Genomic DNA, 231,021 nt, shown 5'->3' on the forward strand with positions numbered 1-231,021 from the left:
TTTTGGCCCTTTCCTTCACTGCTCCAGAGGCATGCCGGTGCTGCTCAGCTTTCCAGTCTTCTTTACTTGCCCTGCTTTTGTACAGAAGACACACAACCTCACCTTCTGTCTCCTGTTTGTTGTATTCATTTGCTTTAAGTGCCTTCTTCACTCTCTCGGCCTCCTTTTCCACTCTATCTTCCTTTATGTGGTTATACTTGTCTATCCACTTGCATTTAACATATTCTAGAATGAGTTCTGGTCTGGCTTCAGGAACATCGATTGAGGCACAGTACATTACAACAGAGTAGCTATTTATTTATTGATTGATTGATTACATTTGACTTATATCCCGCCCTGTGTCCGCTTGCGGACTCAGGGCGGCTCACAGTATCATTTACACAGTTAAACCAATAAAATATATAAAACCATAATTTACATTTTCCAGTTTAAAAACATATTACAATTTTTAAAACCATTATATAGTGCTGAATCCATACATTATAAGCGACATTATAAGCTACATGGTTGGCCTTAATTTCTTTTTCAATCCCCCTAAACTGTTTCAGTTTCCAGCATAGAGTTAACACACTCCTGCATTTCTTGGCCCATCCCATGCAACTTGCATAACGGATATAATTTGCTATTTAAATTTGCACTCATGCAGTCTTAGTAATGCCTGTCATACTTTTTGCTGGTCCTTCCTAAGTGAATGAGCTGGTCATCTTCTGTAAGCAAGCTGATAACTACTTTTGTTTTTGCTTTTATCTCAGTTTGCCCGGTGGTCTTCTGGTCTATCTCTGCTGATTACTTCCCAGAGGTCCTCCTTTGAAAGGAGCATTTCTATCTTGTCTTTCCAGAGTTGGTTCTGTTCAGTTTTGCTATCCCCAGTCTAAGATCTGGGCTACCAGTCATTTTTCTGGATTCTTTTTTCCCTCTACAGTTGCAGGCAGCATTTCACTGGCCACGTAATCTGATAGATGTTGCAGTTTTGCAAATAAACATGAGACGCGGCTGAAGATTCTTTAAAGAAGTCTAGTCTTTGCTTACCTTTGTAGCACATAGAACAGATAACCAAATAGGTTATCTGCCCAGAACCAGCAACCATAAAAGGAAGGTAACAAGCAAAACACAAACCAGAAGATGAACCTTCAGTTACTCAGAAACATCAGCCCCTTCTGTGTACTGGATAACTTTGCAACTGAATTAACCCCTTATTTCATTAATGTTCTAATGCAGTGGTCCCCAACCTCTTTGGCAGCAGGAATTGGCCCCAGGGCTGGCTGGCCCCCTGAGGACCTAGGGCCAGCAGGGTGGGGGCACCAAATTCGGCCTCACAGCCCCGCCCCCCTCCCACTGTGCCTTTTTCTCCTCCCTCCATCTTCACAATGTTAAGGCTGGGGAAAGGGCCATGAAGTGCCTTCCAGGCTCTGTAAAGTCCAACCTCCGCTGTCAACCAGCTGATCAGCAGGGAAACTGCTGAAAAAGCTGCTCTGCCCTTGCCTCCTTCCCACTTCCTTCCTGGGCAGGGGAAGGAAGTGGGAAGGAGGCAAGGGCAACATGGCTTTTTCAGCAGGCTGCTGGCTGCTGCCGCCGCAGTTTCACCATGGTTTCCCCGCTGATCAGCTGAATGGTGGGGGGGAGGGGAAGTTGGCCTTTACAGAGCCTAGAAGGTGCTTAATGGTCCCTTCTCCTGCCTTAACATTGTGAAAACGGAGGGGGGAGGAGGAGGCGCTGCGGAGGGGAGAGAGTGAGGCTTGGCGGCCTGGTTACTAACAGGCCATGACCCGGTACCAGACCACAGCCCAAGGATTGGACCCCTGTTCTAATGTATCTAGTGACTTCTATAGCAATTACTCATTTTAAGAAAGCCTTCCAGTGGCCTAGCAAGGGAACCGGTGGCCATAAGGGGAATAAAGGAAGGAAAATGGTGTGGCGATGTGGGTGAAGACTTAGAAAAAGCATGGCTGCTCATCCAGATGGCTCACGACAGTGCTCCAACATCAGTGCTCCAACAAGAAAGGAAAATGTGGGTGCTAAGAAATCAAAGTTATGCTTTGGAAACTCAGAGAAAATATTTCATGTGGATGCAGCCAGATATCCATACCTGGGGAAGATGCAGCCCAGTGCAGCTGTACCACATGAACGTTATATGGCTTGTGTGCTTTGGCTCTGAGGCTCACCCAATGTGAAATGCAATTTTGTGGTGCTTCTGTATAATGTTGTGGGACTCTCAGGCCTTTCTTCTTAGAGCCAGAACAAATAAAAACATCCTTTAGGGTTGCCAATCCCCAGTTGGGGGCAGGGGATCCCCTGGTCTGGAGGCACTCCCCCCCACTTCAGGGTTATCAGAAAGCAGGGGGGAAATGTTTGCTGGGCACTCCATTATTGCCTTTGGAGACTGGTTCCCCATAGGGTATAAAGGAGAATCAATTCATGGATATCTGGGGCTCTGGAGGGATTGGTTCTTGAGATAGGCACCAAATTTTCAGCATAGCATCTTGTGCCTCTCCTCACTCCCCAAGTTTCAAAAAGATTGGACCAGGGGGTCCAATTCTATGAGCCCCAAAAGAAGGTGCCCCTATCCTTCATTATTTCCAAATGGAGGGAAGGCATCTAAAAGGTATGCAGTCCCTTTCAAATGTGCTGGCCAGAACTTCCTTCAGAGTTCAATCATGCTTGACACACCATTGCTCCTGGCTCCATCCCCAAAGTCTCCTGGCTCCATTCCCCAAAGTCCCCAGATATTTCTTGACCTAATTCTGACTCTAAGCATGGTGGCCATGGGTGGGGCATCTGGGTATATGCTTGGTGGTTTATAACTGCCAATAGAATCTGCCCCCCTAAGCAGCCATTTTCTCCAGGGGAACTGATTATCAGTCTGATATTGCCTCTGTAATCTGCAGATGAGTTGTAATTCTGAGAGATCTCCAGGCCTTATGCAGAGGCTGGCAACTGTAGCACCTCAGCATTTTTGTACCTCTATAACACAGGGGTGGGGAATAGCAGCCATTCCTGTCTCCCTGCCCCCCCCCTGCCCCGCAGCTTTCTGTGGCTTTCTGCAGCAGGAGCAGCTTTTCCTGGCCCCTTGTGGAACAGCCCGGTTGCAAGAAAGAAACTCCTGTTTGTTGATTTCCCCAGCTGTTTTGCTGTTGTTGCTCCCTTCCCCTCTGGCTATAGACCCAACTAGCTATAATGCTCTTATTCCATCAAGCAAAGGGGCAGGGAACTAACTGGTCCAGGAGAAGAGTTTCTTATATCATCCTTCATGGTTGCTAAAGAAACACAATCTCTGGGCTGCAGCCTGCTAACTGAAGAAGCATTGCTTCAGATAACGTCATCTGGCATCCCTTCATGAACCATGAAAACATCTTTTAAAAGGACATGCTGGAAAGTGCTCCAAAACATGTCTTTATTATAGAGCAGGTTTGTATTTTTTTTTAAAGTGATGCGCAGTCTCTTTGGATGGATCGATTACATGTTGGTTTGAACTGCTTGACAAAGGTGGGTTCTCAAAAGGGACTTACAACCAAGCGGCTCTTCCTTTTGTACTTTTTAACGGGAAACGTCTATCCAGCTGTTATTAGACCCAGGAGGAGGTAGGGTTGCCAGCCTCCAGATGGCACCTGGAGATCTCCTGCTGGTACAGTTGACTTCAGAAGGCCAAGAGCAGTTGCCCCGGAGAAAATGGCCACTTGAAAGGCTGGACTCTAGGGCAGGGGTGGCCAATGGTAGCTCTCCAGATGTTTTTTACCTACAACTCCCATCAGTCCCAGCCAGCATGGCTAATGGCTGGAGCTAATGGGAGTTGTAGGCAAAAAACATCTGGAGAGCTACTGTTGGCCACCCCTGCGCTAGAGCATTGTACCCTGCTGAGGTCCCTCCCCTCCCCTCCAGACTCCACTCCCAAAATCTCCAGGTTTTGCCCAACCCAGAGCTGGCAACCCTTAGGAGCAGGGGTTGGTTCAAAAGTTGGCAACCTTTGATGCAGTTTGATCTTGGAAGTAAATTGCAGGAGCAGAGTTACTCCAGTCAAACCAGGCTGTTGAACAGGCTAAAACTAGAGTAACTCTGAAAAAAGCAACTTTCAAACAAACTGAGCTTTATATCCCAACTTCTTGAATATAAAATCCTTCATTCCAAAATTTCAGCAGTGATAGTCAGGCTATAAACAAACTTCATGGGGGAGGGGGAGGGAAGGGCGTAAACAAAAACTTTAAGAGCTTCTAAAGATTGAAAAAAAGCTTTCTGTGATTACTTAAATCCATAAAGAGTGGGGAAAAAACCCATAACTGGGCCTAATGTTCCTTCTAAGACCAGTGAACATTTCAATGAGTAACATGCACTGTCTAGTACTGACAGTTTCCAAAGGACCACCACATGCTTTCTGCAGGGGAAGGCAGTGTGGGGGGGGTTTGATTTATAAAGCAGCTGACTGCTTCTCTGTTAAGGCGAAAAAAGCACCCCAGTTAGTTAGTATTTGAAGGAGACTTATTCATGCATCTGAAAGACCAAAAACAGAAAACAATGGTTGCTTGTCAACATAAGGTCTTGTTAGCCTGGATGTGGTTGTTTAAGGAGGTGTGATAAGATACAAAAGGAGGACAAGGTTCCTGTGGACTTAACAGCTGTGTGTAGAAAGGAAGGAAAAGCCGTACCTGTTGAACTTTCCTGATCTACCTACAGAACTATTGAAGTTCAGTTCCTTTTTGTGCCTGTTCTCCCTGTAATGTATGGCGCCCGCAACCATTTCAGTAGATCGCACCATCTAAGGAGCGTTAGTACGCGAAAGCCACGGAGGCTACTGCGACGGCCAGATGCCTCCGCGAGAGCACGGACCACCAGCCAATCACAGCGAGCGGCGGGAAATATGGCTGGCCAGCATTGGACTGGCCAGCAGGTAGAATAGTTCCGGAGTTGTATATATGCGGGACCCGGCCCACGTGCTCTCTCTCTTACCTCGTGTTTGTACCATGCAATAAACTATGTTGCCCTACTCGCGTCTCTCCGACTGGTACATAACACTCCCCCCCCCCTCCATACTACTCACAGCTTGAAGCATCTGCTCTGTTTGCTCATTTTCAGACCAAATGAGCTGAGATCCTGGGAGATCAGTGAATAGATGAAGTACAGCACCATGGTAAATTCTGGATTAGAGCTGAGTTCAGATCTCCGCTTTGCCATGGAGTCCAGTGGGGTAATTTTGGACCTCAGTCACACTTGGCCTAGCCTATCCCACAGGGCTGTTGAGAGAGGCGGGGGGAATGGAGCAGCTTTCTTTTCTCTAACATGTAACAGATCTTGGAGGCTAGACTAAAAGAGGCAAATTATTTAATTCATGAGAAGGACTAATTCAATTCCCATGCAGCTCAGAGCAGGGCAAGGAAGATGGTCAGAGTTGTAGTAAACAAATCATTCTAATTTTATTTGCAAAACACTACCCCGCCCCCCCCCCAAGAGAGAAATATAAATCTTAATATTAAAAGGTCAAGACAACAATGTTTCTACCATTTGCAAAGAACATGAACGTTCTTCATAAACTACATCAATGACGAGCAATAAGCACCAATGCCTAATCCAAGTTTCCTGTTTCAAAATTTTAGCAAATGTTTCTAAGTTACTGAGAAAACTGTTGAGAAATAGCTGTGAAAAAGGATTTTTTTCCCCTGTCCAACATTTGTCAAATGAACTGTTTTATTATATGTAGATAATTTGTCTACTGGCTATGTTTCATCTGTGTTTTAATTGTTACTTAAAAAAAATATTTTCCCATTTTCTGTGGTCGCTAATCACTTTGGCTGGAGGGAGGAAATGTCAGCTATGATATGGGTTTATTCTTCTGTGACATGCTCCTATAAACAATTTTTCAGTTTCTTGGAACTACACCACCCAAAATTCTTGTATTGCAGGATAAGACTATGTCCACTGATATTGACCAGCATGTGTGATGGCTATCTTTATAAACAACGAAGGCAAAAGAGAAAGGAGGAGCCACAGAGTTAGGGGGGAATTGTAGAAGAGTGGAAACTTTGTCATCAAAAATGTTGCCTGCCAAAAGAATTCTCCTTCTTCTTTCCAGGGCTTATCCAATCACCTTGTGGGCTTTCCAGAGGCTTCTTGTAGAAGCATGATGAGGAATGGAAGGAGCTGAATGGCCCTTCCTCAAAGGCTTTTATTTTCTTCTCGTAAATCCCTTCTACTTTGGGTTTACTGTCTGTTGTAATTAGGAAAGGGACCAGAGAGAGTGCGTTCATTGAAAAGCATCCTAATGAAGGTTAGCTAAAGTCTGTGAACTCTCAAGTTATGTAATATTTGTAATTGGTATCAATGAGAAGAAGATACTGGATTTATATCCCGTCTTCCGCTCCGAAGAGTCTCAGAGCGGCTCACGATCTCCTTTACCTTCCTCCCCCACAACAGACACCCTGTGAGGTCGGTGGGGCTGGAGAGGGCTCTCACAGCAGCTGCCCTTTCAAGGACAACCTCTGCCAGAGCTATGGCTGACCCAAGGCCATGCTAGCAGGTGCAAGTGGAGGAGTGGGGAATCAAACCCGGTTCTCCCAGATAAGAGTCCACACACTTAACCACTACACCAAACTGGCTCTCCTGAAGCCTGCTCTCAAGGTGTGTACTTGGTATAACCTCCCTTTTACACTATGTAATTGTTGCTTTCTAAATTTAGGTCCATTAGAGAGTGCAGTTTTGTTTTTGTTTTTCCCCCTGGATATTAATATGAGGGAGTGTGTGTGTCTGTGTGTTTCCATGGGATTAGAAGGTTTTGTTTTGCAGTGACGCTAAGGTCATCAGGGTTCTTTCAAACTGACTGGGCAAGGTTTGCACAACAGGTTTGTTTTAATAGAGGGATACTGAGCCTTAATTGGAACATACTCCCACCTACTGGATGTTCTGATAGTATTTGCCTAGAAGAAATCTGACAAGGTTTTTTTAGGGGGGGTGGGGGTGGGGTGGGGGAGAAGGGCTTCTAACTGGTCTGTGAATTCCGATTCTGATTTCTGCTGGCGCAGGAGAAACAGTTGCATTTTACCAAGTGAGGGTTAGTTTCCTGGGGAATCTTTGGTCACGCAGAAAAATTTGGGTCACCTCAGGACAGTCCAACTCCTTTCCTGAAAATATGAGGTTGGATCTAGCCGAAATTTCAAAGGGGCAGAATGAAACTTTCCTGCCTCCCCCTTCCCGTAGCAGACCACTAATCTCCATGAAATGGTGCTTGGGAGGGTTATGGGTTCCCCGGGAAAGAACATGAAGAGGGTCAGCAGTGCGAAGAGGGTTTTGGCAGATATTGCCACTTAAGTCTGGATGTGTTCCATTAGTGACCCGTTCTTGTTCTCTCCTTCCTTGGAGGTTTTGAAACAGAGGCTAGATGGCCATCTGACAGCAATGAAGATCCTCGCCAATTTTGCACTAGACCTTTAATCCTGGTCTTGCCCTGTCCCCAAGCTGACATTCTACACTAAAATCATAGAATTGTAGAGTCATAGAGTTGGTTTCTCTGATTCTAGTGTAGAATGTCAGTTTGGGGACAGGGCTATATCAGGATGAAAGGTCTAGTGCAAAAGGTCCCTGTGAATTTAGGGGGAAGTATTTCTGAGTTTTCTGCATTGTGCAGGGGGTTGAACTAGATGACCCTAGAGGTCCCTTCCAATTCTATGATTCTTTGAATATGTTGTACTCCAACTAGCAGATTATTTTATATTAAAATGCTTTCCAGAATGCTTCTGTCCTGGACATATACTTTTTTTTTGGGGGGGGGAGGATTTTTTGTATATTTCTTTGGTGTATATGTGCTTGTGTGTAAGTGTGTCTGCTTTGCTCCTGGAAGTCATGGCAACCTGTGGTGACTGACCCTTACTGGGGACATGGAGGATATTCGGACAGGTGGCTGAATAAAGCCTGCCCCTGTCTCCTGGCTCTGGCATTCCATGGGGGTCTCCCATCCAAGGACTTGCCAGAGTTGGTCCTGCTTAACTTCTGAGATCTGATGAGATCGGGCTTGCCTGTGCCATCCAGGTCAGGGCTGTCTTAGGCATCTACTTGCTGAGCAGGGAAAGGATTCCTGCTGTGTCCCCTCAAACAATCCATTGCCATAACTGCACTGCCATCATCAATCACTTTTGAGGCAGGCCAGAGAACATGTTGGGTTTGCAGCGTAGCACAGAAGGAGAAGTTTGTTGGAAACTTTTGCTTTTGTGTGTGTGTGTGTGGGGGGGTCAGTCCTGTTTCAGGTGATGCCATCATTTTATGCCTGCAAGACCGGGCCATAAAGTTTAATAATTTGCAGCTACGTCAAGGGACAGCCCCAGATGACTATTTCCCTCTCTTCTTCCTTGCAGTAGAGGATTGGATTGCAGGGAAGAAGAGCGGGACAAGAAGTATATAAACTCCAGCTGAAAAATGCAGATCACACTGACCAAAATGCACAAGATGGGCTCCAGGTGTCTCCACAGTAGGGGTTTGGTGGTGATCTGTGTTGCACCGAGGTATCACGCTGCACAAACTCTCTATACTCCAAATGTTGGATGACTCCTACCTGTCTTCTTGGCCCCTTTGCAGGGTTAAGGATGCCAGCCTTCAGGTGGGACCTGGGGATCCCCCAGAATTACAACTAATCTTCAATCTACAGAGGTCAATCCTCCTGGAGAAAATGGATGCTTTGGAGATTAGACTGTATGACATTGTACCCCACTGAGGTCCCTGTCCTTCCCAGGGTGCATCCTCAAGTCTCTAGGAGTTTCCCAACCTGCATCTGGCAACCCTACCCCCCCCCCCCCCCCACATCCCCCAGTGGTGGCCAGAAGGCACCTGGCAACACTATTCTGGATTGTCTCAAAACAAACATCCACCAGGTGCCCCAACTCAGAGTTGCATCAGGATCTGCAAGGATGCTGTGTGTAATTGTTCTTCTCATTAGGAAATCAAAAATAAATAGTATTCATTTAAAGGCAAACATGATCACAGTTCTGGTGTGCATACCTTATGCAGTTATGGAGACACATTTGGTGACGGGGAAAAAAGGAGTGCAAGAACAATGGAAACTAGATCACACCCATGAATTCCTAGGAGCAGCTGAGTTTCTCCAGAACAACCCAGTGAGTAATACAGAAGCACTGGGTGAAGTGGAGAACCTGATGCAACTATGACTGTTACAGGACAGAGAAGAGATGATTCCCCATGGCAGGTGTGTCTGGTGTTCTCATTCTTAAGCTGGCAGTCAAAGGATGTGTGAAGGACGTATCTGTCCTAGAACATGCTAGTGATGTGACTTTTTAGAAGACCTATTCTGTGGTGGTGCACTGCTTGTATTACAGGAGTCCAGTCTTTTTAGCTAGTGTTTATAGAAGAACTGGGTGGAATTGCTACCTTTAGAGACCTCCTCTCCTCTGTCAGGAGGCAAACCTCCAGTGGATCAGTGTCCTCCAAGGATTTGCCGAAATTGTCCATAGGAGGCACCTGCAGGAAGAAAAGTATCCTGGTTACCCATGCACCAGAGTGAAATGTGGATGATACCCTCCTGGTCCCTATTCAAGGTTTTGAGTCTGGCATATTAGCTGTACTGTGTGTGTGTGTGGGGGGGAACTCCTCTTGTTGGATGTCCCCTTTGTCCATAATTGCACAAAACGTGGGTCTGACAACTCTTTAGTAACTCTTCCATAAGTTCTGAAAAGCTTTAGACATTGGTGTATAGACTCTGGGAGAAAAATGAAATGTTGAAGAAATGGAGGCAAGGACATATTTCTAAATAGGAGTCTCTGTGGGTTTCTAGGCACTGTAGGTCAGCCATCAGAGAGGCCAAAGTTCACAATGAGCTAAAGCTGACCAGAGAGGCTCACTACAACAAGAAAATCTTCAGATATGTGAGGAGTAAATGCAAGATGAAAGAGGCTTTGGGCCCACTGTTGGGTGAAAATGGAGAAACTCTGACAGAGGACAGAGAAAAAGCAGAGAAGCTTAATGCCTATTTTGCCTCAGTTTTTTCCCCCTGAAGATGAGAACAGGCTCATCTAGAGATGGTAGTAGGTAAGGTGTGGTATCCAGGGTGCTGGATGACACAGACAAAGAGGTAGTTGAGAAGCACCTGGCTGCATGGAATGAGTACAAATCCCCTGGGCCAGATGGTATACATACCCAAGAGTGCTCAAAGAACTTTCTAGAGAGCTTCCAGAGCCGTTATCCATTATCTTCCAGACATCTTGGAAGATGGAGATGTGCCACAAGACTTGACGGGAGCAAATGTTATCCCAATTTTCAAAAAGGGAAGGGGGAATGACCCAGGAAACTACAGATCAGTCAGTCTGATCTCTGTCCTAGGGAAGATACTAGAGCAGATTTTAAAGGAATCAATCTTCAAGCATCTAAAGGACAACTTGGTACCACAGAGTTTCCCTCCCAAATTGCTAAAGCGTCTGGGAAAACCATAGAGTTTTCCTGGAAGTTCCTAGAGCAGCCTGTGACTTCGGGAGGGGTCCCCCCCACCATCCCAATGTGGGCCGGCAGGCTGGGGACCTCTGGAGCAGGAGAACCCCAGCCCTGTCTGAGAACTTGGCAGCCCTAGTTCTTCAGGAAGGTGATTCCTCCAGGGGTGGCAGCAACAGCAGAAAAGATCTTACCCTCTGCCCCTGCCTTTCAAACTTTGGATAAGCTTGACTGTCTGACAAAGGGGTTTTGATGCTTGGTTGGAAAATATGAAACTGCATGGTTGGTTACAAACTAGCTGTTTTTTCAGAGAAGTTTTCTGATTTTTCTGTCATGCTGCATATAGCCAAAAAAGAGGAGAGGGTAAAATAGGTTTTGGCACCAGTGCTTTGTCGCTTTCAAACAGGAATATCATGATGCACATTCTCCTATGAATTAAAAGGCAACAACAACCTCCTGGGTGAATCCAAATGTACCTGAGCTATCTCACCTGGCTGGAATTAACCCTGAGTGATACTAGAAAGCCTAGATATCATCCCTGCCTAACTATAATGATCTCTAGGGGGTTCTAGCTCTGAATGATATGTAACAATTCTAAATACAATTTTATTCTTTTACACTAAATTGGAGTCACTGTAAATAAATGTACTTAAAAACAAACAATGATCTAGTTGACCCTAGTATCAGATCAGTAAACGGCGGCTTTAGAGTGGCTTTTCCAATATTTCTTTTTTACTTAAAATCTATTTTGCCATCAGGGCGGCATCAACCTGAGGCATTTGGTGTGCAAACAGCAGCACTGTTTCATTAGAAACATTATGAGAGGTCAGAGAATGAGCCGGTAGCTACAGATGGTTCCAAACAATCACTTCCTTTTCTTGCTAAATGTGTGTGTTGGTGCAAAAGAGAAGGAAATTTGGGCTGAAACCCTGAAGATGCTTCCCCATGAAGAAGCCTCATTGAATAACATGTGACCTGCTTCTGAGCAGACCTGTTTAGGATTGGTCCCTTTTGGCCCCTTATTTCTGTCTGTCCAACAAACCGTTGAGGCCTTCTAGGCACATTCTAAATAGTATTTTAACCATTAGCACCAGGCCCTACAAAACATACCATTATTCATAATAACTGTGGCTTGGGTGTGACAGCGAGTGTCAAGTTTCGTGTACAGCAGTCTGTCAATGGTGGCTCATCGGCTGCACAGAATCAGTTGAAAAGAAATGTTTCCTCTGTTCATTCCAATACATCATAAGAAACTCATTTACACTTGACTGTCACATTCCTACTCATCGTTGGTTGGATTGTCCTTTTGTTTCCTTCTGTTGCTTCTCCTTGGCCCTTTCCATAATTGGACCTCAACCCAGATTTTCTCTAAATTTGACTTGCAGCTATTTACCTTGCATTGATCTCTGGTTATTACAGCATCTATATACCCCAGGACAACTGTGTGTGTGTGGGGGGGGGGGGGGGGGGAACTGGGGTGACTTCAATTAAATGTGGAAATGAAAAAAAATCCTAAAATAAAATCAGGGGTGAACTCGAGTGTAGTGTAGAATGTCAGTTCAGGGACAGGGTTGAACCAGGATTAAAGGTCTAGTGCAGAAAGGCCCATGACTAAACAGTAAGCTGATGTTGCTCTACGAAGTGCTGCATAGTACAAAGACATTGATGCTGACCTGGCTTGGGTCCAGACCACATGTAGGATCAGCTCCGCCTGTATCAGTCTGCCTGTGCTCTGAGGTCTAAGGATAGTGGCCCTGTATCCTATCATACTTCTCAGCAATGTTTGAAACCTTCCACTAGCTAAAGGAATCTTCCTCCAATTTCTTCCAGGAGCAAAACTAGCATTGTAGTTGGAGGAAAGTGCATGAGGCTGAATAAAGGCTTGAGAACATAAGAGAATGTAAGAGAAGCCATGTTGGCTCAGGCCAGTGGCCCATCCAGTCTAACACTTTTTGTTACACAGTGGCCAGAACCCAGGTACCATTGGGAGGTCCACCTTCACCAGCATAGCCAGGACTCCAAAGCCCTCTCTCATGCTCCAAGATTACAGTGCATCATTGCCCTGCATTCCATATACCTTATGACTAATAGCCACTGATGGACCTCTGCTCCATAAGTTTATCTAGTCCTCTCTTGAAGCTGTCTATGCTTATACCTACCACCACTTTTTGCAGCAGTGAATTCCATGTTTTAATTACTCTTTGGGTGAAGAAGTTTTTCCTTTTATTTGTTCTGATTGGGTGAAGTACTTCCTTTTATCTGCTTCAAACATGACTGAAGAGAGTCACAGAATATTGGCCAGTGTTGTCTTGTGGAAACCAAACTTAACCTAGGAAGTTAGCTGAGACCTACAGCTGGCCCTTCACTGCTCTTACCCCCAAACTCTGGAAATCCCTCCCTTCAGAAGCAGGAGTAGTGCTGACCCTATGCTAAAGACATTTTTATTTCTAAAAGAGTTTAAATGTAATAGGTTGAGGTACAGCATCTATTGGATTGCTGGAGAAAAAAGTGGGAATGTCTTCCTTTTGACTACCCCAAAAAGGCTGTACTTGGGATCATGGGAACACTGTGGACAAAAGCCATGTGTGATAGGGATTGGAGTAAGGAGGGGGATTTAGTGAGACTTTGTGAAAATGCTGGCTGGATCAAACCCATTGTCTATATGATGCCTGGTGCTTTATGTATTGATTATTTTAAACCTGATGCTGACTTTTAACTGAGTTTTATTGTAATTTAAGTTGTTAGGCACCAAGCTAACTCAAGAGACGGATATTAAATAAATAGAATCAGGTGGGACAGGGATCTTGGGCTTCCATATCTCTGCCAAAGGCAAACTGCAAGTGCAGACAACTTTGTTTTGGATTGGGACTGTGTGGAACAGGGGGAGGAAGCTTAAATAGCTTTGCTTGTGTAACTTGCACATGATAAGTGTACAAAACAATTCACACATTTCCTGTGTCGGCCATGAGAGTCCAGCCCAGCTTTGCATAATCATTCCAAAGTACAGAAATAAGAACTGTTTAGATGGACATCAGTTTATCTTGGAGCCCAGGTATGGATTGTGCATCATGTGCAAAGAAGCCATGCGTGATGGTCCATTATATTCTGAGATTTGATGAGATTGGGTTAGCCTGGGCCATCCAGGTCAGGGCTTGATTACAGTGAAGATAAACGGGAAGGTCATGGGAAACAGCTCCTAATACAGAGCTCCAAGGCCAGTCTCGATGTGACATCACTCTTGTGGCCACCATGGGGACATCGCACCACTGCCATTTTAAAGGGCCAAGGTGCGCTTGTCTCCCTCTGGTGTCTTATCAAGTTCCAAAACGGTCCTCTCCCGTGGCTGTTTGGCACCAGAAGGGGCAAGGGTGAGGGTGAGAAAAGAATGCTGTGACATTTTAAAATGGCAGTTTCCTCCTGGTGGTCATGAGGATGCTGTCACGTCTAGTTTGGTCCTTAGTCTGATACCAAGTCAATGACATTCTCCACTCAAGGATGCACACAGGCCAGGCAGGAGGCAACAGTGAAGCTCTGTTCAGCTACTATGATTTTGGCAATCCAATTGCATGAAAGTGGGAAGGGAGAGCAGGCTGAGTGATGATCTCAGTATGTGTGATCACCATTTTCTGTGAACAGGCAACCTGCAAACTGGCAAAACAAACTATTGCTCTTCCCCATGTCGTTTCTGGTATGGATCCCATCTTATGGAATATGTGCCCAAGGAGGTCAGGAAAGTCTTGCTCTCCTGGCTTTCTGTAGACTATAACTATTCAAGAGGGCTCTTCAGTGCAGGTACTGCACTGTACAAAATGGTTCACAAACTTGCTTGGATAAATGATTGGGATTGTCATCTATACTGCTGTGTATAGAGTATTGTTTGTAGGATCCTATTGTGTATTTTTTTTTGCACTGCTTAATGTGTCATGTGAATACTTCACAAATCCTAACACATTGCTTACTGAATATCCCATTTTGTTAACATGTACTGTAATACACTTTGAATCCCTGCGAGAAAGGCGTGCTGTAAATAATGTATATCAAATTTCAAAAATTCTGAAGGCAAGGAATCAGACTAAGCAGCAGCAATAGAGTCAGTTCTCAGTAGCCTCCGTTTGGTTTCAAGTTTACTGTCTGGTGTCTCCAGTGGAAACAGTCCCTGAGGCTAATAAGTCTGGGAAATGACTTCTTTGTGTTGTAAACCTTGGAGAGCTGCTACTATTCTGAGTCGATGGTCTTGTAGCTTCATATGAGTCCTTTTCAGATGTTTTCAGATGTTTGATTTGGTGCCCCAATTGCACATGTGCCCCACCCACAAGCCTCCCAATATGTGACTAATAACAGCCATGTGAATATTTTCTCATTCATATACAGCTTTGGGACATGTGACCACATACCTTACAAAATCTAGGGTACTGTTTAGGTGTACCAAAGCTCGAAAATATGTGTATTGCCCAGTTCCAGCAACATAACTACCATGCATATCAGGAGAATTGCAAGTAGCACAGGTTCCCATTACAGGCAGTTGGACATTACAGGAAGTGGCCAAGTTTGCGGATGACACTAAATTGTTCAGGGTGGTGAGAACCAGAGAGGATTGTGAAGAACTCCAAAGGGATATGTTGAGGCTGAGTGAGTGGGCGTCAACGTGGCAGATGCGGTTCAATGTGGCCAAGTGCAAAGTAATGCACATTGGGGCCAAGAATCCCAGCTACAAATACAAGTTGATGGGGTGTGAACTGGCAGAGACTGACCAAGAGAGAGATCTTGGGGTCATGGTAGATAACTCACTGAAAATGTCAAGACAGTGTGCGTTTGCAATAAAAAAGGCCAATGCCATGCTGGGAATTATTAGGAAGGGAATTGAAAACAAATCAGCCAGTATCATAATGCCCCTGTATAAATCGATGGTGTGGTCTCATTTGGAGTACTGTGTGCAGTTCTGGTCGCCGCACCTCAAAAAGGATATTATAGCATTGGAGAAAGTCCAGAGAAGGGCAACTAGAATGATTAAAGGGCTGGAGCACTTTCCCTATGAAGAAAGGTTGAAACGCTTGGGACTCTAGCTTGGAGAAACGTCGACTGCGGGGTGACATGATAGAGGTTTACAAGATAATGCATGGGATGGAGAAAGTAGAGAAAGAAGTACTTTTCTCCCTTTCTCACAATAAAAGAACTTGTGGGCATTCGATGAAATTGCTGAGCAGACAGGTTAAAACGGATAAAAGGAAGTACTTCTTCACCCAAAGGGTGATTAACATGTGGAATTCACTGCCACAGGAGGTGGTGGCGGCCACAAGTATAGCCACCTTCAAGAGGGGTTTAGATAAAAATATGGAGCAGAGGTCGATCAGTGGCTATTAGCCACAGTGTGTGTGTGTGTATATAAATTTTTTTGCCACTGTGTGACACAGAGTATTGGACTGGATGGGCCATTGGCCTGATCCAACATGGCTTCTCTTATGTTCTTATGACTATTACAACTGAACATCTGAAAAGGGCTAGAGTCATAATGTTCAACTTTATTAGCCAGAGTTGTTAAGGAAACAGGCATGTTGGACTTTTTGTTGTTGTTCAGTCACACGGTCAAGCCTGACTCTTTGCAACCCCATGGACAAAGTCACGCCAGGCCCTCCTGGACTGATAACATGTAAAATGAACAGTGTTCTGCTTGAGAATAAAAATGGCATTTAACCTTGCAAAAATCTACCATCTCAAACATGTACGCTTTCTGCTGACTGGATGCAGTACGCGAAGGAGAAAGTTATATCCACAATAGCCAATCCTGTATTTCCCTTTCTTGGTCACTGTTTCAGTGAACTGCAAAGTCATATTTGCTGCATGTAAAGAACATCTTTCACTCTCCTTATACGTTTACATGCACACATGCATGTAGTGACTCTCTCTTCCCCATTTCAAAGGTTTGTCTGTCATGTAAAAGCATTTAATACGACTTCCCCCCATTGTTCCTATCTAGCCATTAAGGCAACTGATTTTCCCGTTAGCACCATTGTGTTAAGAATCGGGAGGAAGCGACGGCCACCTTTTATCTTTCCCCTTTAGCCAGCCGGAGTTCCTGGCTTATATAACAGGAACAAATAGCCAACATGGGTCATTCCAGCGTAGCCTTGTGAAGGAGATGAGGGGTTGATGTACCCGGTCAGAACTAGCCCACCTGGTCACTAGGGAACCCGATTCTTGATGGGCAGCTGAATTTTTGAAGAGAAGCAAAGGTATATGTATGATTGATTCAGATAAATGTATGTTTGTTAATGATGTAGCTAAGTATTGTTTGAGAGGCTGAAAACAATTCAGAATCTTTTTGCTACCAGGAATTTATAGCGGACGTATAATTTACCATTTGGGTTATTCTAGAGTGATTTTTATCTGCCCACCCCCACCATGAAGCTCACTAGGTGACTTTGGGTTCATTGCTCTTTTCTGGGTAACCTATCCTGCAGGGCTGTTGTGAAGGTTAAACGGTGGTGGTGGAGGACTGTGTTTTTCATCCTGAGCTCCTTAGAAGAAGGGCAGGATAAAGCTATAATAATGAGCATGTGTGTCTGGTGGTACATGACTTTTGTATTTTGCGGTGAAGTGCCTGCTTGAGAGAGAGACAGTGTGATCCATCAGGTTGTTTTGTGTTGTGATGCTGAATTACCCAGATATAACTTCCTGCTAGCACCAATGAATTTCTCTGGAAAGGTCTCTTGCTCTCAGCATGGGTTGTCAAGAGGATAAATTGAGTCTATATTGCAACTTGCCCTGCTTGGGATACAGAAGCTTCAATGAATTTCTGATTTTTTCTTTGGATTTCATTTAGACTTTTCTGTTAGGCTATGCCCTGCCCAACGTTACTGCAGTAGCTCCCGCAATCTGCACTGCAGAGTCTTATCCATCACATGTCTTGCATTCCTTTGGGACCAGCTAATTACCGCCCTCCTGAACTTCTACCCTTTCTAGAACTCTGGGCTGGGCTGTCTTGAAAACCAATTTCCCACAGCTCTGGCGGCTTATCCGCGAGACCTCCGTGAGTCATAGCAAGACTGTGACACACTGTTTGGACACTGCTGTGGCGCTATTAGACATGGTTAAATGTAATTGCGTTCTGCATTATACATGACTTTTTAAAAAAAAAAATGCCCTTGTTTAATTTTTTATAAGCATAGTACACTAGGGGAGCAATCCGAAGTAAGTCTACTCAGAAGTAAGTCCTGTGTTATTCAATGGGAGTTATTCCTCGGGAAGCTTCCTTAAGACTGCAGCAGAAATTAATCTTTCATTAATATGATGAATTTGCTGATATAATTGGACCAGAGTAAATTGGAGTCATTGAACAGCTGGTCCATGTAACGAGGCAAAGTGGTTCTTTCAGCTCTGTGTGTATATTGCAAAGGAGTAGCTGTGCTAATCTGTCATATAGTAAAATAAAAGCCCCATGGCACTTTAAAGACTAACAGCCTTCAGTTCAGTGTGAGCTTCCATGAGTGTGTGCATGAACAGGCACTGCATGTGTCTGCATTTTAATAATTTAGACTCTTGGGTTCAATATATTGCTTATTAGGTGATTTGAAGGCTTTAGAAATTATAATTAGCATTTAAAACATCTACCCAGAAATAAGGGGAGGTAAAGTCCTTCTCGTATCTCTTCTGGATAAAATATATGACCAGTTTACCACCAATTTGTTATATAAGGTCTGTGATTAATTACTACTAGGAAAGCATTCACTCCAGGTGTCTGGTACCAGGTGGTTTAAATTCAGTTTCCTGTGATTCAGAAAGTTTTAGTGCCTCATGGCCACTAGGTATTCTCTTGGCATTGTTATTTATTTATTTTTTTGCATCACAGCCGCTGGGATGATACATGCTGTTGGTTTAAAACAGCCCTATGTAGATAGTCACTTGAAGCATGTGCAACTGTATATGTGGGTGAATACAATACCAGAGGACCATTAGTCTGAAATGTTTGCCATGCCCAGTTTCCATGGGCTGGTTCCTTGTATGCAGTGTCTATGTGCATGTCATTCAAGGCGCATGGACTCCAAATGTGTAAAATGTACCCTTAATTTTCCAGGGCACACACTGTCTATGTTCTTAGTTTCTAAAAACTGATGCAATGGAGGTAAAGGGCAATAACGGCCTCCAAGACTTTCTCATATGTATGTGGCTATTCGTGCTTTGCGTGGTCATGGATATACAAAAATGTACATCTCCTGCAACTATTTCAAACTGTTTCTCTTTGGAGAGTGGACTGTATGGCATTGTAACTTGTCCTCTCCAGGCTCCATTCCCAAATCTCCAGGAGTTTCCCAACCTGGAGCTAGCAACCGTACATTTGTCCTGACATCATTTTGGCTGGCTTAGGGATGTCAGGCTCCAGGTAGGACCTGGGGATACCCTGGAATTACAGCTCATCTCCAGATTAGAGAGATTAGTTTCTCTAGAGCAAATGGATGCTTTGGAGAGTGAACTCCGTGACATTATGCCCCACTGAAGTCCCCGTCCTCCCCAGAACCATCCCCAAATCTCTACTTGTTTCCCAACCTGGATCTGGCAAGTCTACCCTCCCTCCATCCCCCACCAGTAGCCAGAGGGACTTATCAACTATATTATCATATTAAACTGAGTTGGAAAATGGAGTTTAAAGATGGGGACAGGAAACAGCTCATAAATGACCTTTTTATCTCTGAGCACCCAGGCGAGGAACATTAATGAGGAATTAAAAATAAACGTGATCCTATAAAATGTAGCTCGTTTTTAGGACTTCGTTTCTAGGAAATGTAACTCGTTTTTAGGACTCATTTTTAGGAGCATCCAGGGGAGGAACATTAATGAAGAATTAAAAATAGACACGATCCTATGAAATGTAACTCATTCTTAGGACCTATTGATCTCAGGGTCAAGGCTTGATAGTTGTGCTTAATCAATCTATTAAAAGGAAAGCACTTGATACTGGCTGAATAGTGGCCAATATATACAAATAAGGTTGTCTTTTATTTCTCAAGGTAATTTGTGCAGTGTTCTCTGCAAGTTAAAATACGAAGGACCTTCTTCTAATAATTCTGCTTTGGTTATTTCTTAGATGAGAAACTCCCACACTTTTCTGATGCTGTTTGTGGTGCCTGTGCTGACAGTAGGTAAGAAGGCAGGCTGTTTGTCATTCTTGCTTTTACTGGGGTAGCCATCTTGGGGAGGGACGGTGGCTCAGTGGTAGAGCATCTGCTTGGGAAGCAGAAGGTCCCAGGTTCAATCCCCGGCATCTCCAAAAAAGGGTCCAGGCAAATAGGTGTGAAAAGCCTCAGCTTGAGACCCTGGAGAGCCAATGCCAGTCTGAGAAGACAATACTGACTTTGATGGACCAAGGGTCTGATTCAGTATAAGGCAGCTTCATATGTTCATTCTCATTCAAACAGATGTCTGGATTTGTCTCCAGGACACTGACAATGCAGTGCTAAACAGAATTTAAACAGAGTCCAGATAAGGATCCCATTAATTTAGTGGGGACAGGGGATTCTCTGCACTCCCTTTACCTGATGCCACTGCAAGTAAAGAATGATTAATGGGTTGGAAAACTTTCCCTATGAAGAAATGCTAAAACACTTGGGGCTCTTTAGCTTGGAGAAACGTCGACTGAGGGGTGACATAATAGAGGTTTACAAGATTATGCATGGGATAGAGAAGGTAGAGTGTTGGACTGGATGGGCCTTTGTCCTGATCCAACATGGCGTCTCATGTTCTTAAGTGGTAGTAAGAGAAAAACAGCATCATATGAGGTACCACAGCACTTCTGATAAAAAAAATGGAAGTGACATAGGGTAGTTCTAGCAACGGAAAGAAACCCTGTGGTTTATGATAGAGCGTTTGGTGTTTCCTAGCACTAACTCTACCTAGGGCAGGACTGCAAGAGATATAAAATAATGAAATATGCTCCAGGCATATGAACATGTGAAGCTGCCTTATACTGGATTGGACCACTGGTCCATCAAAGTCAGTACTGTCTGCTCAGACTGACAGAAATTCTCCAGGGTCTCAGACGCAGATCTTTCATATAACCTACTGCCTCGTCCTTTTGCTGGAGATGGTAGGGAGAGGGCATGGGACCTTCTGCATGGGTTAAGGCCCTGCCCCAAACGTATCAGAGTGAGAGAGAATGAGAGTTGTGTAGAGGTATGTGTTGGACTAAGCCTGAGAGAGACCCTGGTTAAAATCCCTGCTTGCTTCTTGAGACTGAATGGCTGATCATGAGTCAGTCATGTTCTCTCTGTCTGGCAGGTCACTGGAGTGGATCCAGCTAGCTTTCCCACTCAGTCTGTACCAATTCCTTTCCTTAGGACAGCCCCTGTCTCATGTGGCTTTTGTCTATACAAGTCCCATGATCCCAGCATACCTTTTTTGAGTGGTTGAAGGGGACCCTTCCTTTTTATGAGACCCTGCTCTTTTTATGAGCAGGCAAGCTGGGTGGATGCACTTCACTTTGTCTTCACTTTGTCCTTACTTTACCACATGCCCTGACACCAGGGTATTCCTAGCTTAATTTCCATGAAGTGTTAGCATGTTCAGAAGGGTGAGAGCACAAAACTATCATAGTGGATTGTGTCAAAATGCAAAATGTATAAGTATGAGTAGCTACATTTGTGGTAGTCTCCATTTGTGGCAGTTTGCAGGATCTGTTAATGAAGAAGGGCTGATCTTGGCAGGTAAACTCCTTGCTTTGTAGATGAATGCTATCTAACAGGAATTCTGGCAAACTCAAAAAAGGGTGGGAATTGTTGGTCTAATTGCTCCCATCCCTCTGGCTGCTGTTTGTCTTGCAGGGGAAGAAGAGTAAAGAAAAAGTCCCAGATAATTGTTTTTCCCCTGTGGAGCAAACAGTGGTCAGAAGCTGAAGATAATTTGATAGGGAAATTGAGACTGAGTAGGGTTGCCAGGCCTTTGCCTGCACACCCCAGAAGCTTGGGGGTGGGGGGGTACAGGGAGGGGAAATGTCAGTCAGTGTCACAACACTCTAGGAATTCTCCCAGAATTCTATGGTAAAACCCATAGATTTTTTATGGAATTCCTAGAGTGACATGATGTTGATCGACATTGCTTTTTCTCTCCTGTTTTCCCTGCTGCTCTATTGAGCACGTACAAGGGACAGGAGCATCAGCAGGAGGACTCCCACCACAAGCTGGTAAGTGGCAACCTTGCTTCTGAACCCCCTGCAATGGTAGTTATCCAATTGTGTGGTCTGAATACTTAACAGGGGAGTTGAATTGCACTGCTGTGCTGTTCCTGTCTCTGGGAAAGGAAAAGGAAAGGTCCCCTGTGCAAGCACCAGTTGTTTCTGACTCTGGGGTGACGCTGCTTTCACAACGTTTTCACGGCAGACCTTTTTACGGGGTGGTTTGCCATTGCCTTCCCCGGTCATTACGCTTTCTCCCCAGCGAGCTGGGTACTCATTTTACCGACCTCAGAAGGATGGAAGGCTGAGTCAACCTCGAGCTGGGACCATCTAAAACCTCAGAAAGCTGTTTCTACAAAGAGTCCACAATACAACTTTACAAGGCAGCTTCAGATGTTTTGCAGCACATGGCTTCATATTATGCTCCATTCTCAGAAATCCCCCACCCCTTTAAGCATCAGCCAGTGGGGAAGTTCTTTACATCCTGACAGCTTGCTCACTGCATTGTAAGCACTGGATGGTCCTAATAATGGCGTTATGTTTTACTTTCCCTGTAAACGTTGCTAGCTTAGTGGAAAGTTCATTCTTAACAATGTGCCTGCCTTGTGCTTCAGATAGGCATCAAATTATTTTCTTGCAGCTGGAAAAGAAGTTGCTCAGCCTTCTGTGCACTGCAGTCTGTTTGGAGATGACCACATAAAGACCTTTGATGAGTCTCTGTATGACTTTGCTGGGGACTGCAGTTACCTGCTAGCTGGAGACTGTCACAAGAGGTCCTTCTCACTCTTGGGTGAGTTTAAACTGGATTTGTTTTCGTTTGTGCCATCATGTCTGCTGCTCAGGTAAAGGTGCACACAGTTTATTGGAGTGTCTGTAGCAGCCCTACGCTCTGCATTGAGATGCATGTCCAAGAGGTGATTTCCATTGGCTTTGTTATTATGGCAGGTATATAAGGTTTTGCAAGCACCCAGGCAAAGGGGCCTCCTCTTGACAAACTGCCAGTTCCTTGCAAATTATTTAGTGCTTCCTTGACACCCCCAAAAACATCACTACTGCCAGTCAGCCTTGACAATTTAAAGTCCAATCCAACGCAGGTTTACTCAGGAGGAAGTCCAGTTCAATATTTGATCCTAAGTGTGTATAACATTTCAATTTAAGACTGGGTTTCAACTGTTTCAACACGGCCCATTGCAGTGTTATTCCTCGCTATTCTTGGAGGGATTGCACTGTTAGATAGCAATTCCAAGGAAACTTCTTGGAGAGCAATTCCAATTGATCTCTCTGGGATTTACCTCCAAGTAAATATGCACAGATAGGTCTGTTATTTAGGGTTGCCAAACCTCCAGGTGGGGTCTGGTGTCCTCCCAAATTTACAACTGATTTCCAGAGATCCAGTCCCCTGGAGATAATGGTGGGTTTAGAGGGTGGACTCTGTGGCATTGCATCCCTGCTGAGTTCCCTTGCCTCTCCAAACTCCACCCACCCCAGGTTCTGCTCCCAGAATTTCGCAACTTGGAGTTGGCAACTTTTGTTAACAGTTCCATCCTAAACAGATTTACATCTTTCTAAGCCCACTGAAACCAATGAGCTTAGAAGGATGTAACTCTTCTTAGGATGGGAGCATTGTAAGAGCACTTTCTTTATTGGCTGTATCGTTACATCAAACATTCTCCATAACCTCCACCTTAGTCTTTATGGTTGTCAAATCTAGCTTGGGAAATTCCTGGAGATTTTTGGGTAGAACCTGGAGAGTTCAGGGTTGCGGGAGGAGAGGGACCTCAGTGGGATAAAAGACTATACGTCCCACTCTCCACAGCAGGCATTTTCTCCAGGGGAGCTGATCTTTGTAGTCTGGAGACCAGTGGTAACTCCAGGAGATCTCCAGGCTGGAAATTCTAACTCTAGAGGGTCATTGGATACCTAGCAGCCACCAACAATCAAAAACCATTCAGAAAGGAGCTCTAGATGGTAAACCATGTAGAAGTTTGAAATATTGTTGTATGGCATATGTACAGAAATACCTGCAACATCTTAGGTGTAAAGTTGCTTGTGAAGGAATTGTAACGTACTGAGACAGGAGACGTTGGTAGGGCAACATGCTTTAATGGAGGCACGTTACAAGAGTCCGTACACGCGGGCCGGGTCCCGCTTATGTACAATCCCCGGTCCAGCCTTCTGGACAGGTCAGCCCAATCCTGACCTGTTAAACTTCCCGCCACAGCTGATGATTGGCGGGGGTTCCCGCGCCCTGTGCTGGGCGCCTGGGACAACCCAGTCGCCTCTGCGCATGGGCGTGTATAGCTTGGTTGTGTTCTATTGCGTTGTTCCGATGTATCGTTATGACGATACACTTCAGGAATGCAACAGGTTTATCTAAATGCAACAATAGCCTTGAGACCCCTCACTGCAGCAGCCCTCTTAACAACAATTGTTAATTCATTAAGGTGAGTGATTAAATAATAAAACAACGACTACTCTTCCAACATTAACCCTTTTTTAACTTTCTTTGCAGCTCTTTACCAAAATAGCTTCCTATCTCTGCAAGTTCAGTATTTCAAAACCACAAAGTCCTATTCTTTTTAACGGTGGCATAGAACAACAGAATCATAGAGTTGGAAAGGGGCTATACAGGCCATCTAGTCCAACCCCCTGTTCAATGCAGGATCAACCTAGAGCATCCCTGGCCACTGTATAGAATCATGTTCTTCAGCAGTTGAGGATTAGCAGTTTAGCAGGTACACGGGAACTCTGTTCACTGCATAACACAATTCTGAAAGTGGCTTTAATATCACCACAATATAAACCATTCAATTATTAAATTGTCTGGTAGTTACAGTCTAGTATTTTAAAATCCTGATTAATAATGAAACAAATTTAAGACACCTACAAAAGGCTGCTCCCAGATACTTCTTTGTAACATCTTAGAAGTGTCATGTGCTATAAATGTGTACAACAACCCATTCATTCAGATGTCATTTATTTCCCTAATGTAGTTTACCAAGTTCCAGGTGGGGGTTGGAGTTCTCTTGGGATTACAACTGGTTTCCAGATTGCAGAGATGAATTTCCTTCATGAAACGACAGCTTTGGCAGGTCAACTTTATAGCACCATGTCCTTGTAGAGCTATCTCCTTTCTTCAGACTCCGCCCTTCCAGGGCTCCACCCCCAAATCCCCAGGAATTCCTCACCCCTGAGTTGGCATCCCTGTCTATAAGGCTTCTAGAGATTCTGGAACACCACAACAGCAGTGTATGCTCAGCTGCTGTTTCTCCTGCTTGTCCAATCAGTTCCTCATTCTACTGTGGGATTTTTGTTTCAGGAAGTCCTTGCAGGAGCAGACTGGGATGTTAGAACAGCCCTGGAATAACCTGAGCCCCTGTACCCATTACCGGCTTCATCACAGACCAGGTGTGAAGTGAACAGCCTCTGTGGTGCTCCCAGTGATGCAAGGAGCACTTTTCTCCAGGCCACCAGGAATTTCCCCTGTAGGTTAAGTGACCAGTCCACCTCTGAAGTTCCAAAATGAAATTCTTGATGCTGCGCTAGACTAGGAAGCTGTTTGGGAGCAATTAAGTTATATGGGAAAGTCCCTCAATATCTTGTTTCTTTTCAGGTGACTATCAGAATGGAAGAAGAAACAGTCTCTCTCTGTACCTTGGGGAATATTTTGATGTTCATCTGTCTTTAGATGGCACCGTGACCCAGGGTGGCAAAAGGTAACCATTTCAGGGGTGGCACAGGCCCACCTGAGAACAGCAAGCAATGTGCTAGCTCTTGTGCCCATTATGAGAGAGTCTTTATTTTCCTTACAACAGGATTTCCATACCTTATGCCTCCAATGGGGTGTTTATAGAAATCGAGGTGGGTTATTACAAGATGTCTAGCGAAGAGCATGGCTTTGTGGCCAAAGTAGACGTCAGTGGGAATATCCAGATCACCCTTGCAGACAAGCACTATAACAGGACCTGTGGATTGTGTGGCAACTTCAACAGATTTGCAGAAGATGATTTTATGACACAGGAAGGTAAGAATCAATGTTGTTCCCTTGAATGGCTAGATGAGTGTTCCTTCACCAGTGTGGGCCGGGAGGCTGATTTCTCAACAAGAAATGTAACTGAGGGCCAAAATACCCATTATGTGCAACACTAATTGGTCATTGGTGCCCAACGAGACTCAGTTGTGTGACTTCAAGTGCTGTGAGGGGGAAGGAAGGGCTTCAAGCTTCCCTCCTATGTTGTTTTTGCCAACAGAACAGCCATGGGGGGCCCCCTCATCTCCCTGGCTGTTTCCACTGGCAAAAACAATGCAAGAAGGAAGCCCGAAGCCCTTCCTTAAGCCCTTCCTCCACCCTCATAGCATTTGGACTCTCGCAGTTTTTGAAGGTTAGTCCCCATGTAAACATGTGACTGAGAGTTGGGTTGGGTATCTGTGACACAACTCCTGTCATGTGTGAAGTGTGGTTTTTCCCTGAGGGAAGCCACCTAGTATTCTGTTTTTTTTAGGGAGATGGTTAGAGTGCCTCACATATACTAGCTCAGTAAACCTTGTAAATACTGTAGAGTAGGTCACTGTTGTAATTCCCACTTTGTGGATGGGGCTGGGAGAATGGAGGCTTGCTAAGACCTCTGAGTGACCATGGATTTCCATTTTTGTACTTGAATTTTAGGAAGCTGCCTTATACTGACTCTTGACTCACCTCTGCGGGTCTCATGTTCAAACTCTCTACCAGAAATCCTTTGAACCAGAGTTCCAGGGATTTAATTTATGCAAAGCATATATTCTCAGTCTATAGCTGTGGTCTCTCCCATAGGGCTAGATCGCCATTGAACCAGTCTCATGGTGCTTACATTGCTAATGTGGAAGAGCAAACAGAGGAGAGGGACATCTAATATGAATGAATATTCTGGCCAGTTGCGAAACAAGAGAATGTGTGGACCTGGCCTCCATCATTGCTCATGAAGTTCTAGGATAACAACATAGCAGCATGACTAGGCTTGCTTCTAATTAAGCCCCATTTCATGCAGTGAGGGTTACTCCCAAGAAAGCATTTTTAGGATTGCATCCATTCCTTGCTGAAATCTACAATGTGATATAAAAAGGTGCATTCAGATGTCACATGAACAACCTGCAGACATTTGTGGCAAGCAATGTCAAGTTGAGGAAGCCCCAGAGCATTAACAGAAATGGCAATTTAATAATGTTTATCAAAGATTTCAGGTTTTCACGGCTGGTAACATCATTAGGGTTTGTAGAATCTTTCGGGCTCAAGTGCCGTGTTCTACTGGAGAAAGTTTTCCTTCCAGACGTTTCGTTCTCAGCTGCGGAGAACATCCTCAGTGGCGTTGCAACCGGAGCAGGCGCTCTGACCTTCTTGGCTGCTGTGCATTGAGTGGGGCCAGGGCCACCAAACAATGGGCACATCCACAAACCAATTACCCTTTCATCACACCCCCTCCAGCCTAGAAATAGCTCTCCAGCAGCCCTGGCCCCACTCAATGCACAGCAGCCAAGAAGGTCAGAGCGCCTGCTCCGGCTGCAAAGCCACTGAGGATGTTCTCCGCAGCTGAGAACGAAACGTCTGGAAGGAAAACTTTCTCCAGTAGAACACGGCACTTGAGCCTGAAAGATTCTACAAACCCTAATAATAATGTTTAGCAGTTTTAAAAAATATATGTTTAGCAGTCTTAAACTGTAGCTTGTGCATAAATCCAGCCCTGCGGATGTTATTGCACAGCAGCTTTTATCTCAATGTGCAGTAGTTTACTGAAGACCTTTTCAGGATCAAACGCTGTTCACTCTATAACCTCTGCCAAAGTGTGCCAAAAGAACTGGGACTGAGCCATTATGTTAAGAGCCAAATACCAAAGGTCCTTTTTCATTGTTTCGGACTGACCTTGTTCTCGCTTCAGCATTGACTCATTGTACCTGAAAAACATCCTTCTTTTGAAAACACTTGGTTCATTCAGTTTGAGTGGGAAATCTGCAAAGATTCAACCATGGGGACAAGAACTAATGTTGTTACTGGGCAATGTTCAGTTTCTATGTATTTCTCCAGTGTGTACAACATCCAGTTATAGCAAGCCTTACTGAGGACATCCTCCCAAGGATCAGACTGCTTGTTCAGATTTAGTTCCATGTAGGACCTGGAATTACACCTCATCTCCAGGTTATGGAGATCACTTCCCCTGGAGAAAATGAATGCATTGGAGGGTGGTCTTTATGGCACTGCACCACACTGAGGTCCCTGTCTCCCCCAGGCTCCACCTCAACATCCCCAGGAATTTACCAATCTGGAGATGACGTCCCAATACCCCCTGCAGGTGACCAGGGAGGACCTGGCAACTCTACTTTCCACTGCAGGTGGTTTTTGGAGAGCCAGGAGAGCCACAGTCTGTAATATGGTTTGAATATGTGGTAGGATCTTACCAGAAGTTGCTTACATGGAAAAGGTCCCCAAAAGGTTGTCTCTTATTTGAAAGCACCAATGTCCCATTTGATTGGAGGGGATGATTCCACTTGATTATGGTGCACATGGAGATCCAGAGATCCGGGCCCTTCCTGGCTTGCTAGCCTTTCATAGGGCCTGTAAAATGGAGCTGTTCCACCAGGTTTTTGGATGAGGCAGTGGCCACCTATGTATTTGATTGGTTGGCCTCTCCCTACTGCACTGTTTTGTGGTGCTATTTTTGTGCTGGTCTGTAGTACCAATCTGCCATTCTATAGTACCATCTTGCTATATTATTCTGTTATATCATCCTGCTGGACCACCCTGTTGCACTTTACTAAATGTTGATATTGGTTTTATTATGAAGTTATTGTATTTTTAATAATAACAGCAACATGAGAATATCACAACCATGAAGGCAGAAATGCAACTATTTCAGAGAGCAGTGTTTTTATTTGTAAGACCCAGCCAATCAGCCCCACCAGAATGGTTGCAGTATTCATAAACTCACCCCGCCCCCTGCCAATGCTCTACCCTCAGATTTCCAGAAAATTCTCTTCTTGGAGTTGGCAACCCTCCTGGTTAGATAGTGATCACCCACATGACTGGGTTTTGCAGCTTGGTGTGATGTTCACATACATGCAACTACTGGGTGGGAGAACACCGCAGGGAAGCAACTTCTGTGCATTTGTGTGAATATCAGAAGGGGGCCCAAGAGGTTTGCAGCAGTACCAGATGAACTCATATATAGAGGTGGGTAATCCTTTGGCGGGGAGTGCAGGATACAAGTCTAATAAAATAAATTCATGGCCAGATCTGGGAACTGGATTAGCTCATGCCTGCCCGCCCCCCACCTTCGACACAAGGTGGATTGAGTGGATTGAAGGAAAACTCCCGGGATCCATATAAATCATCCTGGATTTTTAAACTTGAAAAGAGCTAAGCGGTGGAGAGGAGCAGTTAATGTAATCAGAAAGCAGTTTACATGCCAGTGAAGTCAACTCATGTGGATGTCAAGCTGACAGTTGTCTTCACAAAAGGCCCCAACAGAATGATTCCCACTGACCAATGTCAGCCTCCCAGAATATGGTGATATTGGCCTGAAGTACAAAGGTCAAGGATGGAAAGGCAGCATAGAAATGTTTAAATAAACAAATAAACAAATATGTACAAATGCTCAACCATGCAGTGGAATGCCTTTATGGTTTGTTGCCTGGCAACAAAGCCACCAGGAATACTCATGTCCTTCCCACACAAAGGCAGAGGGGAGATGATAGTGCTAAGTCCAAAACATAAGACTGGTCTGTATGGGCCAATAAAAAACTTCTGCCTAGTCAATGCAAGTCCCATCTCTGAGCCTCAGGAGGCTGAAGAATTTGTCCGCCCAAGCCTGACTTTTTAGCAACTATAGATCTGTAGTCGCATTGTGAAATTCCAAAGTTATGAAAATAATCTAAATCCTGTGAAAACCATGCCTCATTCCAAACATAGCAAAATGTTGCCAGTATGGTTGCAAAATAAACATTGAGGGTGGAAACCAGAACTCCTGCCCTGATAACAAGAATCGGAAAGTCAGCCTCTCTTGAGTCTGGCTCCAGCTGGAACTAACTCAGTACTCGGAATATTTGGAATGTTCTTAGGGTGGTGCTAGGAAGCAGGTGTGGTCTGACCCCTTCGACAGGTAGGAGAAACAGATCTAGCTCCAGTCTCCTCCATTCTGTTTTTTCTGACATATAACTTTGGCTTCCTGGCTCATATTCCTGTATACACTGGATAAGAACCTTCAAAGGATGCCATGATAAAACCACCCCTAGAGATTCGCACATGAACACATAAAACTGCCTAACAGTGAGTCAGATCCTTGGTTTATCAAGGTCAGTCATCTACCCTGACTAGTAGCAATTCTCCAAGGTCAGCTGCTACTGAATTCCTTTAACTGGTGAAGCCGGAGTTTGAACCTGAGACCTTCTGCATGAAAACTGATGTTCTACCACTGAGCCACAGTCCTTCATCCTCAGTATCACTGCTTTGGACTGCTCTTGGTCAGTTTCCAAGACACCAATACTTGAGTATAAGGTGGCATCTAAGGATTCTTGGATGAAGTGGACCATCTAAATCCTTTAAATCTAAAATGGCCTGTTCTGAGGTCTGTTGATTTAAATAATATTATTCTTTTGTATCCATGCAAGCATTCTCCTCTAATAGGAGAGGAAAGTGGATGAATCTTGCCAAATAAGCAGAGGCTAGATGGCCATCTGGCAGCAGTTCTGATCTTGTGAATTTAGGGAGAGGTGTTTGTTAAGCTGAAGCTCAAATACTTTGGCCACCGTATGAGAAGGGAGCACTCCCTGGAGAAGATCCTGATGCTAGGAAAGACAGAAGGCAAAAGAAGAAGGGGATGGCAAAAGATGAGATGGCTGGACAGTGTTACAGATGTAACAAACACGAATTTGAGCAGACTTCGGAGGATGGTGGAAGACAGGAGGGCCTGGCGTGACTTTGTCCATGGGGTCACAAAGAGTCGGACTCGACTGTGCGACTGAACAACAACAAATTTGTTAATTTCCTGCATTGTGCAGGAGGTTGGACTAGATGATCCTGGAAGTCCCTTCCAACTCTATGATTCTATGAAATAATGTATTTCCTGAGAAACCTAGCAAGGCTAGGTTTGGGACCCATCTGTCATAGCAAATAGGCTTACAAGAGGGTTACAAGTTTTTTGGCATGATGGTTTAACTTGGATTCTTCTGGAGAATTATTAGAATTGCCAGCTCTGGGTTCGGAAGTACTTTCAGATTTTGGAGGTGGAGCCTGAGGAGGGCGGGGTTTAGGGAAGGGAGGGACCTTAGCAGATCATAATGCTAAATCCACCTTCTGAAGCAGCCATTTTCTTCATGAACTGATCTCTGCTTCCTGGAGATCAGCCATAATCCTGGGAGATTTCCAGGTGCCACCTGTAGGCTGGCAACCCTGGTGCATCTCCAGTGATGACTTACTGTTCAAGAAGGGAGATTCCTTTGTTCTTAGATTAAGATAAAGCTTATTGGCTACTGGGTTCATATTCATGTACTTCCCTCCTCCTTCACTGCAGGCACTTTGGAGGAGAACAGCTACAATTTTGCTAATTCCTGGGCCATGCGCAGAGGAGAAGAGAGATGCCAGAGAGCAACTCCCCCGAGTCGTACCTGCAACATTTCATCTGAGATGGCCGATAAGGTTGGTGCAGAAAGAACAGCCCAGATTCTCTGTAGTGAATGGCAAAGGTGGGGGCAGAAACAATAAAACAACAACGTTACAATCAGCAGAGTAAACAGTACAAACAATACTATTAAATCATACTAAGGAAACCAGAATCACAGTTAAAACAAGTAAGGCAGCAGTTTTCCAAACGTTTGCACTAGCAGAATGCCCCCATAAGGACATGGGGGCAACATTGCTTTGGTTAAACTAAGGTTCAAAATGCCTAACAGACCTTCAATAAAGTGGGGGAGGGAATCTAAAATGTGCAGAAGAGAGTGGCAGGACAGAGTGTACATGTGTTGTGCTAAGTGCTGTCAAGTCACTTCTTACTTATGGTAACCCTATGAATTAATGACCTCTCAAAGATCCTATTGTTAACAGCCTTGCAAATGGAGGGCCATGGTTTCTTTGATGGAGTCAATCCATCTCAGGTTGGATTTTCCTCTTTTCCTGCTACCTTCCTAACATTATTGTCTTTTCTAGTGAGTCTTGTCTTCTCATAATATGGCCAAAGAATGATAGCTGCAGTTTATTCCTGTTAGCTTCTAGGGAGAATTCAGGCTTGATTTGATCTAGAACCCACTTATTTGTCTTTTTGGCAGTCCATGGTATCCATATAACTTCCCTCCAACACCACATTTCAAAGGAATCTAGTTTCTTTTTGTTGGCTTTCTTCACCGTCCAACTTTCACACTGATACATAGTAACAGGGACTAGTATGGCATGAATTAACATGATATTGGTCACCAGCAACGTATCCGTACACTTCAGGATCTTTTCCAGCTCCTTCATGGCTGCCCTCCCCAGATTCTGTCTCCGAGAGCCAGTTTGCTGTAGTGGTTAAGTGTGCGGACTCTTATCTGGGAGAACCGGGTTTGATTCCCCAATCCTTCACTTACAGCTGCTGGAATGGCCTTGGGTTAGCCACAGCTCTTGCAGAGCTGTCCTTGAAAGGGCAGCTTCTGGGAGAGCTCTCTCAGCCCCACCCACCTCACAGGGTGCATGTTGTGGGGGAGGAAGGTAAAGGAGATTGTGAGCCACTCTGAGACTCTGATTCAAAGAGAAGGGCGGGGTATAAATCTGCAGTCTTCTTCTTTCCGATTTCTTGGTTGATGATGGAGCCAAGGACAGAGAGGGCTTGTTTTAATTATCTTAATAGATGATACTTTTCATATTGTATGTATTGTTGTTACCTGTCAGCAAGCTTTTGCTACCTGCCTTTGGGGAGAAAGATGGGGATACATAAATGCTCCAAATAAATAAATGCAATTCTGAATCTTTCCCCCTCCTGAACACTCATTTATACCTTCCCACTTACTGCATTCTTCAAATTTCTAGTTCACCCCAAATGTGGGGCTTTATAGTATCTACTTTATAGTTCATGGTCTCATGTAAACTGCTTAGATCTGTTGGTTCTGTGGGAAAACATACATTGCAGAATGTATTGGCTTGGAGTGGGGTTTTGGTTTGTATAAGTGTTACTGTGTGTGTGTGCACATACAATCTGCAGAAGGAAAAGAATGTAGAATTCTTATTTTTTAAAAGTTATATTTACTGCAGAAGAGCCAGGAATGTCAGATGCTTGCTTTTCTCCTGATCTTGCTTTGGTGACTTTAGCAGCCACCTGACGTACAGGAAATAAGCAGGTGAAGAGATAAAGTGATGGGGAGAGAGCTTCACCTGATAGGGTTGCCAGGTCTTTCCTGGCTACTGGCAGAGGTTGGGGGGGGGGGGCATAGGGTGGCCAGCTCCAAGTTGGGAAACTCCTGAAGATTTGGGGATGGAGCCTGGGATAGAACTTAATGGGGTACAATGCCATAGAGTCCACCCTCCAAAACATCCATTTTCTCCAAGGGAATTGAGCTTTGCAGTCTGGAGATGACCAGGGGATCTCCAGGTCCCACCTAGAGGCTGGCATTCCTATCACCTGAACAATCCCAGTGTGCCAGAACAGAGCACAGAATTGGGGCAGAAAAATAAATTAGCTGGAGGCTCTCCAAGAAATGACACAACATTTTGCTTCTCTAGGCATGCAAAATGTGGCTGGACAATTCCTCTTTTCCACTGTGTTGTGTTTATAGTTTCATCAGGGTGTTCTTAGAGGAGTGCATTTTTTATTTTTATTTTTGCAGATGTGGCCTTCAGCCCAGATTCCCTTTAACACCTAACAATGGAGATAATGAGTTTGTTGCTAGAAAACAGAGATTTGTGACAAGTTTTGTTTTCTGCCTTTTGATCTTTCTGATGACTGATGCCTCTGCTTTTATTTTGGGTTTTATGCTCCTTGTACCTAGCACCATCCCTGCAGGCCTTCTAGGATAATGAGTAGATAGACTTGAACTAAAGGGACTTTGAAATCTATTAATTCTTCATAAAGAATCCAAAAAATATGCTCTTAGATGCTGATATGCTGATGGATTGAGTTGCATTTATTATTGTAGAACTGATGTCTTATTGATAGCTTTTACAACAGTATTTTTTTTTAATAGAAAGGTAGGGTATATGATCCTTAAATACATAAATAGCAAAGGCTGCACAAGGAATAATTGGGAGGAATATATGATTAGGTAGCGTTCCCAGTCTTTAGGTGGGGTCTGGAGATCTCCTGGAATTTCAACTGATCTCCAGACTACAGAATCAGTCCCCCTGGAGAAAATGGCTGCTCTGGAGAATATAATCTATAGTGGTATACCCTGATGAGCTCCCTCCCCTCCCCAACCCTGTCCTCCCTTGGTTGCACTCCCAAATCTCCAAGCATTTCCCAACCTGGACCTGGCAACCCTATGCTAGGACATTCTCTCCCCAAATATATTTTTCTCTCTGCCCCAGCTGTGATAATGAAAGACACTTTGCTACTGACAGTCAGCTGTGGTGTAGTGGCTAAGAGCAGCAGACTAATCTAGGAGAACCGGGTTTGATTCCCCACTCTTCCACGTGCAGCCAGCTGGCTGACCTTGGGGCAGTCACAGTTCTCCCGGAGCTCTCTCAGCCCCACCTCCTTCAAAGGGTGCCTGCTGTGGGGAGAGGAAGGGAAGGCAATTATAATCTGCTTTGAGACTTCTTTGGGTAGTGAGGGGCAGGGTATAAAGCCAACTCTTTTTTTTCTTCTAATGTGACTCATAATAACTCAATGGCCTCAAGGAGCGCAGCTCCTGAACCTTTCTGAGAGTTCCACCTCCTTGTCCATTGAATAGTAAGTGCAACTGCATAACAATCCCTGGATGAGCTCCACCACCTATTTTTTTACAAAGTGACCCCTGGGTGTCCTCAGTTTTTGGGAGGAGGGTTGTGCTGAAGAACTTCACAATCCCACGAGGATTCTCACTGAGGATGAGATCTGTCTCTCTCGCTTTGCTGATACCTTAGATCTGCTGTCTGAGGTTGCCTTCCTTACCCTGGCATGTTGAAGAGCTGCTTCTGTCCAGAATACAGTTGCTGACTCCAGCTTGGGGAATTATGGGAGATTTGGAAGCTGTGCCTGGAGAAGGAAGGGAGTTCATCCGGGCTGTGACGCCATAGAGTCCGCCCTCCAAATCTGGTCATGCTCTCCACAGGAACTGTACCAGTTGTAATTCTGGGAGAATGTGAAGCCCTACCTCAAGGCTGGTAAATTTAGTCCAGAACTGCTGGGGCTAATTCAAAAGCAAGAAGAATGACAAAAAGGCCACTGCGACATGTCGTGTCTGAGCTAACTACCTCTCAATACAGCTGTTTTTGACAAAGAGCCCTCCCCCCACCTTGTAGGCTTGGGGAAAAAACGAAGCCTCTGTGTTGTGTGAATTCATGAGACTGGCAGCATTTTCAAACATTGCCCTCATCTATTCGCTCTCAAGGCAAAACATTGTTCTATTAATAGCAGTCCAGCAACGCCAGCGCTCCTTGAAGAATTTTGATCTTTTCCATCAAGAAAACAGCTTTCTTTGTTTGCTGGATGCTGCCTCCGGAATGCCAAGTTCTCCCCTCCCGTGGCCCCTTGCAGGGTGCTGTGGTCATCTGTTGGGGCAGAGAACAATAGCTATGGTTGAATTCCTATTCTGCTTATTCCAAGGTTGCAGAGGCTGCCTTGTGCTTTCTTCTCAGCCCACTGCTTAATGGTTCGTCTGAGAAGTACTTTATGGTCACGTTCAGTAGTCTAGCCTTGTAATGCCTTAATCTGGTGGAAATATTCATTGTCGTGTCAAGGTATTTTGTCACGCCAAACAAAAGTGTACCCACCCCCTCCCAAGCCTGCACTCCTGTAACATTGCCACGCTATTACCAGCAAGCCCCTGTAACATTGCCACAAGACCTTGGCTTACTGGTAATAGCGTGGGGATGCCAGCCATCTTTGATGCCTCGCTTGGAGCAGCCTGAGTCTGCTCACTGTGTTGCTTGAAGCAGTCAGCTCAGTGGCTTGGCCAAAGAACTGGCACTACCTTTCCCAGGCTCTGCTCTCAAATCTCCAGGTTTTTCTCAACCTGGAGCTGCAGATAATCGATAAGAAAATCTATAAGAAGATATTATGTAGAATATGAATGAATTGCAGCAAAATCTACTGACTGAAGAGGAATAGTGTCTAGATCAGTGCAGAGGGCTAGAGGGCAGAGGGCTAGGGTTGCCAGCCTCCAGGTGGGGCCTGGGGATCTCCTGCTTTTGAAACTGATCTCCAGCTGGCAGAGATCAGCTCCCCTGTAGAAAATGGCTGCTTTGAAGGGTGGGCTCTATGGTATTGTCCCATCCCCTCCCCCATCCCTGCCCTCTCCTGGATCCATCCCCAAAATCTCCAGGTATTTTCCAACCCAGACCTGGCAACCCTAGCTACTCTTATAAGAGAGCTGAGGTTCAAATCTAACCACTTAGGCCCGCAGTTCACTGGTCAGTATACCTCAGCCTATTCTACTTCAGTCTGGTTGTGAAAATAAAATGAAGAGGGGGAGAAATGGGGGCCAATTCTCCCTCTTTAGCAAGAGACCTCACCAAGCCAGTGGAGAGGCCAGAAGTGATGCCATCATGTTAGAACAAAGCTCTAGGACAGGGTGTCAAACATGTGGCCCGGGGGCTGAATCAGGCCCCCGGAGGGCTCCTATCAGGCCCCCTGGAGGGCTCCTATCAGGCCCCTGAGCAACTGGCTCTTGTCTGCTTCCTTCTCCCTCTCTCTTGCTTTCTTCCGCATAACACTTGCTTTGCAAAACTTGCTCAATCACACATGAACTACAGAGCAAAACTTCTATTTTCTCAATTGGCTGAGGCTCCTCCCTTAGGGAGGAAGGGGAGGAGGGATAGCTTGCTTTGTCAGGCTCACTCAATCACACAGCAGAGCTACTGAGTCAGAGCTTCCTTTGCCCAGTTCCCTGGATCCCATGGGAGAGGTACAAAGCAAGCACCTTTAAGACCAATGAGTGCTAATGTTTTAAGTTAACCCCCCCCCCCCAAACCTTTGTGTTTGTCTGTGTCCTTTATAAAGTTTATGTCTTTGCTACTTAGTCTTAAATAGGTACACACATGGCCCAGTCTGATATGACCTGGCCCGGCCTGACAAGGTCTCATTTATGTCAGTCAGCCCTCATAACAAATGAGTTTGACACCCCTGCTAGGAATTCTCCCACAGCTCTCTGGTTTAGCCAGTGTTTTGGGTGAGCTGTAGAGTATCATGCCGCCATGACGACATCACTTCTGGTTTTGCCCCAGAAGTGACATCATGTGGCAGTGCAACACTGAAGCTCTTGTCCCCACCCTCCAAATTCTCCTTCCAGAGTGCCAGCTATGAAAGGCAGCCCTAGACTCAGAAACCATGTATGGTCCTTGAGTTCCTTAGGAGAAGAGTGGCTTAAAATATAGTACTGTAATGTAAAATGTAATATTCTAAAAGGCAGTGAAAGTAATGCAGAGAGGGTTAGAGACAGAGTAGCAGCAAAAGGTTTCCAAGTGATACAAAAGAACTGTAAAAAGCCTAAACAATTTCCCCCTTCTGAAAATGTGGATTGTGTTCTCAGAATCCTGGCGAGGGAGGTAAGGAGGAAATGTTTAATTTTTAAAAAGAGATGCTAGGAAAGAAACCTTTGCAGGAGGCCTGGCCATTTCCCCCAAATGAAGTTCTGTTCCTTAATGCCAAGTGTGCGGGGTCAGGGCACAGCTGCTCAGTAGGGAGGAGGGGGCAAGGACTTTTCTTTATTATCTAATATTATTTGGCAGCTCTTTCTTCACAGAGACCATGAATGGGAGGGGTGGTGCTATATGAGCACGGTAAAAGGCGGAAGGACAAGGCAATGGTGCCCGCCTGGGAGGAACTCTCTCATCAGTGGTTTTGGTGCCGCAGCTGAAATTCAGGAGAGTAGTCAAAAGCAGGAAACAGCTTTTGGCCTAAAAGCAGAGAAAGCTCTTTATTCCCCCCACCCTCCCACAGTGTGGCTAGTTTGGATGAGTGTTCCCAGATGAAGGCTGCTTCTCCCCCTTCTCAAAGCTAAGGTTGCCAGCTCTGAGTTGGAAAATACCTGCAGATTTTAGGAGTGGAAACTGGCGAGAGTTTGGGGAAGGGAGGAACCTCAGCAGGGTGTACTGCCCCCCCACCCCCGAGTCCAATCTCCAAAGCAGCTATTTTTCTCAAGGGAACTGAGCTCTGTAGATAGGAGATCAATTGCAATGGTGGGAGATCTCCAGGTGCCACCTGCAGGTTCGCAACCCTACTTAAAGTGTCTCTCACTACGTGTCCAGTATCTCACCACCAACTGGCTGTCTGGTTTGGTCTAGTGCTGCAAACTTGAGCTTTTTTTTTTTTTTTGGAGAGCCAGTTTGGTGTAGTGGTTAAGTGCGCGAACTCTTATCTGGGAGAACCAGGTTTGATTCCACTCTTCCACTTGCACCTGCTGGAATGGCCTTGGGTCAGCCATAGCTTTCGTAGAAGTTGTCCTTGAAAGGGCAGCTGCTGTAAGAGCTTTCTCAGCCCCACCTACCTCACAGGGTGTTTGTTGTGGGGGGGGGGAGGTGAAGGAGATTGTGGCTGCTCTGGGATTCAGAGTGAAGGGTACGGTATAAATCCAATATCATCATCATCATCATCATCATCATCATCATCATCATCATCATCATCATCATCATCATCATCATCATCTTCTTCTTCTTCTTCTTCTTCTTCTTCTTCTTCTTCTTCTTCTCCTTCTCCTTCTCCTCCTCCTTCTCCTCCTCCTCCTCCTCCTCCTCCTCCTCCTCCTCCTCCTCCTCCTCCTCCTCCTCCTTCTTCTTCTTCTGGATGCTCCTAACAGTGTTGTGGCTAACAGAGTTCTGGAGGAAGCTTATGGGATTGCTACTGGAAAGGGCAGGAGATAAATGGCGGATTCTGTCCTAAACATAGGGAGGGACCTACTAGGATTGCCCACCTCCAGGTGATGGCCGGAGATCTCTTGAGATTTCAGCTGATCTCCAGGTGACAGAGATCACCTGGAGAAAATGGCTGCTTTGGAAGGTGGGCTCTATGGGATTATGCCTCATTGAAGTCCCTCCCTTCCCCAATCCCCAGGCTCCTCAGGCTCCACTCTCCAAATCCCAGATATTTCCTAACCCAGAGCTAGCAACCCCAGGGCCTTTTGCTTAGGGTTGCCAATCCCCTAGGCTTGGAGGCCTTTCCCCTGCTTCAAGGTCATCAGAAAGTGGGGTGGGGGGGAATGTCTGCTGGGCATTCCATTATTCCCTATGGAGACCAATTCCCATAGGGTATAATGGAGAATTGATCCATGGATATCTGGGGTTCTGGGGGGGTTGCTTTTTGAGGCAGACGCATCAGATTTACAGCATAGTATTCAATGCCTCTCCCCAAAAGACTCCAAGTTTCAAAAAGATTGGAGCAGGGGGTCCAATTCTATGAGCCCCCCCCCCAAATGCCCCTATCCTTCATTATTTCCAATGCAGGGAAGGCATTTAAAAGGTGTGTGGTCCCTTTAAATGTAATGGCAAGAACTCCCTTTGGAGTTCAATTATGTTTATCACAACTTTGCTCCTGGCTCCACCCCCAAGTCTTCTGACTCCACCCCCTAAGTCCTCAGATATTTCTTGAATTGGACTTGGCCACCCTACGTTTGCTGAACCCTTTGATCTGGTCAGTTGGTCCTTCTCCTCGTGGAAGCATCTCACTCACTCTCCACATGGTGTGGTTTGACTTTAGCCTCCCTCTCTTCAGTATGTATAGTGGCTGTGTTGAAGCAGCACCATCAGGTTTGAGTACTGTGGCCAGTTGCCCCATTGCACCAAGGAAGATACCTACTTCCTTGATGAGTACCAAACAGAAAGGGGAATTTTTATGAGGTAGTGTGGAACTTCCCTGGGGTAGGACCTCACATACCTTGCTCATGGTCCCTGAAGCCCCAAGAACTTCCTTATATGGTGATATGGAACTTTTCTGGGGATGGGCGGGACTCAAGCCCCTGAAATCCCCTAGAACCATGAGGTAACCTTTTTGGTACCACAAACATTACAGCCAAAGCTGTTTGTACCAAAGAAAGCTGAGCTCTTTGACCTGCATGACTCACACAAATTGGACACATTTACAAAATTTTGCTTGTTTTCATAATTTGTTCTTTAGTTTTTCCTGTGTTCCACAACTTAGTTTGCTTTTGATAGTCATGAGGCTCTGCGGGGGTCCGAGGCCCCCTCCCCAGAACCTGCAAATCTTGGGCTTTGAGCCGGCAAGGACTAGCCATTTGCTTGTATTATTTTAGGAAGGATGCTGCGGTGATCTAAAAGCTGAATTCTGCGGACAACACCAAATTATGTGGTTTTCTTTAAGCTTTGAGGAACAGCAGGGCACCTCTGGCCCTGGGAAGTGTAGTAAGCTGTGGTGCAGGGAGCTGTCAAGAAGAGCACTGCAGTATCCTTATTTTTTGTGTGAAGAACAAAGGCTGATGGATTTCTGTCTGCAAAATGCTGCCAGAGCCATTAGGCAACATTTGGCAATTGCCTGGGATGCCGGCCCTTGGGGGGCGCGTTGTTTCTGGGCGCTGAGGGGCCGTGGGAATTCCTCTGACCCCTCAGTGCCCAGAAACAATGTGGTGCTTTCAGTCCTCGGTGCTCTCCGAACTCAGAGAACGCCAAGGACCGAAAGCACTGTGTTGTTTCTGGGCACTGAGGGGCCAGAGAAATTCCCCGGCCCCTAAGCGCCCAGAAACAACAGTGCTTTTGCAACTGATGTGATGACGTCACCTCTGTGTGATGTCATTATGCCGTGCGTGCACTTTGTGCATGTGCAAAAAGTTTCCCGGGGGGGGGGGTGGGGAATTGGGCTCACGTCAGGGTTCTGCCTTGGGCAGCAGAACCCCATGTGCCGCCCCTGAATACTACCCATTAAGTCTGTTCCTAATTCAAACTATGAGGTTAGGGCTCTGAACCAAACTGTTTCATTATCCTGCGGACCATCCTGGCTCTCTTTAACAATGACCATGAAAATTATACATTAGCCAATAAAAAAAATGTTTCTCAAGTTGGGAACACTTGCAATAATTATTTCAGTGTATGAAGGGGCACTCAGCTCTAAGTATGCATGCATACGAAAGCTTCCATTCTGAATAAAACTTTGTTGGTTTTAAAAGTGCTGCTGGACTCCTGCTTAGTTTTACTGCTTCAGACCAACATGGCTGCCCACCTGGATCTAACAATTCGTTAGTATTTTCCTTCTCAAAACCATATTCACCCAGTCAATGTATTTATTTCAGCCACTGAAAATGATTTCTTCGAACATGTTGTGGAATGGAGCAACTTATTAGGGTGTGCTTTCTAACAGTAGGACCTTCACAGTTCTGCAATTACCTAACCCTTAAACACTGCTTTTGAGCCACGAGCAGTTTTCCTACCAGGAGGAGCTGGATTTTGTTGTATATGACATTAACTGTTGCCTTCAAAAACTAGTATGTTTTTCTTCTGTGGTCTAAACCTCTTCTCTTCCTGTTCAGACATGATGATGCTGATGCGCTAATCTTTTGTGTATATGATTACAGATGGGAAATTACTAATAGCACAGAACCAGCTAATTAAATTACAGGTTTTGCTGTCAGGTGTGCAGCCAGAATTGTTTGCCATCTCTCAGTTAACATCTGTTTTTAGTCTGCAAAATTTCAGTCTCGCTCCTGGGGATTTTAGACAAAACTAACTAATACGAGTAGCTTATGAAATGTGTGGTTGGCTTTTTTTTTTTTTAAATACAGCATCCTTTTGCCATATACAAGAATTTGCTCTGCTTTCTCCCCCTCTCTCAGGGCATTTTCGCACAGAGCTTACCCCCGGAGCGACGTCCCTCTTTACCGCGCAGTGTCTGCGCGGATTTCGCACCAACTGCTTTGGAGAACCAGGAAGAGCTGTGAAGTGCCAAGCTTTTTGCGTCGCAAATGTAAACCGCTAAAAACCAGTTTACGTTAGCGACGCAAAAGCCGCGGCTCTTCGCGGCTCTTCCTGGTTCTGTGGAGCAGTTGGTGCGAAATCCGTGCAGATTCGAACTTTGTTTTGAGGTAAGCTAGGGTTCCCAGCCACTTGCTGGAGGCAGGGTTTCCCCCTACTTTGGGCCTTCCAACCCACCAGCACAGGATTGGCCAGCAGGGGAACCCGTGCCTCCAAAGAACTTCACGAGCACCAAATGTGCCTGGTGCGATGATGTAGCCCAGAAGTGACATTATTGTGCTGGGCACATCTCACGAGGATGCTCTAGCATTTTGGTTAAAAACTCTATGGCAAAATGCTAGAGTGTCCCCCCGCCAGCAGCTAGGTAAGACCTGGCAACCCTAAGGTAAGCTGTGGTAGGTAGCTCCCCTTCTTTTTCTTCCTCTCTGTTTGTGTCACTGTAAGAGTGTTGGTGATAATAGTGGGCTGGGAATGGCCAACTGAGGTTCACCTGCTGAATTAGGGCTGGATTAGTAATTTCCCATCTGTAATGGCTCTGCACTAATTGTTGGCTGTGCATCCTGACAAGCCTGAAGTTCATTTTCCTTCTGTTAAGGCTGGCTACACAGGGCTCCTTTTTTCCTGAGAAGTCCTTGCTGTTGCTGACTTTGGTGGACCCACAACAATTTGGGAGAAAGTGGGATATAAATAAATAATCAAACAAACAAACAAATAAATAAATAAAGCCACAGCATTTCCTAGTCTGGCTACCCACTTCTTCCTGCAGCTAATGTGAGGGGTGATTGAGGCAAGCTGATAGACAGCCACTTGAACCCTGAGGAAAAGTGGGGTATAAACATTTTGATAAATAATACAATAATAAATAAGCCCACTTTCCAGGGATAATTCACACAGTGGCATGGAGGGGAATAACTGCCATAAAAAGGTTCATAGTATAACATCTTTCACCTCCATCCATACCCTATCCCAGGCAAACTGTAATAATTTTGTAACATTGTGCTTTCCTTTTCTGTTGGAGTGAGCAATTCAGCATGCCTGAACATTGGTGGGGTGGACACTCCATCACTCTAAGGGTGAATAGGTGTTATCTCCTTAACCTGGGAGCTGCCGTTTGTCCCCTCACTCTGCGGGGATTCAGGGGTTGGCCTTGAAATGGCTTTCCTCTTTCCTTGATGGTCGGGGATAAAGAGTGGCGATTGGGCGAGAACTGTCCTGGAGGCACCCACTTAATTGCGGGGTCCCACAGGGGGCGGTTCTCTCCCCGATGTTGTTGAACATCTACATGCACCCCCTTGCTCAGATTGCCTGGAGGTATGGGTTGGGCTGTTACCAATATGCTGATGACACCCAGCTCTATCTACTGATGGACGGCCGGCCTGACTGTGTCCCAGAAACTCTAGATCTGGCGCTGCAGGCTGTGGCGTGGTGGCTCAGACTGAGTAGGCTGAAGTTGAATCCAGCGAAGACAGAGGTCCTTTGCCTGAGTTGGGGTGGTCCAGGAAGGGAAATTCCCCTACCAGTGCTTGACGGTGAGCCACTGAAAGTGGTACACAAGGTCATGAGCTTGGGGGTACTACTGGAGCCTGCCCTGACAATGAGGCCTGGATAGCAGCCAGTGCTAAATCTGCTTTCTTTCATCTTAGGCAGTTGGTCCCCTTTCTGGATTGTGACGACCTGGCAACAGTGATCCATACAATGGTCACCTTGAGGCTGGACTACTGTAGTGCCCTCTACATGGCCCTGTGCCAAACCCGGAAACTACAGCTAGTTCAGAACATGGCGGCCAGGTTGTTATTGGGGCTCCCTAAGTGGGAGCACATACAGGAGGGAACTGCACTGGCTGCCAATAGTGTACCAGATTCGTTACAAGGTGCTAGTTATTACCTATAAAGCCCTATATGGTCGAGGACCTGTCTACCTTAGGGACCTTCTCTCCCCATATATTCCCCAGAGGATACTTCGATCTGGCTCTCAAAACTTACTGGTAATCCTTGGGCCGAAGGAGGCCAAACTAAAAGTCACCAGGGAAAGGGCCTTTTCGATCGCTGCCCCCCACTGGTGGAACCAGCTACCAGAAGAAATACGGGCCTTGCAGGATCTTGGCCAATTCTGCAGGGCCTGCAAAACCATCCTCTTCAAGCTGGCCTTTAACTAACGTGGTGCCTACAGCGCAGATGGAATGCCGTCACACTGGAAAATGGAATAATACTTAGATCGTAGCACCAAATGACATGTAATGCTGATTTTAATTCTGAATGTATAATTTTATTGAATGGATTATTTTAGAGCTGGTATATTTTACTATTGTGGATTTTTATGTTGTGAGCTGCCGTGAGCCTGCTCCGGCGGGGAGGGCGGGATATAAATCAAATAAAATAAATATAATGGCCTTCCATGGAGACACATGCCTCTGCAGGTCTCTCCTGTTGATACAGTATCCTCATACTCCCACACACATGATGCAGGACAAATGCTGGCCATTTGTGATAGGGAAAGGACTCCTTGGATTAGGCTTCTTTCCTTGCAACCTGAATGTGAACTGGATCTACTTGAATAAATGTAAGTGTGCCGTTTTTGAGCTTGAGAGCCTGTTTGTGTAGTGGTTAAGAGCATGTACTGTAGAAGTGTTTGATTCCCCACTCCTCCACATGCAGCTGCTGGGTGACCTTGGCCAGCCACAGTTCTCTCAGAGCTGTTCTCTCAAGAGCAGTTCTCTCTCTCAGTTACCTCACAGGTGTCTGTTGTGGGCAGAGGAAGGGAAGGAGATTGTAAGCCACTCTGAGACTCCAAGTGAAGGGCGGGGTATAAATCCAATCTCCTCCTCCTCATTATCCTTTCTATTTACTGCATGCAGCATCGTGCTTCTAGGACTGGGCAAAAATTTGCTATATTAACTAAATATCCCAATATTTTCAGGGTGTTATAGAGCATTGCCAGCTTCTCAAGACTTCCCTGGTGTTTTCCAAATGCCACCATTTGGTGGATCCTGAGGAATTCATTGCTCTCTGTGAAGAAGACATGTGCACCTGTGCCCAGGAAAAGACCTGCCACTGCCCAGTTTTTCTAGAGTACGCCCGGAACTGCGCTCGGCAAGGTGTTATTCTGGAGGGCTGGCCGGCCGAGAGCGCATGCAGTAAGTTTTAAAGGTCTGGGTTCTAAAGTGCTGAACTGGGGGGAGGAGATAGATCCAGGTGGGCAGCTGTGTTGGTCTGAAGGCGCAGAACAAAATTAGAGCCCAGTGGCACCAGAGAGCCAGTTTGGTGTAGTGGTTAAGTGTGCGGACTCTTATCTGGGAGAACCAGGTTTGATTTCCCCTCCACTTGCACCTGCTGGAATGGCCTTGGGTCAGCCATAGCTCTGACAGAAGTTGTCCTTGAAAGGGCAGCTGCTGTGAGAGTCTTCTCAGCCCCACCTCACAGGGTGTCTGTTGTGGGGGAGGAAGATAAAGGAGACTGTGAGCTGCTCTGAGACGCTAAGATTCAGAGTGGAGGGCAAGATATAAATCCAATGTCCTCCTCTTCTTTTTCTTCCTCTTCTTCTTTCTCATCCTCCTCCTCTTCTTCCTTTTCCTCCCAACCAAGTTTTATTTAAGGTATGAGCTTTCGTGCGCCTGCACACTTCCTGAGATATGTTGAAAAGAAGTTAATGAATCTGAAGTGTGCAGGCACATGAAAGCTTATACCATAAATAGAACTTTGTTGGTCTGAAAGGTGCCACTGGACACTAACTTTGTTCTGCTGCTTGAGATCAACGCAGCTATTTTCATGGAAGTTAACAGTTCATAGATATGTGAATGAGACATAGCTTGAACTTCTGGCACTGAACTGAAAGCAGACGATGGCCATGATTCTCTACAGGCACAGAACTGAGGTGTTGCCCTCCCATTACTTCTCTGGGGTTGCTGGCTTTAGAATTCCTGGAGGTTTGGAGGTGGTGGGAGGAAGGGAGGGAGTTCAGTGGGGATGTGATGTCATCCAGTCCAGCCTCCAAATCTGCCATTTTTTTCCCAGGGGAACTGGTCTCTGTAGTCTGGAGATAAATTGTAATTCCAGGAGAACTCCAGGCCCCACCTAGAGGTTGGTAACTAGGTTTGCCAGCTGCCCACTGGCTGCAGGCGATCTCCTGCCCCTTGCAGCCGCAGCCCACCATTCAGCCAGGCAGTGGGAGGAAAATGGGCAAAATGGGATGGACGTGTATGCGACATTCCTAGCATAACAATGTCACATTTGGTGTAACCCAGAAGTGAACAAAAAACACAAGGGTCGTTTTCGCACTCACCTTAATCAGCAGCGACGACCCTCTTCACCGCGCAGGATCTGCGCGGATTTCGCACTAATTGCCGCGGAGCACCCAGAAGAGCCGGAAAGTCCCGGCGCTTTTGCGGCGCAAACAGAAACTGGTTTTTGGCGGTTTCCGTTTGCGCCGCAAAAGTGCCGGGACTTTCCGGCTCTTCTGGGTGCTCCGTGGCAATTAGTGCGAAATCCGCGCAGATCCTGCGCGGTGAAGAGGGTCGTCGCTGCTGATTAAGGTGAGTGCGAAAACGACCAAAAAGAGTCCTGCTGGATCAGACCAAAGGCCCACCTAGCCCAGCATTCTGTTCACACAGTGGCCAACCAACTAACTCTATTAAGCTCACAAACAGGATGGCTACAACATAGAGTTTTGGCCAAATGCTGAAGTGATGCCCCGGGTGCAATGACATTCCTTCCATGCCTTGCTGGAAGCATTGTCATTACTCTGAGGATGCCAACCACACATATCTCCACACCATAAGTCCCTGCCTTCCCGGTCTCCTGCCTTTTCCCAGGTTGCTGTGTCTGGTAACCCTACCCCTCACTGACCGCACACTGTGGTCTCCCTCAAGCATTTCTTTCAGGTCTCATCTTGGCAAGATGGCAGCTGAAGACTGTATGTTGGCAGGGCTACAATGAAGTAACCCAGCTGGCAGAGATCAGCTCCCCTGGAGAAAATGGCTGCTCTGAAGGGTGGACTCTATGGCATTGTACCATGCTCAGGCCCCTCCCCAAACACAACCCTCTCCTGGATCCACCCCCAAAGTCTCCAGATATTTTCCAACACAAAGAGCTGTTATAAGAAGTTGCACTACTGAAATTGCACACCTATTTGCGCACCCGAAAATATACAGCTTAGCAGTACTGATAATCAGCAAATTGATTAATAATTAAGGTTGCCAGGTCTGTGTTGGAAAATATCTGGAGACTTTGGTGCTGGATCTGGGAGAGGGCAGGGTTTGGAGGGAGGGGCCTCAACATGGTACAATCGCACAGAGCCCACCCTTCAAAGAAGCCACTTTCTCCAGGGGAGCTGATCTCTGCCAGCTGGAGATCGGCTGTAAAAGCAGGAGATCTCCGGGCCCCACCTGGAGGCCAGCAATGCTAAATAATCCATAAAAGTTTCCACATCCAAAACTCTGGCTGCTATGAGTCCTTTATTAAAAAGTAGCAAATACAAGGTCTTCTTGCAGTAAGTAATAAACACATGCAGGCATAAATCTGCGCATGGTTTGCCCTTGGATTACTGGCAACTGTCCTCCTCTCTCATTTCTCCTTCGCAGAGCCTAAGAAGCTCTTTCGTCTCATGAAAATCTTTGCCCTTCACATGCTGATTATTCTAGCATTGTCACTCACTGCTGCTCCAATATACCTTACCTTGAAGATTTAATTTTCTTTTTTAAAGCGTCATATTTGGTTCTATACTAAGCAATGTTGCAGACCCCTGCTGCAGAGTGCCAGGGTAAGGGAAGAGACCATAGTGATATCCCACCTGTATAATTCTCCTCATGAGCTTTTTCTTGTTGATAGAATAATAATAATTGCAAAAAAACCCAACAACCCATTGTTGTAAGAGAGGATTTGAACTTGTATGATCTTCCTCCTTCCGTCGCATAATTTGTGTCTCAAAATCATGAAAATCTTTCAGGGCCAAGATGTCCCGTTGGCTTGAAGTACAAGGAATGCACTTCCCCCTGTGCCAAAACCTGCCAAAGCTTGAACATCAATACGGGGTGTCAAGAAAAATGTGTTGATGGCTGCAGCTGCCCGGGTAATTTATTTGCTGATTTGTTTACTGGGGGAATCATTGGACAGTAGCACCTCCTATTTCGCCTAATGAAGTAAAACAGTGTCTGTTTTCAAATGTTTACATGTATTTATCTCTCTTCTCCTCTCCCCCTTTCTGCATCCCAGAATAAGGCAGTTTCTACACTGCCTGCATGTGTGTTTGTTTTTATCAAAGGGCTACTTATTTAATACAAAGGGGGGGGGGGAAGCATATTTGAGTTCCAGCAGCAGTTGGGGATTTGTAAATTCTTTCCTTTTGCTTGTGACTTCTAGGGCACTCCTGAATTATCTCTAAGAGGGTGACTTCAGCTGTAGGGAGAAGAAAGGGAGGAGGGTGCTTGGGGGCATTTTTTGCTAGAGCCTGGGGGAGCAATATAGTATATCCCTTTCAGCCAGTTCTAGTGAATTAGCTCACTGATGCTTGTGCATCTGAACTGAGGCAAATGCGATCTACTAGGGCAGTGTTTTCAAATGCCGTGAAAACTGAACAATGAAGAAAGCTGACAGGAAGAAAGTCGATTTTGTTGAAATGTAGTGTTGGAAGAGAATTTTATGGAGACCATGGACTACCAAAAATACAAATAAATGGGTTACAGACCAAATCAAGCCTGAATTCTCCCTGGAAGCTAAAATGACTAAACTGAAGCTTTTGTCACAGTATGAGAAGACATCACTGGAAAAGACAATAATGCTAGGAAAAAGTTGAAGGCAGAAGGAAAACAAGAAGACTCAGCATGAGGTGGATTGACTCAATAAAGGAAGCCATGGCCCTCAGTTTGTAAGAGCTGCACAAGTCTGTTAATGATAGGTTTTGGAAGACTAGTACCGTTTTTGCACACAGCTTACCTCGCAGTCACAATCCTGTTCCCTCCGCAACATCTGTTGGATTTCCCACCATATGTGCCGGAGTTACAGGAAGTGCCACAGCTTTTGCGTAGCAAATGTAAACTGGGTTTTAGCGGTTTACGTTTGCTATGCAAAAGCTGTGGCACTTCCTGTAACTTCAGCGCAGATGGTGGGAAATCTGACCAGATGCTGCGGAGGGAACAGGATTGTGACTGCGAGGTAAGCTGTGTGCGAAAACGGTCTAGGATTGCCATAAATCCGAAGCAAACTGGTGGCATTTAACACACAGCACACATTCAGAAATCCTTTCTCTGCTATTTCTCTGCTGAGGAATGTTCACACATCTACCCCAGAGCCACAGTGCGTTTGTTACCTGGACTTCTGGAGCATATTTTAAGATGCATACGTTGCCGATCAGGCCTGTTGTCACTCTTAGAGGAAGAGTGGACATAAAAACATACCAATCACTCCTCTATGGCTTTGTGTTTTAGGGATAGTGTAGAAGAGATAGAAACATGGCTTTTCAGAGGGATAAAATGCTATTATGAAACTTCTCATGAGGAAACCTTTGATACCTCTTCAGTGGTTGGGGCTACCAACTTTTTTCTGTTCCTTTAACGTCTGATAAACTGTGGAAATTCAGGAAATTAAAGTGATTCCTGCCCTACAGATATTGGGAACAAACAAACACAAACAGACACACACACACACAGAGATTATGAGCAATAGAAACCCTAAAAGCAGAAAAAGATGGAAACAAATATAAAGTATCAATTTAAGGCGATAATGTTAGTGGATATTAAAAACTCCATTATTACGAACTGGACAGGGCAGAATTAGAGAAATGACACATGAAAACAGTCATTGAATCTACTTGTAGAAGGAATTGGAAAACAGATGGTGGCAGATAGAGTTGCCAGGTTCCTCCTGGACACCAGTGGGGGGATGGAGGGGTAGGGTTGCCAGCTCCAGGTGGGGAAACTCCTGGAGATTTGGTGATAGAGCCTGGGGAGCAGGCCTCAGATTCAGCAGGAGCTCACAGGAGCACAGCTCCTGAACCTTTCTGAGGGTTCCCCTTCCTCCTCCCTCCCTTCCTTGTCCATTGAATAGTAGGTGCAGCTGCACAGCAATCTCTGGGTTAGGAGAGCGGGCAGCCAGCCAGCCACCAGGAGCTTTGCCACACCCCCAGCAGCCCTCATTAACCCCTGGAGAAGCCCACACCAACCTTTCTCCACTTCTTATGTGATTTGGGGTGGCGGGTGGTTTGCTGGCCTTTTGACTGGGGGGGCAGCCAAGGAGAGCCTCAGGTGAGCGAGACCTGCTTGGGTTGGCTGGATCTCTAGCCAGCCCAAGCAGGCCTCGCTCGCCTGGGGCTCTCCTTTCTTGTGTCAGGTTGCTTTTGGCTGGGGTATGTGTGTGGCAGCAGCATATGCTAATTAGTTATGCTAATGAGCTCCACCACCTATTTTTCTACAAAACGACCCCTGCTGGGGAGGATATAGGATTGTCAGGTTTGACTTAGGAAACATATAGGAGACTTCAGGGGTGGAGCCAGAACAGGAGCAAGGTTGTGACAAGCATGATTGAACTTCAAAGGGAGTTCTGGCCATCACATTTAAAGGGATCATGCGCCTTTTGAATGCCTTCCCTTCATTTGAAATAATGAAGGATGGAGGCACCTTCTTTTTGGGGCTTATAGAACTGGACCCTCTGATCCAATCTTTTTGAAACTTGGGTGTTTTTGTTTTTTTTAAAAAAAAGAGGCACCAAATGCTATGCTGAAAATTTGGCACCTCTAACTCAAAAAACAGCGCCATTGTATCCTATGGGGATTAGTTTCCATAGGGTATAATGGAGTGCCCAGCAGACATTCAACCCGCCCTTTCTGATAACTCTGAAGCAGGGTGAGGGCCTCCAAACCTGGGAATCCCCTGCCCTCAACTGGGGATTGACAACCCTAGGAGGATAGGGATATAATGGGGTATAATGCTATAGAGTCCACCTTTCAAAGCATCTATTTTCTCCAGCGGAGCTGTTCTCTGTAGCCTGGAGAAGAAGTTGTTATTCCAGAGGTTCCTCAGGTCCATCCTGGAAGCCAGCATCCCTTTCTGATCCTCAGTTTTTTCCTCATGGTAATAAGGATTACAGGTGTAGCATTGCAGAGCAAGAACAACTCAAGTCCTCACTCCCCTGCCCCCCTCCACCTTTCTGTTTGTCTCTGCAGAGGGCAAGCTTCTAGATGGTGACCAGTGTGTGGACAGTTATGACTGCTCCTGTGTGCATTCTGGCAAGCACTACCCTCCTGGTTCTTCCGTCTACCGGGACTGCAATTCATGGTAAGTATAATGTGGTAATAAAATCTGCTTAGCAATACATCATGGGCTTGTTGTGGGGGAGGGCGTGCTCTCTCCTGCCTCCTGTATTAAACACAAGGCAATTATACACATGGTCTAGGGTTGCCAACCTCTAGGTGGGGCCTGGAGAGCTCCCAGAGTGAGTTCCCCTGGAGAAAATGGCTGCTTTGGTGGGTGGACGGGACTCTATCTAGGGCAACCAGCTCTAGTTTGGAACATACCTGGAGATTTTGGGGGTGGAGCCTGGGGAGGGTGGGGTTTGGGAAGGGAAGAAACCTTGGTGATGTATAATGCCTTGGCAGCTGTTTCCTCCAGGGCAACTGATCTTGGTCATCTGGAGATCAACTGAAATAGCTGGAGATCTCCAAATGCCACCTGGAGGCTGGAGCTGTTATATCATGACAAGTTGTGAATTTGATTATGTTCCCTTATTGAACATCACCAAATTCTCCTGATCTCTCAGGGCCAGAAGCCTGTGCTATAGTTTTGTTTCACTTCTGGTTCTAGGTTGTTAGTTCAAGAGGAGTCCAGGAAAGGCCCTGCCGTTCTTCCAAACTTTTAATCCCTTTGGCATGTTGTGCTTGTAGAATTATTACAGCAATCTATGGTAGCCCTAATTCTATGGTGCCTCCCCACCCCCAGATCTCTAGGTATTTCCCAGCCAGAAGCTGGCAATCCTAGGGGTTGTCATTGCACAGCAGAAGATTTCATTATGCCAAGCTCTTTATGTTGTCTTTTATGAGCTCATGGAATAGATAGGTTCCTTTTTTGTATCTCACGATGTGGACATATTGCTGCTCCTGTAGCGGGTCCCTCCCTCATCTTCTGAGACCCCTTTTCTGATTTGGGCAGGGTGCCACTAAGCATGTTGGGCTATAAGTATAGACAGATAATGTGGGGATAGAGGGCTCTCTAATGCCCAGGGAACCAGTAATTTGGAGACATTTTAAATGAGATGGCAATGTTTTGAGAGTATTCCCCCCGCCCCTTTCAGTTACATCAATTATGAGAGGCGGTAGGGAATTTGGGAGTGTAGCTAATTCTTTTTTAAAAATTGTATTTCACAGTATTTGCAGGCAAGGCGTCTGGATCTGCAGCAATGAACCTTGCCCAGGTACGTTCCTGCTGGCTCACAAGATGGCCCATCAGTGAAACAGCATCTGTCTTTGAGCCATACCTCTACAGTGCCTCTTGTGAGAGTTCATATTGTATTGAGATCCTTAGGAGCTACAAAAAGCCACCACAGGACTGTGGTGAACTGAGACCATAGCACTGGAGAACAGGAGTTTAACGTGTCCCCTCTGGGATCAACAGCCAGTGTGGTTTAGTGGTTAGAGTGTTGAAGTCTGACCTGGGAGACCCAGGTTTGAATCTTTGCCCTGGAAGCACCTTGTCAGAACCTCCCTTTACTCAAAGTTACTTTATTTATTTTTCAAATACCAGTTGCATTCTATTAAGATAATCCTCATAACATAAATCAGAAAAGTGTTGAAACCAGGTGTCAGGGGAAATAGCTGATGTAAAGGCAGTCTCGGAATGAGTAGCGCCAGTAATTATGGCCCAGAACCATTCAGGCTAATGCCACAGATTTAAGGTCTAAACTAGTGTTTTGATTTCAGTAATTTTAGAATCTTTTGGCCTAGATCTGGAGATTGGGGAATCTTTGACAGAAATTTCATGTCCTGATTCAGAGCTGACGTGGAGTTCCCATCAATATCAAAAACACATATCATTGTAAATGGTCACTAAACATCTGATTTTCGACTATAAAGTCAGAGACATGAGACCTAAGGGAGGGAGATATTAGAATATTTTACAAATACCTTTGTAGTCCACAGATTCTTCATCTAGAAGACATCTCAGGACGACTTCCAAACTGAAGACACAGTATGATGTTTGTACACTAGACTATCTCGATCTCCTTATCTACATGTAGCACTCAGAGTGGTTTGCAGATAATTATACAAACACAGATTTTACTAGAAAGCAATTGATCATGCATGTACTATCCATTCCATAGTAAACATGACACAGAAATTGTTCCAAATGCTACTAAGAACACAACAAACATTTAAAGATTGTTTTCCATGATCAGCATAATCCAGTTCACTTGGAGGCATGTAATATTGTACAATTATGGAGAAATTCCTGTCTCTTTTAATTCCACAATCCTGTCTCTTCTTTGGGATACAGGAGGTCTAAAGTCTAATTGTCTTGTTAGGATCCCACTTCAGTAAAGGACTCATTGACATTAATTCATTATACTATAACATAATGTATAATCATATTTCCCCCTGTAAGGGTGAAAGAGCAGGCTGACATAACGTAAGAGAAGCCATGTTGGATCAGACCAATGACTCATCTAGACCAACATTCTGTGTCACACAGTGGTCATCAGGAGGTCCACCAGCAGAGCCAGGACTCCAGAAGCCCTCCCACTGTCGCCCCCCAAGCACCAAGAATACAGAACATCGCTACCCCAGACATCACTGCACCACTTACCAGTTCCTTAGGGTTGCTGTTTCCTTTGTAGAATGGGATTCTGGCAGGAATGTGAAGTGTGAGAAAAACTGTACCGGGTGGAATCCCCACTTTTACCAAGCTATTAAAGAGAATCTTTTACAAAAGAATATGTAATCATTTTTCAGAGTCCTTGAAAAAGGTGAAATGTTCCTGAAGGGGCTATGCCCCCCCCCCCGTTCCCATTGGATCCAATTATTGTAAATATGAGGATCCCAGAGATGGGGGATTAATTTGGATTGAGTGATCTAGAATGATAATAATAAAAAAATGATCTCATGAGTTGCTATGGGTTTCTCCCCAATACTTGAGAATCACGTCAAGGGAAAATCTGACTGGAATGCAGTGGGACAGCCTTCCGCATCATATTTTTAGGATCAAGGCTTTTTTAGAATGTTGGGAGTCTTAAACTGTAGGTGCATTCTGAGATCACATTTCAGAAGTTCCTTCTGCAAAATCAATCCTCCTTGATGATGGAGGTTGTACGCCAAGAAAAGGACTTGAAGTGGGATGTGAATTAAATTATATCTGTTGCATTGATTTGTATTAAGTATGTCTCAAGAGTACGACAGCAGCTTTCACAAGATGAGTCTGTAATGATCTGGATAACTATTATTTCTGTGTAATATATGAAAGCATCAGCAGATTTTTGTTTGTTTTTAGTACAAAAACTGACAGTTCACTGAAGTGACTTGGATATCTCTGAGCAGCTAGACCCCAACAGTCCCTCCCCAATGGCTATAGTTCTCTTAGGTGTTGGGAAATGAGAAAATTCAGCTTCTTATCAATAGTATGCATAGTAGAAAGTTCTCATTCATTGTGCTCCCAGCTGTGTAGAATGATCATCCAGGTAGAGAGCTATCTCTTCCCCCCTTCTCATTTGAGAACATCTTTTTAGATACTTGCTGTATGTGTTATGCCTCTCTAAGAATTAGATGAAACTATGTGGCAAAACATAGAGTTTTGTGGTGACTCCTAGAGAAGATTAGTATTACTTCCTGGTTTTCCTCAGAAGTTATGTCAGACCTCTCTAGTAATTGCAGAAAACTATACAGTTTGTCCAACTATATGGTTTGGCCAATTTCTAGAGATGCCTGGTGTCATGCCATAGGCTGATGTCTCCCATGTTCCTGCCCTCCCCATCTCCTTTTGGTTGCCAGGCTGAGCAACCCTAGTTAGAGCTAAAGGATACTACATTAGTTCAAAATAATTTTGTCTTTCTGTTTTTAGGTGAATGCTCTGTCACTGGTCAATCCCATTTCAAAAGTTTTGACAACAAGCACTTCACCTTCAGTGGCATTTGTCACTACCTGTTCGCCAAAGACTGTGAGGAAAATTCCTTTTCTGTTATCATAGACACTGTCCAGGTAAGAAGGTACTGACTGGAAAGACAAAAAGTTCTATACTTCCAAATTTCCAATCTTATGGCAAAGTCTTGGGTTTGGTTGTTGTTGGGGTTTTTTTGGAGGGAATTATGAGCTCTAGATCCACTTTGAGAATAATAGACCAAGTCTGTAAACTGAAAATTCCTTGACTGGGAAGTTTCCTCGGAACAGGATTTGACATGGAGTTGCTGCTGAAAATGGCAGCCCTTGGCTTCATTTATCAGCTTATTAAAGGATATGGAGGTTCATTTACACATTTGGAATGCTAATATCAGAATGGGGATTGTAGAGATTGCTTGCTCTTCCCTCCCCACCCCCCAAACATCCTTGCAGTTTATGTTTTATGGAATGGTCCAGATGTCCAAGTCTGAGCACTAAACTCCATGAAGCCTTTTAGTGAAATCTGACCCACCCAAGGATAGAGGTTATTTTATTTCAGGTATGTTACTATAATAGGGAGTGAAAAAGAAAGCACTAAACGGTCTAATTAGTGTTCACCTTAACTCATACATTCATTAAACAATCTTGCATTTCCTTCAGTTAACTCAGAAAAAAAAATCTCTGTTGAGGTGTTGGTGATGTGCAAATATATTTAAATGCAATAAGTGCATTGAAAGACAGCTGATTTATCAATTACTATGCTTTTATTGGTTGTCAGCCCTCAAAAGATTTCCTGAAGAACCTCAAGAATGTATGGAATGGAATGAAAACTGCATTCTGAATAAACAAAGCAGCATATAGTAAACAAAGAGCAAGGAAAGCGAACTAAAGATTGGGACTGTAGTTTGATTAGCACAGATTAATTGGAAAAAAAAGTTGCAGCTCATTTTTGTGGTAGGTTGGGGAAGCTATTGCTTGAAAAGGAATGTAAGCTGCTCAATTGCAGGGGCATATTTACATATGCAAATGAACTTTGTGCTTTATACCAGTTTTATAACTCTCATGCCCTCTTCCACTTGCCACAAAGGCTAAGTATAATTTGGTGATGGCACTGGGAGTTCTCTGGCACAAGTCACCCTCTCTTCCTCCACAGAATTGGTTTGCACCATAGACATATCTATAGTCTCTTGCTTGCAAAACAGCATTTATTATCTGTACATCTAACTCTTTTTTTCGGTCACAAGGGCACACAAGGCAAAAGTTAGCAATAGCAGCACTATCCGCATAAAAGTGCTGCAGGAAATGTTTTTTGAAAGTGCCACTAGGTGATGTCCCTGCAAACTAATGGACTGAAACCGCAACACAATTGAAATGTAATGTTTTGTTTTCTTTTCAGTGCGCAGATGACCCTGATGCCGTGTGTACCCGCTCTGCCTCTGTTCAGCTTCCAGAGGAGAACAGCATTGTTAAACTGAAACATGGCGGTGGAATCTCTCTGAACGGGCAGGATATACAGATCCCTTTCTTGCAAGGTGTGTGTTCTTTGTCTCATTACTGCTGGTACCTCAAAATGAGAGATTTCCAGCCAAGCTCTTGGCTGTATTCGTGCCCATAAGTCAGTGGTAGAGTTTGTTATGCAGAAGGTCTCAGATTCATTTCCTGGCCTCCTCACTTGTACCCCTAATATTTTGTAACAAGGTTCGAAAATTGTCTGCCTGAGACATTGGAGAACTGTGGTCAGTTGGAGTACACAGTAATGGTTTGGATTGGTATACAGAACTTTTGCTAGAACTTTGGCACTGATGGTACCAGGAGGCAGAAGCAAAGATTACTCCCAGCCATAGCACAGCAGTGTCAGCACCTGGCAGTGGATGAGGAAGATGTAGGGTTGCCAACTTGGGTTGCAAAATTCCTGGGGATTTGTGGGTGGAGCCTGGGGAGGGAGCTTACTGGGGTTGCAATGCCATAGAGCCCACCCTTTAAAGCTGCCACTTTCTCCAGGGGAACTGATCTCTCTGGTCTGGAGATCAGTCATTCAGCCACATCTAGAGGCTGAAAAGCCCCATGGCACAGAGTGGTAAAGCTGCAGTACTGCAGTCCTAAGCTCTGCTCACGACCTGATCCCAGAAGAAGCTGGGTTCAGGTAGCCGGCTCCAGGTCAACTCAGCCTTACATCCTTCCAACGTTGGTAAAATGAGTACCCAGCTTGCTGGGGGGGGGGGGAAGTGTAGATGACTGGGGAAGGCAATGGCAAACCACCCCGTAAAAAAATTACTTATTTATTTATTTATTTAATTCCATTTATATCCTGCCCTCCCCACTGAAGCGGGCTCAGGGCGGCTTACATATCCATGCATATGCATGGGCATAACATATAATAAATAAGATCAAAACCACAAAAGAGTTTAACAACCATAAGACATAAAAATTTACATTTCTACATTTCGGTGCTATGATCTTACAATCAGATTTATCTGTGTCTTAGATGGTCCTTTCTGCTGCTGCTGCTATAGAGTAGCTTGCAAGAGGTGGGCTGGATGTTTCCTGAGAACTGTAGTGGCCAGCAGTCTAGTTTACAAATGCCTGGTGGAAGAGTGCCGTCTTACAGGCTCTGCGGAACTGTATGAACTCTCACAGGGTCCTAACTCATTCCACCAGCGTGGGGCCAAAAGTCTGCCATGAAAACGTTGTGAAAGCAACATCACCCCAGAGTTGGAAACGACCAGTGCTTGCACAGGGGACTACCTTTACCTTCTTAGAGGTTGGCAGCCATGGCAGATGTGAGAGATCATCTGGCAGTTCTGAGGCAAGCACTGTGGGTTGTGCTGTTGTTGCTGTTATGTGTCTACCATCATTAATGTACAAAATAATAGAAGGGAAAAAAAGGCACAGATTTCTGCCTGAGGAAGCTGCAAAGTAAAGGAAGTAAAGGCCTGACAAAGCACCAAGTTGGATCCTGCAGACCTGTTCCTTTAGTGCAGGGGTGGCCAGTGGTAGCTCTCCAGATGTTTTTTGCCTACAACTGCCATCAGTCCCAGCCATTGGCCATGCTGCCTGGGGCTGATGGGAGTCGTAGGCAAAAACATCTGGAAAGCTACCGTTGGCCACCCCTGCTTTAGTGGAATTGAGGAGCCTCTCACACAAGGAGGGATCTCCTTCCATCAAAGGAGAGTGTCTCCACTGGTGGAACACACCTTCAAGGTCCAACACCATAGACAGAAGGGAGAAAGAAATGTAAGTTGTGGCCTCACCTGATCCCAAGTTGCTGACCTCTGGATGGTGGCTGGAGAGCTCCCACAATTACAGTTGATCTCCAGGTGACAGAGATCAATTCATCTGGAGAGAATAGCCACTTTGGATTTTATGCCCCATATCCTGCCCCCCCTCTGCCCCCAGAATCTCCAGGTGTTTCCCAACTCAGAACTGACGACCCTAATTACATCCCGGGTTGAAGCATTCCCTTTGACCCAGGCTTTTGATGGAAGGGTTCCATCATTTTCGGTTGTGTTTATGGTCTGTTTCCATCTGGTTTTGTGGACATCATTCTTATGGCAGCTTAATGTTATGGTGTAGTATTTTTCATGTCTTTATGGTTAGGATTCAAACCCCCCCCCCCATGAGCTGTCTCAAAGCTGGTCTGTGAAGTGACTGTGGATACATTCCTAAACACGTTAATGGGAGCTGGTTTTGAGGCCATATTTTTGTCAGAGGAGGGCTCTTTGTAAAAGAAGAGCAGGGCCATTTCCAAGGGTGAGGGCCTCACCAAGGTGAGGGCCTCACCAAGATGCCTTCTGTGGCTAAGGTTGCCAAGTTGAGAAATTCCTTTGGGTGGGGTGGGGAGCCAGGGAAGGTTGGAGCATTGGAAGGAGGAAGGAGCTTCGTGGGAATGTAATTCCATAGAGCCCACCCTCTAAAGCTGCCATTTTCTCCAGGGGAACTGATCTCTACAGTCTGGAGATCAGTTGTCATTCTGGGAGAATTCCAGGCCCTATCTTGAAGGTAGAAGAAGAAGAAGACATTGGATTTATATTCCACCCCCCACTCTAAATCTCAGAGTCTCAGAGCAGCTCACAATATCCTTTATCTTCCTCCCCACAACAGACACCCTGTGAGGTGGGTGGGGCTGAGAGGGCTCTCCCAGCAGCTGCCCTTTCAAGGACAACCTCTGCAAGAGCTATCGCTGACCCAAGGCCATTCCAGCAGCTGCAAGTGGAGGAGTGGGGAATCAAACCCAGTTCTCCCAGATAAGAGTCCGCACACTTACACCAAACTGGCTCTCACACCAAACTCTAAACCCTGTCTGTGGCCCCCTCACCTTCCATTTGCAAGACAGGTGCTGGAGTGGGTGGGGTCAATCCATTCTCATACCTAGTGCTGGAACAATCAGCAGCAATAGCCACTCAGGTGGTCCATGGGAGTGATGGAAACTGTCTGCATTGTTGGCAGGAGAGTGGTGGCTTTTTGCTGGGAGCTGTCATGGCTGCTCTTCCTCCTCAGGGCATAGGGCAGCTGCAGCTCTTCCATAGCATTGTGAGCAGTGAACACTGTGATCCTTGCAGTGCAAGTAATGCAATATCTGGCTTAGTTCTTAGGTAGCATTCCAGTATTTCACTTCCAGCAAGCAGTTTAGATGTGGTTTCTCAACATACGTTTCCGCTTTCCATGTCTCTGAAAACTGCCTCTTGGTTTCTGAAGGTGCTCTTCATATCCAGCAAACAGTAATGTCCGCAGTTCGCCTCACGTACAGGGACAATATGCAGATTGACTGGGATGGCCATGGAACACTTTTGATGAAGGTATGAGCTTCCTACCCGCCTTTTTGTTCAGTTTTATTTTCCTGAAGTTCCCCCTCCCCCACTACCAAGACAATGTGATTATGTGGCAAGCTTGAAATTCTGGATTTTCTTTTCTACCCACCCTTAGAACAAAACACAGGCCCTTTTTTCTTCTCCAGCAATACCAGTGTTTACACCACAGAACTCTTATGTGCTCTGTGTCCTGACTCTGCAACATATACAGTTGGGGACACTGGGGCTTGAACTGAGCATGGAATGAAAGGAGACCACATCCAAACTTGGTAAATGACAAAGGACAATCTTCAGAGGCCACCTTCAGGTGCAGAATGGAAGAGGGGTGTGTAGTAACAGTTCCTGCAACTGGAAGACAGCTAGAAGCCTCTGAATTGGTTTGGCCCAGTATGAATAGTGGAAATGTGGTCTTCTGCCCTTGCCATATTGTAGTGTATTGAGTACATTACACATATCAACAGTGTCAGCTGGTGCTCTATATAGACTGGGTTTTTAGATTTTGAGTATCTCCATCCAATTCAGTAACACCTGACATCCAATTCAAAGCTCATAGCTAAGATATCATGCTTATGCCTTAGTTCTGTTCCACGCATCACTAGGACTGTTATCTTCCTAGGGGTAGTGGGTAAGCTCCCACCTTGGGCTGCATTTTCTGGGCCTATTTGGTCCAGTAGGAACAAAAACCAGGGGTAGGGAATGCATGATGACATTCCAGTTTGTACCTGGAGGCTTGAAGTGATTTCACTGTACTCTAGGAACTCATGGGCCTCTACGGTTTTTACCATGGAGATGGGCAAATTCCTAGAGCAGTGTGATGTCACTTCCAGGTACAAACCAGATGTGACAATGCATCATTGTATGACATTACTACTCACCCCCCAAACTCGCTGGTTTTCAGGATTAGTCTGGCAACCCTGTATGGCAATGGTTTTTGGGGGAGTTTCCCATTGTCATTGTGTGGCAGTGGCAATGGAGCTTCTGTACAGTGCAGGGGTAGGGAACGTTGGCTTTCCAGATGTTTTTTGCCTACAACTCCCATCAGCCCCAGCCAGCATGGCCAATGGCTGGGGCTGATGGGAGTTGTAGGCAAAAACATCTGGAGAGCCAATGTTCCCTACCCCTGGGTAGTATCTGTGTATTTTCCTTGGCTTGGTCCCTGCAACAGCCATTTCCTATACACCGTGCCATGAGAGGGGGTAATCTTTAAAAAAGATATACCATTATATGGAATAATGATATGTCAATTTAAAAACTCATGAAGAAATCCCCTAGTAGTGTGAGGGAGACACAGTTTCTCCATGGGACTAGGGAAAATGCATGAATGTGGACTGGGATTGGGAAGATCTGGATCTTCTCATTCACATGGATCCCATCCTGGCTTTCCCAAAACTTCACAGCAAACCATGTTAGGGAAAGATTGCTGAAAAGATGGGGAAGCCTTGGGAGGTACTTGATAACACCATCATGCTGTGAGGAAAACCCCTGTTTACCAATACAATCCTTCCTGGGGTAACCAAATCCAATTTGAGAAATTTCAGGAGATGGAGGTAGTACGTGGGGGGTACAGTGTTTGGGAAGGGAATATGATACCACAGAGTCCACCCTCCAAAGCTGCCATTTCCTTCCGGAGAACAGAGTTCTGTACTCTTGGAGATCAACTGTGTAACTCCAGGAGAATGCTGGCCCTCATCTCTAGATTGGTAATTTGCAAGCCCTCATCTCTAGATTGGTAACATGCAAGTGACCATAGACCTTGTTTCTGGTGTGCATTTGTACCACATATGTTGTCTCAGTAATGTTTATGACAGTTATGTAAGGAGGTCAGTTATATAATTTTAGGTGGGGGCATTGATGCTGAGGGCCCCAACCAGACTTGGATTGGACCCCTGCCCTCTGCAGGCAGCTGCTTTGAAGTTGAGGGAAGAATGTTTAACTCTTTCCACTCATCTCTCTTCCACCAGTACAATGCAGCACCTGAACCAAGAGCCAATGACAGCTTTGGAGACGCATTTTAAATTGTGGAAAAAGGCATAAGAGGAAAGGGTGGAATGCATGCTTTTCTCCAGCAACCCTTCCCAAGACTTCAAAGCAGCCATCCCACCCTGAGGCAGAAAATTTGCATTTTAAATTAAAATACCATGATAGCAGTTGTTTGCATTAAGACGTGTTTGGCCCTAAGAGAAAGAAGCTAAACATCTAGTGAACTGAGGACAGATTGGAATCTGATTAGAATCAGGGATTTCTGATTTCCACCACTAACAAATCCGAACCTGCCTATGTTGACTTAGAACTAACAGAACAAAATAGGAGTCAATAGCACCTTGAAGACCAACTTAGTTTTATTCAGAACGTAAGCTTTCGTGTGCTTAGAGAAAGCTTCTAAGCACACGAAAGCTTACGTTCTGAATAAAACTAAGTTGGTCTTCAAGGTGTTATTGACTCCTATTTTGTTCTGCTACTTCAAACCAACATGGCTGCCTACTTGGATATACTTAGAACTAAGCCTCTGTTTAGTTTTCAGTGGAACTTAGGACCAAGTCCATGGGGGAGATCCAGTCATCTTCCAAGCAACTTTCCCCCAGCTTTTAAGAAGCCATTTGTGATGGGGGAGAGTTCCCTGGGTTGGAGGAGCCTTCAAGCTTTGTTCAGGGAAGTGGTAGGACAGAGTCAGGATCTACTCCAGTGGATCGCAGTTGCAGTTCTTCCTTAGGGCTGATGATCTGGTCAAAGGTATCTGCATACTGATTACATCCAGGTTAGGCTACTGAAGTGGATGGGGGTGGGGGGCGGTCTTAGAAACGCCCCTTTGTACAGGGTGAAGCGCAAGATTGCTGATCAGGTTAAATTGCACAGGATGCATCTTGCCAGCACTAAAAGATTTACACCGACTGCTGACTCAGTTCTGGCCACAATGTAAAGCTGTAGTTACATAAACCTTAAAGCTCTACGCATTTGGGGACCCTAGAGTATTTGAAAGACTGCCTACTCTGATATGAACCTTTGCTAGATCCATTCTACATGCATTGCTGTTATCTTCTTTTGAAGCCATCTTAAAAAAAAAATTAGAAAGTTTCCTGGAAGGTAGGTCTTATCAGCTTTTAGCCATGATACCTACATGGAATACCCATATTCAGAGCCAGATTGCGATTCTTTCACATCTGTGTTTCAGATTAGCCTAAACATCCAAGTCGCCTTGTGGAGCTGAGAATAATTCACTTCAGCCCACTGAGACATACAGGCAGGGGTATAATTTAAGCAGGGGAGGGGTAGACTAAGCAGCAAGCTTTAAGATCATTTAATTTTATTACACCTTATAATGACCATAGCAATAATATCAGCACAGCCTTCATGATCACCCCTCCCTTTAAAGAAAAAGAGCTCATATCTTGGCTATGCAGACTTAATACTTCAGTCCTTTACAATTGTTGCTCAGTGTGTAAAATTTGTGTGGCCCTCTTTATGACACTCCTGGCTTAGGAAGAGTGGAATGTTAATTGTGGTCTGCTAGTAGTAGACAACTGGTCAGTCGCTAATGAACCAGATTGCTTAAAATTTTGTTGGGATTCTTGATTTTAATTTTTTACAGAGTGTATCTTGTTGAGACTCTATGTTTTTAAGCCAGAATCCACACTCAGCACCACGTCATTTACCTTATAGCTCAGAGGTGGCCAAACTTGCGTAATGTAAGAGCCACATAGAATAAATGTCAGATGTTTGAGAGCCACAAGACATGAACAAATATCACACATCTTTATTAAAACTCTTAATATATTATTTGCACAGAAAGATAAAATACATATGTATGCACTTTACAACATGGCCATGCTAGAAGGAGAATTTTTTTAAAAAACAAAAGCTGGGAATAACAGTCCCCATAAGAGCAGCATAGGAATAGGTTAGGGAATTATTTTTTGGCACCAGTGGGAGAAGGAAACATACATGTACCATATAAATCACTGACCACTGTTCACATAATTATGCATCTCTCTTTGCCTTTACACCAAGGCTAGTAAATACAGGTCCTACAAGAGCTATGAAACCAAGGAGGAACCTCTTAGTTCCTTCTTGACCTCCAGGAGCCTCATAATTATGTGTGAAAGAGCTGCATATGGCTCCCGAGCTGCAGTTTGGCCACCCTTGCCTTAGTTGTTGATTCTTTATAATTTAAAATGCATCACTGGACCTTGGAACAACACAAGACAGAGATTGTTCCATCCTTGGCCTACAACATGGACTGTTTTTTCCTGGTGGTGGAAAGTGCCATTCCAGTTGCAGTTATGATGACCCCATGTGGTGTTCGAGGCAAGAGACTAACAGAGGTGGTTTGCCTTTCTGTGCCTCTGTGAAGCAAAGGTGGACTTCCTTGGTAGTCTCCCATCCAAGTATTAATCAGGGCTGACCCTACTTAGTTTCCGAGATCTGGCAAGATCTAGGTTGAGAAGGTCTTTTCCTAGATTTCTCATTTTCCTCGCTGGTGTGCGGGGCTCCAGACCATGTTATGCTGGATAACTTCTTACAATTATCTACTTCAGACCTTTCATCATAGCAATAATTAGAAAAACGATGGCACGTTTCCGTCTTTTAAATCTTCTCCATTGTCTTTTTTAATAGCTTTGTTCCTTTCCATCAGCTGATTAAATGTCAACTTATTGTTCCTTTTACAGCACTCGGAAATAATTTATGTCACGCACACAGAATGAGGCAATGCCAAGCGTTGGAACAATTGGGGGAAATGATTCACAGCCAGGGACTAGGGCCAAGGGCTTTGGGGTCTGGGTTTTCCTGCCACCTTCCTGAAGAATGATGCCCTTATGCTTATCCTCTGGCCGTTTAAAAATGTGAGAGTGGATTCTTCTTTTGGTGGCCACCATTTTCAGCAACTGGACACCCATTTTGGAAGAGAGCAGAAAAACCAATGCTATTGGTCTATCACATATTTTTCACTGGTTTTGTTGGGAATGAGTTAAGCACATTGTGGCAGAACGATCCTGCTCTGGCATGAAGGCCCTGTTCCACCCTGCCCTCCTGGGCTTTCCCTGCACCTGGAGGGGCTTTTCTTCCTCTCAGTTCAGCCACTTCCACCACCTGACCTTTGTAGGAATTGCCTGTTGGGAGGGCCAGGGATCCCAGCTTCCCTTCCACGTTCTGAGATCCTGCTTCTAGGTTTCCCACTTCCCAGAGTCTGGTGACCATTGGGACCACTCACTGCCTTTTGCACCACTAGGAAGTAGCCACTTGTCAACTGACTGCCCTCCCCTTTCTCCTGGTGCTCCTTGTAAAACAGTGTGTCCAAGACATTGGCACAGAGAACCACAATCAGGATACAAAGTTATAAAGGATTTATTAAAAAGCAAACGTTCACAAGCATGTGTTTGGCACAGCACCTAATTGAGCAAGGGATTCAGAAGAGAAAGATAAAACACAACTCCTCTGTCCCTCCCTCTATACATGCCCTATCAGTTGCTAAATATAAAACAGGGTCTTTAGCTTAGAAAGTTACCAGATGTTTTTAGGAGTTCCATTACCTTCAACTTCAAGCCAGCACATGGCAATGGCTTCCTCCTCCAGACCTCAGTTAATTCTGTCTACTTCACTGGAATCAATACCCAAGAGCTCTCTCTACCTGCCTCCCAGGAGTTTTATCATCTCTCTTTCCCCACCCACTGACCAGGTCAGGCTGAGCCAAAGAAGTTTCTTCCTGAAGCCCTTCTAGTCTTTAATACCTCAAAATCTCTGTTCCCTGCTTGGAGTGGTAGTCGGGGATGCTTGACCATCCCATTGTGTAGACCTATTAGCATTTGCATGAAGGTGGACTGAGGTAAGTTTGGAAATCAATTGAATTGGCTCTTCCCCTCTTCCTGCCTGTTCCCTGCCCAGAGGCAGAAAAAAAAGTTTAAAACTCAGAGTGAAGGTTTTGCTATAAAGTAAATGCATTTCTCTTGCAAAAACCAATGAGGTTGAAAAAGTGCTTGATTGGCTAGTGTGATTGTGCATTGACCAATACCCAGTAGTTTAGAGTAGCTGTGCAGAATAGTTACACCCAGTGCAGTCCTAAGCAGAGTTAAGCCCTTGGAAGAACATACCTATGTTTAGGATTGCATTAGGAATATCGGGCAAAAACAAAAAGGTGGGGGGAACAGTGTATAGGTCAACAGGAAAAAACAGAACCACTGTTAAGACCCACTATACAGATTAACACAAGGGTGGCCAAACGGTGGCTCAGGAGCCCCATGTGGCTCTTTCACACATATTGTGTGGCTCTCGAAGCCCCCACTGCCCTGTCGGCCAGCTTAGAGAAGGCATTTCTCTCTTTAAATCGCTTCTCTAAGCTGTTTCCAGGTATTGTATCATGTTTCAATTCGATTTTTATCCAAATTATACCTCAACAGCATTTCAAGTAGACAAAGGTTCCTGACATAAGGTCCTATTGATCCTATCGAAATGCGATACAATACCTGGAAATGCATCATCTTTTGTCTTTAGGAACTTTGCATGAGCAATGGTCTACTCCTTAAGGAATTTTGGAAGTGTAGATATTGATTGAAGAGGAGATCATTTTTGCAGGAGTGAGACCAACATACTTGGGGATTTCAGATACTTTGAGATTTTGATATTTGTGACTTTTGTATACATGCGTATATTGTTTTGTTTCATATGAAAATATTGTATATTGATTTTAGACCACAAACCATTTGATATGAACTAAAAAAAAGAGAGGCTGAACATAAACTAATTGTTGAGAGATTTTATTGAGTTAATCTGTGTAGTGGTTTTAACAGCCATTCTGTTTTTTTCCTGTTGTGTTAGGAATATAGCGTACCGTTTTGGTCAACTCCATCTCCCGAAGAGTAATGTACTGCTTGAAAAGATATAAAACATTGCTGCAGCTAGCTAGTAAATATTGCAAAACATCAAAGTTAACTTTTCCATCTCGTCAGTTATCCTCAGAGTACACGGAGCGAACCTGTGGCCTGTGTGGGAATTACAATGGTAATCAAGGTGATGACTTTCTCACGCCTTCTGGCCTTGTGGAAACTCTTGTAGAAGATTTTGGAAATTCCTGGAAGCTCAAGGGAGATTGTCAAGACGTGCAGAAACAAGAGAGCGATTCTTGCAGTCTCACGCCTCGCTTAGGTACTGGCACTTGAGGCTGTGATGAAAGCAGCACATTTATCTTTCTTCAGTGTAACAATACTTATCAAATAAGCCCTGTTATTGACTGACATTAGCTTGTATTACAAAGCATTGTGCATCCTCTAAGTGCTACATAAAGCAAGATACGGTTTTTAATGTGCATTAACAGCCCAATGACCACAGTACAACCCTCCCCCCCCACCAGACTTTCATTCTTACTTTGTTAACGTTGGTCTTCAGCCCATTTGAACAGAAAGGGTTGGAACCCACTGATCATTTCTGCTAGCAAAGTTGTTTTCCACTCGTCAAAGGAGCTTTCCCCTAGTGCAAGTCCGGAATCTAAGGAGGGCTCCTTCGACTGGAGGAAAGTGTGTCCTCTAGTGGAATGAATTTGCAGAAACCAACCCCAAACTATTTATGTCCTAGCCCACTTTGTGGCGATGACAAAGTAATATGTTGTCTCTGTGCTGCCTTCAGTAATGGTGATTTCCAAAGTGTTTTTTTCCCCCCAGGGGATCTATGAGGTTCCTTGCAAACTTATTATGGATTTCTCAATGCAAGAACAAAAGCAGACAAAATTATCTGCAAAAATAATTTGCTCACCACTGCTGTTTTCCCCTGCAATGCAGACTTGCAGGGAAGTATGGATACTCTTCTGGGTGTGTCCATTGCTGAGCAATCCTAGGGCCCTACAAACCTGACTGGTGAACTGTAAATAAACTCCAGAATTCTTCCAGAGTTCTTTGCAACATAGCAGGGGTGGCCAACAGTAGCTCTCCAGATGTTTTTTGCCTACAACTCCCATCAGCCCCAGCCAGCATGGCCAATGGCTGGGGCTGATGGGAGTTATAGGCAAAAAACATCTGGAGAGCTACCGTTGGCCACCCCTGACATACAGTATTACAAATGAGTGGATGAGTCCTCAAGGAAACCATGATCTGGAGATGGAAACTTGAAAAGTACCGAGCCAGTTTCCTACCTTTTAGTTGCATGACACCCCTAGAAGGCAGCTCAGTAGCAGTGTCTGCATAATGCAAATGGGGAGGGGGGCTTTTAAGAGATGCTGGGTTTGATCCAGCCAGGCTTTTCATTCCATTGAACCCATTCCCCTCCTTACTACAGCCGCAACCCACAGGTTTTTGTATGTGCATTTCCCAGGGTTCCCAGCAGTCTTGTATGGTTAAGAAAGCTGGCTTGGGAAATTTCTGGAGGTTAAGAGATGGTGCTTGTGGGGGGGGGCAGAATCTGAGGAGGAGAGGAAGCTCAGTGGGGATGTGTGATGGGATAGAGTCCCCCCCCTCCCTCGAAGCTGTCCTTCCCTACAGGACAACTGATCTTTGTAATCTGGAGATCAGTTATAATTCCAGGAGATCTCCAGACATCACCTGAATGTTGGCAACCCTAAAGGGGACTCCTTCCTTTTTTGGCCAGCAAAAACAAAACTGGTTGAATCCAACCTAAAAGTTTGCTTGAGGCCACTTGGTGAGTTCATGAGGGGACCAGACACATCTTCCTGGGGAGGCTGTTGCATGAACTTTGGGTTGTCACTGAAAAAAGTCCTTTCTCATATGCCCATCAAACCAGCATCTTTGTTTGTTTGAGGGCCTCTTCCTGTGATCTTAATTCCCTGGTGGGAATCTGTGGCTCAGTGGTAGAGCATCTGCTTGGTAAGCAGAAGGTCCCAGGTTCAATCCAGCTAAAAAGGGTCCTGGCAAATAGGCATGAAAAACCTCAGCTTGAGACTCTAGAGCAGGGGTCCTCAAACTATGGCCCGCGGGCCAGATGCGGCCCGCTGAGGACGTTTATGCGGCCCGCCGGGTTATGGCAAAATCAGACCGGAAGTGACGTTCGACCTAAACTCACGCTAGCAACGCACACTTCCAGCACTGGGCTGAGGCGGCGGAGACAGAGTGTGAGGTGATACCGAGGTGAGGTGAGTTCCCAGGCCGGGATGTGTGGTGCGGGGAAGGGAGAGAGATGCAGAAGACGGAGAACTGACGGCCCGCGGCCTTGTACAGTAACGGCAGTCCGGCCCTCCAACAGTCTGAGGGACAGTGAACTGGCCCCCTATTTAAAAAGTTTGAGGACCCCTGCTCTAGAGAGCTGTTGCCAGTCTGAGTAGACAATACTGACTTTGATGGACCAAGGGTCTGATTCAGTAGAAGGCAGCTTCATATGGTTAAGGATGTGAATGAGGAACTTTCCAACTTGTGGTCCAGATTTACAACTGCTCAATGTTATCAAGCTACTGCTGATAAAGCAGTTGTCCCCAAAGATATAAGAGAACTCTGCAGATCACTGGATGGGCATGTAGAAGGTCCCAGGTTCAGTCCCCAACATCTCCAGTTAAATGGACCAGGTGATGTGAAAAACCATTACCTGAGACCCTGGAGAGCTGCTGCCAGACATAAGAATGTAAGAGAAGCCATGTTGGATCAAGCCAATGACCCATCCAACAGTGGCCAAAACCCAGGTGCCATCAGGTGGTCCTCCCACTGTTGCTCCCTAAGCACCACAAATACAGATTATCACTGCCCCAGACATTGTGTTCCACCTATACCTTGTGGCTAATAGCCACTAGTGGACTTCTGCAGCATATGTTTATCCAGTCCCCTCTTGAAGTTGTCTATGCTTGTAGCTGCCATCACTTCTTGCAACAGTGAATTCTATGTGTTAATTACTCTTTCAGTGAAGTACTTCCTTTTATCTGTTCTAAGCCTACTGCTTATCAATTTCATCGAATGCCCATGAATTCCTGTATTGCGAGAAAAGAAAAAAAAGTACTTCTTTCTCTACCTTCTCTGCAACTGTCGTGCACCCATCAATCATTATATCTCCAAACTAAAGAGCCCTAACTTCTTTAACCTTTCTTCATAGAAAAGATGTTCCATCCCTAAATCATTTTAATTGCCTTAAAATTTAGTTGTACACAGTATTCCAAATGAGGCTGCACCACCGAATTATACAGGGGCATTATGATTTGTTTTCAGTTCCCTTCCTAATAATTCCCAGCATGGCATTGGCCTTTTTTATTGCAGTCACACACTGAGTTGACATTTTCAGTGGGTTATCTACCATGACTCTCTCCTGGTTAGTTACCACCAGTTTGGACCCCATCAATGTATATTTATAGTTAGGATTTTTAAGTCTGAGTAGACAGTACTGACCCTGAGGGACCAATGGTCCAAGTCGGTGTAAGGTAGCTCCATACGTGTATTTTTGATCAGTTAAGTCTGTTCCTATGACAGCTGGTACAGAACCGATAACATTGCTTTGAATATTTATTTTCTTCCAGCCAAGTATGCTGAGAATTCATGCTCCGTTTTGATTTCACCGTTGTTTGAACCTTGCCACCATGAAGTCAGCCCTTCTCCATATTTCAAGAATTGCCGCTATGATGTCTGTTCCTGTTCTGACGGCAAAGACTGTCTCTGTGCTGCTCTCTCGGCCTACGCTGTGGCATGTGCTCGCAAAGGGGTCCTCGTCGATTGGAGGCAGCCAGATTTTTGTGGTACGTAAGCACAGACAAAAGGTGCTGCTGAGACGCATCTTGATATCATGGGTCTGAATTTGTGCCTTGGAGAGCTGCTGCCAGTCTGAGCATACAATACTGACCTTGATGGACAGATGGTCTGACTCGGTCTAAGGCAGCTTCCTGTATTTATATTGTCCTCTCTATTGTTCATTCTCTTCTTGCAGCAGCCGCCTTGTGAGGTGGGTTAAACTGAGAGTGTGTGACTGGCTCAAGCTCACCCAATCAGCTTCCATGGCAGAGTGGGAGTTCAATCCTAATTGTCATGGATACTAGTCCAACATTCAAAGCACTATGCCACACCAGCTCTTGGGGCTCCAGCCAGTCTTGGGAACCTGACAGAAGCTTAGTCTAGCATCTCTTTGTGGCCTGGGTCTGGATCAGAACAGCTTGAGTGAGAAGGGTGGGCAAGCCAAGGGGCTGACTCACAGTGATTGGGGGTGGGGAGAGGAAGTCAAAGTAATCCCACGTTTGAGAGAAAGTGAGAAGTTAGCAGATCCCCCTTTTCCGCTTTCTGTATTGGTTAGAATGAGTAATTTGCAGCTACTGTCTGGTTTGCAAGGCAGATGTTTACTGAGAGAATGAGGTGCATTAAACCACAGCAATGCTTTGTACTTTTGTATAAAATGCTTAGGGAGTGAAATTGCAGGTCAATAAAAGGGGGGAAAATCCTCTTTAGAAATTATGCATTCTTGGAGACTCAGTGAGGACCGCTGTAATGGACTCATTGTTCTTGCTGTAATTGAACACAGTCAATTTTCCCAATTAATCTTTAATGCCATGTTGCTGCTTCCCTCATACTCTTGTCCATTATGGAGCACTTTATGCTTCCAGCAAGGGACGATTTTCTCCTACTGTAGATCCATCAAAAACCCTATTAAATAATCCCAATGCTTCAGATATCTCACATTACACAAAGCAGAATCCCTGTTCTTTATGGACTGAGATTAGAGCTGGCAGTTTTGCATAATAAGTACTGATGGCCCATTTGTATCAAACCTCTAGTGGCTCTCTTCTTCCATGGCCAACTGTATTTGAATCAGAGCACAAGTGTCTTCCCTCTGGCACTCTTTGCTGAGCAGCCAACTGCGAGCTGCTGAATTTTTCAATCCATGTAAAGATGAAGATAATATGGCTGACCTATGTTTTGGATGTTCCTTTTGTTTGCTCTTCTGTCAACTAGGAGCAAAACATGGTCTGTGGAGATCTGAAGCCCTACAAAAGTTGCAAAATTAATTTTCAAAAAGGTGTATAAGTTTGTCCCCCCAGTTAGCCAAATATGCACTGTCTGAACATACAGTAGGTAACAATGCATCTGTGGAATGCATACATACACAACATTAATTGAGCAGGATGAGAAACGCGCATGATGCATGAGGAAGTAACTATATTACAGTTGCCAATTGTGAACTTAAGCTGAGAACATTTATTGATAAGCGCACATTACAAAAGGCGTAAATCAAACAAAGATACACCCTTTCAAATATTTAATTGTACATGCTTTGTTAAACCTACTTATAGACCAAACAGCATAGAAAGTAAATGGAAAAAGCATAGGAAAATGGATAACTATATGAGTGAAATGCATATAATTGAAGTGAAAATGAATGCATACATTGACCTTTGGAATACATTATAAATCTAATGAAAAAATGGAAAAGGCAAGGATATGTTCCTTTCCTAAGCCCAATTGTCAGTTCATGGAAACCAGGGTTGGGAGATAGGGAGACAACCCACCCCCAAGCCTTTCTTGTACAACAATTCTGTTTGTTGGTCTTTATTTTTATAACCTTAGGAAACCTCAGTTCTAAACTGGGTTATATTTAAATCTGTGCACTTAATTCAGTTTATGACAATAACTAAAAACTACAACCCATAAACTTTTACTGTTCTAAAACACTTTAAAACAACAACTATGCAGGCCAGAATTTGATCCTAAGCCTCACAGAGTTGGAAATTCAAAGGATCTTGTTATTCTACTACATCATTTTTTTTTAAAAAAAATTCCGTCCAGTGTTTTACATAGTTCTGGAAGTCCTGCCTGAACTACAGAAACAACAAAACCCATTGGGTAGCTAATAAAGCTTGAAAGTTAGGGCTGCCAGACTCCAGATGGGGGCTGGAGATCTCCCACTTTTGCAACTGATCTCCAGCTGGCAAAGATCAGCTCCCCTGGAGAAAACGGCTACTTTGAAGGGTGGACTCTGTGGCATTGTACCATACTGAGACCCCTCCCCAAACTCTCCCCTCTCCTGAACCACTCCTACAGTCTATGTGTTTGTGATGGGGCAAAGATAGGGTCCCTGTTTTGGCTGTCACTTTTTTCTTTCACAGCTAGCATAAGCTTGGTTTGCATGCCTTATTTCCAACAGGTTGTGTTGGTGTGTGTGTTAGTTTCTCTTGCCACAGCATCAAATCACTCTCTCCTCTTCCTGCCCCACTGAGGCCACTGTTTAATGTCAGATCATGCATCTCCCACAAAAAGGGATAGTTTCAGTTTCCACTTTCTGCTTATCCTGTGGAAGCAAGAAAGATGCCGTTGTTGCTGCTGCCACCTTGTGTTAAATAAGGGTGGGGGAAAAAAACCATAACGTTTTGAACTGCAGTTTGGAACTGATGCCATTTGTCTATGCCTGTTTCCAGTTATGAGTTGTTGTTTTGCATAAAGTAAATCAGAATATAATGATTTTTAACCTACAAAGCCTGCCTGCCAGCAGGGTCTAAAAAAAGCCCTTTGTTTAAGAACATAAGAGAAGCCATGTTGGATCAGGCCAATGGCCCATCCAGTCCAACACTCTGTGTCACACAGTGGCCAAAAATTTTATACACACACACACACTGTGGCTAATAGCCACCGATGGACCTCTGCTCCATATTTTCATCCAACCTCCTCTTGAAGCTGGCTATGCTTGTAGCCGCCACCTCCTGCGGCAGTAAATTCCACATGTTAATCACCCTTTGGGTGAAGAAGTACCTCCTTTTATCTGTTCTAACCCAACTGCTCAGAAATTTCATTGAATGCCCACGAGTTCTTGTATTGTGAGAAAGCGAGAAAAGTACTTCTTTCTCTACCTTCTCCATCCCATGCATAATCTTATAAACCTCTATCATGTCACCACGCAGTCGATGTTTCTCCAAGCTTTCTTATTGTTTCTTATTGTTCGCCAAGAGCTTCAAAAACGGAGGGAGTTCTGTTCTGTGTCACAAATTATGCTGGCCAGAAATAAGCATACAGTCAGTCACTACTCAGGGTCGCTGCTGTTATCTACAGTATGGGACCAGCATGGCCATGCAATGAAGGTAGTTCCAAAAACCCTTTATCTGAAGGGTCCACAAAATTACCCTTTTTATGATACACACCATGGCTCTGGTATCCAGAGGTATCTACAAGAAGAAGCTGTATTACAGACCCCTCTTTGGTGATTCAAAGCTGTATAACATTCAGGCCTCATTTTGGGCAGGAGCTCACAAAAGCAGAGCTCCGGAACCTCTAAATTTTATTGTGCTCTTTCTTTCTTAAACCCCCCCCCCAAAAAAAAACAAAAACAAAAAACACCTTGCTTCTGGGCTCCATTGTTCAAATCCTCTGTGAGAATTCTGCCGAACTCTAAGATTTGACATACTTTCTAATATTTTCCCCCACAAAAAATGGGGAAATAACCAAAACATATCAAGCAGACACATGGAAATCTTCATCATGCCACTGTGGCTGCACAGGAGAAAATAATGTTAGAAGTATGATGGCAGTATGGTTTTATTATGACAATTATAATTCAAGAAGCATTTTAAGGTAGATGCTGATCTGATATAATTTAGTACAACTTCTGGTATTGTCAGGGATGTGTGGCATATGCCAATGAGTTATGCCTATGAGTTGCGCTAATGAGCTTCAGCACCTCTTTTTCTTCAAAATGACCCCTGACATTCAATGCACAATGTGGGAAGGGGCCCTGTTGTCATTCTTGAGCCATGAAAGTATTGTTGGAAAGCATCTGTCATGGGATTCGCTTCCTCGATGTAGCATTTTGTTTTCCAACCTCCCAAACAGCAGTGTTTTGTCACTTGAAAAATGTGTTTCCCCACTTCTGCCCTGAACTTGGAAGTTCATTGTGGAATACAGTTGGGTGATTGTTGTGCGTATCTATTGGATAGCGTCTGTGACCTCTCTATTGGTGAGCAGTAACTCTTTCAAAAGAAGGTGAGGGCACTTTGAACATTTTTTAAATAAAATATTTCAATTCTATGAGCAAACAATTCTAAGCTGCTCTACTCAAAGATAAGTCCTGTTTTGTTCAGCGGAGCTTGCTGCTAGGAAAATAGAAAAATAGGGAGGGACGGTGGCTCAGTGGTCGAGCATCTGCTTGGTAAGGTTCCATCCCCGGGCATCTCCAACTAAAAAGGGTCCAGGCAAATAGGCGTGAAAAACCTCAGCTTGAGACCCTGGAGAGCCACTGCCCGTCTGAGTAGACAGTACTGACTTGATGGACCGAAGGTCTGATTCAGTATAAGGCAGCTTCATATGTTCTGAGGGTAACTGTGTAAGTTTACAGTAGAATAGCTAGATTCAAGTCTGAGAAGCACCTCAGAGACCAACAAGCTTTCTGGGGAAAATGTTGTTGGTCTCTAAGGTGCTACGGGACTTGAATCTAGCTCTCCCAGGAAAGTATTATTTGGATTGCAGGCTCTATAACCTTCTGGTCATTCCTATATGGTTTTCTTTTTGTTTGTTTTGCAGCTTTAAGTTGTCCAGAAGGTCAGGTTTACCAGCAATGTGGAAGTCCGTGTAACCAAACTTGTCGGTCCCTGTCCTACCCAGATACAGATTGCAATGAATTTTGTATGGAAGGCTGTTATTGCCCTGCAGGATTATATCTTGATCAGCAGGGAGACTGTGTGCCAAAGTCTCAGTGCTCTTGTTACTATGACGGAGAGATATTCCAACCGGATGATGTCTTCTCTGATCATCACACCATGTGGTGAGTGTAAGATGTAGGTCTGAGTTTATACAATCATATTATGGTGGAAAGGGACCAAAAATGACCTTTTGCTTACTTCTCTTTCTTTGTAAGAAAATGTCCTCCATGTATTGTCATATCCACGTTATATGTTCACATAATTCTAACTAAAGCAAGGGTGGAAGGAAATATTTCTCAACAAGTTATGTGCCCAGAATGTTCACCACTCTGGAGTCTGGACCAAGTCTGGGTCATAGCCCTGCCGTAGGTTTCATTTCTTGGCCATTTAAACTATGGCAGATAAAAGGCAAGATGGTATCTTTTCAAAAGAGTTGAATTTGTGCACCAACAAGGTAAATGAGAAGGAACATTTAGGGGAGGGACGGTGGCTCAGTGATAGAGCATCTGCTTGGGAAGCAGAAGGTCCCAGGTTCAATCCCTGGCATCTCCAAAAAAGGGTCCAGGCAAATAGGTGTGAAAAACCTCAGCTTGAGACCCTGGAGAGCCGCTGCCAGTCTGAGAAGACAATACTGACTTTGATGGACCAAGGGTCTGATTCAGTATAAGGCAGCTTCATATGTTCATATGTTCAACATGGGTTGTGAGATGAAATGTGATGAAAAAGTGAGTGAAAAAAGAAGATGAGAAACACATTGCCAAAAAAAACAAGACAACAAGGATCTTTAAATGCACCAGAAACAGAAAACTAGCCGGGGTGAGGTGTCCTTGACTGCTAATGGGAGACAGGGAAAGAAGAGAAACATAATGACTTCTTTGTGTTGTTTTTTACTGTGAAAAATGTAGAACCAATATTTTAAGGGAAGGCATGTGCAGAGCAAAGTAAATGACAGGTGGTAAGAGATGCTGGTGCTAACAGGCAAATTATAATCTTGGCAAGACATCAGGTCTCAGTGGCACGTACCTGAGAGTTCTTAAATAACTCAAATGCAGAATTGTTTCAGGTGGGTAGCTCTATTGGTCTGCAATAGAAGAGTCCAGTATTAAAGACCAACAAGATTTCTAGGGTATAAACTTTCAAGAGTTAAAGCACTCTTCACCTAGTAACTGTCCAAAGTAGCTTTGACTCTTGAAGGATTCGACCCTGGAAGTCTTGTTAGTTTTCAAGGTGCTACTGAACTCTTCAAATGCAAAACCATTGATCTCCTAAGGGAAATATGCCATTTGTTGCTACAAGTGGCCTCCTTTCCAGAGGGTGAAAGGTAGCAAATTAAAGCTTTTTTTTAAATAGATACTTAGCTGAATAACTGCATTAAGAAAGAGATTGAAGACAAGATGACTAGAGGCCTGTGGTGCAGAGTAGTAAGCTGCAGTACTGCAGACCAACCTCTGCTCACGACCTGAGTTCTATCCTGGTGGAAGCTGGGTTCAGGTAGCCGGTTCAAGGTTGACTCAGCCTTCCATCCTTCCAAGGTTGGTAAAATGAGTACCCAGTTTGCTGGGGGGAAAGTGCAAATGACTGGAGAAGGCAATGGCAAACCACCCCGGAAAAAGTCTCCCAAGCAAACGTCATGATGTGACATCACCCCATGGGTCAGTAATGACTCGGTGCTTGCACAGGGGACTATCTTTACCTTTTATTATAGAGTCATAGTGCTCTGGCGTAGGTTTGTGGCATGGCTGTCTTGAGTCGAGACCATGGATCTTGTGGATCTGGTGCAATCTGTTCCAACTTCAAGTGGTTCTCTGAGGTCTCTAGTGCTAATTTATGAAGTAATTTCAACTGAGCCTTTTGGATGCAAAGCTCGTGCTTCACCTTCCTTAGTTTGACTGGCCATGATTCAAGGCACTGTCTTACATGCCATGCAGAAGGCCCCAAGTTCAATGCCTGGCACTTCCATTTAGAGGGATCACAGAGTAGATGATGTGAAAACCTCTGGCTGAACCCTGGAGAGCTACTGCCAGTCAGAGTAGATAAGGTTGATCTTCATAGACCAATGGTCTGATTCAATGTAAGGGAGCTTCGTGTGAAAGCAATGTTTTTATTGTACACAAGAAGACAGATATTGAACTACATTGTGATGTTCATCAGGTCATCTTCCCAGTGTCCCTTTATTATTTTTCATATACAGGAATGGCTCCTGGTTGATAATTCTGGTTGTCAACTGCCCAAATAATAGTGTGAGTGGGTGACACACAGAGGCTTATTTAAACAGAACTCCCCACTTTCTCTTTTTCTAGCTATTGTGAAAATGGCTTCATGCACTGCAGCTCAAATAGACTTCCAGGGTTCTTCCTGCCAGATGTTGTCTTTCAGCAGCACCCTTCTGTCAGAGGTTAGTAATTTTTTTCCCTTTCAAAGTCAATGTTATATCCTTTTATTATCCTATTCTTTCTTCTTCCTTTTGCTTCCTGTTTCTAGTACAGGGATGCATTAGGTAATGTGATGAAGCCCATGTGTTTATGTAAATGAAATTTAACTCAAGGCTTGGCTCAATCCAGAAACCATTGCAACTCACAAGAAGGTAATCCTTAATCAGAGGAGATCAAAACTGATTCAGCCCCCTTCCCCATGCAGAGATAAACTGGTGAGAGTGGAAATCATTGCACTTTGGTGCAGTGGAAAGTGAGAGTGGAAATCATTGCCCTTTGTTTATTGGAAGCCCAAATTAAGAATGCTGTTTGCATTTCATTAAATGTGCAATCTTTTTATTTAAAATAAGGCACATCTATCTGAAAGCCAATGAGAGCAGCTGGTATATCAGTTTTTGGAAATTTAAGATATGAAACACTGAACTTTTGAATGAAACACACAAGACTTAGGGCGTTTTCGCACTGACCTTAATCGGCAGCGACGTCCCTCTTCACCGCGCAGGATCTGCGCGGATTTCGCACCAATTGCTGCGGAGCACCCGGAAGAGCCGCAAAGTCCCGCGGCTTTTGCGGCGCAAATGGAAACCGGGTTTTGGCGGTTTCCATTTGCGCCGCAAAAGCCACGGGACTTTGTGGCTCTTCCGGGTGCTCCGCAGCAATTGGTGCGAAATCCGCACAGATCCTGCGCAGTGAAGAGGGACGTCGCTGCCGATTAAGGTCAGTGCGAAAACGCCCTTAGAATGTGGAAATGGAGTAGTTTAGGAGGGGTCAACAGGCTTCCATTTGTCCTGAATATCATGACCCAAGTGGTATGGGTACACGTAAGTCTAACAGTGTGATGCAACTGTATACTTGTAATATACACAAAGTTGTTAGTCTCATCCAAAGGTACAGATGCATGTAAAATCTTGGAGTTGGAAAGAATTATTTTTGATGACCCTTTAGAAAGAACACCATTATTATGATTCACTTTTGGGAAGGGATGTTAATAGATATTTTATTTCTTAAAGCAAAACGAAGTGTGACCTGCAGACCCCCAATGACGATGTTTGTATGTCCTGCAAATGATCTAAGAGCTGAAGGGGTGGAATGTATGAAGACTTGCCAGACCTATGAATTGGGCTGCGTTAGCCACGGATGTGTGTCCGGCTGTCTTTGTCCCGCTGGATGGGTAAGAAGAATTAGTGTGAAGTGAAACAGGAAATGGGAGGAAACATCATTCTTCTTAAATGGGGGGGGGGCATGTATGCTGCTCTCAGTTCCTTACAGGAAAAAGTGGGGTGCAAATATGATAAGAGATTCCATGGAGTTTCAGCTTACTTAGCAACTCTGTCAGTTTTTTCTCACTTGTGTTTCCCAAAATTTAGAACTGATTTTTCTTCATACATTCTCTCTCTGTCTCTCTTTCTCTCCCCCCTCTCTCTCCCTCCCCCCCCTCTCTCTCATGCATAGATGCAAGCCCTTACACCCTATTCTCTCCCCTCACCTGGGACAGGTCAGCATCCCAGAGTCTTGACAGGTATTGAGTGGAGTCACTGGGAGAGCCTGCTGATTGACCCATGGGCCTGTATCTCTCTTTCAACCCTACATCACAGGGTTGTTGGGGGCATAAAATAGAGAAGGGGAGGATGACATTGTCAGCCACTTTGGGCCCTCATTGGGGTAGAAATGGCTAAATAAATAACAGGAGGAAGAAACAGCATAAGAATGGAGGAGAGGAGAACGGTCTCAGTTGCTTTGGCTCCTTGGGGAGACAGGCAGCGTATAAGTGAAGAAAATAGATAAAGTTCAGAATAATGGTATCTCATCTGAGTTATTTTAAGACATCTGAAAGGAATCGTTTTGGAGATACTTGGGGTTATGAGAAGGCTAATGAAGCCAGCTGTGGAAGACTGGATCTGACACGAAGTGAGTAATTAGTGACTTCAACAAAGCAAATAATGCCGGACAGTAGATAGGACAGGGCGATTTTTAAAATTGCATACGCATGTAAAATTACATACACACAGGCCCGGCACTAGGGGTGTCTGTGCCCCTAGGCTGAACCGTGCTCCTCCGCCCCCCTCATTGCCCTAAGCACACTTCATCAGACGAGGAATCGGGCACAGTGGGCAGAGCTACATATAGCTGGTGGGCAGTGGTTTAGAATGCAAAATGGTACAAATTTAAGGTCCAATGACAGAATAGCAAAATTAACAAATTGAGCAAACCTTTGATCTGGTTAACATGAGTGTGAGAAAGCAATAAAACGCTCATTGGATCTTAAATTTGTACCATTTTGCATTCTAAACCGCTGCCTACTAGCTATATGTAGCTCTGCCCACTGTACCTGATTCCTAGTCTGATGAAGTGTGCTTAGAGCACATGAAAGCTTAGATTCTGAATAAAACGTTGTTGGTCTTAAAGGTGAAACTTGACTCCTACTTTGTTCTGCTGTTTCAGACCGAGAAGGCTGCCCACTTGGATCTATCAACAATTAGGAGAGTCACAGATTGAGGATAAAGCAACAAACCAAAATCATGACTAACCAAAAATACCACCCATATAGTATAACAATGAATCTTATATCTTTAGACTTCCACACCTGTTTAAAACCACAACCTCAGTCCACAGTGTCAATATTTCAGTTCATAAGCACATATAATAACTGAATAAAGTCCTTAAAGTCCATCCAAACTCCAGACTTGAAAGATAGAAAGTGCTTATAGTAGAAAGCGCTTGTGGTGCTCACATGTCCATACTTCCTATGGGTAAGGAACCTGGAAGTTGGCAACCCTTCTCTGCATGGGCCCTGTCCTTTCTAAGGTTGGTAATCCTTCCCTGCATCCACCCTGTCTATTTTGTTGTTCTTACAGTAACTTACAGGTATGCATCTTGCTTGATGAAGCAGGAAGACCCTTCTGGCACTAGATGGCAGTGTTGCTCAATAAAGAGGGGAAATTACTCCAGCAGCTGATGGGACTCCTTTTACCATCTCCTTTGGAAAGAAGCAGTTTGCACAGGCAAACCTTCTTGCCTAGCTGTAGCTTTTAGGGGTCCCAGAAGCAGAGGAAGAATGAACAGCTGGGAATAAGTGTGTGTGTGTGGGGGGGGGGGAGAGGCTCAGCAGGTGCTGCTTCTGTGCTCTCTGTGCCTGCCAGAGTCCCTAGACACAAAACATTAAAGGTTGAGGGACACTCCTTCCTCTGCAGCGAGAAAAGGGTGAAGTCCCCTGGGAATATTGCTTTTTCAACTTCAAGAAGCTGGATAAGCAAGGGAGGAATAGCGGCTCAGCATTCCAGCCTTGGTCCTAAGATCTCATTACAGGAGGTGCAGTGGGTATGTTGGGGCCCTGCCCTCTGTTGGATATTTTTGTGTGCATTTGGGGCAATGTGTGGGTACATTTCTCTACCTTCTTTAAATTGTTTATCAGACAGCCGTTTGATATAAATCCACTGCTGGAATGAGCTAAGTTGTGTTGTCAAAAAGTCCGAAGAACTTGTCATTCGTGCCTGGGGTATTTGGTAAAGATTTTCTTTAGTGCTTAGTGATTTTGAGACAGGTGAAATCTCAGTGCTTTCTTCCCCCACCCCCATTTCCCTACATCCATGATGCAACCATTCTGGATTGCATTGTTCACAGGGTGATCAGGTTGCCTGAATCAGAGGCACAAACTGTTCAGACTTCTCAAATGTGGTTTCGGCAGTGACACACTAAATTGTAATGTGTTGTTTAGGAGGAGCTAGTGAAGACCTGCAAAGATGCACAGGTCTTAAAAAGTTCTGTCTCAGGGAGTGATTCTCCCTTTTCTCACACAATCTCCCATTCACACCATTCATATCTACACAGCAATCTTATGTATACGTGCACGGGAAAACATCACATTCAATTTAAAATCCAAATGATGTTGCTGTCTGCATGGTGTAGCGCTTAAGAGGGGCAGATTCTAAGGCGGAGAACCAGGTTTTGTTCCCCACCTCTCCACATGAAGCCTGCTTGGGTGGTCATGGTCCAGTCACAGTTCTCTTAGAACTCTCAGCCCCATCTACCTCACAAGGTGTCATAAGAACATATGAGCTGTGCTGGATCGGACCAGTGGTCCATCGAGTCCAGCACTGGCATTTCCTTCCAAAGCTTCTCACACAGTGGCCAATCAGTTCCGCTGGACAGCCAGACAAAAGGGCACAGAGGCCTTCCCCTGATATTGCCTCTGACTCTGGGATTCAGAGGCTTAGTGCCTCTGAATGCGGAGGTTCCTGTCAGTCATCATAGCTAGTAGCCGTAGATACACTTATCCTTCATGAGTCTCTCTAATCCCCCTTTAAAGCTGTTTATTCCTGTGGCCATAACTACATCCTCTGGCAGTGAATTACACATTTCAGTTACTCTTTGTGTCTGTTATGGGGAGAGGAATGGAAAGGTGATTGTAAGTTGCTTTGAGACTCCTTATGATAGAGGAAGGAAAGGAAAGGTCCCCTGTGCTTGCAAACACCAGTCGTTTCTGACTCTGGGGTGACGTTGCAGGGCATAAAAACCAACTCCTCTTCCTCTTCTTCTGTGGCACAGCCCTTTCCATCTACAACTTAAAAAAAAAAATCAGAGCAGCTGAAACGTTCATAAATATTCCATAACACCTCTGTAGCTGAGCCAGTGGTATTCAGTATACTGCAAGCAGTATACTGATTCAGTATCTGGAAAGATTTGGTATACTGAAAGCAGAACTCTCACAGTTGGCCTCAGGGTAAGCAGGAGGAGAATGAAAAAAAAAAAAAATAACCCTTTACAGGGGTTTTGTGGGGCTGAAATTTGAGGGCCATCTAGGCAAGACTGGTGCTGTCTGGCAAAGCTGCATGTTCTGAATTTATTCTTGTGATCCATGCAACGGTCACCTCGAGACTAGACTACTGTAATGCCCTCTACATGGGGCTGCCCTTGTGCCGAACTTGGAAGTTGCAGCTAGTGCAGAATGCTGCGGCCAGGCTGCTACTGGGACTACATCGGTGGGAACATGTGCGGCCTGGGCTGAAGGAACTGCACTGGCTTCCAATTATATTCCGAGTTCGCTATAAGGTGCTGGTTATCACCTTTAAAGCCCTATATGGCCGAGGCCCTGCCTACCTTAGGGACCGCCTCTCCCCACATGTTCCCCAGAGAGCACTAAGTTCTAGTTCTCAAAGCCTTCTAAGGATCCCTGGACCAAAAGAGGCCAAACTAAGAGTAACAAGAGAGCAGGCCTTTTCTGTAATGGCCCCCCACTGGTGGAACCAATTGCCGGAGGAAGTGCGAACCCTGCGGGACTTTAATCAATTCCGCAGGGCTTGCAAAACCACTCTCTTTCTGCAAGCATATGAGGAACCCTGAAAGCGATATCTTGCCATCGAAATACGTCAACTGAATATAGCACCTTAACTTAATTTTAGCTGTAATTTAATGTAACTGTTTAACTGTACGTATTAATTGTATTTTAAAATTGTTTTATAAATCATGGTATACCATGTCATGTTAGCTGCCCTGAGCCTGCTCCGGCGGGAAGGGCGGGATATAAATAAAAGTTTATTATTATTATTATTATTATTATTATTATTATTATTATTATTATTATACATCGTTCATCGCTAACCTTAGCTATTCCCTAACTGATAGTTCAGAGGTGGCTTGCCTTCAAAAGAAGAAGAAGATATTGGATTTATATCCTGCCCTATACTCTGAATCTCAATGCGGTCACAATCTCCTTTACCTTCCTCCCCCACAACAGACACTCTGTGAGGTAGGTGGGGCTGAGAGAGCTCTTACGGTAGCTGCTCTTTCAAGGACAACTCCTATGATAGCTATGGGTGACCCAAGGCCGTTCCAGCAGCTGCAAGTGAAGGAGCAGGGAATCAAACCTGGTTCTCCCAGATAGGAGTCCATGCACTTTACCACTACACCATACTGGCTCTCAGACAGGTCCAAAAGCAGATATGTAGATGATTCAGATAATCTTTTTGGAATTTTTGTCATTTTAAAAAATGGCAGAGCTCATGCAGGGTGATGATGTGGATGGTTCTGAGCTTTAGTACTCAAGACAATATTTTTGTCAGCCCTCAGATGACTTCAGAACCTTTGCTCATATATCTTCTTCCCTGGCCCCAGCACTTCTGCTAGATTGATTCTGTTGCTTGTCCATATTTCCTAAAGTGTCTGCCTGTGTTCTAGGTGCGCCATGGAAACAAGTGTGTTGTACCTGACAGATGCCCCTGTTTTCACAATGGAAGAGAATATGCTGCTGGCGAGACGGTGACAAAGGAGTGTAATACTTGGTAGGGAGTTGGCTTGCTTTTCACTGACCTTCCAAACATGGAATGACTGGCACTTATCTGGTAGCACCCTGAGAATACTCTGTGAGAGATCCTGGGCTGCTTCATAGAATTAGTGTCCTCAGTATCCTCTGGTGCTGGGAAATAAGTGCTGAGGTCTGTTGTAGCACCTCTGTTTTAAAAGAAAGTTGGGATGCTTAAATGTTGATTTGATGGACCAAATTACAGTGATCACCTTTTGACTCAAAACTTGGTCACTGGGATCAAGAGAGTAAGCACATGTTCCCAGGCATCAATTTCACACCTTCCAGCATTTCTCAGGAATTAACTTCTGGAGATATGGAGGACGGACAGGACTTTTTTTTTGTAGCAGGAACTCCTTTGCATATTAGGCTACATCCCACTGATGTAACCAATCCTCCTGGAGCTTACAGTTGGCCCTGTAAGAAGAGGCACTGTAAGCTCCTGGAGGATTGGCTACCACAGGGCGGTGAAGCCTAATACGCAAAGGAGTTCTTGCTACAAAAAAGCCCGGAATAGGAAAGCTAAAGAAAGGCAGCTGTTAACTTTTTTAAATATCATTTGTCCTGAAGGCCAGTTAGAGATTTAAAGAAGGTGTCAGGGTCTTATAATAATGCTCATTTACTTTATTGTATTAATTTATATGCTACTTTTTCTGAGACTCAAGGCAGATTGCTGAATATAAAGCTATCAGATTCAGAAATCTGCAGTTAACAGTACAGTAGAGGTCTAGAGAACATCCCCTAATGCAGAAATGAGGTTAAAAAACCCAGAATGTGATAAAAGGAAGGTAATACATACAAAAACTGTTCCAATAGACTATGAACCTTCCTCTGCCACTATACTAGAGTTGCAAAAATGCCCTCCTGAACTTTGATGTGCACATTTTGTGGAATGGCAGAAGGACTGGAGCCTTCCTGACCTCCTCAAGTGGGAGCCGCCACAGACAATGTTTGGGTGTAGGCGAGCTGTTGCTCACAAATCCTTTGCCTGGCGGCACTTTCAGAAGGTTTTGCTCTCATGAGCGAAGATGTCACAACGGAGTATAGCAAGAGAGGTGGTCCTGCAGGTATGTGCATCCAAAGCCATTAAGGGCTTTGCAGGTGGTAACCAGAACCTTGAATTGAACTGGGTAACCAATGAACTGTCTGCAAGATGGTACCTGATAGTAACTGAACTGTGGCATTCTGTAACAACAGAAGCTTGGTACAAGTTGTCTTTAAGAGCAGACTCGTGTAGACTGTATTGCAATAGTCTGGACCTGAGGTAATTGTAGCATTGATCCATGTGGGCGAATCAGCCAAGTCAAGGTCTTCCAAGGCAATAAAAGTGTTTTATAAGAGAATATTCTTTGTAGGACAGGGTCTCTATGGAAAACGCTTTGTTGTTATGCCCATCCCTTTCCTCATAAGGAGGAAGTTCAGTGGGACACAGATTGTTATAGGTAGTCCTAAAGTAAGAGATAATATGTTCATAGTATCTTTACTTGCAGTTTAAAGGTCTTTATTGCCTCTGCAAACTGTACATAAATGTACATCAGGTGATACATTTATGAGGAAGTCTGCCTAATTTTTTTAGAGGTATCCAATAAAGCACACCAGAGTTATTCCCTTTTGAATCACATATTTTTTCAAAGGCAGCATATATATATAAAAAAATGAGACCTGAGAATATATATAAAAGATGAGATCTAGTTTGGTGATGGCAGAATGCAGCAATTTAGTGTGGATCCACAGAAATGTGTCACGGATCCAGTTTGGCAGCCTAATTTCCCACTGAGAATGGATGAATATGTTTTTTCCTGTCAGACCAGGCAAATTCTATTTGGCTGATAATGTTTTCTGATCATTTGTTCGTTGGTGGTGGTGTTGTGTGCTTGGAATGACAAAGTAATTACACAGGTACTAAGAACCAGCAGGGTAAAGTGGTTTAGAGCAGAAGGACTCTAATATGGAAAACTGGGTTTGATTCCCCACTCCTTCACATATAGCCTGCTGTCTGACCTTGGGCCAGTCATGGTTCTCTCAGCGCTCTCTTAGCCCCACCTACCTCACAAGGTGCCTGTTGTGGGGAGAGGAAGGGAAGGTGATTGTAAGCCACTTTGAGACACTGTAAGGTAGAGAAAAGCAGTATATAAGAACATACTCTTCTTCTTCTTGTGCATTCTAAGTTATGTGGTAAGGCTGGTAACCTTGTTCCCTCTTTTGAGGCTGGCTCTGAAAAGTATGGTATTGCTGTACCTCATAGAAAGTATTAGGAAGTGCCCCATAGCCAGCAATTTTGTCATGGCTCCGGGCTGGGGAGGGAGGGAGGTGCTGAGGTCAGATGGCCCTGTGAGTCTCTTACCCTCAATATCCCCCCTTGTTTCTGTTTTACTCTCCCCCTCTGGGCCAGAGCTTGAGAGAATGAGCTGAAGCAGGCAGGAGTTGACGTGGTTGTTCCTACCCTTGATTCTGCTGCTTGCTCAGCCACACTTGTTCGCTGTCAAGCAACGGTGGTAAGCATGTGATGATGGTGGTGAGGAAGAGCAGAGAAAGAAAGAAAGAAAGAAAGAAAGAAAGAAAGAAAGAAAGAAAGAAAGAAAGAAAGAAAGAAAGAGCGCAAAGATTATATGAGAGGGCCAAACAGCTGATGCAACTGTTGGTGAATTTGTGAAGTGCCTTGACTAGTACTAAATTACATGTCCCCCCAATCACCAAGCAGGTGGCGGAGTTCTTCACTCTAGCAGTGAAATAGATGAGGGACAACTTTGCTTTATCCTTTTGATTAAGACTTGCCTGTAACTGTTCTTTAAGTTGTTTGTACTAGAAAACTCCTGGGTTTTTTTCATGGTTATGCCCATAAAGGTTGCCTTTAAAGTAAAGTACAAAATTACAAAATACATTTTGGACAAAATGCAAAAAGAGTTTTAATTTGTGTTTCTTCTATATACTACAGTGTCTGTCGTGCTCGAAAGTGGGAATGCTCAGAAAACATATGCGATGGTACCTGCTCAGTTATTGGTACGGCCCATTACTTGACCTTTGATGGACTGAAATACAGATTCCCGGGCAATTGTCAATACGTACTGGCTCAGGTAAGTAGCATGGAGACCATGTTGAAAGCAGAGATGTGTTAAACCTTTGGGAGAAGGGTACTGAAACCTTTTGGCTATCCCTTAAAGTTTCTCAGATGTTTTGCTTGAGGATTTTCCACATACACTTTGAATTCCTTTTCACTGCTGTTTCTAGTGGCAATTCTAAACAGAAAGTGTGATTCTGTGCTAGGGTTACCAGCCCCCAGGTCCAGGCAGAGGATCCCCCAATTTCAGGGGCTTCTCCCTGCCACAGACAAGCTGGCCAGTGGAGGAAACCCTGCCCCTAAACAAGGATGTCACTGCGCATCATCCTCAACTTGATGGTGCCACCCAGAAGTGACGTCATTGTGTCGAGGACATTGCATGGGGATGCTCTGGTTTTGGCACAAAACTTTACATTTTGAGGGCAAATTTACCATAGAGTTTCATCCTCCAAACAGAGTGTTGCTCCTGGCATCACCAGTGCTATGACATCACTTCTGGGTGAGATGTTGTGTGACATCTCTGCCTACCCCTGAAACAGCCCCCAAATCCCCTCGCTAGAGAAATAAGGGGGCCTGGCAGTCTTATTCTGTGCTCTGCTGTGCCAGGATTGGGGTGGGAAGGAATCAGGGAACAGGTCTGAAAAGGAACCCAGAAATCCTTGTGCCATTGAAACAACTGTGATCAAAAGGGTTATCTGAGGCAAGTTAACTATTGCCTGGAGTCTTCAAATGCCTTTGCTGAAACTCTATGGTAAATTTGCCCTCAAACCATAACGTTTTTTGTGTTACTACATTTAGTCTAGCCAAAATCTGAGGGGACCCTTTTCTGACTTTGGACCAAGGAGTAAAGGCACTTGAAAAACCCTGAAAATTAGCCCTATTGTCAACTATCGGCAAGGCCCAGTGTGACGTTGGGGAGGAACCATGGCCTTCTGTCATGCCTGGAAACTATGAAGACTTTCCTTAAGGTTGCAGAGGCATTTAGAGATTACAGTGCTCCTGAAACTCAGGGCAATCAGGGATAAGATGCATGCTGCAGCATATGTGATTGTACCACAGTGAGTGAAGTTAGAGTTTGTGCGAATGCGACCTCAGTGGCATTGTTTGCAAGATAGGATTTAGTTTATCAAGTTAATTTCTGCCTGCAGAAAACTTGCTAAAAGAAAAGTTTCTCAGATTATTGTCTTAATGGGTTTTGACTTAACAACAATTTCCATATATCCTTTACGATATTTAAACTTGTGATGTTTCAAGATGGCACTTTATGCTCAGGTTCCAAATACATCTTACTAATACTTACTGGTATCTTTTGAAGGATTACTGTGATGATGATGGTTCTGGAACCTTTCGGATACTTGTGACCAACGAGGGATGCAGCTTCACTGGAGAGAAGTGCACAAAAAAGATCACTATTCTCTTTGACAGCGGAGAGGTTGAACTTTACAATGGAGATGTGAGTGTGTGCCTCCTCCATCTTTACAACAGTTTCTTTGTTGTTGAAAAGCCAGCTTTCTAAACTTTCCTGACAAATTTCCCTTATAATGCATTAAGCTGTTGCTTGTCCAGGCTGTGTTCTTTAAAGAACTAGAAGTTCAACCCCCCTGGAGCTTTTTGGGGTGGGGCCGCTATGACGTTACTTTCGATAATGTAACTGGAAGTGACATCACATGTCATCACAGTGCTCTAACAATTCCACAAAGCACTGTGGTTTTGCTATAGAGGTTTTATGGGGGGATTTCTAGAGCATTGTGGCAATATGTGATATCGTTTCTCAATCCCCAGTTTCACCCCCCATTTTCTCCTGCTGTTGCACCAGGCAGTGGAGGACTGGAAGCAGGAGGTGGGAGCTCTCCCACTTTTAGGAGATCTGGTTCCCCTGGTTTTTGGTTCAGGGCAGGAATAGGCAACTGGCAGCCTAGATCTTGTCCAGCCCACAGGGTTTCCGGTCTGACCTCTGGAATATTCTCTTCCCTGAGCCAGTTTGGTGTTGTGGTTTAGTGTGCGGACTCTTATCTGGGAGAACCGGGTTTGATTCCCCACTCCTCCACTTGCACCTGCTGGCATGGCCTTGGGTCAGCCATAGTTCTCCCAGAGGTTGTCCTTGAAAGGGCAGCTGCTGTGAGAGCTCTCTCCAGCCCCACCCACCTCACAGAGTGTCTGTTGTGGGGGAGGAAGGTAAAGGAGATTTTGAGCCGCTCTGAGACTCTTTGGAGTGGAGGGCAGGATATAAATCCAATATTTTCTTCTTCTTCTTCCCACCCACCCCAGCCATACACTTTGGTCATTTTCCCCTTATAAGATGGATACAGGCATAAAGAGTGGCACATTTAGAAGAAGAAGAAGATATTGGATTTATATCCCGCCCTCCACTCCAAAGTGTCTCAGAGCGGCTCACAATCTCTTTTACCTTCCTCCCCCACAACAGACACTCTGTGAGGTGGGTGGGGCTGGAGAGGGCTCTCACAGCAGCTGCCCTTTCAAGGACAACCTCTGCCAGAGCTATGGCTGACCCAAGGCCATGCTAGCAGGTGCAAGTGGAGGAGTGGGGAATCAAACCCAGTTATCCCAGATAAGAGTCCGCACACCTAACCATGACACCAAACTGAAATTATTTAATTTCATAAACATACCAGATAGTAATTTTATGTGTTAAATTATGTATAGACAATGCATTTTACAGTTTAAGGTAATTAAATGTTTAGATCAGTTAAGAAAATAAGTAATGCATTTTTTGGTTTCAGGGTCCCCCCCCCCCTTACAAAATTTCAGTTTTCTCCTCAAAAATAAAAAAAACCCCTCTCAGTTCCCCCCAGAAATTTTATGTTTCTTCCACTCCTCACAAACAACTGACTCTCTCAAGTGCTTCCCCTGAAAATTCATTCTACCCAGGTTTGAAGCAAAAAGTAAATGGCAGAGAGTGTCGTGGACTAGACAGTGGCTTAGTGACAGCCCTCAACCCTTGGTCCAGCATTGGTGGAGGCTGAGAAAAGAGACACCCTGAGCCGGATGGCCCAGGCTAGCCCGATCTTATCAGACCTTGGAAGTTAAGTAGGGTCAGCCCTGGCTAGTATTTGGATGGGAGACAACCAAAGGAGTCCAGGATTTCTCTGAAGAGACCAGCAATGGGAGGCCACCTCTGTTTGTCTCTTTCCTTGAAAACTCCACAGGGTCATCGTATGTTGACTCCAACTTGATGGCACTTTCCACCACCACCAAGGAGAGGGGCAGGTTGGCAATAAGCTCGTAGCACTGAAGACCACTACTGAGCTACTGCCTTGCTTGGGTGTGTATGATTCCAGGGACAAGTAAACCACACCCATACAACAACAAGTGTTTGAAATGACTACTCAACCATGACTATATATGGAATGTAAATGAGTTTTTGTGCAAGATTCAGAGGCTGACCGTAGATATTTCTGCATTTTTTCCTCCCTAAGGTTAATATCTTGACACCTCCTAGAGAGGATAATATTGAAGTCCTGAAGTCTGGGCGTTACTACATTCTGTTACTTGGCAACGGAATCTCTTTAGCTTGGGATGAAGACATGGGTGTCTCTGTTATCTTGAAAGAAAATTACAAAGTAAGTGAATTCTGCTTTTATTACTAATTAAGGGCCATGGCACAAAGCGGTAAAGCTGCAGTACTGCAGTCCAAGCTCTGCTTATGACCTGAGTTTGATCCCGGCGGAAGCTGGGTTCAGGTAGCCGGCTCAGAGTTGACTCAGCCTTCCATCCTTCTGAGGTCGGTAAAATGAGTACCCAGCTTGCTGGGGGGAAAGTGTAGATGAATGGGGTAGGCAATGACAAACCACCCCGTAAAAGTCTGCCATGAAAATGTTGTGATGCCACGTCACCCCAGAGTCGGAAATGATTGGTGCTTGCACAGGGGACTACCTTTACCTTTTTAAAGGGTCTATTTATTACATATTTCTGCCCAGCAGAAGGCAGATTACAACATTAAAACAGCAATGAAAGCCAGTTTCCTCAAGGCCAGTAGGAAATTTTCTTCGTTAACTTCACTGGCGAGGAAAGGAAAGGTCCCCTGTGCAACCATCTAGCCATCTTATGTATGATCGTGACCTATAGCACCTTATAGTATCTGTTTTATCTATTTTAATTAATTTTATGTAATTGAATTGTATTTTAAAATTCTTGTTTACATTGTATTTTATCTAAATCATGGTTTCCATGTCTGTGAGCCCCCCTGAGCCCGCCTTGGCGGGGGAGGGCGGGATATAAAAATGAACTTACTTTACTTACTTTACTTTACTTACTGCAAACACCAGTCGTTTCCGACTCTGGGGTGACGTTGCTTTCACAACGTTTTCATGGCAGACTTTTTACGGGGTGGTTTGCCATTGCCTTCCCCAGTCTTTCACACTTCCCCCCCAGCAAGCTGGGTACTCATTTTATTGACCTCGGAAGGATGGAAGGCTGAGTCAACCTTGGGCCGGCTACCTGAATCCAGCTTCCACTGGAATCGAACTCAGGTCATGAGCAGAGAGTTCAGACCACAGTACTGCAGTACTGCTGCTTTACCACTCCGCGCCACTGGGGAGGGTCTTCCACAAAAAAAGGCACTTCTGAATTTTTTTTTAACAAAACATCTCAGTGAGATGTTTCCTAAGTGAAGCAGTAAAGAAAAAAACTCAGGGATATTGACAAAATGTAATGTAATGTAAATGGTTCAGTCAACAAAGCGCTGACCTGGATGACCCAGACTAGCCTGATGTCATCAGATCTTGGGAAGCTAAGCAGGGTTAGCCCTGGTTGGTATTTGGATGGGAGACCACCAAGGAAGTCCAGGGTCACTTACACAGAAGCAGGCAGCGGCAAGCCACCTCTGAATGTTTCTTGCCTTGAAAACCCTACAGGTTCATCCTAAGTTGTCTGCAACTTGACAGCACTTTCCACAACCACCAAATGGTTTTACATTTATACATCAGATGCTGGGGAATGGAACTTCACCCGTGATTATATGACACAAAGTTCTGTGTTGTCCCTGCAGTGTTGAACTTAGGTGGGAGACACCTGAGGGTTCATATCCCAACCGTGAAACTCACAGGGGAACCTCTTAAGCCTATCACTCACTCTCAGTCTAATGCACATAACAGAACTGAGTTGTGACAGTAAAATGGTGTGACTTATTACCGGTGAAGTGTGTCAGTGTGAGGTCTGTGGTCACAATTCTACATTCTCCAAGTATTTGCTGCCTTTATTGGTGGTACAGGAAACCACGATTTGCTTTTCCCAACTGCTTGACGGTGTGAGGGAGGGAAATCGACTGTCATTCATGTGGCTTGTTTCTTTGAAAGGATCGAGTCTGTGGTCTGTGTGGGAATTTTGATGGCATCCAAAATAATGACTTCACCAGCAGCAGAAAGCAGCTTGAAATCGATCCAATTGACTTTGGGAACTCCTGGAAAGTTAATTCACAGTGTGCTGATGTCCAAAAGGTATTTGCAGTGTGAATCAAATATGAAAAAAGGGAGTAGGCCCTGTCTGCTTTCACTTTTTATCATCAAGATGAACTAGTTTGAGCACTCAGTGTTGTCAAATGGTTGAAAGGAAGGAGTGGTGGACCTGACCCATCCCTGCATAGAAGATGACTGAGATATCTGCCCAAGCTTCTCTGAGCTCTCTATAAGATAAGAAACCCACACTAAAGTATCATAATAACGGTGCAGTCCTATGTGGAGTTGACACATGAATAGATGAAGCTGCCTATATTCTGAATCTGACCATTGGTCTAATCAGCCTTGTAGTGACTCTCCAGGGTCTCAGGCTGAGGTCTTTCTCATCACCTGAAAACTTATCTTAATACTGGAGATGTTGGGGATTGAACCTGGGACCTTGTACCACTGACTTGTGGCCGTTCCAGTCTACACACTTTGAAATCAAGTTGACTAAATGGTTTATGTGCCTTGAAGTTTGCCTCAACTACAATAATTTTGGTTGAGACCTTGAGGGCTGCCATGGAGGGCATCTGAAGGTGGGTTGATTGAGGTTTAAATGGAAGAGGTGAGAACTATGTGAAAAACTGCTTTGGGCCCCCAATCAGGAAGAAAACTGGGTTATGAATTAAACAAATAATAGAACAAATAAATGATATATTATTTATACAAATATAATGGTGCAGTATTACCTCTGGGGCAGGGCCGGCCCTGCCACTAGGCAAATTAGGCATTTGCCTAGGTGCTCCCCCCCTCCTGGTGCCCTAGGCCAGGGATGGCCAACGGTAGCTCTCCAGATGTTTTTTGCCTACAACTCCCATCAGCCCCAGCCATTGGCCATGCTGGCTGGGGCTGATGGGAATTGTAGGCAAAAAAAAATCTGGAGAGCTACCGTTGGCCACCCCTGCCCTAGGCAAACGCTCCAGTTGCACAGCACCAATAGCTTTGCTTCACCTCCCTTCCAATCAGAAGGGAGGTGGAGCGAAGCCAGCTGGCTGGTTGGGTTGCGTGCCTTTGCCTCCCTTCCCAGGTGCCCTCCCCACTGTACTTTGTCATACAGGCACTGCAGAGGAGGGTAGTGGGGAGGGGGCAGCGGATCTGCCTGGGGCACCGTGCGCCCTAGGACTGGCCCTGCTCTGGGGAACACTCAGAAGTGATGTCATCACCCTGAATGTTATGCTGTAAGATTCACCAAAATTCTATGGGAAAACCAAATGTTGGGGTCTTTTCCCCTCATCACTCTGTCAAGTGGTGGCAGACAGAGGAGAGGGAAGCCGGTAGGTAGAGATCCAGGCTTCCTGATACCATAACAAGATTTTACTGTAGCATAAGCCTCCATGGACTTTGTCAGATTAGATCTAGGGAATATGAGGTTTATAGCTGATTAATTACTTTCATTTAGACTTAGTAACCAATTGTGGATATTAATCAACTAAAATTATTTAACTGAATATATTCACATATACCTTCATTAGTCTCAAAATTTCATTGGGGTCGGGGTTTTTTGGGGGTCGGGGGTGGAGTTCAGGGTTGTGATGCGGAGGCAGGCAACCGCAAACCACCTCTGATTGTCTCTGGCCGTGAAAACCTTACAAAGTTGCCATAAGCCAGCTGCAACTTGATGTGGTGGCACTTTCCACCCCCGTCAATAATTTATCAAACAGCAGCATTTCCGAAACAGTCTTGGGGGGTGGGATAAAGCAATGTAATTAAATTGCAATCTTGTTAAAGTTCAGGGATGAAATAAATTACAGCTTGCAACCCTGATAATCATTACTAATACTCAGGGCTTTATTTGAAGCAGGAATTCCTTTGCATAGCAGGTCAAACATCCCTGATATAAACAATCCTCTAAGAACTTACAGGACTCTTCTTACAGGGCCTACTGTAAACTCTTGGAGGATTGGCTGCATCAGGGGTGTGTGGCCTAATATGCAAAGGAGTTCCTGCTACAAAAAAGCTCTGCAAATATTTAGAATGCAGTTCTAAAGCATTTTAAATCCCATGGCTCTCAGAGAAAATAGTATATGTTTAAAATGTTTAGATATGGTATATGTTTAGTATGTCTATATGTTTAAAATCAGTGAGACTTTAAAAAGCTTATTTCACTGAACTGGGGTCTTAGTTGGTACTAAAATCACAATTGAATCATCAGATCTTTGGCAGTATTTAGATCATGTTTCTTTATCTGTCTGCTGTTGGAAGTTTGGGACTGTTGTCACACATAAGAAAAACCATGCCCTGTAACCTATTCAGCTTTATCTTTCATTACAAAATGAAATAAGATATGCCAATCTAATGTCCCAGAGTTATTGCAATCAATACTCCCTCTAGGAAGTGGAGTCTTGTGAGCAAAAATTCTGTTTCATGTGCTACTGGCATTAAAGTTGTGAGTGAGCGATTTGGCTGCTGCATAGATTAGTTTGCTTCGAAGCCATCCTTTCTGAGCTAAGACAAAAATACGTGAGCCGGAAACTAAAAAACTGTGAGCTAGCTCACACTAACTCAGCTTAGAGGGAACACTGATCGCAATTACTCCTGAATACATTTAATACATGAATAAGTAAATCACTTTTCAAGTAGTTTTTCCTGGAGTGTTAGTAATACACTGCTTTTACATCTCTGCATTAAGCTTTCTCAGGGGCAGGACTTGGTTTCTTCACTGTGTAATGGCAATGTAGTGAAGCAAGTGATGGTGGAAACTTCCTGCAGTGTCTTGAACAGTGATCTCTTCAAAGAGTGCAAAAAATTGGTAAGCAATTTCTTATAGCCTGTTCTTACTGGTGCTAGCACTGGTGGTGGTGCTAAGTTCTTCCTCATATCTGTGGTGTCTCTTGGGCTTCCCAGATAACAGTGTGGCAAAAAGACCGAGACCTCATCAGATCTCAGAAGCTAAGCAGGTTTGCTCCTGGTTAGTATTTGGATGGGAGACCACTAAGAAAATCCAGAGTTGTGCTGCAGAGGAAGGCAATGACAGATCACCTCTGAACATCTCATGCCCTGAAAATCCAGCAAGGCTACTATAAGTTGTCTGCAACTTGATGGCACTTTCCACCACCAGCACAGAGGAGGGACTTGGAAGCTCTTTTGGCATGTTCAGAAGGCTTTTCTGCTTTCTCATATTCCTCTGTGTTACTGTTCTTTTGGGGGGGGGGAGGGTTCTGTTTGCATCTTGCGCCCTCTAGTGGCTGATTCAATATTACTTCACTTGATATGCAGCATAAAAAACCTGCCATTTAAAACTGCAGGGAGATATCCAAACATAAGGTGATGTAATATTGAATTGACCACTAGAGGGATCAACACATTGTGAAGAACAGAAAACCCGCCTGAAGCAACAGGAACACAGGCAAGGAAAATGAGAATATGGAAAAACCCAGAGCCTCAGTGACCCATTGTCCTTCTTCTTGAGACATTTACCTCTGGGAAAATAAGCTGGCAGCACCTGATATCTTCCAGTGGAGGTGAAAGATGAGCTATCAAAGATTTTCTGTCAGCTACATATATATCATCAGACTCAGTTCAGTTTTCAGCCATAGTTGTGTCCTCTGAGGTGGCAGTTTGTCACAACAGCATGTGCTTCCACTGCTGGGAGATAGGAACACTTCGGCTCCCATCTAGATTTGCAGATGCCCCCCTGACATGTGTAATAAATTATCCAGAGTACCCCAAAGCCATTGTGGAGTGCCTAGAGGTATACCTTATATCTCGAGTCTGAATACAAAAATCAAGGGCTTAAATAACCGTTGGTGCCTGTATCATTTCATTACGCCAATTACATTCCATGCAGAATGTTTTTAGAGATTAAATTGGAGAGTATTTTTTCATGTACGTGCCTGAAGATGCCCCATCTCTGCCCATTCAGTGCAATGGAAAGTGCTAACTGGTAAAAGGATTTAACGCAGCAATTTTGCTTGTAGGTGGATCCTGAGCCCTACGTGGATATCTGCATGTATGACACCTGTGCGTGTGAATCCATTGGGGACTGTGCCTGCTTCTGTGACGCCATAGCTGCTTATGCCCATGCCTGTGCTCAGAAAGGTGCCATCGTTCACTGGAGGTCCCCTTCTTTGTGCCGTAAGTACCGTAGGAACATCCACAATCAAGATGGAAGCAGGCAGTAAGGACTGAAGAGCCAGCAAAGTAAATCTAGGATCGAATAGCTGGGCTGCTTGTAATCCCATTCTCCTCTGTTGAGATGTCTTATGGAACTAAGAAGAGCAGGGGTGGAATTCTAGCAGGAGCTGCTTTGCATACCAGGCCACACACCCTGATGTAGTCAATCCTCCAACAGCTTACTAGGCTCTTTTTTGTAAGCTCTTGGAGTATTGGCTACATCAGGGGTGTGTGGCCTAATATGCAAAGGAGCTCCTGTTAGAATTCCACCCCTGAAGAAGAGTGAGATTCAAGTCCAGGAGCACCTTCAAAACCAGCAAGAGTTTCCAAAGTGAAAGCTTTTCAGCATTAAAGCTCCCTTTGTCAGAAGAATCTTGCTTTTCTACTGCAGACCAACATGGCTACCCACAGGGCTTTTTTTGTGTAGCAGGAACTCCTTTGCATATTAGGCCACACACCCCGATGTAGCCAATCCTCTTGGAGCTTACAGTAGGCCCTGTACTAGGAACCCTGTAAGCTCCTGGAGAATTGGCTACATAAGAGGGATGTGCAAAGGAGTTCTTTCTACAAAAAAAAACCCTGGCTACCCACCTGAAACTATCAAAGCAAGAATATATATATATATATATATATACATATACATACATACATACATACATACATATATATATATATATATACATACACACATACATATATATATGTATATGTATGTATATATATATATATATATATATATATATATGTATGTATGTATATATATATATGTGTGTGTGTGTGTATATATATATATATATATATATATATATATATAAATGTATCCTGCATAATTTAGGCTGATAAGATCCTTTTGTGGTCTTCAGAGTGGTATTTTGCACAGAAGACATATCTGTGGTGTTGAAAGCAACTCTTCTAGGTCAGTGGATTGCTTTGAGACCAGTTTAACACTCATGATTTCCTGCATTTTGTCTTGACAGTTACTTTGTGATCAAACTGATCATAATGAGAATTCTGTTAGAGATCTTTGGCCCTGTCTCTTTGTACAACTAGTTCCCATGTATTAAATCAGTTTAAGCACGTAGGAACAGGATGAGTAAAATCTGTATTTATTCTGTCCCGCGGTAACAATTTCAGGTCTGAAATATAGCTTTAGTATTTCTTGCCTTGGAGATGTACAGAATGGTAAGATTAGAACGTCTTGCAGATGGTGGTGTTATGGAATGGCAGGGGAACATGCACATCTAATACCTTGTGTTGCCAACTCTTGAAAGGCACGGATCTGGCAAATGGTGTGTCTGGTAAAGGGCAGAGCATGACACAGAGCCTACCCACTCAGAGGCAGGATCTATCGGATCAAGAGGCAGAGCTCTTAAAGGGTGGAACTAGGGGGTCATGGGGCAGAGCCAACAAAAATACTAAGTAATCTAAGGTGCTCAGCCTTCTGTATCTGTCTCTCTGGTTGAGATAGCGGGACAGTGAAAGAAGCAGAAAAGGCTGTTGCAGTATTCAGAGAATTTGCTTTTCAGGCACAAAAAAGCCTCCACTGAAAATAAAAGTAAAAATCAGCCATTAGCTTAGTTGTACAAAGATTTTAAAAGCTGTAGTGCTGCAAATTTACCGAATAGTAAAAATCTGGCCTCTCCTCTAAGTGGGTGAGGGGGGTTGATCTGAGAGTTGGCTGGGGGGAAGGGCAGTAATGACAGTAGAAAATTGGCCAGTTGGCAACTCCACCAGCACCTGGGCAAAGGGATAACATCTAATTATTGGCAGGGTACTGGAATGCTAGAGTTGTAAAAGAGAGGTAGACAGGGAGAATCTAGTGCAAGCTTGTAGGCACAGTGGGGGCTGTATTCAAGAGCTATGAAGAGAAAGGTGGACTTTACTTTGATCCCAAATAAAAATGGAGTGTGTGCCTTGCAAAGTGGCTTGTCTTACAGAATTGTAAGGAATACAATGAGACTGAATGTGAGCACTGTGAAAAATGCTTAGTATTATTATCGGAAGGCATGTACATTCCATTAATGATTCTTCTTCTTTTCTTCGTATTGCATAGCACAAAGTTGTGAGCACTTGAACCAGGAGGAGGAAGAATACCAGTGTGAATGGAGGTATAACAGCTGTGGTCCTGCTTGCCCAAGAACGTGCCAGCACTTGGAGCCTGTGGACTGTCCAGTGAAGTGCGTGGAAGGGTGCCACGTGCACTGTCCTGCAGGTAAGCATGGACCCCTCTTCTGTGGGCTTTTTAGAAATGTCCCACAAACTGCTTACACTTCACAACCCCTTAGTATATTTGTTATTTATTTTTTGTACCGTGGAGAATTAGAGTTGAAGCTTGGTGTTCCTGGGTCTCCTGGTAAACAGCTGGTTTGAGATATGCAGAAGGATGTTATGGTGGACAGCTGGTGGTAGCTAGTAGAATGGTTTGGTTTCTGGTTCAAACCTCATGCTTCTCCTCTCCCATAATACTGAACCCCAGGAGAGCTGATGGGTGATAGATTGAGGGCAGACAGAAAATGAAGTACTTCTTTGGTCAACAAGTAATTAAAATTGTGGGATTCACTAACAGTGGGGGTAGTGATGGCTGTGAGCATAGATGGGTTTTTAGAAAGGGATTAGAAAGGTTGATGGAGGAAAGGTCCATCAGTGGCTACTAGTAATAGTGACTGAAGGTGATTGAATAGTGATTGAACTCCATGTTTGATGGCAGTAGACCTGTAAATACCAATGGTAGAAGGGAACATTAGAGGAATGTTTTGTTGATCCTCTTAGGCAACCGGTTGGCCACAAGATACAGGAGTGGTTGGTCTGATTCAACAGGTCACCTCTTATATTCTTATAAATCCATAAGAATAGTAAGTGGCTTCAGGAAATTCGCTGTCTAAACCTCAACCCCTCTGTCTGCAATACTATGATTATTATACTGCCCTACTCTAGTGCGTTGTTGGCTAGCCTGGCCTCGTCATGATCTCAGAAACTAAGCAGGGTCAACCATGACTTGGATGGGAGACCATCAAGGAAGTCGAAGGTTACTATGCAAAGGCAGGCAATGACAGACCACCCCTGAATTTATCTTGCCTTGAAAACGCTGCAGGATTAGAATAGGTCAGCTGCAACTTGACAAGAAAGAAAGAATGTTTTTCTCCCTAATGATACACAAAGAAGGTTAAATATAGTTAGGTACAATCAAAGAAATACACTTTAAGTATACAAAATAAATTATTCTGGATCCAGGCCACAATCCAGCAGGTCACTTGTCCAGGGCAAGAGTCACAGGCCCTTTGACTCTTGCCCTTTGGCATCCTGCCCGTGCCCAAGATACATGCCTCAGACTGGCAGAGCAAAACACGAGCACAGTTGAGAAATTTCAGATGGCAGCAATGATCTGCCCTCCCTGCTTTCAGGGCATTTGCATACATTACTATGTGAATCCATGGCTTGAATAGGTCAAAAGTATTGTTATAAATCTAAGGACCACATTGTTGAGGGGGGGGGAATGGTAAAGGAGATTGTGACCGCTCTGAGACTCTGGGATTCAGAGTATAGCGCAGGATATAAATTCAATTTCTTCTTCTCCCTCAATGAACTGCTTGCAGCTCTCATGGCTTCAGCCATTATTCCTTGCACAGCAGGGTTTCCCAATCTTTTGACTCATTCCTTTCTGGAATAACACCAGAGGCATACTTCAAATTATAACCAAAACCATAGGTATGAGTGTTCTCTGTCAGGGCTCTCTCCTTTGCTGAGCCAGTCAGAGTCCAGAAAAGGGAATGTGCTTTCCTGGCAATCCTGATGACTCTGAGATTCCTCCACACCTGACAGCTGTAATACAAACTGCAGGAGAAATTTGGGGTAGATTCCCCACCTCTTCCCTTAGAATGATGTCTGTGCAGTATGTGTTGGCAGGATGAGGTGGGGATCAACAGCTGTGTGGCTGACAGATCAGCTCCTTCTTGGTGTCCTCTGGAACCAGCAGAGCAGGAGGTCAAGAGCAGCAGAGATGTTGGGGACACCAGTAGCCATTAAGGTTTCTAGGTGGGCAGTGGTTGGGTTGTCATTTGTAGGCTGTGCCATTTTGTCCGTTTGGTGTACAGATCTTACAAGCATCACAAGTCTTCCCACGTTTTCCAGGGAAAGCCGAATGTTTTAATCTTTATTATTATGTTTAAACAGATTTTATTGAGTTTCCAAAGGATTTAAAAGGAAAAAGGAACGTTTCCAAATTACATAGCTCACTTGGATTCTCATTATCCGATTCTGTAGATATATACCAAGCATAAATGCAGTAGGATAAATATAACAAAATATCCATGAGTAATACATATGTCACTGTATTCATTTTGTGTGTCCTTTGTGTTGCGAGATTAACTGTCATCTCATGTAGAGATACCCATATTTGTTTGAAACCAGCTGTAGAACGGTGACTAAATATATTTCTTTGGGTATCACCTCCACTCAGTGCAGCTGAAAGAGCGTCTATTTTTGCCACTTCAAAAAGTTTTTCAAATAATTCTTCTTGGAGGGTGTTTCAACATTTTCCCATAGTTTCACCATAGCAATTCTCGCTGCTGTTATCACATGTGTAATTAAATCTTTATTATTTTTGTGGTCCTTATTTTCCATCTCGGGCAATCTTTGGAAAGGCGACATATAAATGTTTAAATAACCTTTCCCCCTTTAAAAATACACTTAGGTTGCTGATATCGCGCTGCTGTTATTTGAAGCTCGGTTTCTCTATCATTATCGTTACACAGGGAAAATACTCGATGAGCTGTCAGAGTCTTGCATTGATCTTGAAGAATGTCCTGTGTGTGAAGTGGAAGGTCTCCGGATACCTCATGGGAAACGCATTGTTTTGAACACTGGAGATGTACAGCTCTGCCAGTCTTGGTAAAGTAGAGCTCTTTAGGGGTGGGGGTACATGTGGGGAGAGAGGTGAACAGAGTAGAAACATACTCGTGAATAATCTGTGGTGTTTTGGTATTGCTTCTGTATGATGGAGGTTGCCAGACTCCAGGTGGTGTCTGGAGATCTTCTGGAATTCAGCTGGTCTCCAGATTGCAGTTCCCCTGGAGAAAATGGCTGCTTTACAAGGTGAACTCTATGGCATTATACTCCACTGAAGTCCCTCCCTTCCCCAATCCCTGCTGTCCCCAAACTTCACCCCCAAAATCTCGAGGAATTTCCCATTCAAGTAACCCCATGGTATCGATCGAAGGGGATCACAAAAGACAAAGATATGGGGCAGATTTGACTCTGACTTCCTTCCAACCACAGTTAACAATCAGAAGGCAGATTTAGGAAAGCTGCTCTCTCCACCCACCCAATTTCCTTGAGAGCCAGTCCTGCTCTCATGATATAACTGTGGTTAAGGTGAAAGTCTGCAGTGACTCTAATTAATTAGTTAATGCTAAACAGCAGTTTTCTTGGACTCAGACCGGGAGGTTGATGCTGACAGTTTCCTTTACCTAGTGTTTTTAATTACTTCTGTTTCCTACTCTGGTTTTTCATTGTCAGCTGCCTCATGTAGGATCCTGAAGAGGCGGTATAGCAATATTCTAAATAAATAAATTCTAAAGAAATGACTGTGATTCAGGTGCAAGAAGAGAACCAGCTCCTGAGGAAGTGAGGGGTGGGAATGCTGAGTCCCAAAGCTGATTCTTGATTTCTTAGCACAATTAACTGGGAATCAGTGCCAGGCACTGTACTGATTTATGAACTCCTTTGCACAATGAGCTTCCAAGTAAGCTTAGTGCTACTTGACAAAATCTCTGTAGGTTTGTTCTAGCGGGCTCAGGGTGTGGCTTTTTATCATGTTGTACCCTTAGCATGCTTTGTTTCCATCTTGCCAAGGGCACTACCTGATTATCCGTCATACGCTGGCTCTTTTCGATTGCTACAGCTTTGGTCCTCTTATCTTGTGTGCTGGAAGAGCACACACATATGATTGTTTCCATATGCACATATGCCGTTGTGGTGTGAATTAGGCAACATGCTTGTTTTCCAACTTCAGTACATGTGTTCAGAAGTCCAGATTATGGAGGGTACGTGCTTGCATGTACTGAAATTGGAAAATGTACCCATTGCAAACTGGGGAATGCATATATCAAGAATATAATGCCATGTGCATCCCCCTCCCAATAGGGATAGAACCCAAACTATTTTGTTTCTTTCTTTTTTTGCATTTGTGTGTGTGTGTACCTTGCCATGGTGACCTCTGGTGGCTCCTCCTAGGCATGGAGGACATTTGGAGAAGTGCCTTGATATTTCCTGCCTCTGCCTCCTGACCCAGGTATTCTCTGGAAGTCTCCCATCCAAGTACTTGCCAGGGTTGGCCCTGCTTAGCTTCTGAGATCTGATGAGATTGGGCTTGCCTGGGCTATCTAGGTCAGGACAGCTGTTTTGTTTCTTAACATCCAGCTTGGTGAGAAGCTCTGGAGGACTCAAAGACTTGCAGACGCTATTGTGTTATTTGGGATAGTTTTAATAAAAGACATGATATGGCTTTTGTTAAATGTTTGGTTGCTATTCAATATTAAAGTAAATTTTTCATTTTACAAATTACATATTATCTGTTATTACTCTACATAGGGAAAAATCCTTTTTTGATGGAAATGCAGGATTTCCTGGTTTTGTTTCGGCTGTTTAACCATTACACATCGGTTTTTTCCCTCTGTGTGTAAAAGTGTATGTAACAAACCACTTGAGGTCCTCAAGAAAAATGACATAAATATTTTAATCATAGATAATTTCCACCCCCTCCCCCCCACACAACTTCTAATGCCTCCTGATGCACCTCTGTGGAATTTAGGGACAAGATTTCTGTAGGTTTCAGCTGCAGGGCAAGGGAATCAATCTTCGAAAGCTTTTGGATAAATTCAAAATTAAATTGCCCAAAAAGTAATTGAAGCTGAAACTTACCAGAGATAGACATGCTCCTGTGGAATGTTCCATGTGTGCTCGAAAGCAGCTGGCCGTCTATGGGTGGAATGCTCACAAACTCAAGTCCAGCAGAGGACCTTCTGCTTCTAAACCCAGGGGCATATTGTAGGGTCATTTCTCCTAGGGCTCTTTCCTTGCACATTCAGAGCTTGACATTTGTGGAACCTTTCTACTAAACACTGATCACCCTTTCAGGATTGGAGATAGATTGGTGGGGAGATGGGAGGGAGAGCAGTTTTTGCCCAACAGGAGGGCATTGCTAAAAATCCCCATGAGACAGAACCATTTAAGTGTGTGTGTTTATAAATATTCCAAATGCATGCTCATAATTTATTGCGCAAGTCAATAGGCTGTGACTTGTACTTCCATGTAACTTTGGAACATTGCAAACATTTGCTTCACTGGGGATATGTTATTGCGTGTAGCTGTCACCTAATTTAGATGCCTACACCATCTGTACAAACAATAGAAAAGCATTTCTATAGCAAATATCCAAAGGAAATTGGAAGTAAAAAGGAATGTTGTCCACCAATATTACATCAGGATTAAAATAATAAATTATAGTAGTCCTTTAACTCAACATATTAATTTCAGAAATTCTTATGCACAGTAACATTACATCATCTTTAGTGATGTAAGTAATTATGTGGACTCCCCCCTCCACCCAGAACTCCCATAAAGCTATACCAGAAGTCTAAGTTCACTCATTGTCAGGCCCTGGCAAGACACAGGCAGAAAGGAGTCTCAGGCAAAGATCTATAGCAGAGCCCTTACTTGCATAGACTACCAGCCAAGACCAATGTTCCCTCTAGGCTGCAGAGCCTTGTGAACAAAAATTCTACTTTGTGAGTTACTGGCATTAAAGTCGTGAGCTACCGCATAAATTCGTGTGCTCTGGGGTCATCCTTCCTGAGCTAAGACAAAAATATGTGAGCTGGAGGCTAAATATCTGTGAGCTAGCTCACATTAACTCAGCTGAGAGGGAACACTAGGCAAGACAGACCTAAATAAGAAATGTCTCCACTGGTGTTGCTGGCCTCTCTATGGTTTCTTCACTCAGCCAGAACCAGACAAAGATATACAAGACTGAATCCCTGTCTGATCACCTTTAGATGCAGTAGATTGCAATGCATGTAATATATAGTAGAATGTAATGTAATTTGGAATGGTAGATTGGAATGTATTTCTCTAGTCTGGGGACAGGAGAGAGAACTCTACACAGCCAGGTGCCCCACTTCAAAGAACAAGATGCTGTCAGGTCACCTCTATGCTTGAAAGAAGATGAATTGAGCACAATGGCAGGGTCTCAGTTAATTACTCCTAGCATCCCACAATTAAGAAGGATACATCTGCCCACTAATCTCCAATTCTGACTTATTTATTTCCTTCACTATGTTCTCCCCCAAAATTAAACCCAAACAAATGGTAACCATATAAACTAAGCTTGTTGTTATTCCTGTTTGGTCCTTGAATCTGTTAAACACATTCATTAATTTGAATGCTAATTTGCTGCTCTTCCTCTGGCTACATGTATGGACTGGTAATTTCCATTTCGTTGTATCTGAAGAAGTGTGCGTGCAGACAAAAACTTATACATTGAAAAAAACTTCATTGGTCTTAAAGGTACCACTGGAGTCAAACTTTGTTCGGATCATTTTTTTGGTTCACCTATGAGAAATTTTGCCTGAGCTTCCTAATATTCTGTTATGATTTGGGATCTGCTTGTTCCTGCCAACATTTGCTTCTGGTTCATGTTCTTAACCCATAAAGGTCAAAGCAAGGTTGTATGGAGAAAGGAAGATTTATAAATATTTTGATAAATAAAGTCAAAAGTTGATTACCAATAGTTTGGCGTTCAGACAACTAAACAATCATATTTCTTTTTTTGTTGGGGTGAGAGATGTCCTGTGTTTCTTGTTTCTGTGTTCCTAAAGCACCTCTTTGAGAAAACCTGCTATTTTTCCAGGCTTCATGACATCTATAGTGTAGGCAATTAAAATGTGAATTGCTCTGATAGAGAAGAATCCAAACAAATTTAATTGGTATCATGTAGCTGACATTCTGTCTAAGATAACATGGTTCCTTAATACAGTTGGCAACTTAACTGCTATGGTGTGCGATAATTTACGAGACTAAAAGGCTTAGGTTGCTAGGTTTTCCACTGGTAGCCCTCTTTGCACACTTGCCATTCTGGAAACTCTTTTCAGAGATTCAGCTAAAATCTAGAGGTGACATCACCAATTCTTTAGGATTTCCCTGACATTTCTAGGATTTTGCCAATCTCTATAGAAGATTTTAGACAGATGTGACATTGATGCATCCTTTTTCCTATGTCTTGCACAACCACCCAAAGTCTCCTGGTGGTCCCAGGTGTGCCTCTGGCAACCTTATTTAATAAACAAGCTTTTACTAACCAAAATCACTGTCATATTATTAATAATAATAATAATAATAATAATAATAAATTTATTCTTATATCCCGCCCTCCCCCACCAAAGTGGGCTCAGGGCGGCTCACGGGACATGGTTCACACCATGATTACAATAAAATACAATCATTACAATAAAAGACAATTAAAATAGTTAAATACATTCAAATTAAGTTAAATAAACAATTAAAATTTATCGGCTACAGATTTAAAGTGTTACAGTTCAATATATGTGTAGGATGGCTAGGTGTCATTACCCGGATTCCATCTTAAACGCAAGTTGACAGAGGGTGGTTTTGCAAGCCCTGCGAAACTGATTTAGATCTCGCAGGGCTCGTACCTCCTCTGGTAGTTGATTCCACCATTGGGGAGCCATTGTAGAGAAGGCCTGCTCCCTCGTTGTTTTCAGTCTGGCCTCCCTTGGTCCAGGGATTCGTAGTAGATTTTGGGAACTAGATCTCAGTGCTCTCTGGGGAACATATGGAGAGAGGCGGTCCCTAAGGTAGGCAGGTCCTCAGCCATATTATTTGCATCAACTTAAATATGCACTGGAGTTACAGATGCAATTGTTTTTTAGTGAGTTAGTATAGATCTGTGCATGGTTAGTGTTTTGATTACCAGCAGGTGTTCTCCTTTATGATTTCCCTGTCTGAAAGCGTCTCTATGAAGCCCTTTTAGGCTTTCAAGGCTGAGTCTGGCAGCTGCTGGGATGGTTGGGGGTCAGGAATGGGGTGGGTAACATGGACAACATTACTATGTTACTTCTGGGGGAACCTGGAAGCAATGTAGGGTAGAATTGCTGAAAAGAGTTTCCAGAATGGCAAGTGTGAAAAGAGGGCTACTAGTGGGACGCCTAGCAGCCTAAGCCTTTTAGTCACATAAATTATTTTTTCTCTGTCATTCTTTTCACTTACTGGTTATTCTATCATCCAACCTACCCTTCCAGTATACCTGAACTTAAACATTTCAGTTTCCTTTTCAGTGAGCTATATTTGGTTATGTATCAAGCTACATTTGGCCCCAGATCCATAGGTTGCAGAGTACTGTGCTATGGTACAGCCTTGATAACAAGTTCATACAAATTAACCAGCCCAGAAATCCCATCATCAGTGGCTCATCTGCCCACATGTGCCTACATTGGTTATTTCTGGCACACTGAGAGGCTGAAAGAGGAAAACAAGAACAGCTGTGTTCATTTCTGCAAAACTTTATGTGCCTGATTGCTTAGATGCAATTCTTGTTGGCCAAGCAACTGACTATTTATTGGTGGTGGACAGTGCTGTCAAGTCACAGCCAGTTTATGGCAACACTGTAGGGCTTTCAAGTCAAGAGACTTCAGAGGTAGTTTGCCTCTGTGTAGCAACCCAGAACTGCCTTGGTGGTCTTCCATCCAAATACCAGGACTTTTTTGAGCTGGAGCGCATCAGAGCACCTCTCCGACTGGGTTGGCCAGGGCTCCAGCTAAAAAAAAGGAAGGCAGAGGGAAGGCAGCAGGGCAGTTCCTGGGGCCTGGCTTACTGGTCAGGCTCACAGGGCTGAGCTGCACTGTGGTGGTGACCTCCTGGGGTCCAGCTCACCGGCCAGGTTGTTGGGCTGAACTGTGCTGTGGCGTGGCTTCCTGGGCCCATAGGATAGAATGGAGTCCATTCTATTCTATGGGCCCATAAGATAGAATGGAGAGATTGGGCCGCCGCTGAGGTGCGGTCTCAGAGAAGGAGTTTAAAGTTTAAAATCCCTTCTCTGGTGTCACACCACAATGGCAGCCTCATCTCTCCATTCTATCCCATGGGCCCATAGGATAGAATGAACTCCATTCTATCCTATGGGTCCATAGGACAAAATGGAGTCCATTCTATCCCATGGGCCCACTGCATATTCTAATATGAAATTAGTTCCTGCTAGGCTTTTTCTACAAAAAAAGTCCTGCCAAATACTAACCAGGACTGACCCTGTTCAGCAGCCAAGATCTGATGAGATTGGGTGAGTCTAGGCCATCCAGGTCAGGGTGGTTGACAAACCCAACGTCAGTTGGAGGTGACATGACTGTTTGCTGATTTTTTAACTGTTCAGCTTTTTCTGATTTTTCTAGTCACTGTGAAGGCCGAAACTTGACATGCCACGCATGCAATCCAGGAGAGACTACTGAAACTCTGCCTTTAACCACCATTCCTCCCGAGGATCAAGTGACCCGAGAATACTCTTGTAGCAAAATGATGGACCTTGCCTTCTTAATGGATGGTTCCAATAAGCTGTCTGAAAATGACTTTGAACAGCTGAAAGCTTTCATCATTGGCATGATGGAAAAACTCCACATTTCCCAAAAAAGAATCCGTGTGTCAATACTGGAATACCGCACAGGCTCACATATTTACTTGGGTCTCAAAGATATCAAAAAACCATCTGAAATGAGGAGGATTGTCCAGAATATAAAATACGCTGGTGGAGATGTGGCCTCTGCAACGGAAGTACTGAAGTATATTGTGTTTCATGTCTTTGGGAAGGCTCCACGAACAAATGCTGCCAGAATTGCTGTGTTACTTACAGCCAGCAGGGACCCAAAAAGAATTCAAACCATTTTCCCACTCTTGAAAAAGAAGAAAATCACCGTAATACCAATTGGGCTTGGACCACACATCAGCCTTGAGCAAATTGAACTAATTGAAAGGCAATCGCCAGAGAACAAGGCCTTCATCATGAGCAGTGTGCTTGAGCTGAGGGAACGAAGGGATGAAATAATTGATTATTTCTGTGGTCTTGTGCCTGAAGTAAGTTCTGTCTTACAAGTTACAACTCAGAGCCCTGTTACAACTCTTCCTAGTGTCCCCGCTGTAACAGTACCTGGATTAGACCGAGCATTACCAGGAGCATTGCCAACTATGTTTCCCGTAACATTCAAATCCCATCCTAGGATGATTGACATTGTTTTTGTGCTTGAAGGCTCTGACAAGGTCGGCAGGGAGAATTTCAATTTGGTCAAAGAGTTCCTCACCCGCACAATCAAAGAAATGGACATAGGAGAACAAACCATCCGTATTACCATTATACAGTATTCATTCACAATCACTGTGGAGTATTCCTTCAGCGACAGACAGTCAAAGGGAGACCTGCTTAAGAGGGTGAAGGAGATCATGTACCGTGGAGGGAATGCCACCAACACTGGAAAAGCTCTCCGCTTTGTCTCGGAACAAACCTTGGCGACAAGCAGAAGAAAACGGGATAATGCACCAAATCTGGTTTACATGGTGACAGCAAACCCTGCTACAGATACCATTACTCGCCTTCCCACTGATATCAGTGTTATTCCCATTGGCATCGCTCCTAATGTGAACATACAAGAACTTGAAAAAATAAGCCAACCACAAGCTCCAATCATCCTAGAGGGATACAACAAGCTTATCCAAGAAGGCCCTGACTTAGTACTGAGAAAGTGTTGCTCTGCAGACGGTAAGGTCATGCTTTTTCTTGGGACTTCTGTGTCTTGTTGTGCATGTCTTTAGATGATCGTCTTGAAGTTATCAAGCGATGGTGTGATGAAGCCATTCTCAGTGTTAGTTTTTCTCTCCCTCTGTTGCTTCTAGACAAACAGGAATGTTTGCCTGGTATTTGCAGTGTTTTCAGAACCTGCAAAACCTGTTACACCTCAGAGAATAGTGGAACAAAGGAAACATTATGCTTATGTTTGTACCACTAGAGCAGCGGTCTTCAAATTGAGGTCTAGAAGAACTCAGGAGTTCCTTGGGAACTTATTAGGCATTCATCAAAGAGAAGAACAATAATCACAGACCAGCTTTGCTGAAAGACAGCTTGTCCACCACACATGAACTTTCCTTGCAGTGCTCAGACCAAAAGGGGAGACATTGGACATGTTCCAGGGTGACAGCCAGGCCTGACAAGTTTGGGCAGTAGTCCAGGTAAACTGGATGTGTGCCCTAGAACCTTTTCCTTAAATGTTCCACAAAGTGGTGGGGAAGTGCACAAGAATTCTTTGCCAGACAAATCAGTGTGGAAAAGGGATTTCTACAGGTAGAAAGTTGGGAAAGACATGTTTTCTCCCTAAGCACTTTTTAAACCCATTCTTTTCTTTGTCTTGCTCTGGGAACACATACTGTTGTTCGGCAGATGTTTAGTTCAAATTTCTTATCAGAATAACAGACTTAAAAAAAAATTATCTTCAGGAACTTGCAAGAAGCCGGTGGATGTGATATTTCTTCTGGATGGGAGTTCAAATGTTAAAGAATCACAATTTGAGGAAATGAAACACTTTGTGAAGGCCTTTATTAACTACATGGATGTTGGTGAGTACTACGTGTTCAGTTGTAGAGGTTTGGGGGGGTCCAACACTCACAATGGGGGGCACTGAGCTGCTGCTCCGAAAGGTCTCATGGTTTGGCAGAACACTTAAAAAAGCCATCCCTATGCAGAAAAAAGTTCAAGTCCAGTGTCACCTGTTTTATTCAAGGTATAAGCTTTTGTGTGCACTCACACTTCCTCAGATACGACGATATGGAAGTCAGTAGTCCATAAATATAGGTAGAGGATGAGCAGTAAATTACCATGCAGCATAATGAAGATTCGAGGATCAAACAGGAATTACAAGCTTAGTTTATGTGGTTACCATTTGTTTGGTTTAATTCAGGGGGAATCATAAATATTTCAAAATTGGAGATCGATGGGCAGATGTATCCTTCTTAATTGTAGAGTGCTGATACTAACTAACTGAGACCCTGCCATTGCATTCTATCCAGGGCTTTTTTTGTAGCAGGAACTCCTTTGCATATTAGGTCACACCCCTCTTCTGTAGCCAATCCTCCAGGAGGTTATAGGGCTCTTATTACAGGGCCTACTGTAAGCTCTTGGAGGATTGGCTACGTCAGGGATGTGTGTGGCGTAATATGCAAAGGAGTTCCTGCTACAAAAAAAGCCCTGGTTCTATTCATCTGCTCTCAAGCATTCCATTAATGGTGTCACTGGGCTCAAACTTTGTTCTGCTGCTTCAGATCAACACAGCTACCCACCTAATGCTGAGGTACACTCATAAGTCCACAGAAGTCAATGGGCACATGGGACTGCATTATTAAGCAAGGATGTGTGGATTCTTTTTTCAACAATCAGAAAAATCATGCCCCAAATGAATCCAAATCCTGTGTCAGAAAACAGCTGACTTCTGAAATCTATGAAGATTATGCAAATGTTTTGAATACTTTATTCTGCCTGTCAAAAGGAGCGACGCGAAAAACAAACAGAAGAGCACAGTGGCTGAAATTCTGAGGTTACTTCCACAAGGCTGCTTGTGCTGATAAGACAGTAAAAAGTCAATAATTCCTACGGATGAAAAATGTTAAGAGTTAAATAAATTTCAAAGAGGATGAAACAAGTCAGGTTTCAAGCATACAGATGAGGAAATATATATTGAAGTGAGTTTCTGTGTAGGCAGAATGACCACGATAGCATGTCACAGTTGGATTTTGCAAACAAGATGAGGTAACTGAATCCTGAGGTGACAGTGGGCTGAACCACTGCGGGCTACTCAGAAATATCTTAAGAAAATGCTGTCTCACATTTTTAAAATTTGTAAAAAGAAAAGTAGAGTGGCAGAGACAGATTTGGCCTCTGCTTTGCCAGTTCTCTAATGGCAGGAGGGTGTATGTGTTTTTACATGGAAGCACAAAAAATAACACACACACACTCCTCCTTCAATCTCAAATTGGTGCAATCTATTCTGGCACCTGGGGTGAGATCAGCTTCCTTGGAGGAAATGGTAGTTTTGGAGGGTAGACTCTGGCATCATATTCTGGCTGAGTGCCCTCCCAAGGCTCCACCCCCAAAATCTTCAGGAATTTCTCACCCTGGAGGTGGCAACACTACATTCCACTTTTGGATTCTTCCACTTATCTCATTCTGTTCCATGTGTAGACCAGGGCTATAATTCAGGTGATCAATATTCTCTTTATTTTTTTTTAATTGGAGAAATGCATTGGGAGAATTATTCAATGGAAGCAATAAGAAGTATATTGTTAAAGTTTCTAAGGTATGTGTCAAAGAACTGAATTTCTCCTGAACAATACATCTGAAATCATTTGGAAAATGTATAGAAAATATACAGCATTGAAAATGAATATAGCATTGCCCAGGCAAGCCCAATCTCATCAGATCTCAGCAGGGCCAACTCTGGCATGTGTTTGGAAGACGGACTTCCAAGGAATACCAGGGCTGGGATGCAGAGGCAGAAAATATCAAGCCACCTTTCTAAAAAGTACCAGTGCAAGTCACCAAAACTTAGGCATGCCAGTACTAAAAAAAGATACTAAAACCCCCACAATACTTAAAAAAGAAAGAATATAGATCCGCAAGATGATTACCTTGTCTATAACTTCTAGTTGTAGACATGCTTCCTTGGGATGAAATTTGGAATAGGACATTTTGAAATGTTGGGAAATAGCTCAGGGTTTTTTTTTCCTAGTGCAGTTCTGTGCTTAGTTTCTGTTCTGTTGAACTTCTCACAACTTTATCAGGAGCACAGGGGGATCAATTTCAAGTGTTGGTCTGCAATAAAAGAGCAAGATTCAGGTCCAGTAGCACCTTGAAGACCAACAAGATCTCCAAGGTGTAAGCTGTCATGAATTAAACTTGCCTTTGTCGGCAGGATCAGAATAGCTTCTCTTGTGAACCCATCTTTCTCAAACTTCTTTACCTGCTGGTAGTGTCATGGCTGAAGCTGGTAGTGAAGTCCCCTCCCCCTAACACCTGGGACACTGTCATCACCACCAATGAAGAAACCAGATCTTTCGGGGGGGGGGGGGGGGTTGAAGGAAAGAGGGAGGGAAGACTTCAGCTGCTGGTGCTAAGATTATAACACAAAAGAAACCCAGGAGTCATACAACTACCTTGGCTTGAAGGTCAACCGGAGAATTACAAAATTCGGTGACAGCTTGAAACATCTTCAATATCCTTTTAGTGCTGCCGTTCAGTTAAAATGATGCACCCTTGAGGCCTTCCACCTTTTCTTGTCTTGTGGTTTCCTCTGCAGGACGTACAGCAATGCAAGTGGCACTGCTTCAGTATGGCAAAGCAAGCACTTTGGAAATTTCCTGGAATGCACCCCAGGAGAAGGCAATGCTTTTATCCATGGTGAGCGCAGTTCATCAAAGACAGCACGGACTCAGCAGACTTGGTAGGTGATTGTCCAGAGATGGGAGTGTTTCTGCTGATTTGGCATGTATAAGTATTTTATTTATTTAGCTGAAATATTTTTTCCTTCTCTCCATGGGGGCTTGCAGTAGGAATAAACCTAACATTGCATGAGAGAGTTAAGTGAATCAGTGTTGTTTTGGAATTTCATGTTAGTTTCTCTGCTGGTTAAGGCTGCTTTTAATCCCTTGGGAAAATCAGCAGCGCACACAAATGTAGCAGATGGAACAGCACAGTGCCCTCATATCTCAGTTCAGATGCTCAGCCTTAGCTAGTACCGTGGCTTGTTGGGTTAAGGCCCCAAAGGTGTATAGAAACCCTCATTCAGTAGGTTATGCTAAGGCCTGCCCCGCCCCACACTGCATGTGTATATAGGGAAGTACTGGTGCAAATCTTTGCTTTGTTCTGAGCCAAGAATCTGAAGAGTTGGGGAAACTGCCAGTATGGGACAGGGTTAGAGTGTTGTATTAGGATCTGAGAGATCCAGGTTCAAATCCCCACTCTGCCATGGAAGCTTGCTGGGTGACCTTGCACCAGGCACACACACTTAGCCTCCCAAGGGTTGTCACGAGGATAAAATGGAGGAGAGGGAAACGATGTAAGCCACTTTGGGTCTGCCTTGTGGAGGAGGGAGGGTACGGATGAAATAAATAAAATAATCATCGTTAGCATAGCTACAGTTTACTTTCACCACTTGACTTGCAGCTAGTTGTTAACGATTATTTAGATATTCAGGTGACGGGTCATTTTGGAGAAGGAAAGTAAATCATGGTCCAGAATTTTGGCTGGACCTGTTTAAAGTTCAGAATATTCCAGTTCATCTGTGCACCTACTTTTTTGTCTATCCTAACATTAAATATATCTATGACGTTTCTGATCTTTGAGGTTACCATCTATTTTTAATCACAATGATTTGTTTTCTGGCAAGGAAATAGTAGATAAAGATAACCATTATTGCGGGAAGAATATGAGGTTACAACCTTCGTTTTGACCCTTCTTCAATTTTTTTACTGGCCTCTCAAAGAGGAGATGTCAGCTAAAAGAGAAAACCATATAAAAGATAATTGCTGCTGGGAGTGGGCATGCGAAATATATCGGAGACAAGTAAAAATACCACTAAGAGAGAGGTGGGAATGTGCTTCGTGTCCAAAGCAAATAGTTAAATACAGGCCAGAGAAGGTGGCCAAAAGCTGAACCTTTTCCCTGAAAGAAATAATTTAATTCCTGCAATAGGAATCAAGATGCTAATAATGAGGTGAGTCATGTCAGTGTGCTTTGAAATAATAGAAAACCCTTTACTGTGATAATAAAATATGAATTTTGAAGCAGAAAGCCTCCAAAGTTAGGAGAATATGAAGAGCAATGGACTTTCAACTTTCTGGCCAATATTCACAGGGAAAGGCTGTAGCTCAGTGGAAGGACCTCTGCTCTGTATGTAGAAGGTCCCAGGTCAGTGCCCAGCATCTCCAGATGAAAGGACCAGGTAGGAGGTGATGTGAAAGACCTCTGCCTGAGACCCCAGAGAGCAGCTGCCGGTCTGAGTGCACAATACTGACCTTGATGGAACAGTGATCTGACTCAGTATATGGCAGCTTCATGTGTGTTCATCTCCTCTAATATCCACACCAATAATATTATGTGGCTGTCCTGGAGTTCTCCTTGCCTAAAATCTCATGTATCCTTACTTAGTAAGCAGTTATTTAGCCAAAGTATTAGAAGAACCACAGTGGAACAGTGCAGATATCATGGTGGCTCCCTGTTAACTGTGGCTAGAGCTCTGGAAACTAACTTGGCAAGACTTTTCCTTCCTTCGGAGCTCCTCCACAGAATTGCTATGGGACCGTGGGTGGAAATACCAGGTTGGAAGAGTATGTTAATACAGAGAATGAACTATCCTTTCTTTCCTGACCAAAATACCGAAATGATGATAGGAGTAAAATGAGATGGTGGGTTTGGGGGTGGGGGGAGAGAGATTGTCCTTTGGCAGAGTGGGTAAAAACTGATGGGGAAACATCAAAATGACTTTTTAATTTAACCTGATTTAACAAAGAACTAATTTGCTCATTTTTCAAGTTATGAATATTTACCCTTCACTTAACAAACATACATTTGGGGAGTGACAAACTGCTTAATTGTGGTTAAGGAAAGAAGGGAGAATTTGTTCCAGAGAAGAGAAGGGGAAGGTTTCAGAAGAGAAGTATCTTAGAATATACAAGGTCTATAGTGCAGCCTTATGAAGAAGAGCTGAAGATCACACTTCAGAGGGACAGCTGAAGGACTGCTCGTTAGCATAACTAGATTAGGAACTTCCCATAATTTCAAATTCTGTCCTTGCTGTCTCCTAATTGGCTTTTCTGGAGATGTCTTGCTCCTGCAGAGCTTCTTTCTTGTTGTTCCTCTCATGGCAGTTAGGTTAGACCGTTAAGGCTCGCTCTTTTCTGTGTTCTATCAAAATTTGTTCTTCTTTAATAAACCTACTTACTTTTCTCTAAAGTTTGTTTGTGGCTGGCTTTCCATTTGCTAACCATGCTTATAAAGTTCTAGGCTGGCAGTAATCTTCTGTCCCAGCAGACAGGATGAGAAATGAGTAAGGTGCCTTTCCTAGAAGAACCACCCCTTCTTATACAGACCTCCCGAATGGCGCCTGAGCTCCAGCTAGGGTTGCCAAGTCCAATTCAAGAAATATCTGGGGACTTTGGGAGTGGAGCCAGGAGACTTTGGGGGTGGAGCCAGGAGACATTGGGGGTGGAGCCAGGAGCAAGGGTGTGACAAGCATAATTGAACTCCAAGGAAGTTCTGGCCATCACATTTAAACGGACAGCACACCTTTTTAAATGTCTTCCTTCCATAGGAAATAATGAAGGATAGGGGCATCTTTTTGGGGGGCTCATAGAATTGGACCCCCTGGTCCAATTGTTTTGAAACTTGGGGGGTACTTTGGGGAGAGGCACTAGATACTATACTGAAATATGGTGCCTCTACCTCAAAAAACAGCTCCCCCAGAACCCCCGAAACCTCCAGATCAATTCCCCATTCTACCTTATGAGAATTGATCTCCACATAGGGAATAATGAAATGCTCAGCAGACGTCCGCCCCAGCCCGTTTTCTGGTGACTCTGAAGTGAGGGATTGGCCTCTCTACTCACAAGTTGCAGCCTACTTCTTCCAAGTAACACAGACACCCCATCCCAAGAGGAAGTCTTTCCAATTGGAGACTGGAGCCTCCGGAGGGGGAAAGTCACATGGTAGCTTTGGGGGTGGGACTTCCCCCCGCTGGCCAGCTGACTCGGGGCAGGAAGGAGGCTGGGAAAGCAGAAGACCCCCTGCTGGGACCTGGGGATTGGCAAGCCTAGCTCCAGCCTACAAAAATCAGCTCCCTTGGAGAAAATGGCAACTTTGGAGGGTGGACTGCATGGGATCATACGGCCCCCTCCTCAACCCCTGCCTTCCCCAGGCTCTGCCCCCAAATCTCCAGGAATTTCTCAGTGTAGATTAGGCTACCTAGCTCTGCTTTTTTATCACATCCCACAGTCTTCTTTAAGTTAAACTGATTTACAGCTGGTTCCACTACGGTTCCTGTAGGTTACGTGAGTTCTGGGTAAAGTGTCTTGATACTTTGGTAAACAAGCTAACTTCATAACCACAACACAACTCTTGTTAAACCAGCTAGTTGAAACCCTGTCTCCTCCTGCCCGTTAAATTATTTCATGCTTCAGATACTATCTTTCCTCAAATACTCTGAAATGTTAGAGCCACAATCCAAACAGCCTCGAGTGGAAAGCATTTTTGTACCTGTAAGGAAAGTCTGCTAGATTTGATTTCCCATTGCAGTCTGTCATGGGTGCTGGGGACCCTGCAGAGGAAGTTGAGTCTGACGAGGAAACTGTGCCCCTGCCACCTGCACCAGTGCCCCTGCCTCCTGCTGGAGAAGATCCCAGCCCCCCTGCCTCGCCCTCTCGGGTGGCTCGTGTGCGTGACCGCCTCCGGCAGGACCTCAGGAATCGGAGGAGGGCGGCACGCTCACAAGCAAGACGCTCCCTGAGCCCTGAGTTCTGAGAGGATTCTGGCCCTCCTAAGAGCAAGGATGCTTGAGTTATGACAGGATCCTGGCTGCCTCCCTGAGCCAGCAATTAGCCCAAACGGGCAACAGCCAGCAGAGGGCTATATAGCTGTGGGCTTTGGGAGGAGGCTTTGTGGAAGTAACTAGTCATCTCCCTGACATCCTAGCATCCACTCCGGCTTGACTTTGGTTCCTGACTCCCTGACTTTGGCTTTTGACTTCTGGACTCCCTGACCTCGGCTTCTGGACCTCGGACCTGCGATACTTGTACACTGATTTGGATTTGGCGCCTCAGACCCTCCTGCTTACTGGCTACAGACCTCGGACTGCCTCTGGACTTTGCCTGACCCGGCCCCAGCCGTGACAGATTGCTTCCACCAGACAAACACCCACTCCACAGGATGGATGCTGAAACAAGTGAAACCACAGAACTACTGGCTGCGCTCCAAGCCCAGGTACAGCAGCTAACACAGGCAGTAGTGCACTTGCAGCAACAACCTGCGGCCAGTGCTCCAGCCAAGTACCCAGTTTCCCCACCTGACAGATTTGGGGGTGCCATGGAAGAATTTCCTGCCTTCCTAGCACAGTGTCGGCTGTACTTTGAACTGAGAGCACGGGACTTCCTCAATGACAAGACAAAGGTGTGTTTCATCATCAGTCTGTTAAAGGGGCAGGCGGCCAAATGGGCCACACCCTTGCTGGTCGCATCCTCTCCCCTACTAACTAATTACCAAGGGTTTGAGGCCCACCTGTCTGCTGCTTTCTCTAGCCCAGTCCAAGCAGCCACAGCCAACCGGAAGATCAGGGCACTGAAACAAGGCAAATCCTCGGTGGCTCAGTATGTCACCGAATTCAAGCTCCTGGCCCAAGACTTGGCGTGGAATGAGGCTGCCCAGATGGACCAGTTTACCGAGGGGTTGGCAGAGGAGGTCCTGGATGAACTGGCCAGGGTGGAGCCACCACCCACGCTTCAACAACTTATCACCCTCTGCCTCCGCATCGATGGCCGCCTGGAAAGTCGCCGCCAAGCCAAGACCAGAGGGCGCCAGCTCCCTGCGCCGTGCCACTTGGCTCCTCGCCCATCCTCAGTTCGTACCAGCGCCGAGGACGAGCCTATGCGGCTTGGAGCTGCTCGACCCTGCCTGACCCCAGAGGAAAAGTCCAGACGCCGCACACAGAATCTGTGCCTCTACTGCGGCACGGCAGGCCACTATGCCTCTGGCTGCCCTGCTAAGCATCAGATACCCGGGCCTTCACCGCCACCGCCGCCAAAAGGGCAGCCCCAGGCGTAAGTGGACCCCCCAGCCTGGGGCGACTAGCTGGGTCCTCCGAACAGCGGGCTGATACCCCGGGCCCGTTCCTGCTACCAGTCAAACTCCGTCTGCCTGATGAACGCTGGCTGTTCGTGTATGCCATGCTGGACTCGGGAGCAGCCCACTGTTTTATAGATGCCGCCTTTGTAAAACAGCACCAGATCCCGGTGCAGACAAAAGAGACTCCGTCGCTGGTGGAGGCTATTGACGGGCGCCTCCTCCGTTCTGGGCCTGTCACCCAGGAGACCTGTCCCATCACCTTCCACGTCCAGCAGCACCAAGAACAGCTGCAGTTTAATGTCGCCCGCATGCCTCGCTTCCCACTGATTCTGGGCCTTTCCTGGCTGAAGCTGCACAACCCCATCGTGGACTGGGCCCAGCAGGAACTACGTTTCCAAGACCCATGCCCCCATCTGACTCCTCCCACCACTCTGGTAGCTGGCATCCCGAGTGGTGGTCCTCAGCTCCCTCAGAAGTATGCGGATTTCGCCGATGTCTTCGAAGAGACGGGAGCGGATCAGCTTCCCCCTCACCGGCCCTATGACTGTGCCATTGACTTGGTACCTGGGGCACCACTCCCGGTGGGGCGTCTGTACCCAATGTCGGAGCCTGAGTTGGCCGCTCTGCGAGACTTCCGAGATAAGAACCTGAAACGCGGCTTCATCCGACCCTCAACCTCTCCCCTGTCTGCTCCAGTCCTCTTCGTGAAGAAGAAAAGTGGGGAGCTCCGGCTGTGCAATGATTACCGGGCCCTGAACAAGATCACCATCCGCGACCGGTACCCTCTACCACTGATCCCTGAACTCTTGGATCGCTTAAAGGGGGCCCAAATCTATACCAAGCTGGACCTCCGTGGAGCGTACAATTTGGTGCGCATACGACCTGGAGACGAATGGAAGACCGCATTTGGGACCCGGTACGGGCAGTACGAGCACCTGGTGATGCCCTTCGGATTGACCAACGCCCCCGCTGTCTTCCAGAGGTTCATGAATGACATATTCCGGGACCTGCTCGACCGCTTCGCAATCATATATCTAGATGACACCCTAATTTACTCCCGCAATCCTGCCCAGCACGCCGAGCACGTCCGCCAGGTCCTGCAGCGCCTACGAACCCATGGCCTCTACGCCAAGCTGGAGAAGTGCGACTTCGACCTGCGCTCTGTCGAGTTCCTCGGTCACATTGTGTCCCCGCAAGGGATCCTCATGGACCCGAAAAAAGTAGAAGCGGTCCTGACCTGGCAGGCTCCTCAGAATCGCAAAGACCTGCAGTGATTCCTTGGTTTTGCCAACTACTATCGGCAATTCATCCCGGCCTATGCCTCCCTGACAACACCCCTGACTCAACTACTCCGCCCCAAAGAACCCTTCTGCTGGTCCCCAGAGGCCGATAACGCCTTCTCCACCCTGAAGACCCGTTTTGCCACCGGGCCACTCCTGAGATACCCTGACCCCCAGCTTCCCTTTACGGTGGAAGCTGATGCCTCCAACGTGGCCCTGGGAGCAGTGCTGTCTCAGCGCGAGGAGCCGTCTCAGCCACTCCAGCCCTGCGCCTATTACTCGCGCCAGCTCACGGCTGCGGAAAGGAACTATACCATCTGGGAGAGGGAGTTGCTCGCGATCAAGGCGGCTTTTGAGGTTTGGAGGCACTACCTCGAAGGGGCTCGCCACCCTGTTCAAGTGCTCACTGACCACCGGAACCTAGAGCACCTCCAGACCACCCGCCGTCTCAACCAGCGCCAGATCCGGTGGTCCCTATTCTTCTCTCGCTTTGACTTCCGGATCTCCTACATCCCCCATACCCAGAACCGGAAAGCAGACGCGCTGTCCCAGAAACCGGAATACGCCCCTGCTTCAACTGAGGCCGCGCCCGCTGCTCCCATCCTGCCGCCCTCAGTATTTGCAGCCACCTCCACTTCACCCACACTCGTGGAGGACATTCGTGCTAGCCAGGCCAACGATCCCTGGGTCCAGCAACACCTCCAGGCACTCCAAGACGACTCAGCAGGCGAGTTCACGACTCGAGGCGGTCTCTTGCTACACCGCGAACGCCTCTATGTGCCGCCCGGGCCCTTGCGGGCAGAAGTGCTACGCCTGACTCATGACTCATTACCCGCCGGGCACTTTGGACAGCATAAGACCACCCACTTGCTGACGCGAGAATTCTGGTGGCCACGAGTGCGCTCCGATGTTGCCCGCTATGTCAGCTCCTGTGATGTCTGTCGGCGGGCCAAAGACGTCCCGGCCAAACCCTCGGGGTTGTTACAGCCCTTGCCCGCACCCTCAGGACCCTGGGACACCATCTCGATGGACTTCATTACAGAACTCCCACGATCCAAAGGTCAGACTTGCATCTTGGTGGTCGTCGACCTATTTACCAAGATGGCCCACTTCATTCCGTGTCCGAAACTTCCCACAGCTCAGGAGACAGCCCAGCTCTACCTGCAACACATCTTTCGTCTGCCCGGACTCCCAGCCCACCTGATCTCAGACCGGGGCCCCCAGTTCTCCTCTCGGTTCTGGCAAGCCCTCCATTCCAGCCTGGGTACTCGAGTGCACCTGTCCTCAGCCTACCACCCACAGACTGATGGTCAGACAGAGCGCACCAATGCCACGCTAGAGCAATATCTCCGCTGTTACACCTGCTACCAGCAGGACGACTGGACCAGTCTGTTGCCTCTAGCGGAGTTTGCATACAACAACGCGGTCCACTCGTCCACCCAAATGACCCCGTTTGCTGCAACCTACGGGTACCACCCTCGGTTCTTCCCGGCGATCCTGCCACCCACGAATGTCCCCGCCGTCGAGGCCTACCTGCAAGAACTCCGCGCCAGCCAAGACTTGCTCCGGGAGCAGCTACAGCGGGCCAAGGAAGCCTATAAACTGGCTGCGGACCGGAAGAGGCAGGAAGGCCCCCCAATCCAGCCAGGGGATCAGGTGTGGCTCTCAACTCGCTACCTGCGCCGGCCTGGTCGGTCTCACAAGCTGGATGCGCGGTTCATTGGACCCTACCCCGTCACGGACCAAATAAACCCCGTCGCCTTCAGGCTCCAGTTGCCACCCCACCTCCGCATTCACCCTGTGTCCCATCGCTCCCTCCTTGTTCCAGCTGCACCCCCTGACCCAGCTCGGCCTCCTTGCCCACCGCCGCCACCACCGGTGTTGGTGGATGACGAGGAAGAATATGAGGTGCGCCAGATCCTGGACTCCCGGTACCATCGTGGAGGCCTCCAATACCTGGTGGACTGGGAGGGATATGGCCCAGAAGACCGGTCTTGGGAGCCCGAGGACAATCTTCATGCCCCGGACTTGGTGCACCGGTTCCACAACGACCACCCCGACCTTCCAGGTCCCTCGACGGAGGGGGGCCCTGGGGGGGGGATAGTGTCATGGGTGCTGGGGACCCTGCAGAGGAAGTTGAGTCTGACGAGGAAACTGTGCCCCTGCCACCTGCACCAGTGCCCCTGCCTCCTGCTGGAGAAGATCCCAGCCCCCCTGCCTCGCCCTCTCGGGTGGCTCGTGTGCGTGACCGCCTCCGGCAGGACCTCAGGGATCGGAGGAGGGCGGCACGCTCACAAGCAAGACGCTCCCTGAGCCCTGAGTTCTGAGAGGATTCTGGCCCTCCTAAGAGCAAGGATGCTTGAGTTATGACAGGATCCTGGCTGCCTCCCTGAGCCAGCAATTAGCCCAAACGGGCAACAGCCAGCAGAGGGCTATATAGCTGTGGGCTTTGGGAGGAGGCTTTGTGGAAGCAACTAGTCATCTCCCTGACATCCTAGCATCCACTCCGGCTTGACTTTGGTTCCTGACTCCCTGACTTTGGCTTTTGACTTCTGGACTCCCTGACCTCGGCTTCTGGACCTCGGACCTGCGATACTTGTACACTGATTTGGATTTGGCGCCTCAGACCCTCCTGCTTACTGGCTACAGACCTCGGACTGCCTCTGGACTTTGCCTGACCCGGCCCCAGCCGTGACACAGTCCTTCATGGAATCTGGTCAGAAAAGCCCCTGACCCACCTGGAGAAACTGTTGTGCTTGTGTTGTTGTGTTTGTGTGTGCAGACACACGGGAAAGAGAGTGAGCATGCGGCAGCATTGGGGGGTGGTTGATTGGAGATGTCCCAGTGCATGCAGGGAACACAGTCCAGGGCCTTTTGAATTCCACCCATAATGTTTTTGGACGGGAGACTACGGTCTGTCTGGCGCTAGCCTAGCATCAGGGCTCTGCTAGGAGCAGAGGAGTGTTCAGATTTTAGGATCCTTGGCCTACTTTGTGCAGTCAAGAGTTTATTGCTGCCGAAAAGTGAGAAATGAAACCTGACTTCCATAGTTCACTGGAGGATTGACCATGATTGCTTTCTCAGCCTGGAGAAATAATAATAAAACTCACCAAAAAACAGATGGCCGAGTAGCTGTTCTTCCTCTTTGTGGGAGGAATAGCTATGTTCAGAATAGATAAGTTATAAAAGACTTTGTATGTAATGTTTTTAGCAAGTTGTCTGAGGTTGCTAGACTGTCAACATGAAGCTGCCTTACATCAGGCCATAGACCATAAGGTCCATTTAGGGCAGTCCTGTCTACCTTGGGTGGCAGGAACTCTCTAGGATCTAAGGTAGCTCCCTATCCGCACACCTTCAAGCGGAGATGCCTGGGACTCGAAGCCTTTTGCAGAACTGAAGTGTGGACTACCCTTGGCCAGAGGAAGCATGGGTTCCCACCTCCCACTTCTTCTATAGATTGTTCTGTTCCCCTCTCTTTCCCCTGGTTCAACATCATGCTTCACTGACAATAACCCTGGTTAATTAAATCTCCAAGTATTTCACAATGCAGATAGAAATTGTTTGTTTATTGAAGCCATTTCATCATCATCAGGGCTTTTTTTGAGCAAGAACACGCAGGAACGCAGTTCCGGCTGGCTTGGCATCAGGGGGTGTGGCCTAATAGGCAAATGAGTTTGTGCTGTTTTGGGTTTTTTTTTTTTTTTTTACAAAAAATGCCCAGATCATCATCATCTTTAATACAATTATTCAGAAGATCTGTAACAGGATAGTCCTAAATTTGATGGTGGAGAACAGACAGGCATTCTTATTAGTTATGAGTGCTAGTTTGGGTTGTCTAAATTGTAATTAATCTTAATTTTAAGGAAAGCAGTCTCTTTCCTCCATTGTATTCAAGGGAGTATTGTGATACATAAACACATATTTATTTAAAGGTTTATATACTGCTCTTCTTCCTGTTGGGGACTCAAAGTGGCTTGCCAAAAACCCCCCACAAATACAATTTGACATTTAATAGGTTTGCCAGCCTCAAGGTGGGGCCTGGAGATCTCCTGCTTTTACAACTGATCTCCAGCTGACAGAGAACAGCTCCCCAGGAGAAGATGGCTGCTTAGAAGAGTGGACTCTATGGCATTATACCATGCTGCAGCCCCTCCTCTCCTCTCCCCAAACCCTGCCCTCCCTCCCCAAGTCTCCAGGTATTTTTCAACCCAGACCTGGCAACCCTATGTGACAAACAATCAGGATGAAAAATAAAATTGACTACAACTCCAGGACTGATCTGGGATCCACCTGAACCACAGGCTTTGTGGATAATAGTCAATGGCCAAGGATTTTTGCCCTTTGGGTCATGCTGAAAGGCTCTAGATTCTGACTGAGCTAGGCTTGGACACCTGAAACAGAAAGGAAAACAGAAACTCAATCTTTATCTTCTTCAGCTGGAAGAGATGATCCCAAGATTGCCCTCACAATTTGTATTTAATAGTTAATCAGTTGTTCATTTGTTAGTTTAAAAAGCTGAGAATTAACTCGTATTACAAATCATTAGACAGCCGGAGTGAATGAACAAATGAATCTACAGTTGCTGGTTTTGTGAATTTACTTAGAATTCAAATGAGTCCACAGATCTGGCTCACAATGACCAAGTCCTGTGGAATGAAAATAGACTGAATGAGTGCGTAGATTTACTAGTCTGTTTGTCACGATATTTCTAGTCTGCCTTTCTCATCAGCACTCAAGGCGGAGGCTGGAAAGGACTTAAATGAGGGCAAGTTGAAACCAAGGGCCAAGATCATATATCTCTGTCTAACTGTAAAAAGTAAATTATGTACACACGTTGCAGATGGGGGCTGTGTGGGGAAGGGGATTTAACCCTTCAGCTCTGCTCAGTTTTGACCACTCAGCATCTTTTATTAGCATTTTAAAGGAAAAAATAAGGTTCTTTTTAAACACTGCTACCCCTACAGGAACCTGTTTTTTTGTGGGGGCGGGGGGTTGTATTTTGTATAGTGTGTGTGCACGTGTGTGTTTGCACCTGGAAGTCATGTTGACCTTTGGTATCTGCCATGTACTTGGGGGCCTGGATGATATTCAGAGAGGTGGCTGAATAGATCCTGCCCCTGCCTCTCGCAGGGTATTTCAAGGAAGTCTCCCATCCAAGTACTAACCACAGTCGAAATGGGTTTGATTCCCCCCTTCTTCACATGCACCTGCTGACATGACCTTGGGTCAGCCATGTTCTCTCAGAGCTGTCCTGCTCAAAAGCAATTATGGGAGAGTTCTCTCAGCCCCACCTACCTCACAGGGTGTTTGTTTTGGGGAGGGGAAGGGAAAGGAGATTGTAAGCTACTCTGAGACTCCTTCGGGTAGTGGAGGGCGGGGTATAAATCCAATCTCTTCTTCTTAGCTTCTGAGATCTGACAAGATCAGGCTTGCCTGGGCTATCCAGGTCAGTTTTGACTATTGAAATGAAGCAGGTGTTGAAGGGTTCAAGACTATGCTTCCCAACTCTAAATTAAGAAATTCCTGGAGATTTTGGGGGTGCAGCCTGTGTGGAGGGTGGAATTTGAGGAGGGGAAAGACCTCAGTGGGGCATCATGCCATATAGTCTAACCTCCACATCAAGTAACTAACTTCTCCAGGGGAACTGATATCTGTAACATGGAGATCAGTTGTAATTTTGGAGATCTCCAGGCTGGAAGATGGTAGTCCTAGACCGTCTTCCCTTCCTTCCCAATGACAAATCACCTCTGAATGTCTCTTGTCTTGAAAATCCCATGACAGGTTGTCATAAGTCAACTGCAATTTGATGGTGCTTTACACACACACAATGTTAGGCCTGCCAAGTCCGACTCAGGAAATATCTGGGGACTTTGGGGGTGGAGCCAGGAGACTTTAGGGGTGGAGCCAGGAGTAAGGTTGTGACAAGCACAGTTGAACTCTGAAGGGAGTTCTGGCCATCACATTTAAAGGGACCACATTCCTTTTTAAATTCCTTCCTTCCATTGGAAATAATGAAGGCTAGGGATACCTTCTTTTGGGGCTCATAGAATTGGACCCCCTGGTCCAATCGTTTTGGAAACCTGGGGTTTTTTTTTGAGGAGAGACACCAGATGCTATGCTGAACATTTGGTTCCTGTACCTCAAAAAGAGTCCCAGATACCCACAGATCAATTCTCCACTATACCCTATGGAGACCAGTCTCTATAGGGAATAATAAAATGCCCAGTGGACATTTCCCTCCCCTCCCCTACTTTCTGATAACCCTGAAGCAGGGGGAGGGAGAGGACTCCCTGCCCCAACTGGGAATTGGCAACCCTACCAATGTGCTCTAGCTGGAATTGTCTTTGAACTTGGTTCTGAAACTCAGTTGCTACAAAACATAGCAGCCAGAACATTAAGAACAAAGTATTATACCAGCTGCACTGTTTTCTGTTTCTTTGTGGGTCCAATTTAAATGCTGTTTTGAAAATTTAAAAATGCTAAACAGACAAAACTAATCAATAGCTGATAGGGTTTGCCACTTGTTAAAAAGGCTCAGGAGTGGTGCTGATTGGCCAGGCTGGCCCTGCAAACCCAACACATTTAGGTAACCTTCCAGACTGCCTTGCTTGTGCTGTATAGCGCAGGCCTTTGCTTTCTTGTCAGGCCTCTACTCCTCTACCATATTCAGGTGCTAGGAAGTCACTTACTTTGACTGAGGAAGCGTTCCATAAGTGTGGGTGAATAAAGGCCTTGGGGGAATTTGGCTTCCTTGGTCAAAGCCATTGAGGAGGTGTTATTGGAATCATAGAGACCTCTTTAACATGATGATTCATAAGGCCCAGGCAGGAACTTCTGCTTTGTTGAATTCCCCTGCCTGTTATAACTGTACAACATCCTAAATTGATTTAACATTTTATCCTTCATTTCAGGAAACAAAATATTAAATAGCTATTAAAGCATATTCTTGGTTTCTGCTTCCCACTACTTGAGTACATGGCCTCTTTTCCCCTCCCTCTCTCTAAATATCGTGTGTTTAAGAAAATCCTGTCTATTTTTTTGGATTGGGTTGAACAGCTTTTCTGCCATTTGCATTAGCTTCTCTTTTAAGGATTGTGAATTAAATTACACCCCCCGATCCATGTTCTAATTTGCTAGTGAAACTGCTAATATACATGCCTAAACTCCCATACCAAGTACATCACACCTCTCTGAGGTAGGATCTCAAGAGAAATGCCTGTTCTTGCTTTCAGTAGCTCTTTTTGGTTCTTATGGTTTTAGCTCTCCTACCTCACATTTCAGGAAATGTTGGTATTTGTGTTTGCTGTTTTGCATGAAAGGGGCAATACAAGCATTTTCCAGCTTACGTAAATACAGTCAGGAACCAGATTTTTTTGAGGGTACATGCTTGCTTGTATCAAAGTTGAAAAATATGTGTTACCCTGTTCAAGTGCATGTATTGAGAGGATAGTGTGTACCAATAGGGCTGCAACCCCCAAGGGAAATTGAGGGGTGCAATGGCGAACTGGTGTTTCATTGGACGTGACATCATTAGATGCTCTAGAATTTTCCACAGAGATTTTTATAAATTCTGGAGTGTCCACTATGTTACTTCCTGTTTGTACCAGAAGTTACATCAGAACAATCAGGGGAGAGACGGTGGCTCAGTGGTAGAGCATCTGCTTGGTAAGCAGAAGGTCACAGGTTCAATCCCTGGCATCTCCGACTAAAAAAAAAGGTCCAGGCAAATAGGCATGAAAAACCTCCGCTTGAGACCCTGGAGAGCCGCTGCCAGTCTGAGTAGACAATACTGGCTTTGATGGACCGAAGGTCTGATTCAGTATAAGGCAGCTTCATATGTTCAATGTTGGATGCTCCGTTTTCAGCCCCTATGTCTTCCATCTGACACTTGAGACACTGGTGAGCAAAGTATTCCTAGTATGGTGCTCACTTGGTACAATGGTATTGAGTACCAAAATAATAACAGCCAAAAAGGGCTAAGGCATTAGATGTTACATAATTCCACTTTTCTGGGCTGAGCTTGGCCAATGCAGTTTTCTTCAAATTGTGCTACATAAGCAAATTGTTGATAATGCCAGATTGAGCAATTTCTGGAGATTTGGGGGTGGAGCCTTGGAAGAACAGAATTTGGGGAGGGAAGGGACCTTAGCACAGATGTGATGCCATAGACCCCACCCTCCAAAACTACCATTTCCTCTGGGAGAACTGATCTTTGTAGTCTGGAGAACTGTTGTAGTTTGGTGAAAATTCCAGGGTCCACTTGTAGATTGGCAACCCTTAGGCCATGTTTGCTACCTTCTTTGTATCTAGTACCTGTCTGGATCTGCCACATGGAAGCTAATTGACATAGTTTATGCTGGTGCTCCATTGTACTATGTGCAATGTGCATAGCTTCCAGCGACATGGAAAGTTTCCCTGATGCTGTCAGCTGTTGCAGAGGCTGGTGATAATGCCATTGAAACTTTCCACATAATTGAATGGATCAGTGTGGGAATCCCTGTGGCTGCCCTTCCCCCAAGTTTCACCTTTGAATCTACAGCTAGTGTCACGCTTCTGAAACCCACACTTGACCCAGGAGCTTCCAGTTGCTGTCCCCTGCTGTAAACCGTCCCGCAGTGGTGTGGCAGTGGAGAAATTTGCAAAGCATAGACTTTGTCATCTGTTTGTCCCCTTCAGTACTGGCATGGGGGATTTTCTTTGTTGATTTGGATTTTCTTTTTTAAAAAAAGAGTCCAAGGTCCAGCCTATGCAGAAAGCATTTCATGTAGTTGTTTGTGGACTTCACCACAACAAATTGAAGCTGAAGGAATTACATATTTGAATTCAGACTTCCCTATGAAAACAATGTCTATATCCCTAGAGAACTAGAATGTCAGGGAGAAGCTAGATTAGGAGAGAAGCAGTCTCCCTAAAATCCCTATGTACATGGAAGTTTTTAACATAAGAGACCATTCAGACATGCGAGTCCTCATCAGGCATGCTACAGTTTGACCACATTATTGATGGCCACTTTGATGAGTGTTCCATGCCAAGTCCAGAGTCTTAAATGGTGCTGCCCTTGTGAAATCTACCAAAACGTTTTGGTTCAGAGGCAAATGTATCAGAAGAAATGCCTAGGTCCTTTCCCTGCCTTCTTCCCAATACTGCAGTGCTGTTTCCTCTTCTAGACTCTAAGGAGAGGACAGCATGCTCCTGGAAAGGAAGGTGCAGCAGTCTAGCCAAGAAGTGCAAGGTCCTTCTGTGTTGCACCTTTCCACGCCCATTCTCCTTCTAGTGCAGACAGGTCAGTAGCCAGCCTTTTCTTTGCTACATTGCTTTACAGATCTGGAATAACATTATAGCAGAAGTTCATTAAGTTGGAAATGCCTTCACATTCTTACAGTAATTGAACAACAGGTTTATAGCATGGGATGCTTGTAGCATACTCTACTGGAGAATGAGTGAGATTATTGTTTTTGCCTGTTGTTTCCCACTGGATGTCAGTGTTGCTCTATTAAATATTTAGGTTTAAGGGTCATTCAAATTTGCTAAGTTTAGATGGTTCCTTCTTTTCCCAGATGTGAGTTTAATAGATTCATTGGTGTTTCTAGCACTGGAAATGCCATATTTCAGACTACTACTGTAAAAATTGTTTTGTAAAGGATAATTTTCTGTGGCTGTCATAACATCCATTTGACTTAAGACAAAACCACATGTTATATGTAATTCTGTGATAATTTCAAAATGGTCCCCCCCTTCCCAAATACAAGCAAAGGGACTGCTTTTTGGTGCAAGATAATGGCGTGGGGAGATAGTTATTTTATTTATGTAGGAAATATTTATTAGCTTTATTTAACTTGATTAAGATTATGTAGTAAATTAACAGAAATATTTGCTATAACAGTCCACTGAAATTTTTGCACTCCACTTAATTGCATCAATTCTGGAAAAGAAAGTTTGCCAAACTATATGCAATTGAGATATAGCCTTCTTTCTAAGAATATCAATTTGATTACCAAAAAGGTGTCATTACATTTTATAATCCATTCTTCTGTTGGTGGAATATTATCTGACTTCGAGTATCTTGCAAAGCAGCTGTTATCATATTTTGAAATTCTTTTGGGAACATAGGTGTATAGCTTAGTAAAATGACTTTGGGAGAATAGGGGAAATCCACGTCTAATCTACATTTAATACAATAGGCAGTATTTTTTAAAAAATCTGTCTGCACATCCAAAATTTGCATTTGGTAGTTTGCAATACCCACATATGCCATATGATTTTAAATACATTTTTGCTATTTTGTGTGGTGTCAAATGCAATTGATATATCATCTTTATTAAATTTCCTCTAAAATTGAGAGAAATAGAAAAAAGAATAACTATTGTAAAAAAAAATTCTGATTTTTCCTCTGGAATTTCATATTTCAAGTATTTTTCCCATTTAGATTGGAATAGTTGTTTGGGAGGGTTTTGTTAACCTCTTTACATACAATTTCCCTTGTGTTTCTGGAGACAGTTTCTTTAAATGTTGTTGATTTTCTTATTCCTTAACCTCTGCGTATAGTTTTATTCAAGAAGCTCTTAAGTTGTAAGAAATCAAACCATTTTATATTGCCTTTACTTAATTGGTTACTTTCGTGGAAGTGCAAAGTTGTTACTCCCTTTGATTAATGTCATATAGGTATCAATTCCATAACATTCCCAGTTAGTTAAAGAGTTACATTGGAAATTTTATAATTTATCAAGATTGCTCATAGCAGATGACAGTGGAGAGAGTTTTCTCTTATAACAATCCCAGATCTTCAGAAGACCATAAATGATCCAGCTTTTGTTATTGTGCAGTCTTCCTTGTATTTTTGTGTGTCTTCCATGGCTTTTTTTGTAGAAAAAGCTTAGCAGGAACTCATTTGCATATTAGGCCAGACCCCCTGACACCAAGCCAGCCAAAACAGCATTATTGTGCATTCCTGCTCAAAAAAAGCCCTGGTGTCTACAAAAATGTGTTCAGTGGCATCTTTACATAATGTTGTTCCATGGCTATTTCTGAAGCATCTTGACACCCAGTTATCCATTTCATCATCCAAACCAGTTGCACAGCATCATGATATAATTAAATTAGGAAGACCCAACCCACCATTATCACTTTTACTTCATGATGCTGACCAACTGACTGCAAGTTTTCTACTACCCAGTTTACCACAGACTGCCACACTTTAATAGGTTTATCTGGGATAATAATTGGTAAATTGAAGTTTATATAATTCATTTTGAATATCATTCTCATTTTTACTGTGATTATCCAACCTAGGACTGATAATCTGAAAGCTTTCTAAAGTGTCAATCTGTTTTTTATTTCTGCAATTGTTGCTTTAAAATTATTTTCCAATAGGTCTTCCTCCTTTTTGCTAAATTTAATTCCTAAACAAGTAATTTCTTTCTTTGTAATCTTAATTTTCCTAATCCAGTTCTGAGATGAAAAATTGTTTAGGTCCACATTAAAAAAAAACATTGCTTCAGTCTTTTCTATGTTTAATTTATAGCCTTTGCTACATTTCATTTCAGTTCATTGGAGAAAACTGAAGCTTTGGATGGTGGACTCTATAGCATCATATCTCTGCTGAGCTTCCTCCCTTCCCCAAACTTAACTCTCTCAATGTTCCTCCCTCAGATCTCCAGGAATTTCCCTAACCAGAGCTGGCAACTCCAGCAGCCCTAAACAGCAAAAATAAATAAATAAAAATTAATTAAAAAAAAATTAAAAACCTCCTTAGCTTTTTTGAGGTTAAAAAAATTGCTTGGGTAAAAAGCAATGTTTTCGCTAGGGCTGCCAAGCCCCCAGTCGGGTGGCGGTTCTCCTGCCCTGGAGATTGCCAACCTGCCGGCCCACATTGGGCTGGCGGGGGGGAACCTGCCCCGATGTCTCCAGCACAATGGTGTCACCTGGAAGTAATGTCATCGCACCGGCAACACCACACACTGGCTGCTCTTGGCGTTTCCAGGAAAACTCTATGGTTTTCCCAGATGCTCTAGCAATTTGGGAGGGAAAACTCTATGGTCCAGTTGGTACCATAGAGTTCTTCCCTCCCAAATTGCTAAAGCATCCGGGAAAACCATAGTGTTTTCCTGGAAACACCTAGAGTGGCTGGAATGCGGTGTTGCTGTGATGACGTCACTTCCAAGTGATGTCATCATGCTGCACATGCAATGTGTGTGCAAAAAAAGTCTTCCGCTGGAGGCCGCAGGGGACTTTGCAACCCTGGTTTTGGCCTGGCAACTAAAAGACATTATGGTAAATGCTAGATGAGCCTCAAGGGGGAGTGCATTCCAAAGGAAAGGTGCCACCAATGAAAATGTCCTGTTTTATGGCATTTCTTCTCCTTCCTGCTTTCTCTTCTGAAAATGTATCCATATGTTTTTACTGCTGAAAACTGCAGAGCGGTTAAAAGTTTGAGGGGTCATTTTTCAGTGGCAAAAATGGTAAAAAAGGAATGAAAAGAGAAATTAGAATTACCAACATCCAGATGGTATGTGGAGATCTCCTGCTATTACAATTGACCTCCAGATGACCAGTTCCCCTGGAAAAAAATGACTGTCTTGGAGGGTACACTCTGTGGCATTATACCCTGCTTTTACTCCGCTCTCCAAATCCTGTTATCCCCAGGCTCCACCCCACAAATCTTCAGGTATTTCTCAACCTAGAGCTGGCAGCCCTATTAGAGATCCCATCTGCTTTTGGTCCCCCCTCCCAAGGAGCCTCAATGGCTGCATTTGGAAAAAAGCTCTTTTTAAATTGTCACAGAACTAAAAGTAATATTTAGTTATTTCTGTGGTGCTCTTTTAACTTTGCTAATGGGGTTTTAATTTTTCTTGTAGGAGAAGCAATAGACTTCACAGTTCAGCATGCCGTCTCTGAAGCCAGTGGAGGAAGGCCTAATGCATCCAAAATAGCAGTGATTGTTATATCAAATGAGTCAGAAGATTCTCTGGATTATGCTGCATATTCTGCAAGCATCAATAGTAAGTATTTCTCTCTGCATAATACAAGGGTATTTCAGAATGGCTCCACAGTTTTCAATATACATTTCTATTCTAAAATATCCTCTGAAGAGACAATTTGTATTCTTGAGTTGGCTAGGTGCTCTTTGTATAAGCATCTCTTAAATAAATATCACTCTTTCCTAGACAAGTACACACAGCATACAAAGTACTATGTTGCAGGCACACACAGAATGTAAAGTATGTTGGAATTATATACAGTGAGTGTACATAGCAGCTAATAAAGTACAGTGTTTGAGAAGTAAACACTCTGCTTAAGGGGATCAGGAATGAAAGAGGCAAAATGCCCTGCATTGTGCCTCTTTCATTCCTGATCCCCTTAAGCAGAGTGTTTCAACTTCAAATGACAAATAATGGAGACTCTCCAACTGTCCATGCTGAGCAGAAGCAGTCCCTATTTTCTGGTTCTGCCCCCTGGTAAATCACTAAGTCCTGAACTCATGACTTTTGACGTTCTTCAGTGGTCATCTCTTCCTCAGTCTCTGTTGGTTATACCTCTGATTTGGAGGGAGGGGGATGCATCCTGGCTCTAGGGAACATGCAGGCAGATGTGTGCGCAACTGCACATGAACACTCACAAACTATGCAGTTTTTAATTAGGGGAGGTTGATTTGGCCTTTCAGTAATTTAAAACAGGATTAGGGGTGCCAACTCCAAGCTGACATGTTCTCCAGTGAATTGATCTCTGTAGTTTGGAGGTCAGTTGTAATTCTTGGAGGCCTCTAGGCCCATCCTGGAGGTCAGCAACCCTAGTTTCTGCTTAACCTAGTGTGTTCAAGTAGTGGGGTTAGATGCTGGGCAATGTGAAGACCTTGGTTAGACCAAACAATGTTTGGTGCTCCCTGCAAAGTATATATGAAGGGGGAAAGATCCTTCCTAAAGCTTCTCTATTATTTCAATTCCTCCAAATTTCTATTCCTTGCTTGAAGGGGTGGGGGGACTGAAGCCTCCTATTGTCTCTAGCTAGACCAATTAGCATTTGTATGAAGTGCCCTGAGGTAAGTCTGGAAAGCAGTTGAACTGACTTTGCCCCTGTCTGCCTGTCCTCTGCCTAGAGAGAAAAAAATTTTAAAACTCAGCATGGAGGTCCAAAGACAAAATGCTTTCCTTCACACTCATTGCTAAAAATAGGGGAGAAAAAAATTGTCATTAATATTTTAAAGTTGTCTTCAGTACAGAATCATTTCTGAACATCATGCTGAAGTGCCATTGGAAGCACAAACTGTTTAGTGAGGGTGTGTGTTTTTGCTTTTTTTTTTTTTCTTCCTCCCAGGAGTATTGTTACTTCCCATTGTAGTTGGGGACAGATACAACACCGCACAGTTGACCACGTTAGCAGGACCTTCTGCCATGGACAGGATCATTAAGTTGCAAAGGTTTGAGGAACTTTCTGCCATGGTTGCTTCAGATGAGAAATTTATCAAAAAGCTCTGCGCAGGTAAGTTTTCCGTTATTCCAAGAACCAGAAGTTCTCTTCTGCTGCTTGAATTGCTGGGATTAATTTCAGACACCGAAGAGCTGTTTCATAATGTAAAAGACAGCCAGATGAGAATCGGTGAAGTATATCTGCCAAGGATGGTGCTGCCTTGTTCAGCGACAGAGGAGAAGCAGAGCTTGTTGAAACAGGCATTCTGATTGAGAAACTGGACCCTATGTGTTTTCCCCAGAACACAACACATTCATTTGTCTGCTCCCTGGTTCCTGAGGCCTGTATTGGGCATGGCTGGATTTGGTTAATCACAACTATTAAGAACAAGCCTAATTGTTTATTTAGGATGGTGAGATTCAAATCTAGTAGCACCTTAGAGAGCAACAAGGGTTTTGGGGTATAAGCTTCTGAGAGTCAAAGTTCCCTTTATCAGATACCAGAGATTTGACTCTAGAAAGCTGAGACCCCAAAAATCTCAAATCTGGCACTTCCACTACAATCCAACATGGCTGGAATTATTTACTTAGAATATTTTATGACACCTCTCCAGAATCCTATTCAAGCCAGCTTTCAAGTAAAATGCCACAAAGTTAAAATTTCAGTATAAAAAGAAAACAAAATAAGCCATTAAAAACAAGGCCAGAACATAAAAACAATATAGTGATATCCATAAAACAGACCTAAGACCAGAAGCAGACCATAGTGATGAAGATTTTTTAAGCTCCCTTATGTAAAAGCCTGGATAAAAAGAAGTGTTTTGGCTTGACGCCTAAAAGGTATTATGATAGGTTCCAGGAGAGCCTCAAGGGGGAGAACATTCCAAAGGTAAGGAGCCACCACTTAAAATGCCCTGTCCTCCTGATGCATACAACACTTTTTGACTGTAACACACTTCACATTTATGTATTAGTTGCCTTTCCACACCAGAAAAAGTGATCTATAAGCCCTTTCATCTTGGCAAAACCAAGCAATCTGATTGGTTGGGACTGAGTGGGACTGTGGTGCATCAACCTTTGGCCTGTCAGACTATCAACCAAGAGTACTTGATTGCCATTGGTTGAGTCCATTCCTCTCTCCCACCCAAGTGGCTGTTGCTAGCCAGCTAAGCAACAGACTCATATCAGTAAAAGACAACCAACCTTAGTTCTGGCAGTTACTGGCTCTCCCTACTCCCCCATTGACTGAGCTGTCTGTCGCACTGATTCACAGAGGAGAGAAAGAACCCCTTCCATCAATTGACTGAAGGAGAGAGGAGGAGGGAAACAGCCAGAGAAAGGCTTCTCTTGATTGGCTGAGGACTCTTCCCTATCCTCCTCTGGAAATGGGAAAAAAATTGCATACTGTGGCAACAGACCATATTCAGAGAGAGAGAGTTATTGAGGGAAAGAGAGAGACAGAGAGAGATTGAAGTCCTGTGCTTAAGACCAACAACATTCTCAGAGATAGACTGTTGGTCTGAAAGGTATGACTAAGAGCCTCTGAGGCAGAACTCATTGGGACCAGTCCTGACTACAGCTGCCAGTTCCAGGTTGGTGGGAAATTCCTAGAGATTCTGTGGTGGAGTTTGAGGAGGGCATAGGAGTTAGGGTTTCAGACATGGGTCCTAGCTGTGGAAGATGACTGGGTGATTTTGGACCAGTTACACACTTTCACCCTAACCTACTCACAGGGTTGTTTCACAGATCAAAGGTGGCGGGGGGGAGGAGAATTATGTAAGCTGCTTCACTCTCCCCCACCCCGTGGCTGTCCTTTCCCTAGGTGGAGGCTGCAGGGAGGGGGGAGGCAATGGAAACCTGAAGTCAGAAGGCAGATAAAGGGAAGGACAGGGTTGCCAGCTTCAGGTTAGGAAATTCCTGGAGATTTAAGGGGTGGGGCCTGAAGAGGATGGGGGGGGTTTGAGGAGGGGGGGGATCTCAGACAGGTACAATGCTATTTCCTTTTGGGGAGCCACTGTTGCCAATCTCCATGTGAGGGCTGGAGACCACTCAGAATTACAACTGCTCTCCAGATGGCAGAGATCAGCTCCCCTTGAGGGGGCGTGGAGTGAGTGCCTTCATTTGGGTGGGTGGGAAGACAGCAAGGTGGGGCACTCACCCAAACCCTCTTTCTAGACCCCATTGTATTTTTCTCCACAATGGGCCTTATTCCTAGTATATAATAATGCAATTATTTCTTTAATTAAGGAGCTTTCCCTGGGTTATAAGTAGTTCTTCCAACAGAAGAACCTTTTAAGTTGGAGAAAGGCTGCTTAGATTGAAGGAAGGTGTCACACTTGAGCCCAATGGAAATGTGGGGTGTAAATGTAAATGCATAAATACATTTTTGCCCAGGGAAGAGATGAGATCTATCCCATTATTTTAAAAACAGGGGCTCCTCAGATTCCAGTCTTCAACTAGTAAGTGAGAAAGCCTTAGTGTTAATTGCCCTACTTGGTGACCCGGGACGGGGTGTGTTGTCCTTATAAAAACTGAGCCATCCTGAAATTCACAAGTAAACCCCCCTTTCACCACTTTCTGAACTAATGAGTTATGTCATGTAGCTGTCATTCCTGGTTAAACATATATAGGCTGCATGGCTGTTGCCTACCCATTTCATTCAGTCTGATTCTCATTTCACAAGCAGGAATTTAGTATCCCAGATAAATGAGACATTTTTGAACATGTCATGCCTTACCTTGCAGCTACTGTCCCAGAGTGCATAGATGAGGATGGGAATAAAAAAAGAGTAAGTATATATGAAATTGATCTGGTTTTTAGATAAGATGACTTGGGGATGGTCAATTTTTAATTCTCAGGTCCAATCCATCCATTTTATCTGCTCCCTAGCACATCTACCGGATTTTAATCAAGAGGCATTAAGATATATGTCTAGGATTTCATTATAATTGAAAAAAAATGTTGTGTTGAAATACAAGACATTCCACACTTTAACTTTACAACAATTTGTAGATTTTATGTGCAATGCCTTGACTGTGCCTAAGCTTACCATTTCCCATAGTTGTGAAATCTTTCCTGCAAGGTGGAACCATTTTTTAAATGGATCCTGCCCTTTTATGAAGGGGTTTGGTGAAATAAAGTGAGTTCAGCCAGTTCTGAATCAACTGAAGCAAAACTGCAACTATATACAATCTGGTCATGGTTAACCACGCCCCCCTAGCAGGCAATATTGGCTCACTCCAGAATCCTTCATCTGCATCCCTTTGTTACAAATTGTTACATGCCTAGCATCCTGATTGGCAAGTTCTTCCAACACTTGGGTGGTGCACAGAATGCGTTTCCAGCCCTGGAACCCCAGTCTTGAAAAAATAAAGAGGGGATTATCAACACAGCCTGCTCCAGTGCTTTGTATAGCTGCAGAAGGCCTCAGGTTCCATCTGAGTTGTCTCTAGTTGAAAGGATCTTAGGCAGCAGTGCTGAAAAAGGCCCCAGTGCTGGTACAGCTAAACCAGTGATCTGAGTCATTGTATAAGGAACTCTAGTTTCACAGGATCATTCTCCTCATCCACTACAGATCAAGGCTGGACAGCCAGTTGTCTTGCAGAACTCCAAATGGCGGTTATTTTGTGGGCTTTAGGCACGAAGAGGAGTAAAAACTGGGTTCATTCAAGACACGATGGCTTTGTGCTTGAAGGTTCTCAACCACTGAATGAGCACATAAATCCAAAGAAGTAAATGAATATAAAACTCCCTCTGAGAGGAAGCTTGCTTGATTCCTTTTCTGGCATGCTTGGAGAAGCATCTGTTTTGATTGACTTTTACCTTAACCAGTCTCTGTGTGCATATTATTGCCATTTCTGCTTCTCCTGTATTTTGTGGCTGGGAGTTTGTCTGATTTCCTTGTGTACCAGATTTCTTGGCTTACTCTAGATGTCTGCTTAATTAATTATTATTTTTTAAAAAATAATATGTCTTAGCTACTATTATACAGTTCTTCAATCTGTGCCTGATGGATGGGACGTGTAATTATTAAAGAAAAGCAGAGCCGCCTTACTTAATCTCCACAGCTGTATGGAGAACCTTTGAGTTCCTTTACTTCCCACATATTGAGAAAGAAGAGAGCACAGTTAAAATATCTCATTTACAGCCTAAATATTTCATAGACCTTTAAAAAAAATCCTCAAATGATTCTTTTATAGCTTCCAATAAGCTCTTAACGTTAAACCTTTCCTTGAAAATCCAACAAATTCCCAGCTAACCCTTAGGAAGAGTTCCTCATAAAAAAACAAATCAAATCTGAATTTCCTAACCACCCATATAGGCCCACAAAGAGGAAAAAAATCCAGTTGAATATCTTTTATCAAAATTTTTGCCTGTAGATCCAGTAGTTCTCTATTAGTTCTAGTAATGTTGCAGCTGTAGGAAAAGTACCTCTGTGTAGGGTGGCCAGACCGTCCCGGTCTCCCGGGACTTTCCCGAATCTGGCCCCCAATTCCCGGCTCCCGGGCTGGGTATACCGGGACCATTAGAGGTCCCGGTTTAGCCAGCCAGAGAGCCGGGGGCCGCGCGCGCGGGCGGGGAAGGCAGCGAGTGAGGGAGGGAGCGACCCTGCGCGTGTGCAGATCGCCCTGCGCACGCGCAGGGACGCTCCCTCCCTCCCTCGCTGCCTTCCCCGCCCGCGCACGGGGCCCGGCGGTGGCGGCGGAGGCCCGGGAGGGCGTCGGAAAGGCCCGCGGTGGTCGCTGGAGGCCCTCCAGCGACCCCCGCGGACCTTTCCGGCGCTCCCCGGGCTTCTACACCCCCACCCCCCGCTGTCCTTCGCCCGGGAGGGCGTCGGAAAGGCCCGCGGGGGTCGCTGGAGGCCCTCCAGCGACCCCGCGGGCCTTTCCGGCGCTCCTCGGGCTTCTACACCCCCACCCCCCGCTGTCCTCCGCCCGGGAGGGCGTCGGAAAGGCCCGCGGGGGTCGCTGGAGGCCCTCCAGCGACCCCCGCGGGCCTTTCCGGCGCTCCCCGGGCTTCTACACCCCCACCCCCCGCTGTCCTCCGCCCGGGAGGACGTCGGAAAGGCCCGCGGGGGTCGCTGGAGGCCCTCCAGCGACCCCCGCGGGCCTTTCCGGCGCTCCCCGGGCTTCTACACCCCCACCCCCCGCTGTCCTTCGCCCGGGAGGGCGTCGGAAAGGCCCGCGGGGGTCGCTGGAGGGCCTCCAGCGACCCCCGCGGGCCTTTCCGGCGCTCCCCGGGCTTCTACACCCCCACCCCCCGCTGTCCTTCGCCCGGGAGGGCGTCGGAAAGGCCCGCGGGGGTCGCTGGAGGCCCTCCAGCGACCCCCGCGGGCCTTTCCGGCGCTCCCCGGGCTTCTACAACCCTGCGCACGCGCAGGGACGCTCCCTCCCTCCCTCGCTGCCTTCCCCGCCCGCGCACGGGGCCCGGCGGTGGCGGCGGAGGCCCGGGAGGGCGTCGGAAAGGCCCGCGGTGGTCGCTGGAGGCCCTCCAGCGACCCCCGCGGGCCTTTCCGGCGCTCCCCGGGCTTCTACACCCCCACCCCCCGCTGTCCTTCGCCCGGGAGGGCGTCGGAAAGGCCCGCGGGGGTCGCTGGAGGCCCTCCAGCGACCCCGCGGGCCTTTCCGGCGCTCCTCGGGCTTCTACACCCCCACCCCCCGCTGTCCTCCGCCCGGGAGGGCGTCGGAAAGGCCCGCGGGGGTCGCTGGAGGCCCTCCAGCGACCCCCGCGGGCCTTTCCGGCGCTCCCCGGGCTTCTACACCCCCACCCCCCGCTGTCCTCCGCCCGGGAGGGCGTCGGAAAGGCCCGCGGGGGTCGCTGGAGGCCCTCCAGCGACCCCCGCGGGCCTTTCCGGCGCTCCCCGGGCTTCTACACCCCCACCCCCCGCTGTCCTCCGCCCGGGAGGGCGTCGGAAAGGCCCGCGGGGGTCGCTGGAGGCCCTCCAGCGACCCCCGCGGGCCTTTCCGGCGCTCCCCGGGCTTCTACACCCCCACCCCCCGCTGTCCTTCGCCCGGGAGGGCGTCGGAAAGGCCCGCGGGGGTCGCTGGAGGCCCTCCAGCGACCCCCGCGGGCCTTTCCGGCGCTCCCCGGGCTTCTACAACCCCACCCCCCGCTGTCCTTCGCCCGGGAGGGCGTCGGGAAGGCCTCTCCGCCGCCGCCGCCGGACTCGTCGCCGCCGGACTCGCCGCAGGTAAGGGGGCCGAAAGTGGGGGGGGGGGCTGGCGGGAGGGGGTGGCCTTCCTTCCTTCCCTCCCTCCTTTCTTCCTTCCTTCCCTCCCTCCTTTCTTCCTTCCTTCCCTCCTTCCTTCCTTCCTTCCTCCCTTCCCTTCCTTCCCTTCCTTCCTTCCTTCCTTCCTTCCCTCCCTCCCTCCTTATGTTCTTATGTGACGCAGAGTGTTGGACTGGATGGGCCACTGGCCTGATCCAACAGGGCTTCTCTTATGTTCTTATGTGACCCAGAGTGTTGGACTGGATGGGCCACTGGCCTGATCCAACAGGGCTTCTCTTATGTTGTTATGTGACGCAGAGTGTTGGACTGGAGGGGCCACTGGCCTGATCCAACAGGGCTTCTCTTATGTTCTTATGTGACCCAGAGTGTTGGACTGGATGGGCCACTGGCCTGATCCAACAGGGCTTCTCTTATGTTGTTATGTGACGCAGAGTGTTGGACTGGAGGGGCCACTGGCCTGATCCAACAGGGCTTCTCTTATGTTCTTATGTGACCCAGAGTGTTGGACTGGATGGGCCACTGGCCTGATCCAACAGGGCTTCTCTTATGTTGTTATGTGACGCAGAGTGTTGGACTGGATGGGCCACTGGCCTGATCCAACAGGGCTTCTCTTATGTTGTTATGTGACGCAGAGTGTTGGACTGGATGGGCCACTGGCCTGATCCAACAGGGCTTCTCTTATGTTGTTATGTGACGCAGAGTGTTGGACTGGATGGGCCACTGGCCTGATCCAACAGGGCTTCTCTTATGTTGTTATGTGACGCAGAGTGTTGGACTGGATGGGCCACTGGCCTGATCCAACAGGGCTTCTCTTATGTTGTTATGTGACGCAGAGTGTTGGACTGGATGGGCCACTGGCCTGATCCAACAGGGCTTCTCTTATGTTCTTATGTGACGCAGAGTGTTGGACTGGATGGGCCACTGGCCTGATCCAACAGGGCTTCTCTTATGTGACAATACTGACTTTGGTGGACCCAAGCACTGATTCAGTGTAAGGGAGCTTTGTGTTTGTGTCTTCTAGTGCAATTTTGTTCTCAGATCCTGTATTTACTTCATCAGTATATGGGATAAGGCACTTTCTCAACTGTGCTGCATAATGCAGCCTATTTATTTTGTCCTGTTGGCTCTGTTGGCTCTATCTGCGCCACCTTCATCACTTTCGGGGTGTGGATCCCCTAGTGGAGTGGTCTCCCGACTCCCTCCGCCGGCTGTTTCTGATAGCCCTGCGCCCCCTCTTTCATTTGATATGTGTCCCGTGCGGGTGCCACCCTCCCGCCGGGAGATGCCGCAAAATGAGCCCCCTTGAGGCTTATGGCGGCAGGGCTCGGGGGAAGCGACCTAGACTGCTGTTCTTTTGAGGGGTTATAGAGTGTTTCGAGCCCGTCCCTGTGGCATCGGTCCCATCATTGTGGGGCCCAGGGGGCCGGCGCAGCGGCACGCTGAAGCAGCCTGTCGGTCACTTCCAGGTTCCTGTCCTGCATCTCGACCGGTGTTATTAGTGACAGGCTGCTTCGGCGTGCCGCTGCGCCGGCCCCCTGGGTCCCACAACGATGGGACCGATGCCACAGGGACGGGCTCGAAACACTCTATAACCCCTCAAAAGAACAGCAGTCTAGCTCGCTTCCCCTGAGCCCTGCCGCCATAAGCCTCAAGGGGGCTCATTTTGCGGCATCTCCCGGCGGGAGGGTGGCACCCGCACGGGACACATATCAAATGAAAGAGGGGGCGCAGGGCTATCAGAAACAGTCAGCGGAGGGAGTCGGGAGACCACCCCACTGGGGGATCCACACCCCGAAAGTGATAAAGGTGGCGCAGATAGAGCCAACAGAACAAAATAAATAGGCTGCATTATGCAGCACAGTTGAGAAAGTGCCTTATCCCATATACTGATGAAGTATATACAGGATTTGAGAACAAAATTGTTTCCGGCGGTGATATTTGGGGGATTTTTGGGGACGTCACAGGAAGTGCTGTGAAGTCACTTCCTGTTTCCGGCAGTGGCATTTGGGGGAAATGATGTCATTTGGGGGAAATGATGTCACAGGAAGTGATGTCACTTCCCGTTTCCGGCAGGTGACGCGGGGGAAATGATGTCACAGGAAGTGATGCCACTTCCTGTTTCCGGTGGTGGCATGACGTCACCGGAAGTGACGTCACCAGAAGTGACATCACTTCCTGTTTCCGGCGGGGGGGCGCGCTTCGCGCGCGCACACCGCCCCCCCCCCCAGTGTCCCTGGCTGGCCTTCAGACATTATGGTCACCCTACCTCTGTGCAGTATCCCCCACCCCCGGTGTATACATTAATGCCAAAAGAAGATAATGCATTATGCTGGGTCCATCCTAAAGGAATGTCACCTTTCAAAATACTTTCAAGGAACTCTAATGTTCATTACAATGGGGAGGGGGGGTGGATTTCTGTATGGTGGACTCCATTGCAGGGATATAATGACATTTCTACAGTAGAGAAAATAGCCTTCAATATGTATAGGGATTAGCCTTGCTGTTTGCTTGTCCATAGCGGGTAAATCCCCCACCATCACCTCAATCCTGCACCCTCAAGAAGTAAAGGAGCAGGAGAAAAAATGGCTGGATAATGGCTTCCATGGTGACACTCTAGGAATTTTGACGTCTCTGTGGTCTTCATTATAGGGATAGGGGGCAGTTCCTTAAGAGCCACCTGGAGGTGCCTTCACATCTTACCCAAACTCCACCCTCTTCAAGCAATGTCCTCAAAATCTCCTGTTATTTGCTTAGACAGAGCTGGCAAACCCAATGGAGATTCCTATCCACCCAAGGATTCTAAGGTCTACTTCAGGCTCTCCTGAACTGTCCATTTGGACACAGCTGTTTCATGAAAATACTGTCTGATCTGCTGCAACAGAACTAATTGGTGGCACTTCCTTTGTGTTTATGTGATGGATCCAAACAAGTCACCATGCTTGTGTGAGTCACTGCAGACAGACAATAACTGATGCAGTGTAACCACACTTCCTGCCCCTACACAGCTGCATTCCCAGGGGTTTCCTGCATTCAATCCATCTTTATTGCATTAGCAACAAAATGACATAGCAACTAACAACTAGACTTAACAATAGGAAAAAAAAAACCCTCAATAAAAGTGTCCTACGTTAGAACATCCAAACTGGCCCTCAAGTCTTCTGTCATCTTCAGATGTCAAATTTCTGCTTCAGCAGCCTGGAATAGCAATTATTTATTACTGTCATGGTGTAAGCTTCATAATGAGAACACTTCCTAAAATAATTTTTTATGTTCCTGAAAGCTAAAGTCCCTTTACCCTTTCAAGTGATGAGTGTGAAATTCTTTTATTGATTCCAGTGCCCTGGCTTAAAAGCAGGGCCAAGTACGTCAACAGGCAGCATTCCAAGTTCTTCTCTGATCTAGCACAGCATCATGCAAATTGGTTAAGATTGGGATGCATATTTGTCGCAGTAGCCATGATCCCATTGAAGCAAAAGGCTTCTGAGCCCCACTGTTTTCCATACCAGCGATCAAAGAATGTATTTAATTTTCCTATTGAAATCAGTTGGTCGTCTTGAGTATTTCTTTATGTCACTAATAACTTTGCATCCATGGAAAGTACAACTTTTTAATTGTTTCATTGCCCTTGACTCTTTTGATAGTCTGAGGACAGTGTTTTTTTACTTGGTAGTTCTAGATGGTTGCAGCTTAACGGTGCCATTGACTCCTACGAGAGCATTTTGGACATTATTTTAACATTAGCATGTCATTTTGCACAGCCTGGGGACAAATGGACATTGCTGGATCAGTGTCGTACAGTGACATGCTTGCCAGGAGGATTCACGTTTCTGGAGAGCCACCGAATCAATTGTGAGAAGATGCCAAGGCCCTTGTGTCGCAACAACATGCCTGCGCTGAAAGTGGAAGAAACGTGTGGCTGTCGCTGGGTATGCCCATGTGAGTAGGCTGGTGCCTTTCTGTGCGAGCTTCATGCATTTCTCTCTATTCAGGTGTGCTTAATATGGTCAGGTGGTGATTTGGCCCTTGGCAGTATATGGAGTGGAACTTAACAATTAAAAATGGTTGAAACAGACATGCAGCCAGTGTTCCCTCTAAGCTGAGTTAGCTCACAGATTTTTAGCCTCCAACTCACACATTTTTGTCTTAGCTCAGGAAAAATGGCCCCAGAACACAATAATTTATGCAGTAGCTCATAACTTTAATGCCACTAGCTCACAAAGTAGAATTATTTCTCACAAGACTGCAGCTTAGAGAGAACATTGCTTGCAACTGGTAAGGAAGTCAGAAAAGCTGGTGAGGATTGTTGTCAGTTTACAGGGGAGAGCCATTAGCCAGGGTTTCTTGTTTGTGGTTCAACTCAAGGTACCTCTCCTAGCAGCTAACAGAGGACAGAGTGGGGCAAAATAGCAGCTAAGAAAGGAGCAAATGGGAGGTACGCAATAGATGGAGACATGCAGATACTCCTTCCCTGTGATCATGCGCACTTCACTGCACATTTCATGCCAACACGTGTAACCGAACAGAATGGCCATTTTTTGGGAGAGGAAATTAGCTTCAGGAAGGGAGGATTTAGGCCAGGGGAGATGCAGGAGCAACCATTGTGTCTCTACCCCAAGAAACCCTTTCTTTAGACTGGTTTTTTTTGCTGTTCAAAAAGTCAACCAAGGTTCTGTTGCATGTGTTTCCATGTAATGTGCAATTAGGCCCTTTGATTGTAATCCCCTACAGTTTCCCTTGCCTGCTGACAGGGTGCCTTCAAAGTTCTCCAGAAGCCCTGCAGGGCTCCCTCTCCCATGGTGAGCGTAATCCATTGCCTTTTCATCCTAAATGAGCACAATTCCTGTGCTGTCTAAATAAAGAGCTGGGTTCTGCCTTGCCTCCAAAAATGGGATGCAAGAATGGAAAAAAGTTTTCAGTGTCCCAGAGCTGGAGGAAATATTCAGTGATCCATAAAGCATGTATTTTCTCTACTACTTCCTTTTCTGTAGATCCGGAATTTGATGTTGCTCTTAGGATTGGCTTCCATGGCGCCATTTAGTTGTTTTTCTTCACATAGTTGTTCAATGACAGCCAGTCCAGTGTAGCAATGTGTTGTACTAGAGTCTGGGAGACCCTGGTTTGAATCCCTGTGCTGCCATAGAAGCCTGGTGGTTGACTTGGGCTGGTCACACACTCTCAGCCTCACCAATTGTACAGGGTTGTTCTAAGAATAAAATGGAGTGCAAAAGAATGATGTGGGCTGGTTGGGGCTCCCAGAGGGGGAGAAAGGCAGGTTATAAATGAAGTCAATTAATGCATTGACCTTTTTTAGGCACATGCATGGGAAGTTCGACAAAGCATATAGTCACCTTTGATGGACTGGATTTTAAACTGACAGGCAATTGTTCATATACACTATTTGAAGATAAAGAACATGATATCAAAGTGGTTCTTCACAATGGGGCCTGCAGTTCAACCCCCAAACTCAATTGTATGAATTCCATTGAAGTAGCCTATCAGTCCACATCTGTGAAGCTCTTCAGCAATATGTCGGTAAGCCATTGGTATGAAAAGGATACTGGTGGCGGGGAGAGGGGGGGGGTGTTACATAAAGAGATTACCATATTTTGTTGTAAGTCAGTTGTAGCAACAGTGAGTGATGGTCTGTTGATGTTTCCTGAGTGAGCAAAGAAGGCTGGGGACTACAGCTCCACCAATATGTGAATTTTCAAGTTCTCTAATGTTCAAGCAATTTGATCTCATCTCTGAATCCATTGAAAAATCTGAATTTGGCTGACTCTTTAATGCTAGTAGGATGTCTTACATTTGCTTTTAAACTTTTTTTTTTGGCTTTAAGCTACTAGCACTTCAATAACTTTAAAAATTCCATTATGAGAATTGTTTAAAGAATCCTACATTTGTCTGAAGTGAATGGAGTATCTTCTTGTTCCCCTTCAACAAGGTACTACTGGGTTGGTGTTAGCCTTTTGTTTAGATTTCTTTCAGGGCATTTGATTTTGGCACTGTGTGTTGCCCCGTAACCGGCAATCTTTCTTAGAAAGGTAGGGCCTGAAATACACATTTCAGAACTATGCACATTCTCATTTAGCTCCGAACTGATACTACTGTGAAATCTTAAATAGTCGTGGATACAATTTAGCTATAAAACTCAACCATGCTGCATGTATATCTAATTGGGTAAAAGTCATAGCTTTATTTCTGTACATGGAGATTTTCTAGAGCTGTCCTTGATAAAACTGTTGAGAGAACAAAATCACTAAAGCATATTCTCCATGGAGTAATTTTCACTATATCTTCACATTCCTGTTGTTTCAAAGTCCACATGCTATTGCTGTTGTGTCTTTTTTGCTAACAGAAGAGGTTAAGTTGTCTACTTTTTCAAATAGGTTACTGTGAATGATGAATTGTCCACCCTTCCGTATGACAATGACCATTTTGAAGTCAATGTTTATGGAGCAATAATGCATGAAATCAGATTCTCTCATCTGGGGCACATAATCTCCTTCACTCCAAGCAACAATGAATTTACTTTCCAACTTAACCCAAAGAGTTTTGCTTCACAAACCTATGGCCTTTGTGGTATGTTGCAAAATGTACAGTTCAAGTGCTGCGTTTGGCTGGTTAGCCATCAGTTGAGTTGCCTGTTGTTCAGCATTTATATTTCTGTTGTATTCCAAGGTACTTGGTGTGAAATAAATGAGAGCTTTCATGCTGGCTTCTCTAGAGATGGAACTTAGTATGTGAAAATGGTACTTCCGTTACTTCCATGTGTCAATCACAGCTTTTGTGCAGTTAGGGCATAGCACAAATGGAGCAAGATGAAAGTTTTTATGTAGGAAAACTTTCATTTTGAAGTTATTACAGCAATAACTACTCTGTATTATATTATAAGCTACCAGGTAAGATTTCTCAGTGGTTTAAATTAAGGATGTTTCACTTCACCCTCTGTTGCAGCTTAACTTTTGTTTAGCTTTAGCCATTTTAAATGTTTAACTATACATTACATGATATCCTACATCCTTCCTGGATGACCCACCATAAGGACTTTTGATCTGATGTGCTTCGTGAGTTCTGTGCTTGAACTCAGTCCCTAAATATGAAGATGTATGATTTGGATAAGGACTACAGCTTGTGCAGAGAAGGGGCATGCAGTGCAATCTAGTGCAGAGTTGGTCCAGTCTAAGCCAATTGAGTTCATTGGAGCTAGACTGGAGTACCTCAGCATAGGATTGCAGTGTTAATCCTCCTTATACACACCTTTCTCCCCACCTGAAATGAGACCAGGGAGCCATTATTTCCCCCACTGGGGAAATTGACATGTAGCCCTCATTACCTGTAAGTTTCCCCAACAGGACAAATGTCAGGTCCCTGGAATCAGTTCAGCAGGGCTTTTTTTTAGAAGAAGCCCAGCAGGAACTCATTTGCATATTAGGCCACACCCCCTGATACCAAACTAGCAAGAACAGTGTTCCTGTGTGTTCCTGCTCAAAAATGCCCTGCATTTCAGGCTGGGAAAGCAGTGTTGAGTGAGAGAGACTTAAACCCCCTTCTCCATGCCTGTCTTTGCCAGGAAATTGAGTCCTAAGCATGCAGCTCAGCAGGCAAATCTAATCAATGGTCCTGTGGTATATCTGGAAGGACACAATTAAAATGAAGCATCCGTCAGGCCCTTTGTCTGACTGATCATGAAATCTGAGTAGCTGAGTAGTTTTTCTCCTCGTTGGAGATTCTGAAAGATTAAAAAAACCTGTTCCTTTTCAGTTTCCAGTAAGGTAAAAAAAATGTGGCAGAGATTATTTCATTTGCCTCTTAAAAAAAGAGTGGACAGGATTTTTGTTAGACTTTCCAGTTTTGTGCCTGGCATAAGGCCAAGATTTAAAGCAATGTGGACCTTAATCGATGGAACTAACTTTATGAACTAACTTTATTCAAGGGCTATAATGAAATAACAATTCTGGTCATAAACTCCTCTTGCTATGAGATGTTTTAATTCTCATCAAGAAACTGCTTCATAAAATATGCCAACATGGTCTAATGGATAGTGTTTGTAGACAGCCAGGCAACTAGTAGATGGGCTGGGCTGGGAAACCAACAGAATCAGAAATAGTGATCCAGTGGCCTTTTATTTTATATGTTTTATTTTATCATTTATACCCTCCTTTCTTCCCAATGGGGAGCATCTTTGTCCTGTATTCCACTTTATCCCATTAGTAGCCAGTTTAGGAGGGATTCACAGGTTTCTGGTTGCACCTGATTTCACCTGAACTGAAATTCAAGGGCTCTGCAGCACAGCACTTTCCTCTTCCGCTGCAAGTCCTCCAAGCCCCTCAAAAATTATTTCCCTGTGGGCCAGTGGATGCCCCAGGCACATGACAGGGGTCAAAGTAGGGGTGCTGCAGTGAGAGGGGAGAAGAAAGTCAGGGAAAGTTGCCCTCTTTCTCTTCTGCAAGTCTATCTAATGTGAGCAGAAAGGCAATTTAGGATCCGAGCCAATGTGAATTCGAAAAGGCTCTGGTTGGGGGGGGGGGGGGAAGCAGCTTGGAGGTACCTCAGAGACTAACAACATTTATTCCAACATGCATTTTCAAGGGTCAGAGCTGACATCTTCCCATCCCTCTGGGAATCTGCTCAGAAGAAACATTTGCAGGAATTTAGACAGGGAGTTATAATAGCTTTAGTAAGTTTAGTGTTTTTCAGGCGAGTGAGTTTTTGGTGTAGCTCTAGGCTACATATCCTCTTTGTAACAAACACTATTAAAAGTGATACTATATTGCAAGGGTGTCTTCTCTCTTGCTCTCTTAGGGATTTGTGACCAAAACAGTGACAATGACTTCATACTGAAGGATGGTTCCATTGCACCTGACAGTGGCACCTTTGTCCAAGAGTGGGCCATGATGCAACCGGGGACGACCTGTGAGGTCAACAGAGCAGACAGATGCACTGAGCACGCCACTACCAAGTGCAGCATTTTGCTCTCTGCTCAGTTTTATGGCTGCCACCACATCATTCCGCCAAACGCGTTCTACGCAGCGTGTGAAGAAAACAACTGCCATGGAGATGAAGTTTGTGAGATTGTGTCCTCCTATGCTCACCTCTGCAGGACGCAAGGGGTCTGTGTGGAATGGAGATCGCCAGATTTCTGTGGTAAGGATTATGTGGTTTATTATAGAAAAAGCAATCTGATCATATCCTTACTCCATGTGTCTTTGGTGATGGGCAGAAGCACAAAATGGCCAATTTATTTTCTGAACTATTGATACAAAGAGCATGCATACATACCAGTATATTTCCTAAAAATGCACCAATTTTTTGGACCAGTTATTTGAGAGAGAATATACTTTTTCTTTTCTTTTCTTTTTTTGTCTCACCATCACTTTTGTGTAAGCTCTACGGGATTTGGGTTGGTGGCGGGGAGCAGATTTTTAGTCAAAGGGGTAATGAAGATTTTTAGTCAAAGGGCATAATGGTGCAGCAGTTCAGGACCAGGTCTGCACATTTCTAGCCAGGTGTTAAATTCGAAATCCACAGCTCCTGCTAGAATAGTATAAATCTGCTCCGCCCAACCCAAATCCAGAAGCCAGTCTTAACAGGGAACTTTTATCCCAAACTGTGCAAAATGAGCTTACACAGAAGTGATGGTGAGACAAAAAAAAAGAAAAGAAAAAGTATATTATCTCTCAAATAACTTTCAACTCTTCAAAACTGTTGTGTTCCCTCAACTCAGATCACCACTGTAAACTTTGTATACACCTTAAAGTGTCTTTTGACTTAAATCTTCTGTTGCAACTTAAAGCATTCATTGCTGTTTAACCATATTCTCTGCCTGCTTCCCCACCCCCAGTTAAAAGGGAAGAACAGTTTTAATGTTTATCTTTTTATCTTTAATGGGTTGGGTCCCCAGCCAGACAGTCTTTCACATATGATTTCTTTCCTCAAAAGCTTGGTGCAGCAGCTCGTAAAGGTGGAAACCCACCTTCCCTGATGTGTTAGCTATAGAAGGGGACTCTGTGTGTGTGTGTGTGTGTGTGAAGCAGGCCTCAGATTCAGCAGGCCTCAAATTTAGCAGAACCTTTCTGAGGGTTCCCCCTCCTCCTCCCCCACGTCCATTGAATAGTAGGTGCAGCTGCATAACAATCCTTGGATGATCTCCACCACCTATTTTTCTACCAAATGACCCCCAGTGTGAAGTGACTTAATGTCACTTCCATCTTAGAGTGACCTTATGAATGAATGACCTCCAAAACGTCCAATTGTTAACAGCCTTGCTCAGCTCTTGCAAACTGAGGACTAAGGCTTCCTTGGTTGAGTCAGTGCCCCTCATGTTGGGTCTTCCTCCTTTTCTGCTACCTTAAACTTCTCCTGGGAGCCCCATGGCTCAGAGTGGTAAAGCTGCAGTACTGCAGCCCACGTTCTCTGCTCACGACCTGAGTTCGATCCCATCGGAAGCTGGGTTCAGGTAGCCGGCTCAAGGTTGACTCAGCCTTCCATCCTTCCGAGGTCGGTAAAATGAGTACCCAGCTTGCTGGGGGTAAAGTGTAGATGACTGGGGAAAGCAATGGCAAACCACCCCATAAAAAGTCTGCTGTGAAAATGTCGTGATGTGATGTCACCCCAGAGTTGGAAACGACTGGTGCTTGCACACCTTTACCTTTTTAAACTTCTCCTGGCATTATTGTCTTTTACAGTCTTCTTTTGTCTTTTACTTTTGTCTTCTCATAAAGTGACCAAAATATGATAGCCTCAGTTTGGTCATTTTAGCTGCTAGGGAGAGTCCAGGCTTGATTTGATCCAGAATAGAAGAGGCGGCATCTACGTTACTAATGTGGATATATAACACAACAAAAATGGTTTACCAGATGGAAACAGAGTCCCTTTCTTGGAAGGCCGTGTGAGACGTGTTTGGGATCGCACTGTTTTTGCAAGACAATGTTTTAAGAAACGGCATGCTGCAAATACTCTATGTGGAATAATCTGAGAGAGCAGAGAGAGGCTCTGCCTGCCATTTCCTGGATTTAGTGGGACAGCCAGCTCTCCCCAGCCACAGCATCCAAGGCGCAGGCATTTTAATAACCTTTCTGAATTCCTCAGATTCTCAGCTTGTGACATAGCAGCCCAAAAGAGCTTCCCAAGTTAACAACCAGTACACATGTATTAACAATGGCATCCTCTTTTCTTTTTCTTATGAGCAGGTGCATGTCTTACAGGGGCCAGAAATAGCATTGCCAATTACAGGGATATTACACAGAAGGCATTAAGAGTAGCTTCATCGCAGGCGGTAATATAGCAAACCACTAGAAATGTGCAGAGATGTACAGAGCCAAATTGAGCCTATCTGTGTTGGTTTCCAGAGCTACAAGACAATTCGTTGCTGAACTCCCTGTTGAGCAAAAGAGCTATCATGTCACATCCTTTGTGAAACCTTAGTTGAAGAAATAGAAATTGAATAAGTATAAGAGCTTGTAGAGATGTCAAGGCCAAGAAAAGGTGGGGTGGGGGAGAACCAAAATATTCTGGGGGAAAATTTTCGCTATTCTGAGAACTTATTGGGGGTCCCTGGCCTGAAAGATACCTGGCTGTCCTTGTCCAAAGCCAGGGTGTTCTCTGTCCTTGCTCCAGCTTGGTGGAATGCTCCGCCGAATAGCATTCATGCCCTGTGGGACTTGTTACGGTTCCACACGGCATGAAAGGCAGAGATGTTCAGTTGAGGATAGCAATGGTTCCACCTTGGCACTCCCAGCTCCCTTTCCCATGAGGCAGCGCTGCCACTGGGATTTCAGCACCATCTCTGTGTTTTATTGGTTTTAATCTCTTTTTAACTGATGTTTTATGTGATTGTGTTGTGCAGTACCATGAGCCCTGCTCTTCAGTGGAGGGCAATAGAGAAATCCAATAAACAAACTGTTTTTCAGTTTTTCCAAGAGAGAAATTTGCAAATTTGGGGAGAACACTAAAGAAAACACCCCTCTTATGAAATATTTTATATTTTGAATGACTGAACTTCTTTTTTAAAGGCAACATGTAACTCATTTGAAATGTGTAGCTCAAAGTTTTGTATGGTAGATGATCTACAGTGTTAGATAATGATGCCTATATGTGCTGTAGACATATACAACATACTTTCAATGATGTGTTTATTGTTGAAATGTGAATAATTTTGGCAACAGCAAGTGTACAATAATGAATTTGGGGGATGTGTGTTGCAGTGAAATAACTTGGGATCAAAAGGAGACTTGCATTGTATGTGGCTGTGAATTCTGAAGTCAACACAAAAGTGATGATTGTCCTGTCAGCATTTTGCCTCATCAGTCCTTGCAGTAAAACAATTGGTCATAGACAGATGCTGCCTCTTGTTTTGGAAAATTTTATCATCTCTGAAAATGACCTCACTGTCTGAGGAAGGGGAGTGCCTTTTCAACCTAAAAATAAAGTAATCCTTGGCTGGTCAGTAATCCCTAGGGATGACTATAAACCCGGGATGAATGTGTGTGAGAAGAAATAGCAAGAGAACCATTAAGACTGAGTCCTGGGACATGGCACAGCTCTTCAAGGCAACAGAAAAAGATGACCCGGAGGAAACAGACCCCAGAAATCTGTTACAATGTGCATTATACCCAGTGCAATTCTGCAGCTAGATTTATTGGAACCAGAGTGAATGGGGAGCACAAAATGTCCCTGGAAAGACCTCTTGTCCCTCCTTCAGGGGATAGGGAAGGAGGAAGAATGGTTGTGGTAGCAGCTTAGTTTGAGTCCATCTTCTACAAGACAAGCGTCACTGGCTGCTTCTAGTTTGTGTAGATGGCTTCTGCTGCCTCATGGCAGTGTCTTCTGGCTCCTCCCACTTCCCCTGCTCATGGCAGATGTTGGTCCCGCTCACCCTATTTGCATCAGGGGCCATCTGCTGATGGTGGCTTCTAGTAGAGTTTCCAGGTGAGGCTGACAGGTGGGCAGGGGACTTATCAGGAGGCTCTGGGAGAGGGGAGGGAGGCTCTGGGAGAGAGAACCCTGAAGTGAGTTCTGGGTGAGCTGCTGTAGCATTTAAAGGGACTGTGTCCCTTTTAAATGCTTTCCTTCTATTGAAAATAATGGAAGGGGGGCACTTTCTTTTGGAGCTTATAGAATTGGACCCCCTAGTCCAATCTTTTTGAAACTTGGGGAGTTTTTTTAAGCAGAAACACCAGTAGCTATGCTGAAAAATTGGTGCCTCTACCTTAAAAAAAGAAGCCCCCACAGCTCCAGATACCCATGGATCAATTCTCCATTATACCCTATGGGGACTGGTCTCCATAGGGCATAATGGAGTGCCCAGCAGCTATTCCCCATCTCCCCACTTTCTGATATCCCTGAAGTGAGGGGAAGAACTCCAAACCAGGAGATCCCCTGCCCTCAACTGGGGATTGGCAACTCTAGTTCCTGCCCATCTTGGATGGGGCAGGGCTGTAGGGAAAGCAGTAGACCTCAATGGCAAATCTGTCCCTGATTGGAACAAAAGACTGACAGGTTTTTATTTTATTTTCCCCAAGGAAGTGTGCATTGGGTATAGTACACATTATAACAGGTTTCTGATTCTTGAGCACTACTTTGAGGTTTGGAGTTTAATGTGTAGTGAAACAACATGAGACACAATGGGTTGAATGGATCCAGCTCATTACTTCTGAAGACAGAAGTTCCTCCATTCACAGACCATGATTTTTGTGGACTCCTAGCATCCTGCTCCCGGTGGATTGGGGAGTCCCAGGAGTCAGATTCCAGGGAATGTTCCAAGCTGCTGTGGGAAGGGAGAGCTGTGAAAGTCGCACTCTGCAAGTAGAAGATCTTGTTCCCATAAGATCTTGTTCTTGAGGTGACTATAGAGGAGCTCCTACAACTGATAGACGAATTAAAAACTAATAAGTCACCAGGTTCGGATGGCATACATCCAAGAGTTCTGAAAGAACTCAAAGGTGAACTTCTGGATCTCCTGACAAAATATGTAATCTTTCATTGAAATCTGCCTCTGTTCCTGAGGACTGGAAGGTAGCAAATGTCACCCCCATCTTTAAAAAGGGTTACAGAGGAGATCCAGGAAACTACAGGCCAGTCAGTCTGACTTCAATACCGGGAAAGTTGGTAGAAACCATTATCAAGGACAGAATGAGTAGGCACATTGATGAACACGAGTTATTGAGAAAGACTCAGCATGGGTTCCGTAAGGGAAGATCTTGCCTCACTAACCTGATGCATTTCTTTGAGGGGGGGAACATACATGTGGACAAAGGAGACCCGATAGATATTGTTTACCTTGACTTCCAGAAAGCTTTTGATAAAGTTCCTCATCAAAGGCTCCTTTGTAAGCTCGAGAGTCATGGAGTAAAAGGACAGGTCCTCTTGTGGATTAAAACTGGCTAATTAATAGGAAGCAGAGAGTGAGTATAAATGGGCAGTCTTCGCAATGGAGGATAGTAAGCAGTGGAGTGCCGCAGGGCTCAGTACTGGGTCTCATGCTCTTTAACTTATTCATAAATGATTTGGAGTTGAGAGTAAGCAGTGAAGTGGCCAAGTTTGCAGATGACACTAGATTGTTCAGGGTGGTGAGAACCAGAGAGGATTGTGAGGAACTCCAAAGGGATCTGTTGAGGCTGGTGAGTGGGCGTCAACGTGGCAGATGAGGTTCAATGTGGCCAAGTGCAAAGTAATGCACATTGGGGCCAAGAATCCCAGCTACAAATACAAGTTGATGGGGTGTGAACTGGCAGAGACTGACTAAGAGAGAGATCTTGGAGTCGTGGTAGATAACTCACTGAAAATGTCAAGAGAGTGTGCGATTGCAATAAAAAAGGCCAACGCCATGCTGGGAATTATTAGGGAATTGAAAACAAATCAGCCAGTATCATAATACCCCTGTATAAATTGATGGTGCGGTCTCATTTGGAATACTGTGTGCAATTCTGGTCACCGCACCTCAAAAAAGATATTATAGCATTGGAAAAAGTGCAGAAAAGGGCAACTAGAATGATTAAAGGTTTAGAAAACTATCCCTATGAAGAAAGGTTAAAATGGTTGGGGCTGTTTAGCTTGGAGAAACGTCGACTGCGGGGTGACATGGTAGAGGTTTTCAAGATTATGCATGGGATGGAGAAGGTAGAGAAAGAAGTACTTTTCTCCCTTTCTCACAATACAAGAACTCGTGGGCATTCAATGAAATTGCTGAGCAGTCGGGTTTATATATATATAAAAAATTTTTTGGCTACTGTGTGACACAGAGTGTTGGACTGGATGGGCCATTGGCCTGATCCAACATGGCTTCTCTTATGTTCTTATAACGATAGTGCTTTCCTCCTCTGCTTTGTGGGCTACCACTTGCTGGCATGTATGTGTCCTTAGATGTAGGTCTGTTTAAGAACATAAAAGTTGCCTTCCTGAATCAGATTAAGTTTTCTTTTCTTTTTCTTGTAAAAAAGATACCACCCTTGTAATTATTTAGACAGCACAATAAGTATGCTTGGCATAGCAAATTCAGCCTCCAGGTGGGATCTGGGGATCCCCTTGAATTACAATTCATCTCCATACTACAGAAATCAGTTCCTGTATGGAAAATGGATGCTTTTGGAGGGTGGATTCTGTGGCATTGCGCCTCACGGAGTTCCCTGTCCTCCCCAGGCTCCATCCCCAAATCTCCAGGAGTTTCCCAACCTGGATCCAGCAACCCTACCCCGCATCCTGCTCTGGTGGCCAGGGAGGACTGGCAACCCTAGCTTGGCAGTTTACGGGGGGAGGAACACAGGGATGGGGGGCAGGGCAAACTCCTTGCCCTGAGGAGTTTACAGTTGAAATGTTAACAGTGAGGGAGATCACAGATGGAAGGAAGAGAGAGACAAGGTGTGCAGAAGAAGACATAGTTTCAAGTACAGAGGGTGCATGGCAGAGATACAGATTTTGAGGAGGGATTAATGGATGGAGGTCTTTAAGAACGTAACAGACTTTTAGGCAGCTCACCATAATACAGCTGGAAAAGGTAAGGGCAAGTGAATCGTATTTTTTAAAATTCTCATTTTTTGTTCTAAGAAGTATATATGTATAATACTTAAGAACTGATCTCACAGTAATAATGGTAATAATACTTATTAAGTGCTTACATAGTTCCCAACTACATTATCTTCCAAATACCAAAACAATTAGAAACAAATCAGTCTTACAAAATTGATGTAACTTTTCCCTACAAAAATCATTAGAAAGTTTCCATCATTCAAAAGAATGTCTGATTAGCTTGTCCATCTCTTAGTCTGACTGATCCAATTCTGACTCCTGCACCTTGTTTATCCAGGATCTTATATTCAAATATTTTGTATTTTTTCAACTCTGTGCAACTAACATGGTTGCATTAGTAAAGAAATCTAGTACTCTGAATCTCTGAACTTTAAGAATACATTCTAATAAAAGTCCCAACAAAAACAGTCTTGAGTTATTCAGGATTTCATATCTAATTACTCAAGTAATTTCATCAAGTATCTTTACCCAGCATTGTTTAACTTGCTGGCATTGCCAAAACACATGTTTAAAATCTGTTTTCTTGACCCACATTTCCAACACGTGCTATTTGTATGGTAAATTATATTTAATCTATTTTTATCAGCAGTTTGGCACAAATCTCAAAGTAGTTGTTTATCCCATTCCAGTTTGTCTTCAGCATCTGATATTAGAAGGTTTACTGCCTCTAAACATGCTATCATAGCTTAAGGAATGAGTTCTGGCTGGTCTTCCATATACAGCGCCCACGTTTCTACTTCGCTCTTGGATATTTGGTGAAGGTCATGTCTTTTGTAAGCAAGAGTGATATACAGTGATTATGTTTGTACTGAGGTCCAGTTAAAAATTTAATTTCAGTTTAATAAATGAGAGGTCAAGCTCAACATCTGCAAAGCCAACCGTCTGGCAGGCATCCTGACAAGGATGTCCCTGTGATATATATATTTTTTCCAGTTGGAGATACTGCAAGGGCAACGGCCACATTAGAGCTGCCTCCATAATAATGTTTCCAATACAAACGAAGACATTAAGTGTTTGAGAAGTCAGTCAAGGGCCCTATCTTTGAATCCTTCCAGCACAGTATATCAAGGGCAGGATGATTAAGACAGACAGTCTGTGTAGCCACATGCCAGAACGGAAAGACAAAAGGAGGAAGGAGGACAGAGAAAGTTTGTCTGATAACTCCTGTATTGTTGCAGAAAGGCTACAGCTTGAAAAATTAATTTGAAACATACCAAAGCCATCCAGCTGGTTTGGGCTACAACAAATGTTTGAAATTTGTCAAAATGTCCAGTTTTGTCGTTCACAGGTAGGGCTGCCAATCTCCAGTTGGGGACAGGGGATCCCCTGGTTTGGAGGTCATCTCCCCACTTCATGGTTATCAGAAAGCGGGGGGGGGGGTGTCCACTGGGCACTCCATTATTCCCTATGGAGACTGATCTCCCTAGGGTATAATGGAGAATCAATTCATGGGTATCTGGGACTTTGGGGGGGGCTGTTTTAGAGTTAGAGGCATCAAATTTTCCGTGTAGCATCTGGTGCCTCTCCTCAAAACATCCCCCAAGTTTCAAAGAGATTGGACCTATTCATTATTTCCAATGGAAGGAAGGCATTTAGAAGGAGTGCCCTTTAAAATGTGATGGCCAGAACTCCCTTTGAATTGTGCTTCTCACAGCCTTGCTCCTGGCCCCACCCCATAGTCCTCAGATATTTCCTGAACTGGACCTGGCAACCCTATTCGCAGGTTGACTTTTTAAATTAATTTTCATTTTGAATATATTTGATCTCAAAATCCAAACTTCCTAGCATCCCCCCCCCCATGAAATCCTATATGGAATTAGTGACCAGTCAAAATATGCTTCTATGCAATCTGTCCAGTGTTTTTAGATACTAAATGCCATTGCATGGCAACTATCAAATACTTTCAAATGGCAAATACTGAAACCTGTAATCCTAGAATGCCGAATGCCTATTGCTGGATATTTAATATTCATTTGGCCTCCAATGATATAAGGTTTCACTATTTGCTACTTGAAAATATTTGATATATTTAATTTTCAAGCATCTTGATGAAATTCAACTTCAACGTTGGTTAAGAACTTTGGGAGCTAACTCATTTCAGTTTTGATTTGAAGGAGCCCTTGGGCACTGTTCCAGAAGTCTGAGAACAATCTGTGCTCTGTGAGCAAATTGCTGGATTGGTCTATTCTAGTCCTTTCCAAATTTAGGTTCTGCCAAAGTCAACTTGAGATGGATCTTGCCCTGCATACTTAAAAGAACTTGATGGCCTTAAAAACAATTGCTAGACAAATCTATTTAATGTAATGGTCATGGTAATTAAAAGCAATCTATGTTCAGAGACAGTATCTCTTTTTGAGGTCAAGTCTATATATAAACTTGGGCTACTATTCTTTTGTTCTGTATCCCAAAAGAGCACCGCTCTGTATTCAATAATTCTTGCAGGTTGGCAAGCAAGATCACGATTTTTGCTTTTCTTTAGCTGCTGTTTACTGATTTCCAAAATAACTGGGACAAAATCTTAATGCGTGTGAATTTTACTTGAGATATCTTGTAAAATCCCTGATGTTGAGATTTTCTGTTATTGACACTTCACATTCAGTTCAATCAGTCAGACTTGAATGGGCAGTTCATGTTTAATTTCCAGTGTGCTGTAAAGACTTCTGAAGTATTTATTAGTCCTGGGTGCTTTTAAAAACATCTTATATAAGTAGGCATCTACTGACACTTCTGTTGGGCTAGCTAGATTCCAGTCTAGTAGAACCTCAGAGACCAACAGCATTTTCAAAGTATAAGCTTTTGAGAGTCAATGCTTCCTTTATCAGAGCTTTGACTTCTCAAAAGCATATACACCCCAAAATCGTATTGGTCTCTAAGCAGTACTGGACTCAAATCTAACTGTCATACTGCAGACCAACACATCTACCCTCTGAAATCAAGTTGGGCTAGTCGATAAAAATCTCTTGCATGTAAGCCCTGCCAGACAAAGGTGAGCAACATGCAGGATGACGGAACTTATTTAGAAGAACAAAACACAGAGGATAATGGAAGCAGGCAACAATAGCGCGTAGCTTGTTTCTAATCATATGAGACAAATAAGACAAACACAAAATGCCTAATCAGTTCAGGAGATAACCTGAAGGCTACACATCCAACCCTTTCCCCGTGCTACAGTGTGAGATTCCTTAACTTATAGCAAGAAATACATCCCAAATGATGCACCTTAAAACCTGGGGTTTGAGAAGAAAGTTGATTTAGACACAACGAAGACCTTGCTACCTGATGATTCATAAGTGGTATAAATTTGACATCAACTGGGCCTTGAAGGATTATGGCAGGAGCACAGGCATAGTTAATTTTGGTGTCTTTTAAATAGGGGCAGCATTCCAGGATTACCAATAGCCGGGAAGCTCAGGGAAGTCAGCAGGATGACCCGTAGGGCTAGCAGAGTGAGCTTCGGTAAAGCACAGCAGTACATTCAGTCAAGTCAAATTAACTCTGCTTCACTAATGCTAACACACTTTTGGAAGATATTTGCAAGATGGTAATTTAGTCATTCATGCTGGTCTTGATAAGACATTGTAAGATCTACTAATTTAAATCCAGAAATGTTGCCTGGATTTCATCCAGGGCATGGGTCCTCTCTGGGATGTGGGGCAACTGTAGTGTATCCCTTCATTAAATATTAAACAAGGAAAAGAACTTGTATTTCCTATGAAGTTACTTCTTGTGAGAGCAGAGGTCTTCAGTAGGGTTACCAAGCACCCGCTAAGAGTGGGGGAACTCCCACTCCTGTCCTGTATTGCCCTTCCTCCCTCTGGTGAGTGGTGGGTGGGGGATGGAGGGTCTGGAATGGCATAAAAACAATAGAGTTTGGGGGAATCCTTGAGGGACCTGTGGTGTGATGTCATTTGTGGTTATGCAACTGGAAATGACATTGCAGGACTCCATTTTGGTGAGTTTCTGCTACACTCACCTTCCAAGTGGCAACCCTAATCTCCCATAAGTCTTGTTGTGAGCATTGTTGGAATTCTGAGAACAGAGAGGTGCCCACTATCAGTTCATGGTTCACATCTCCTCCAGCTCTTTGACCTTGGTTACATAGCAACTAGCCAATTCCCAGACATGCCATCCTCCCTCCAGATAAGCAGCAAGTAACAGTTATATCAAAGGCATTGCAAGCACAGCATAGCATTGAAGCACAGAATAGCATTGTACAATTGAATACATATGACAAGAGGAACAAAATGGAGTGACTCTTGACATTGGGCACCAGGTTGGGAATGACAAAGAATACAGACCCACCCCGGGTGAGGACTGGGCAGGATCTTGTTTTGATCTTATTAAGGGTACATGGTCTTAATAATTACAGACTGTTTGCTGACATATTTTGTTCTTATATTTTGTTATTTTTATTTTAACTCTTGTTATTATTACATTTTATTTTTCAATAATCAATAGATAGTTATTAATATTCACATTAAGTAATTGAGTTGTATGTATTAAATAAAAGAATTAAAACACCTGTGATGCACACTGTTTAGCTCCCCCCCACTTATCTGAAGCCATCACATAGTCGCCCCTTTAAGCCTGACCAATTCATGGTGTGTTTGCTACTGTTTAATAAATATTGTACATTATGGTCATTTTCGCACTCACCTCCAGCTGGCGCGACCCCCCTCTTCACTGCGCAGGATCTGCGCGGATTTCGCACTAAATGCTGCAGAGCAGCCTTTTGCGCCGGAAACTCCCGTCGCAAAAGCCGCTCAAACGTAAATCGCCAAAAAGCAGTTTGGTGTTTGCGCGGCTTTTGCGACGGGAGTTTCTGGCGCAAAAGGCTGCTCTGTGGCATTTAGTGCGAAATCCGCGCAGATCCTGCACGGTGAAGAGGGGGGTCGCGCCGGCTGGAGGTGAGTGCGAAAACTACCTATGTTTCTCACAAAGCTATTCCTTATGAATGCCTCATTCCAAGTAGGTTCTTTGGAAAGCTTCACATTAAATTGATTTAGCTTTGGCATCTTTGCAACCTATCATAATCCAATTATGAAATGTTTCACTGTACCAATTTGTTTTTTTAAAAAGAACTCCTGGGAATTTCTTTCCCACTCTATCAAATGCCATCTTGGCTTGCACCACCATATGTTACTTTTGGCCTTACGATAATATCCTAATTTCTTTGATATAGTATTTCTCTCCTCAGTAATGAAGAGTAGATATTATTCACACCTTCATATTTATAAATTAATCACTACCTCTAAATTATTTTTTTCCTGTTAATGTTTGTTAATAATTTAAGCGCATAATGGATTTTCAGGTTTGGACTCCATGGCATCACATCCCTCCTGAGTTCTGTCCCCTCCAAACTTCATGATCCCAGGTCAGCCCCCAAATTTCTAGGAATTCCCCGAGCTGGAATTGGCAATCATCTCCTTGCATGGGCAGTTGGGGGTCTCTGTGACTGACTACAGCTTGATAGGACACATGTGAGAGAGAGGCAGGAAGGGCAAAGGTAACCTGTTAAACCCTTAATGAATGGGTTGCATCCAGACAAGATTTCTTAATTATAGAATAGAATTTTCTGCCTCACTCCCGTTGCAGTCCACTGATCTTCACAAAATGTTGCTCATGGGGGACTTGGGACCCTGAGCGGTGGCATGAGGGTGTCTACTGCAGGTGTGGTGGAAACTGCAAATTTAGTTTGGATCTGACTCATGAGTTATGAATAGTGAACAGGCTGTAATGCTCTCCTCTGGTCAGGTGGTGGCATTTGTCATCCACAGTGGTAATCTCTAATTTTTAGACCTTTGCTTGGAAGAAAGGGAGGGATGACTCTGAGAAGTAATGGTGTTTGTGTAGTTTTTACGTGATATCAAAAAGTAAACCAAACCAAACCAAACCAAACCAAACCAAACCAAACCATCCATCCATCCCTCCCTCCCTCCCTCCCTCCCTCCCTTCCTTCCTTCCTTCCTTCCTTCCTTCCTTCCTTCCTTTCTTTCTTTCTTTCTTTCTTTCTTTCTTTCTTTCTTATGAACAAGAATGCCCAAATTGCTTTGAATTTCAAATTGCTTTGAATTTAAAACATCTCCTGAATAAAATCTTTTAATTTTTGTTTACTTTCTTAAACATATTTAGTGGCTGATTGTTTTGTGTCTTAACAGCTATGAAATGTCCACCCCCCTTGATCTATGACTCCTGTCAAATGGGTTGCACGAAGCACTGTGACAACAATACAAAGACAGAAATCTGCCTGGATTATCCTGCCGAAGGCTGCTTCTGCCCTCAGGGACAAGTGACTTTGGAAGGAAGTTGTGTTGATGAAGATGTATGCACTCAGTGTGTCAGTGATGATGGGACACGCCACCAGGTAGTTCCCTACTTACTCCCTAATCTTCTGGACCAAAAATTCTCAAGCTACCCAGCAGGACACTAGCAGGCTGCAGTAAATTAATAACATTAGCAAAAGCTAACCAAACATGTCCATTCACAAATAAGGCTGCCTGCTTCACTTCTGTATGATTAGCTGCTCTGTCTGTTTTAATTGAGGGCAGGTAATTTTGCCATGTATCTACTCTGGAGGTGATTGATGCAATTGAACACTCCTTGTGGAGAGACAACAGAATTACTGACCTAAGAAGAGACTCCCTGTTGTGTCTCCTTATGAACCATTATCTTGTCTTGCCTTCTTTCAAGTGGAATGCATTCTCAGAAGAATATCTAGTATCACTCATGTGATTAGATAGAAACATAGATAGACACACACACACACACACACACAACGTCCTCTCTTAAAAATTGGTACCACTATGGTGCAGGTCCAGGTTTCAGGCATTAAGTGCATTTTGTCAATTATAGTGAATAGAGCAGCCAGAAAGGGGGCCCACCAACTTGGTAATTCCTTGATCGTTTCAGGGAGAATTTAATTGGGTCCTGGGGCTTTCCTTGGCTTAATATACTTAATAAGAGACTCAGACTCCTCTATCTGCACCAGGGGCCATACTGGGCAACCATTGAGGCTAAAAGTGGATTCCTCTTCAGGGTTGGTGGCAGTCATTTGAAAAACCTTAGCAAAATAATCAAACCATACAACTGAAATTGGACAGTTAATAGCACATTTATTACCCAGGGCATCAGAAATCAAGGCCCCAAACTTATTTATTTGAGATAATTTATATTCTGCCCTTTCCCAGAAGGGCTCATTACTCACAGGTCGTTTTCACACTCACCTTAATCAGCAGCGACGACCCTCTTCACCGCGCAGGATCTGCGCGGATTTCGCTCTAATTGCCGCGGAGCACCCAGAAGAGCCGGAAAGTCCCGGCGCTTTTGCGGCGCAAACGGAAACCGCCGAAAACCAGTTTCTGTTTGCGCCGCAAAAGCGCCGGGACTTTCCGGCTCTTCTGGGTGCTCTGCGGCAATTAGAGCGAAATCCGCGCAGATCCTGCGCGGTGAAGAGGGTTGTCGCTGCTGATTAAGGTGAGTGCGAAAACGACCACAGTGTCATTACTCACAGTGGCCTGAATAAGTGGCTCCCAACATTTTTTGGGGAATTTTTTTTTGCTTATCTTGAATTAATTGAGATCTAATTAATTGAGATTTGAATGAACACTTCCCTTGCTGTGTTTTGAAACTGCTGCCCATCGGCTTCATCGAGTGGCCCTCTTCTTTCCCCCATCTAATTTGTTTTCATGCAGAGCTTCTCCATGTACAATAATGGTGCTATATAAATAAATACACAGCTTGTGATTGTGGAAGCACGCCCTGAGCTCTGCACTGCAGAGGTTGGGTTGATGTTTTGGCTGAAGTCCTAAGCTCATTTAACCAAGAAGTAAGCCTCCTTGGAAATACTATGACCTACTTCCAAGTAAACCTTTCCCCTCTCTTTTTTGGTCACACATTAGTGTTCAGTTCTCTTCATACAAATTTACTGCCCTTTTAGAATCATCTCAGAGGAATTACAGTGTCTCGATAGGGCGTCTGTTTACTGTCAATTCATATCCAGGGGAACAAGGCAAATAGTCATATGCTAAACAAGGGATCTGGTACATTCTCAGCCCAAAATAGGCTGGTGTGCTTTTGTTCCCAAAATGCCTAAGGAATAATTTGAAACATTTCTTTTACTGAAAGTTTCCAAGGTCCAAACTTTGCTTGGCTTCTCTTTCTGCAGCCTATGGACTTGACATGGATGTGTTTTGTTCCACTAATAGCATCCCACAATCTCTTGTGTTTTGCTCCACTGTTATTATAATTGCACTCATAAAATCTGGGGGGGAAAGGAGGGGAGCAGTGTGCAGGTCTTGTGTTAAATGTATTAACCTTCATGTTAAATTGGGTAACATCTCTGGTTTCTTGTAATTATTCTAACAATCCAAAGCAATACCATATGTAGACCTCTAGAGTTCGGTGTGTGCTTTCCTTGGGTTAGTTTCTTTCTTTACATCCCTCCCCCATCGCTGCCCAGTTTGGTTTCTTTCTTTATATCCCTCCCCCATCTCTGGCCAGTTTTTGCATACCAAATAACCAGAAATTTCCTTCCTTTGAAACATTACGTTTTTTTTATATAGCACTTGGAAACGTGGATTCCTTCCAACGAACCCTGTAACATCTGCGTATGCCTTGATAACAGGACCATAAACTGTACGATTCAGCCTTGTCCGACGGCCAAACGTAAGCTATGGACTTTTTTGTGTGTGTGTAAAACCGCCCTCCCCCCCAAAAAAAAATCTAAATATTTCTTCTTTCCAGTTTGGTTAATTAGGCTGTAGACCAAGCATGGTAAACTGTTGGCTTATAGGCCTGATTTGCCAGGTGTTCCCATCATTGATTTTACCAAAGTTTAATTAAGATGTGAGGAAATACTGCTTTCACTTTCCCTTCCAGAGCAGTTAGTCTTCATGTGCATTCCATATCTCTTTTATTGACATGCTGTATGCTGGCAGAGCCGAGACCAGAACCCCTGGCAATCTTCTGTTTGAAGTGATCTTTTAAGGAATACCCTCCCAACTGATGGGGTCACTTCTTGAGGGATGCGGACCACCCAAGCATGTATGATTTGAGTCAGTGGAGCCTTAGTTTCCATGACAGAACCTCCTTATCTCTGAAATGGATGTAGAATTCTGGACCCAGACTCATTTCTAGAGAATAGAATGGCCCCTAGGAACAAAGAGGTTGGTTGTTTTCGATTAGAAAGGTGGCTGAATTTTGTTTCTCTCCCTGTTATAGCTGCTTGTGGACCTTGTGAAATTGCAAGACTACGGAGGGATTCTGATCTGTGTTGTCCATTCTATGAATGTGGTAAGTTTCTCAAGGAAGTCTTGTGTGTGTGCGTTTGTGCACGCATGCATGCACGTCAAAGCCCACTGCAGGGAAAGACAAGCACCTTGTATACCGGTGTGCCTTCCCCGGGAGATGTCTGGAGTGCTCCTACTTCTCTTTCGTACAGCTAAATGTACATGTGGGAGAAGGCTTAGACTTACAGAGTCAGTCAACATAGGCATTATCCACATGAGCCACATATCTGCATGTACAAATGCATTTTTTCTCTGATAATCAGTAAAAGCATGCATGGGCCAGTTTGGTCCCCAAAACTGGTTTGAAGAATAAATATAAATCACCAAACCCCACATATAAAAAGGCACCTCTCTTTTCTGCCCTTTATCTGTTGTAGCTATCTTGGAGGCACCAGACCAGAGTTGACTTTCTCCCACTCCCACTCCGACAATGTATGAAAAGAATCCCAAAGCATCTTGGATGCATTACAGATGCCTCTGGGATAACAGGGAGAGGGAGCTGGGAGAGGCAACAGAACCTGATTCTTTTGCCCTCTGTTTCTGCCCTGTTTCCAGGAGCTTCTTCTGCAGGGTATAAGGATGCCAACTCTGGGCTGGCATTGGTACCTGGGAGAGACAAGTTTGAGGAGGGAGCTCAGAGGGACTTCCATTCCTCCCAAACTTTATGGTTTACCCTAGATTCTGCTCACGAATACTGGGGAGGGACGGTGGCTCAGTGGTAGAGCATCTGCTTGGGAAGCAGAAGGTCCCAGGTTCAATCCCTGGCATCTCCAAAAAAGGGTCCAGGCAAATAGGTGTGAAAAACCTCAGCTTGAGACCCTGGAGAGCCGCTGCCAGTCTGAGAAGACAATACTGACTTTGATGGACCGAGGGTCTGATTCAGTATAAGGCAGCTTCATATGTTCACATATGTTCACTGCCATTTCCTCCAAGTAGGGAAGCCAAGTCTCCCACTATACCAAGAGAACTACTGGCAATTGCCTATTCCCTGCCAGCATTTCACAAGCCATTGGAGGGGAAGTGTGAGGAAATGGGAAGGCACGTCCACATCATTCCAATGTGCGATGTTACTTTTGGCATAATACCATAAGTGAGGTTATTGCATCACCTTGACATGATGTCACTTCTGGTTTTACACTTGAAGTGGCTTCATGCTAATTAGCCTTTTCCCACCCCCCACCCCCGCCCCCGTTTCTCCTGCTGAACTGATCTCCACAGTTAGCATATCAGAAGTAATTCCTGGAGAACTTCAGGCCTCATCTTGAAATTGGTAACCCTAATTTGGAAATGAGAGTTTGACCTAGCAGCTGCAGTTGGGGGTGTTCGACTGGGAGCCTCAGCCAATGCTCAACTGTGCCAATCCCTGATGCTTGCCATGCAGGCCGAGTTGTTTTGAGATGGTCACTTCTCTTGTTTCTTCTTTAGTTTGTGATCTAATCACTTGTGAACTCCCTCCTGTACCTCACTGTGAAGATGGCCTTCAGCTTGTGCTGACGAATGTTGGGGAATGCAGACCAGATTATGCTTGTGGTAAGAATCCTTTGAAGAATCTAATATTGAATTTATTTCAGTATATAATTCTATGTGAATGTGTGAATGACTCACTTGTATATTGTCAGGACTTGGGTTTTTCAGCCCTCCACTGGCAGTCCCTGGAAGCTGGGGATTTTTTTGAGCAGGAACGCAGTTTCAGCTGGCTTGGCATCAGGGGGTGTGACCTAATATACAAATGAGTTCCTGCTGGGTGTTTCCTACAAAAAAGCCTTGGATGAAACAATGGTGATGGCAGAGAGTGTGGCTAATATGGTAATGAGTTCCTGCTGGGCGTTTTCTACAAAAAAAAAAGCCTGCTGGGAACTTGTTGTGGGCAGAGTTCGAGGAGCCATGATTTCACTTACAGTTGAGTGGCTGAAAGTGGTCACCATCCCTGAGATGCTGTAACCATAGAGAGTTGGGAATTCCCAGAATGTTGTGGGCATGGCAACATCATGAGCATCCACTCAAATGGAAATGACATCACAGCATTCACATCAACATTCCCCCTCCCAGTTTTCTCCTCCCTTGCTTTTCCCCCTCCCAGTTTTCTCCTACCCTTGCTTTGTAGAGCAAGGATAACAAGTTGCCTGCTGCTGATGGCAACACAGTAGCCCTAAGGACAATCTGTACACCCAGGTTTGCCCCATCCATCTTTCTCCTGTGTTCTGGAAACTGCCTCAAACAAATTCAACAGGCAGTACAAAAATCTTTTGAGTGTATAGTGTTCAAAGGCCCACCTAGTAGCTTTGTTACACATGCTGTATTCTTTGGTTGTTTTGCTAGTCTGTAAAAAAGACAAATGCAGGCCAGGGCCCTCTCCTCTCTGCCCACCGCACCGGACGCTGGCTGTGAAGAAGACCCAGTGCTGTGATGAGTATCAGTGCTCTTGCAATTGCATCAATTCAACAGTGGCTTGCCCTGCTGGGTATCTATCTACAACTGTCTCTAATGACTGTGGCTGTATGTCTACCACCTGCACTCCAGACAAGGTAACAATAATGAACTGCCCCTCTTGCCCTCTGAGAAGTTCTGTCTTTTTTGGCAAGGCTCACATCAGGAGTCAGCTACTGTTGTGATTTTATTGTACATATCCAAAAAAAGGGGTGCTTAGTATGCATTTCCAGTATTTATTAGAATGACTTCTATCTAGTCTATATAAATATAAATGTATATAGCAATTTTCCTTTGTTTATACTGATTGCATTAGCTAATCTCAAAGTAAATCTATTTTCCTGCTCATACTTATCAGTTCCTGTACTTTGCATTTTTCCCCATCCAAGACTGCAATACAGAGAGCCCTTTCCTAGGAGGAAGTCCCATTAACTAATATGAGACTTGATTAGGATTGCTCTATCAGTTTTTGGGGGTGGAGTGGCTGATGGGGACAGAGCCAACCTTTCTCTAAGTAGATTTCCTCCAATGGAAAAGCCATTTGAGTTGGAGGAGGACTCTTTAGATTCAAGGAAGAAATATTTTAATGAACAAATTTTGCCCTGTAGAGAGGTAGGATAGGGGTAGGGTTCACTCCAAAGTCTTTTGGGAAAAACTGAAAAAACCAACCAACCAACCAGCCCTCTTTTAGGATGATGAATTAAATGCCTTTTAAGGCAAAGTATTGTTGTAGACTCCTGAATTCATCAGAACATATTCAAATAACAATGAAAGACAATCAGTAGTACTAGGTAATTACTGTCCCTGTCCACTATAGATGTGCACAACTTGGATTGTCTGATAGGCTTTGGTTCCCCCATGATCATCAACAGGCTTGGAAATACACATAAACCAATCAAGAAACAAGTTCAACCTGTGAAAAGAGCAAAGCATCAGGTTTCAGTCCATGAAAATCCTCAGTCTCTGAAGTCTGAACAAATAAAAACAAAACCTAAGAACTAGATATTACTGATAATTTAGAAGCCAGTTCTCATTAGATTAAAAACAAATCTTGATGGTATTATTTTGAAAGATATGCTATCAGTTATTTAAATAGCATGCTCTATGTTTCTTGTTTTTGTCCACAGTTAGTGCTACGTGTTTTGCTAAAGCAAATCGGTTTCATCCTAAAGTCTGACTCAATTATGAGATGGACAGCAGACTTTTACATCATACTTTATGAGGCTGGAGGCATTCAGGGGTTTTTTTTAGAGAGCTGGAAGTAGTTACATATGGTGTGTACAACCAACTAACCTCACTTATCTCTTCTCATAAAAATGTGTCATTTATTTTTGAATTTATTCTAGATAATGCTGGCAGTATGTAGGGGGTATTACTTTATAACCAGATAATGAGTTGGATCTAATGAGCTTTTGTGTTCCATCTCAATCAATTCTCCTTATTACCGTCTCTCTCTCCCGTATGGTTTTTGTCCATGAAGGTTTCATGATTCCCACTGTAGCCTTTTCTGGCAGTCCAAAGGGGACCCCCATCTCTCTTTACCAGCAGAAAAGCTGGCTGGCTGGATCCATCCCAGGGCAATTTTTAACTATGATCCTCATGATCAATTTTTGACACAGATTGTTCCCTGTTTTCCCAAATGGCACAAACTAGAACATAGGGTATCATAGGGTGTAGCCTGCTGCTCTATCTTTAGCAGTGAGAATATCTGAAATCATTGTTCAATTAAAACTAATATTTAATAAACATACCAATATCATTTTATGTTGGCTAAGTAAATTATACACAATGCATGCTATGCTTATTTTATTTATTTTATTTTGTTCAACTTATATCTCACCTTTCCAGCAAAGCAGGCTTAGGGCAGGTTCCATCAGAAGGGTAAACAATTAAAAACAAGATTACAGTGTAAAACAGCTAAAATACAGACCTATTTTCTTAAACGAAGTTATTTCTGATAGAATAAGCATTGTATTAAAATATCTAGTTTTTTTGACCTCATCCCCCAAAGTTCCCTGCTCTTGGAGTTTATTTTCCAGTGGCTTCAAAATATCTGGACATTTTATATGCACATACTGGTTGATAAACAGAAGACTTTCACCAAAGTAATCAGTTTACAATTTATATATATATATATGTGTGTGAAACAATGGTGACATCAGGGGGTATGGCCTAATATGCAAATAAGTTCCTGCTGGGCTTTTTCTACCAAAAAAGCCCTGTGTGTGGGTGGGTGGATGGATGGATGGATGGATGGATAGATAAATAGATAGATAGATAGATAGATAGATAGATAGATAGATAGATAGATAGATAGATAGATAGATAGATAGATCTATAGGCTTTTTGTGGTAGAAAAGCCCAGCAGGAACTCATCTGCATATTAGGCCATACCCCCTGATGTCACCATTGTCTTACATAGGGCATTTTTAAAGAAAAAGCCCAGCAGGAATTTATTTACATATTAGGCCACACCCCCTGACACCAAGCCAGCCGGAACTGCGTTCCTGTGTGTTCCTGCTCAAAAAAAAGAAGAATAGAGAGGGGGAATCAGACCAACGAATCTCTCCTATGTACACAAACACACACACACACTGCCTTCTACTGAATGAGAGTATGTCCCTCAAGGTCAGCCTTGTTTACTCAAACTGGAAGTGGCTTTCCAAGGTCTAAGATTACTGCTGCCTAGTCCTTTTAGCTGGAGATGCCAGGGATTGAAGCTGGAACCTTTTTCATACCACTGAACTGCAGCCCTTGCCCTAGTAATCTAGCCCAGCATAGTTTTGCTCTAAGTGAGCAGCCGAATGATTCTGAAAAGGGCACAAGGAGAGTGAGAGTGAGAGTGAAAACAATTACTCTTTTCTTCAACTTGTCCTTAGTGCTTCTGCCTGCCTGTGGACCCATTGTTGGCTCCATTTGTGAAATCCTGTTAACTGGTATAATAACTCTTAGGTTTCACAGCAGAGCCGATAGGGAGCTCCACAGGTTTGTTTGAGGAGGAGAAATCAGTGCAGAGGGAAAGGGAGCTGCCACTTGAGGAGAAAAGGACTTGTGTAACACTTGAAGACACAAAACTCCCATAGAATTCCTCGTTTAAAGTCAACAAACATGAAGTCCATGTCATGTAAATTGGTTCTCAAAGGTGCTGGTGGGATAGAAACGTTTAGGGTGACCATAATGTCTGAAGGCCAGCCAGGGACACGTTGGGGGGGGGAGGTAGGGGCGCGCGCGCCGCCGGAAACAGGAAGTGACGTCACTTCCGGTGACGTCATGCCACCACAGGAAACAGGAAGTGACATCACTTCCTGTGACATCATTTTCCCCCAAATGCCATCATTTCCCCCAAATGCCACTGCCAGAAACAGGAAGTGACTTCACAGCACTTCCTGTGACATCCCAAAAAAATCCCCCAAATATCACCGCCGGAAACAATTTTGTTCTGAAATCCTGTATATACTTCATCAGTATATAATCCTGTATATACTTCATGAGCCCCCTTGAGGCTTATGGCGGCAGGGCTCGGGGGAAGCGAGCTAAACTGCTGTTCTTTTGAGGGGTTATAGAGTGTTTCGAGCCCATCCCTGTGGCATCGGTCCCATCGTTGTGGGACCCAGGGGGCCAGCGCAGCGGCACGCCGAAGCAGCCTGTCACTAATAACACAGGTCAAGATGCAGGACAGGAACCCGGAAGTGACCGACAGGCTGCTTCAGCGTGCTGCTGCGCCGGCCCCCTGGGCCCCACAACGATGGGACCGATGCCACAGGGACGGGCTCGAAACACTCTATAACCCCTCAAAAGAACAGCAGTCTAGCTCGCTTCCCCCGAGCCCTGCCGCCATAAGCCTCAAGGGGGCTCATTTTGCGGCATCTCCCGGCGGGAGGGTGGCACCCGCACGGGACACATATCAAATGAAAGAGGGGGCGCAGGGCTATCAGAAACAGCCGGCGGAGGGAGTCACGAGACCACCCCACTGGGGGATCCACACCCCGAAAGTGATGAAGGTGGCGCAGACAGAGCCAACAGGACAAAATAAATAGGCTGCATTATGCAGTACAGTTGAGAAAGTGCCTTATCCCATATACTGATGAAGTAAATACAGGATCTGAGAACAAAATTGCACCAGAAGACACAAACACAAAGCTCCCTTACACTGAATCAGTGCTTGGGTCCACCAAAGTCAGTATTATCTACTCCAGTCACAAACACAAAGCTCCCTTACACTGAATCAGTGCTTGGGTCCACCAAAGTCAGTATTGTCACATAAGAACATAAGAGAAGCCCTGTTGCATCAGACCAATGGCTCATCCAGTCCACCACTCTGGTCACATAAGAACATAAGAGAAGCCCTGTTAGATCAGGCCAGTGGCCCCTCCAGTCCAACACTCTGTGTCACATAAGAACATAAGAGAAGCCCTGTTGGATCAGGCCAGTGGCCCCTCCAGTCCAACACTCTGTGTCACATAAGAACATAAGGAGGGAAGGAAGGGAGGAGGGAGGGAAGGGAGGAAGGAAGGGAAGGAAGGAAGGAAGGAAGGAAGGGGGGAGGGAGGGAGGGAAGGAAGGGGGGAGGGAGGGAGGGAAGGAAGGGGGGAGGGAGGGAGGGAAGGAAGGAAGGAAGGGGGGGAGGGAGGGAGGGAGGGAGGGAAGGAAGGAAGAAAGAAAGGAAGGAAGGGAGGAGGGAGGGAAGGAAGGAAGGGAGGGAAGGAAGGAAGAAAGGAAGGAAGGGAGGGAGGGAAGGAAGGAAGGAAGAAAGGAAGGAAGGGAGGAGGGAGGGAAGGAAGGAAGGAAGGGAAGGGAGTGAGGGAAGGAAGGAAGGAAGAAAGGAAGGAAGGGAGGAGGGAGGGAAGGAAGGGAAGGGAGTGAGGGAAGGAAGGAAGGAAGAAAGGAAGAAAGAAAGGAAGGAAGGGAGGAGGGAGGGAAGAAAGGAAGGCTGCCCCCCGCCCCCCCCCGCTTTCGGCCCCCTTACCTGCTTCCAGGGCGGCGGAGAGTCCTGCGGCGGCGAGTCCTGCGGCGGCGGCCTCTCCGACGCTTCCCTGGCGTCCGCCGGGCCCGCGCGCGGGCGGGGAAGGCGGCGAGGGAGGGAGGGAGCTGCCGGCGCTGGCCTCTGGAGGCCTCTAGGGACCAGCGCCGGGCCTCTCCGCTACCGGCGCTGGCCTCTGGAGGCCTCCAGGGACCAGCGCCGGCTGCTCCGCGGCCTCTCCGCGGCCTCCGCTGGTCGCTGGGGGCCCTCCAGAGACTCTGGAAGGCCCCCAGCGACCAGCAGAGGCCGCGGAGAGGCCTTCGCTGGTCGGCGCTGGTCCTGGAAGGCCCTCCAGAGTCTCTGGAAGGCCTTCCGGGACCAGCGCCGGCTGCTCCGCGGCCTCTCCGCGGCCTCCGCTGGTCGCTGGGGGCCCTCCAGAGACTCTGGAAGGCCCCCAGCGACCAGCGGAGGCCGTGGAGAGGCCTTCGCTGGTCGGCGCTGGTCCCGGAAGGCCCTCCAGAGTCTCTGGAAGGCCTTCCGGGACCAGCGCCGGCTGCTCCGCGGCCTCTCCGCGGCCTCCGCTGCTCCCTGGAGGCCCTCCAGAGACTCTGGAGGGCCTCCAGGGACCAGCGGAGGCCGCGGAGAGGCCTTCGCTGGTCGGCGGTGGTCCCGGAAGGCCTTCCAGAGGCTCTGGAAGGCCTTCCGGGACCAGCGCCGGCTGCTCCGCGGCCTCTCCGCGGCCTCCGCTGGTCCCTGGAGGCCCTCCAGAGACTCTGGAGGGCTTCCAGCGACCAGCGGAGGCCGCGGAGAGGCCTCCGCCACCGCTGCCGGCCCCGCGCGCGGGCGGGGAAGGCGGCGAGGGAGGGAGCATCCCTGCGCAGGCGCAGGGACGCTCCCTCCCTCACTCGCCGCCTTCCCCGCTGGCGCCCGCGGCCCACCGCCTCCGGGGCTGGCTAAACCGGGACCTCTAAATGGTCCCGGTATAGCCAGCCCGGGAGGCGGGAATAGGGGGCCAGAACCGGTACATTCCAGGGCTCCCGGGACGGTCTGGCCACCCTAGAAACGTTGCAGGCTATGATAGACTTCTGAGAGATCTTGTGTAGAGCAGTGGCTTTCAAACTTTCTGCTGCCTAAGAATCCTTTCCCCATCAGTTTTCCTGCTGAGGGAACCCCTTCATAGCTGCCATGGAAGCCCAACAAACATCGCAAAAGATTCTGGAGAATCTTGTGGAGCACATAGGTCATGGAGACCATCAACCTGGCATGTTTTACATTGCTGATGTGCCCTATGAGTGGAGAGATTGTCCTAGGACATACACAACACTCTCTTGTGGCTGCACATTGCAAGAGGAGGTTAGCAGAAGCAGGACCGGATCTACATCTACATATACCCTACCCGGCCCTACTTTGTCCGTGTAAGTCCGGATCTATTGAAACCATTTCACATATTCTTTTGCACTGCCCTTTTTATGTAAGTATTCGTTGTCGATTTTTGGATCCTATTCTTCTAAATAAGATGGGTCTGGCTGATCCAGATAAGGTCCAGCTTGTTCTGAAGGATGTTACTCCTGACATAACTGTGAATACTGCCTTATTTCTGTACTGGGCCAAAAAGATTCGTCAAGACAAGGAACAGTCTTGTTGTTTCATTTAACTGTGATTTTATGTAATGGTGTTTTAATTCTGATGTACAGTATCTTAACCTATTTACTGTTTCTTAACCCATTGTTTCTTAACCTGTTTTTATATCCCGTTAAAGGTTGATTGATTGAAAAATACATGTTTTTTGAAGGGGGGCAAAATTAAAAAAATGACGCCCCCTTATGGCTCATTCTATCTTATGGTCCCATAGAATACAATGGACCCCATGCCCAATTTGGTGCCCCCCCCTCCGTCGATGCCCAGGGCAAGCACCCCCCTCTGCCCCCCCTAGATCCAGCCCTGAGCAGAAGTGGACCACTTGCAGGCGAGGAATTGTGCCTTCCATAACTGACTTTCACTGAGGAACTACTAAGTTTTTGAGGCACCCTGGGTTTCCCTAGAACAAAGAATGAAAAGACTATGAAAACACAGCAAACTTCTGAAAATAGATGCAGTAAATGTCACATTTTTAATTACTGACAGGTTTGTGTTCATCAAAACATCGTCTATCCTATTGGGAAGACTTGGGAGGAAGGCTGCACAGAGTGTACCTGCACAGACATGGAAGATTTTGTTACAGGACTTCGAATCACAGAATGTCTTAGGAAAGACTGCCACACAAATTGTCCACCGGTATGTATGGAAATAGGCCAAGATCAGTTCCATTTTGTTGTGTTAGCCCTTGGCTGTCCCTAAAAATGTGTAGTCAGTGGATGGTGACTATAATCCAGAGAGCAAAACCCAGTACAAATCTTAACCAATTGTAAATAACCTTTTAAAAAGCCCCTGTATTTATTTATTTATTTATTTTATTCGATTTTTAGCCCGCCCTTCCCATAGAACAGGCTCAGGGTGGGTTGCATCATAAAAACAGTAAAGGACTAGTTTAAAATATAAAATTAGACAGACTAAGATGGCAGATTCTGCCTTACAGATGTGACCTATTGTCCAGGTCCAGCAGATCTTGTAGTGCTGGGATGGAATGAGGCGGGGAGGCCGATAACAAGTGACACCCACTGCCTCAGCTGAAAGCCTGGTGAAAGAGCTCTGTTTTACATGCTCTGCAGAATTGAAGCTGATCCCACAGGGCCCAGAGCTCCAGGGAGAGCTCATTCCACCAGGCAGGGGCCAGGGCTGAAAAGGCCCTGGCCCTCGTCAAGGCCAGATGGACATCTCTGGGGCCATCCCTGTAAACTGTAAAGTTCAGAAGGCTACTGAAACCACTAAAAATGCTCATATCAAGCATCATGCCTCCATTTTTTTCTACCCTTGCACTAAATTTGGCTCAGTTTGTTCCACGTGAGTATTCCTGGCCCCAGCTCCACAGCAAGCCTTAAAAAAGGAAGCAGAGAAAGGCTTTTGCTTGGCAGCTTGAGTCACTGGCCCTTCCTTACAAGCCTAGGAGTGTTGGGAACTTTGATATGGACATGACCTCCCATCCAACTTATGTTGATCCAACTCCCCAATTGCAAGTCTTCTGGATCTGAAATGATAAAGAAATGTTATGGGGTGCTTAGAGATTCTATGAAGAGCCCCTTGGCACAGAGTGTTAAAGCTGCAGTACTGCAGTCCTAAGCTCTGGTCATGACCTGAGTTCGATCTCCGGTGGAAGCTGGGTTTTCAGGTAGCCGGCTCGAGGTTGACTCAGCCTTCCATCCTTCCGAGGTCAGTAAAATGAGTACTCAGCTTGCTGGGGGGGACGTAGATGACTGGGGAAGGCAATGGCAAACAACCCCGTAAAAAGTCTGCCGTGAAAACATTGTGAAAGCAACTTCACCCCAGAGTCGGAAATGACTGGTGCTAGCACAGGGGACCTTTCCTTTTTTTCCTAGAGATTCTAACTACTTCTCATTCTTCATATGAGTCTCAACAATAAACTGGCTGAGTTGGTTGGCTCTCATTTATCTGTTCTGCTAATGGTGGCCCCTTCTCCTAGTGCAAGGGGCTGTGTGTCAGCAGTTGGAGAAGAGCACCACTCCATGTGGAACAGATCCGTGGGATCCAAGCCACTGTTTTCTCCCATTTCCAGATGTGCTGTGCATGTAGTATGTGCGGGGACTCCAGCTCTGGCTTGGCTGGGCGTGGGAAAATTTTCCTTTATAATCTGCTTTCAGCCTAAGTCTTTTTCCATGGTTTCATTCCCCTTCAGACCACTGTGCGGAAGAGAACAACTCGGCTTGCACATTTTTCTCAGTTGTGTAATAAAACAAATTCGTTAATGCACTGTAAACCAGTGCAATATTAAAGGCTAACAGCCAGGTTATAAAATCTGACACCTTTTGCTCGACTAATATTAATAAACCAATTTTAGGTCTGGCTTCTGTTGTTGTCTCCGAGGCCAATTGCCGACTACAGATGAGTGTGTGTTCCAGACTCCCTGACTGCGTGTGTTCTAGCAGGTGATGAAAAAAAGGTTAAAATGTGACACCAAGACAGTTCCTTTAAAGGCAGTTTTGGATGCAGTCTATCTGCCAGATGAATTTAATAATGGACTTATTTACAATGTCTGCTTATTTCAGCACACAATTATGCTATTCCTATGCTCTGGTAAGATTTGTAATCGTTTGGTATTTAAAAAAAATTATTGTTACCTTGTGTTACTTTTTTTAAAAAAAACATCACAGTTTACTTTGTAAGCTGTCTTGAGCACTTCTCTGGAGAGGCAGCATAGATTTTGTTAAAAAACCAATCAATTACAATCCCTTGTAGCAGCGTTTTATTTTTCATTTATTTAGAAAAAGTATATGCCCTTCGTAATGTTATCCTTTATAACCATATTTGTATGATTCATTAGTAATGACTCCAACACCCATGGAAAAAACCCATATATGAACTGTTTTCCCTCCCAGTCTCTCTTTTTTTTAAATCAAATCTTGATCCAAATCTTAAAATATATTTTAAAATCCTGCTATGCTGAAAATGCAGTACAAGAAGTTTTGTGGCATAAAAAAATCTAGAAATCCAGGTGTGTGCATCCTCCTGCCGGGAACTCACTGAGCCACCCTGATTTTGCTCTTATCAGCAGACCCTCACGAACAGTATAGGGAAACAAAGTCAGGGGGTTGTCTATAGTGGGAGGAGGGAATTGGCAGAAATGGTTGATGCCTCTTTGACATTTGGAAGTGCCCTTCCATTGAAGGAACTGCCTGGTTGGCTATAAGCCCAGTAGTTTTACTATATCACCTATGCCTTAGGTACAGATTAGAGAGCCAGCATTTTGCTCAACAAAGGGCTGGTGTGTATGTTGCTCTCATAATGGGGCTGGCTGCATATAAACGAGTCTTCTTTGGTAAGGGTGGGATCCTAAAGGGAACTTTCTTCCATCATCTCTCTCCACAGGCAATGGAGGCTGGAGAAGGTACAGATACCCTGAAAGCTCAACCTCTCCCCCCCCCCCCCCCACCAGCCCAATTGAGGCTAAGGTCATCCTCCTTTCTGGCAGCTTGGATGAGCATAAAAACATAAGAGAAGCCGTGTTGGATCAGGCCAATGGCCAATCCAGTCCAACACTCTGTATCACACAGTGGCCAAAATACACACACACTGTGGCTAATAGCCACTGATGGATTTACACAACCCTTCTAATATAACTAAATGTGGGTGTGATAAGCATGGAATCCATCACAGATCAGTCATCTGATAATTTCACCACCTGGCTGACAACTGTAGTTTCAGCCCAGGCCTGGGACTTTTCTGTTGCTGCCCCACTGCTATGGAAGAGCAGATGAGGAAGGTACCTACCCTTGAGGCCTTCTGGTAAGACTATAAACCATAATTATTTACAAGAGTTTATGGAGCAATGTGAGTGGACTCTGAGTTACCTGTTTTTACAATTATCTGTCTTTAATGTGTTTTATTTGTTTGTCAGGGCTTTTTTGTAGAAAAATCTCAGAAGGAACTCATTTGCATATTAGGCCACATCCCCTGACATCACCATTGTTTCACACAGGGATTTTTAAAAGTAAAATCCCAGCAGGAACTCATTTGCATGTTAGGCCACACCCCCTGACACCAAACCAGCTGAAACTGCATTCTTCTGCGTTCCTACTCAGAAAAGGTCCTGGTGTTCTAACAGATTATTTTTGCACTGCTTCTGTTATTGCTTACTTTGAGTCATGGCTGCATCTTGAGGCATCTTGGCTGCTCTGAAGAAACAAGCAATTTCAAACTGCATCCAGAGACTTTACCAATGTGATAACCTTTCATGCCGCAGTTGCTGGGTCAGCCGCTAGGAGGCGTGAAGACTACACTTTAATGTCTCTGGGAGATTCTCCTCATGATTTCTACATGAATGTGTCCAGATCAAATTACTATAACAGAAAATGACAACTTCTAAGCCCTGCACAAAGAAAAGGACAACATTTTTATTTCTCAGCATGCTTTTAATTCATGCTTCCTGGGTGTGGTGAACCTGGGTGCATCACATAGCTGCTGCTAACACACAGGGTGCTATAGTTTTTATCATCCCCAATTAAATCATTATATGTTAATTGAGTAATATATTAATATTAATGATTAAATCATTAAACTAAATTAACTGTTGGCTGTTTTCCGTTCTTTTGGCTAGGGTTTTGCTTAGTGAAGCTAGAGAGTTCACACCACGTGTGTTGGAACACGATATATTAATAGCATTGAGAGAGTGGCCATGAAAGCTATCAATTTAATCTCCAATATTTCAGACTGACAGTTTTCTTTGAAGCAGCAGAGTTTCTCTTTCCCCAGATGTTCAGTCTGAGTGTAAAAGGGCTTGCCATTAGAAGTAATAAAGATCAAAAGTACATGAATTTTTAAGGAGGACTAGTGTTTGCCGGGAAGGAGAGTCCGTCTTGCAGAAAGGGTTTGTGTAAAAAGTAGTAGCTGGACATTGTCAGACCAGAAGGCATTTGTTTACTTATACCATGTCTTTCTCCCCAGTGTTAGTGTGAGCTAGCTCACAGTTTTTTAGCCTCTGTTTCACACATTCTTGTTTTAGTTCGGGAAGGATGGCCCCAGAGCAAATTAAATTTATGCAGTAGCCAAATCGCTTGTTCACAACTTTAATGCCAGTCGCTCACAAAGTAGAATTTTTGCTCACAAGACTCCACAGCTTAGAGGCAGCATTGATGGGGACCAAAAACATGTGGCACCAGTGCGGTCTAGCAGTCAGAGTATTGGACAAGGATCTGCGAAATGCAGGATTGAATCTCTCTTCTGCCACTGAAGCTCGCTGGGAGACCTTGGGTCAGTCACTTTTTCTCAGCTCATCCTGCCTACCTGAAGATAAAATGGAGGAGAAGAGAAAGAAGAAAGCCATTTGGGTCCCCACTGGGGATAAAGGCAGGGCATCACTGAACTTAAATATATCAATAAACCCAGCAAAAGCAAAACTCTTGCATTCATAGCATTTCAAGTACTGGATTTATTTCACATGTGTTTTCTCAGTCATCCATGCACCAACCATGGGTATTAGACCTGTATGGCAGAGAGACAACTGCGGGAACTGAGGCTCCCATTCTGAAGTTCATAGCTGTCATGGCATTTGAACCAAAGTTGCCCTGGTTCAAACTCTTGATACAGACTTCATTACTCTTTTTTTTTTTTTCAAAAAAAATGTCGAAAAGGTTTAAGCAGCAACAGATTTAAAATAATAACCATCCAAAAAGAGCCATACAGTCAGCTGTGTGAATCAAAAGAGCTTGCCTTGTTGTGTGAAGCAAGCAATGTGGTGGCTTGGTGGATCTCCTTGAGGACCCAGTTCCATACTGGGGAGTCCATCATCACCCTGGAAGGTTCAGACTTGGGCACTAATAGATGAAGAAGACGAAGATATTGGATTTATATCCCGCCCTCCACTCCGAAGAGTCTCAGAGCGGCTCACAATCTCCTTTACCTTCCTCCCCCACAACAGACACCCTGTGAGGTGGGTGGGGCTGGAGAGGGCTCTCACAGCAGCTGCCCTTTCAAGGACAACCTCTGCCAGAGCTATGGCTGACCCAAGGCCATGCCAGCAGGTGCAAGTGGAGGAGTGGAGAATCAAACCCGGTTCTCCCAGATAAGAGACCGCACACTTAACCACTACACCAAACTGGCTCTCCAACACCAAACTGACTCTCCAGTAATAGATGTCACTTAACATTTCATTCTGCCTTGGTGATCTATTAATGCTGTAAACATTTTTAGGTTTATTGCTGCTGGCCTATAATGACGATTTGTTATTTTCATAGTGTTATTCTATATTTGTATCCATCAACTGTTGGTTGGGTAGAGCATAAATATCTTAAAGAAATCTATGGGCTTTAGTCCATGTGTGAGCACATGCAATTGTATGTGCTGTCTTTTTCTCCCTTGCTCTCTCTCACACACAGATGCACATTATTACAGAAGTCCACAAATTTCTCAGTAGCCAGAATTTGTAGTTGTCACTGACTTGCCTCCTCTCTTAAGTAATTTATACCCAAGATGATGCACAACTGATAAAGGAAGGAGGAAAAATATAGCTGGGCTTCTCAGGAATGCAAATCGTGTGTCCATTATTAGATTCCAACAGGAATTCTGTGTACATCAAATTGAAAATTGTTAATCCTTCTAGTCTTTGCAAAATTAAGTTCCACGTCCTATCTTTTTTGCCATCTGTATTCTTTTTCCTCTCCCTTGCCCCAGGGACATCAGTATGTCAAAAAAGAAGGTGCATGCTGTGGGAAATGTCTCAAGACAATGTGCGATGAAGTAGCATTTTGGTCTCGAGGTGATGAAGATGTTCGTTGGCACCAAGTAAGTCACATTTTCATCAAGTTTACCATGTGGATGTGGTGTCAAGTTTTTCTTCTTAAAGAAAAAATCCAACATTACATTTCCATTTAATTTCAAACAAAATAAACAGGAGCATAATAAGATTTTATTCTAATGTAAGCTTTTGTGATCTAGAGCACACTTCTTCAGAAGTATGTGGTGTGTCCTAATGGGACAGATGCATGCAATATGAGGTTATGAAGAAACAAACTATAAGCATCAAGGTTAAAAGGCAGTGCAATGCAGGAAAGGCAATACCGTTATGCTAAATTCAGAAGTAACCAACAAGAGTACAGATTCAGATGGGCAGCCATGTAGTTCTGAAGCAGCAGAACAAAGTTTGAGAATGAGACCAGAGGCACCTTTAAGATCAACAAAGTTGTATTCAGGTATTAGGAATAAGGCCCATTGTAGAGAAAAATAGACATAAAGAGGCTCTGGGTGACTGCCTCCCCACCCTTGCTGTCTTCCCACCCACCCCAAGTGAAAGCATTCACTTCCCCCCACCTCAAGGGGAACTGATCTCAGCCATCTGGAGAGCAGTTGTAATTCTGAGTGATCTCCAGTCCTCACCTGGAGATTGGCAACAGTGGTTCCTATGGAGGAAATTTATGGTTTGGAGGGTGCAGTGTATGGCATTGTAGCTGTCTGATGTCCCACCCCTCCTCAAACCCCACTCTCTCCAGGCTCCACCCCTTAAATCTCCAAGAATTTTCTAATCTGGAGTTGGCAATACTATCTCCTTCCCTTTATCAGTCCCTCTGACATTAATCAACAGAGATATACAATGGCTTCCTACAAAGAAGGGTGTTATTTAAAGTGCTTTTACTGATCATGGACCCAACCTGGCCAGAGTTAAACCATTTTAAATCCCATTGACTTTAGTGGGGGAGCAATCAATGCATGCTTTCCATCGCTTTCCCCCTCCCTGCAGCCTCTACATAGGAAAAGGACAGTCTTTCTCCACAGTGTGTAAGTGGGGGTTGAAGTAGCTTACATCATCTCTTCCCCCCATTGATCTGGACAACAACCCTGTGAGGTAGGTTAGGATGAAAGTGTTTAACTGGACCAAAATCACCCAGTCAGCTTCTACAGCAAGATCCTGCATCTGGCAGACCCCACTCTGCAGCCCTCACTCCTATGCCCTCCTCAAAATCCATGACAAAATCTCCAGGAATTTCCCACCAACCTGGAATGGCAGCCCTAGTCAGAATTGGCTCCAATGAGTTCTTCCTCAGAGGCCGCTTAATGATAGCTTTCAGACCAAAACTTTATCCCTGATAATGTTGTTGGTCTTAAGCACAGGACTGCAATCTCTGTCTGCCTCTTGCTTTCCCTCCCTCTCTGTATCTGGTCTGCTGGTGCAGGATGCAGTTTTTCTCCCTGTCTCTGACTGTTTTTTTTCTAGTGGAAGATAGGGAGGAGCACTCAACCAATCAAGGGAAGGCTTTCTTTGGCTCTTTCCCTCCTCCTCCTTCAGCCAATCGAGGCTCATTCCCTCTTCCTCCCTCCCTCAGCCAATTGAGGGAAAGCTTTGTTTCTCTCCTCTGTGAAGCAGTGCAACAGGTGGCTCAGCCAATGGGAGAGTAGGGAGAGCCAGAAACTGCCAGAACCAAGGTTGGTTGCCGTTTACTGACAGAATCAGCTTGATTGGCAGGCAATAGCCATTTGGGCAGGAGAGAGGAGCAGACTCGACCAATGACACGCAAGCACTCTTGATTGATTGTTGGAGAGGCCAAAGGTTGATGCAACATAGTCCCAACCAATCAGGGTGTTCTGTTTGGCCACCACGAAAGGGCTTTTATTATAAAGGATAAGCTTTCTTGTGCGTGCACACTTCTTCAGATACGCTTAAATGGAAATTACTAGTCCATACACCACGAATCTCAATTTATTTCCTTCACTCTATCCCCCCACCCCCACCCCCTTGAACTAAATCCAAACAAGTGGTAACCATATAAACTAAGCTTGTTATTCCTTTGGTCCTTGAATCTGTCAAACAGCTTCATTATGCTGCATGCTAATTTACTGCTCACTCTCTACCTATATGTATGGACTGATGATTTCCATTTCATTGTATCTGAAGAAGTATGCATGCACACGAAAGCTTATACCTTGAATAAAACTTTGTTCATCTTAAAAGTGCCAGTGAATTCACACTTTTCTCAAGAAGAGTACAGAAACCGTTCACAACAGGAATAATTTCTCTTCAGTTTTGCTAAATGCCTGGAAAAAAGCAAAGGAGTTCCAGATTTACTGAGACGACAAAAACGTAATGATTCCAAAGGCTGCTTTATTTTCACATTTTGTGTGTGTCTTTAAATTGTTACCCATTGTGTATTTTGCAATGGGGATGTCAGAAATTTGAAAACATTAATCGATAGAGAAAACATTAATCAACAGTAGCTTCCTACAAAGAAGTGTGTTTTATTTTAAGGTGCTTTTACTGATCCTGGGCCCAACCAGGCTAGAGTTAAACCATTTAAATCCCACTGGCTTCAGTGGGAGGGCAATCAATGCATGTTTTAACTCTATTATTAAAATCAGTGGAACTTTTAAAAGGCTTAACTTTGTCTGGATTATGCCTCAAAGTACTACATCTGTCTGTAGAGTATCATTTCATTTCCTCCCCCTTCAGTTTACAGCATTGTTATTCTTGAGAATTCAGCACACTTCATGGATTTCAACAATAATGATTTCTCTCTTTTTTTTCCTGTGTGAAACTACTTTAAAACGAGCATCCACGTGCTTTTCAGTTATCTTCCATGCTGAAATGCAATTTGATTTAATGAGGTGGTTAACGAGCTTGCACAGCTTGTAACATACTGAGCCCTGAGTGTGTCCACAGTCCTTAATCCAAGTTTGATAGCTGATAGAAAGTCATGATACAAATGCTTTATTTTATCCTTTTCTGTCCTCAGTCACTGGTAGCCAAACAATGTACCCATTGATGTTTGGAAACTGAGTACACAAGTTTGGGGAGATTTGGAAATGAATTACACTCTCCCAAGATATGAAACACTATCTTGATTCTAATTAGGACCAGATTAACGGATGTGTGTTGGTGTACTTCTGCCACAGAGTTTAGCTGCGCTACTTTTCATCTGGCTAATAGAGACTTTAAAAAAATTCAGGGGGTCGGAGGGTCATCTGTGTCTAACACCTGCTGTTTGTTTAAAGAGTTCCAGACAGATCTGGCATCTTCTGCAGATCTGGCATCTTCTCCTCAAGTGATTAGTGCTTGTGATGTTCACCTACTCTTGCTTGCTGTTCTGGGAAGAATTTCAGGTTGCTTTGCAGTAAAGGGCAAGGAAGGGAAGGAGGTGTTTTTGTTTTGTTTTTCTCCCACAGCTCTGGAGCAGCAAAAACGGCCATGCAATGTGGCTTTACTTGCACCTCTTAAGGAAGGAGCAGTGTCTCTCTCTCTCATGGAATCTTCCCTTCATAGGTCGGCTCAGAGTGGCAGTCCCCCTTGAACCCATGTGTCATCAGAGAGTGCGTCCGCGTGAACGAGGAAGTCTTTGTTCAGGATAAGAACATCTCCTGTGTGCAGATGGAGCCTCCCAGTTGCCCGTTGGGAACAGAGCTACACTGTGACAGAAAGACAGGCTGCTGTCCCTCATGCCATTGTGGTAAACAAGTAGAATGAGTCCAACAAAAACTGGGAGACAATATTTCTGTGCTGGCATCTGATTTCTAGAATCATAGAATCGCAGAGTTGGAAGGGGCTATACAGGCCATCTAGTCCAACCCCTTGCTCAGTGCAGGATGAGCCTAGAGCATCCCTGGCAAGGGTTTGTCCAGCTGCTGCTTAAAGACTGCCAGTGAGACGGAACTCATCATCTCTCTAGATAGCTGATTCCACTATTGAACAACTCTTACTGTAAAAAAGTTTCTCCTAATATCCAGTTGGTACCTTCCCACCTTTAATTTAAACCCATAATTGCAAGGCCTCTCCTCTGCTGCTCACAGGAACAGCTCCCTGCCCTCCTCTGACAGCCCTTCAAATACTGTTCGGGTTGGGTCTGAGTAGGCCCCCAGAAGGAATCTCTGTAGGGGTCCCAAATTAGCTCTCAACCCCTCTAGCGATCCTAGTGCCACCATCTTTATAGTGATTCTAATGGAGCCCATATTTTCTCTTACAGATCCTGTGAATGGCTGTGTTTTCAATGGCACCATTATTGGGGTAAGAAAATAGCTCATCAGCTATTTAAAGGATCTCCCATGTGGGAATCAAAGGGATCCAAGTAGAATTTTAAAAATCAGTTTTCAATATATCTGCTTTGAAATTAGTACACCTCAGATCTCTAACAATGAGAAGGCTGTGAACAAACAAAAAAGTGAAAATTTTGAGGAGGTTGTTAAAAATAATAATACAGCAGCAGTAAGCTTGCTCCAATTTTTTGAGCTAGGAGATAACTCTAAAAAATGCCTTTTTAAACTCTGGGAGTTCTTCTAGAAAGCTTGAAAAAACAAAGCTGATTCTCTGAAACAAAAAGTTCACTCACCATTGAATATAAAACGTGAAAACATAAACATTAAGAGAGGACCAACTTATACTATGTTACTTCTATGGTTTGAAGTCATCATATATCTGTAGTGACTTCTTCATATGCCAGATCTGAAAAAGGAATATTTTAAACATTCTGGCTTCGAGTTGAAATTAGGTAGACATTTTTTTCACAGTCCCATCATTGTCTTCTATGGGGATCCTTCCTTCCTTCCTTCTTCCCTCTTAAAGCAACAAAGGAACTGGGGGGAGGTGTTTCTAATGTTTTTATTTTCCTCCAAGGAAAGAATATCTATAAGAAATGATACAGCTATATGTTGAATTCCCACAAAATCATTACAAGGATTCCTCAGATGATGCATGAGAAGATACTGGGTTACAGCATAAGTTTTTAAATTAAAAAGTATTAAACAGGTACCTTTGAAGAAGATATATATATATGCAGGATGAGGTATGCAGGATGAGGACTGCACTGAGAAGGAGAATCTGGCAAGATTGCCTCTATTCCCTCTTGTACCAGGGGAAACCCATGGAGGACAGGTCTGTCTGATTTACTGGGCAGGATCTGAAGCAATGGTCCCCACCTTTTTGAGTCTGTGGAATTTTATCACAGGGTGGTGGTAACAACCACAAAATGGCTGCCATGGGAAGCAGAACTAGCCATTAAATGGCTACTGCAGGAGGTGGAGCTAGCCATTATAAAGGCAGGGAGGTTATGCTTAACTCTAAAAGTAACTTTTCAACATTTTGGGCAGAAGCTCTGCTTAACTTGGAGACTTTTTAAATGAACATACTGTTTAAAAACATTTTCTTAACTACGCACAGCTTCTCTTCAGTTACCCAGTGAAGATTCTTGTTCTGTGGTGGCAGCTGCTGTCAAAGCAGTGGGTTTTTAAAAAAAAAAAACCCACACAGCTGATAAGAACCCCAGTGGCCAGTAAGAAATCCTGCTAGGCATAAACCCCATCTGGACCTATCCACTCTCTAAAAACAGTTGATGGACCTCAGGAAAGGTGTCAACTGGTGTCCTGTTGGGGAGCCCTGGCCTAATGAAACTTCTTTCTTTTCAAAAGCAAGGGGGGTACCTTTGGGGTCCCAGTTGCAGGTGGGAGTAGTGGAGAAGATTGTGGGTCTCCTAATCAGGTTGAGCACTGTGAGAAGCAAGATTCCAGGCTGACAAACTTTTGGTCTGATCCAGTAGGGCTCTTTTTCAGTCCTTATTGCTGCTGTTATTGCAGAAGACTGAAGAGCAGCTTGCCATATGGGATGCTTTTGTGTAATATCACTTTCCTCATTCAAGTTTATCCATCAATACTCTCTTTTAAACTACTTTTAATCTATATTTGTGATACATTTACCATTCCTCCAGATTTCCTTTCTATGTGTGTGTGTGTGTACAGTAATCTTTACTTTATATAAAATATAATCTCCAAATACATAGTATGAGATCTTTGCCCAGGTTGAAATATGTATTTCTGTTTAACCACATTTCATTTTCAGTTCAAGGAGAATACCCCCCACTCTTCTTTCCTCACCTCGGCTTCTTGGCCCCTGCTAACTTATTCATTGAACAATTCCTCGTTTGGAGTCTCCTGCAGCAACTATATTCCTGTGGCCACTTCCCCCTGCCTTAATCCTTTTACATTTCCACCTTGTATCCAGTTACCAGCTTTATCCTTCCATAGTTTGACTTGACGACATTCATTCTGCAGCTCTGAGCTGTGCTGTAGACTTCTAACCAGGTGGCTTGACTTACCAACTGGAATCCTCTTGTAACTGTCATCTGGTTTCCCAGGCCTGTATTGAGCGGAGCGTTCAAGGCAGACACAGGCACTCTTTGGCTTGATACTTTTATGGGTTGTGTTGGCTAACAGTGTGTTAGCAGATGTTGATAGGGCCTTGTAAGGGTGTATTCATAGGTGTATTTGACAGTCATTTTCCTCTTCTTAAAAATTCATTCATTATATTTTTACCAATTCCTCCATAGTAATCTACTTGTTAACGGAGCTTTCCAGGACTGGTCCCTGTAGAAATAATATAAACTTTTGATCCAGATGGGAACTTTCCCAAACATGTGGGGTATTACCGGTATCTGTGTGTTTGATTCTGGCATTCAGCTAAAGCACGCCGTCCAAATTTCCTTTTCTAAATACATGATTCCAACTTAAAGAATGGCAAACCACTGAATTCAATACTGCAGACATTATTCCCAGCCAGTGAGGATTTAGGTATTGCGATTTTCTGTGGAAACTTGGGACCAATGAATTAGGAAAGGGATTGCTGTAGCACAACACATTACAAAGCCTTTGTAGAAATCAATAAATCCCATCTATGTGATTTTCCCCTCTTCAGCATTAGGCATTTGTGTAAAGGAAATCTGGATCCAAAAGACCAGCAAAACTTTAAAAAAAAATTTCAGTAACTGACATGTGCCCCTTTCCACATGTGCAAAATCTCATTGATCTTCAGCAGGTAGGTCATGGCTCAGAATTGGAAAGAGAAAAGGAGACAGAGGGATCCTGAGGAGAGGAAGGAGAGGAGAAAGATGGCAGAGAAAGGGGGAGAAGAGGAAAAAGAATGCAGGAAGGACAAAGAGAGATGTGGGGAAAGAAGGGGAAAGACACAGCAAGAACTAGGTTGTATATATTTAGTGAGAGACTCGTGAAGAGATTTTACTTTTTTACTGAATAGCACTGGAAGCACTGGTGCATAACTGAATCAAAACAGCAGGAAGTGAAGTGAGAGTTAATTCTCTCCATTACATAGACACAGACACCCTCCCTCCTATGTTGCTGTTTGCACAGCTAGGTGAAAAATACATATCCTTGCACTTTTTCTGCCATAGGGCTAGTAGCTGTGGTGTGTGTATGTGTGGGTGTGATTTAGATTGGAGGAAAAGATGCCAGGAGGAATCTCCCCTTCCAACTGCACCACCACTTGGATCTAATTTAGAATCTCCCCATTAGCTGCTTTTAAGGGAAAATGTTGGAAGATTTGATCCTGCTAATATGTAGATGGACTCAGAGAGAGAGAAAGAGAGAGGGATGTAGAAGGAGGACAGAGGAAGTAACTACGGGGTGGGGGGGGGAAGACTTTTGAAAATCTTTTTTCCCTATTTATTTAAGGCCAAATCTACATGTTACATAGAGTCATGACTTGCAGTAATGCAAAAGTTAGTTCTGAATTCTTTTCTGTTTTAAGCTGTTAAACAACCATTGTACATATAATAGAGTGGATCCTGCCCCTGTCCTACCACCCCACTGAGCAAAGTTTATCCATTCATTAATTATGTGGTTCTTCCACTGGAGAAAGAGCCGCTTGAATGGGAGGAAGGCTGTTTAGCTGGAGGAAGGTTCCTCAGAGGATGGTTGGGTTCACCCCGTGTGTCATTTGGGTTGAGGACAAATGGTGTAAAGTGGATCCTTCTGTGATTCAGTGTTGCCTAGACAGGTCGGGGGCTTAGAGAGATTGAAGGCCCCTTTGTTGTTGTTCAGTCACACAGCCGAGTCCAACACTTTGCAACCCCATGGACCAAGTCAAACCGGGCCCTCCTGTCTTCCACCATCCTCCGAAGTTCGCTCAAATTCATGTTAGTTACATCAGTAACGCTGTCCAGCCATCTCATCTTTTGCCGTCCCCTTTTTCTTTTCCCTTCTGTCTTTCCCAGCATCAGGGTCTTCTCCAGTGAATTCTCCCATCTCATTTGGTGGCCAAAGTATTTGAGCTTCAGCTTCAGCATCTGACCTTCCATGGAACAGTCAGGGTTGATTTGAAAATCAGCTCTAGACTATAGTTGCTCATAGACTATAAGCAGGGAAATAGTACATTCTTAAAGAAACAAAGAGGCACAAAAGCTGTGTTGATAATATTTGCCTGGTGGGCTGGAGAGAAGTTAGAAGTCAGCACCATTTGAGATAGGAATGACCAGGCCTTGAATTCAGCAGGAGCTCATAGGAGCGCAGCTCCTGAACCGTTCTGAGGGTTCCCCCTCATCCTCCCCTCAGACCTACCTTGTCCATTGAATAGTAGGTGCAGCTGCATAACAATCCCTGGATGAGCTCCACCACCTATTTTTCTACAAAATGACCCCTGGGAATGACCATGCAGCCTTTTAACATCTGAGTCTTCATTTTGCCTTTTGGCTGCTGGGTGGCACTGGCATTTCATTTCTCAGCCATTACATCATGATCTTTTTGCTCGACCTGCAAAAGATGGATAAGGGCCTCAAATCAAATTAAATATGGAAGTGTTTGCACTTGGCTTGTTCAGGAAAAGCAAGTTGGAGGCTGTACAGTTTAATTTTGTTCATCTGGTGGAAAATGGCCCGTTTTAGATGTATTTGATGAGGAACAGTCATCACTCTAAATTGCAAACTTGTTCTGATCTTCCAGCCAGGGAAAAGTGTGTTACTGGATCAGTGCACCAGCTGCACATGCAACCTACAAAGGGGACTGGTTTCGAAATACAAATTGACGTGTGAAAAAACTACCTGTGAACCTTGCCCCACGGTAAGAGAGAATGTTATGGCTGACCAGCCCTACTCGCGCTTTTGATTGTCTGGGATCTGTTCCAAACTGTGCTGTATGCAGTACTTTGTGCTCACACCTCTGTTAGAAGACACGTATTTGTCTTCATAAATCGTGCCAAAAATCATGAAGACATGCACCATGTCTCTTATATCATTAGGAGTCAATCATATCACACATATGATGCGATGCCTTGGATTGTATGAATCGTTTCCATACCAGTTCCAGATATAAAGGGCCTTTGCTGTAAATAATAAAATTTCACACAGCTTTCAAAGAGTATTCAAAGGCTATAATGGTATCTTTTTTTGATTGGTTGATTATAAATCAGAGTCTAGGCGTTACTAAATGTTGCATGGCAGTGAATCCAGATATACATGCCCATGCTCAATAGAAAACTGCAGCAAACCCTGGACCCATCAGAAAATGTATTATTCTAAGCATGGGCTTTTCTTTTGCACTCTGCAAACTTCATGTATGCTTTAAAAAAAAAAAACCCTTAGCCATAAACATTAAGATGTAATTTAGAAGAGTCAATATCAGACCCTGAGCATTGCACATAGCAAGTCACAGATTCAGTCTCCAGCATCTCCAGTTAAAAGATCTAAGGCAGTATGAGGATGGGAAAGATTTGTGTCACACAGCAGGGGCCTAGGAGGGCCTTCTGCTGGCTGCCACCGCTCTGGTAAGGGTCTGCATGGGAGGGCCCAGAGCACCCAACCACCCTTGTCTTTCCTTTTTGGCAGGAAAAAGTCCAGCAGGAACTCATTTGCATATTAGGGCACACCCCTTGACATCACCGTTGTTTCACACGGGGCTTTTTTGTAGAAAAAGCCCAGCAGGAACTCATTTGCATATTAGGGCACATCCCCTGGTGCCAAGCCAGCTGGAACTGCATTCCTGCTCAAAAAAACCCTTGCTTATTGGTAAATACCTCTTAACCATGACCAAGGAGCTGTGAGGACCCAGGCAGCATAACAACAAAAAGAAGTTTATTATTAGCACTCTAAAACAATAAGTGGGCAATAAACATTTAGATTGGTGCAAATAAAGAGAAGCCCTGACGCGTTTAGCTAGACATTCCCTTCCTCTAATACCAAACTCACCCCTAGGGCCCAGTCTTCAAAGCAGCCATTTTCTTTAGGGGAACTAATCTCTGCAGTTTGGAGATCAGTTGGAATTCTGGGAGATCTCCAGGCCCCACCTGGCGGGCAGCAATCCTGTCTGACTCAGCATATGGTAGCTTCATACATTGCCCTCAGATACATTGTTTTAGAATCCCCTCCAGAAATACTTAGATTTTTTTTTTTGTGGCTGGCCCGACTGAAATATGATCTAATGATCATAAAGAAGCCAGATTTCCCTTGCTTAAGTTCACATCACAACACTGGAAACCCTAAACTGTTGTTTCCACATGCAAATAAAAAGCCCCTTTTAACATTCTGGCTTTCTCATACTTCACTAGCGGAAGTTTCCAAACCGTTTTCAAAGACAACCCCACAATGAATGTGTAACATTAGACTGACATGGCTGTTCCCACGGCTTGTGTGGTTAAGGCCTCTAGATCTACAATTTCTATGATTAGTTTGAGCTGCTCAACCAGCCTAACCTGGCAAAAAAGTATCTAAAAGCATGGGAGAAACAGTGTTACTCTGTGGCACCTGTTAGGCTAAGGCCCAATGGAAGGAACAGCACAGCAGTCTTCTGGCCACCACCTTCTAGTTTGATTGATCACTGTTAGATGGCCCAGAAGGTGCCATGGCTGATGGTACTGAAATCCCCAGAGAGGTCCAAAAGCATCTGGACTCTTGCACTTTTCTACTACATTGGTACTTTTGAGGAAAGGCATTTCTATGGAAGGTTCTTGGCTTTGGATTGAGACAGATCTGTGTCGGATCATGCCCAAACTTCCGTGCACATGGGTCCAAACTAAAATGGGTACAAGAAGGCCCAGTGTCTATGCCCACTCCATTTTTAGGATTCATTTTTCCACTACTGAGAGCCAGTCTAGTGTAGTGGTTAAGTGTGCAGACTCTTTTCTGGGAGAACCAGGTTTGATTCCCCACTCCTACACATGCAACTGCTGGAGTAACCTTGAGCCAATCAACTCAGAGCTGTTCTGCTCAAGAGCAGTTCTTGGAGAGCTCTCTCAGCCCCACCTACCTCACAAGGTGTCTATTGTGGGTAAGGGAAGGGAAAGGAGATTGTAAACCACTCTGAGACTATGAGTGAAGGGCAGGGTATAAATCCAATCTCTTCTCTTCTTCTATGTCCATTGCACATGATCTCCATGTGCCTTAGTTGATGTTACACTTTGCTACCGAATGCAAAAGAAGGACACTTGCTCTGTTTGAAAAATTAATAAAACTTCCCAGCAATCTACCATCAGCCCAAACAGAAGGTCCTTAATGATAATAGTAGCAATAATTTGAGCCAATTCTCAGCTTATCTCAGTTTATAGTGTGTGTGTGATCTTCATATCACTATACAGATACTAGGCTACCATTTACATAAAAGTTATGTTTCTTATGGAGCTCCAATGTTCATGTTTTTAGTACTGTCAGCTTGTCAGGGCATCTAGAGGCAGCATCATTATTAACCTGGTAACGAAGGTTAAGGATGTTCAGATGAGCCATCTTAACCCCAGCATCAGCATCTCCAAAGAGAGGTGCCCCATTGGCCCGAGCACATCTCACAAGACTCTCTTAACAACATGCATACTGCTTTACAGATGTTTTAGTTGAGAGAACTTCATGTTAAAACATACTAAATTGCAAACTAGGACGGTGTGGTTGTATTTCTACATATGAGCTTATTTTCTGTGTTAGTTCCAAGGTTGCAATCAGAGTAATGGTTGATTTTCTTTCATTGCAGAATTACAGAACAGAAAATGTCCCTGGCTCCTGCTGTGGTAAATGCTTGCCAACAGTGTGCGCTATAAGGCTGAGGGATAGGACCATACGGTACTTGAAGGTCAGCTGATTTCATACGTCTGTCTCTGAACTGGTGTGTTTCTCCCTCTACCACCAGTTCAACATTTTTTCAGTGTTAATGTTGAATTCTTTCAATTCTTTCTTTCAAATGGCTAGCTTTGAAGTTATTTCTATCTTTTTATGGCACAAAAGCATCCAGTTGCACACTTCTGCAACATAAAAACAAAGGAAGAAGAACCACCTTTGAAATTAATTCTTGACATGTTGAAAAAGAGTTATGTTTAAAGTCTATTTTTTGTGTATATTTTATCGTGTTGATGTGAAAAAATGCATTCTTTTGTAAAGTCAAAATGAGAAAATACTTAGAAGGCCTTCTTAAGAGAACCAGTACGGTGTAGTGGTTAGAGCAGCAGACTGTAATCCGGAAAGTCAGGTTTGCTTCCCACTCCTCCTCCACATGAAGCCTGCTGAGTGACCTTGGGCCAGTCATAGTTTTGTGAAAACTCTCTCAGCCCCACCTGCCTCACAAGGCGTCTTTTGAGGGGAGAGGAAGGGAAGGTGATTATAAGCCACCCTAAGACTCCTTTGGTTAGTGAAGGGTGGGGTATAGGCTTACCAATCCCCATGTTCCCAGCGGGAGTTCTTCCACTTTCTCAGGCTCCTCCCTGCCCCCAGTCAGCTAGCCGGCGGGGGGAAGCCCCACCCCCAGAGGACCATGTGCCTTTCCACCTCCGGAGGCTCCAGTCTCCAATTGAAAGGCCTCCTCTTGGGGTGGGGTGTCTGTGTTACTTGGAAGAAGTTGGCTGCAACTCGTGAGTAGAGAGACCAAGCCCTCACTTCAGAGTCACCAGAAAGGTAGGGGGAGGAGAACGTCTGCTGAGCACGTCATTATTCCCTATGTGGAGATCGATTTTCATAGGGTATAATGAGAAATTGATCTGGAGGTTTCGGGGGCTCTGGGGGAGCTGTTTTTTGAGGTAGAGGCACCAAATTTTCAGTATAGTATTTAGTGCCTCTCCCCAAAGTACCCCCCAAGTTTCAAAACGATTGGACCATGGGGTCCAATTCTATGAGCCCCAAAAGAAGGTGTCCCTATCCTTCATTATTTCTTATGGAAGGAAGACATTTTAAAAGGTATGGTGTCCCTTTAAATGTGATGGCCAGAACTCCCTTGGAGTTCAATTATGCTTGTCACACCCTTGTTCCTGGCTCCACCCCAAAGTCTCCTGGCTCCACCCCCAAAGTTCCCAGATATTTCTTGAATTGGACTTGGTTTATACCCTAGTGGGGTATAAACCAATTCTCAAGATGGCACAGGAAAAAGAATATTGTGACATCTCAGGGCTCCATTTAACAAGTCTTGTTCCTTCCTGAGGTGGTACAGAGGCTTAGGCAGAGGCCTGGTCAGAGCCCTTGAGCCTAAGGTTGCCAGTGCTGGGTTGGGAAATTCCTGTAGATGTGAGGGTGGAGCCTGGGGAGAACAGGATTTGAGGAGGGGTGGGACCATAATGCCATAGTGTCCATCATCCAAAGTAGCCATTTTCTCTGGGGGAACTGATCTCTCTAGGCTGGGGATTAGCTGCAGTCCCAGAGGATATCTAGGCCTCAGCTTAAATGGCAATCCCACTTGAGCCACATGTGGAACTTCTGATGTAGTGCCCACATACACCCACCACGTTCTGTCATGGCGGCTTCCGATCATTCTCAAGACTTTCACTCAACCATCTTTTGGGACTAGACTTGCGTTTAAATTTTTGTCTCCTATTCACAGTCAGGTAGGAGAATGTTGGAGCTCAGTGATCTGTCTCTGCATCTAGAGATCTGCATATTACATAAGACAGAGTGGTGCTCCAGAAATATCCCACCTTTTTCTTCAGACGAGTTCAACCTTGCACAAGATCTCAAGAACTGCATGTAGCTTTGTTTTGTCTCATACTTCAGTTAAAAAAAAGAAAAGGAATGGACTACACTGGATTCACCCAGGGCTTTGGATTTACATTAGACATGTTTCTGATTTTGTAAACTCCTTTTTCAATGCTGATATCTAGGGAAGGAAGGTATCCGAAACATTGCTAAATCATTGCATTGTCTTGCCCACCAGGCAAAGGAACAGCAATTTCTAGAGGTTTGAGCCTCTCGCATAGTAATGTTTGATTACTCATCTCTTCAAGGTGACCTTCGCAAAGAATCCATCTTGATATCTGCGCATCACTGCTGGATGGAAACTATTGCTTTAGCCAATACAGATTTTGGACAGAAGGTCCTTCAGCAGATTCTGTGATTTGTTCAGCAACAAACAGATCTGCTAGAGATTGGAGACACTGTGGTCTAATACTTTTTATTTTGCTTATCTTTCTCCCCAAAGGGGAAAGGAGAGGAGGAGATGAGGTACATTTTAGAGCCTGGATTTTTTTTTTTAAAAAAAAAATTAGAATCACCTAGGGGGGGCCAAATTCTGACGGGGACTGTGGCATGGGGGAAAGGGGTCATGAGGAACTCCTATGTCCTCCCTGTGCTATTTTCAAGAACCAAAATGGTATTTCTGGGCTTGACAATGGTACAAGGAGGGGAGACAGGAGCCCCCATTCCCCATGGCCCCCTCCAGTAGTTTAAAAAAGAAAGCTTTAAAATGATGCTGCATCCTTGTGCTAGACTTAGGAACATGGTATTGTCTAGTCTGGCCCTTATTTGTGTGGTATAATTAGGATTAGATCACCCCTTTAGCAGCATCACTGTACATACTGTACATATAGCGCAGGGGTGTCAAACATGTGGCCTGGGGGCTGAATCAGGCCCCCGGAGGGCTCCTGTCAGGCCCCCAAGCAACTTCCTTCTTCCTCTCTCTTGCTTCCTTCTGCATAACAACTTGCTTTGTAAGCTCAATCACACAAAAGCTACAGAGCAAAGCCTCTTTTTCTCCATTGGTTGAGGCTCCTCCCTTGAGGAGGAAGCGGAGGAGGCAGAGCTTGCTTTGCCAGACTCTCTCAATTGCACAGCAAAGCTACTGAGCCAAGCCTCTCTTCCTTCTGTTGGCTGAGGCTCTTCTACCTCCTGGTCTCCTGGGGAAGGAAGGAAAGAGCCAGAGCTTCCTTTACCCAGTTCCCTGGATCCCATGGGAGAAATACAAAGAAAGCACCTTTAAGACCAATGAGTGCTGAAGTTTTAAGCATGTTTTAAGTTTTTTTTAAAAAATGAATCTTTAATTATGTTTGTGTCCTTTATAAAGTTTATATCTCTGCTACCTAATCTTAAATAGGTATACAAGTGGCCCAGGCCTGGCACTAGGCTTTTCTACACCCCAAGCTGAATAGCACTCTGCCGCCCCTCCCCCCGTATCATATTTGTGCGCCCCGATGACATCACTGATGATGTCACTGACTTCCCACTTTGCCCAGGCTTCCTGAGCCTCGGAGAGCCTAGGTGAAGACAGGACAGCAGCAGCCGGGCCCTCGCAGTCCCACCCCTTCCACTCTCCCCCCCCACACACACACTTCCTGAGGCTCAGGAAGCCTGGGTGAAGTCAGGAAGCCTGGGTGAAGTCAGGACCAGCGTGGGGGTGTGGAGAGGGGGCGTCTCATGGTGCCCGTAGGCCAGGTGATGCCCGAGGCCGCCGCCTAGTCAGCCTACTCCCACGCGCCGGCCCTGAAGTGGCCTGGCCTGACATGGCCTTATTTATGCCAGATCTGGCTCTTTTAAACAAATTAGTTAGACAACATATAATGAGTTCGACAACATATAATGTGCTATCCACAATTCATATGACTTAACTCGTGATACAGGTGAGGCATGCACATGCTCAGATCCAACTCTCTTTAAAAGAGTGAAATAATGGGTTATGCCCTATATAGCACAGGTTTCATCAAATGTGTGGGGCAGGGGAGTGTGCTCCTCATCCAATGTAAAACAGTTGTTGGCCTTCTACTCTCATCTACTAACTTTGAAAGTTTTTTTCCTTAAAAACTATGACTCATTAAAATTACATTTTGTGTATAATTAATGGCCCTGAAATTTTTTTCAGCCCAATGAGACAATCCAAGATGGGTGTGACAGCAATTCTTGTAAAATCAGTGAGAAAGGAGAGTTCATATGGGAAAGGAGAATCACTGGGTGCCCACCATTTGACTCCACTAAATGCTTGGCTGAAGGAGTAAGTTGTAAACCAAGTGCCTTACTGACATGCTTCAACAGGTTTTGGTTATTGTTTATACAGTGGTGCTTTACAGAGTATAATGATGATGATGATGATGATGATGTGTTCCTGCCCCAGGGAGCTTACAATTTAAATTCAGACACTGGTAAAGGCAGAAGAGGGAGGGAGGAACTGCATCATAAACGGCTGGAGTTTCTTCTAAATGATTTTGGCTTGGATCTAGCAGTGTGCAAAAGGAAACGTGAATGAACTTAGCACAGTGCCGCTTGTGTGAGATCTTGTCCAGCACCTAGCCCTTTCCACCCTTTATATTATAGTGCATAGAAATTGGTTGTGCAAAATATTGCACAAGTGGAATTGCAAGTGGAGAATACAATAAGTTTGACTTAGCACAAGAGGCATACTATGGTCGTTTTCTTATGTTTCTACTTGGGTAAGAGCTCTAGCATACGTAGAAATTTGTGCTGGATCCAACCCATTGTTCTTTATCAGTTTTCTGGCCAACATCATTATTCTAGAGTTTTTGTTGAATCTAAAGCTGACATCAAAATTCCCTACAAACAAACCTTGGAAGCTTGGAGAGCTCTGGCTGAAGAACTCACAGCTCTCTGAAAGCTATGTCGCTTTTGTCTGCTACGGAATGCCCTATAATGGTGAGCACCTCTCTTTCCAAAAGAGCTTTTTTTGTAGCAGGAACTCCTTTGCATATTAGGCCACACCTCCCAGATGTACCCAATCCTCCAAGAGCTTACAGGGCTCTTTTTACAGGTCCTAGTGTAAGCTCTTGGAAGATTTTAGAATCACCTAGGGAGAATGGACAATCTTGGCCAACATTACTGTATTAAGATCATGAGCACCATACCTTACAAGATCCTTAGATAGTATTGGCAGTGTTAGTGTTTTATTGACTATGTAATTTTAACTGATTATTTTATTGCATATTATTTAATTGATTGTTTTTAAGCATTATGTTTTGATGTTGTGTTCTTATTGGTTGTTAGCCACCCTGAGCCCGCTGCGGGGAGGGCAGGATATAAATATAATTAATTAATCAGGGTGTGTGGCCTAATATGCAAAGGAGTTCCTGCTACAAAAAAGCCCTGCTTCCCAGTGTCCTTGGCAGTGACTTTCTATATTACTAGATGTTGAAACCACCTGAGCCCAGCAAAATCAAGGGCCACTCTGCTCAGAATATGCCCACATCACCAGTCTTTTGCTGCTGAACATATCCTTCTGTCTTCCGCAGGGTTGCTGAATGGGTCATGTTGTCCACATTTGTTAAACATTAGGCTCTGTATATGAGAGCCTAGGAAAATGCTGGCTTCAGGAGAACAAGCCTGTGCAGCATTTTGCCTAATTATAGTCAGCACCTGTCATCAGGAACATCCCAGTTGTGGGGTCGCACAGAGACCCCAAAGAAGAAAAGTGGGTTGCTTTACTGCAACTGATGTTCATCCTCTGCTCATACAACTCCTTCCCTCCATCAGAGTTCCATTTCATTGATAACTAATAACTGGCTAGTTGGAAGGAACTGAGCAGGAAGGCATTTGCCCAAACATCTAAATGAGTACAGAGTGGGCTTATCCATGCTCCGTGGGAGGAGCATCAGTGCCTGTTCCTTGGCAAGTCCCAAAGTTGTCCTGTGCAGTCTCAAGCATGTGGCTGCTTAGATGATCACTCAAAGCACAGGTAAACCACTTGCCTTTGCATGGGTGGCTAGTTTCATTAGCAGAGAACAGTCCCTGACAGGTTGCAAGGAGACTGAAAACCGCTTCACACATTGCATCGAGTCACAGAGGGATTAGCAGCCTCATTAGAAGAGTTATAGGATCGACTGAGTGTGCAAGTTGATAGCTTCTGTTTCTTAAGCATTGCAAATGACACAGCACTGCCACCTAAAATGGCAGCTCTGTGTCAATGTCTTCTGCTTGCTCTATCTGTTATCCTGTTTTTCGGTAGCCTTACATTGCATTGAGAATTTCATTGGTCCACCAGTGGAAGCCAGTGATGTTGGCAGGGAAATGTAGAACACAATACAATGTTAAAACATTGGGAATATATGTCAGATGTTTTAGAACTGCAGAAGGAATTTGATGCAGAGCTGCTGTTTTTGGCAGCAGCTCCATATTCCTTGTAAGATTTAGTTCTGGCAGCTATCCAAAAAAGGACAGATTGCAGAATAAACTGTGAGAGAGGGAAAGTGCAGAGAGAGAGAAAGAGAGAGCCCTCTATTAAATATATATTAAATATATTTTCATAAATATGAATGTTTGAAATGAGATATGTTCTCTTTCAGGGTAGAATTGCCAAGGTTGACAACACCTGCTGTGAAACATGTAAGTCTTCTTTTTGTGAAAGGACAAACTTTTGCCACATTTCTGAATACAGATCTATAGATGCCTGGAGTAAAGAGAAAATGAGACAGCCAACTTCATTAATTAGAATAAGAGCACACTTTAATCCAAGTTATTGTTTAGACCTGCACATTTACAGTGGATTCTTGCGACCTCCAGGCATGAGAGCAGTGGAAAATATGGAAAATTTAATGGCCATTTCAATGACTTCTTAGTGATGAGCGTGATCCTCCCTCTGTAACATACATAGTCAAAAGGGAAGCACTAACTTTCTGTTTGTTAGCAATAGAACCTAAACAAGTTTATCTTTGGCTCATTCACATTGTGCCGGTCAATTTAAGCCACTAATTTGTCTAGTTATTAGATTTTGTTTTTTAAAAAAATCCTGCCCATGCTTTCAAGGCGCATAGGTATAGCACCCCCCCCCCCTCCCCATGTTATCCTCAAGACATTCCTGTGAGGTAGGTTAAGATGAGAGACAGTGATGGGCTCAAGATCAGCCAGGAAGCATACTGGCAGTACAGTGATTTGAACCTGGGTCTCCCTGGTCCTAGTTCAGTATCCAACCACTACACCATATTGTATGTGGGGGCATACGAGTGTGTGTGAAAGAATTGCTGGTGGGCTATGTGAAATAAATACATTGATTAAAGGCTTCTGTCAGCTCAAAGTGCACACACACACAGAGGAGACTGCCTGCTGCCTCTCTGAATGATTCACTGCTCCTGTCTTGTTCTCATCCTGTCGGCTTCTGCTGTAGGAGAGCAGTTCTGCTGTTCCAACGTGCCTGTTTCCAATTGGGAGGCATGCTTAGAACAGAGATTCATATAGAAAAACAGAGGCCAGACTCCTTCCTCTTCAAAATAAACTTCTGGGGACGAGGGTGCAAGAGTGAATGAATACCTTTGATTTGAATCCACACACACACAAAAGGTATGCATCAGCTATGAAAAGTCTGTAAAAAGACTTCATATTCCTTTAAGTGCCGTGTAGTTTCCCCCTTATTCCCCCCTCCCCAGATCATTCCCCAGTTAGTTGTTCACCCTGACCCTAAATAAAAGCTTAGGTTGCCAAATTATGTGGTGGGTAATGATAGACAGAATTTGCTTTGGTTCTGAAAGCTATCCTTCCTTTGGAAGGTCAAAATGTCAGCACCTCTCCCGCCCTCGGTTCTGTCTCTCTCCTCTTTCTTTTTGTTCTGTTTGTGTGCCAATAAATAAAAGATGGGGCACCCTGCCGCCAGTCCCTATGTAGCCGCAGTAATTGCTGTAACAAAACCCCAGTTTGGGGAAGTGAACTCCAAGCTCGTTCCCTGCCATTGCTTATCCATATATCAGCAAGTTCCGGTTTTAGGAAATAAAAGTCAGTGGAGCTCTTGATATAATAGACTATCAACTGAAGAGTGTTCGGCAGGTAATTTAATTAAGAGGCCTTTTATCTGCCTACCAGGATTAAAGCACAAGGACAGTTACTGAAAATTGTCAATTAACCTTTACATAAAACAGATGTCAACATCATATTTAAAAGGCTCAGAGAGACTTTTAATTAACTGAGGAAAATACTGCAGAAAATAAACAGCAAGGAGAGGTGGGAATCTCCCAGCAATGATGGCTTTCTTTTGCTGACAGAACACTTTTCCTGGGATGGTGCTTATATATTTCTGAAAATCTCACATTTGGTCAACATTTGGTTTTCTGGACAGATTCAAAGGTAGATTTTGTTTTCTGCTGATCCAGGGTTGAGGCAGTCTAATACAAATATCAGGGCGGCTAGTTTTAGGGCCAAATTCAAGCCACTTACATCTGGTGATGTCATTCATAAGTGTTGAAAAGGATCGTCTGTTTTCAGTCACTTTGCAGGGCTTGTGAACACATTTGCAGCATTTCAGGGTCTCTGTGCCATTTTCAGTGGGCTTGCCTTCAGGGCTTCTTAAAACCATGTGGGCGCAACCAATAGGATTGACAGCTGAGTGGGAAAATGAGGGTGAGGACAATAAGGGCAAAGAAGGAGGAAAAGAGTGCTAAGAGGAAGAAGGAGGGGCTGTGGCTCAGTGGTAGAGCATCTGTTTGGAATGCAGAAGGTCCCAGGTTCAATCCCTGGCATCTCCAGTTAAAAGATCTGGCAGTAGGTGATGTGAAAGATCTCTGCCTGAGACCCTGCAGAGCTGCTAAGTAAACAATACTGTCTTTGACAGACCCAGGGTCTGATTTAGTATAAGGCAGTTTCATGTGATTTCAAGAACCAACCAAGAAGACAAAAGAACACTGATGGCTTGGATACTGCCTAAATATCTGAGGTGATGACTTTCATCAATTCTTTCCATGGCAGCCCACTGAAATGCTGTTCCTGGGAGAAAATGAGACACTTAGAAGTAGCTTGGGGGGAATGAAAGGCCTCCAATGGGAGGAGGGCATCTGTGAAGATCACCCCTGCCCCATGCCTGCAGAAATCTAGGCAGGATCTAATCCAGTGTAAACATTCAGCTAGATGATGATGATGATGAATTTTTTTTGCTGGTAATTCGTTGGTCTGTATCAGATTGCTATTTTCAAAGTGAATATCAAGCAGCAGCCTTAGTTGTTCATGACAAAAACTGTTGCGACATTTTGTGTGTTGGCCTGGTAGTTCCAGATGTATTCGTAAGGGCATCTGGAATGTGTTGGGAAAATTCAGCAAGGATGTTTTTTGGCAGAGGCCCTTTGAAGACTCCCAGAGAAATTCAAACAAGGAGGATTTCAGAAGCATCCCTGCTTATAGGTTTACTTGAGGACATTGCTGGGAGTGGAAGTCATCCTGTTATCTGCCCCTAATTACCCTACTCATTGAGAATCAAGCTTGGTCCTTTCTTCATAGCCCCATAACTCTGTTTCTTGGACACATTAAGATCTTAACTACTTCTTAATGGGCTTTCCCACATTCTACATTTTCCTCCCTTGTGGATTCCTGTTGCTTCATTTTTTTTTTCTTTTCCACATGTGTTTTGCTCCCTCTAGTGGTTGATTCAGTGTTACATCCCTTTATGTCCAGCATATCTCCCTGCAGGTTTGTATGCTGGACTTAAGGCAATATAATATCAGATCAACCATGAGAGAGAACAAAACATGTTGACACCCCTCCCCCTCAATGAAGCAACAGGAATACACAAGCAAGGAAAATGAGAATGCAGAAAAGCTCTATGCAGAAAAGCTGGGAAACAGTGCACACCTCTTGAGCCAACCCTGTGACATTTTCAGGGAAAATATCATTTGGACTCTGGCTGTAAAATATGTTGGAAAGTTGGGAGTTGGCATGTTACAATACTTCGACAGGCAGACCTAATAATCTTCCTCCAGTTTTTCTCAAGTGTGGGTTGAAATTTGTCTTTGAGGGTGTGCAGGGGTTTTTTAGTTTGTTTTTATTCTGAAAGTGACAGATTAGTACCCTGCCTTAATAACGTTCTTACTCCCCCCCCCGTCTGATTATATATTTTTTTTCTTTGAAAACGATCATGTGGAAATGGTTTGTGTCCTTCCATTGTATATTATGCATTGAAAACGGGTAAGCAAGCCGGGTGCAATTGGATCAAACCTCTCTCAGCCAGGTGCAAAGAAAAGACGAGCATGGTGCTGACAGTTATTTTGCGATGGGGCTTGTGTCTACAATTGTGGCTTTCTGCGTCTCCATTCTTCTTGGACAAGTTTTGACAAACGGAGTGATGAAATCCTTCAAAGCAGAGCTGGCTTTTGCCGCCCAGCAGCCAGAAACACCTTCCAAATCAGGAAGCTTTGTTGTTTTATCCAGGAGGAAACATGAAGCCCTAGCAAGGCAGGGAGCTGTAGACTTGCAGAATGTTACTACTTAGATATATAAATATGTGGGGCTGCGCTGTGAGCTTAGGTGCATTGCTATGCTCTGCAAGGAAAAATTGACTATATGGAATGAAAATAAAAATGCACTGGGGATGGCCTAAACTTCAGGGCCATAATCTTCCCAGAACTTGTCCCGCACAATATCCTGGTTGATTGTTTCTGAGATCACTGCTGACATCACCAGAAGATGTACTAAATTATATCAGCTCAGCATTTACCTTAAAATGCTTAATGAATTATAATTGTCATAACAAAACCTTACTCCCATGTCTCATCATAATTTTTAAATTACTTTCTCCTATGTGGTCATAGTGGCATGATGAAGATTCCCATCTGTCTGCTTGATATGTTTTGGTTATTTCCCCATTTTTTGGGGGAAGAAAATATTAGAAATTTTGCCAAATCTTAGAGTTCAGCAAAATTCTCACAAGGGTGGTTGAACAACGGAGCCCAGAAGCAAGTATCGGGGAGGGTGGGGGGTAAAGAAAGAAGGAAAGGTCCCCTGTGCAAGCACCATTCGTTTCGGACTCTGGGGTGACGTTGCTTTCACAACGTTTTCACGGCAGACTTTTTTACAGGGTGGTTTGCCGTTGCCTTCCCCGGTCATTACACTTTCCCCCCAGCAAACTGGGTATTCTTTTTACCGACCTCGGAAGGATGGAAGGCTGAGTCAACATTGAGCTGGCTACCTGAACCAGCTTCCGCTGGAATCAAACTCAGGTCGTGAGCAGAGGGGTCCGACTGCAGTACTGCAGCTTTAGCACTCTGTGCCATGGGGCTCATAAAAGAAAGAAAGAGTACAATAAAATTTAGAGGTTTTGGAGCTCTGCTCCTGTGCGCTCCTGCCCAAAATGAGGCCTGGTTCAAGGTGCTTTGTTGCCCCAAGAAAGGTACACCCATTAGCGTCTGATCCTGCATCACCACTGGTCTGGTTCAAGAGAAGACCCTATGGCAGTGCCATGTGAGTCTGTCTGTTCCAGACAGGGTGCGCAGTGGCCAGTCACCTCCTGTGCTACTCATGGCTAGGAGCTTCTGCATGGTATCTGTTATGTCTTGAAACATAAGCTGATGTACCGCATGGCGATCGCTACAGAGGCGACCCACGGGTCCCCGGATGTAGCTCGCTAGACGCCCCGCCCATCAAGATCTGTGGCGGGAAGTTTGACTGACCAGGATTGGACTGGTCAGACTGGGGGGCAGTTCCGGGGAAAGTATATAAGCGGGACCCAGCCCGCGTGTTCTCTCTCTTGTAATGTACCATGGAATAAAGTATGCTGCCTTCAACCCATCTCGTAACTCAGTACATTACAGTGATGATGAGGATGGGATCCTAGCCAGGTAACTCCCGAAGAAGACCTTGGCGGAGCTGGCCGGAGACGGAGAAGGCACGCCATCCAGGGAAACGGAAGCGCCTGCCGCCGCAACAGCCATGGCTAACCCAAGCGGAACGACGGGTCACCTCGAAGAGTTCAACCCCGCTAAACCGGAGAGGTGGGAGACCTACACGGAGCGGGTCGATTGCTACCTTCGAGCAAACATGATAACGGACGACAACCGGAAAAGAGACATGCTCCTGAGCATCTGCGAAGAGGCCACATTCGAGATCGCCAAGGGTCTCTTGGCCCCCACGAGACTCACGGAGAAGACGTATGAGGAGATAGTCCGACTCCTCACGGGGCACTTCTTGCCCCAGCCCTCAATCATCGCCCGCCGATTCCTCTTCCACAAGAGGGATCAAGAGGCGAGAGAGATGGCAGCCGAATACCTGGCCGCTCTCCGCCAAATAGTGGGAAACTGTAGCTTCGACAAGCTAGAAGAGGCTCTGAGGGACCGTTTCGCCTGGGGCCTGAGGGACGAAAGACTACAGCAGAAGCTTTTCGCAAAGGAAGAGCTCACCCTCCAGGGCGCTTTCAACGAGACCACAGCATTTGAGAGAGCCACTAAAGCTTTCCACAACCCGAGAGCGGAAGCCGTCCACCAGGAGGAGACGGCACAGAGCCACCCAGAAGAAGAGGAGATGCACCAGCTATGCCGCCCACCAGGGACGGGATCAAGAGCGACCCAGTGGCCACGAGCGATGGAGAAACCAGCCCCCACCAAGTGTGCAAGCTGCGGGGGCCCGCACAAGCATCGGGACTGCCATTATCGCAACGTGGACTGCAGGAACTGCGGGAAATTGGGCCACATTGCAGACGCCAGTCCACCAACCAAGATTCGACTGAGGACTACTTGACCGCCTCGACCAGCCTGCAGGTAATGAACTTGCCCAGCAATACCCCCGACAAGGTCAAGGTCTCGATCAGGATCGAGGGAAGCCCCTGCCTGATGGAACTGGACTCGGGCTCCTCCATCTCCATAATTTCGGAGGAGTCCCTAAGAAAACTGTGCCCACGTGGCCGGCCTAGGCTGCGACCGGCTGGTTTCACACTACGGGACTTCCAAAAGAACCCCGTACAGATCCCGGGATGGGCCACGGTGGGGGTGGAGTTTAAGAGCTTTAGGGGAAAACTGGATATACTGGTGGTCAAACGCCAGCTCACCACACTGTTGGGCCTGGCCTGGTTTCGACCGTTGGGAATTCAGATCGTGGGGGTGCAGCAGCTGGGGACGCAAGGGTATGAGCACGTGTGCAGGGAATTTCTGGAGGTGTTTGATGGGGCCCTAGGGTGCTACAAGGGCCCTCCCATATCCTTACCCCTCGACCCCCACATGCGGCCGATACGGCTAAAGGCCAGGCGGGTTACGTTCGCTCTGAAGCCCAAAATCGAAGCAGAGCTGGACCGCCTCACAGCCCAAGGAATGCTAGAACCGATTTCCTACGGCACATGAGAAACCCTGATAGTAACCCCGGTGAAGCCAAATGGGGACATGCGCATATGCGCCGATTTCAAGTGCACCATAAACAAGGCACTACAAGACAACCCCTACCCCGTCCCAGTAGTCAGTCACGTTTTGGCAGCACTAGCGGGGTCAAAAAATTTTGGGAAGCTGGACTTGGCCCAGGCGTACCAGCAGCTCCCAGTGGACGCCGACACGGCGGAAGCTCAGACCACAGTGACCCACAGGGGGGCTTTCAAGGTGCGGCGGTTGCAATTTGGGGTGAGTGTGGCTCCGGGGTTTTTTCAGAGCCTGATGGATTCTCTCCTCAAAGGGATCCCCGGGTGCAACCATTTTTCGACGACGTTCTCATCGCCGCACTAGACGCGGAGGAGTTCAGCAACCGGCTGCGAGAGGTCCTCCGCAGGTTCCAGGCGGCCGGACTGAAAGTCAAGCGGGAAAAGTGTTCCCTCGGGGTGCCGAGGGTGGAGTTCTTGGGGTTTGCGGTGGATGCTGCAGGGATCCACCCGATGGCCAACAAAACCAAGGCCATTGTGGAGACCCCGGCCCCCACATGCAGGGCGGAGCTTCAAAGTTTCTTGGGGTTATTAAATTTTTATCATTCATTTTTGCCCCACAAAGCGGCCTTAGAAAAACCCCTCCATAGGCTCTTAGATAAAAACACCCCGTGGGTCTGGGAAAAGAAGCAGGCAGCCGCTTTTCAGGCGTTCAAGGAGCTCCTCGTATCCAATAACGTGCTCCACCATTTTGATGAAGCCCTGCCGGTGGTCTTAGCGTGCAATGCGTCACCATACGGGGTGGGCGCCATCCTGGGTCACCAACTCCCGGACGGGAGAGAGGTCCCGATTGCATATTATTCCAGAACCCTGACCCCCACAGAGTGCAACTATGCCCAGATTGATGAGGCCTTAGCGATCATGGCGGGGGTGCATAAATTCAATGACTACCTGTACGGTAGACATTTTATGATCCGGTCCACCGCTGGGAAGCCGATAGGAGGCCATGATCCAGGTTACACATTGACTTTTCGGGGCCCTTTCAGGGCCAAACATTCTTCATTCTGGTGGACGCTTACACCAAGTGGTTAGAAGTTATCCCCGTAGCCTCCACCTCAACGGCGGTGGCAGTCCGAGCGTTGCACAGGGTCCTTTGCACACACGGGATTCCGGACACCATCGTCTTGGATAATGGGACCGCGTTCACCTCCCGGCAATTCCGGGAGTTCTTGCAGAGATACCTAATAAAGCATATACGGTCTGCCCCCTTCCATCCGGCCACCAACGGCCAAGCAGAGCGGATGGTACGTACCACTAAAGAGACCCTGGGACACATAGTACAGGAGGAGTGGGACCACCGCCTGGCCGCCTTCCTATTTGACAATAGAATCACCCCCAACCCAATCACTGGGGTGAGCCCAGCAGAGTTGTTAATGGGAAGGAAGCTGATCACAAGGTTAGACCGGTTGCATCCTGACCGGGCCACCGATCTCCGCAGCTCTCCCAAGATCAGGGAAGCGGCTAGGGGGTTCTTTCCGGGGGATCCGGTATACGCAAAGAACTACGCCAACGGCCCAGAGTGGGTAGCGGGTCGGGTGCTGTGCGTGACTCGGTCCCGCCACTACGACGTCTCAACGGAGGGGGGCCAAATCCTGTGGAGGCATATAGATCAGATGCACCGCCGCACCTTTCCGGAAGAGCTGGCTGCAGTACGGAACGAGGAGGAACCAGCAGCCGCACCCACACTGAGAGCTACCCCGCCCCTGCTGACCGCTCTGACCTATCAGGCGGAAGAGCTGCATCAGGGCAGGGGCAACCCCCCAGCAGCAGGGGGTGGACCACCATAGGCCGGCGCTACTCCCACACGGGGAAACTGCCGCCCCATCCGCCGTGGCACCGGCAGCCCCGGTGACCGCTCCTACTCCACAAGTAACTCCAAGGAGGTCGACCAGGGAACGCAAGGCCCCCACTTACTTTCAAGACTATGGGTGCTGAACTAGGGGGGGGGGGAGGAGTGTTATGTCTTGAAACATAAGCTGATGTACCGCATGGCGATCGCTACAGAGGCGACCCATGGGTCCCCGGATGTAGCTTGCTAGACGCCCCGCCCATCAAGATCTGTGGCGGAAAGTTTGACTGGTCGGGATTGTACTGGTCAGACTGGGGGGCAGTTCCAGGGAATGTATATAAGTGGGACCCAGCCCGCGTGTTCTCTCTCTTGTAATGTACCACGGAATAAGCATGTTGCCTTCAACCCGTCTCGTAACTCAGTACATTACAGTATCAGTGCCCTCCTTTCTGGCGAAGCAGTCCCTTGGGTGTCTTGGCTAGAGAACTGATCTTAGTGTGGTCATTTTCTTGAGATGTTCAGGGAATTTTTCTTCTTGCCTTTCTAGGTGTGGAAGCAGACTGCAAACAAATCACTGGCAGGCTGGAATATGTTAAAGTGGGTGACTGTATGTCTGTAAACCAGCTGAATATCCATTACTGTGAGGTAAGCTACCCTTATTTTATGAAAAGCAAACCAAAAGGTAGGCTGCTTATAGAGAGAGTGTGACACATTTTGGTACACACTGGGAACAAATCTTAAATACCATGGTTCTTTCACTCTGCATGCAGTAGGTACCATTTCCTTTATGTAAAAATAATGCCCCTTTTTCTCACTCTCCACTCATTCATCCCTAACTTTATTGCAACAGACTTCTTAAATGCACACCACACATTATGCAGAACCCAACATAGTGATTGAGGCTTGCACATACAGTATGAAACGCATTAAAACAATTAGCCATTAAGAAGCTTTTGAATCTCAGCACTGTGTGTCAACAGGCTAAACTTTTCCAGGAAAATATTGATACAACTGTGAAAACTCAATTCTGAGCATTAGCAGCTTTTGCTTCACCTTGCATTTTACCTAAGAATGAATTGTGTGTGTGTTTTTAATGTACAGGCAAATGGTCAGATTTGATGGTGGTTTTTATATGTGAGCTTGGTTCTTTGATATAGCTGTTTTTAGGCGTGTGCAAAAAAATCAATATTTTCAAGTTTTGAGTATACTGAACCTAAAAAATTTGGCATTTTTCAATATTTCCAGCATTCCCCAATACTTAATTTTGTCAGCTCCATTATACCTATACCTTATAGTCAATGGTCACTATATAGTCTAATGGAGAATCGATCCATGGGTATTTGGGGCTCTGGGAGGGCTGTTTTTTGAGTTAGAGGCACCAAATTTGCAGCATTGCTGATGGTGCCTCTCCTTAAAAAAACAAAAACAAAAAAACCCTCCAAGTTTCAAAAATATTGGACCAGGGGGTCCAATTCTATGGCCCCTCCAAAGAAGGTACCCCCATCCTCCACTGGTTTCAATGGAGGGGGGAAGGTGTTTAAAATTAAAGGGCTTGTAGTCCTTTAACATTTAAACACCTTCTCCAAGCTTTGAGTTCATCTGGAAGGCATTTAAAAATACTGCAATCACTTCAAATGCCTTTTAACTTTAACTATCTGGTGGTCCTGAAAAATCTCAAAAATCTATACCTGTGTGAAAGAACAGCTGGAGAATACTGGTAAGGTATTCTTTTGGATATTTTTTGGCTCGGATGTAGCTGAATGCACACCCCTAGTTGTTTTTAATCCTTTTTTTTTTTTTTGCAAAATTTGTATTGGTTTTTAAGTTTTGCTTTTATCTTGTATTTTTTTTTTTTAAATCTCGTTGTCGGACATACTGTATGTTTTTGTCCCTTACAACTTGTTGCAGTGATGTTAGCCTCTTTGAGTCTGCAGAAAGATGGTGGCATACCTTTTAAAAAATAAATCTGTCTGTTGCCCTTATTCAGCACGGAGTTGTTATGTGCATCACCAGGCTTGCAGCTTCTTCACTGATGGTGCATGTTGACACGGACCCACACCCAGCAGTGCTCACGTGACACAGGGAGTCTCCTAATTCCTAAGGGTCTGGGCCACCCTGTCACCTCCTCCTGATGTCCCTTGGCAATAGCATTACATTAGCCTTCACCTTCAGTGGTGCTCAGTGGTAGAACCTGCAAATGCTCCTTGTGACTGAGGTCCCCAGGCCTCTGCCCTCAACACCCATGGTGAGGCATGGGGAAGCATTGATCAACATTGTTATCCAGAAAATATGCCAATTGTCATCCTCATCCTCATTTTCCCCTTGCTGCTCTATTGAGCAAGCGTGGGGGCCATGGCACCATTTGTGGGAGGACTCCTGCCGCAAGCGGATAAGTTGGCAACCCCCCTACCTCAGAACCACCGTGCAAACTGCTGCTGCATGCCTCATGCACCAGTTTGTATCTCAGTCAGAATGTTAAACCAGGGCTGAAGTTGTTTTGCCAAAACCTGGTTAAGAGGGGAATTATGATTAGGAGGGGTGCATGTTTAATGTTAAATGCTGGTTAATACAGTTTATCTCCTCCCTGAGTTTGTATGAGCAGCTCTCATGCCGGATCTGGAGTTCAGAATGTTGTTAGTGTCACAGAAGCCAAATATTTCTTCTTTCACTTTCAGGGCAAATGTCCCAGCAAAGCCGTTTATGACATTACAGTGCACAGCATTGAAGACCAGTGCTCTTGTTGCTCTGCTACTGCGAGGGATTCGATGCAAGTGCCCCTCCACTGTCCCAATGGCTCCATAGTACAGCATGAAGTCTTTAATGCCAGACGCTGTGAATGTCTCTCTCGGAAATGCAAGCCATAAATACTGTCGGGGAGCTAAATGAGGGTGCAAGCTGTTTGTTCCCCACCTAGAAATTTACAGTCAGAGTCTCATTTTTGCATTTTGATTCTGCTGCCCTAGCCAAAGCATTTGTTGTAACATACCAAGCAATAAACTCAAACTTAGCTGCATAGTTTGGACATTTTACTTTCCAACAATATCAATGTGCAATATTCTTTACTTTCAAAAACATTTTTATGTACTTGAAATGTTTCCCAGCCCTTGAGGTGATTCACAATGCTGTAGAATGAGAAGATGTGACTGCCAGCACCAGATGTGACTGCCAGCATAAAGTGACCCAAGTTCCCCCACTTTTTCCCCCATGACAGTCTGGATCCCTGATTGGTGCTGATGAGGCCACCAAAGTAAACCAGACTGTGAGCCAGGAGGGTAGAGCAGGATAAAAACCCCAGGATCTGTGTTGGGTGCAAATGGCTATGGGAATACCTTAGATTCAGTTTACTTTTGTTAACCTGTGGGTTTTTTTGAGGGGGGGGGCGTGTCTGGGGAAACACAGATACATATAGAGTCACCTAGGCATATGTACGGAAGCACGTCATCTTAATCTGTGAATCATCTGGTATGTTTCTATTTAACACTCTTAAACACATGAACACCAGTCAGATGGTTGGTCAGGAAAAGAGCGTGAATGATGGACTTGGTATAACAACCTTTGAATTCACTTTGAGTTTGGGTTTCTTAAGAATTAAGAGACTCCTGATTGAAATATGTTAAAATTGGGGGAAAGAGCTCCTGTAAAACTGCATGCATTTTCAAAGTTACAGTCGATAAGGTACTAAGACCTTCAACTACGGCAGAGAAATTCACAAAGTGCTGTTTGCCAGAGGAGGGAATTTCCAGCCTTCTTTCTGTGGCATTTCTGTGCCACCACAATGGAGGGACACAAACTGGTACTGACAATCACCAGCTCAGGAGGCCAGGCACTGCAAAAGCCAATAAGGTCCCAACTAGTTCTGTGAAGTTTCTGGTTCTTACTTGGATTCTTAAGTTGAGCACAGGCTGGGCTGCTCTGAAACTGCCAGCCCTGCTGACCCCATTGACTTAGTAGGGTGTCTGCTTCCCAGGTCAAGTGCCTAGCTGGTTGGGGCCTACTTGACTCCAGACCATGAGCCTTGCCACAGGACAAGTGAAAAACAAGTTAATTTCTTGAACACCAAAGGGAATCTCATCCCAATGATGTGACACTGACAGACTGCATAAAAAGGAAGGCCGGAAGGATTAATGAAGATCAGATGGCCCACAACTGACAGGACTTCCTGAGGTGATTCTCTTGAGATTTGCAAGGGCTGTCTTAGATTGTTTAAACAAATCCAAGATAATAGTAATCATTCACAATCCCAGTATACTTCATTCATCGTATCAACCTTCATTAAGTCCCCCTTGTCAAGATACATTTATCACAAACGAGTGCGAAATTTGTCCACCAGAGGGTGTGTTTTTCTTCATAAACGTAAGTGTTACCTGAGTTTGTAAACTTTTTGGTCATTTTGAAACAAATCCCATTTTCAGTTAATTTAAGTAGCTGTTTTAATACTAGGTTCTTTTTCTTCCTTTTCATGTTTTGTTCTGGTTTTCATCAATCTGCCAAAAGAAATGCATATTTTAGGCTTGATACGTTTCTATGTATGTTATTATAGAGTGTATTACTGTTAAACAGCTCTCAGTCTTCATTGATAGTAAAACTCTTTGCCAATGGCCTCAAGACAAGATCATCACCTCGGGGGGCGGGGGTCTGGTATTCTCTCCCCCACTGGAAATCCTCAATGGAGAATTAGTAAGGATACTCCAACTCAGGAACTGCAGCACAGGCTAGGGTTGCCAAGTCCAATTCAAGAAATATCTGGGGATTTTGGGGTGGAGCCAGGAGACATTGGGGGTGGAGCCAGGAGCAAGGTTGTGACAAGCACAATTAAACTCCAAAGGGAGTTCTGGCCATCACATTTAAAGGGACCACACACCTTTTAAATGCCTTCCCTCAATTGGAAATAATGAAGGATGGGGCACTTTCTTTTGGAGCTCATAGAATTGGACCCTCTGGTCCAGTCCATTTGGAACTTGGAGGGTATTTTGGGGAGAGAAACTGGATGCAACGCTGAAATATTGGTGCCTCTACCTCAAAAAACAGCCCCCCCAAACCCCAATTCTCCATATTCCCTATGGGGATCAGTCTCCACAGGGAATAATGGAGTGCCCAGCAGACCCCCCCCCCCCCCCCGGTGCACTTTCTGACAACCCTGAAGCGGGAGGAGGGCCCCTAAATCAGGGGATCCCCTGCCCCCACATGGGGATTGGCAACCCTAGCACAGGCCTTTTGGATGAGAAGTCTAAATTAGCTCACCAGCCAGCAACCTCCCAAGGCTTATCTGATTGCCTTGAATCTCTCACTGGAGAAGGCCAGAGATGACATCCAAGGCCATTCAATCTAGTCTCAATGCTGAGCAGTACTGTTTTAGATGCCCATGAACATCATTTAAAGGATGTGTGTTGCCTGATTACAGGCCATGCTTTGTTAAATCATCTTGGTTAAATCACCTTCCCACTCTCTGAGAGCTTACTGAGCCCTATTAACTGAACAACCATAAGAAGATCCTTCCAACTTCTTTAAAACATTCCTTGAAAATCTTAGTGGCGTCTCCCCCCACCCCCTCAGTTCTCTGTCATTTTGTAAAGAAAATGCTCTCATGTAGACATGGACGAAAGCTTACATATACCCCAATTGTCCCTTGATGACACTGGAATAATCTAGCAGATAGGGATGCCAGGTCTGTGTTGGATAGGGTGGCCATAATGTCTGAAGGCCAGCCAGGGACACCTTGGGGGGGGGGGAAGGCAGGAGTGCGCGCGCGCTTCGCGTGCGCGCCGCCGGAAACAGGAAGTGACGTCACTTCCGGCGACGTCACTTCCGGCGACGTCATACCACCGCCGGAAACAGGAAGTGACATCACTTCCTGTGACATCATTTCCCCCGCGCCACCTGCCGGAAACGGGAAGTGACATCACTTCCTGTGACATCATTTCCCCCGCGCCACCTGCCGGAAGCAGGAAGTGACATCACTTCCTGTGACATCATTTCCCCCAAATGGCATCATTTCCCCCAAATGCCACTGCCGGAAACAGGAAGTGACTTCACAGCACTTCCTGTGACGTCCCCAAAAATCCCCCAAATATCACCGCCGGAAACAATTTTGTTCTCAAATCCTGTATATACTTCATCAGTATATGGGATAAGGCACTTTCTCAACTGTGCTGCATAATGCAGCCTATTTATTTTGTCCTGTTGGCTCTGTTGGCTCTATCTGCGCCACCTTCATCACTTTCGGGGTGTGGATCCCCCAGTGGGGTGGGCTCCCGACTCCCTCCGCCGGCTGTTTCTGATAGCCCTGCGCCCCCTCTTTCATTTGATATGTGTCCCGTGCGGGTGCCACCCTCCTGCCGGGAGATGCCGCAAAATGAGCCCCCTTGAGGCTTATGGCGGCAGGGCTCGGGGGAAGCAAGCTAGACTGCTGTTCTTTTGAGGGGTTATAGAGTGTTTCGAGCCCCTCCCTGTGGCATTGGTCCCATCGTCGTGGGACCCAGGGGGCCGGCGCAGCAGCCTGCCGAAGCAGCCTGTCACTAATAACACAGGTCGAGATGCGGAAGTGACTGACAGGCTGCTTCAGCGGGCCGCTGCGCCGGCCCCCTGGGTCCCACAACGATGGGACCGATGCCACAGGGAGGGGCTCGAAACACTCTATAACCCCTCAAAAGAACAGCAGTCTAGCTTGCTTCCCCCGAGCCCTGCCGCCATAAGCCTCAAGGGGGCTCATTTTGCGGCATCTCCCGGCAGGAGGGTGGCACCCGCACGGGACACATATCAAATGAAAGAGGGGGTGCAGGGCTATCAGAAACAGCCAGCAGAGGGAGTCGGGAGCCCACCCCACTGGGGGATCCACACCCCGAAAGTGATGAAGGTGGCGCAGATAGAGCCAACAGAGCCAACAGGACAAAATAAATAGGCTGCATTATGCAGCACAGTTGAGAAAGTGCCTTATCCCATATACTGATGAAGTAAATACAGGATCTGAGAACAAAATTGCACCAGAAGACACAAACACAAAGCTCCCTTACACTGAATCAGTGCTTGGGTCCACCAAAGTCAGTATTGTCCACTCCAGTCACAAACACAAAGCTCCCTTACACTGAATCAGTGCTTGGGTCCACCAAAGTCAGTATTGTCACATAAGAACATAACAGAAGCCCTGTTGGATCAGGCCAGTGGCCCATCCAGTCCAACACTCTGCGTCACATAAGAACATAAGAGAAGCCCTGTTGGATCAGGCCAGTGGCCCATCCAGTCCAACACTCTGCGTCACATAAGAACATAACAGAAGCCCTGTTGGATCAGGCCAGTGGCCCATCCAGTCCAACACTCTGCGTCACATAAGAACATAAGAGAAGCCCTGTTGGATCAGGCCAGTGGCCCATCCAGTCCAACACTCTGCGTCACATAAGAACATAACAGAAGCCCTGTTGGATCAGGCCAGTGGCCCATCCAGTCCAACACTCTGCGTCACATAAGAACATAACAGAAGCCCTGTTGGATCAGGCCAGTGGCCCATCCAGTCCAACACTCTGCGTCACATAAGAACATAAGAGAAGCCCTGTTGGATCAGCCAGTGGCCCATCCAGTCCAACACTCTGCGTCACATAAGAACATAACAGAAGCCCTGTTGGATCAGGCCAGTGGCCCCATCCAGTCCAACACTCTGCGTCACATAAGAACATAACAGAAGCCCTGTTGGATCAGGCCAGTGGCCCATCCAGTCCAACACTCTGCGTCACATAAGAACATAAGAGAAGCCCTGTTGGATCAGGCCAGTGGCCCATCCAGTCCAACACTCTGCGTCACATAAGAACATAACAGAAGCCCTGTTGGATCAGGCCCAGTGGCCCATCCAGTCCAACACTCTGCGTCACATAAGAACATAACAGAAGCCCTGTTGGATCAGGCCAGTGGCCCATCCAGTCCAACACTCTGTGTCACATAAGAGAAGCCCTGTTGCATCAGGCCAGTGGCCCCTCCAGTCCAACACTCTGCGCCACATAAGAACATAAGGAGGAAGGAAGGGAGGAGGGAAGGGAGGAGGGAAGGGAATGGAAGGGAAGGGAAGGGAGAAGGGAAGGGAGAAGGGAAGGGAAGGGAAGGGAAGGGAAGGGAAGGGAAGGGAAGGGAGGAAGGAAGGAAGGAAGGAAGGAAGGAAGGAAGGAAGGAAGGAAGGAAGGAAGGAAGGAAGAAGGAAGGAAGGAAGGAAGGAAGGAAGGAAGGAAGGAAGGAAGGAAGGAAGGGGAGGGAGGGAAGGGAGGGAAGGAAGAAAGAAAGGAAGGAAGAGGAGGAGGGAGGGGAGGGAGGGAGAAGGAGGAGGGAAGGGAGGAGGGAAGGGAAGGGAAGGGAGGAGGGAAAGGGAGGAGGGAAGGGAAGGGAAGGGAGGAAGGAAGGAAGGGAGGGAGGGAGGGAAGGGAGGGAAGGAAGAAAGAAAGAAAGAAAGGAAGGAAGGGAGGAGGGAGGGGGGGAAGGAAGGAAGGGAAGGGAGGGAGGGAAGGAAGGGAGGGAAGGAAGGGAGGAAGAAAGGAAAGAAGGGAAGAGGGAGGGAAGAAAGGAAGGGCCGCCCCCCCCCCGCTTTCGGCCCCCTTACCTGCGGTGGCGGTCGGCGGTGAGTCGGGCGGCGGCGGCGGGTCGGGGCGGGCGGCGGCGAGTCCGGCGCGGCGGCGAGGCCAGGGAGGCGTCGGAGAGGCCTTCCTTGGCCGGCGCTGGCCCGGGAAGGCCTTCCAGAGGCTCTGGAAGGCCTTCCCGGACCAGCGCCGGCCAGCGAAGGCCTCCCGCGGCCTCCGCTGGTCGCTGGGGGCCTTCCAGACACTCTGGAAGGCCCCCAGCGACCAGCGGAGGCCGCGGGGAGGCCTTCGTTGGCCGGCGCTGGTCCGGGAAGGCCTTCCAGAGGCTCTGGAAGGCCTTCCCGGACCAGCACCGGCCTGCTCCGCGGCCTCCCCGCGGCCTCCGCTGGTCGCTGGGGGCCTTCCAGAGTGTCTGGAAGGCCCCCAGCGACCAGCGGAGGCCGCGGGGAGGCCTTCGCTGGCCGGCGCTGGCCCGGGAAGGCCTTCCAGAGGCTCTGGAAGGCCTTCCCGGACCAGCGCCGGGTGCTCCGCGGCCTCCCCCGCGGCCTCCGCTGGTCGCTGGGGGCCTTCCAGACACTCTGGAAGGCCCCCAGCGACCAGCGGAGGCCGCGGGGAGGCCTTCGCTGGCCGGCGCTGGTCCGGGAAGGCCTTCCAGAGGCTCTGGAAGGCCTTCCCAGACCAGCGCCGGGTGCTCCGCGGCCTCCCCGCGGCCTCCGCTGGTCGCTGGGGGCCTTCCAGACACTCTGGAAGGCCCCCAGCGACCAGCGGAGGCCGCGGGGAGGCCTTCGCTGGCCGGCGCTGGCCCGGAAGGCCTTCCAGAGGCTCTGGAAGGCCTTCCCGGACCAGCGCCGGGTGCTCCGCGGCCTCCCCGCGGCCTCCGCTGGTCGCTGGGGGCCTTCCAGACACTCTGGAAGGCCCCCAGCGACCAGCGGAGGCCGCGGGGAGGCCTTCGCTGGCCGGCGCTGGTCCGGGAAGGCCTTCCAGAGGCTCTGGAAGGCCTTCCCGGACCAGCGCCGGGTGCTCCGCGGCCTCCCCGCGGCCTCCGCTGGTCGCTGGGGGCCTTCCAGACACTCTGGAAGGCCCCCAGCGACCAGCGGAGGCCGCGGGGAGGCCTTCGCTGGCCGGCGCTGGCCCGGGAAGGCCTTCCAGAGGCTCTGGAAGGCCTTCCCGGACCAGCGCCGGGTGCTCCGCGGCCTCCCCGCGGCCTCCGCTGGTCGCTGGGGGCCTTCCAGACACTCTGGAAGGGCCCCCAGCGACCAGCGGAGGCCGCGGGGAGGCCTTCGCTGGCCGGCGCTGGTCCGGGAAGGCCTTCCAGAGGCTCTGGAAGGCCTTCCCGGACCAGCGCCGGGTGCTCCGCGGCCTCCCCGCGGCCTCCGCTGGTCGCTGGGGGCCTTCCAGACACTCTGGAAGGCCCCCAGCGACCAGCGGAGGCCGCGGGGAGGCCTTCGCTGGCCGGCGCTGGCCCGGGAAGGCCTTCCAGAGGCTCTGGAAGGCCTTCCCCGGACCAGCGCCGGGTGCTCCGCGGCCTCCCCGCGGCCTCCGCTGGTCGCTGGGGGCCTTCCAGACACTCTGGAGGCCCCCAGCGACCAGCGGAGGCCGCGGGGAGGCCTTCGCTGGCCGGCGCTGGTCCGGGAAGGCCTTCCAGAGGCTCTGGGAAGGCCTTCCCGGACCAGCGCCGGGTGCTCCGCGGCCTCCCCGCGGCCTCCGCTGGTCGCTGGGGGCCTTCCAGAGTGTCTGGAAGGCCCCCAGCGACCAGCGGAGACCGCGGGGAGGCCTTCGCTGGCCGGCGCTGGCCCGGGAAGGCCTTCCAGAGGCTCTGGAAGGCCTTCCCGGACCAGCGCCGGGTGCTCCGCGGCCTCCCCGCGGCTCCGCTGGTCGCTGGGGGCCTTCCAGACACTCTGGAAGGCCCCCAGCGACCAGCGGAGGCCGCGGGGAGGCCTTCGCTGGCCGGCGCTGGCCCGGGAAGGCCTTCCAGAGGCTCTGGAAGGCCTTCCCGGACCAGCGCCGGGTGCTCCGCGGCCTCCCCCGCGGCCTCCGCTGGTCGCTGGGGGCCTTCCAGACACTCTGGAAGGCCCCCAGCGACCAGCGGAGGCCGCGGAGAGGCCTCCCCCACCGCTGCCGGCCCCGCGCGCGGGCGGGGAAGGCGGGGAGTGAGGGAGGGGAGCGTCCCTGCGCGTGCGCAGGGGCCCTGCGCAGGCGCAGGGACGCTCCCTCCCTCACTCCCCGCCTTCCCCGCCGGCGCCCGCGGCCCACCGGCTCCGGGGCTGGCTAAACCGGGACCTTTAATGGTCCCGGTATAGGCAGCCCGGGAGCCGGGATTGGGTGGCCAGAACCGGGAATGTCCCGGGAGACCGGGACGGTCTGGCCACCTAGTGTTGGAAAATACTTGGAGACTTTGGGGGTGGATCTGGGAAAGAGAGGGATTTGGGGAGGGGAGGGGCCTCAGCAGAGTACATTGCCATAGAGCCCACCCTTCAAAGTAGCTATTTCTCCAGGGGAGGTGGTCTCTGCCAGCTGGAGATCATTTGTTAAAGCGGGAGATCTCCGTGCCCCACCTGGAGGCTGGCAACCCTACTAGCAGATGCTAAGCCTCATGGAAACCAAAGTCTGGAAGGAAGCAACAATTTAAAAAAATCATTTTTTTTTTAAATTCCAAGAGAGTTCATAGCCATATGGCAGAGCAATTGTTGCCCTTTTTTGTCTCACTATCTAGTCAAAATAGATTTTGCACGTTTTTATAAAACTATTACAAACACATGTAAATTGTTTGATTGAAGGTGATGGTGGGAAGGATAACTAAGGCACTTCTGTCACAACATCTTCAGTGCTCTTAAAACTCTTTTCTCCCTTCCTATGTGTTGTGCTACTATGAAAACCGTTCCTTCCCTATGCAAGATGGAAGCCCTCCATAAACAGCATCATACATGTGCAGTGCAGAAAGAAGAAAACAGAGCCTGTGTGTGCTGGCCTATGAGCCATTGTTGGCTGAAAGCATGGAGCCTTGTGTTTTGTTTTGTTTTTACTTCTGTAACAACCAGCCTGATGGAGAATTCTGGTGAACTGGAAAGCCTGCACATTATTACGTTTCATTTGGTTGATCCTAATGTTGTTGTTGTTCAGTCGCACAGTCGAGTCCGACTCTTTGCGGCCCCATGGACCATGTCACGCCATAATAAAAGGTGTCATATAAAAGTAAAATAATTTGTTAACAGTATATGTTACCAAGTGTGAGTTGTCAGGCAGGTAAATAAAAGATGTTGTATAGATTGTATTTTTTTTTAACTTTGGGACCCTCATGGCTGCTAACAGCTTCTCTCATGAGCGTGGAGCATGTGTGCATGCAAAATAATTGGATATGCTGGGTTTTTAAAAATATCTTTGTCACAGGGAGGGAGCCTACATCCATATCTCCATGCATAGACTCTGTGCTCTCAAGTTGGCAATCACATATAGGCAGAGCCAGCATAGTTCTCCTCTATGCACATTGAGTTCCATATATGTAATGTTGTCTTTGTGAAGAGCCCTGTGGCACAGAGCGGTAAAGCTGCAGTCTAAACTCTGCTCATGATCTGAGTTCAATCCCGGTGGAAGCTGGGTTCAGGTAGCTGGTTTAAGGTTGACTCAGCCTTCCATCCTTCTGATGTTGGTAAAATGAGTATCCAGCTTGGTAGGTGTAAAGCATAGATGACTGGGGAAGGCAACAGCAAACCACTCCGTAAAAAGTCTGCCAAGAAACACCATGATGTGACGTCACTCCATGGGTTGGTAACAACTTGGTGCTTGCAGGGGACCTTTCCTTTCCTTAGAGGACCACAGTAGTTTTGATTAGAGTTGAGATTAGTAACTTGATTCCTTCATCTGGTTTGCAAACAGGTTCAAGAATATGCTCAGAAGCTATGCAAGCACTCTGCCTTGCTTTGCTGTGTGCATACTGAAGGCTCTAAGGGCTCCCTGCTGTTTTGCAGATGAGTGCATTTGAATAGAGTCTCTAGTGGAAAAAAAGCGTTCAGCTACTCCTGGGTCAAGTGCCAGGAAATCTTCCCCCTGTTGCATTAGCCACTGTGGATATTGTCACGATTATATAACTAAGTCATATGGGAAGGTTGTTGTTGATACTGAGGAAGAGGATAAGCCTGTCTTCCTTTAAAAGTTGCTGATTTAGTCACTGTCACATCCTTTGACAGATTATGAAGTACATTAATCCCAGTCTATACAATAAGAGTGAGCAGCTTGGAATCATGACTACTTAACTTCCCTCATCTTGGTTCACCCAGTCTTCTTGGTGAACATCTGGGAAAAGCTTGACTCCTTCCTAGGTCTTCTGTCCTGGCTTGCAAAACACCTGCTTATAGCCTGTTTATTGGCTGTAATTTTTTTTTCAGTCTATCAATTTGGTTGTTTGCAAACAATTCTAACTTCTTTGTGGGGTTATTTTTCATGCTTTCAAGACATTCTAGTACAGTTCTGTGGCAGTGATTCATGCACACACATCCTCACACAGCCCAGCGAGAGCCCTATGAGAGTTTCCCTTTCCCCCTATGAATCTTATATCAGTAGTCAATAGAATAAGAGAAAGCCAGCACTTTTTTGCTTGGAGTGTTAAACTAGGATCTGGCAGACCTGGGTTTAAATCCCACTTTGCCATGAAGTTCTCTGGGTGGCTTTGAGCCAGTCATTGTCTCTCTCAGCTGACGCTAACTTACAACAAATCGATCTTTGGCTAAAACTTGTGTTGGCCTTAAAGGTGGCACTGCAGTCAAAACTTTATTCTGCTGCTTCAGACCAATGCAGCCACCTACCTAAGTCTACCCACAAGGTTGTTGTAAGGATAAAATGGAGAAGAGGAGGACCATGTAAGTTGTCCTGATACTCTTGGAGGAATCGGGGAGTACAAATGTCTAAATAAAAAGTGAGCATGTCAGTCAGACGGTGATTATAAATACTATTTTTAAATGAAGTTCTCCTGTTTTGTGTCTATTTAAGTCCATATTATCTATTGTTATTTTGTATGTGCACGTTTACATGGCTTTACAGGGAGTGCTGTTTCCTTACTGTGCCCTTTAATGATCTGACACGACCATCTATGATCTTGCATAGAATCACTCTTGCCTGTTTTGCAGATACAAACCAATACCACCACCCCACAAGGCCAGGAAATGAAACTCCACCACCGCAGTTACTGTACAGCTGCAAAGTTGTTCAACAGCCATTTGAGGAAAGAGACTGGAGCTCTTAGGTGATCATGGCTGTCATTCAAGCCATGTTCACCTGTTGAACATGTTTGGTGCAAAGGTTGCAACATTCCTAGAATCAGGGCTTTTTTTTGGTAGCAGGAGGTCCTTTGCATATTAGGCCACACCCCCATGATGTAGCCAATCCTCCAAGAGTTTACAGGGTTCTTAATACAGGGCCTATTGCAAGCTCTTGGAGGATTGGCTACATCAGGAGTGTGTGGCCTAATATGCAAAGGTGTTCCTGCTACCAAACCCCCCCCCCCCCACCTAGAATAAAGATAACAGTGCAATCCTAAACAGAGTTACACTCTCCTGAGCACATTGACTTCAATGCACAGAGGGTGCAACTCTGCTAAATACTCACCCAACAAAAGACTCGTTGATTGCATGGTCAGGTCATGCATTTCACATCAGCCAATGAGACTGTCACTGAGAGGTGAGATAGCAAGAACTCCATGAGCAGATTGCCTGCTTATTTGCTTCCTAGTTTGTTTTAAAGCTACCTGCAGTCAAGTGGAGGGAGAGGGTATTTGCCAACCGTGTAGTAAATAACTCCTGACATTTTCACTGGGAAATGCTGAAAACTCTGAGACCCTGATCCAACGTTCTTCCCACCCAGCGTGGCTGCATTTAGCTGTGGGGCACACACTCCTGTTCCTGTATGCTGTGGGGCACACACTCCTGTTCCTGTTGCCTAGTCAGCATCCTTCTTTCATGCTCCTTGGCTTTCAGTTTATGCTCCTTTAGCTTCTCCATCTCCCAGGAGTCATTTTACCCCTGAGAGAGCTTTTAATCCCAGCCAAACAGATAACTTTCCTTTCCCTTGCAGACTGCCCTGCAAAATGCTTAATTCAAGCAAACATTCTGTTCCACAAAGCCGCTCAGCTGATGTCAATCAGTGTCAGAGATGTCTCTGCAGCAAGCGTCATGCAGGGGGCGGGGACTGTTTGCTTGCTTCCCAGCTGCTGAATAGGTAAGGCAAGATGAAGCATGTCTGTGAGAATTCTTTGCATTTAATTCTCTTTAGGCAACCTGTAGCTTAACCAGGAGATAGCAGGGCATAAAACTCCTCTTTCTAACCAGTTTATTTTTCTGTTTAAAGCATTTTAACGCTACCTTTGCACCCAGTTTAGGAACCTCAATAAAGCAATAAAAACATTTTTGAAAGATTAAAAAATACATATATATTAAAAATGAAAAGCAATTAAAACATGCGATTGGGAGGATGGGTCATTAAGCATAGGCAAGGGAATGAATAAGCAAAACAGAAAAGTGTTCACCTATTGGTGGAAGACGATGACAGAAGGTGGCAAGGAGGGAATTCCATAATTTTGGTGTCACAACTGAGAAGGCACTTTCTCGGGCTGCCTCAGGTTGACATGATTAATGTTTCATAATAAACGATTGCACCACAATGCAGTTGAGATAGAGATACCTTAAATGAAATTTTACTGCTTTCAGTGGGAACATTGCCGTTATTACCCTTATTGCCCCTCCTTCAAGGATTTTTTTCAGTCTATCACCTGGGTTCTCTGGGACTGACTTCCAAGGACGCGTCACAGGACTGTGCCTTAGAACTTAATAGATGTCTTCTCGATCATACACTTCAGGAATGTGCTGTGAATGTGGGTCAGGAAGATGACTCAGTCAGTCCCTGGTATGAGAACAATAGTGTTACAGTCTCCCAGCTCAAAATGCCCCAGTTGGCATCTCTGAAATGTTGATGCTTATGTCACCTTAGTTTTCTGTGGGAAAAAAGTGGCAACTAGCCTGAAATTCCAAATAAAATCTGAATATTGGAGGTTATTTGAGCTCAGGTTAACTGGCTTTGCTGGGAGATTTCATAGTATATGTTCAGCTTGAAAAATCCCTCAAAATACTGGTGAGGCATTTGGGGGGTATTTTTTTCAGCTTGGCAATTGTTAGCAGTCAGACCCTTCTCTCACAGAGAGGCAATTTATACCTTAAGAAGGCAGAAACTCCTCTACATACATCACCTCAATATCTTAGTGCAGGGCACTACTTGACCAAAATGGATTGATGAATGCCTGCCAGCCATCAGCCTGAAAAAAATAATTTCAAAATGCAAGTCAGAAGCAGCTGTCTGGCTACCATCCCCTCCTTGGCCTGGAGAGATACATGACTTTAAAACAATAGGTCACCCAGGACCTGTTGATTCACTTAGCATAATCCCATCATCACCCTAGCCTCATTTCTCCTCACCCATTACCCCTTGATTAAGCAACAATTAACCAACACTTAAATCTATTCACCTCCTTGATTGCCCTTCCTAACCAATCCTTGCGGAACCATCAAGCCTTTATACCATTTTTGTCTATCACCAGTAAGCCATTTAGTCATTGTTTTCTGGCAAACACATCATCCCCACCTAAGGGTACATTTTGCCCTATAACTGGACCACCCTGCTGCCCCAGTATCTATGTGTGCCTTGGATCCTCCACAAACACCCTCATTTTGTGAGCTTTCTTCTTTCTCTCAAAACGATGGTCATTTTGCTGCTTCCATGGACCTTTTCAAGATCTGTAATTATTGCCCTTCCCCAAAATTGTTTTCCCCCTTTCCTCCCTGTGTGCCTCTTAGTTAGCCCTCGTGTGCATGTTTATTGGGTGCATTTTGTTTAATTCTTTCTCTTTTTAATTAAAAAAAAACTTTTCCAATTGAACATCTACCTGGTTTATTTGAGAGTTCTCTTAATGAGAAAATCCTGGTATACCTAGATGGAGAATTCCAGTTAGCCCCCTCTCACTGTGTCTCTTTTAGTTATTCTCCCCAATTTAAGTGGAGGCTGCCTCTTTGGGTAACACCATATGCAAGTGTATATCCCTAAATACCACAAATTGCCAACCTAACTTGGAAATATGGATACATATGAACATATGAAGCTGCCTTATACTGAATCAGACCCTTGGTCCATCAAAGTCAGTATTGTCTACTCAGACTGGCAGCGGCTCTCCAGGGTCTCAAGCTGAGGTTTTTCACATCTATTTGCCTGGACCCTTTTTTGGAGATGCCAGGGATTGAACCTGGGACCTTCTGCTTCCCAAGCAGATGCTCTACCACTGAGCCACCGGATAGAATTACCTCATTATCTGTTCCCTTAGCCAGAGGTGTTGGACAAAAGCATTTGCAAATACACAAATTCAGATACTGAAATTTCACAGGTGAAAATTTAACCTCAAAATACACAAACTAATTAGAACCTAGAATACATCAGATCTTCTCCACCCCTTTCTTTGCACCACAACAGTAAGGTCAATGGGAACACTTTTTAAAGTTACACTACTGATTTACCAAATCAAATCTGCAAAGGTTAACCAAAGAGCATTCTGAGTCAACTTCAGAAATTTTTCCCCTGGAGAAAACACCCCAGTGAAGCCAATGTGTCTTCTGGAAGCAGTGTACTTTTTTTTTTTTAGCTTGCCTTTTGGTGGTTAAAGATTGAGTAGAATAATTTGCATATTGTTATCCACCCCAAACCCATTTAGCCCCATTGATTTGATTAAATAAGTACAGGGAGCTCAGTACAAATTTCAGTTGACCCAAATAGAGAAATGCAGGTATTTTGGGGCTGTAAATAAAGACAGGAATATCCTGGCACCAAATCCATCAGGGGCCATTGTTTGCTTCCCAGGGCCAGGAGAGTGGTGTTAGCTGATAATGCAGGTCTGTGACAAATAATGCCATTATCCAGATAGTGTTTCACCTGCCAGAGAGAAATAGTGTTAAAGTTGATGGAGAGATTACGTGCAGTTAATTATTGAGGAGTTATATAAAACTCCTCCCCAAATCCATTTAATGTTCTTGTAATCCATCTTCCCCCATGAGCCTCAATTAATCCAGTTCTGCTGCAGTTGTCTGAAATTGTTGGAGCACATTCAAAATATGTTAAAACTTAACAATCAGTTGCGGTGTTCTTTCTGTTATTAAAAATAAGAGTAAATTAGGGTTTGGTATGACATCCCAGTTGCAGCCTCCAGTGATGCCCTGTGTCTGTGAATGTGAAACATTACAGATCAAGTACTATAAGCAAAACTTTCATATCTCCTAGAGTATGATGGATTGTCAGTAGAATAATCAATCATGGTAACAAAGGCAATAAAAGTCAGTGAGTGTACGCACACATGGGAACTTGCCAATGTATCAGACCAGGAATATTTCTCCAGTTGTCTCACACATGCAAATTTCTCACTTGCAAAGTGAGAATAGCTGCAAACAGAACTTTCATATGATTTTTCAGTCATACAATACAAATATGATTCTGGAAGGAAAAGGGGAGTCAAGCAGAAGGCTGTGTGTGTTGAGGTTAAACCTACATCGATAGGATGGGGTAAAGATTCAGGTTGAGTTAAGAGCTTGGAGGAGCTCCAGGAGCCAGCCTTGTTTGTGGAGGAGGTGTGCTTTCCTTTCTTTATATAGTGCCTAAGTTAGTTTCCCTTCAAGAGTCCATTGACCTTGATAGGCTTGCCAGTTCCCAGGTCCCAGCACGGGATCCCCCAGTTTTGCAGGCTCATCTCCACCACCAGCCAGCTGGCCAGCAGGCGAAAGCCCCACCCCAACAGCCACCATGTGCCTTTAAACCTCTTCAGGTTTAGAAGATACTTGCAATTCTTTGTGTTTTAGAATGTGTGTGCGCCTTTAAATCTCAGCAGCAGGAAAGCAGGAGGTGAGGCAAGCAGAGCAGGCAGAGTCACCAGTGTGTGATGCTGTGAGAAAGGCAGAGAGCAGAGTCCCTCTGTTTTGCATTCGCTTCAGAAGTCGTTTCTATAGTAAAAAGGATAGGAAAGAGTTAGCTAGAACTTGATTATGGTATGGAGGGAAACTCCACTCCCTAGGCTGCTCTCCTTTCCTGTTCCTGTCTGAAGAAGCTGGTTGAAATACAGCAGATGGTTACATTCAGCAACTCCCGTTGGTAAATTGCCCCAGTGAGATCACAAAAGTGTGGGCTTGCAAACTCTGTTTATTTTGGCTGCTTTGTAAGTGTGTGCATGTCCCTTTAAAAAGCCATGCCTGGAAATGCTTCCAAAGCCTGACAAGGGGATGTGTGGTAGTATGACAATTTCACTGTCATTTAGCGGAAGTGCAGCTGCGAGGGTAGGCAAAAAAAGAGGAAGAGGAAATGAAGACTGTATTCAGGAGAACTGCACTGTTGTATTTTTATTTATTTGCTTAGGGAATGGGAAAGTAATAGTGGAGTGTTGGACTGGAATCCAGGAAACCTGAGTTCAGATCCCCCTCTGCCATGTTCACTGGTCAATGTTGGGCCAGTTGACATCTCTCAGCTGAACTCTACCTCACAAGGTTGTTGTTGCTGTGAAGCTAAAATGGAGGAGGACTGAACAATGTTGTAAGTCCCCACTAGAGAGCAAAAAAGAGTACAAGTATCTGGAAAATATATATTGACCCAAGCAACTGTAACCGCTAGGCAAAGTTACTGTACCATGCTGTATGTGGGGCCAGCCTAGGGTTGCCAATCCTCAGATGGGTGCAGGGGATCTCCCAGTTTGGAGGCACTCCCCCTGCTCCAGGTTTATCAGAAAGTGTGTGTGTGGGGGGGGGGGGAGTGATATGTTTGCTGGGTGCTCCATTATACCCTATTGAGACCAGTTCCCATAGGATATAATGGAGAATCAATCCTATAATGGAGAATTAATCAAAAAAAGGGGTTTTTTTGAGATAGAAGCACCAAATTTTCAGCATAGCATCTGGTGCCTCTCCTCAAACTCCACCCCACCCCCCGCACAAAGAAGGTGCCCCTTTCCTTCATTATTTCCAATGGTGGGAAGGCATTTAAAGGAAATGCTGTCCCTTTAAATGGGATGGCCAGAACTCCCTTCAGAGTTCAGTCATGCTTGTCACAGCCTTGATCCTGGCTCCATCCCCAAAGTCTGTTGTTCCACCCCAGATATCTCGAGTTAGACCTGGCAACTTTAGGCCAATCTCAAAAGACTCTCAGAGATTATACATGCACCGTCCTGATTTTGATACTATAGGGCACTGCAGGCTTCTGATATTAGAACCAGTATATTTAGCTCTGTTTGTGTTTCTGTTCCAAGTTGCTTCTTCTTACTACCTATAAAGCCCTTCACATGTTGGGACCCCCTCCTTGTGTATATACCTTCCCACCAGCTCGGATCATCCCATAAGCTTCTTGTGGTGGTTCTAGTTTTGTGTCATGTGTGCCTGGCTTTGATGAGAGCACCCTTCTCCGTGGGATGGCCTCTGTCCTACAGAACAACCCATAATGCATCTTTCCTTCACACAAGTCAAAGAGACAAAACTCTTGAGGCCTACATTCGAGGATGAAGATTTTTTTTAAAAAAAAATTACTTAAACTTTATTGAAATTCGAGCCTTGACTAAACAGGCAAATCTGTGTATTCTTTTACTACGAGACTTTAATCTGGGTTTTTATTATTTTAACTTGGTGGTGTTACTTGATTTTAGCTACTTACTTGCTTTGAGCTACTTGGAGAAACAGCCATTATTTGCTTTTCAGTAAATAAATCACATCAGAGGTATGCAGTGCTTTTTTCCCATAGAGTTAGTGGTTGACAAACATATTTAGCTTTAGGCCATGGTGAGAAAGTGAGAGACAGGGTTGTGTGAACTGGTCCTTTCAGCAAAAGATAATTTTCTGTAGCTAATGTGGACTGATGGATCCTTCCTAGACAGCTGCAAGCTTCAAGCTCCTTGAGAGTCACAGAAGTCAGTCGAATTAAGGTGGATTATAGATGATACAGTGTATGTGGAGAAGAAACAAAAAAAAATCAGAATATTAAGCTCTTCAATTATTATGCGGGTCATGGCACTCTTATTGAGCTGGACATGGTTTCTGCAGAAATTCTGAACTGTACAGAAGTCTTTTCCCTATGGAAATTCTGTAAATGCTAGATGAAGTACCCCCTCCCTCCTTTCGTGCAATCCTGTTCTGTGGATTATTCTGCCACATTCTGTTAAGCCGCTGTCTAACTCAATTATCTGATTAGACGGCAGTTTCTTTAGCCACGCAAATGCAAGCAGCAATTCTGACACACTCCACGTTGGAGGAAAGATGAGTGAGAACACAAAACAGATCAGCTGGTCCCCGAGAGGATCAGGAAAGGTCATTTGAAGACCTTTCTTCCACTGCCCCTCAGCCAGCCACCTACTGTAAACATCACACCCTCTGACAATCAAGCAAGATCTCATCCACAGGCAAGAGGAGCAATCTGAAGGCCTACACAGGGGTAGCCTACACAGGGGTAGCTATGAAAGGGCTCTTTCACACATATTGTGTGGCTCTTGAAGCCCCCACCACCTCATTGGCTGGCTAGGAGAAGGCATTTCTCTCTTTAAATCATTTCACCAAGCCAGTCAGCAGCTTGGAGAATGAATTTAAAGTTGCTTTCTTTACACCTCTCCATCCCCCATCTATCTTCCTTCCTTCCTTCCTTCCTTCCTTCCTTCCTTCCTTCCTTCCTTCCTTCCTTCCTTCCTTCCTTCCTTCCTTCCTTCCTTCCTTCCTTCCTTCCTTCCTTCCTTCCTGTCTTGCAGTTCTCAAACATGTTTATTCTATGTGGCTCTTACTTTAAGCAAGTTTGGCCACCCCTGGCCTAAAGCACAGCAGGGCTTACGAAGAGAAAGACAGACAGGTGTGATGATTTGAAACGACAGCATGCAACTCTGGGCTTCATCTCTCAATCACATAAGGTGCTGCTGACGGATGGCAGAGAGAGAGGGAAAGACAGATGCTTTTTAGTTCTATCTCTTTAGAACGAAAGAGGTGTAGAGAAGGGTGTTCTCCTTCAGGAAGGGTTGTTTGTCACTCAATGATTTTGGAATCTACTAAAAAGATCTTACCTGTCTTGCAGAAATGGGAGCAAATAGTCCTTTTTGTACCTGTCTCCCAAGACGCTTAGGGCTTTGAAACAGCACTATGAAGGTACCAGGGACAAACAGGAAGCCAGTGAAGTTGTCTCAGGATTAGTGAGATGCATTCCTCAAAGGGGATGCCAGCTTGCAGTCTAGATGCAACATTTTATACCAACAGAAGCTTCCAAACTGTCTTCACGGCCAATGGAGGGCATTAGAACAAACTAGGCTAGATATAATCAAAGCATGGATGGAAGTGGGCAGATTTTGTCTTCCAAGTAAGGGCTGATGCTGCTATACTAGCTAAATTTAGTTAAAGATGGTACCCCTCATAGATGTGGTTTGCATCTCCATCTGAAGTTCTGGCTCTAGCAACATCCCCTGAATGGCAAACCTCCTCCTTTTTGCAGCGTACTATCCTTTCCAGGACAGGCTAAGTCCCTCATGGGGTGAATTTTGGAGCTAAGTTTCTTGGTCCTCCATCCAGCCTATTACCTCCTACAGGCAGGGATGCAATTAGGAGGATCTGGTAAACAATTCTGGGGACCTTGTCACCTTTTGGACCCTGGGAGCCAGGTATGTCAAGTGATTTCCTATCAAATCATGTTAGGTCTCAGGTCTGGGTGGTGGTGGACTCGTAGGGAGATGAAATCTTTGGCCAGGGCCCATGGTGGCTTTGGACAGCCCTATCTCCAGGCCATGATTTTGATGGTTCAACTAAATGCGATGAAAAGGCAAAGCAGATGGCTTTGCTCCTCATCTGCATGTAGATGGCCAAAAGCATAGGTGGTAAGTGCTATGGTTTCAAGCAGCTATCCACAAGCACCCATGGCACCAGCAGTCAGCCAGACAGAAGTAGAACTGCTGGAGCACAGATCCTAGATTTGCTAAAAAGCCCAGAGGACACAGTGACCAAAGGTATTGGAAAAACCCTGAAAATCCAGTAGACTCAAGAGGGTTGCATTCTCCATCTCTCTCCTGGCAATAGTCATCTTTCAGAAGAGCAACCAAGGCAGTCTGTTTTAAACCTCATCTGGAAGCAAGACTGAGATT

The 231,021-nt window shown here is 45.3% G+C and overlaps 1 protein-coding gene and 1 non-coding gene across 2 annotated transcripts; both read left to right on the forward strand.

The window, feature by feature from the left end:
- Positions 1-21,025: 21,025 nt before the first annotated feature.
- Positions 21,026-211,324, forward strand: VWF (von Willebrand factor). The gene is made up of 51 exons (XM_060253812.1): positions 21,026-21,104; positions 22,212-22,361; positions 25,185-25,287; positions 25,387-25,595; positions 31,108-31,232; positions 44,529-44,745; positions 47,553-47,675; positions 50,763-50,874; positions 51,960-52,006; positions 54,643-54,779; positions 56,074-56,209; positions 59,373-59,473; positions 66,424-66,619; positions 69,915-70,130; positions 74,887-75,127; positions 77,306-77,400; positions 78,448-78,608; positions 83,612-83,715; positions 86,671-86,809; positions 88,109-88,246; positions 90,231-90,374; positions 92,109-92,249; positions 94,879-94,998; positions 96,167-96,323; positions 98,416-98,574; positions 101,114-101,249; positions 107,819-109,173; positions 109,905-110,024; positions 112,757-112,900; positions 132,425-132,568; positions 133,881-134,045; positions 136,717-136,760; positions 143,960-144,137; positions 145,513-145,733; positions 146,588-146,780; positions 149,004-149,345; positions 162,383-162,588; positions 164,786-164,888; positions 165,444-165,515; positions 166,937-167,041; positions 167,831-168,036; positions 175,023-175,172; positions 181,179-181,289; positions 184,756-184,939; positions 185,453-185,493; positions 190,209-190,325; positions 193,218-193,316; positions 197,295-197,423; positions 199,723-199,762; positions 208,859-208,956; positions 210,987-211,324. The coding sequence occupies exons 1-51, from the start codon at positions 21,026-21,028 to the stop codon at positions 211,173-211,175; spliced, it is 8,442 nt and encodes a 2,813-aa protein (XP_060109795.1). The 3' UTR covers positions 211,176-211,324.
- On the forward strand, positions 201,817-201,888 carry TRNAS-GGA (transfer RNA serine (anticodon GGA)). The gene has a single exon. It is a non-coding gene; the product is annotated as a tRNA-Ser (tRNA).
- Positions 211,325-231,021: the final 19,697 nt, after the last annotated feature.

This window comes from Heteronotia binoei, chromosome 14 (assembly GCF_032191835.1).
Source record: "Heteronotia binoei isolate CCM8104 ecotype False Entrance Well chromosome 14, APGP_CSIRO_Hbin_v1, whole genome shotgun sequence".
Lineage (NCBI taxonomy): Eukaryota > Metazoa > Chordata > Lepidosauria > Squamata > Gekkonidae > Heteronotia > Heteronotia binoei.

Bases quoted from the DNA above. Each gene is read 5' to 3' on its own strand.
- VWF (XM_060253812.1), top strand. From the start codon at position 21,026: ATGAGTAGCTACATTTGTGGTAGTCTCCATTTGTGGCAGTTTGCAGGA. The intron at 44,746-47,552 runs GTAAGTTTTAAA...AAAATCTTTCAG, and splicing joins GCCGGCCGAGAGCGCATGCA to GGCCAAGATGTCCCGTTGGC. The intron at 47,676-50,762 runs GTAATTTATTTG...TTGTCTCTGCAG, and splicing joins TGATGGCTGCAGCTGCCCGG to AGGGCAAGCTTCTAGATGGT.